Here is a 280,744-nt window from a genome sequence, read left to right on the forward strand (position 1 = left end):
GGCGATGCTGCTGACGCGCTGTTCGCAGTGTACTTGCAGATGGCTTAGCAAAAAAATGTGGGCACACCCCCCCGTGAACAGTACACCCGCATCTACATGTACACACACACACACGTGCACAGAGACAGACACCCCCGCACATGCACACCTGCACAGGGAGGGGAAGTCCAGGTGACAGAATGTTAACATCTGGTGAACCGAGGGGGAGAATATGTTTTGTACTGTGTGTTTAGTTTTCTATAGATCCGAACTTTTTAAAAATAAAATGGAACCTGTTTGATTGGAGCACAGAAGGCAGTAGTCACTTAGAAGGAAAGTATTCTGGATTTTCATAATTTGTATCAGAGACCTAGAGCTTAGCACAAATGTCCCTACGGCCGAGGTTGAGAGCTCCTGCTACCCTGTCTGACCTTGTAACCCCAGTTCCAAGTACTGTGTTTTTTTGAAAAGATTTGATTTTTTATTTGAGAGAGTAAGCATGAGAGAGTGGGAATTGCAGGAGAAGCAGGCTCCCCGCTGAGCAGAGAGCCCGATGTGGGGATTGATGTGGGGCTCGATCCCAGGACCCTGAGATCATGACCTGAGCTCCAGGCAGATGCTTAACCGACTGAGCTACCCAGGAGCCCCAAGTATTATGTATTTTAAGTTAGAACTTAGAGAGATGACTCCCTTAATTCCAGGGCTGTCCCTCTAATCCAGGCTGGTAGGGCTCCTGGAGGATGTGTTGATGGGGACATGGAGAGGAGAGGGTGGCGAGAGATCACGGGGATCCTGCTGGCCCCTTGGCTCTGTCGGTGTGGCCAGCTGTGAGGACGCAGACTCAGACTTTCTTCTCTGGGCCACAGTATTTTCTGCCTAAATGATACAAATCGTTCCTTTCATTCCTTTCGCTTTTTTCCTACATAGACAGTCAGAGGGAAAATCTGTTTTCTTGGAAAGTATTTTCCCGTTCTTCGGGGTATGTGTACATACTAACGCCAGGAAATTGTGTTGACTAAATTTGCCCTTTTAAGCAGGTGTCTCTACAGTTTCTAAGGGAGTGAATACAGAGCTTCGCCAAGACTTTGTCCTGGCTCAGCCCCCTCCCCCACCCCTAAATCAACTTCTGCTGATGGTGGAAAATGCCCAGTTCTTGAAGGGCCCGCTGTCGGTGTGGATGTCTTGTGTCACAAGTCCTCCTTCCAAACAGCAGTATAGAGGGTGTAGGGAGTGTATTGTGAAGGGAGGAAATTGGCCCCCATGAAAAATGGGGCCCCCACTTACCTTGTGAAAGGCAACATCTGCCTATGACAGCCTCATCCTCCTGGGGAGCCCCCAGCCTGGAGGTCATGTCTCCCCACCAGAACCACCAGGCTGGTTTGGGGGGAGAACTAGGAGACATCAGTACAGAGCCACAGCTTGCAAGCTCGGTCTCCCAGGATGGGGCACATGGATGGGGTGACGGGCTCTTACCGACAGGGTACCCTGACAATATTTACACCCTCATTTGCCAACTCGCCCTGGGAGCAGAGGACAGATGGCTTGCCCAACTTTGGTGGGTGGAAGTGACCCCACACATGGCTTTGTGCTTTCCCTGCCCCCTCGGCTGCTTAGCACCCAGACCCATTACCCGAGAGGGAGGGGCACATGTCAGCTGGAAAGGCTGTGTTCCTTTTTTGGCACAGACAGGGCTCTAAGGTCCTGGCGCGGTGGTTGGATCACGCCCTCAGAGCCCCCTTCTGCACTGACACCATTGTCCTTGGATTTGGTTGGGGGTTTCCATAGGGCCTGTGAAAAGGACCATAGGAGAAGACAAATCACCCATTTGTTTGAAAGAGAAAGGGCTACAAATCAATCCCGGGTGATCCAGGGGGAGAGGGAGCAAAGGTCAGGTAGCAATGGGGGAAAGATGGGGGAGGCCGGGCACAGGACAGGACAGGAAGCGCTCCAAACCGAATCCCACTCTCACACCTAAAAATATAAAGCTGTCAATTTTCATTAAGGATGAAGCAAATGAAATCTAGAGGGTGCCAAATAATTAATGACTTTTAATAACCCTAATAAATTTGGATTTCATCAAAACCGTGTTGCCTACCACTGACGATCACTACAAGAACGGGGAGCTCTGAGGGGGGGCCGACACCTGCGTAAAGCAGATGCCGCCGACATCTTTCCCAGGTACATCAATTATAATTAAAGAGTAATGAGAATGCCAGAATGGACTTCTTTAGCACTTTGATATAGAGGCCCTTGCATTTAAAATTAAATCCATTAATTGTAACTACTGTACTTTGGTGATCCCGCAGCTAGTGCACAAACCAACTCACGGCCTTGGCAACTACACGGTCTTTGTTAATTAAGGGCCTTGATTTATTTCACATCGGGAGGGTGCGAGAGGGTGCCCAAAATCGCACTGATAAAGGGTCACTAGATCATTTTGTTCCAGACAGTTTAGAAACCGATCATGAAATATGTCTCTAGAACCTGGACCAGAAACGATTGGAGGAAGACGCACGGGCAGGTGTTCGGCGGCTCCCGAGCTCACGCGGAAAGAAGCATGGCTTCCTCTTGCCTGCACGGCGACAATTTATTTTAAAATAAAAGATTTTTAATGGTGCTTGGCGTTTTTTTCTGAGTCTTCCGGGTGGCAGCCATTTCGATGCGTCCGTTTTGACTCTGGCCCAGGAGAGGCTGCGGGGAGAGCCTGAGGAATCGGCTTCCAACCCGCCGAGGTGGGTTCGTCGGGGGGTGGAGGGTGCGGGCAGGGAGACAGACGGCCCCCGGGGGGGCTAGGTCTGCACCCAGGGGCCCCTCCCCGGGCGGGGAGCCAGGGGTCACACCTGCGCTCGGGGACATGCCGGCATTTGCCGCAGAGGCCGCAGGCCGGGTGGGGCAGGGCAGGGCAGGGCTGCGGCGGGCCAGGGCCAGGGTGGGGCGGGGCAGCGGGGAAGATGCGGGAAGAGCCTAGCAGAGCCCTCGGCTCCCAGCTGGGGTGCTGTGAGGGTGCTGTCAGGAAAGTTCTGGAAAAGGGAGAGGCTCGTTGGAAGCCGAAATGCATGGAGCGGAGTTTGGACACGTGTGGGACAGCCGTGGGCAGAGGCAGCGTACGGGGACCCCTGACCCTGCCGAGCAGCTGGGGGCTCCTGCTGTAGAGACGGAGGGGGAGGGGGGACGCCGCCATCCTGCAGCGGGTGGATGACAAGACTCTGAGGGCCATGTCGCCCCTTTGGGCCCCCGCTGCCCCTTCTTGGCTGCCCCCTCGTTCCCAGCACCCCCAGTGTAGTCCTGCCAGGGCTGTCCCGTCAGGCTGGCCAGGCGCCCGCCACCTGTAGCCTGGACGCGATGTGTTTCCATGAAGGAGAGAGGAAGCCTCTTCAGGACGGGGCATCCCTCCGTCAGAGCACACAGCAGGTGCTCAGAACATGCTCTCCTCACCGAGCGCAGCTGACATCCCTCCGGTTTGGCCCTGAAAATCCTGAATTCTCTCCCTGGATCCCCTCAAAAACCTTTCTCCTTTTTCCATACGAAGGTCTCCCACGTATTTTAAATAAAAAATACCCTTCTAGTGGACAGAGGAGTGCCCCCAGAGAGGGCCACGGCGGAGTCCCGGAACCTGTGAGCATCCCACCCTACCGGGCCAGGCAGACCCGCGCGGGTGTGGTCGTGTTGAGGATGTTGACGCGGGGAGAGTCCCTGAAACGTCTGGGTGGCTGCTGGTAAGGGTCCTTCTAAGAGGGAAGCAGGAGGTCAGGGTCAGAGGAGGAGACATGAGGACAAGCAGAAGTGGCCTGCTGGGCAGGAGGCCGTGGGCCGGGGAACGTGGCAGCCTCCAGAGGCCAGGGAGGCAGGAGCGGCAAGGTTCCCCCCAACCCTCCGGGAGGAGCCGGCCCTGCTGATGGCTTCCTTTAGCCCAGGGGGGAGCGTGGCCTCAGAACCGTAGCCAGACCCTTCTTTGTGGTTTCAAGCGGCCAGATTTGTGGTCGTTTGTGACAGCCGCTGGCGTTTCCATCTCCTGCAACTGGAAACTCAAGTTTGCTCCGTAAGAGCAAAGCTTAACAGATTCCGGAAGCCTTGGCCAGCATCCCCGGGAGGGGTGACCTCGCTGCTCAGCTGGGCCCACGCACCTGCAGTCACCACTCCTGTTTGAGGGGTGAGGACTTGGAAGTCGACCCCCCAACCCGTCGCCTCTTGCCGGGGTCTCTTCCCCTACCTGGTCACACCCCAGAGCTCCCGGGAAGCCCCTAACCGGCGCTGGTGTATTCAGTTGTTACCCTAAAACTCTGAAATGACAAAAGGCTGGTCCGAGGTTGCCTAATAGGTAATAACCTGATCACTTACTCAAAATAATTGATACATTTTGGCAACACGGATGGGACATGCTTTGCTTTTGGATTTTGACATTCTGTACTTTCAGACCACGTCACGCGCTGTTCCTACGAGCTTTTAAATCAAAAAGAGTTAAAAATTTTCTCAATCTTGGGGCGCCTGGGTGGCTCAGTGGATTAAGCCTCTGCCTTCAGCTCAGGTCATGATCTCAGGGTCCTGGGATCGAGCCCTGCTTCGGGCTCTCTGCTTCCTCCTCTCTGTCTCTCTGCCCGCCTCTCTGCCTACTTGTGATCTCTGTCTGTCAAATAAATAAGTAAAATCTTTAAAAAAAAATTATCTCAATCTTGAGCCTTTTTTCAAGCTTATTGCTCGAAGACTCTTAATTCCTCGGGGAGGTAGGTCCTGGGATTTCACCAACTCGGGCGGAGAGCCGTGTCAGGTAGAACGGTTGGATGGCTGGTGCCCAGGGCGACCGTCAGCACGTGCCGAGCGACTGGCCGCAAGGCCCCGCTCGCTGCGGACAGAACAGCGCCTGCTCCAGACCGGGCTGCGCTGTGCTCGGCCAAGAGAACCCGACGAAATCTCAAATACGTGCCCCTTCATCACAAAATACTGTTCAAATTGTTGTAAGGCGGGTCTGAGCAAGTCCTGGCAGCACGTGAATGGGAACAGAGATGAAAGTTGCTTTCGCAGTGAGAAGAAATGTCCCAGGGAGCCGGGACGTGTTGACATGTGTCAGGGATGGCAATTTCTAGAGCAAAAAAACTAGGTTTTTATTTGTGAGGTTGTTATTTTGGTTTATGAATCGCTGGTCTGGAAACAGAGAATCCCGACAGGGGCCTTCTGTCCAGCCCCGAGAAAAGAACTAGTAACTGGAGATTAGGTTTGTCTCGATTTCATTTCATCTCACAGGCTGAGTGTATTTTATAGGTTTTTGTGAAAGGTGTGATTTATGCGTTGGGGCTCTTGGAAAAGCTCATGGCTTTTTTTTTTTTTTTTTTTAAGATTATTTTTTTATTTATTTATTTGACAGATCACCAGTAGGCAGAGAGGCAGGCAGAGAGAGGGGGAAGCAGGCTCCCCACTGAGCAGAGAGCCCGACGTGGGGCTCGATCCCACCACCCTGGGATCATGACCTGAGCCGAAGGCAGAGGCTTAACCCACTGAGCCACCCAGGTGCCCCCCCCCCGCCTTTTTTTTTTTTTTAAAGATTTTTTTATTTAAAGCTCATGGCTTTTAAAAATAATTTCTGAAAATGAATTTCTTTTTAGGGTCACTGACTTTACCCTGTGGCTCAAGAAGCCTCGGGCCTTTCCAACAACAGAGCATTAGAAGTTCCAGAACCCTCTTCCTTCAAACCTCATTTCTTTTAAAATCTTAGAAGGAAATACTAACCCCGTAAATGCCCCTTCTGTTCTGCAGCGTCTCTGTGTTCCTGTCCCCCAGCACTTCTCCCAGCATCTCGTCCACAGTAGGCGAGCCATCCGCGTTGGCTGGCTGAATCTCAGGGAGCCTACGAATGTTTCACGAGGTGGAAAGTGCCGGTCTGTGTGTCCCAGGCCTGTCGCAGGGGTTTTGATCTATGTCTCCGTTGTGGAAAAGAGCCGGTACTCAAGTCAATTACAGATTCACCACCTCTTGTAATTACCATGTGTGTCTGGGGAGGTAGAAGCTTTAATTTTTTTTTATGGTTTTTATTTCTTTATTTGAGAGACGCAGAGAGAGAGGGAGGGAGAGGGATAAGCAGGCTCCCCCTGAGCAGGAAGCCCGATGCGGGGCTCGATCCCAGGACCCTGAGATCATGACCTGAGCCCAAGGCAGACGCTTCACCCGCTGAGCCTCCAGGCGCCCCCGTAGGAGTTTTAAGCTAAGAGCCACCCACTTTGAAGCTTTCAGGCATAGGATGTCGGCTGAAGGCATCGTGCTGCATAGCAGGCCTGGGCTGCGCGCCCATCCCGCAGAGCTGCACACCTCCCCATCCCGCCCGCAGCCCGGCCCCCCGCAGACCCGCTCCAGCCCCGCGTGGAGCTGTCCCTCCGTTAAGCTCCGCCCACAAGTGAGGTCCTGTGGTACCTGTCCCAGACGGCAGGGTTCCCCCTTTTGAAGGCTAAATGACCTCCTGTTGGGTGTATGGGGGGGGCCCATCCCTCCTCCCCATTCCTCCTCGGAAGGACACTTGTTTTGTCCCCCATCTCGGCTGCTCAGACTAATGTTGAGTGAACATGGGGAGCAGGTCACTCTTCGAAATTCTGATTTCAGATCCTCTGGACACGATCTATACCCCAATGTGGAATGACTGCATCATGGGGTGGTTCTAGATTTAATTCTCCGAGGAAGCGGCGCTGGTTTCCACGGCGGCTGTGCCCACTTCCATGCTCACCACCCGCGCTCCGGGGCCCCCTTCCCCACCCGCTCGCTGCATTCCCCATCTCTCGTCATTTTGGGGACTGCCATCGTACCAGGGGTGAGACAACGTCCTTCGTGGCTTCGGTGTGCTTCTCCCTGTGGACGAGTGACCCTGAGCGCCGCCTGAGTGCCCGCCGCTGGTGCATCACCCTCCCATCAGTGTCCGTTCAGGTCCCTTGTCCGCTCTGTGCCGGGGTCGTCTGTGTCTTGCTCCCGAGTGGTGTGTCCTCCGGATGTATTTGGGATACTGACCCTTATCAGATATTCGATTTGCAAATATTTTCTCCTGCCCCGTAGGCAGCCTTTTCATGCTGTTGCTGACTCCCGTCGCTGTGCGGATTCGCCTCTGCTCGACGCCGGCCCGCTTGGCTGTTTTTGCTGCGTGTTTGTGGCTGGGCCCCTCCCCTGCACCACGCACTCGCTGATCAGGATTTCCAAGGACCTCTTGAAAGCGGCTGGCCTGAGGCTTCCTTGTGTCCCCCTTCTCTCTGTGACATGCTCCTTCCCTCCCTGACAGTAGTCTAAAAGGTTTAAGGACAGGGACACCTGGGTGGCTCAGTCAGTTGGGCATTGGCCTTCGGCTCAAGTCATGATCCCGGGGTCCTGGGATCGAGCCCCACATTGGGCTCTCAGATCAGCGGGGAGCCCGCTTCTCCCTCTCCCTCAGCTCCTCCCCCTGCTTGTGCTCTTTCTTCCTCTCTGTCAAATAAGTAAATAAAATCTTTTAAAAAAATAAAAAGGTTAAGGACGGACAAGCTCTTCAGCTCAGAATGCCGTCAGCCTTGCCCTTGGCCAACCCTGGGCTAGAGCAGATGACAGCGAGGGGAGAAAGATGGAGGAGAAGGAGTCATGGGGGGTGTCCCCCCAGCGGTATCCCCAGGGAGAGTCAGTGGTGGGAACCTGGCAGTGCGCCCCTCACTGATCCTGAGGGAGAATTCTGAGCCAGGCCTAGGAAAGGAGGGGTAGGAAGGGGCGTCTTTGCTGACCGTCGGGAAGCAAACAAACTCTGAAATGGGATGTAGGAGAAGGGGACCTCGCCTCACTTCTCTGGGAGCCCCTCTGGTGTATTACTCTCAAAACTCCCTCCAAATTCCTTGACTACTTACTTACTTTCTTAAGTAGGTTCCATGCCCAGCGTGGAGCCCAACGTGAGTCTTGAACTCACAGCCCTCGGATCAAGACCCGAGCCGAAACCAAGAGTCGGGTGCTCAACTGACTGAGCCACCCAGGAGCCCCAGGATTTCCTTCCTTTTTAAGGCTGAATGATATTCCAAAATTCCTTGCCTTTTTCAACCCATAATTTTAAAACTCGCTCGGAGGAGCCTGGCTGGCTCAGTCGGTACCGTGTGCAACTCTTGGGCTGACTGATCAGTGGGTGCCGTGTGCAACTCTTGGGCTCTGGGTTGTGAGTTTGAGCTTCACGTGGGGTGTAGAGATTACTGAAAAATAGAAGCTTTAAAAACAAAAAAACCTTCCTCTAACCTGGTAGGAGAAAGGTAAGGGTCTTCACCGGTTGTAAACCAAAACTTGTCCCTATGTTACTTCACATCCTCCTGTTGGGGTCAGAGGGGGTCCCCCGGGGCCCTCTTTTTGGAGGCAGAATGCAGTTGACCCTCTTAGTCACGACCCTCCAGGGCTGCCCCTGCCATCTTCCAGAACATTCTCCTCAGGCTGGGCTCTGGCCCCGCTACACTCCTTTGGGTCGCAACAGGCCACACATGACCTGAGCTAGTCCCTGGGTCCCAGGCCTCTTCTTCCAAACCCCCTCCTGGCTAATTCCTGCCAACAGTCAGGTGTCACTCACGCCCCTCCTCAAAAAGGCTTTCCTGACCTTTTGTAAGCCGTTGCCACCACCACCCCCCGCCGCCCCCGTTAGCATCGCAGTATCTGCTCTTTCTTTCCTCGGAGCCTTGGTCAGGCTGTCCCCAGCCTGGTTTGCTCCCGAGAGCCAGCACCTGGTTGGAGTTTTTCCTGTCATTCTAGGCCCTGCATGGAGACAAGGGCTGGGCGCAGGGGAAGCTCGGAGACGCTTAACCAAACGGAAACATGAGGAGACTCAAGAAGTTGATGTGCCCATTTGCTACCCCAGAAATATTGAATGTCAAAAGACCCACACGGTGTAAAGTTTCAGAATATTAGGGATGAAGATCCTGAACATTCTCGGAGTTGGAGGAGGAACAAAATTGTACAAAGGATTGGAAGTCGGAGCCTCATCGAATCCTCAGAATCATCGAGGTAAATGAGGAGACAATGAGTCTAGTGCTCTACACCCAACCAAATCGTTATTTACGTGTGAGGACAGAAAGACATTCAGAGACATTGAAGATCCCACAAAGTCGACCTCTCTTGTATTCTGCCCTTCCAAGCTACTGGCACACGTATCCACCCAAAGGATGAACCCGGCCGCGGGAGATCGCATTTCCAGAGAAACAGCTGTGTCGTCCCAGAGACGGGGTGACTGACAGGTGTGAGCCACAGTGTCTAGTAGGTGTGACTAACAGGTGTGAGTGACAGGGTGGCTGACAGGTGTGACTAATAGGTGTGGTTGACAGGTGTGAGTGACGGGGGTGGCTGACAGGTGTGACCAACAGGTGTGAATGACATGGGTGGCTGACAGGTGTGATTGTACACAAAGAGCACTGGAAACACTGGGAGACATTTTATAGGGCTATTAGAGGTGAAAAACTGGAAATGTGAAAGAAAAAGAAGTACATTACAAATTAGTTATGGGGGTGCCTGGGTAGCTCGTCGGTTAAGCATCTGACTCCTGGTTTCGGCTCAGGTCACGATCTCAGGGTCAAGGGATCGAGCCCTGCCTGGGGCTCTGAGCTCTGTGCAGAGTCTGCTTAAGATTCTCTCTCCTTCTCCCTCTGCCCTTCACCCTACTCACACACACTCTCTCTCTCTAATAAAATAAATAAATAACATCTTTCAAAAAATCACACAGTTATTATTTTTTAAAGTCAGCTCTACATCCAACATGGGGCTTGAACCCATGACTCTGAGATCAAGAGTCAAATGTTCTACCAACTAAGCCAGCCAGGTGCCGCAGAAATTAGACAGATATTAACTTCTGGGAAAAGATCACATGAGAAAGGAAATGCCAACAGAGTATAGATTTATTGCGCTGTCCAGTATGATAGCCATGAGACACATGTGACTATTTAAATTTTAATTAATTAAATACCGTTCAGTTCCGTGGCTACATTGGCCACGAAAGCTCATAGCCACATACATCTAGTGCCTTCTGAATTAGATGGTTCAGACAAGGAACATTTCCATCATCTCAGGAAGTTCTTTCGGACAGCGCCGGCCTAGAACATGGGTCAGCAGAGGAAAGTATTTACACAGTCATAGTGACGAAAGCGCTAAGTGCAGATGCACCGTAAAATGAGACCTATTGGGAGCGGGGTCCCTGGGGGGCTCAGTCGGGTAAGTGTCTGCCTTTGGCTCAGGTCATGATCCCAGGGTCCTGGGTTGGAGCCCCGTGTCAGCTCCCCAGCTCCGTGGAGAGTCTGTTTCTCCCTCCCCGTTAGCTCCGCCCCTCACTCACGTGCACGCCATGCTCTCTCTCAAATAAATAAGTAAAATATTTTTTTAAATTGTGATAAATCTGTCCTGGGGAGATGGAGGAGGGCAAGGGGCTACAGTCCTTGTCTCAAACCACGTCTTCTAAAGAACCCAACTGTTGAAGACTGGCAGATCGAGGGTTGGCTGTTAATGCGTATTACATACAAGTAAGGAGGGAAATAACCAGAATAAACAGCTAAGAGAATTGGAAGTTGCCACCCCTGAGAATTGACAGTAGGGTAAGCAGAGACCGTATTAAAACTTTTTATGCATACAAAAAGCTGTGCATTTTAACGCATGTAACGTGATGAGTCTGGAGACGAGCATACACCCACGAAACCATCACCACAATCTATGCCATAAAACTATCCATCATTTCAAAAGCTTTCTCTCACCCCTTATAATAATAATTATCATCGTTTTATTGGACTCTGTTAGTGAATTTTTGAGTGTGGAGTAGAGAATTTTTTGCTGTAGGCATTACACTGTGTGCTAGCTCTGTAAGAACTCCACATCGTGGGACTGGAACTTTGCATCAGTTACTTCCCAAGCCCCCTTCCTCCAGACCTTGGCAACCACCATTCCACTCTCTCCTTCTATGAGATGTTTCATCTCTTTGGTTGGTTTTGTTTGGTGTAAACAGACTTTACTGAAGTCAGTGCTTCTGTAAAGAGACCGAAGACATTGTCGACGTAAGCACGAGGTGTAACATTTCACAGCTTCCCAAAGAAATGTCAACAACGACAACAAACACGCCCGCTGCAGTCGATAATCACATTTTAGAAGCATCTTCAGCCATGTCTAAAGGACCGGTTGTAACATGGTTCTGTCCTTCCACGGGTGTGGCTAGTTTGGATTCCTCATAGAAGGGGCGTCGGGTGGCGTTTATCCTTCTGTGCCTGCCTTACTTCTCTGAGGATCACGTCCTTCCGGTTCGTCCATGTCGTCACAAATGGCAGGAGTTCCTTCTTTTTTTTTTAAAGGTTAAATAGAGGGGAGCCTGGGGGGCTCAGTCGGTAAAGCGCCTGACCTCGGTTCAGGTCGCGAGCTCAGGGTCCTGGAATCAAGTCCCACTTCAGGCTCCCTGCTCGGCGGGGGGCCCGCGTCTCCCTCATCCTCCTCCCCACTTGTGCGCTCTCTCTCTGTCTCTCTCAAGTAAATAAATACGATCTTAAAAGAAAGCAAGCAAGCTAGCTAGCCGTCACAGATCGCGGGAGTCGTGCCGGACGGGCGCGGGACCTGGGCAGTCTGAGTGTCTAGAAGAACAGTGATTACAATGGGTTAAGCACATCAACTCTGTTTTCACTGACACTTTGAAAAACCTTTGCCGTTACCCAGGTGGTCAAACTCGAGGTGAAGGGCACCGCCCTCCATGAGACTGCTTTGGGTTCAGACACCAGTTGGAAGTTTGGGGTCCCTGGGGCTACCCTCACTTCTGACCAGCTGGCTACAAAATCTGGACCACCCTCAGGTTCGATAATTTAGACTAAATTAGAAAGTCTAGAAAGACTCACGGAACTCCGGAAAGAGCTGTACTTATGATCATAGTTTTATGATTAAAGGATACAAATCAGAACCAGCTAAAGGACAAGACACAGGGCGAGGTCGGGGCACGTCCCAAAGGCTGTTTCCTTGTTCTTAGAGATGCGTGACCCTCCTCCCAGCACCCAAGTATGACTATACTCAGAGACTATCGCCAATTCTTTAATCTCCAGCTCCCCCACCCCTGAGGAAGTGGTGGGTCCTCCCTGAGGCCTGCCCCTCCCCCAAACCACATTAGTATAAACTATCAGGTGTGGTCCGCATGAACTTGCCCCTCACGTGGAACCTCGAGGGTTCAGAGCACACCTCCAAGGGACAGGGACCAAGGCTCGCTGAATTCTTTATAACACAGATGGTCCTTTGGAGAATGCTCAGGAGACAATGCATTATTATCAAAGACGGTAGGTAAAGGTAAAGAGCCAATCAAGCATTTATCCCTCTTTTTCCTTTTTTATTGTATCAGATTATGAAATATCGATGGGAGGAAATTTTTCTTTTTCTTTATTATTTATTTTTTTTAAAGATTTTATTTTTATTTATTTGACAGAGAGAGATCACAAGTAGGCAGAGAAGCAGGCAAAGAGAGGGGGAAGCAGGCTTCCTGCTGAGCAGAGAGCCCGATGCGGGGCTCGATCCCAGGACCCTGGGATCATGACCTGAGCCAAAGGCAGACGCTTAACCCATTGAGCCACCCGGAAATTTTTCTTAATAGGAGTTTGTCACTAGTGAAGAAAGAGGGAATGGATTGGAATCCAGGAGCTGGCGTCTCTCTGTCTGGCACATCTCGTGGAGCCCGGGATCGGGCATGGACGGTTGGTGATGGCTAATGAGACAACAGGGCAACCAGTGTGACTGGCCTCCTGCCCCACAGGACCCCCTGCCCCCGGAAGCAGTCCTCCAACCATGGCACCAGAAGCTACCCAGGCCCCCAGATCTCACTGGCTTCCTCCCCACCACAGGGGTGCATCTTGTCTAACAGGCACCAAGGACTTGGTGTCTTCGGGGACGAGTTGTTGAAAAAGAAAGAAATAGAGGGGGAATCTAGAAATTAAAATAAATTTTGGAGACATAGCAACGAATTGCGACCTATGAACATCATTTGAATCCTGACTCGAGAAAAGTAAAAAATGATGAGACACTCAGGGAATCCAAACACTACCCAGATATCTGCTGCATTAAATAATTATTTTTCATTTCTTTGGGTTTAGAAAAAGAGCAGTCCTTGTCTTTTAACCATACATCCTGAAATATATACGGAAGAAACGATGCGGTTTGGGGGATTATCCTCGAAATGATCGGGGCTGGGAAGAGGACCCGTGTCCACCGAGGAAGCCCGGCCAGTTATGAGCTGGAAACTGTTGAAACTGACTGATCGTTCGTGAGGGTTTAGGATCTTTGGCTCTCTACTTTCACGTATGTTTAGAATTTTCTCTGGTAAAAAGCTTTAAAAATTTCCATGGTGTTCCCCTGGCGGATGAAGAAATCCATTGCTACTCATTTCCAGATTAGCCGCTAAGGCCGGGGCTGCAGGGGACCCAAGTACCGGACAGGGGTCCCGCCTGAAGGAAAGGGGTTCCCGGGCCACAGCGGGAGGTCCTGTAAAGAGGACAAGGACTCCAGAGGGAGGGCGACAGGCGACGCTTGGCCCAGTTCTGGATGTGCTCCACGAAATGTTCTCCCAGTCCTGAAACGTAAGGGAAAAGGCTCTCTTTGAAACATGATTGAGATAATTTTAGGATAATAAACAAGGTGTCGTGATATTAATGTAAAGAATGAGAATTGGAAATTACATCCACTTGGGTAATTTTCTTGACTTCTCTGAGTTCAAATTTTTTAATCTGTAAAATGAGAGGGTTGGACAGGGTCCATGGCTATCAATCTTTGTGCAAGTTAATATTGATCTATTTAATATCTGTGTGTCAATCTTTGCACCTCAAAAATACATTAAATATTTTAAAGTAATCACATTTCCTCAGGAAAAATATAATCATAAAGCTACTTACCAAATTTAATCAGGAAGGCGAGCCACAGGTGGGTCACGAAGGCTCGCTTTCCAGCGCGACATGGCGCGCGTGGACGTACCTTCACGGTCTGCACTCATTTATTCTTATACCCTGTTTTTGTGTAGGAATGACTGTAAAACCTAGATTCCGGGATACGATCGGGTTGTTATTGGAGATTTTTAAATTTAACTTTGTATGACACACCAATTCTATAGTTTTTTCAATGACAAAGTCCCAGGGCGTTTGCTCTTAAATAGATGGTGAATCCAGGCACCATTTCCAATTTCAGGAGGGAAACGGCCAAGCTTGTGAAGCCAGTTTCTCCCTCCCCTGAGCTGGCTGTCTTGTGATGGTTCTCTGAGAAGCTGTCACGGGGGCAAAGCAACGAAATCAGCCTTTGTCCTCGAGCGCTAGACTTCAGGTTCCCTCCCTGTGGCCGTGATGTTGGCACCACACAGAGGAGATGTCGCCTTGGAAGTTCCGTTTTATTCCGCTCCTGGGTATGTGCCCAACGGAACTGAAAGTAGAGACTCAAACACACTGGGTACCAGTGGTCATCCCCGCATTATTCACGGTGGTCAGAAGGTAGAACAGTCGCAACAGCTACAACTGGACACGGTCCAGTGTCCGCCAGTGGAAGAGGGATACACCCCGGCGGACATGTCCGTGCACTGGGAAATGACCAACCTCGGAAAGAAGGACATTCTGACAGTGCGGCGGCATGGGTGAAGCTTGACGGCGTGGGCAGAGTGAGGTAGAACGGTTACAAAGGACAAGCACGGCACCGTCCCACTCCCGTGAGGTCCCAAGAGCCGTAAGACAGCGAGTGGGGGCGCAGCTGGGGTGGGAGTTAGTGCTTCCCGGGGACGTAGTTTTTGTTTAGGAGGGTGGGAGGTTCCGGCAATGCATAGCGGTGATGGTTGTGCAACAGTGTGGATGTACTTAATGAAGCAGAACTGTGCCTTGAAAATGGTTAAAGTGGGGGACTGGTGGGCTCCATCAAAAGGGCGGGCAGCTCTGGATCTCTGGGTGGTAAGTTCAAGCCCACATTGGGTGTAGAGGTTCCTTAAACAGATAAATAATTTTTTTAAAACATTTCTTTCTTTATTCATTGACAGACAGAGATCACAAGTAGGCAGAGAGGCAGGCAGAGACAGAGAGGGAAGTAGGCTCCCTGCTGAGAAGAGAGCCTGACACGGGGCTCGATCCCAGGACCCCAGGATCATGACCTGAGCTGAAGGCAGAGGGTTAACCCAGCTGAGCCACCCAGGCGCCCCAGACAAATATTTTAAATAAAAAAATCAATCGATCGATCAATCAATCAAATGGTAAGTTTTATGTTGTGGGTAGTTTTACCACTATTAAAAGATTCATGAGTACACAAACAGGTGCTTGTGCTTGACGGGAGAGGGTGAGGCAAAGTCCTGAAGGAGGGACTGGAAAGATTTCTGTGGCCTTTTTCAGAAAGCGGTCTGCCACGTTTGCATCAGCCTGTTCGAAACACAAAGATACAAAGGTTCCCTCAAATTTTGCAGATGTTGTGCTGTGACATTCAATAGTTTGTTACTAAGGATTTTCTTGCTTTTATATTAGATTTGGGTGGCAGGGAACATGTCTGATAGAGTCCCTCCTTTTGAAGGAGACTCTGGTCGGTCTGTTGCCTGCCCTTTGGGGTGTGTTTGCTCCGTTGGGTAAGGCCCTGAGATTGAGAATCTTCAGGGTGTGCAGCACTGGGTGGGGCTCTGGGCACCTGAAAGAGGGGACCACTGAGGAGAGGGAGCGAGAACCCACCGTCCTGGGGCTCGGTGGCGGGCAGCACCCCGCGCGGCGGGACAGGCTTAAAACCAGGCTGGAGGAGCCGACGGAGGAGGACGACAGATGCGCGCGGGGTGACCTGCTGGCGGCCCCCCAGGGTCCGAGGGAGCAGGAGGGAGGACACGGCAGATGGACCCCACGGCGGGTCCGTTTCTGGGCAAGGTCCCCAGAACCAGGAGATGCCAGGGTTGAAGGCTTCCCGGACATTTTTCTCCCCCAAGGTTCTGTGGTTCTCTGGCCTCCGTGAGGCCAGGAGCAGAGAAGCCAGGGGAGGGCTTGTTCACACCACCCTGAGCTCCCTTCCCCACTGCGTGGGACACCGAAGAGGACACAGGTTATACAGTCATTAAGGCTCAGTCTTTAATTCTAGACCTAGACAGGGTTTTTTTTTAAGATTTTATTAATTTATTTGACAGAGAGAGAGAGATCACAAGTAGGTAGAGAGGGGGAAGCAGGCTCCCTGCCAAGCAGAGAGCCTGATGCGAGGCTCGAGCCCAGGACCTTGAGATCATGACCTGAGCCGAAGGCAGAGGCTTAACCCACTCAGCTGCCCAGGTGACCCCAGACCTAGACAGGGTTTTAAGGGGAAAAACTGTCAAAACATGGCCATAGCTCGGTTCATGAGCAAGCAGGACACCAAGGGGATGGAAGTCAGGCGACCGGCCCAAGCCCCGCGGCCACAGGTGATTCTGGAAGGCCCTGTCCACTATGGGCTGCTCTCTGATGCCTCTTGTCAAAACAGCCCTTTCCCATCAAATCTTGTTAAAGACTTGCCACAGCTCAATGTGACATCTGCTCCTCAACGGGATCCTGAACCAGGAAGAGAAGGCCGGCTTACTCTAGAATGTTCCAGCAGGGAACTCAGGTGCGCGCCCGGAGCACAAGCAGCAAAGGTGAGCGGTCGGGGCGTCTGGGGCACACGGTTCGGCTGCCTGGGACTGGGACTCTCCCGATTGTTTCAGATTTTTCACATGATTTTGAAAAGTTAAAATGAACCCAACCCATTCGGACGTTGTCTTTGCAGATGCGGAGATCTCGGGGGGCTTTGTGGGTTGGACAGCCTCGCTCCTTCATCGACCTGCAGGGACTGGCTGGGAGGGATGGAGCGGAACAGTCATTTAGAGGCAGTTACGGAAATGACTGTCATACCAGAAAAGGCACGGGTCCTTGTGCATCCAGCCTGGCTGCGGGCCGAAGCCGGGCACAGCGCAGGCCTCCCGCTGGGTCCCTGGTGGGGAGGGTCCCGTGGGCACCACAGCCCCTTCCCAGTCCCTGGCTTGTCAAACCCAGTGGCAGACACACACAGTACTCCAGCCCACCAACACCTCCATCTGGAAACATCTGGAACTGACTAGAACTCGGTTCTGGAATTTTCTCGGCAGAACCTGTGCATCAGGGTCTGAGTACGGAAACGGCAGTGCCGGGATCTAGCCTGACTTCTTCTCCTGGTGGCAGACCCACAGTCCTGGCCAATGAACCCCGCACAGATCCAGATTTGTATCAGAGCTGTGTTGCTGCCTAACGAATCACCCCAACAGCCAATAGCTTAAAACAATAAACACCTCGTGTCTCAGTTTCCGTGGGTCAGAAATTTGGGAATAGCTTTGCCTGGGGGGTCTGCCTCGGGGTCTCTTGGGAGCTTGCAGACGAGATGGTCCTGGGTCTATGGCCTCATCCGAAGGCTCAGCTGGGGCTGGAGGGGCTGCTTCCGAGGCGCCAGCCTCTCCTGGGTGTTGGCTGGAGGCCTCCCTTGCCTGCATTCACCATACCTTTTCTCTTCTGTGTCCTGGTGCTTTGACGTCTGGGGCCTCCCTGACCCTAGGGGCCCTGCCCACCCAGGGTTCGCCCCTCCTTAGAGACAGTCAACACTGTCTACCTGGGAGAGCATCTTACAAATGCAAAGAAGCCCTGTGGAGTCCATAACCCTGTCATCTGCTCTAGTGGGCCCTCACACACTGGGCCACTGCCCGTGGGCCCTAACCACCCCAGAGCAAGGTCTGGACAGCTGGGGGCAGCTCCTCTGCCCCAGAGCCCACCTAAGTCACTCAAACCAACCAATCCTAAGCCTACTTACCCTACCTCACCCACTTCACCTTGCAGAAACCAAAGAAAAAGCTCCTGTCCATCTCACCACCACCTGCCCCCACACCTTTTGACTGGCCTTAACGCTTCCCATGGAGCCTCCACGGTGCGGCCAGCCCCTTCTCTTGGGATCTAGCATACTGCCTTTCACCGGACAGTTTTCTCCCCATCTGTTGGCCTCACCATGCCCGACTGATAAAGCCTATAGACCAGACGCCAAGCTTGGTTCTCCCCATCCCTTGCAAACGCTCCCTGCGTGCTGCTACGGACACTGTGGAGGTCATAGCTGGAGGGTCACCCGCTCAGGTCTTGTTTGAATGACAACTGACTGCTGTGTGGCTGGCCTGGAGAGCTCTAGGCAAGGCCTGGATTTTTCTGGATTTTCCTTTAGGCTCACTGCTGCTTAGAGCCTTGGCTCTTAAATGAACACCTTGTATCAGAAGAGATTTACTACTCTAACTATATCTGTATCTCAATTTAATGAAAATGTTAAGGATACTTTGATGGTCTTGCGCCAGTGTAATTTTAAATAAAATGTCTTCATTCTTTGGCAGCGTACGCTGCCCTGATGTTTAACTATTGGAAAGTACTTAAGTGAAGTGCTCTTTACAATATTGTCTTTACAACATCGGCTTGTTTTACAGCATTTTCCCCCCAGAGTAAACAAAAAATGTTTATGGAAATATTTGAGGCAAACTTCGTCTATGTCACTAGACGTTAAACTCTGGCTGACTGTAGATTATAAAGCAATGTATTTTGGGGCAAAAACACGGGGCTTTGGAGTGACACAGTAACTCTGGACTTGAACCCCAGCCGCGTGCAAACCAGGTCTCAGACTTGTCATTAGAGAATCCAAGCCACGGTTTCTGCATTTGTGAGACGTGGGTAATGGTATTTACCTCGTAAGGTTGTGGTGAGAAGCAGATACGTAAAAGAATCCATACGGCATATACTGTAATTCCTGTCAGAAAATGAATGCCCGAAACATAGTAGCTTTCATTTCCCGCTGCGGCGCTGATATGCTGTAGCGTTCAGTAGACTGTAGGCGACTTTGGACAGGAGTGTAAGTGTTTCTCGTTTGGAAGGTGACTGCTTTGGCCGGGCTAGGGAGGAGGGGCTCTGCTGGCTGTCCCAGTGGCTCACCGCGGCCAAGGCCAAGTGGAGCCCTTGCCGTCTGGCCTCCTGCTTGTTGACACTCTTAATGGTCTAACCTTTTTAAGTGATTAAAGTGACGATGATGATAATGCATAAAAAGGGGATCAGTAAGACGTTCACAGTGTTTTACCGACGCTTGGTTTTTTTGCTTTCGCTCACTGTTAAACTCGAAGCACTCTTGGCCAAGTGCCCTCGGAATGTCGATGTTCAGTACTAACAATGGTCCGCAGAGATGAAGTTTGTTCAGCATGTCCCCGTCAGCAAGGCCCCCGTCTCAGGAGCCGTCTGCGCCAAGGCCTGCGCCTCACCCAGGGTTGGCGGGGGAGCCCTTTGCCCACTTGGCAGGTGAAGTTGAGGAAGTTATCTGACTCATCCAAAGTCACACGGCCAGGGGGGCGTGGCTAGGACCCCAAGTGGGCGTGGCTAGGCCCCTATGTGGGCGTGGCTCGGACCCAAGGCTGCTTCTGAACGATGCTTTGCCTCAAGAAAACATGTTACCCTAGGACCCAGCAATTGCACTACTTGACATTTACCCCAAAGATACACATGCAGTGATCTGAGGGGGCACCTGCACCCCGATATTTATAGCATTAATGTTCACAACAGCCAAACTATGGAAAGAGCCCAGATGTCCATCAGCAGATGAATGGATAAAGAAGATGTGGTCCATATATACAATAGAATACTATGCAGCCATCCAAAAAAAGAAATCTTGCCATCTGCAGCAACAAGGTTGGAAGGAGAGGGTAGTGTGCTGAGTGAAACAAGTCAATCAGAGAAAGACAATTATTAGATGATTTCACTCATATGTGGAATTTAAGAAACAAAACAAAGGATAAGAAGGGAAGAGAAGAAAGAATGAAACAAGGAAAAAATCAAAGAGGAATACAAACCACAAGAGACTCTTAATCATAGGAAAACAGGGTTGCTGGAGGGGAGTGGGCTGGGGGTATGGGTCCACTGGGGGATGGGCATTAAGGAGGGCATGTGATGGAATGAGCACTGGGTGTTATGTGCAACTGATGAGTCACTGACCTCTGCCTCTGAAACTAATAATACACTATATGTTAATTAAGTGAATTTAAATTAAAAAATAAAATTAAAATACGCCCTCCTTAGCAAAAAAAAAAAAAGCTAAACGATTTTCCTTTGAAAATGGAAAGCATGCATAAATATTGCACACATCGTTTAACCTGTCAGTGATAACAGGAAGAAGGTTTTGTTGAAGAATAACGCAGCCATCTATACAAGGCGCCTTGAAAGGATGAGGTCTTAGGCCATTCTGTACTGGACGCAGTTCCGTTTTTAGCAAAAATAAATAAATAATTCATAGCCCATAATCTTAAAGAGCTTTCTAATAAAAAGAAAAAAAGGCAAATGCTGATCAGTGTGAAGCCTAGTTATGAGATCGGGAGCTTTCCTTCACACCCCTCTGGACACAGTTATGGGACTTCTCGTCCCACATCCTGGCCTCCTGTACACTGACGTCCTGGTCCCTGCATTGAAGGTCGGAGTCACGTCCGATGACCAGGACCATGAGCCAGGCCGCTGGGGGAGCAACGTGATGCCCAAAGCACGTGGCCCTGGCCCGCAGGCCTTGGAGCCCAGTGCTGACCCCAGGAGCCAGCAGCATGGCACCCCCGAGGGTGGGCGCGGCTGAAGGCGTGCGAAGGAGCAGCTCCCACAGCTCTGTGGCCCCCTCGGGTGAGGCAGCAGAGCTAAAGGATGTTCATCTGGGGCCACACAAAGTTTTGACCTTATTGGGTGACTGCAGCTGGTGGTGGGTCGGCCCACATGCAGGTGCCCTGTGGGCTCCGACTGTCCCGGTCGCGCAGCAGGTGAGAGCATCAGGGACGGTGTGGACTGTGGGTCTTAGCCAAGGCGCAACCTGGAGGGTTGGGGTAGGGGGCGGGGGCCAGCTGCCAGAGCCGGGCCTCCACCCCAGCACAGGCACGGAACATGCCTGTAGGGGAGAGACTGTGCTTGCAGGCGTGCAGGGAAGGGACCTGGGGATCCCACGGCCACCCGCGTGGCACCTGCAGCTCCGAATTAGCTGGGTCCAATGGGGTAAGAGTAAGCTTCCCTAATCAATGGGCCACAGGCCTAAGCACTTCTGCTGCAAAGCGCAGGGCAGGGGGGCCACTGGGGTGTAAACTCACCACGGTTCCCAAGCCGCCGTGACAGAGCTCACCCTCCGTGGGCATCGGTGCCACAGACACGGCTCTCGGGGAAGGGAGAAGGCGTTTCAGAAATGTGGCTAGGAGAGAAAGGTGACGCAAGTCAGGCCTCCTGCCAGGGCCTGCCCCACCGAGATTCGTAATGTGTGCAAGACACCAGACGGTGGTGTCTCGAGGACCGGTTTCTGAAGCGGGAGAGCCGGCTCGGGTGAGACTCCAGATTCCCCTGCACGGGGCAGACACAGCGCACAGTCAATCCCTCAGCAGGAACCAAGAACACTTGGCATGATTTCCAGGCCCAGAGGAGCCCCATGTCCGTGAACCTAGACTCTCATCTACCTGGGAATGCCCTTGACCCCACTGTGGTCTCGGCATGCTCCCTGGACTTCCGTTCACCTCAACAGGCTTTCTGCTTCCACCTTCGATCTCTTCCCTGAGCCACGGGCCATTTAGAACGTGTTGTTCAAGCTCCGCCTTTGTGATCTCCCTAAATTTTCCATCAAGGATTGGTCAAGGACTTCTAATTTCATTCCGCGGCAGGCAGAGAACATATTTGGAATGATTTCCATCGAGGATTGTTGATGGGGAGCACGAGCCCACTCTGGAGAGTGTCCCACGTGTTCTGCTGTGGGTGGCGGGCGCTCCCGGTCAGTTGTGGCGCTTGGACTTCCATCTTGCAAAGTAATTTAATTTTGTTCTTTACGTCCCCGGGAATATAATGGAAGAGCGGTGTGTATCCAAGTTTAAGGCATCTTATTGCTGCCATTTCACTAATGCTATGGACTGTCCCCACCCCCCAAATTCATTTGTTGATATCCCCATCCCCAGTGTGACCCGGTCAAGAGGAGGTGCCTTCCGGATGTGATTACATCACGAGAGTGGAGCCTTCATGACTAGGATTAGTGCCCTAATCCCGGGGCCCCTGAGCCTTCTGCTGTGTGAGGACAGAGAGGGCGCCATCGGTGAACCAGGGAGCCATTATCACCGGACGTCACATTTGCTGGCCTTGATCTTGGACTTCCAGCCCCAGAACCATGAGGAACCCTTCTGTCACTTGTCAGCTACATAGTCTGGGGTGTTCTATTACAGCAGCCCAAACTCAGATCATGAAGTGTTTCTAAAAGAAATTTACCCTTAAAATTATAGTACACACAGAAAGTATGTGTAATATATCTACATTTAAAAGAATAAGCCAGGGGTTCTTGGGTGGCTCAGTTGGAGAAGCGTCTGCCTTTGGCTCAGGTTGTGGTCCCAGGGTCCTGGGATCGAGCCCCACATTGGGCTCCCCGCTCAGCAGGGAATCTGCTTGTCCCTCTCTCTCTCCCACTCCCCCTGCTTGTGCTCTGTCAAATAAATAAAATCTTCGGAAAAAAAAAAAAGAATTCTATTTTGAGATATAGATTCACAGGAAGTTGTGAAACGGTGCAGAGATGTCCAATATGCCCTTTATGTAATTCCCTTCATGTCGTATCTTACGTGACTCTGGTACAACATTCAAACCAAGATGCGGACATGACGGGGGGCGTGTTCGTGGTTCTGTCTCATTTTATCACACGTAACCACCACTGACCAAGCCCCAGAACCGTTCCACCACCACAAAGACCTCCCTCCTGTGGCTCCCGTTTGGTCCCACCCACCCCACCTTCTCCTCCTTAGTCCCTCACAAGAGTCTCTGTCTCTAGGCTTTTGTCATTTTGCCATAGAAATGGCATTATCCAGTCTGTATGCGACCTGTTGGGAGTGACTTTTGCAGTTGAGGGTACCCGGGGCACTGCCGAATCCCATCCGTGGGGAGGATACACCACAGTGGGGTTGACCACTGACCTTCAAAGGACATTTTGGTTGTTTCCAGATTTGGCCGACAGAAAAAAACTGACATGAACAGTCGCGTGTTAATGTTATGTGCACATACATTTTTATTTCCCTGGGGTAATGTCCAGGAATGCAAGTCCTGGGCCATCTGGTAAGTGTTCGGTCTCATTTTTTTTTTAGAACAAGGAATGACCAAACTCGTTTCCAGAATGGCTGTAACATTCCACATAGGGAAGGCTGAGTTTCTCCACCTCCCGGCCAGCATTTGGTGCTGTCACTATGTTGCATTTTAGCGGTTCTAATGGCTTTTATGTGATTTTAACCTACCTTTCCCCACCGCCTTTTAGAAATCATCGATTTCACGTGCAAGTATTCGCGGGCCCGTTGTCCACGACAGCAGGCCCCTAGGCGAGCTGCGGTCTGGAGGAGGAAGCAGGACACGACCCGGAAGGAATCACATCCCACCGCGTTCGGCCCTAGGACCAGCAGCGCCCGTGCTGGGGCATCTTCCATCCCCGGCTTCTCCTTGAAATCTCTTGCCGGCTTTCGTAGGGCGACAATGACAACGTTGTGTCTTCAAACGTAAACCCCCCCGCTTTTAGGAGGTACACACGGACAGATCAGGAGGGGACGTCTAGGGTTCGCTTCACGATCACGGGAGCGGGGTTAAGGGACGGGGCACGAATGACACGCGTGGGCGTGAGCGGTCACCTCCGAAGCTGGTCACGGGCAGCCGGAGCCCGTTATACCGCTTTACACCCGGCCCCGCGAGACCCGAACCTTTCCCCCTGGAAGCGCTTTCGGAGCATCTTCGGAAACCCTCCGGGGGCCTGCGATTGCGGTTTCCCCCCCGCGCACGGGCAGAGCGCTAAGTCCTCGGCGCCGCGGGCCCGGAAACCCGGCACGGCGGCGGCCCGGGCGGACCGCGAGGCCAGAGAAGCGGGCGGCCACGCGGGGACGTGCGGGGAGCAGAGCCTCCCGCCGCCGCCCCGGCCCGCCGCGACGCGGGACACACCCAGCGGACGAAGGCCGCGCGGCCCGACCGCAGCAGGGCGGGTGCGGGAGCCCAGGGCCCGGCGCCCCCGAAGCTGCGGGCCCCCGAGGCGCGCCGAGGACGAGGGCGGGAGGCCGCGGAGCGCAGTCCCGGCCCCGGGTCTCCGGCGCACGAGCAGCGGCGCGCGGCCGGCCGGGGGCGCCAGGCCGGGCCGGGGCGCTCCGCGGTGCCGGGCGCTCAGGGCAGAGTCCGCGCGCTCCGGCGAGCGCGGCCTGCGGGGTCTGGGCTCCGGCCGCGAGTGCGGGACACAGTCCGAGTGCGGGGGCGGCGCGCTCTGGATCCCACGACGTGCGCACGGGTCGCGCGGGGGGGCCCGGGACCCGACACGCCCGGCCTCTCCCCGCCCCGACCGCGGCCGGCCCGCGCCCCGGGACTGCGCACGCGCGCGCCTAGCTCCGGCGCGCAGGTGCCGGCGCTCCCGCCCCGCCCCGCCGCAGAGCCGGGTCACCGCCGGGCCTTCCCACGCTCCGGCGCGTCGGCGACGGGCGCGCGCACGCTGGAGGGCTCGGGGAGCGCCGCGGCGTCGATGGCGGGCGCGCGCAGGCTGGCGGCCGGCGGGATGCAGGGCCGGGGCGTCGGCGTCGGCGTCGGGCGCGCGCGCGCAGGCGGGACCGCGCACGCCAGCCCCGGCCGGCGGCCATCTTTCCTCCCGGCGGCTGCTCCCGGTGCAAGTGCGGGGTCCGCGGCCCTGCCGGCGCCCTCGGCCTCGGCCGGAGCAGTGGGGAGGCGTGGATGAGGGGGGAGGTGAGGAGGAGCCGCCCCCGCTGTGTGCCGCCTCCCCCCCCCAACTCAGGGCGGGCTGGGGCTCGGGGTCGCCCCCCGGCGCGGCCCGTCCTGCCCGCGGAGACCCCTCCCCCGGGCCGACCCCTCCCCGCGGAGACCCCTCCCCCGGGAGCCCGCCCCGCCCGCCCCGCGGCTGTCAGGGTCGGGGCTCCTCCCAGATGGGATAAGCGGTAAAGATGTTCAGCTTCGAAGGGGATTTCAAGACCAGGCCCAAGGTGTCCCTCGGAGGCGCCAGCAGGAAGGTGAGCGCGGCCTGTGCGCGGGTCTGCGGCTCCGGGGGGCGGCCGGGCGGGGGCTGCCCTGCGGGCGGGGCTGCGGGCGGAGGGGCCTGCGGGCCGGGCCGCTGCCCTTCCTGCGGCCGCACCCCGGGCCGGGTCTGCGCGGCGGGCGGTGTCCGCGGCCCCGCTGCGGGGCAGGACGCGCGTGGGAACCCGGCGCCGCCAGGCCACGCTCCCGGCTCCCCGGACACCGCGGGTTCCCCGGGCCGCCTTCCTCCCGGGATCGCTGCTCCGTCCCTCGCGCCGCCGCGCGCCCGGGGGCCGCTGTCCCGGCCGCGGTGCCCCGTGCGCTCGCCCCGACGCCGGCCTGGCTCGCGGCTGCTTCTGTCCGCCTGGGAGTCGAGGCCAAAAGACGCGCCCTGCGCGCCCCGCGAGTTCGGAAGCGTGCGGTGGGCCTGCTCCGTCGGCGTTTACGGGTCTCTCCGGCGCGGGGCGCTCCTCTTCGCTCGCTGGCCGGCGCGGCTCGTGAGGTGCACGACCGGGTGGGCGCGGGGTCCTCGGCGGACGCTCGGTCCCCGGAGCGGCGTCCTGTTGGCTTCGTGCTGGGGGCTGCGGTGCGCTCCTCGGTCCCGGCGGCGACCCCGGCACGGAGCGGCACGGAGCGGGCAGACCCCCTGGTCGTCGTCGGGCCTTGGGGTGCGCGCGAGCGGTTGGCTGCAGGCGGCCGGCCGGAGAGTGCGCCCGAGGTCGGCCGGGCCGCCGCGAACCCCGCAGGTGCCCCCGGCCGTCCCCGCGGGTGCAGCGGACAGGTGAGGTGAGGGGGGCCCACGAGTGCTGCCCATGCGCACAGCGGGCTGCTGGCCGGTCTCCGCCGCAGAGTCCGTGCCGCTCCTCGCGGCTGCCCCTCGCGGCTTCCGCCCGGAACCGGAGCGCCCCGCCTGCGCGGCCCGCGTGCTGTGGCCTCGACGGGCAGCACCGCTCCGCGCGGAGAAGAAGCTCTTACCTGTTGATCCGAACTGCGGGGAGGTGGCACGTCTTGCCGTTCAGCCGTGCGCAACAATGTTTCTTTTCTTTTCTTTGGTTGAAGTTTAGCCTGAACAGGTGTATGTGTCTTAGGTCATGTCCCTAGAAGAGCTTGAGGAGGTGACCTTGGTGCACATGACATTGGGGCGGAGGGGGCAGGGAAAAAGGGGTCTTCTTGCTTGGAGTCTAGCTGCGGCCCAGTCCCACCAAGAACTCGCGACCATGGCTGGCATCACAGAACCGTCCCTTCTTGAGCTAAGGGGGCTAGAATTTTGTAAACCCGCCCTCCCCCCCATCAGTTGGTCTATGGCTGCAGGCCACCCCTGGGGTGACAGTGGGACTGTGACACTGCTGGCCCTTGACTGAGGGCAGTTATCCTGGGAAGGCAACACTCAGGAGCCAACAGTACTTAACACACAGTGGCTGGGAATGGGTGCTCTGGCCTGGAATCGGGGTGAGGAATCAAATGCGGGTTCAGATGGGAGGATTTTTACCAACGACTGCACCGTCGTGACCACCGCCGCCAATCAAGTAACACTCCCAGCATTCCATAGGCTCCCTCCTGCTCCCTTCTATTCAGTCTTCCTTCTCCCCGAGATGATTGCTGTGTGATCTCTGTTACTGTACCTTAGCTCTGCATGTTGAGCTTCATGTGATGGAGTCACGTACAGTTTGTTCCTGCGTTGGGGGTCCGAGAGGTGGAGTCCATTCGTTTTATCGCATTGTGTGATCTGTTTTTATGGTGTCTTCTTGAGGGCGCACACCCGCTCATGTGCTGGGTCATACACACACTTCGCTCTAGTGCGCACACCTGCAGTGTCTGAGGGTGTGGGTGGCCTCACTTCCTTTCAACATTTCTTATTGTTGGTCCTTAATTTTGGCAATTCTGGTGGGGGTGTAGTTTCATTGTAGTTATAGTTTTAGTTTTGTTTCCTGGCAGAATTGTTGAACACCGACAAATGAATATTTGCTTAATTCTCTTAAGCTACGATGTAATTCTTTCCCCTCATTTAAAAGGTAAAAGGTTATAATGGTTTTCTTTCATGTATTAAATTATTTGTAACATTCCCTTCTTTCTTGAGCTTGGTGGAACACTGAATAGTGCCACTTTTTGAATACATCTTTTCTTTTTCTAAATTAAATGACTTTTTCATGTTTATTGGTAAAGGCTCTGTGTAGCATCTGAAACATAATAAGGAAAATTCCATGCCCTCATTATGGTCTTGTTGGAGAGTTAAGATTTAAACAATTAGAAGTCAAATAACAGTAGAGAGTAGTTACCATGTTCTGGATTTCTGTTGGGGCTGGTCCAGAAAAGGGTAGAGTTGGTTGGGGCTTAGTCTTGAAGGATGCAGAGTTAGGGTTGGTGGGAAACAAGAAGGGCATTCTAGGTGGTGGAAGGGTGTACATGGAGTCAAGTACATACTGGGTTCCACTGATTCTAAGTCACACAGTTTCCTTCTTTTAGTATTTCTGTTACCAGGGTACATCTTGGCGGCATGGCATAGTTCATGGACAGTATTTTTATTTCCTTTCTTGTAGTGCAGAGAAGAATATCTTAGGTGCCATTCGATTACAAGTATAGAAATCCACTGAAAGTTGCTTAGTAGGGGGAAAGCGTATGGGAAGAATTTAATGGTGTCTCAAAGAATGTGCGGACAGCAACACACCCAGATACCAAGGCATCAGCACCAAGGTGGTTACTCTTGGTTTTTCTCCTTGGGCTACACTGTCTCCATTCTTGGCTTTCTCCCTTGTCCTTGCACATGACCTTGGCAGTGTATGATTTCCTAGTTGAGGTGTCCAACCGAGACTGTCGGACCGCAATTCCCTTTCTCAGGAGAGGAAATCCGATTGGTCTGGGTCAGCTTCCCACCCGATGAGCTGAGTCTGGGATGGGGGTTGGAACCTTTGGTACAAATAGAGCAGTCTAGTTGTGTGAGTGGTAGGAAGTGGATTCTCCAAGAGGGGCAAGTGGTTGCTGAATGGAATGTCTAGGTTTCTGTGGACATAGGCAGAGATGTGTAGCAGGCTGTTGATTGTACGTGTGTGAAATGAGGGACATCTGAGCTAGGTGTGCGGATGTGGTAGCTGCTGTCAGATATGTGACTCAGGATAGAAGTCCGAGGGGAAGGCCTGGAGTTTGGGATGGGGTGTGGCTTGTGGGGCATTATAACATCTAATAAGTGAGGAGAATACTTAGGAAAGAATCATACGTGGTGTGGGGCTGGGGTGGGGAGGGGGAGGAGACCACAGTGCCAGGTGCTGCAGGGGTGCAGTGAGGAAACACTAACAAGTATGAAGCCTGCATGACTTTATGGGGATAATAGTCCAGGGTCATAGGACTTGTAAGTCAGATTGCAGTACATCAGGGAGTGAATGGGAAGTCAAAAAGTGGCTAGATTTTTTTTTGAAAAGGACTTGAAGAAGGTTACATTCAGGGGCTAAGGAAGGTTTTGTTTTTGGGGGGAGGGATGGGAGAAAGTTGAGCAAGTTATAGACTGGGGAAGGAGCAGGTAGGGGAGGGAGGAGTTGTGGAGCTCTCAGAGTGTTGGGGAAGGCCAATGGGAAGAATTAGGTGTGAGCAGAAGAGAGAAATTTTTTGAGATTTACAGGGAAGAAATGCATGTGGTTATGTAAAAGTTAATCTTTTTTAGGATTTTATTTATTTATTTGGCAGAGAGAGAGAGCGCAAGCGCATGGACACAAGCAGGGGGAGCAGCAGTCAGAGGGAGAAGCAGACACCCTGCTGAGCAAGAAGCCCGATGGGGACCTCCACCCCAGGACCCTGGGATCATGACCTGAGCTGAAGGCAGAGGTTTAACCCACGGAGCCACCCAGGCGCCCCTTAAATTAATTTTTTTAAAGTGGTCTCCATGCCCAGTGTGGAACCCAACGGAGGTCTTGAACTCACAACCCTGAGATCAAGACCTGAGCTCAGATCCAGTTGGATGCTTAACCTACTGAGCCATGAGGCACCTTTCCTTGTTTGTTTTTTTTTAAGTTGGCACTTGGTATATGTTGTCACGCTACTCTATGTATATTGCAGTGGAAAATAAAACTCTTGTGGCTCTGTCATTAAGTAAACATTTTTCTGAGATCAAATTTATGTTAATTTATTGTCAGGACTGGTATTATTACATCACCGTTTCATTTAGCAGTACCACTTCCGTTCTCTTGAACATAACTGTTGGTAGGCTTCATATATGGGGCCAAAAAATTGTAGTTCCCCATAGCAGGTGAGGTCAGGAATTCTTGATCTGGCTCTTAGGGAGATCAGGCCGAAGAGAAGGGCTGAGACTTGTGTGTCGTTCCCCTTGTACTTGTAATCAGGGCCTGGCGTGAGGTAAGCGAGGCGGCCCGGGCACAGAAGTTTTAGGAGGCTCTCACTCAGCTTGGACAACCGCAGGGCTCTGGGCGGCCTCACTCTCAAGGCTGGCCCTGCGGCAGCACCACAGGCAGCTCCTTACGTCTTGTCCCCCAGGTACCTAGCTTGCTTCACCAGTCCCTGCCCGGCTGGGCACACTTCGGCTGCTTTTAAAGCCTAGGGACCTCCTTGCCCACTGAGTCTCTTAGCTAAGGGGGCACATAGGAGGTGTCACAAGAGCACACAGGAGCCGCAGAAGAATTTCTTGCAGAAGCAGGAGGGAGTTCTCTCCGGGGACTTTCCTTTTATTCTTGTAATTTAGCGAATGCAGATGGAGTTTGAAAGTTGGACATCTTATTCTTTGGCAGTGACCTTTATTTTATGCCACCGTAAGAGTAGCTGGTTCTACCCGTTCCTGCTCTCCAGCTTCGGCCTCTTCACGTTTTCCTTTACTTACACTGTCAACAGGAAGGCGGGAGCGGGAACTTACTCTGTTGGCTTGTCTCCATATAGCCCCTTGTGTTCCGTGGTAAGCAGGTTAAAGACAGGCCTTTTCAGGTAGATCGGCACAACCTACTTGGCGGGGGTGGGGGGTACCGTTTAGCTTCAGAAATCTCAACAAGGTACATCGCCTCTAATCCAGTAGTTCTACTTTTAGAAATCCATCCTAAGGAACTAATTTGACAGGTGCATAGGAAAGATGTTTGGGAAAAAATGATGATTATGGTGATATTCACCATATTAAAAACTTAAAACAACGTAAATGTCTAACAATAGGAAATTTGTTAAGCAAATGGTCATGTAACAACGTAATGGAACACTATACAACCATTAATGTGGCCGCAATGTTTGCTTATTAATATGTGTGCTTTAATGTTGTATTTATTAAAATGATTCATTGTTTATGGAAATAGTAGATTACAAAACAGTGCTGCAGTGAGCATTTAAATGACAGTAATCTAAACAGTCGTGGGGCGCCTGGGTGGCTCAGTGGGTTAAGGCCTCTGCTTTCAGCTCAGGTCGTGATCCCAGGGTCCTGGGATCCAGCCCCGTGTCGGGCTCTTTGCTCAGTGGGGAGCCTGCTTCCTCCTCTCTCTCTCTGCCTGCTTCTCTGCCTACTTGTGATCTCCCTCTGTCAAATAAATAAAGAAAATCTTTAAAAAAAATTTAAAAAAATAAATAGTCGTGACATTGGGGTGTCTGGCTGGCTCACTCAGGAGAGCATGTGACTTTGTGTTTGTTTGTTTAATGATTTCTGTTCTTCTGAGAGAGCATGAGTGGGGTAGAGGCAGACTCCCCACTGAGCAAGGAGCCCGATGTGGGGCTCGATCCCAGGACCCCAGGATCATGACCTGAGCCGAAGGCAGACGCTTCACCAACTGAGCCCCCCAGGCACCCAGTTATGCGACTTTGATCTCACGGTTGTAAGTTCGAGCACCACGTTGGGTGTAGAGGTTACTAAAAATCTTTAAAAACAAAACAAGACAGTCATGAGATCTACTTTACCACTTTCTGAGTCTCTGGGAAACGAAGGACATGTTCTCTATTCCAGTGTGACAGTGGCTTGAAGCAGTACCTTCTCGTCGTCTCAGCTTTGTGGGGCGGGTGTCTGAGAGCAGCCGGGCGGTGCTGGCGGCTCAGGATCTCAGAGAGGGTCAGGAGCCTAAAGCTTGGACTGAGCCGCAGGACCCACAGCGGGCTCCCTGGTCCCCGTACCTGGAAGTTAGTGCTGGGGCGTGGGGGGGAGTCAGCTTCCCGCCGCCTGCGCGCTCCTGAGGGCTGCTAGTGTCCTCATGACGCAGAGGAAGCGGCGTGCCTGTGCGAGGCAGTCCTGAAGGTCCCGTGCACACTCGTCCTGTTCTCTTTGTCCGTCCAGTCCACACAAGGTGAGAGGGTCAAGCTGCATGTCTTAAAGGGAAGCAACATCAAAGAATTTGTGGGAATATTCTTTTTTAAAAAATGTATTTTATTTATTGTGAGAGAGAGAGAGTGCGTGCCTGTGCACAGCAGGGGGAGGCGCAGAGGGGAAGGGAGAATCCCAAGCAGACTCCCCATTGAGTGCAGAGGCTGACACAGGACTGGATCGCACGACCCTGTGTTCATGACCTCAGCTGAAATCAAGAGTCGGAGCCTCAACCGACTGAGCCCCCCAGGTGCTCCTGAATTTGTGAAAATATTCTAAAGCTACCACAGAAGGGGTATCAGTTTTAGCTAAGTTGTAAATGCTAATCCTACATGACTTATGTATGTTGTTTTTCAGTCTTAACCTATTAAGATTTCAATATTACTGCTTTCCTTTTCTCCTACTACATTGAGTCAGTAGTTATTAACTGTGTGACTATTACGGAAATAATGAAACAGTTGCAAAGCAAAAAGTGTCAACCGAATAATTTTTCAGTAGACATTTTGATGAAACCTAGTTGACTTGGAGACAACTTTGTAGCTCTGTGCCTTGGAAACTTACACAGATGTCCTTTATTTGCAGCAATTTGACTTTACTTAGGTCGTTTACCTCTTCAGTCCGACCACCCTTGGGGAGAAGACGGGATCTATAGTAGGGCCGGGGGGAATAGATAATTTGGCGATGAGTGTCTTTGGGTTGTCAACGTGACAGCTGTAGGGCAGGAGGCAGATGTGTGGACGTGGAGGAGAGGTGAGTGAAGTAGGAGACTATCATGGTACGTTTTTGGCTAGGGGAAGCATTCGGACAGTCCACTACCGGGGTGAGAGGAGGAGGCTTGTTTTCCTTTTCTTCTGGTCCTGTGTCCTGTTTCCAGAATCCCAGGCAAGTGGTATGCGTAAGGTTAGTGCCATAGGCTTCTGGGTGCCGGGCTGGCTTTCTCGCTGCTGTTTATATGTGAGTATCGTTGCCGTCAGTGAGATGGGCCTGCGTGGAGAGAGGAGTCCGGCCTCGGAGGGGGTGGTAATCCCTGCACACTGTTCAGCGGGGCTGGGTCAGGGTAGGAGAAGAGAAGGCTGGGGAGAGGCCGTTGGGGGCCAGATCATAAAGGGTTCTGGGGCTCACACTCAGCACATCCAGGCACCTTGGTGAGCCAGTGAAGGACTCTGCGCAGTGAAGTGAGGTTTTGGGAGATGGGAGTGTGGGGCAGCACAGGTGCTGGAAACCAGGCGAGAGGCAGCCAAAGTTTGCAGCAGAGTAGCGAGGGCCCAGAGCAAAGCGGTGGGCTCTGGGTGGAGGGGAGTTCAAGGGCCGTTGAGGAGGCAGAATTGAGGAGTTCTGCCGCGAGAGGGTCACCTTGGGTGTTTGGGATTACCAGAGTGGACGGTGACTCCAGGAACCAAGACGATGTTCTGTTCCGGGGGCCTGTGCAACGTGAGGTGTTTGGGGACGTTCAGCACATGCTGGTCGGGACCTCTGGGTAGAGCCCAGGGTCCATCCGTTGGTGACTGAAGCCGTGAGACGCACCGGGATCCTCGGGCAGGTGTCCCTCTGAGACAGAGGGACAGAACTCTGAGGGATGCGGCATTTACAGAAAGAGCAGAAAAGGGGCGTGCAGTCAGAAAGCCCGCACGGATGTCCCTGTGTGCCTGTCAGACAGCACTCATCCCCGAGGGAATGAGCGGAGGCGGTGTGCGAGAGTTGGGCTCATGGGAGGACCCCGTGCCTTTGTATGGGGCTTGATTCTGAGGCTTTTTTTTTTTTTTTTTTTTTTTTGCTCTAGCCATTCCTCTCTATCTTGTATCTGACTCTGTATTATCCCAAAGCTGAGTCAAGTCATTCAGTCTGTTTTCTAAAATTAAAATTCTGGGGGCACCTCGGTATCTCAGTGGGTTAAAGCCTCTGCCTTTGGCTCAGGTCATGATCCCAGGGTCCTGGGATCCAGTCCCGCGTTGGGCTCTCTGCTCAGCAGGGAGCCTGTTTCCTCCTCTCTCTCTGCCTGCCTCTCTGCCTGGTTGTGATCTCTGTCTGTCAAATGAATAAATAAAATCTTTAAAAAAAAAAAAAAAAGCGAGGGCACCTGGGTAGCTCAGTGGGTTAAGCCTCTGCCTTCGGCTCAGGTAGATTGAGCCCTGCGTGGGGCTCTCTGCTCAGCGGGGAGCCTGCTTCTCTTCCTCTCTGTCAGTCTCTCTGCCTACTTGTGATCTCTGTCTGTCAAATAAATAAATAAAAATCTTTTAAAAAAATAAAATTAAAATTTTGTTCAGTTTTTAAAAATTAACTATACATGCTCATTGCATGAACTTTGTATAAAGTGTATGTTTATGCTTTGTTTTTGGATTTTAGGATTTCTTTATTGTGAGTAACATCTTTAGAGCCAACAATTGATCATTATTTTTTAGGACAAATTGAAGAAGTTGCATTGCTTGGTCACAGTATGCACTTTGTAAAGGTTTTAGATGCGCTTTGTTTTCTAGGAGAAATTGTACTGATGTCTCTTCCGGGGTGGGGCCGTAAGTGCTGCCTGCACATTCTCGCCTTGCTGTCAGACCCTGAGGACGTGTTTGTCTCCAGGGAGTCCCTTTTCTCCCTTTCCCGATCACAGTGACATCTGTGGCCGTCCTCCGTCTTTGTCCTCCCGCGGGGCATTTGGCTTGTGCCCTCTCATTTCTCCGTGGCTCCTGGAGGCATGTGCACTTCCTGCCACATCTTTCTGAGGGAGAGATCAGAGCCCAGCGAGTCCAGAACTTAAGTGAAAACTACAGGGCTCCGGAGCCCTGGTCTGTCCTCCGCGTTGCTCGGCGGTGTCGTGCGGCCTTCGCGTCTTGCGTCCGCCTCCCGCTTTGCTCACGCCCGCCTTCGGCTGCAGGGGAAGTTGTAGAATGCGGCCTGCAGTCACTGAGAAGGGGGCCCTGAGACAATCCTACTTCTTTTTGAACTAATTTTCCTTACGATGAAGCTTTAATGCTCTAATGTTCTGAAGGAACTTGAGTAAACTCTAGTGCTTGGCAAGCAGCACGATTCATATCACATCCTTACTATAAAACGTGAAATTGTAGAAAGTGCAGTGGAAACCGGAAGAAATGTTTGTCTCCATTACCAACGGCGATGGAGTTGCTCATCTTCTCTGGGCTTCTCTGTTTCACATCTTGTAATATGAAAGTCGTAATTCTTGATAATGAGAAAGTCAGACTGAATTACTACTCATCTTCCTCGCTTTAATAATGTTTCCATTTCCAGTCTCCAGGCTGGGGCCTTTGAAACAATATTAACTTTTTTTAATTGAAAAAAATTGTGAAAAGTGAAATCCATCTAAAGAGCTTATAATGACACCTTCCTCTCACCGAGATTCCGGATTTCTCCATGAGGACCAGTTTCTTCAGTGTCTGTTCAAAACTAGTCTAAACATAAACAAACATGCCCCCTCACTTCTTCAGTAAAAGTGAGCGACACTGTTCTTCTCCTAGGCATTGTGTCTTAGCGATGACTCTTTCGGTCTTGGTAGTTCTGTTTCCACAGGTGCACAACATTGCCCTACGTGGTTTGTGTCGTGGAACCTCTTTCCTGTTTATGTGTGTGTCTGTCTGCGTGTCTGCATGTGTATGTGTAGGTTATTTCCAGGGTTTTGCTATTAAAATGGTGCCATATTTACCATCCAGCTCTTATGTAAGAAAAGAAGGTCTTTCAGAATTTTAAAGTGAGTTCTTTTCTAATTATAATGTTTATTGTAGAACATTTAAAATATACTGAAATGAAGAAAAACTACCTCTTTGGAACCCCACCCTCCATTTAAAAATAAAACACTGCTAATACGTGGGTAAATTTTTTTCTAGTCTTTTTCTATGTATGTTTAGAATTAGGAGTCATATTGCACGTTCGGTTTCGTGGATATGATAGTCATCGGTTACTGCGGTTGATGCACCTTTAAATATTTGTTGCATGAAGTGCTCTTATATTTTCATGGAGGTTCTTAGGAAAAACCCACATCATAGATGGTGTATTATTCACAAATAATACTTTTGGTAACATTTAACATTTTAATTAACTCAAAAGGAAGTGTCTTACTTGATTATTCTTTGAATTGTGTCAAACTGCTCTTGTTTTGTCAGTGCATGAGTGGGAAAATACTGACTCAACACAGGTGTGAGACCGATTATTCTGTTTACACTGTTAAATGGAGTAAATTGCTAAAGGAAGATAACCCAAATAGCAAAACGAAGGAAACTTTGTTGTTTTTAGAAGTCAAGATATTAATAAGCATGCTAATGTTCTTTTTATAAATGGTTAGCCCATTTGAGCATTTGGAGTGTGGCAGTCATATCATATAAATGGACTCTGACTTCAGTGACTAATATTTTTTATTCTGATAGTTAATGAAATCTAATTTAAACTATATATGACTTACACTTTTAAAAACTTCATTTTGTTCCTACAAAATGTATCTGCATTTAAGAAAAGCATTTTTTCCCATTAAAAAACATCTTTGTTGATGGTATTTTTGAAGTTTGGCCATATTTCATTTTCAGAGAAGATAAGATAATGGGCCTCGAGCTCAAAGGCCAGATAGAGAAGCTCGGTGTCATTGGCTCCTGTTACGTACCAACGAGAAGACGCACGTCCCAGCTGTGGAGGTGAGATGAGCCCTGAAAGCACGTGCACATCTGCGGAGAGCAGGCTGAGTTATTCTCAAAGCATCTGATGAGTGTGTTTATGAAACTGGCACATAACTGCCCTCAGAATTCCTAACATATCTAGGCCTGTGGAGTTTAGAACGTGAAGTGTTTTCAGTTGTACGTGTAACAAACTGGAACCAAAAACTTGTGAAGAATCAAAATCCGAATGTTCTTTGGTGTAGTTCATTGTTCTTCCTCTCGGCACCCCATTTTGAACTTACTCTCGGTCACGTTTAGCTCCTTTAAAACCTTCTCCCATAGCTTCGTTTGCTTGTTATTCCAGAAGAGGGAAGCGTTCCGTGGCAGGGGCAGTAATTGGGGCAATCGAAAGTAACGATGCAAAATTATCGCGTCTCCCCCTCTTTCACCCCAGCTGTCCCTCTCTGTCCCTGATCCCGACAGCCACGCTGTGTCCCAGGTTCTTCCCTGTCCTCTCGGCTAGTCTGTGCCCACGGAGTCGTCAGGCGTCTGTCCTTCTGTTGCACGAGCACCCGGGGGAGCCTATTAGACAGACCGCGGTGCTTACCCCCGAGAACGTCTGGAGACGGTTGCGGTTCGGCGCGGGTGGAGGGACCGCATTCTCTGAAAACGCTGGTGGTCGTCGGCATGATGAACATTTTGTAACTTAGCAGTCGTGTATTTTAATGGCGTTTTGCAGTACAAATCCTTGCATATGTGCCTTTAATATGTAAAGGTTAAATTTCTAGAAGTGCTAGGTCAAAGGCTATGCACATTTTGAATGGTAATAGATTCTAGGTTGCTAAGGCAGCTTTCTCAGCGAACGGGAGTAGCTGCTGTCCTCTGTAACCCGCAGCATGCTGAGTTTGTTTGCCAAACGGGTTAAAAAGCCTATTTCATTGTGTTTCTATTGCATGCTTTCCTCAAATGAGTAAAAATGAAGTTCTTATGTTTAAAAGATTGTTATTTTCCTCTGCACTGGGTATAGCTTCTGCTAATTTTTCTATTTGATTGTAGATCTCTTTAAATTATTTTGGAGAGCTTTTGCAAACAATTGGCGTTGCAGTGTTACAACTATTTATTCCCATTTTGTCATTTTATTAGCCTGTGTTATATTGTTCTGTGTAGAAAATTCTAACTTTGATGTACTCAAATTTATTTTTATTTTTATTTTAAGATTTTATTTATTTATTTGGGGCACCTGGGTGGCTCAGTGGGTTAAAGCCTCTGCCTTCGGTTCAGGTCATGATCCCAGGGTCTTGGGATCGAGCCCCGAATCGGGCTCTCTGCTCAGCAGGGAGCCTGCTTCCCTTCCTCTCTCTGCCTGCCTCTCTGTCTATTTGTAATCTCCGTCTGTCAAATAAATAAATACAATCTTTAAAAAAAAAAAAGATTTTATTTATTTATTTGACAGACAGATCACAAGTAGGCAGAGAGGCAGGCGGCGGGGGGCGGGGGGGGGGGAAATGCAGGCTCCCTGCTGAGCAGAGAGCCCGACGTGGGGCTCTATCCCAGGACCCTGAGACCATGACCTGAGCCAGAGGCAGAGGCTTTAACCCACTGAGCCACCCAGGTGCCCCTCAAATTTATTTTTAAGTAACTGATGGCAAATAGTAACAAGACTTAATGTGTGATATTTCTTTCTTAGGGAAAGTCATAGTCCACGTGGGAATGTTTAATTCTCCTATTGTCTTCACATATTTTTACGGTGCTTTGTACACGCATGCACGCACACATGAATCTTATGTCAGTTGGGGATCTCTTGATGTGAAGACTAGAGATATGTTTTTGTTTATTTAGGTCACACAGTTTTTCCTCTCATATTTATTGAAGAGTACACTTCCTGTTTACATTTGAAATGCCTCCTTTATCACGCGCTGAATCTGTTTCCATGTGAGTCTTCCCAGAGACTGTCTGACGTTGACTCATCTGTTCATGTTTTTCAGCCCGTTAGTATGGGCCACTGTTCGTCCCAAAGTGTGTGATGATTTAGGTGGCATGTGAAGGAGCATTTTAGAAACTTAGCAGTGTTTGTTTCAATGTCCAATAGAAACAGATAACTGGGGAGTCAAACCTGTGATTTCTCTGAAATGCTAGCTCATGACGAGGTTGGAGTTCGGAAGCTTCGTGGTAAATCTGGCTTGCCAGTGACACGGCAACGTTTGGTGGCTGCAGTCTGGGAATGCATGCGTCTGCGATGGGGGCTGTGTATGCAGTCGGTGTTGCTAGCGTGCATTTCTGTATACTGACTCTCCTCGGGCACTGTTGTAGGTTTGTTTCTTTTTCTAGCAGCATAATGAAATTTCACTTTTGGAAGTTGATAATTATGGACGACTAGTGGGAGCTACACGTAGGTATGGGTATAGCAAATTAGGGTCATGCCTCTGCCTTAGTTTTTCCCACCTGACTGCTGTGTCTGATGTGCATGCGTTAAGTTTTACAACAACAGAAAACAGGTCATTTTTAAAGCCTGAAGGTAAAGATTGTCTTAGAAATTAAGGCACTAAGGATAATTATGATTATGAAAATCATAATCTTATAATAAGACATATTATAAATGTCATATTATAAATGTCTTCATTTATAATAACGGCCACATTAATAACCCACTGGAACTAGCTTTTTAGTCTTATAAACTTACAGCCTGCATCAGAAACACAAACAAATATGATAAAGATTTTTGAGGGACCCCCGGGTCGCTCATTCAGTTAAGTGTCTGCCTTTGGCTCAGGTCTTGGGATCGAGCCCCATGTTGGGCTCCCTGTTCAGTGGGAGCCTGCTTCCTCTCCCACTCCCCCTGCTTGTGCTCACGCAGGCTCTCTGTCAAATAAATAAATAAAATCTTAAAAAAAGAAAGATTTTTGAACCATGGTTTTTCAGGAACTGGCTGAGAGAGACCCTATGACCCATTATGAGCCAGACCTCAGCATGGAACCACCGTGCTCAGGCTTCATTGTGAAACCATAGGACACCACTCCCAACCTGTTCAACTTTTGGGATCAAACAGGAACAATTTCTAAATAGCCCAGAAGTCAGTGCAGAATGTGATGGGGAGTTAAAATGAAAAGTTGAGAACACTTCATCTGGGATACTGTGCTTAATTGCAAAGGCTAGAGCTGCTAATTGGCAAAATACACAAAAAGTTATGAGTCAGAGTGGTGATCAGTAACAAAACAAAGAACATAGTTGACGAGATTCCTTCGTCCAGTGAGTTAGCTGAGCCTCGTGAGCGAGTCGGGCGGGTCGCTGGCCTGCCAGGGAGGACCAGGCGGGTGCGGCCCGCCGCTCGGCCGGACACTCACTGACATTCTGAAACCAGCACGGCCTCCGCCGTTTGCCGGCCGCGAGCTGCATAAACACGTCCACGAAGACTTTCTTGTCTAACTCCCAGACGAGAGGAAGCCCTTTAAATTCTGTTGATGACTTCGTGACACACTAACGCAGACTTAAGGTGTGATGTTGTGAGAAGAGCAGAGTTGGTACGGGACGCCACGGTGGTTGAGTAGGAGGTTTGATCCAGCGTGTTCCAGCCCTGGAAACTGGACTCTTTCCTATCCAGACGGCAGGTCTCGTTCGGCGCCGGTGCTGAAGAGCGGTCCCCAGTCCCCAGTAGGATGGCGGTCCATCGGCCTGTGCCGGGTGACTTACTTCTCTGCTTTGGGACGATCTGAGCAGTGACTCTAAGCACCCGCTTCTTCCCGAACTGAGAGCAGAAAGGTCTCACGTCACTGTCGTCACGTCAAGAGGAGTGTCAGGTCTTTGTGGCGTAAACCTTTTTTTTAACGGAAGCCATGGGAAGTACACTTTGACTGTGGCGGAAAGAATTGGGAAGAACTCGAAAAAGTCTTCTGTGGGGCGCCTGGGTGGCTCAGTCTTCGGCTTAGGTGGTGGTCCCGGGGTCCTGGGATCGAGTCCTGCATCAGGCTCTCTGCTCATTAGGGAGCCTGCTTCCCTCTCTCTCTCTGCCTGCCTCTCTGCCTACTTGTGATCTTTGTCTGTCAAATAAATAAATAAAATCTTAAAAAAAAAGAAAAAGAAAAAGAAAAAGAAAAAGTCTTCTGAATGCCATATGTACAAAGTTCAGAGTGATGGCCTCCAGGAGCCTGGTGAGTGGATAGATGCAAGCCAGACCCCCCTTTTAAAGAATCATCAGGAGAATAATACTAAATAAAAGCACACGTTCAGAAGATTGGGCCCTGGAGGCTTTCTCGAAACTAAAGTTTGTTGAACCAAAGTCACACTTGGTGTTCTGGTTAGGAATTCATTTCTAGAATCCAGTTCTGTCAGATAGCCTTTGCCTGGTAAATAATAAACATGTTAGTATTCTCTGTGCTTTCCAATGTCAACATTAAAAAATAAAATTGTAGACTTACCCTCCTCTTAAACTTTACCTAGCACCGGTCTCCTCTACTGTGATGATAAACCGTTCTTTTGCTTTGAGGGGCTTAGTTTCCGATAGGGCTTTTCATAAATAAATTTGTTAGGTTTTTCTGGTAATTCAGTGTTTATTTTTTAATTTAATTTAAAATGTAACAATGCAGTTTTGTTTTCATTGTGTTTCTTTTCAGGAGTACCTTGTACTTATGAGACTAACACTGTAGGGGTGTGTAATGTCCTTGTGCCTGATTGCTGGTCCCCCGCCTGGTGTGTGCAGGGCCCCCCACTGCACTCACTGTCTTTCCCTGAGTAGTTGGTAAAGCTCTTGAGGTGGCACGTGGAGGTCAGGTGAATCCTGTTTTCGAGCTCTGCCCACTGGTCGTAGCGCGTGTCTGCACCGTTGACCGCTGTGAGGTGTTCAGTGATTGCTCCCCTCTTTCCGTCTGCATTTACTAACTGAATTCTGTGAGAAGAGATTTTTCTCCTCTCTCGTGTATACATTTGGTCATTTATGTTAAGTATGGAGACACAGATACACATTTTACCATATCCATTAAAGTCCACTACTGTCATCGTGGCATAACCTCACTCCGGTCATAGGAGAATATCGGAAAAACCCAAATCAAGGAGCAGGGTCCAGGGTATAGAGGACGAAGGTGGAGGAACTGTTACAGATTGGTGCAGAGTAGGAAGAAATAGTAATTAAATGCAATGTAGGATCCTGGATGGGATTCTAGAACAGGCAAAGATCATTAGTATAAAAATTGGCACATTTCTAGTAAAGTCTATAGTTTCGTTTGTAACATCACGCCCTTGTTGATTTCTTGCTCTTGCTCGTTGTGTTCTGCTTGTGGAGGGGGCAGTGGGGTCAGAGAGAGAGGGGATGAGGAAACTCACTGTATCCTTTCTCCAACTTTGTCTAAAATTAATTCAAAGTAAAAAGTTTTAAAACTCAGTTTAAAGAGTGATATTAAGCGAAGAACAGCCCAGGTGGTATGGCTGTGGTGAACCTTGTGAAGGGGGCAGGGGTGTGCCTCTGAGACGTCAGTGTTGGTCGGGAAGGGGAGGGAGGACTCCACGCCTGCGAGTCACCCTTGCTGGCTCCTCCCTCTGTCCGGGTGCATCAGGATAGCGGTCCTCCCTCGTTCCCACCTTGACCTTCGGTCCTCTGTGCCCTGTTACTGCAGGATACGTAGAGGGTGGGGTTGCTTTCCCCGCTTCGCGGTCACACCCCCGCTGGTGTCTGCTCGGCTTACGTTCCGGATTATTCTGCTGGCTCAGGCAGAATTTTGCTCCGAGGATCTTTCTCAGACTTCTTTCCAGGGGTGGGTTTAGCGTGTCAAGACGAGCAGCCTGGCGGTTGGGGGAGCTGGCCTGCCCATCTCAGCAGTCACTCTTCCCGGGAGGAGTTGGGAATTGGGCTCAGCAACATCCATAAGGGTCACGACGAGATTTGAAGCAGCTCTTAGAACACTTTTGAATTATTTGTCGACTTCCTGAGGCAGTTTGGAACATTGGAATTATGGGCTGGATTTAGGATTTGTCTGGCCCGTGTTCTGATTTTGGCGGCACTAACGGTTCGGGGGAGGACGGAGGTCTTCCTAATGTCCGCCTCAGTAGAGAAGTGGTTTTACCTTCGTCTCTTATCGTGACTTTTTTTTTTTTCAACTTTAAAATCTTTCAAGCTTCGGGTTTCCTGGTTGTACCTTTTTCCTTTCTAAATTTAATCCTTCGATCATCCCCTGAGGCACAGTGCTAAGTGTCAGGATTATAAAGACAGACAGAGGCCGTAATCCTGAAGCAATTTATAATTTGTCGAAGGAGAAAAGACACAGTTCGGGTTAGTCTTACTCTTCCCTCCCTGCAGGTGCACTGAGGTGAAACGCGTCGTCCTCTTGGAGCAGACACTCGGTTCTGTCGGGAACGGTTCAGGCCTCGATCAGCCTCCGTTAGCGCCGAAGCGCAGGCCCTGCCGTGTGGACGCTTGTGGGGTTTGAACTTGGCTTGTGGGGGGAGGGGGGGCGCGGGGCGTCTTCCCGCGGGGCTGCCGGCTCGCCCCGCCCGGCCGCCGCCTCCCTGCGCGGGGCCCCCTCGCCCGCCCGCGGCGTCCGTGCCGTCGCTCGCCGGTTCACGCGCGGACAGAGCTCGTGTCGCTTGCGTGTTCTCGGCGCGGAGGCAGCGTCGGGGGAAGGTGCGGGACAGGCCGTGGGCAGAGGCGGCCGCGTGCTGGCCTTCCCGCGCGCAGGCTGTGTGCGGACTTGCCCCTCAGAGCGCCGGGCGCCTCCCGTGGGCCGCCGAGCCGGGAGCAGGGCGCCGCGGTGGGTCCGGCATAAACGCGGCCGCGGGGCAGAACCGAGCGCTGACGAGAGCCGGTCCTCGCAGCCGGTGCGCGGCGCCTTCAGGAGCCCGTCCGGCGTCTGTGTCCCGGAGGCGGCCCCGGGAGCCGCGCGCGGGGAGGGGCTGAGGCCGCGGGAGGCGCTGAGGCCGCGGGAGGCGCTGAGGCCGCGGGAGGCGCTGAGGCTGCGGGCGCGGCCGACCCGCTGTTGCTCTCGTTACCCGTCCCCCCGCGCCGACTCGGGACTGAGGTGGTTACCGGCTTCCCCCCGCCCCTGCGGCCGGACGCGGGCTCGAGGCTCCCCCCCCCCACCCCCCCCCCCCCGCTGCGGCGCCCGCTCCCCCCGCGGCCCCTCCCCCACCTTGTCCTCCCGCCCAGCGCGTCCCTCCGAGGCGCCTTCCACGCGCCTTTGCTTCCGGGCCTTCTCCGGCCGCCGAGCCAGGGTCCGTCTTCTCTCCCCACATGGCCTCTGCGCGGGGCGGGGACGGCGCCCGTCTCCTCGCCGGCGGCCGGACGGGGTCCGCGGCGGGGTGGGTCCCCGGTCCGCGCGCTGCGGGTTCTCCCGCCGGCGGCCAACTCCCCGGAGCAGACGCCTCACGCGCCTCCCGCGTCTCTGCTGCCGGCCCGGGCGCTCAGTCGCTCGGCGTCTGGCCTCGGCTCGGGTCACGATCCCAGGGTCCCGGGGCCGGGCTCTGCCCGCGTGGGCTCCCTCGCGCCCCCCGTCAAATACACCCGTAAAATCCCGCAGAATAAAGCCCCCGGCGCCCGGCGCTGCGGGACCCACGAGGCCCCCGCTGACGGGATCCCGCCCTTCGCGGCTCTCGGAGTGTCTGTGAGCGGGTCGCTGCGGCGCGCGGGCCCTGCTTCTGCCCCGGGCTTCGGGTCGCCTCCAGCGCGCGTGGCCGGCCCTCCTGGGCTCTGTCGCGCTCGTCCTCCTGGGCGGGGCCGGCTTTCCGCCGCAGCCTTTTCGCGGCGCACTTGGCCTTCCCGGTTCTCGGCACCACCCGCTCCTCATGCCTTCTCGTCAGATTTGGAAGGTCGGAATGTTTTTCTGCGGCCTCCCTGTCCCCGCCGCTCTGGTAATCTTCCAAATAACTCGCGTATCGTGGAGGCAAGGAATTTTTTTAATTTCTCAAAATGTGAAATGATGTTCTTTCTCAAAGTAGATAGCGTACTGCTTCGTGGGGTAAGCTCCAGGCCCTCTGAGTTCAGACCCTGGGTCTGCTACCATTTCTTTCTTTCTTTCTTTCTTTTTTAAATTTTATTTATTTTTTACAGAGAGAGATCACAGGGAGGCACAGAGGCAGGCAGAGAGAGAGGAAGGGAAGCAGGCTCCCCGCTGAGCTGAGAGCCTGACATGGGGCTCGATCCCAGGACCCTGAGACCGTGACCTGAGCTGAAGGCAGAGGCTCAACCCACTGAGCCACCCAGGCGCCCCTGTTTATTCATTTTTATAATGATTTATATATAATGGCTTAGAGTTTTAATTTTATTTTGGATTACAGTTGTAAAAATAAAATGCCCAGGGGAACCTGGGGGACTCGGTTGTTAGGCATCTGCCTTCAGCTCAGGTCATGATTCCGGGGTCCTGGGGTCGAGCCCCTGCATCAGGCTCCCCACTCAGCAAGAAGCTTGCTTCTCCCTCTCCCACGTCCCCTGCTTGTGTTCCTCTCTCACTGTTTCTTTCTCTGTCAAATAAATAAAATAAAATTTTTTAAAAATAAAATTTTAAAAAAATAAAATAAAATGCCCTTCTGGGGGAAGGAGGATTATCTTTAAGTATTTTTATTTTATTTTATTTGAAATGTTTAAGTTTCCTATTTATTACTTCGGTTCCTTCTATGTACCAAGTAATTTTGTTCAAAATTTAGTTTTATGATGAAAACAGAATTTTTTTTAAATAACTAGGTTTAGTTTTTATTTATTTTATTTTTTAAAAGATTTTATTTATTTATATGACAGAGAACACAAGCAGGCAGAGTAGTGGGCAGAAGGAGAGGGAGAAGCAGGCTCCCCGCCGAGCAAGGAGCCTGTATACAGGACTCGATCCCAGGACCCTGGGATCATGACCTGAGTCGAAGGCAGTCGCTTAACACACTGAGCCACCCAGGCTCCTTTACTAAAAAGAGAATTTTTAAAAATTCAGTAACAATACTGAATTTTTTCATCAGATATTTTATTGAGATAATCATAGGCTCATGTGCAGCTGTTAGAAGTAATACAGAAAGATCCTGTGTTCACAGTGCCTGATTTTCCCCCCGCCGGGGGGGGGGGGGTTCTGTTTTATAAAACTGTACTATGATAATCACAACCAGGGTATTGGCATGGATATAATACACTGATATTATTCCGATATTCCCGGTTTTACTTGAACTCTCTTGTGTGTGTAAAAAAATCAGATTTTGTTCTTAGAAGACTACTGAAATACTCACTTTAATTAGGTCTGTGATCTAGTGGGGCGGGGGGGCGGCATTAGATTGTTTGTATGATCTTTAGGATCCTTTTTCGGTGAAGACATTCTATAACTTTTGTTTGAGAATATATTAGAATTTGAAATTAAAGCCTTCTTTATCTTTTCTCTTTTTGTGTGTAGGAAGAAAAGGCTTCTCTTTTACATCGTACTCAGGAAGAAAGAAGAAAGAGAGAGGTAAAAACAGTTTTATAATAGTCTCTTTAAATAAGCATTTTTCCATAGCATTTAAATAAGTCTGTTGTAATGTGTATAGATAGATATATGTTATATGTGACATAACATGCATATTTTTGTGTATATTAAACTTTGGAAGCATTTCTGGATTGTCTGGATTTATGATAAGTAATTTATTCTGGAACCAGTGTGGAAAAGACAGACTAAGTGGGCAGTTTCCAGAATAGAGGGGAAAGCAGGCTTTTATAAAATTCTCTTGCTTGCTTACGATAATGGTTTCCAGAAGATCTAGAAAGACTTGGTATATCTTGTTCATGTTTTGCCAAGTAATAGAAGAAAACTCACTATGAAGGCAAATATCTTAATTAGTTGTGTAGAAAATAAACATATGGAGCTAGTGACATTTGTTGTTTTTTGTTTGTTTAATACATTCTTTATTTTACATTTCATCTCTCTGGTGACAGTTTCTTAACATTGCTTGTTTTGTTAACTAATCGTCAATTATGGTATATTTTCCAGATTTCTGTTTTGTTTTCTGATCATTCATTTGTTCCTTTAGCAATATTAATTGAGAGCTTGATGCATTCCAGGTGCTGCTCTGCTTGCTGGCTGGATGGATAGTGAATAAGAGGGATAATGTTCTTGCTGGGTTCTGGAACACGGATGCAAGTGCTGTGAGGGCAGTGGGGCAGGGTGCTGGTGACCGGGAAGGGTGTTCAGGGAAGGAGACTCTGAGCTGGTTAGAGTTGAGCTGATAACTGAAGGATGAAAAAGAAGCTGGAGGAAGAGCATTCTTGGTGAGGGGAACAGCAAATACAAAGAGTTTTAGGTGGGCTCTCTCAGCCTCAGCACTGCCGACTTTTTGGACTAGATTACTCTTTGCTGTGGGGGCTTACCTTGTATGCTGAAGGGTGTGCAGCGCTCTTGCTGTCCTCTGCAGTTGAAATGACCAAAATTACCTCCACGTGTCCCCTGGGTGGTGTAACTGCTGTCAGTTGAAAGTGACCGCGCGACAAGGAGTGTCGGCTGATGTCTTCCAACTTTTCTGGGAAGCGCTCAGCTGTCATCCCTTGAGTGGTGTTCCTGTTCCATTCTTCCTCTCCTCTTCTTCTTGGACTCAAATTACGTACATATTTGACCTTTGCCTCGTGTCATATATCTCTCCAGTGCTCTTCCATATATTTATCCTTTTGATTATTTCTCCTTCAGTGTGGATATTTTCTTCTGACCTAACTTCTAATTTACAGATTATCTCTTTACCAGTGTCTAATTGTTACTATATCCTTTGAATTCTAAACTTCAGATTTTATTTCAGTTCTAGAATTGTCTTTGATTGTTTTATTTCCCAGTTCTCTTGTCTTTTAATTCCATGAACATGATTATAGATTATTAAAGATAACGTTTAAACTCCAGTTTTGGATCACCTCTGGGTTTGTTTCTGTTGTTTGTCCTTTTGATTTTTAGTTCTTGTCTTTTGCCTGGTTATTTTGGTTGAATACTGTGAGTTTATACGGTAAAACAAAAAGCGAGAGAGCTCTCTTTTTGGAGAGCGTTACATTTTCTTTTGGCAGGCAACAGGAAGAAGGACAAATCACCTTTAACTAATACAGGGTTTAGCTGGTTCGCAGCCCTTCTTCAGTCCTTGTCAGGGTCAGTCTGTTTCCAGTACATTTACAATGGAGCCTTTAGGTCCCTGTTCCAACCAGAAGGCTGGGATGCTACCAAGATTCCCTCCTCAGTGAACAACTGAATGAATAAAAATAAATGTTTTGAAAACTCATGGGACCATATAGGTTTTTAATGAAGTGCTCTTAGAATCATTGTAATGAAAAGGTTCCCAAACTAGGTTTAGGCTCAGGGGTTCCTTTGCTGTGAGCACTTGAACCTCAGAAAGTACACTTGCATGACCTGATTGGTGTTCTGCCATCCTAGGATTGTGTGTGTGCACGTGTGCATTTCAAGCCTGGCAGGTGACATTCCTGGAAGACAGGAAATGGTGTCGTGGGGTAGGATGGGTGCGGGCCTTAGTGTCGCACTTGGCTTTGAGTTCTGACTCTCATACGTCTTCCAGCATCACTTTATCTTTGTGGCGATTTCAGCTTCTGCATTGTAAAACCGGGAGGAGTAGTTGTCGAGGATGATTGTGCGGTGTCTCTCTTAGGGCCCGCGCACAGTAGGCTTTAAACAGTGGGAGCTGCTTTGGTTATAACGATGTGAAGAATCAATATTTCTGCTAGGTCACTGAAAATTTTAAGAGAGTCTTAACCAAAACTGGAGTTTTCTGCTTTGAGATAAGAAAAGTGACTTTTAAAATTGATGTTTGGGGGCACCTGGGTGGCTCAGTGGGTTAAAGCCTCTGCCTTCGGCTCAGGTCATGATCTCAGGGTCCTGGGATCGAGTCCCGCATCGGGCTTTCTGCTCAGCAGGGAGCCTGCTTCCTCCTCTCTCTCTCTCTGCCTGCCTCTCTGCCTACTTGTGATCTCTTGTCTGTCAAATAAATAAATAAAGTCTTTTAAAAAATTAAAAAATAAAAATAAAATTGATGTTTGGGTTGTCTGTATTCTTCTTCTATTTCAAACTGTAGCTGTTGTTATAAGGCTTACTGTGCTGGTGGGATTGTGAAATGGTATAGCCACTTGGAAAACGGTCTGGCTGTTCCTCCAATGTTATTCCAGTCCTGCGCATATGCCCAAGAGAAATGAAAACCTGTATCCGCACAAAACTTTTATGTGAATGCCCACAACAGCATTGTTCATAATAGCCCAGAGTGGAAACAGCCCAAATGTCTGTCAGGTGGTAAACGGATAAACGAAATGCGAGCCATCCTTATGGTGAAATATTAATTGGCCATGAAAAGTCGTGCAGTATTGATAAGTGATACAACATGTATGAACCTTGAAAATACTGTGCCAGGTGAAAAAAGTCAGACACAAAAGGCCACATATTACAGGATTCCATTATGTCCAGAGTAGGCATTCCCGTACAGACAGAAATTTGGTTGGTGGTTGCCGGGGATCGGGGAGCCAGGGCAGGGGTTGAGGACTGAGTGCTAATCGGTACAGGGGTTTGGAGTGTGTGCTGAAAGTATTCTAGAATCAGATTGTGGTGACACTTGAATTTTGAATATTTTAAAAATCGGTGAATGGTACGCTTGAAAGAGTGAATTTTGTGGTCTGTAAATTCTATAGCTGTTTGGGTTTTTTTTTTAAGTCTTTGCTAGCTAAATACCGTTTCACTAAGACCCAATTATTCCTTCCCCCCTCCGCTATGCAGGAGGAAAGGCGGAGACTGAAGAACGCAGTAATCATACAGTCATTTATCCGAGGCTGCAGAGACCGGAGGCAGCAAGTAAGTTTGCTTTAAGCTGAGGAAGAATTAGGCGCGCCAGAGCTCGTTTTAGATGCGGCCTGGAGCCGTGGAAGTGGACTCCGCTTTGTGGGCATTTTAGTGCACGTGTGTAATGAAAGTCAACGTGGATAATAGTGTTTTCCCCAATAATTTTAGTAGTTTATATTTACGTAAAGACTTATAGATTGGGGAGTTCTGAGGTGATTTTTGAGTAACAGCATAGAAATGGGCGCGGCTAAAGATGGGAGTTGAAGGGCTCTCATTCCAGTCCCGGTGTTCTGGGTTTCTTGTCACCTTTTTGTAAGAACTGCGCAGCAGTGCACCCAGACCGGGACCCCCCCCCCCGCCCCCTCTCCCACCCCTCTCTGCCCTGCAGCCCCCGGGGCACACTTGGGCCACTAACCCTAACCCTAACCGCTGTGGCTGCGCACCTGGCCCACGAGCCCATGCTTTGCCTTGCCCCCAGCACGCCCTCCGGAGAAGCGCCTTCGATCGCTGCGCCAGCGCCTCACAGCCGGGCGGCACTTTCTCCGTCGCCAGCGGGCCCAACCTTACCCTCCTGGTGAGGCAGCTGCTGTTTTTCTACAAGCAGAGCGAAGACTCAAAACGTTTGGTGAGTGCCGGCTCCGCGTCACGCAGCCTTGTTCATGGGGTTCCCAGCATTTTGTCTCTAATGGGGTCGGATGGCCTCCAGTGTGTGTTTGTGAAGCTAGATCACTAGAGATATCCTTGGGCACCTTATGATTAATTATTGTATTTCTCGCGTATTTTTACTGCGAGTTGCTGGTTTTTGTAAATGAGCTGTTTTATTTCAGATTTAGTTGAGTTTTAAGTGTACTTTGTTTTAGTAATACTTTTAGTGACTTAGCTTTATACTGATGTGCTGTGTTAATGCGGAAAATCTAGGTCGTGTGGTCTACACTACAAAGTGAATCCTGATCGAGAAGATTCATGTTTTATCACGTCTCGATTCAGTGTCTGTTCACCACTTACTGAGGTTTGGAGTGTTACTGTGCTGTAACGATGAGCTTCGTGCGGACCGAGGTGACTGTGTGTGTTGTGTTTCAGATATGGATGTATCAGAACTTAATCAAACACAGCTCTCTGTTTGTCCGGCAGTTGGACGGGTCTGAGAGACTCACGTGTCTGTTTCAGATAAAGAGGCTGATGAGCCTCGGCTGCAGGTAAACCCCGTCAAGGCACGCGGTGAGGGGGAGTCGCCTGTGGGGCTTTAGGACGACCTCTGCCATCCGGTGTGTGAACACTTCTGTTCTGTTCCGTTTTATAGGTTACTGCAAAGCTGTAGCGATGACAGTTTGAATGTCGCACTTCCGATGAGGATGCTTGAGGTGTTTTCGTCTGAGAATACGTACTTGCCTGTTTTGCAAGACGCTAGCTATGTGGCGTCCGTCATTGAACAGATCTTGCACTACATGATTCAGAATGGTAGGTGGTGGCTGGGCCGGGGCAGGGTCGGCGGGGTGCCCCGTAGATCTCGCGCACCTGTTCCAAGTACCAGGAGTGACGGTGTCAGGGCCCCACTGCCGAGGGGAGCGCCGATACTCGTCCTCCACCCTAAACCTCTGGACGCGCGGTCTGCTCTTTAACTCCTCCTGTGACTGAAAGTGAAGCAAATGGATGCTCGTGTCCAGAAACCTGTGGGGCCTCGCTGACATGCGCCTGCGGCAGCCGATCCCCCTGCAGTGGGTCCAGCAGCCGCGTCCCCAGCTGGCAGGGGCAGTCGTGCCATAGGACCGAGGGACAGGTCAGTGGCTTCGCCGGTCTCAGGAGGAAATCCCGGTCTTCACCTCAGTCTGGCAGAGGAGACGAAGACGCCGGGTCTGAGATCTCTTTCTGACTGGGTCGTCATGCTGTGACACGTTGACGCTCTCCCGGTCATGGCTGCGTTGTGTTAGGGCATAATAACCAAGATCTGAAATTCCTCCGAGGACACGTTGGTGTCTGAAACAGAGAGGGCTTTCTGACACCTTTGTGATGAACTAAGCAGTGTGAGACAAAAACTTAAAAATCTGACTCCCAGTAGTCTCATAGCTAGGAAGACAAACACTTCAGGGCTTGGACTTGAGAAGGACTAGCATTAAAAAATAGGTACGTTATCGGTCAGAAGACGTGCTGTAGGTGGTTCTGGAAGGCAAGAGTTACTGGTAAAACCGTAAATCAAGGTCCTTTTGTTCCCCAGAGCTGATGGACAAACCTAGGCTAAACCTAGCTAATTCAGTCCTCAGTACTGAAACTGTAAAAATCAGAGTCACATACATCTCAACCTTAGCGTTTGGCTTCGGTTCAAAAAAAAAAAGATCAAGTGGTGCCTGGGTGGCTCAGTTGTTAAGCCTCTGCCTTCGGCTCAGGTCATGATGCCAGGGTCCTGGGTTCGACAGCCCCGCATCGGGCTCCCTGCTCAGCGGGGCGGCTGCCTCTCTGCCCTTCTGGCTGGTGTGTGCGTGTGCTCTCTTTCTCTCTCTCTCTCTCTAGAATAAATAAAATCTTAAAAGAAAAAGAAAGAAACCTCCTTAGTTTGTTGAAAAATTAGGGAGTCAACTGAAAGTAAATTGAAATTTGTGGGCTTTGATCTTTTAAAAAAAGTAATGTTGATTAAAATCATCCCTTGTATTGGCTGATGCCTGATTGTATGTATTGATTAAGGCTGAGCAATCCGTGAGAGTTTTTACTTTTCTTGTTTTCTAAAAGTTTAAAGAATATAACTAAGAAATGCATTATTTTGCAATGTGTCTAGAAGTAGAAAGTGTGTCACAATCTTGCAGTGAAACTGCCGCTTCTGGCACCTTCCGTGGGGACATGTGATGCCATTGGGTGATTGCACGGCTCCACGCAGTGCTCAGGGCCCCTCGTGGCAAGTGTGGCCACCGTCCGTCGCGTGCTCTGTTACTGTCGACGGTGCTCCCCGTGCTGTGCTTTCCGTCCCCGTGACTTAATGACTTCACTGGGAGTTGGTTCCTCTGAATTCCACTCACCGGTTTCTCCCGGCACTAGGAGTCTGTAACACTCGGGACTGTTTCCTAATCACAGTGTGTGTGATTATGCGTATGCACGTGCCTTAACAAGTGCGGCTGGACTTCAGACTCTAGTCATTCTGTCCAGTGATCTGTTTAGTACATAGATTGGTGTTGACATGTTAACGGTATAGTATTTTTTAAATTTTCTTGACATGGTATTTTTAAAAATTCTTGATGTACTCCCTATGCTGTCCTTTTTTTGTTTGTTTTGTTTTTTTTGTTTTAATCTCCATGACTTACTTATTTTATGGCTGGAAGTTTGTGCCTCTTGATCCTGTTCCGTCTGTCTCACCCACTTCTGTCTTCTTGGCTCATAGCTAAAGAGCTCTCAAGCTTCCCTGTTGGGTTTCACTGGTGATGAGAAGGCATGAGGTCGGGTTGGAGTTACAGAGTAGGTGTGAGGACAGAGCACTGAGGAGTCAGTGTTTAGTGGTCATGACTCAAGGGGAGATCGTGGTGTCTGCCTGCTCAGCTGGGGGCCCCCAGTTGTGGGGCAGTGATCAAGTGGATTGGGGTAGAAGCCGGCCTTGTGGTGATGGAAGGGTTCACCTGAAGGAGAACAAAGGGGATGGAAATGTATTGCATCCACTGCAGGGAGCAGAGGCTGGGCTGTCTGCCTCGAGGCCGTTTGTGGGGGCTGTGTGTAAAGGAGGAAGGTGAGGAGGTCTGGGACATAGGGAATTTTCTCCCTTTTTGGTAATTGTGCCTCGTTGTAAGCAGCCCATTGGTCAATTAGGGCCTATAGATATTTCGAGGTGGGTCACCTGATGGGCCTGATCATGTTCAGCCAGGGCTTTGTGCCCTGATCAACTTCCCCTTGCTCGAGCCTGTTGCCTAAAAGTGGCCTCTGCATAAATTTGTGTAGGACTTTTTTCACAAAGTGAAGCAAGTGAATTGTGTATTTAATGTGCGCTACCAAATGTGTCTGGACGGTAGTGAGATATTTACAAACGACACTTGAAGATTCCTCTTACCCCTTTGTAAAAAGGGGGCGGATGTATTTAAAAGACTGTAGGATTTGGGTCACCGGTGAGGCCAGAGTTGATGCTTACTGCACGCCTTGCAAGCCCATCAGACGCTTAGTGAGGTCAAAAAGGGTGTTGCTTCAGCTTGAATTCCCTGGTGCCCATACTGTGGTCTCCAAAGCCATCGTTTCCTCTAAAAGGAACTGAAGAACTCACCAGAGCGGGGCTGGTGAGTGGCAGGGCCTGGCTACAGGTCCGCAGATGAGGACAGGCGCGCCTGGCGGTGCTGCTCTCCGTGAGTGGGAGAGCTCAGGGCCTGCCAAGCCCGCCCTGTTGCCCAAAGACAGGATGGCGTGAGAGTCCGTGAGGATTACCGCTATGGCGGATGCTTCCGTGTGCCCACATCCAGGAGCTCAACGTGCTCGTGAAAACCACAGAACCAGTTAAATTCTTCCACCACAATACCTGGGCCTTACTGGGATCCTGATTCAAGCAAACCAGTTAAATGAAATTTATAGCAAGCAGAAGTTGGAGACTTAAACACTGCCTAGATGCAAGGAATTATTATTAATTTATTTTAGCTGTCATAATGGCATTTTTAAGAAAAATAAAGTCCTTTGATGACACACTGAAATAATTTTATTTTAGATTTGCTTCCTAGTGAATGGAGGAGTGGGTGATGGGCAGATGGAGCTTATATACCTTTTCAGGCTACTTACATATTTAACTTTTTCTTAATAAAAATGTTGAAGGGAGGGGCACCTGGGTGGCTCAGTGGGTTAAAGCCTCTGCCTTCGGCTCAGGTCATGATCCCAGGGTCCTGGGATCGAGCCCCGCATCAGGCTCTCTGCTCAGCGGGGAGCCTGCTTCCCTTCCTCTCTCTGCCTGCCTCCCTTCCTCTCTCTGCCTGCCTCTCTGCCTGCTTGTGATCTCTGTCAAATAAGTAAATAAAATCTTAAAAAAAAAAAAAAGGTTGAAGGGAATCCCGGCTGGCCCAGTGGGTGGAGCGTACAGCTCGATCTCGGCGTCATGAGTCCCAGTCCCACGCTGAGTGTAGAGATTACTTTAAAAAATTAATAAACTTTTAAAAAAGGGGCCATTGTCTGTTTAACTAGTAACATTTAATGAAAAAGGAAAGTTAAAGAAGAATTAAATTTGGACCCATGCAGATTTATAAAAAGCATTTTAAAATTGACCCATTTTTTTTCTCATTACGATTAAGGTACCAAATTTTAAGTATGTGTTTTTCCTTTCTTTTAGGGTATTATAGATCTCTCTATTTGTTAATTAACAACAAGCTTCCATCAAGTATTGAATATTCTGATTTATCTCGAGTTCCTATAGCAAACACTTTGCTAGAGAATGTTCTGAAACCACTGCACTTTACCTACAACTCCTGTCCAGAAGGCGCGAGGTAAGAGTGGGGTGATTTACTGATTTTGTAAGTTCACAGGTTCTGTATCTAACAGTAACTTTTACATGGATGCTATTTTACATGTAGACTTCAAAGTCAGATTTTTACTTTATTAGTGTGACTCAGTTTAAAGAAAAAGTTCACTATTTCTGTTTGGCCTGTACCCTAATATAAATTTACAATTCTGATGATCTGGTTATCTTCCTGTCGTCTAGTAGCTGTTGAAAGATACAAAAACACGGCAGAGTTTTCTCAATAGGAAAGGCTCAAAATCAGTTAATGTCAGGGCAGTTTAGTTGATATCGAATGCTCAGCTTCCATTAACTTTGAAAGGAATATTTTTTACATGTTAATTTTAACCTGATTTTCTAAACAACGTGTTTTGATAAAAGCTTCCACTTTTCTGTTCAGGCAGCGAGTCTTCAGCGCCTTCACTGAGGAGCTTTTGGCAGCACCTTTCACAGATCAGATTTTCCATTTCATCATTCCAGCCTTAGCGGACACGCACACTGCTTTCCCGTACGAGCCCTTCCTGAATGCACTGTTGTTACTGGAGAGCAGGTGCTCTAAGACAAGCAGTGGGGCACCGTGGCTCTTCTTCTTTGTCTTAACGGTTGGCGAGCATTATCTGGGTATGAGATACAAGATGTGTTTTACCTGAACACACGTGTGTGGTACTAGCAGATGGGAGTCCAGAGACGGGACTCCAGGGGCCGGTGTGCCTTGTCAGGGTGGCCTCTGCAGAGGGAGCGTATTTGCTGAAGGTCTGTGTCCTAGCCAGTGTCCCTGGGGAAAGTTTCTAGGCACGTAGTTCCAATTTAGGGGTGCCTGGCTGCCTCCTATCAGTGGAGCATGTGATTCTTGATCTCAGGTTGTGAGTTTGAGCCCCACCTTGGCTAGACAATACTTCAAAGAAGAAAAAAAGGGGGCCTAATTCAGATACGTGTTACAAGGCCACGCAGATTAAAAATTTTTTAAAGTTGAGTGGGAGAACTGTGAGTGCAGGGTCGTTATCCCCATTTATACCAAACTTCCAATGTGTGCATATTCTAGATTTACAGCATCTTTCTCTGATGTGTTGATACATCTATCTGTGCATGAATTACTATAATTTTGATAAGAAGTTGTGGTCAGAAAAGTGATACCCAAGTTTTCCAGTTTTGTTTGATCACTTCTAATCAGATATTACGACTGACTGTCTTACCAAGGGACCCTCTCTGAGGAAGGACTGCTGGTGTATTTAAGGGTGCTCCAGACCTTTCTGTCTCAGCTCCCAGTTTCCCCTGCCAGCGCGAGCTGTCCGGACTCGGCCAGTGACTCGGAAGATGAGGTTGAAGAGGCAGACAAGCAGCCAAGCGCTCCGGTAAGCTCCTGAGGGCCTGGGGCCAGCGAACGGGTCACACTGCTCCCCTCTCCTCCTGACCTGGGAGTCACTTTTAACTTTGTGTCCGTCCTTAGTTTCAACTATGCAAGTAGCACATTAAAGCGTTCTTGTCGTGAAGCATTCAGACTGTAGATGCGGTTGCTCCGTGGCCGCTCTGCCCTTCCCACACGTGCCCCTCCTGGCGACTGGGGGTTGGGACTGTCTTCCACACCTTCTCCCGCCCAAGTGTATGTGGGTTACGTGGTTATGTGAGTTTCCATACACAGCAGGCCACGCTGTATATTAATTTAACTGTTACTTAGGAAATTTTCCTCGAAGTGAAATTGTTGGGTTAAAAGGCTAATAACAAGTTCCTAGTTCTCAGGAAGGGCACTTACTGTGTAACAAGCATTGTTCTTTTTTAAAGAATTTTTTAATAGCAGCTTTATGGCGATACACTTTACCATAAAATTCGCCCTTTTAAAATGGTGTCCAGCTGAGTGATCTCTCAGCGTACTTGCCTCCCTGCAGCCTCCGCTGTGCGGGTAGAGCGTTGTCCACACAGAAACCCTCACCAGTCCGTAGCCGCACACACCCTTCCCTTCTCCCAGCCTCAGAGGGAGAAAAAGCTAAGTTCTTCCTTACTCTGTCTTGTGGACACCAAGTAATGCCTCCTGTTACTTTTCAGCAGTTTTGTAGATGACAGGTGTTATGATGTATTTGAAAACGACTTTTGAGTTTATTGTCATGTATAATCTCTGTACCCGTTACCCCATTTCTCAGCCCGCATGGTTTGCTATTTTCAAGGGATAAAAAGCTTTGCATTATACACACATAATTTCCGTGATATTATCTGCTACGTTTTCTCTTAATAACACAATTGAAATATCTTGAGGTTTGGATATCGTGGGTTTAAAAAATTTTTTGTTAGGAAATTTCCCGTTGATTAATACTAAGTCCAGTCCCAGAAAGACTACACTCTAGAGGGCTCAGGTTGTCCAGGGGAAGTAAATCTTCAGTATCTTGCAAAGTGAAAGGATGTGTTAGTGCTATGCCCTCCAATACAAATAGCTTTATTAGCAGAGATGGGAAAGTAACGATAAGAAAAAACAGATGAGTCCTTGCCCCTTGCACCTAGAGGGAGGGCAACAAAAGGGCAAAACTGAGTGTTTTTTGGTGGAAGCTGGAAGTCTTGCATCTTTCAGAATAAAGAACTGCACCCAAAATGTGACCTTTTTTTGTATCGTTTAAAAAAAAAAAAAAGTGGGATTCTGTAGATGGAATGTAGATCAAAGATTTTTGTTTTTAGAAGACACTTTTTTAATACTGAATAACTTTCGGGAGAAGCTCTGACATTAAAATGGTTATGCACAGTACGGTTGGTATCCACGTGGAGGTGAGGCTCTGGACGGCACCCGCTGGGGAGATGTTAGGGAGTCCCTCCTCTCCCTGTGGCACAGGCAGGAGCAGAGTAGGAGACGCGGGGAACAGAGGGAACACTCAGGCTCGCTTGCTTGTGGTTACACTTCTCTAAAATACAGGAAGGACACCGTATCTCTGTTTATCTTATTTTTTCTTTCCCTTCCCCTGTGTTCACCTGTTTTGTTTCTTAATTCCACATATGAGTGAAGTCACATGACTTAAGAGACTCTTAACTCTAGGAAACGAAACTGAGGGTTGCCGGAGGGTTGGGGACGGGGCCTGGGGTGACTGGGGGAGGAGCATGGAGGAGGGCACGGGATAGAATGAGCACTGGCTGTTCTGGGTGACTGAGGAGTCACAGACCTGTACCCCTGAAGCAAATAACACCCTGTATGTTAACGACATTCAATTTAAATTAAAAAATTTTTTAAAGCCCATAAGACTATAGATGAATATGGCATGAAACTTCTATTTCGAAGTTTCTAAATGTAAGGCTTTGATGTGTGAGCCATCTCATGGGCTGGGCATCCCACAAAGCCGTTAACATTTTTTTTTTTGACAAACTGCAAAAAAAAAAAAAAGAAAAAAGAAGTGCAACTTAATTTTGTTACTTAAATTTTACTCCACTTTATTTTTCTCCCTTAACATACAAGGGTTTCAAGGTCTGTGTTACTACAGGTGTGTGACTTGATACCTTTGCTTCTCTTTTTCATTTTTTCTCTTCATTATTCCCCTGCATTGTTTGTTACATCTCCTTTCCTGTCCACATTTGGGTTCAGAACCAGTGACCCAGCTATAGGCCAGGTACTCAACAGATTTGACTCGAAATCTTCTTTATTTTTTGGTCAGATCTTTTTGTCCATTGCTTATATATTGCCTTTTCTTTCCTGTGATAATTATGTAGAATCTAATTTGATTGAATGAGATTTTTCCAGGGTCAGATTTCACTGTTTTTAAACACTTAGGTTTCTGTGTAATTTAAGTATGACACTACAAAAGTAGTACCCGTGCATGTTACTTACAGATTCAAGTTTGGCGGGTAGAATTTATTACTTTCATCTAAAGCAGTGTTTTATTTGGTAGATGATTGTCGATGACATAACTCCTATCCATGCAAGTTTCCAGACAGGGTTGTCCGTAGCACCCAGTGTTGTGCGTGTATCTTCATACTCATGTACACTTGAGTATGCGCGCACATATATGAGAAAAGCGAGTGTCTTTGGTGAATTCCCCGTGTAGATAAATATACAGCAGCTTAGGTCAGGTTTTACTCAGTGAATCAGATCCGTAGGGAGAGTAAGATATAAAATGTACCTTATTTGATTTTTTAAAAAATATTTAATCTTCTGTTTTTGCTTAAACTGTAGTCTCCCAGATAGCTTACAGTGGGAATTCTGCTAGATGGTAATATACTCCCATAATTGTGTGCTTATTAGTACAGTGGTATCTAAAATACGAAATTAATTTTTCCTGAGATGTCAGTACTGAAGTATTGTCCTATCAGGAGGCAAAAACTGAGTATGTACAGTTCCTGTGTCGTTACGCTGGGTAAAACTGGTGCCTAATACAGACAACGACTGTGGGTGGAACTCTAGAAAGTTTCGTAGTACTTTAATGGATGTGCCCGTTGTGATGTGGGCCGCTTTTAGATCAGGCCTGTTTTGTGTTCTCGGGGGAGTGGAGTCAGATCCTATGCGCAGCGTAGCGGGTCCTTGCTGCCCAACCGTGGTGAACTCAGAGCAGCTTGCCCGCTGTGTTTAGGAGGACGGCCGGCTGTCGGTGCCCTACATCACCGAGGAGTGTCTCAAGAAGCTGGACACGAAGCAGCAGACCAGCACCCTGTTGGCCCTGGTGTGGAGGGACTCCGCCAGCGAGGAGGCCTTCACTCTGATGGCGTCCATCGGCCACACGCTTATGGTGCAGCACCGGATGGCGGTGCCCAGAGTCAGGCAAGTGGCGTGGGGCCGTGTGAGCAGCGGCGTGCACCCCTGCGGCGGCCTGGGCTGCTGCTTCCCCACGGGGCGCGGTGGAGGAGGTTCCCGCGCTGCAGCCATGCGTGGAGAACGGCCGCTGGTCTTTCCTTTCTAAACCAGCCAGTCCTGTTGGGCTCCGCTTCCCTGGCCTGTCGTGTAGTAAATGAAATGAGCTCACTTTCCTAGTGGGCCGGAGAGCGGGCTGCGCTTGAGGCCTGGCCCCCTCTCTGAGCGCCCGACCCAGCCTGCCTTCTGGAGCCCGCGTGTCCCCGGCTTGCGGCGCTCTCACGGCGCACCGGTGTCAGGCCGCCCTGGGCAGCTGTGCGGCGCGCCTGTGAAGGGACAGGCCCGGGTCAGGACGTGGCCCTGTGTGCTGACGTAAGTAAGTGGGACCGCAGCGTTGAACGGTTTTTCTCTCATTGCAGTGCTAGCTCCGTGGTGTCCAGAGAATGCGGCACATATCTCACAGCGCGTGCAGCAGGGGTCGTGGGGTTCGAGGGGGAGCGCAGGGACGGACGGTCCGCAGACGACCTGCTGAAAGCCTCCGTCTCCCCACACTGGGGTCCACGCTGTGTCCAACCTTTGAGGTCACCCGAAGAGTTCTCTTCTGTTTCTATAAAGTGCCTTCCTGTGGCGTGGAAGGAGCTGGTGTCTTGGTTAGGAAAGCAACCTGCCTGGACGGGCACACGCCGGGGGCACACCACTGGCCGAACCCGCCTTGGACACCGCGCGCAGCCCGCCGGCCCGCGCTGTCCCAGCGCCCTGGTGTTGGCTGCCAGTGGCGGAAGCGGGGCGGCGGGGGACGCGCTCCCTCCGCGGGGAACTGGCTCTCTGTAGGCCGATCGCGGCAGGGCAGGATGTCAGATCTCGGGAGCAGAGCAGCTTGGCCAGGCCCCGGGCTTGGATGGCAGCGTGAAGTCCGCCGCTGCGGGCAGTAACCACTGCAGTTCAATGCGTCGCTGCCTGATCTGGGGTTCACCCGTGAGCTATTTCCGAGGGTGTTTAGTGGGTAAAGGAGCTTTGTATGGAGCCTTGGTTTTACGACTACTGCACCTGTTCCCTCTAAGACACTACTCCAGGAGTTTCATTTATGGTTTAAATACGTCAGCTCTTAAGTACCTGAATGTTTCCCATAGCTCGTGACAGCAAGCAGACTTACTTAACTGTGCTCGATTTTCAGTGCTTTCAAGTTTTTTGGTGTTTTTTTTTAAGGTATTTAAAAGATGATTAATAAATTCAGGGCCGATGATGCCCTGTCAGTGCCTCTGAGCCCACGCGAGTCCCTCTTCCGTGGTTGGGATTTGCAGTGTTAATTTCTTCTTTCTCTTCTTCTTCTGCTTCTGCTGCTGCTTCTGCGGCGTCTTCAGGTTTATGCGTTTGCTTTAGTGGTAGGAGGGGCAGAGGGAGAGACTCTTACACGGGCTTTACACCGAGCGCAGGGCCCGACTCGACTGGGGCCTCAGTTGCAGGACCCCGGGACCATGACCTGAGCGGAAATCTAGAGTCACACGCCCGACGGACGGACTGAGCCCCCCAGGCGCCCTGCAGTTTTAATTCCCGTCTGACATTCATTGTCAGGAAGTATAAAGGAGCAGGAAGACCCTTTGTACGCTGATGTGGGAAGATTTCCAAGGTACATGTTTAATGGAAAAAAGGAACCAAAGTACAAAGTGGATAATAACCTACTTTTGTGTCAGAACGGTGAGAAAAGTGGGAATGTATGTTTGTATTTGCATAAAATATATTGGACACATACACAGGAAAGTCATAGAGCTGATTATTTACGTGTCTGCTGGGGAAGTCGAGAGTGGAGGAGAATGTGAGCTTCTCACTGTACTTTTTTTAAACGATTTTTATTTATTAGAGAGAGAGTTGCACACGCACACACATGAGTGAGGGTAGGGGCAGAGGGAGAAGGTGACTCCCCGCGGAGCAGGGAGCCTGATGTGGGGCTCAATCCTAGGACCCCAGGATCATGACCTGAGCTGAAGGCAGACGCTCAACTGACTGAGCCACCCAGGCGCCCTTTAATGTGTGTTCTTTGATAGGTTTTGAGTTTCAGATTATGGGAATAACTTAAATTTCAAAAAAGTAATAAATGAATTGCCAGCTCCTTTTATGGGAGAAAATTCATAAATCTTGCCATTGTACTTGGGACTCTGAATAAATATTCAGATATAAAATTTATTTTTTCCTTAAGAAAATAAATTCACCATCTTTACAGTGAATGCTGTGGTTGTGTTGTGAGAGGGAAAACCAGAAGGCGGCATCCCAGCGTCCAGACGACTAAGCCCAGAGAGATGGGCGCTCACGTGGACACGTGAGGGCGGCCCGCGCGGTGCTGAGCGTGGACCCCGGCTGACCTGGACTCTGAGTTGGCAGGCGGGGGTTAGTGTGTCATCGGACGGCTTTGTGCTGCTGCGAAGTGTTCCACGTAGAGCTGAGGACTGTGCCCTTCTGTGTGCCCTCCCTTTGGCCACGCCTCACCCTGCCCTGCCTGGGGGGTGGGGGGCGCGGCACCCCACAGGGCCCCCCGCAAGCCCGGCCCTCCGTGGCCTTCTGCACAGCTGCCCTTCCTCTTCTCGAACTCCCTCCCCCGTTACCTTTGTAGACGCTGTTCTCACGACTTTCCCTTTGCTGTTGGGCTTCTCTTCTGCTTCTTCAAGGCTCTTCTTTGTCTGAGTTTCAACGTTTCCTCAACTTCTTTGACTTCCTTTCCCTTTAGTTTCTTCGTTTTTTTCCTACTCGGTCGGTTTTCTGGGTGATAGACATGGCTCCGGCCACTTTCTGGAGCTCCAGACTCCTGTTAGCAGTTTAACGGGCTGTACCGAGACCCCTGCCCGCTCCGTGAGTTCAGCACATTCCCCCAAAACCTGGGGTTACACCGGGGGAGCCCCTAGCAAAACGCGGCTACTTCACTTGAAATTAATTACAGTGAAACTGTAAACCCAGTTCCTTGGCCACGTAGCTCGGCGCCTTTCAAGGGCGTGGTGGCCACGTGTGGCTGGCCACGGCCACCCCGTTAGCTGGCACAGTACAGACCACTCCCAGCGCCACGGAAAGTCTGCTGGACGGACTGGCTGTGGAGCGCGGGCTTGGAGTCGCTCCTTCCGCGGTGATGGCGCAGACACAGTCGGTCGCCGGGACGCGTGCGTGTGCATTCTCGCGCTCTGCCCGGCTGAGGGGTCAGAGACGTGACCCGGCTACTGTCCTCCTCACATCCCTGCGCGTGCGTCCCCTTAGCTTTCAGAAGACTCGGGTTCCGCAGTCACTGCCAGGCTCTGTCCCCCTCACTGATCAAGTGTTCAGTCACCTCTGCCCTAGCCACGCTCGCGCTTGGCTCTCTGCCTCCCGTGTTCCAGGCCGGGCCCCTTTGCCTCTGCTAGACTCTGTCCAAAATGCTTCTTTCCTCCTCGAATTCTCTTTCTTGGCTCAGTTGTCTGTGAGATTCACACTGAGGTTCTCCTGTCAGAGGCCTTCCTGAGTTACACACTGAGATGCCGCCTGTAATTCCAGCTTTCGTGACGTTTTCATTTTATGGCGGGCGCTTCCCGTGAGCGCCGTGTCGGGAGTGGGGCTCACAGCCCGGCAGCCGCACGGACTTGTTCCTGGTCCTCAGCTCCTCTGTTGCATGCACTTCTAGAACCTTTGAAATGGAATTTTAGAAAGTAGTGTCGGGGGCACCACAGAGGTTGCTGTTACCGTCTTCCTGTGGCTTTCTTGAGAACACACCCACCCCCGCTGCCTCACAGATCAGCTTCATTGCAGCACGTGCTGCATTTCTCCACCAAAAACCAATAGAATGAGCCAGCTTAATTGTTTTATGTTATGAAGCATGATTTAGACAATTGTTTGTCGGGAAGCGCATGGCTGTTGAGCCACGTCGGGAGCGCGGCCGAGTGCGTGTGCCGATGGACTTTCCTCAGCCCTGGTCCACAGTTCATGTCCGTGACCGCCTGAGGGAGCATGAGTATGCCCGCGACTTCAGTGGGGGAAAACACAGATCTGTGTCTTGTTTTATATTGCAGATTATACTGCTCCTGGTTTTGTTTTTTATCGTTTTTATAGTTTCTTTTGAAATTTTTATAGTTTCTTTTGAAAGTATTGAAGCTGGATACCTACAGAGAGAAATTTACTTTTTGCCTATGATTTCATGCTTGCTTTTTTCATCAGTGATATTTTCAGTCCAATCAATACATTTAATTTGCTTTTGATTCATGTTAGAATTTTCTGTAATACAGACTAAATAAGATCTGTGAGCTTTTAAACATTTCAATATGTCATGATTTTATTATTAAATCTATTTTGAAGTCATATATAGATTCTAAACTAATTGATAATCATTATTGTTAGACACATCAAATTAGTAAATGGTCTTAATTCGGTCAGACTTAGCAATAAGTGAGTTTTGAAACTTCTGAGAATTTTCTAAACGTTTATGAGTGACAGCCGATTCACAGGAGGCACAAGTAAATTTGGAAAAAGCACACGTGTAGCCTGTACTGGTCGTCTTATGTGTACTCTTTAACAGTAGTATTCAGGACTAGCGAGGAAAGCATCCACATAATGAATGCTGCTTTCCCCATTCTAGTGACACTGTAGTATGAGGGAAAGTTCAGTTTTGAAGTCTGTTCATTTTTATGTTTATTTTTTTAAAGATTTTATTTATTTGAGAGAGAGAGAGAGAGAGCACGCGCGAGCATGAGAGGGGAGAGGTCAGAGGGAGAAGCAGACTCCCTGCTGAGCAAAGAGCCTGATGCCGGACTTGATCCCAGGACCCTGGGATCATGACCGGAGCTGAAGGCAGTCGCTTAACCAACTGAGCCACCCTGGCGTCCTAATAAGTCTGTTCATTTTTAAATCAAAGCAGTTGTCAAGACAAAGGGCACTGTCTCTGGAACCTGGTTGTGGCTTTGACACCAGAATGTTGACTGAACAGAGCTGTTTCTGGAGCTTCTCTGGGTTCTCAGTTGGTCTGTGAAGAGACATTCTTTGGCAAGTTGCCACAAACTGAACTATGTCTTAAAATTTTTTAATAATAAAGGAAATTTATATCACAACCCAAGCTGAAAATTGGGAGCTCAGCCGACTGTGCCACCCAGGAACCCCTAAACATCTGCCCTTTATCCACAGAGATTTTTAGTCTTTTTAATCGAATTGGTACTATACAGGAGGGTTTTTAAAAACCTTTAGAATATACCTTTAGATCTGAATTCTGTTTGAGATGCTAGTTAAGCCTTAAAAAACACATCTTTGAGACACATGGGTGGCTCAGTGGGTTAAGCCTCTGCCTTCTGCTCAGGTCATGATCCCAGGGTCCTAGGATCAAGCCCCGCATGGGGCTCTCTGCTCAGCGGGGAGCCTGCTTCCCCCTCTCCCACTCCCCCTGCTTGTGTTCCCCCTCTCTCTGTGTCTCTCTGTCAAATAAATGAATCTTTAAAAACACACACACACACGTTCTTATGTGTTTGTTTCAAGAATGGTTACTTAAAATTCCTATTTAAAAATTTTTAAATGTAGAGAAATAATACTATTAGTACCATAAAATATTGCAGCACGTTAGTGTAATATGTACCCAGAGGATTAGCACACTCAGCCTGCGCTTTCCCGCAGCCCATCTCTTCCTCATGGGGTGGAGCTCACGGCCACGGCTCAGGGCTGCCGAGCTCCGGAACAGCGCATGCAGCCTGCCGCCTGCTCATGCTCATGGTGTGGGAACGTTTCCCACGTACCCCAGTGGGCAGCCTGGGGCCGGAAGTATGCTCTTTGTGGGCTTAATACAGACATTTTCTGAATCATACACGCTGTTTGGTTTATAGCTTGCTTGAATTTGGAAGAAATATGTTGAATGAATATCTGCTAATTCTCACCTATTTTTCCCCATTCCCTTTCCAGGCTTCTCTACAGTTTAGCCTTTAATGCCAGGTTTCTGAGACACCTGTGGTTTCTCATCTCTTCCATGACAACACGGATGATCACAGGGTACGTGTCACGTGGACTTACAAACTGAGCTTATGTACATGGAAAGTGGCAACCTAAGTGAAAATATTCTAAGATGGTGTTTTAAAGTACTGCTTATTGTATGTAAGAAAAATTCTAGATGGTCTCAGTTTCATAAAAAGAAGAAATTAATGCCCAATTTTACACGTTTATCCATATACATTAAAAGTATGGCTTTATCTGACAGTAAATTTGTTTTTAAGCTGTACTCTTTAAAACCATGTGACTTTCAAATGTTTCAATAGTGAAAACACAGAGTTGAAGCAAATTTAACCCATTACAGACATTAAAACATATTAAGTGTTATAGAATTTGGTTTTTGTAACTTTTTATTTATGTAATTTGACTTTTTTAAAAAAAATTTATTTATTTGACAGACAGAGATCACAAGTAGGCAGAGAGGCAGGCAGAGAGAGAGGGGGAAGCAGGCTCCCTGCTGAGCAGAGAGCCCGATGCAGGGCTCGATCCCAGGACCCTGGGATCATGACCTGAGCCGAAGGCAGAGGCTTAACCCACTGAGCCCCCCAGGAGCCCCTGTAATTTGACTTTTTTATATGAATCATTATGTAACTTGAAGTCTGGAATCTTTAATATACATATTTTAATTGAGTGTGTACTAAGCAGATAATTCAATATTCAGACATCCTTTGTGGTGAGCTGACCTAGCCTAGTGCCTCGTTGACTCTGTCCTCTGTCAGGAGTCCAAGGGAACTCCTCTCTGCTGTAATAGGAGAAGACGCGCGCGCGACGCTCAGGTAGCCAGAGCCCGAGCTTGCAGAGTGCCGCGGGCCGCACCAGTGATTGCAGGAGCCTGCTGCCTGTCCAAGGAAGGAAGACACCTGTCAGTTTTAGGGCAAGAGTCAGGAAGGGAGCGCCCTTCAGTCTTTCTCTGTCTCCCCCTCTCCTCCTCCCTCTCCCCACTCCGTTCCTCCCCGTCTTTCCTGACAGGCAGTGGAAGGAATTTCTGGGGTATGAGGGTGGGGCGTCCCAACTGAGCACACGCTGACTCGGTCTGCGGCATGTGGTGTCAGATGGGGACGTCAGAAAGGACGCCTGCCCTGGATGCTTTGTCTCAGGTTCACTCCTGTGCAGTGGGAGCCGGGATTCAGGTCATTGACCCACACAAACTCGTAATAAAAGGGAATGTTGGTTTATGAATAGCATCGCTTTGAGAGACGTGCCTGGTTCTCTTCATTTAATGTCCTTGCCTCCAAAGCGAGTAATGACACCACAGCAGCTGCGGGCACTTGTGAAGGGGAAACGAAGAGGGAGAGGCAGCAGGGATTAGAAAGAGGCCTGCAGCGCCTTCATGTCCAGAAACATTCCTTTACACCCTTTCATTCTCAAATTAAAATGTAAAGGTTTTGTGTTTTGTTAGTTTTTCCGGTGGTTTCCAGCCACTTATGACCATGCCAGTCTTGGCCTATGACAGGTTTGTTTAGTAGAAAAGATCAGGGATTATTGGGACAGGACATTATCGTTGGCCTCGGAGTGTTTCCACTTAGCAGTGGAGCCCCGCCACAGCTCTGCCTGATGAATGCCTTTTTGCTGATGGCGTTTGTCTCTTGGCGAGGAAATGGAGTCACAGTGTGTGCAAGGAAAAGGAGGTATTATTAGTTACAGTAAACTATCAGAATTACTGGGGCGCCTGGGTGGCTCAGTGGGTTAAGCCGCTGCTTTCGGCTCAGGTCATGATCCCAGGGTCCTGGGATCGAGCCCCGCATCGGGCTCTCTGCTCAGCGGGGAGCCTGCTTCCTCCTCTCTCTCTGCCTGCCTCTCTGCCTACTTGTGATCTCTGTCTGTCAAATAAATAAATAAAATCTTAAAAAAAAAAAAAAACTATCAGAATTACTTTATAAGTTTGTAAAGTTACACAAAATTTTTAAAACTCATCATGTCTTAAAAACCAACTTGAGAATTTGGGTTTCAGCTTACTTGTTTAATTAAAGTCCCTCAGGAAACTTACGATGGGATATATATTAGGATTGTATTACTACCCTGTGAGTTTCTTGAGTTTACTCTTGGAATATGATTTAAAAATTGAAAAGCCTGATTTTTCTGAAATCGGCATTGAATTAATTTGGAAATCATTTCCTAACAAGAGTTCCACTGGGATGTGTAAGTTCTGGCGAGCATAGCGGTTGTCACAGGAGCGGGAGAAAATGGGCGTTTCCTTGCTGACCCTGCGACGTGCTGGCGGCCTGGGCTGGAAGCCCGGTGTCCTGACCTCCCAGGCTCTGGGGTGACTGAAGCGCAGCTGAGGGGAGCGGTAGCGCGTGGACTCGTGGCTCGTCTTTGCCGTTGGACCTTCTGCCACCAAAGCCCCACCCGAGCCGGCTCGGGGCCTGCTTGTCTTGGGCTCTGTGCAGACTGTTCTGACTGTGAATTGCCCATTTCTTGTCCCACCGACACGAGCAGTAAGTAGTGGTTACGGTGGTCTCAGTAGACTTAGACTTCCTTCTCGGCAAGAGAGCATGCGGCAGCGACCTGTGTAGAAGAGACTCCCGTGGGAAGGGACGCGGTGGCCGCAGATGTGGCGCAGGAGCCTTTGGGCGGGGGGCGCTGTGTCTGGAGGCGGGGGGTTACCTGTGGTCTCAGGGCTGCTCCCATGCCGGCCAACTCCCCAGGCTCTCAATCCATGGCTTTTCCATTACGGTAAATTATGGACTTTTTATTTGCTCATAAGTCTTTGAGATTGACCTGTGTTCAGAGGAGTATTTGAGTCCGTGTTTATGGCAGAAAGTGTGGCCCGCAGGGAATCAAGAAACATGCGCTTCCTTCGTGTCCATGCTGGAGGAGACCACAGGCGCGCATCCGGCCCTCCTTGCCAATCACGTGTTCCGTCACTGAAATGAAAATGATTCCTTCCTTTTGTTTACCTCATGGGATAAGCTCATGTTGAATAATCGCCCTCGTTGTAGGGACCCCAGTGTGAGAGCGCTGCACACGCCGACACGTATGGGCCCAACTGCTGGGCGTGCTCGAGTGCCAGGGGTGACCGCTGGGGGCTGGCGTGTCACTCTTCTGTAACTTGACTTGCACCGTGTCCCCCTGAATAGCATTCGCTTGTCACAGTCCTCTGTTGTCTGTGTGGTTCTGTGAGGGAACCGAGAGGTACCAACCATTTCTACTAGTATCAGTGAAATATGACATTAAACTGGTTTTCCTCTGTCCGTCAGCACAGTTTATCGTGTGAGGGCCCAGCTCTCGGCCTGGTGGGGAGTAACTCAGGAGGTGGAGGAGGGCTCCTGCCTGCTCCGGTCTGGTCGGTTCAAAGGGAACCCCCACGCCTCTTTTATCCTAACATAAAGATCCCTTTTCTGTCAGCCTGGCTTGGGCCGTGAGGTAGGACGGTTGTACCGTGTCCCTTTTTATGTGTCTTCCCTGCATTTTTATTTTGGACAGACTGCTTCCGTCCATTGCTTCCCGTCAGCCGGTGCCCAGGGCCGGGCTGCACGTTCAGGGGCAGGACGCACAGGAAGTCGGTCAGACGACGGTTCTTCTCTGTGACAGCAGAGTTCAGTCTGCACATCGGGGCCCCTGTCCTCACGGACCTGTTGGTGGCAGTGCTCTCTCTCCCCTGAAGTGGGCCCCGTGGAGCCCTAAAGCTCCGGGTGGCTCAGGCCAGCGCACCGAAGCCCCACAAGAGTGAAAGGTCATTTGCCTTCGCGCCTGCCTCGCTGTCTTACGTAACTCTCGGCAGTGGCGGGCAGCCACTTGGTAATTTGTGGATCCTCACTCCTGGTCGTATCGCATCTAATACAGATCCGTGGTTCTGTAGAAATGGATATTCGCGGTATGAAGATCAAACAGCGATCTTGCCCACATTTGCTAGCTCAGGACTGATAGGACACGCTGTAGGGAACCATGGGGCTTTATAGATTGGAAGGAGCTTGCTGGTGAACCTCTGTCACTGAGCGTTCAACAAGACAAGGAACCACATTTCCCCAAGGGGGAGGGGGAACAGGTTCTAGGTGGAGAAGTAAATTTAATAGCTCAGAGCTCTCGACGCGTGAGAGAGACGACAGGGCTCTCTTTAGATCGCCTTACTTTCGAGCTGCCCTAGGATGTGCCAGGACTCCTGGGAAAAGCAGGAGTGGTAACGAGCTGGTAGATAAGCGTGGCTCACAGGAACAAAGCCCAGTGCGCCGGAGGGGGTCTCTGTTCCTGAAGCATTTATCAGGGGTCAACACTCAGCAGTTTTTAACGGTCCTAAACATTAGGCGCTGGGTAGGTGTTTCATGAGAGCAGCACGATACTTTGTTGACTATGTGAAGTAGGGAGGAGGAGGGGTGGTTTGAACACAAGAAGTAGTGGCATTACTTACTGTAACCCTCTGTCTGGGGACCACTGGCACTCTCAGTAGTGGCTTTTGTCCGCTGATCACAGTAGCGGGGGCAGGAGTCGAGAGTGGTGGCTTGGGGTTCTACTCTCTAGTTTGAGCGGTTTACGAACCAACGTTGTTAGGACTTTACCTTCCCTTTGAGTAGTTCAGTCGCTAACAGGAATGATATTTTCCCTGCTGATTTTTGCCTGGTGTCATGTCTTAATTCATTCCCAAATTAGAACTAACCTTGAAATCCTTTTTTTGTTGTTTTTGCTGCCGTCTCAAGGTCTATGGTGCCGCTGCTGCAGGTGATCTCCAGGGGCTCCCCCATGTCTTTGGAAGACTCCAGTCGGATCATCCCTCTCTTCTACCTGTTTAGCTCTCTGTTTAGTCACTCACTGATTTCCATACATGACAATGAATTCTTTGGAGATCCCATAGAAGGTGAGAGTTTAGAGGAATTCTTTTTTTGCTGGCTTCATGGCCTGTCCGTTTTCGTAGATGATAGAAAGTTTTAAGTCTCTTAAGTCTTTCACTGTATTAAGAAATGAGAGGGGGATAAAAAGCCAAGTATGATAGAACATTGGATTATGTTTTCCAGTTGCAGGTCAAAGACAATCATCAATGATGCCTTTTACTCTGGAAGAGCTGATAATGCTGTCTCGTTGCCTTCGAGATGCCTGCCTAGGGATCATCAAGTTGGCTTATCCAGAAACAAAGCCAGAAGTTCGAGAAGAATATATTACCGCATTTCAGAGTATTGGAGTTACAACCAGTTCTGAAATGCAGCAGTGCATACAGTTGGAGCAGAAACGATGGGTCCAGTTGTTTAAGGTAAGCCGCACGTGGGGTTTGTGTTTGTGCATGTGTTTCCTGAGGTCAAGTAATGTACAAATGTGTTCTGACTTGACTCATTTCATAAGAAGTACAGGTTTGTTTTTGGCGTAATTTTTAATTTGCAAAACTTTTTTAAATGAAAAGTCATTTTCATTTTACTTTTGCCTTCTTTGAAACCCTTGTCTTTACATTATTACGCGTCTTTTTTAAGTTGCTCTAAGTATGAGTAATGATGAATTATAAATAAAATTTTTTTAAAGACTTTATTTTTTTTAGTTTATTTGACAGAGACACAGCGAGAGAGGGAACACAAGCAGGGGGAGTGGGAGAGGGAGAAGCAGGCCTCCCACGGAGTAGGGAGCCCAACATGGAGTTCGATCCCAGGACCCTGGGATCGTGACCTGAGCCGAAGTCAGACGCTTAATGACTGAGCCACCCAGGCGCCCCATAAATAAAATTTTAAAATATTTTCATTTTTCACTAAACGACCTCTAACAGATTATATTTCTTTAATCTTTTCAGAAATTGATTAACAAAGGTGGGGGATAAGGTCATTAATGTAATGCAAGTTGCATGTAAATTATTTAAAAATATCTTCATTTTTAACCATGCAGAAAGAGGAGTTATGAGTGACTGTGGCTGGAACGCTGGCGGGAAGTCACCACCGCTGAGAATGTAACGGTGGGGTAGAAAAAAAGAAAAGAAAAAGGGTGCTTGACTTGCCATGAAATTTCTGCAGCAAACACATCTAGTCAGCTAAAATCGCTCATTAAAGGAGTGAGAGCAGAAGAAGTGCATTTTCCAAATTGAATGCTGGATTTACAGTCCGTTTAATACCCGCGACCCCTAGCACACTAATGTGCAGTTCGAGTCATCAGCTGTCCCTTCAGGTCTTTTATCACTGCTTTTGTCAAGCTATCTATTTAATTGAAAGAAGTTAATTGAATGAAAATGATCAACTAAGCTTGTATTAATATTGCTAATGGAACTTTCTTCTTGGCCGTGTTTGGAGAAAGATGTCAAGCTAGACTTTAGGAAAGGCCCATTAATGCTTGCACTTAACCTGATGGGCTAATTAAGGACTGCTTATTCATCCGACGAGTGCACGATAGTCTCTGTCCAGCCCGTTCTGCCTGATTTTACAACACATTTCACTTATGAGCGTGAGCATTAGTAGCAGTGAGAGTAACTGATAATGTTTTGATTGCACTGAACACAGTCCTAATGCATCATTGAATTTATAATTTGAGCGGATTGATGTAATATATGTTTGCACAATTTATTTTAATCACCTATCCCTATGTTCCCAAGAAAACTTTAAAGGGCACGTGTTGAACCCTTAATATATCCGTTCTTAAAGGTTTACAACTTAGCGACTTTTCTAAGTTAAAAATAAGCTATCTAACCTATTTCAAACTTATAATTCTTAGGTACACTCGGCTGGATATGTGTATTATGGTAGCATATGTGTTTTTCTTCAAGTATTTAATTAAACTCTGGGATCTTTGTTAATAAGGCTTTCCATTATGTAGGATATCAGGTTTTGTGCTCAGTGTCAGATAATCTCATTGTTTTATAGCACCTATTGGGAATTTCATAATTTTCATATGACAGGCTTCTCTTTAGGACCGAGAAATCTCAGCATTTAATAATGCTACAGAAGAGGGTGCCTGGGGGGCTCCGTGGGTTAAGCCTCTGCCTTCGGTTCAGGTCATGATCTCAGGGTCCTGGGATCGAGCCCCGCATCAGGCTGTCTGCTCAGCAGGGAGCCTGCTTCCCCCTCTCTCTCTGCCTGCCTCTCTGCCTGCTTGTGATCTCTGTCTTAAATAAAATAAAAATAATACTATAGAAGATACTTTCCCTGGGCCCTGCTTTATTTTGCTTAAGCATTAAACGAAAATTTTATAGTGAATTTTTTCTTATGCCTCAAAATGACTCATTACCACTTGATTAAAGGTTTTAGGAATTAAGGAGAAGTTCTACTTTTTTTGGTAAGGGATTGTTTTAGGTTTGAAATTGAGTTGTTATGGGATGCCTGGGTGGCTCAGTTGGTTAAGTGGCTGCCTTCGGCTCAGGTCATGATCCCAGCGTCCTGGGATCGAGTCCCACATTGGGCTCCTTGCTCAGCAGGGAGCCTGCTTCTCCCTCTGCCTCTGCCTGCCGCTCTGTCTGCCTGTGCTCACTCTCTCTGACAAATAAATAAATAAATAAATAAAATCTTAAAAAAAAAAAAAAAAGAAATTGAGTTGTTACAAAGATCTTCTGAGTTCAGGACAGAATTGTTTGAAGACAATTTTTTGAACAGAATTTCTGTTCTTTGAGAGGTAAAAAACAAAGTTACACGACCTGCTGGTAAGCTGAACCCTAAAAATAATGAAAAATCAAGGCATACTCTTTGCGTGGCAGAGAAGGGCTCAGCTGCTTCTGGTTTTTCTCTTAAGAAAAAATTATCTTTAATGGGAGATAAAAAGAATCCCCTCAGTGGCTCCTGTGTCCCAGACACTGTTGTAAGAGCATTAGGTATACGGAGTCAGTGAACACAGTCACTCCACGGCTGGGGCAGTTAGAGCCTTCCCTTGAACTCCGCTGCGCTGCACCCCGTTCCGAAAAGTACTAGAATAGAATGTTAGACTTTTTTGTGTGCTTTAGTGCCACATTTGAGTTGAAAATTTCAAGGTAGAATCAACCAGAGAAGGTAACAGCATTTTGCCAGTGATTTCCTGCCTTCCGCTGATTTTGACAGAATTGCAAATAATGAGACCTGACTCCTTCAACCACCGACCGTTTTCATTTTTCAGTCTTATGATGGTCCTTTCAGACTAATTTCTGTGAGAGGCTCTGTTGGCTGGTCGCAGAACATAGAATTTTAAGTGGATAGAGTCATCTTTCTTTGTCGCTATGAGAATTGAGGTCAGCTGCTGAGCCCTGCAGTGACACTGCTAAAACAGTTTACGCGTTTATCAAATTTATAAACTCCTCTTGACGTGCAGTTTATAGCCGCGGTTCCTTTAGCCCTGTGAGGAGGTAGGAAGTCCTGTTTGCCATGCCTTTGTGTGCAGCTCTGCGCCAGCCGGTCACCTGTGAGGAGGAAGGTGTGTCGGGCAGCAGGAACAAGGTGCCTCACGCCTTTCTCATCCACGCACATCTGTACGGAGGGAGAGGAGTCTGTGTTGTGAGCGGTGTCCGCTTTCTCAGTGGCTGATTTCTTGTTTCAGTCCCAGAAAGAATTTTTTTTTAAGTGAGAATTAAAACGACAGCCACGCCGTAACGTAATGCTCGCCTGCCACCGTTAGTTTTCCCTGGTTGGTGAAACCATGCACCCGTGTTCTCATAGCGCCCTTTCCACCTTTGGGGGGTTTGGTTTTGTTTCTGACTACCAAATAGAATGGGTACTTTAAGAAATAATTTTGTAGTGTTTTAAACATCCTGGAGAATCCTGTTGTCTTTACAAATACGGCAGTGTTCAGGAGTAGTAACAGAGGGCTTGACAGAACTTGGTTCGCCTTCGACCTGGGACGCGTCATTCCCTCTGTGGAAGGGACGCTGCTCTCAGCAGTTCCTCAAACACGCAGGCTTTACCCCGAGAACGCGGACCCCGCCCCCCCGGGGAACCGTGAGTGGTGGTCGGCCTGGCCCTTGCTCTCTCAGCATTTCTACGTGGTGAAAAAGCCAAACGTTCAGCTAATCACATTGAGATAAACGAGATCAGTACCATGAGAGCACGTAGGACGGAGAAACGATGCTGCGGTTACTCTAAACTTTTACTCTAGGAGAACGGCCATTCTGGTCTGCAAGACAGTGCTCCTGGAACTGGTCTTCACTGGTGTTTCTCGTACTTTGTTTCTACATAGTCTCCGTTATGAACTCAGATTTGTAGAAAATTCTTATAGGATATACGTTTACCGCATTGTACTTTCACCACACTCAAGTACCCGCAGATCGTGTGCTGTCTATATCCTGTACTTTGTATTGAACTTCTTGAAGAATTACCCAAAGGGCTCCTGGGTGGCTTGGGTCATGATCTCAGGGTCCTGGGATCGAGCCCCACATCGGGCTCTCTGATCAGCGGGGAGCCTGCTTCCCCCTCTCTGCCTGCCTCTCTGTCTGCTTGTAATCGCGCTCTCTCTGTCCAATAGGTAAATAAATCGTTAAAAAAAAAAAAAAGAATTGCCCAAGATGTTTGATTTTACTTATCAGATTTTACATAGAAGATTTCAGATAATCTCTTTTATATTAAATGTAATTTAGTCTTGCAGTTGCCTTTCGCAATTTGGACTATATGTACTTTGGTTACAGTAATTTAACTGAATGTCAAGAATCTCCATTCAGAAATGTCAGACTTTACCCTCCGTGGCCTTCAGCCAACTAATGTACATACAGTGCTCATTATGTGTGTGATGTAGCATGTAGTTACCAGGATTCCATGTGACCGTCGTAGCTGGTGCGCTCCGAAACATGCAGGGGTCCTGTGAGACAGCGCCTGTTAATTTGCTCTCTTGCCCTGGGACAGCTGTTGAGGGTGGCTTTTAGGAGCATCTCTATGTTTCTAAGCAGTCACCTACTTGATCTTTTTAACATTGGGTTCAGGGAACCTGTTCACGTGTATCACCTATTCTTAATTCAAGTGTAGACAATAGAGTGTGTATAGTAATTGTGTGTGTTTCTGAATGTTTACTGAAATAATTTTTTGAGTTACTAGGCATGTGTATAATCCTTAAGGTTTCAATCTGGCATGGGAGAACATGATGTGGGGGACAAGAGTTAGACGCCAAACAAATGTAATGTGTCCTACTTACACCTGTTGGGGTCTGCTGAAACTGTATTGAGCCGGCACACCGAGTTAGCCCAGCGTTTGCTTATTGATGGTTTTATCTTGCCTCACGTCTGAACCCACTGGTTCTCGAGTCCGACTGCTCATGTAGCGGGGGCTCTGGGGAGTTACGAACAGTTAAAACGGTTGACTGGCTTCCCCCCAGATGAACTGAACTGGCTGTTGGGGCCTCCGCTTGGGCCTTCACCAGCGGGAGAGCTCAGTGTGCGGCGCTGAAGAACCACAGGCCTCAGGGTGTCAAGGGTCACTTTGGGCCGATGTGTATAACCTTGGGCTTACCCATGACTTAGGTCCTGTTTAAATCTAAAATTCTTCAGTTTTGGGACAGTCTTCTGTCATAGGCATATCTGTGCCAAAAAATTGAATAAAATTGACTGGAGACAGATGCCTCAGATCTCAACACTGGCTGTCTTTTGTCCCAGTTCAAAATCGTGACCCCAGTCTTCCTGACCTTCTACGATCTTCAGTCCGTTTCCATAATTTTAGTGCTTACCTCCATACACTCTCCCCCTCGGTACTAAGTGTTTGGGTGGCAGTTGAGTGTGTGATCCTGAAAGTGGGTGTGGAGAAAGGAGACATGGTCAGAGGTGTTTTGGCATCACAAATAGACTCAAATTTTCATGGTTTCTTAAAATTTGTATTTTTCTTATTACTTAGAAGATAATTGGTTTATTTTTTTAGTTTTTAAAGATTATATTTATTTGACAGAGAGAGAGAGAGCACGCGCGAGAGTGTACAAGCAGGGGGAGCAGCAGGCAGAGAGAGAGAGGGAGAAGCAGCCTCCCTCTGAGCAGGGAGCCCAGCGCGGGGCTTGATCCCAGGACCCTGGGATCATGACCCGAGTGGGCCGAAGGCAGTCACTTAATGACTGAGCCACCCAGGTGCCCAGAAGAAAACTAGTCTAATTAAGTGAAGGAGGAAAGTGTTTCTAGTTGAATTTAAGACATGGGATTTGACGTTTCTAAGAAAGTTTTTTGGGAATTGGTCCAGGGTTAGTATTGCCAGATTTATCAAGTAACAATGTGTCATCCACTTAAATTTTAATTTCATATAAATAACAAAGGCTTTTTTTGATAAAAATATGTCCTGTGCGGTATTTTGGATCTATTTACATTTTTTGAAAAAGGGGTATTTGGAGTATGTTTCTACTAAAAAATTATTTTCTATTTATTGAAAGTTAAAATTTAGTGAGGTATCCTTTATTTTCTCGGTGATCCTGTCTGGGACTCATTTTCAAGGTTGGTTTGCTGTCAAGTGTGACTTGAGACTTGCTTTGTCACAGTGACTCTGTGCGGATGGTGTCCTCGACACACTTCCTAAGCCCCATCAGTTTGTGTCTCACACTTTTCCTCCCCGTCTCTCTCTCTTTTTTAAAGAGGGTCACTGATACTAGGACATTAGTAAGTAATACGTGATACTTCCTTTTTTATGCTTAGAATGTGAGAGTAAGAAAGGGGGTGCCCTATATTGAAACTTTTTAGGGTTTAAATTCACAGTAATTTAAAAGAAGAAAGTAAGCTGCAGCATTCATTCCTTCTTTGGTAGTTTAATATTTGTGACCTGTGGAGAGTAAATGACCTTGGAACCAGAGGCTGAGAGAAGACTACTGGGAGGCAGACGGCAGGTTTTCTTCTGGAGTTAGGCAGCCCTGGCTCTGCCCCGTGGCAAGCCTTGGAGCAAGTCTCTTACCTTCAGCAAAGCCGAGTGTCCTCTGCTATGTGGTGGGGAAGGTCGTCCACGAGGGTGTCAGCATCCAGGGGACAATGTGCGCAAGCTGTAAGTGAACAGGGGCCGTCAAGTCAATACACGTGTATATTGGTCAGAAAACATGTCTTTTGCTAACAGTTGTGTATTATGTATAAATTTCAGCCCGGTATCTGTTCAGTCTGAACATCTTTAAAATGCTGATATAGGTGGTTACGGAAATGGAAAGATGGCTGAGATGTTCTCCACACGAGACGGCGGTGCTTCCGTCTCTGCTGTCGCAAGAGCACGTGTTTGCACGGTGGGCGCCGTGGGCTCCGTGGGCTCCGACCTGGCCCCGTCCCAGACAGGACCGCACGTGCAGCGGAACTCACTGACGCCCGCTCTGTTCTTTAGGGGAGCGAAACCGAGAGACTTTGGAGATTGAAGTGCATTAGGTCAGTGAGCACACTCTGTCATGACCGTGGAGTTGACCAGACAGAGCCCCGTGCTCGGCGGTTACTCTGCCACAGTTGCAGTTGGAGGCAGTCGTCGTGAGCCCGGAAGCCCCCGGCGAGCACAGCAGTCCGGAGTCCTGGGTGACCCCTGCGGTTCGCTAACCTGAGCTCGTTTCTGCCGATTCAGAAGGGATATTACTGTAGTATCGGGACAGGCTTCCAGGTGCCACAGGGCAGATGTCACCGCTAGCTTGGTGAGAAACAGCCCTCAGTCCAGAAGCGGCACCCAGACCTTGAGACGTTTGTACTGACGTCGTTCCGTCTGCATTGAGCGTTACCATTTCCTCTGTCCCCGGGCCTCTCGTCCAAGTGCGGGGTCCACATTCTAGTGGTCTGAGGTGTCGGCCAAGGGCCCTTTCTCACCCATTGTGTTGGACACGGAATTTTTGGTGTCCCTGAATACCAGGGTTCGCGTGTCGTAAAAGAAGCATCTGTATTTCTATCGTATAGGGATGCCAAATCATGGAATTTTAACGGGAAATCTCTATTAACAATTGAAATTATGCAATCTTGTTTGTCTTGGGGGTATATTTGGAAATTTATCGTGTTATCCTTGTTTTAGTCCTTACCCAAGTTATATTTTATCCTAATTCTGCACCCAGGTTATATTTCACTTGGCTAGAGGCGGTGTGCGTAGAGGCCTGGCTGACTTTTTCAGAAAATATCCTCATGGTCTTACTTCAGCTACATAGTAGTTGTGTGATCAAATCCTATTTGTAAAGGTTTAAGGCTTTGGATTTACAGTTTTACATTGGTTTATCTTGGTTTATTACAACGTACATTTGTATTGAATATGAAATATCAGGTCTTTTTATTGTTTAAGTTGTTTTTTAAAGGTTTTATTTATTTTGAGAGCCCGAGCAGGTGCCTGCATGGGGGGAGGGGCAAGGGGAGAGAGCGAATTTCCAGCAGACCCCACCCTGAGCGCAGAGCCCACCGTGGGCTCGATCCCAGGACCCTGAGACTGTGACCTGAGCTGGAATGCAGAGTTGGAGACCCCATCATCGGGTCTTTTTTAAAGAGGCAGTGCCATCAGTTCTTCGCCATTTCTAAACTGACGATTTGTTTTTGATGCCAAGTCAATGCTCGAATGCCTCCTGGCTCTCCAGGAAGGTAGCTGGGACTGTCTACCTCGGGGGCCTCCTGCATTCCCGGGGAGGGACCGGTGCTCACTGCAGGGGCAGTAATGAGCACCTGAGCCGTGTGGGTGCAGGGACGCTCCATGACAGGGTAGACCGGGTCTGTGTGCAAGTACGGCCCAGCCCCAGAGACTAACATGAGGGAGGTCCTGGAATTGTTTTTCGTGTTTTGACAGATGTCAGAGATCCTTCCAGGACACTTCTTCCCCTCAGTGCTCTCGATAGTGTCTTTTCAGGAAAATACAAAATGCTCTTGCTGTAGGGCAGACTTCCACGAAATCACTGTATACTTCGCGATTTCTTGCCTTATAGCTCAAACGAGCTAATACATGTCCAAATTTGTGTTTGAAAACTCCATTGCGCCCTCCTTTGTAGTCTGCCTTTTACGTATTCCTGATAATCTTCCTCCCTTCGTTGGCACATCACTCCCTACTTTGTACCCAAAATTCATTCCTGCAGTCACAGGATGGGGTGTGTCTCTGTGGCCTGACTGTCCTGCGGGGTCGGCCTGAGCTTGTTCATGTGACTTTGCCGTCTGCTTCCTCTGCAGGTGATCACCAATCTAGTGAAAATGCTCAAGTCCAGAGACACGAGGAGAAATTTCTGCCCTCCAAATCACTGGCTGTCAGAACAAGAAGATATTAAAGCAGATAAGGTTTACTGAAAGATCCTTCTAATATGTTTCTGAAAAAGCTTTTGTCTTTCTGGGGACAAGGATAAATTCTTTTAAATTGTTTCATTTATTACTTACTATGTGACTAGTAATAGTAAGCTTTTTTATTATTAATTCTTAGGTCATAGAATATATAGCAGTGTCATTGACTTAAAGATGTGTCCTGAGTTCATTGTTAAACCTAATTTTCTCCTTTAACCACAAATTATATTGGAGCCTAGTGGTTCTTTGTTGGGATTGCAAGCGGTTTGCTTTTATTGGTGTTATAATTGTCAGTGTGTATTTAATAGCCCTTAAAGGAGAAGGGGCATGTCCTTGACTTTCTAAAGGAACAGAAACAAATTTGAATATTACTTAGATCTAGACCTAAAGTAGATTCAGTAGTATAAATATTTTTAGAAATTTAACAAAGGTCACGAACTATTTGAATTTTCATTCTTACTTGTCAGAAAAAGGCATGATTGTATTCATTTCAGGGTCTTGGGGATGAGGGCAGAGAGTAGAGGGTCTAGAAGAAACAAGACCGTGAAAACATTTAAGGAAAGAAAGCAGCGGTGTTTTACACCAGTTTCATACTGGGTGTGCACAAGTCTTGAGCGACGTGGCTTCTAGCTGTGCCTGGTGGTCAGGCCGAGAAACCTTGCCCAATCCTGTGGCGGTGGATGTCCCGTAGCGAGACCCTGGGGTGGGGAGGCTCTGAGCAGCACTCAGCACCCAAAGGAGGCAGCCGGGGCCTTCTGTCACTGGGCAGTGTGGGAGTCACGGGAGGCTCCAGCCCTCCACCCTGGGTGCGGCCAACTGAACCACAAACAGGCTTGAATTCCCCAGTTCCTGAATCCGCAGAAACGAAGAACTTGATTGGCCATGTTATGGGATGCAGAGGAACCAGGTCGCTGCTTGAGACTGGTTTGGCAAAAAGAAGTGATCATGGCCTGAGCCTGCCTGGCCATTATGGCCTTCGTGTACCTCAGGCCAAGCGAGTGGTGGTGATGGGGGAGCCTTCTTGGTGTAGAAGTAGTTAATAGTGTGTGAACCAGGGACCCATGGTCTGCAGGCTGTGGTGAGTACACAGCGGGGCAGTGCCCCTTGGGTGCAGCCCCCCAGGGACCTGCCCAGACTGGGCTGGAGGCCCATGGATGGGGGTCCTGGGCCCGAATGTCCATCACTGTGCTGCTGCTTGACCCCAGAAGGGCTCAGCTGTGGGAAACATTCCCAAGGAACCAGACTGTGTCTCCTGGTGTAATTGATTCCTGTCCTGGCACAGGTTCTCGATCTCATCGCTGACCTACAGCAGCCAGACACAGGCCTCTTGAGCGAACACGCTGCCCGTGCAGTGTTCTGGCCGAAAGTCAGACCTGGATGGGATGAAACCTCTAGATGGAATTGCACATTTGTAGGGAAATGCAGGGCCTAGAAGCCCATGTTAACAATGAGGGGTCGCAGCTGGCGAAACCCCTGTGGTGGGGAACATTGTTGGACAGCTGACTGGGGCCACAGCCAGGGCTGACGGAGCAGACAGAGCCCCAGAGCTTACCAGAATGTCTACGAACCTGGCCTTACTGGGGTACCGATGCAAACAAACTGAGTTTTTAGCATTATGAGACACTGAATATTTGGTAATAAGAAATCGTTAATTCTTTAAGTGTAATGTGTTTTCACTTGTAAGGTGATCATCGTGACAGGTTACTAGATGCGGATATTGCATGAACACTAGGCATCAATGAGAGCGAGGAGAGACTTCCTTGGGGTGTATTAGGGAAAACACTTACGGTGTGAGAGTGTAAATGGGCAGCCGACCAAGGAGGGAGTGATGGAAAGGACCTGAGGTCGAAGCTCAGGTCCTGGCTGGCGTGACATGCGCGCACAACATCCATGTGGTTCCCGTGTGGCTGGTGAGGGCTCATGCCGGGGCACGGAGATGTACTGAGCCAGGTTGCTGGCCCCACAGGTCACCCAGCTCTACGTCCCGGCTTCCCGACACGTGTGGAGGTTCCGGCGGATGGGGAGAATCGGCCCCCTGCAGTCGAGCCTGGATGGTGAGTTCTCTGTGGCCTGGTAGGTTTCTCCTTCAGCCCAGGGTCATGGGCTCTTGTTTACATACTGGGAAATCCTCTCTTTTTGGTGTACTGTTCTGAGATTTCTTTTAAACTGTTTTTAGTGGTGGGGAGGGGCAGAGGGGGAGAGAGAGAATCTTAAGCGGGCTCCACGCGGAGCACAGAGCCCGACATGGGGCTCCCTCCCACAATCCTGTGTCATGACCTGAACCGAAATCAAGAGTCGGAGACACCCCTGGTGTTCTATGATTTTGGATAAATGTCTCCGTGATCAACCACCTAGAAAGGACTGATTGCTCCCGAAATTATCTCATGTGCCTTTGGAGGTGACCCCTTTGCCCAACCAGAGCGTCTGGCACACCGCTGGTTTGCTGTTGTTCTGATAGCTTTGCCTTTTCCAGCAAAGCTTTAAATGGAACCGTGTGGTGTGTAGCCTTGTGAGTCTGGAAAGGAAAAGTCCAGGCGTCCCTCTGAGACAGGCCAGCTTGACTCCAGACCACTGCAATGAAGTGGACGAGTCAGATGAAGTTTTTGGTTTTCTAGAGCATGTAAAAGTCAAGTAAGCTGGGCGCCTCGGTGGCTCAGTCCGTTAAGCCTCTGACTCTTGATCTCAGCTTGGGTCTTGATCTCAGGTCGTGGGTTCAGGCCCCGCATGGGGCTCTGTGCTGGGTGTGGAGCCTACTTTTAAAAAAAAATGTTAAGTGCATAATAGCATCGCGTCTAAAAAAACACCATACATACCTTCATTCAGATTACTTTCAGCCAGAAGATGGTTGGCTGTCATCTGAGTAGTCAGTGACCGGTAATCACTGATCACAGATCCCATAACAAATAGAAGTATCAAAAAGTGTGAAATACTGCGAGAGTTACCTTAGTGGGACACAGAGACACAAAGTGAGCAAGTGCTGTCGGCGCGCGCCGGACGCGGGGTCACCGCGGGCCTTCCGTCCGTACAACTCCGTGTCGGCAGAGTGCGGCGAAGTGAGGTCATGTGTGTGCAGAGCTTGACAGAGGTGTCCCCGTGTGTTGCAGTGGGTTTGGAGTCCCTGCCTCTGTCTGTGTCGGAGGAGCGACAGCTGGCCATCCTGACTGAGCTGCCCTTCGTGGTTCCGTTCGAGGAGCGGGTCAAGGTGCGCACCGCTGTTCCTCCGTCGTTTCAGTGCGAACCATCACCAACGAGGAAAGCTCGGCGTGGCTTAGTGGCTCGCTGGTCATGTCGTTGCTGTTTTTCTCACGAGTTTGCAGTCGCTGATGGTGACGTATAAGAGCGTGGTCCGACCAAATGCCTCTGTATAGACTTGACAGATTTCTTTCCCTTAGCTGTAACTAGTTTAAAGGCCTGTCACACCATTGTCTTCTTATAATGGGGGGGAGAAGGTCCTTTTGTCTAGTAAATTTTGCATTGTTTTTGAAAATGCACATTTTTTTTCAAGATACGCTGTGTACTGTCTGCTGGGTCGTTTTTCACCAGCAGAGCCTCACGGAAGAGAGGGGAGCAAGAGTCTGGCGATTTCTGACCAGTGTGCAAAGCATTGCTCACATGCACCTGTTTTGAGATTTAAAATGTTTTGTTTGTTGTATTCATCAGCTTCGCAAATTTCTAAAAACTGCTTGGCTGTGCTCTTAAGTACCGGCTTCAGGAGGGTGATTTTAGTCCTGCCGGCTCCGTTTGTAGGATGGGCAAGAGGAGTTTCTTTGACGGTCTCTGGTGCGGCTCCACCAAGACGCCCGCACCACCCAGCGGCAGCCCGGCGCTGCGCGGCTCCTGCGCTCCCTCTGCTGGCGGTTAGGGACGCGGTCGGACCCATGGGAGTCCACAGCTTCACGGAGCTGGTCTCTCCTCTCCCCCCTGGGTTTTTCTGAAGGGTTTGCTGAAGAGAATAGTGAACATATACTACAGCAGGGGAGTCTTAAATTTTGTTATAAAAGGGAGGAAAAGAGCAATGTTACAAATACATAAATATTGCACACTGACTGAGAAGGCATAAAGTCCATATTTGATATCTTGGCTTTTAAAATTTGCTTCAGAATTTATGGAGATAGAAAAGTTTTGATTTATTTAATAGATTTTCCTCTTGTTGTTTATGTTTATAACAAAAAGTCTGTTGCTTACATAACCTGACAGCTTCCCCTGTTTCTCAGATCTTTCAAAGGTTGATTTATGCAGATAAGCAAGAAGTTCAAGGAGATGGTCCATTTCTGGATGGAATTAATGTCACAATAAGAAGAAATTATATTTATGAAGATGCTTATGACAAACTTTCCCCAGAAAATGGTATATATAATTCTGTCTATGTATAATCTGTTTGTGGCAGGGGGAGGCGAGGGATCATTTTAGAAAAAGGTAATCATTAGGGGCGCCTGGTGGCTCAGTCATTAAGTGTCTGCCTTGGGCTCAGGTCGTGGTCTCAGGGTCCTGGGATCGAGCCCACATCGGGCTCTCTGCTCAGCGGGGAGCCTGCTGCTCCCCTGGCTTGTTCTCTCTCTCTCTTGCTCTCTCTCTCTCTCTCTCTGTCAAATAAATGAGTCAAATCTTTTTTAGAAAAAAGAAAAGAGAAAGGTAATCATTAAAACATTAGTGTCCATCATCTTGTTCTGTAATGACTTTTTCACAGTGAAATGTGCTATGTCAGATTCTGTAGGTGTTTATTATCAAATAACACTGACAATTATCACAACAGGCGCCTTTCAAATACTGATTTTTTTTTTTTTTTTAAAGCAAGAAACTTCACCCATGAATGTCTTTGTCTAAAATTCAGTTGTCAGCTTACCTCTAAAACTGTTGATGGGCAGCCATCGACATTCCGTGCTCCGTAGGGTAGCCTACTTCTGTGTTGTAATCTCTGAGCCACACTTCACGGAGCAGAGGAAACCGCACCGCAGGGCAGACCCCTCTGCGGTGGGCATGTGCGTCGGCGGCAGGAGGCCGTCACGCGGAGACGGTGATGCGGGTCGCGTTTAGAGCTCAGTGACACGTTTGACCTCACATGGATATTGGACACCCAGTGTGAAACTTGTAGCGTTATTGTTTATATATGCATGCTTTTAGCTTCAGAATATGGTGTCTGTGATACCAGGTGAAGCCGGGGCTCCATGAGTGCAGGGAAGGGACAGTGGAAGTATGGCGGGGTCTGGGATGCAGCTGTAGGAGACGATGGGACGGTGTGAGGCGTGAAGGAACCGTTGCCTGTTCTAGGGGAGCAAAACCTCATGTCCTTTTTTTCTTCAAGAGCGAATTGTGTTATGCTGCGGGATCAACAGAGCTAGCAGCTGTCACCGGCCCCTTCTGTTCTGGGGTTAGCGTGCGAGGATTTGATGCTCATGTGCTGTGGGTTTGTCGTGTTACCTGTGCTGCAGCCCCGAAGCTGGACCCCGCCAGCCCAGTCCTGACCCCGGGCTGCGCGGCCCCCACTGCACCAGCGCGCTCTTGCCCAGCACAGTACGTTTCTGAGTTTTCTGCGTGAACAAGGGGGAAATCTGGCGCTCTGACTTCAAGGCCAGCATGCTTTTTTTTTTTTTTTTAAAGATTTTATTTATTTATTTGACAGAGATCACAAGTAGGCAGAGAGGCAGGCAGAGAGAGAGGGGGAAGCAGGCTCCCTGCCGAGCAGAGAGCCCGATGCGGGGCTCGATCCCAGAACCCTGGGATCATGACCTGAGCCGAAGGCAGAGGCTTGAACCCACTGAGCCACCCAGGCGCCCCCCCAGCATACTTTTGAAAACAGATGGGGCCTCCGTCTGTGAGGATCCAGTCCCCGCAAATCAGCTGTTGTCGCTGTTGCGTTGTGTCTCCCGTTGGCCAGGCTCTGCACGCTGCGGGACCGCCTCCTTGTCCCTTGTTCCTCTCAGCTAGCTGCTGCTCAGTAGAATGCTGGCTTTGCAATGGAACCTGGGGGAGACTTAGTCGACAGACAAGACGGTAAACGTGCCATCGGCTTGGGAGTGTTGAGAGTGGAACTGAGGCGTGGTTGATGCCGGAGGGGTTCACAAAGCCGTGGGACTTCCGAGAGGGGAGGCAGCCCTGCAGGCGAGGGGCAGTGCCGGCTGCGCTGTTCCTAAATGCCGATCCCGCGGACGCTCGCTGCAGGCGGGCCCCTCCACGCGCTAGAGCTGGGGTGAGCTCCCCGGCCAAGAGGAGCAGATGTGTGTTTCAGCAATTCTAAATTAACTTTAACCCCGTTTCACGTAGACGATGTTTAAAGACATTACTGTCCAATTATATATATTAAGCCCCAAATTTCCCAATGAATCCTGAAAGTGATTCAGAATTTGGTCACCCCCTAACTGCCTAGGTGCGCGCTGATAGCTGCACTGAGTTTAAGGTGTTTGGAGAAATCTCCTAATCGTACATTACGATGCTTTATATCTCAGCCCGTGTTCTCTAAGTCAGGCCTTAGGAATGTGACTTATTTAAATTATGTGTTAAAAGTGGTATTTTGCTAGGGAGACTAGTAAAGTTAGGTATCGTCTCAGAATTACTTCTGGGAAATTGGGGTGAGATGCCCTTCTGCCTGATCATTTGCACAGAAACAGTCACTACGACGGCCCTGCCTACCATCTTGCCCTCACAGCATGTCCAGCCTTTGGGCTCTGACCATCTCGTGTGCGTGTCTTCTTGGCACAGTTTTCTTCCACTCTCTCTCTTAAGATTTTATTTGTGTAGTCTCCACACCCAGTGTGGGGCTTGAACTCACTCCCCCAAGACTGAGCCAGCCGACTGCCCCTCAGGCCTGTTTTCTGCAGTGTGGGTGTCGGCCCCAAGCACAGTGGAGCCAGCTGCGGGAGCTCAGAGACACGGGAGCTCAGAGCCATGTCTCTTCTTAGTGGGAAGCCCAGCAGGTGCTGGTGTGCAGGTCCCAGCCCCAGGCTGCCGCGAGCTCCCTTCGCCCCCAGTGCCCAGCCATGGAGAATGGTCACGGCAGCCCTCGGGACTGCGGTAGCTCTTGATATCATCGCCCATGAGCTTGGACGAGACTCTGCCAGAGCTGGCCCTGAGCCGTTCTGTAGTCGCTTCCCGACAGCCTCGCCTGTCTGCGCTTTTGAGTGGGAGCTGGTTTCACTTTGTCACATTGTTTTCCTGAAGAAGAAACTATGATAGGGTCAAATCAAATAACATTTTACTTAGGGTTTTTTTTCCTCCCACTGAAACCTTCATGTGTAAGTAGATATTACATTGTGTTTGGAAACAAGTAGTGGCAAGATATCTCAGGCGAGGTTTGCTTCTGAAACTATTCCTGTGCTGTTACGTGTGACTGTTCTCAGAAATGAGCTCCAGGGAGCACAGAATCTCAGTTCCAGCCAAATCACAGGGGGCTTCTGTGATTGGCCGCTGCGTCTGCAAAGATGACACACTCCCGCCCCCCCTTACTGGTGCCACAGGTGGGCTGAGTGTGGGAGAGCCTGGGCCGTAGCTGAGTGTCCCACGTACAACATTTGTACACTTACAGTTTTTACAAAATCCGCTGCTGCCTGCCGGCAGTTTGAGAAATACTACAGGTGACAACAAAGGCTTCAGTCCCTCCGTGAAACTGGTATTAAGAAGGACGTGGACAGGTGAGAAATCCCCGACTGCATTTTTGTGCTGCACCTCCACTCATCCACTTAGGGTTCTTTCGGCATCTTACCTGGGCCATGAGATTGAACGTATGTTGTCATCCTCCTGATCAGAATACGTGCGGACAACGTGCTCGGGAAGTCTGGCCGGTAAAAAGCACGTTCTTCATGTAGCCATAGTTAAATTTTAAACATAGAAGAGAATATGGTATAGCATAAAAGCCTGTGCTTTGTAGGCAGTAAACCTGTCTTTAAATTATAGCCCTTTACAGCGTGAGCTGTGTCTTTACATACATAACTCGACCTTCCTTGTGCTTGGTTTTCTCACTGCAGAATGAGGACAATTCTTTTTTTTTTTTTTCCTCAAGTTATTGTTTAAATTCTCATTTGTTAGTGAACAGTGCAGTGCTGGTGTCTGCAGTAGGCTTCAGGGATTCATCACTTCTGTGCAACACTCAGTGCTCATCCCAACAGAAGCCCTCCTTAATGCCCGCACCCTTTTAGCCCACCTGGAATGGGGATAATTCTTAACCCAGAAGGTTGTTGAAGGACTTGAAGTAATGTGTGTAAAATTCTAGCGTCCGTTCTAGCTCGGGGTGAATAGCGGGTGGTTGTTATTCCTTACAAAAGGACAAAAGCAAGCCGTCAGCAGATGGCTTCGGTCGGCCTGCCTTCTGTACTCCCGAGGGAGGTGTGGGCATTAGCACCCAACTCACCTGGCAGGGCTTCTGCCGGCTCCTTGGAGCACGAAGTCTGTGCTACCAGACATGGTGGTGGAAATCTCCGTCGTGGCCCTGTCTGAGCCATGTTCTAGAATAGTCACAGCTGGGTTCCGGGACTCCAGGAGTACTAACTCTCGCCCACCGCCGTGTTCGGGCAGACCTGGGCCCAGCCGCTCTGCACCCCTGCCCCTCGGGCCCTCGGCCCCCGCCTCTGCCCCTCCCCACCTACAGAGATGCAGAGCACCTCTGGGGAGGGGGGTTAGGCAGGGATGAGGACGCACAGGTTACTTTCTGAAACCTGCAGCTTGACTAAGCCTGTCCAGTGCAGACCACCTGGTTTGGATCTGGCAGAACGCCTTCCCTTCCGTTGGCTTGTGTTTGGGGTCTGTGTCCTGAGGCTCTTGTGGCACATTGTAGGCGAGTCCAGCAGTCCTGTCCTCTGGAGGACCCGGCCGGACGTTCTCTTAGACACCAGTCATGATTAAGCAACTTCACAAATTTGTTTTGTTTTTATCTTTGTGGCGCACTGTAACCGAACAGACTTCCACCCTTCTCAGCCCAATGACACTGTTATGTGAAAATGTAGACTCTGGGCTCTGACTTCTGTTTCGTTCGCCTCTTTCAGAGACTCTGTACTGTTATCCTTTATTCGTTTGTCTTTTGCCTTTCTTGGTAATAATTTCTGTTCCCCTCGTATTTTTCTTTTTCTTTTATTAACATAGAATGTATTATTTGTTTCAGGGGTACAGGTCTATGGTTCATCAGCCTTTCACAACAGCCAGCACTCCCCACAACACACACCCTCCCCGGTGTCCATCACCCAGCCCCCCACCCTCCCACCCCCTCCACTCCAGCAACCCTCAGTTTGTTTCCTGAGACTAAGAGTCTCCTATGGTTTGTCTCCCTCTCTGGTTTCATCTTGTTTCATTTTTCCCTCCCTTCCTCTATGATCCTCTGTCTTTTTTCTCAAATTCCTCTTATCAGAGAGATCATATAATTGTCTCTGATTGACTTACTTCGCTTAGCATGATACCCTCTAGTTCCATCCACGTCATCGCAAATGGCAAGGTTTCAGGGGGAGGTTGATGGCTGCATAGTACTCCATTGTGTATATATACCACGTCATCTTTATCTGTTCTTCTGTCGATGGGCATCTGGGCTCTTTCCGCAGTTTGGCTATAGTGGACGTTGCTGCTATGAACGCTGGGGTGCACGTGCCCCTTCGGATCCCTGCATCTGTCTCTGTCCCTCGTACTCTTATGTGCTTAATCCCCTCTGCCCTCTCTTCATACTGTAGACTATTTTAGAACGTGTCATAGCCTTTAGACTGTGAGGGATAACTTAATTCCGTCCTGGGCACTCTGTTTCTCCTCATCTCCATGTGTAATACATGAACGTCTTCTCTCTTTCTCCCATTGTCAGCTTTGGGGGAAATACAGGTCCAGCTAGCCTATCATCTGTGTGTGTGTGTGTGTGTGTGTGTGTGTGTGTGTGTTTTAAGATTTTATTTATTTATTTGACAGACAGAGATCACAAGTAAGCAGAGAGAGAGGGGGGCTCTCTCTCTAAGTAAGCAGGCTCCTGGCCGAGCAGAGAGCCCGATGCGGGGCTCGATCCCAGGACCCTGAGATCATGACCTGAGCCGAAGGCAGAGGCTCCACCCACTGAGCCCCCCAGGCGCCCCTCCTCTGTTTTTAATCTTTGGTTTTGTTTTGTTTTGTTTTTGGAGTCCTGCACTAATATATCTTTAATATTCTTGCTCCTTTTCCCAAAACTCCCCATAATACCAGCTTATTTTATTGGCTTCTTTTAAAATCCTTCTCCCCTCACCCCCGTTGTCCGCTCGTTTTTACAGAGCCTGATTTGAAAAAGCGGATCCGCGTGCACTTACTCAACGCCCACGGCCTGGACGAAGCGGGCATTGACGGCGGCGGTATTTTCAGAGAGTTTCTGAATGAACTGCTCAAGTCAGGCTTTAACCCCAACCAGGGCTTCTTCAAGACCACTAACGAAGGGCTCCTGTACCCCAGCCCAGCCGCTCGGATGCTTGTGGGAGATTCCTTTGCTAGACACTACTACTTCCTGGGCCGGATGCTTGGAAAGGTAAGGAGCTTTGTGTGCAAATGGACCTCGGACCACTGGATGCAGAAACTTCCTTTCTGTGTGGTTGCTGTCTGCTTTGTTGAAGGTGTTTGCTCAGGATTGCTGACGTTATTCTGGTGAACCCTGAGCAGTGTTCTTTTACATAATAACTCACGTTTCTTCATTACACGCCGCATGCACAGGAGTCACACGCATAAATTGCTTGTATGGCATAGAAAACCTGGGAAACGTATAACATAAAATCCTGTCTGTCGAAGTCTCTGGATAGCTGTCTCTTGCCATCAGTATGCCCCCTGGAAGTACTCTGAGTCTCCCCATCACTCTTGTGGATAGCGTTCAAGTGGTTCTCTTAAGGCTCTGTGAGCTTGCGGAGTGCTGTGCGCAAGGTAGAAGCGCACCGATGCCGCGCGTGGGCCGAGTGTTGTGTATGCTGTTTGCAGACTCCGGGAAATTGGCCATTAAGGATGACATGACAGAAGTGCCCTGATAACCAGAATGCTACACCCCTGCCGACCCACACACACGGTTCACCCTCTCCTGTAAATGAGGGGAAACGATTTGTGAACAGTATAGCCTCGTGGAAGCGAGCTGTTTCCAGGTGAGACAGTGATAAACCAGGGCCGCCCCAGCCTAGTGCAGGCCTTTGGGGGGACATACCACCACCACAGACCGGGCAGCTTAGGGGACACAGACGTCTGCTTCTCACAGTTCTGGAGGCTGGAAGGCCACGATCAGGATGCCCTGCGTCCCGTTTGCTGGGGGCCCTTGTCCTGGATCATCTCCAGGACAGCCTTCTCTTGGGGGTCGCTTTGATGAGGACCCCAGTCACGTTCCCAAGGGCTCCACCCTCCTGACCTAATCATCTCCCAGAGGTCCCACCTCCTGATGCCGCCCTGGGGTTAGGACGGTAGCGTGTGAACGTTGTGGGACACAAACACCGTCTCAGTAGCATTGCCCGCGGGTGTGCCTGGTGGGAACGGCAGGCCCTGGTGCTCCATTTAAATCAGGACTGGCTGACTGCTTCCCTGTCCAAAAAGGGAATTTAGTTTTTTCATTTTCTTTTTCATTGATTACTGACATTTTTAAATGGGGTGGGGTTTATAGGCAAGTTTGTATTTCTGGGTTACTTTGTTTCATTTTGTTGCAGTCTTTGTACTTAGAACAAATGCCAGGTCAACAGTTACCAACCCCAGTGGCTCGCTGCTGGCAAATATCCTGGTAAAATCAGTAATTGAGACTTAGGTCTGAACTGCTCTAAATGAGGTGGGAGATCATCTAGGCTATTTCCCTGGGAAATGGAAAGTCGATTCTCGATTTTTCTTTGAACGAATGATTCATGGCACTCACCGTAACTTTGGTGATAGAGAAAATGTGGTGTTTGGGGCAGCGTGCAAGGACCCCCAGGGTTCAGACGCTTGCTGACGAGTAGCCACTCTGGTGGCAGTGACACAGGTTTACCCCAAACCCACTGTCTGACCCAGAAGCCCACTATAATATCCTGAGAGCCCAGGCGAAGGCTGGGGAGAGCGCAGTGCTCGGGGCCCAGGGGCCCGCTGCTGGGCCACCTCACTGGAAGGGCGCAGCCCCTTTCTGTCCTCCCCACCAGCCATGCTGGCTCCTTGCGGGGCTTCGGCCAGCCGCCAGCTCGAGTTTGGGAGACGTCTTCCTTGTTTGTTTACATTACGGGGCTCTGTCTCCCAGCATAGGACAAAGATGGAACCTGTCTAGTCTGTAAAGGGTCCCAACATATGATAAGATCATCATTAAATAAAATGTACGTTATCCAAGAATCGTTGGTGTGTTGTTATAGATAGGTAAATGTTTTCCATGGTATTTGGGGGAAGTTCGTTAGGGTCTTTGGATAGTCTGGGAATGCATTTTGGTTCCCCTCTTGAAGAGTGGGATAGTGCCGGGTACTCAGTATTTACTGTCCGCAACGTCCGCATTTTGAGGGACAGATTGGATTATAACACTAGGATCGGCATCAGTGCAGCTTCTGCACGCAGGTGAAAGCTATGACTAGAGGTGACGCGCTGGGACGGAGGGCAGCCAGCTACAGCTTCTGGCCAACTCCACCCACCTCCTCTTTGTAGTTAAAAAAAGATGATTAGAATACCAGCGGGCATCATTTACAGTGTGCGCTCGCTCTCGCTGCTACGGCAGCTGAACAAAGCCCAAAGAAAGCATGTGCTCTTGGGCCATTTCCAGGACAGTTTGCTGACCCTGCTATAGGGCCATGCCAACAGACAAATGACAAAGAGCCATGGTGAAAAGTTTGGTCTCCGTCCGGGGGGTCATGGAAAGTCATTGTTTTGAGCAAATGGCTGAGACTTACTACATTTGTAAGGGGACAGCATGGGGCAGACGGGTTTTAGAGGGTGAGACTCAGAGTTAAGGGTCTGGGACTGTGCCTAGGTCCTCAGTAGTGCTGGCTTTGCTCACAGCAGCGTGACGCTTCGAGGTTAGAGAGGGCTGAAAAGTGACCACGGGATCGGTCCGCAGGGCTTTATGTCCCTGCTGCTTTTTCTTAGAACCGCTTTATTGAGATGCGATTCACATCCCTGCAGTTGGCCTGCTGGAAGCGCGGGGTTCAGGGGCGCCTGGCCAGCTCGGTCCGTGGAGCATGCAGCCCTTGATCTTGGGGCTGTGAGTTCGAGCCCACAGTGGGCGTAGTGATCACTTGAGTGGTTGGATGAATGAATGAATGATTTTCAGGTGTGTGATTCAGGAGTCTCCGTGTGTTCAGAGTTGTGCAGCCATCACCGCCGTCAGATTCGGAGCCTTCCTCTCTTGTGTCTGCTAACAGTCGTCCTTCCCCCTCCCCAGACCGTAGGCAAACGAAAACTACCCTTAGTCTCCGCTGTCCCCTGTTCTGGACGTTACGTGAAATCACACTGCACGTACGTGGCCCGTAGGGACTGGCTTCCTTCGCCTGGCGTCGTGTTTCCGATGATCGTCAGAGGCATAGCCCGTGTGAACGCTTCGCTCCTGGTAGTGCCAAGTCGCGGTCCCTCCTGTGACAGCCACGTCCGTTGTCCGCTCATCAGCTCGTGGGCAGGGGTTGTCCTTGGCAACGTTCGTGGTGGCATGGTTTGATGAAATGAGCTTGCTGTGCGGTGAAGAAGAGGGAAGGTAGAAAAATAGTAAAGGGGGTCGGTGGCCTTTTCAGAAGGCTTCACTTTGGAGGGAAGGAGAGAGCACCCCTGCGGTGAGATCACGTTCCGGGAATGAACGGGCGGGTTGGCTTTCAAAGCTGGGGCGGCTCGGTGCGGGTGAGCTGTCGAGGGGGAGGAGCGGCCGAGCCGGCCTAGCGGCCAGCCGGACACTGCGGGGGGCCGTGCTCCAGGAGAACTGTTCGCGGGGCGCGGTGGGGACCCGCCGGCTCAGCGCTGGCTCGGGGAAACCCATTTTCCGCGCAGTTCTCCTCGGTTTGGACGGGAGCGGCCGCCTGGGGCTTGAGCAGCTCTGGAGCCCGGAGGGCGGGGTTGGCTTCAGCGCCCCGAGCAGGGAAGGCGGGCTGGGGGGGTGGCGTGCGTGTGGACCGCGTGAGGAGGGAAGGTCGGAAGGTGAACTCTTGCTGGCCCGGGAGCCCGGCTGAGGACTCGGCCCTCGGCGCTTTAGCACCCAGCGGGACGGCGGAGCGTGGCCGTGTGGGGAGGAAGGTCAGAGAAGATGGGGTGTTGGAAGGGAAGAGAGTGTATCAAGGACAAGAGGTGAACAGTGACCGCCTGCTAGGAGGCCGGAGGGCGGGACCCTGAGGGACACCGTGGCGCCCCCTGCAGTGATGTCAGCCAAGGGGTAAATGGAGGACGCGCTGTGCGCCGACGCAGTACGTAGGGATTGCGGTTAAGGAGTCTCTTGTCCTTCAGTAAATAAGAAATCAACGTTGCTACATTGTTTTCTATGAGAATTCATCCGAACCGTCCTCATTTTCAGCTGTAGAGTAAATTCCTCGCAGCTGTGTAGCTCCTTCCCGTTCTCTGACCCTGTGAAACGGACCTGCCGCTGTGCACCCTGGAGTTGGCCCATTTGAGAAGTGACTTAAAAATCAGTGCCTGCAAAGCAGATTATGCTCTTATGACTTTTTTAAAAAAATAAACGAATATACTGATCGATAGACCACAACTTTTTAAAAATAATTCACATTCCATAAAATTCAGCCCTTTTTTTAAATGTTATGTTTGTCAGCAGACGGTACATCATTAGTTTTCGATGTAGAACTTGAGCCTTTTAGAGTTTGCCGTTCCGCGGTTTTTGACAGGTTCAGGGAGGTGTGCTGCCGTCGCCGCTGTGTACTTGGAGAACAGTGGCCTTATTGTGAACAGGCGTGCTCTCGTGCTCAAGCAGCCCCGCTCCAGGCTGCCCCCACCAGCCCCGGGCTCCCATTCACGTGCTGTCTCTGCATCTGTCCGCTCTGGACGCTTCATCAAAGTGGACTCCTGCAACACACGGCCTCTGGTTTCTTTCACTTCACAGAATGTTTCCAAGGTTCGCGATGCCGTAGCCTGTGTCAGGACTTCTTCCTTAGAGCTGACTGGTGCTCTGCTGTGTGGGTGGAAGACGTGTGGTTTACGCGTCCATGCGGCAGGGGACATTCAGGTGTTCCCGCCTTTCAGCTGTTAGGAATAATGCTGCTGTGAGCATTTGTGTACCAGTCCTCCCTGACTTAGGATGGGGTGACATCCCGATAAAAACCCATAGTAAATTGAGGATATCAGATGTTGAGAATGCATTTCCCACACCTCCCCTAGCCAACGTCACCGCGGAGCGCGGCCCACCTGAAGTGCGCCCGGAGCGCTCCCGCGAGCCCACAGGTGCGCGGTCAGGAAACACGAAGCCTGTTTGACAGTACGGTGTCGAGTCGCTCCTGGACTGCACGGAACGCTGTCCTGAAAGTGACAGGCGGCAGGGCGGCGGGAGCACACCCAGTTGTCACCCTGCCGGCTGTTGACCCTCGTGACCACACAGCTGCTGGGAGCTGCAGCCACCGGCCGGCATCACGGGGGAGGGTTAGACCGCATAAGGCTAGCCCAGCAAGAGGTCCACGTCCTGAACTCAGCACCACTGTAAGGTCGAAAAGTCCCAAGAGAAACCATCACGAGCTGGGACCATCTGTAGAGTGTTTGTGTGCACAGACATGTGCGTTTCTCTCAGCCAAGAGAAACCTGTGTCAGACCTCTGGGCGCCAGCAGTGTGTGCGGGCTCTGGTTCCTCCACACCGGGGCAACACTTAACATTGTCTGTTTAATCTCTTTATTTTACTTACTTGATTTATTTTTGTGTTTTTATCAGAACCATCCTCGTGGGTGTGAAATCGTATCTCATTGTGCTTTTGAGCTCCCGGAGGACTCACGGTGTTGGGCATCTTTCTGTGGAGAAAGGTCCCCTCGAGTCCGTCGTCCGTGTCTTCAGCTGTTTGTCTCCTGTTAAGTCCTTTATATGTCCTCGTTTCAAGTCCCTTCTCATCCTCATAATGATTTGCAGGCATTTTCTCCCATTCTGTGGGGTGTCTCTCGCTTTCTTGACAGCGGCCTTTGAGCTCCAGAGTGTTTAATTTTAAGGACATCTTAATGCATTTATTTTTCTTCTGTTGCCTGAGCTTCTGCAGGCTTGTCTAAGAAACCCCGGTCACACGATTTAACCCAGGGTCCTAAAATTACACCTGTGTGTGTCGTTCGGAGTCTGGTACTTTTATTTCTTATATTTAGGTCTTTAATCCATTTTGACTTAATTTTTTTATGGTATGATTTAGGATTTTATTTTTCAGTTTTCAGGGGCCAGATAAGCTCCTCTCTTTCCAGTTACATATCATTTTGCATTAATTTTTGTAGGTGCTGTGAGGTAGGGGTCCCACTTGGTCCTGCGTGCGTGGCTGTCCAGTCGTCCCAGCACCATTGGTTGGGGAAGACCAACCCAGTTCCCTTGTCAGGAGTCAGTTGACAATGAATGTAAGGGTTTATTCTGAACTTTCGGTTCTGTTTCAGTGATCTGTCCAGCCATGTGCCGGCGTGGCACTGTGGTGATTACTGTACCTGTGTCACCAGTGCTGTGTGTGTGTTCATTAATGACAGATGATAATGGAGCTCGGGGGGGGGGGCGGTGGGGAAGGGACCCAGGAGGTCCTCAGTAGAAAAATCATACCCTTTCTTTTTATCTCTGAGGTCAGCAGTTAGCAGCCCAGGCACTGTTAATTTGTTCTGATTCTAAGTGTTGCTTCTTTAATAATATAGGTTCTCAGTGTTGTCAAGTTTAGAAATGGGCTCTAACTTAACCTCACCATTATGTACATATGTTTCTTTAGTCTCTCCTTATCAGAGACAAATTTCAGACATTGGCCCGCTGTTAAATTCTTTAACATAACTGTCAAACAGACCATTTTCTACTTTAATTCATTTGAAGATATAACCTGCCTCTCCCACCTGAAGCTGTGTGCTGGCTTTGGTGTCCATTCTCCATGAGATACCATCTCTCCCTGGCAGTGGTCCCCGGGACCCAGCTTCAGCTCCCCCCCAGATGATAATGTTTTATAACCCATTTCATGAAAATCTTTGAAATGATGTACTAGTTCTTTCTATTAGGGTGAGCCTGAGAACCTCCTAAATTAATGGTAATGAAATTAAATTTTAAAATAATAATGGTGAGCCTTTATTTTGCTAGACTAAACTGAGATACTCCCTAAATCTTTTAAGTATTTATTATTTATTTATTTATTTAATCTCTTACCCTCCCCCCAACATGGGGCTTGAACTCACGACCCCGAGATGAATAGTGGCATGCTGCACTGACTGAGCTGGCCGGGTGCCCCTGAAGTACCCCCTGAATTTAGTGGTTCTCACAGTGTGGTTATGGACAACAGGGGAAGTGATTTTATTTGCATGAGTTAAATCTTATTAAAATTCGCTATTATTTTTTTTTCCTGAATGTACAAATTGTCCGGTCTTGATTAACACAGAGACAAGAAAATTAGATGGTCCTGGTTTTCTGCCCATTAGTTCTGTAAGTCCAGTGAGGATAAACTCATTTTTCCCTCTTTATGGACACACTGTTCCCAGGTGCAGACGCTGTGAGGAAGCGGTGTCCTCGCCGGGCCCTGGAGGTCCAGAGCCGACAGGAGAGCACTCCCCTCCTCCACAGTGTGTACCAGGTTCCGGGAAGAATTAGGGATCTACACCTTCCTCCCAGAAGTGAAGTTAGTGTAAATCATGTCTCAGTAAAGCTCTTGAAAATAGTGAAGGTTAGGGGCACCTGGGTGGCTCAGTGGGTTAAGCCTCTGCCTTCGGCACGGGTTGTGATCTCAGGGTCCTGGGATCGAGCCCCGCATCGGGCTCTCTGCTCAGCAAGGAGCCTGCTTCCTCCTCTCTCTCTGCCTACTTGTGATCTCTCTGTGTCAGTCAAATAAATAAATAAAATCTTTTAAAAAATAAATAAATAATAAGTAAAATAAAATAGTGAGGGTTAGACAGAACCAGTAACAAAATTCTAGTTCTATGAGGATGGTAGATAATTTAGTTTCATGTATTTAAGATTTTACTTAGATAGTTTTCTGGAAATTCCTAAGGGAGTACTAGTTCCTAAAACATCTGATTATTATCTGATTACAAATGGTTAAACTTTGTACCAGCATGTTAAAAATTGTCCCTATCTAAGTGAGCGTAACAGTCTAGCCCTAATAGTGTGGTGTCTGCACGTTAAATCCTAGGGTAAGAAAATTGTGTATTGATTGATTATGATATTTATTGGGTCATAATGTATTTAAATTTTCTTTAATGCATATGTTAGTGATTGTTTACTGTGATAAAGTGCAAAGAGGTCTGGAAGAGCAATCCTACATGGAAAGAATTACCTCATGTCACTGGTCACTTCTCAATTAGAAGTTCCATTAGCAGATGATTCCTGCTTCTGGTGTGGGTCGTGATTGCGTTTTATCGCCCGTAAATCAGGCTTCAGACAGGGAATAAATAAACAGCTCAAGGATGTGGTAATGTCATCTTGAACTTTTTTTTACAGATAGAAGCACCTAGGTCCATTTAAGCCAATTAAGTTCAGGAATTTATTGAAGGAGCTCTTTTATCATATTTGAATTCTATTTGAAAATGGCTTTTCCCCCCCCTTGCTTCAGAATATTGATTTAATTGGAGCAGGATGCCTATAAATCAGATTATTTGATAATATCTTGGTCATGTATTTCCAATTTTTAATTAGCAGACCCTGAAACTTCCGTGTGGTTTATAATTTCGTGTTTCAGTAGCATACAGTGCTCACTTAAAGTAGCAGAGAATGTAACGGTTAACAGTTTATCCTGGCATTTTTGAGACCTGGGAAAATTTATTCCTGAATATCATTGGCGTCCTTTTGTAAAATGCTCATTGAATTTGCTGAGCCTTTGAAAGTGTAGATTGAAGTGAGTACTGGTGATTTACGTTCCGTTGGTCTTAAATGGCAAAGCTTCTCTTTTATAATATCTTGTTTTGAACTCTCGGACTCATTAAGGTCAGTGTAGTTGAGCTGCTTCCTCTGATTATCATCGCACTAAGTGCTCTTGTCTCTAAAGTTAATCTATCTTTTCCCCTAGATTTTTTAAACATAATATTCAGCAAATAGTAGATCATTCTGTGCTTAGCCCAAGCCTTCCAATCAATGTTAAGACTTTTTTTACTTTGATGTCAGCAAATTCCACACGCGAGCTTCTCTGGGTGCCCCAGGTGCCCACAGCGGACGGTTCATTGTGCTCTCCTTGACCTTCAACTCTTTTTGGAAGCAGAAAAATCAAAGACCATCATAACTTAAAAGTGGTCCCTTTGTTGGACTTCTGCCCCTTCAACAACGAAGGGCTCCCCTCTCTGCAGACTCTTCCTCCTGTCCGTCAGGGCCGTGGTGTTGTCTACGTTCATTTTATTTCTTCAAAATTGAATGGGAAATAAAAACAAACAAGTTAGATTTTATGGTAAAAATCACACATGTTCCAGAATTCAGTTGATTCCACAACCTAAAAGTATTGCTATAGCTTTGCCCCCGAGATACTTAGCAAAATTCTTTCTGCTCCTGAGTAAAGCATAGAGCGCGCTCACTGTTGAGCTGTCCCTTCTCATAAATTGGCGCTGATTAAGCACAGGTCAGTATCATTACACTGAGGCCGCTTTCCTTTCTCTAAGCCATGCTGAGTCGTCACCGTGAAAATTAGAAACACAGGGGCGCCTGGGTGGCTCAGTGGTTAAGCCCCTGCCTTCGGCTCAGGTCATGATCTCAGGGTCCTGGGATCGAACCCCGCATCGGGCTCTCTGCTCAGCGAGGAGCCTGCTTCCCATCCTCTCTCTCTGCCTGCCTCTCTGCCTCCTTGTGATCTGTCTGTCAAATAAATAAAATCTTTAAAAAAAAAGAAAAGAAAATTAGAAACACAGGCTTACTGGTCCTGCTCTAGAGTCTGTTGCTCATCTCTGGTCTTCATTTGTGCAGGAAGAACAGTAAATATCCAAAAATAACGTAAAGCCCATGTCCGTCCCTCTGAACATTTAGTATATGTGCTTCCGAAGCAAGCACATTTCTTTTGAACATTTAAGTACTGATTTGGGGAGGGGGTGCCGGGGGTGCAGCCAGTTCAGCGTCCGACTCCTGACTTCAGCTCAGGCCGTGGTCTCAGGGTGCTGAGACCGAGCCTGCCGCAGGCCCCGTGCTCATCAGGGAGCCTGCTTGTCCCTCTCCCTCTGCCCCGCTTAGGTGTGCGCCTGCACGTGCACGTACGCTTTTTCTTTCTCTAAAATAAATAAGGTCTTTTTTTTTTAATATTTTATTTATTATTTGACAGACAGAGATCACAAGTAGGCAGAGAGGCAGGCAGAGAGAGAGGAGGAAGCAGGCTCCCCGCTGAGCAGAGAGCCCGATGCGGGGCTCGATCCCAGGACCCTGGGATCATGACCTGACCCGAAGGCAGAGGCTTAACCCACGGAGCCACCCAGGCACCCTAAATAAGATCTTTTTAAAAATACTAATTTAGAATTAGTAAATTTAATTTTATGAAAAGCAGACCAAGCAAAGACGGACAGTGTTGCTCTTATTCCTGCGGTGGCGATCGGCTTCGCCTGGGAGGCGGCGAGCCGGCTTTGAGCTGAAGCTCTTGAGTGAGACCAGGCCGACGGGGTTCCTGGTTCCAGCAATGGAGCAGTGATGGGGTGCGAATTTGGTTCAGCGGGTCACCTTGCCTCTGCCGTGACGAGGAGCTCCGACAACAGCAGGAAGTCACATGGGGAGACCAGTGCGAGGTGCCCCCGGCCCCCAGGTTGACTGGTCATGAGCATCTTCGTCCTGGGACGTGGTGGTGGAGAGAAGACCCGGGGGGGTTGCCAAAAATCCAGATGTGGGGGTGTGGGGGGGAGGGGCAGTGGGGCTACATGCAACCAGAGGATAGAGGGATCGTCGGCCGCGTGGAAGAACTTGGGAAGGGGTGAGGAGGTGCCTGTTTCTCCTGAGGCCCCAAGAGGCCAGCAGAGTGTGCTGTCGAGGATGGGGGCCTTGAGGTGGGGGGCGCGGTCCCAGCTGAGCCAGCGATCACGTGGGGCTTAGGGTGGTGAAACGGGTGGTGCAGCCCAGGGTGGAGGAGTAACCCAAGGCGACAGCGCAGAGCTGAGTCCCTGGCGGAGCAGAGAGTTCAGAGGCTGCAGGAGCCACCGGGTGAGAGTGGTGAGGCCTTATCACTCCGCGCTTCCAGGGTAAGACGACAGGTGGTGTCAGACACGGGCCCGAGAGGGGAGCCCTCGCTGTGCTCAGAACGCTTGCGTGGAGCCTCAGCGCATGGGGCCGTGTCTCCCCGAAGTGCCTTGTCACAGGGGAGCCCCATGCTTTGGAGCCGCTCCCAGCAGAGAGACGTGTGTGTCGCTGGACAGGGGAGAGGCTCCGGCCCCGCTGCACGACGTGGGCCCACACGGCCCAGACGCCCCCAGACGTGTGGCCTCAGATGGACGGGGTGCGGGGGGGTCTGACCTCGGGGCGCCCGAGCCCCAGCAGTTCTGGGCGGCCTGGGAGGACGGCGCGGACGAGCAGAATGGGCTGGCGGGGCGCGCCGTAGCAGTCCGTCTCTGCGGGGCCCACGCCGGTGAAGCTGCTTTCTGTCGCTGGGCGCTTCCTCGGGGGGTGGCTGGTGAGCTGCTCTGTTGGGCCCGAGTGCCCGATGGCGCTGTCCCGCAGCAGACTCCGTGTGGCCGCGGCGGGGAGGCCGGCGCTGGACAGGCGGCTCGGAGCAGCGTGTCTGTGGAGAGAATCTCGCCGCGGCTTCAGCGGGGCCCGCACAGGGCTTAGTTGCACCAAGCGCAGAGCGGGCCGTGTATTGGCGCTAGGGCTGTGCGGGCGGCCGTGCTGGGGAGGCGCCCTAGCGGGGCTCGAGCCGTTTGTGTGGAAGTGGGGCCGGAGCGTGGGGCGCGCGTGTGGGAGCGGGGAGCCCACGGACGGTCCTTCTGAGCGCGTCTGCTCCCTTGAGGCCCTTAGTCCGGTGAAGGTGACATGAGGAGGCGGCAGGGGTCTCGAGGTGTGGTTTCCAGAGAGCAGTCTTGCATGGGGCTTGTCGGCCAAGCCTTTTTGTGGACTCTGCCCCTGGCCTGCTGGGCCCAGCAGCCCACGTTTGATCCCCGTGGAGTCTGAGGACTGCCGGGGAGGGGGGGGAGGCCCCCTTGAGGCGGCGGCATCATTGCGGGGGGCACTGACGCAGGTGTGGTAGGTTGAACCCGGGGTGGGCGGTGTTTGCCGGGTGAGCTGGGTACAGGGGAGTCGAGGGCACAAGATGTGATCATGGCCGTGAACCTTTAAATCTGGGCTGTGGAGAGGAGGCTTGTCATGAGGATCCGAGGGCAGGGAAGTAAGAAGGTGGCAAGACGAGGTGTGGTGGTGTGGTTAGCGGTGGGGGCTAACCTGGCTAGGAAGGAGTCCGAGTGTGGGGTGTTTGAAACCAGATCGGGGAGGGACACTCAGGACAGGCCTGAAGACTGGGTGCCTGGGTGGGACAGAAGACAGCAGGGGGCAGAGAGAAAGGCACAGGTGAGTGGATGGGAGGCGGCTACCAGGTCAAGGTCAGGGTCAGAGTGTGCAGGAGATGGCCCTGAGTCCGGATCAAGGGCAGGGAGCTGGCAGCCATGGGAGGAAGGCAAGAGGTCCGGCAGCAGGAGAGTCAAAGCCAGGGACAGGGGGTGGCAGGCGTGTGAGTCCACTTTTCTCCCTCGGCCCTCCTCTGAGCACCTGCTCTCTCTTTCAAGTAAATAAACAGATTTTTATTTATTTATTAAGATTTTATGTATTTATTTGACAGAGAGAGAGTATAGGTGGGGGGAGCAGCAGCAGAGGGAGAGGGAGAAGCAGGGTTCCTGCTGCTTCGATGTAGGGCTCGATCCCAGGACGCCGGGATCATGACCTGAGCCGAAGGCAGATGCCTAACCTACTAAGCCACCCAGGCGCCCCAACAAATCTTTAAAAAAAAAAAAAAGAAGCCTAGCACAGCTCACCCTGCAAACAGTGCTAAACATTGCAGTATTGTTGGGAATAATCCTTTTTCTTAGAAACGAAAGCAGAAACACAAAAAGAAAAAAATAGGTTGGACTTCATCAGAAACTTTTTGCTCCAGAGAACGCCATCCAGAAACTGAAAGGAGAAAGTATTCACATTCCTATCTGATAAGAGACTTGGACCAGGATAGAGAAGGGACTCCATGATACAGAGAATCTAATTTTAGAATGGGCAAAGGACCTGAATGGATATTTCTCCAAAGAAGGTAAACGAGTGAGCAGTAAACACATGAAAACGTGCTCGCCATCATTAGTCATCAGGAAAACGCACACCTAAACCGCAGTGCAAGACCGCCTCACGCCCACGAGGACGGGAAGAGGCACCCGGTGCTGGCCAGGACGTGGGGAAGCAGCGAGCACACGTCACTGCGGCCCCTCGGGACACGGGCGGGTCTGTCCAGGTCACACAGACCTGCCTTCTAGGCCAACCAGCCTGTGTTCAGGCAGAAAGTGCTCACTGTGGCTTTCTCTGTAACAGCCCACAAGGAGAAATGGGTCAAATGTCGTCATCTGACGAAGGAAAACAGACTCGGTGCATCCACACCACTGGCGACGATTTGGCCGTGGGACGGAGGGAGTCCTGACAGCCGCGGGGACACCAGAGCAGAACGGACTCCGTGACGAGAGCGAATCACAGAGACCGCCGTTAGGGGATCTGTCCATCTGAAATGTCCAGAGAGGGAGATCTGTGGAGTGAGGACGTCGATAATGATCGTCGCAGGCTGGGAGGGTGCGAAAAAGGAGGCCCGCGACGGAGTGAAGGGTTTCTTTTGCGGGCGATGAAAATGTCCAGAAGTTAATCGTGCTGATGGTTGTGTAAGAGTGAGAGCCATTGGCTTGTTCACTTTAAATGAGTGGATTGTCCGGTGTGTGAATCCTGTCTCAGTAGAGCTGTTACCAAAAAAACAGTACGATGCCGTGATTTTGCTCGAGCCAGAACGTGTCAGGGAGTTAGCGGAAGGGGAACTCGCTGCGGGCTGCGGCTCTGGGGTGGTTTCAGCCGGAGCAGCGGTCGCCGCGCTTTGTGTCACCGGCCTGTAGGAGACGTTCTCAGCACCCGGCCACAGCAGAGTTACTTACCCTGGAGGGACGTCTGTATCCTCGAATTTCAAGGGAGGGAGGGTGGCAGATTTCAGTCTATATTTTACTATCCTGTGCAGTAAAAAAATCTTCAAACCTTTTCGCCAGTGAAGGTGGTTCTGCCACGTGGGGTCCTTCCGCGGAGCCTCCGTGGTTTCAACTCCTGGTAAATCTTTCAGAGGCAGGGACGACTGTCCCGCATCTCCCAGGTGGTCACCTCTCGTGGTGGGTCACTTTGGCGAACGTTTTGCTTCCTGGTCTTCCAGAAACGCCTCTGTGGGCAGAGCGGGGGGAGCCGGGAGAGCGTGGTGACCCGCGCGGCAGGGAAGCCTCGGCGCTCGGCTCAGCCAGCTCGCCCCACGGCGCCGCTTCATCTCTGGGTGTCCAACGAGGAAGATAGGGTCTGAGAAGTGGACCTTCATGCCCTGCCCACCAGGATGCCCTGCGGGTTCCTGCAAGAGGACGATTTCGTAAACTAAAGCTGCCAAAGCATCAAGTGCACACCAGCAGTCGGCCTGAGCAGGAGAAGCCCTGTCCCCGGGGAAGGCTTTTCTTCCGGCCTGAGTGGCTGGTGTGGCCCGAGGAGCCCCCGCGCAGCGCCCTGTGCTGCTGGTGTGACGGGAGGCGCGGGAAGGCCGGTCTCAGAGAAGGGCTCTCAGGACATGGGCAGGGCCCAGGCGCTCTGCTCGAGGCCACTTGGGAGCCTCTGCAGGGAAGAGGAGGGCTGTGCCAGCACCCTGCCTTGAACCTCAGGGTTTCAGTGATACCTTTTCTGTGAACACCAGAGCCACTGGACCCTGCTCCGACATTTGCTGAATCGTGAATGGACAGAGTCACTGTTTCAGGGTTTTTTGTTCTGGGTTGGTTTTTGTTTTGTTTTGTTTCTTGTTCTTTTTTTTTTTTTTTTTAAGATTTTATTTATTTATTTGACAGAGACCACAAGTAGGCAGAGAGGCAGGCAGAGGGGGAGGGGAAAGCAGGCTCCCTGTGGAGCAGAGAGCCCAGTGTGGGGCTCGATCCCAAGATCTTGGGATCATGACCTGAGCTGAAGGTAGAGGCTTTAACCCACGGAACCACCCAGGCACCCCATGTTTTGTTTCTGTTTTTTAAGATTTCATTTATTTATCTATCTGTCTATTAGGGAGAGAGAGGGCAAGACAAGCCCGGAGAGGGGCTCCAGGGTGGCTCAGTAGGTGAAGCCTCTGCCTTTGGCTCAAGTCATGATCTCAAGGTCCTGGGATCGAGCTCCGCGTTGGGCTCTCTGCTCGGTGGGGAGCCTGCTTCCGCCTGTCTCTGTCTGCTGCTCTGCCTACTTGTGATCGCTCTCTCTGTGTCAAATAAATAAATAAAATCTTTAAAAAAAAAAAAAAAAGACTAGCCCGGGAAGCAGCAGGTGGAGGGAGAAGCAGCTTCGCCACTCAGCAGGGAGCCCAACACGGGGCTCCATCGCAGGACCCCGGGATCGTGACCTGAGCCGGAGGCAGATGAATGCTTCGGTGACCCACCCAGGTGTCCCAGAGTCCCTATTTCTAGAAGTGCTGTAGGGTGCCCAAGAGTGTAAGGGACTGTGGAGCTGGAGGGGCTGCCTCGCCATCTTGGGTGGTGACAGCGTGCAGGAGAGGCACGGGGATAACACGGGACCTGGCCCCACAGCACAGATCTGAACATTGGGCAGCACCGTCACTGTGCTGACGAGAGCCGTGAGCAATGTGGGAAGACCTCTGGGATAGGATTGCGAAGACCCAGGGGTTTGAAATGAACCGTGACACATACATAGTTCTGCATAACCTGAAGTGTTTCAGAAGAGAAGAAACGGGTTTCTGCAAGCAAATTCACGGTTGTGGAGTCCAAAGGTGGAAAGTGGTCCCTGGCCCGTAGTTGTCACTTAATAGATGTCTCTCGAATGACTGGGGTGCCGCATGTTGTACGTAGACTGGGGCATTAAGGATGAGGGGTGTTTTCTGCCCTGTGGGAGCTTCTGGTCCTACAAACCACGGCAGTCCCACGCAGAGACCGTGTTTCCTGCTCGGTTGTTCATGTGGAAGAACAAGTGTTACGTAGTGCATCACTACCAGCCCACATCCTTCTGTACATTTCTTTTTTGATTTTTTTAAACTCCAAGGTTAGCATGATCCGAAATAATTAAAATTATCATCTTTTTGCTCGGTTAGGGTGGCTTTAACACAAGACAACTCTGAATATAGTTTTTAGATTAAGTTATAAATGTTCGCTTTAGAGCTACCTGAAGATTGATAGAGATGCATTTGAAAAGCATTATTTTTTTTATTGATTCTTAATGTAGTAAATTACTGAAGTTCTTTGGCAGCAAACAGAAGTGGCCTCCCGCACGGCTCCCACTCACTCTCCCAGCAGTGCCACGGCTTGCATTAACCGCATTGCGACTGCACTCACTTATATTAAAAGGCTTCTACTGTAATTAATCCTTTTTATTTCAAATCATTTTGGCACAATTTCTAGCTATAAACACTCATAAAAGACAGACAGTTGAAAAATACGTTACAGGTTTTTTCCATATACCTATTGCGATCCTTTCCGTGACAAGTCGTGATTGATGACCTTCTGGCACAGCTGTGGCTCAGCCGGCTGAGAACCAAGGCCAGGGTGAAAAATGCTAAGTGGATTATTTTGCATAAAAAATAGGCAGTTTTGAAATTGTATAATTAACCTGTGTTTAGAAAATACCTTGATTTATGCTTACATTTGTATCTAAGTTGCATACATTATGGAAATTTAATTTATAATCCATTTAGCTGATGCAATCATAGTTCTTAGTGCTATCATTTATTAGTGCTTGTATATTAAATGCTCTAAAGGTCTAAACCTGCCTTATGTAAAAAATTGCACCTAGGCATTTACATTTTATGAGTCACAGTGGGATTTCTGTTTAAAATTCAGGTAGCTCGGATCTATTTAACGAATTTCCCTGGTTTATTGTTACCGATGCGGAAGTGGCAAACAATGACCTTACGTATCGAACGTCCCTTGATTTACACTCCCAGTTTACTTTAAAGTTCGCTGTCCAGATGAGGCTTTTCTTCAACACCTGGAATCAATCATGACGGCTGGGACAGAACCTTCTCCTTGGCTTTGAGGCCATCGCTCATTTGGAAGTAACGGGGTTCCTAAGTGCTGCCGGGTATAGCGTTAGCCGTTCTTAACTCTGAGCAAACTGCGGTTTCTCAAAACAACTCCTTGGCGTTACCCGTGGACAAGTTAAGTGCTAGCCGCTGCTGTGTTGCTCATTCTCTCACTCACAAGTCCTGTTCCGCCGCGTTTTCAGAACTAATTGGGTGCTCATTAGTCTTCAGATCAGAAATAGAAGCCCAGGGACATAACAGCTCGGTTTCCCTGGCAGACAGAGAACATCTGAGTCCGATGGGCCAGGGTGAGGGGGGGGGGGGCACCATTAAGTACGTAGTTAACAGAGAGCGAACCTGGCGTCCTTGGTGCTTTCACCTCGGGGAGAAGGGCTCATCTGCACTGGGTGCCAGCAGCGTTCCGAGGCGAGAACCCAGTGCAGGACCGTGTTTAAGGGTTCTTTTCTGGTTCCTTCCAGTCCCAGGAGTGGGAGTGACTTGAAAGTGTGGGTCTCACTCAAGGTGAACCTGAGCATTCCCGGGGGCGTAGGAGGGACCGGGAAGCCCCCGCTCGAGGGTCTGTTTCTTAGCGTGTTAAGGCTCGGGGGCGTACAGACTGGTGCCCCCACCGCCTGTTGCCTGTGTGGAAAGGGCGCACAGGGACGTGACCCAGCTGAGTCCCCGTCGCCAGGGCAGGGCTCCTGGGCCCAACTCAAAGGGTGGCACGGGGGCTGGTGGCTGGAGGGCTGGAGCCCCTGCCCCCGGGAGCTGCCAGTCTCCTGTGAGTTCACTGGCACAGCTGCGTCAGCAGAGCCTCGGGGCTCACCTCTCGCGTGTGCGGACAGGGTCGGGTGAACTGCCGAATGACCGCTCCGGGGATGACAGTTTGGTTTTGTGGCAGCGTTCCGGGGGCGGCGTTCCCGGCACAGCCTGGTGACCCTTGGATCTTTCAGCGGCGACTTAGAGAAGATCTCTACATACGTCTACGGCACAGCTCCCTGAGTACTTCCTGTAGCGGGGCTCCCCGCCGTCCCCCAGATGAGAATGTGTGCCTCAGGCTCTGCCTTCAGCACCCCAGCTACCGCGTGGGGGTGGCGAGTCTGCTCTCCCTGTTATTCTCATGTCTGTGTAGACCACGCTTATTCCAGCAGGAAGGGCCTTGGGCATGGAAATCCGGATTTCCCCTTGACTTCTGTAGAAGATGGACTCTTGCCTTCCTCTTAGGAGACCTTCCAGATAGGCCGGACGGAGAGGAGACACCCGTGTGTGCTGAGTGCGGCGCCTGGCCTGGAGCTGGCCTCAGCACGTAGTAGCTTGGGTACATTAGAACGTATTTGACGAGACTCGTCGGGGCTCCCAAGTCCATCCTATGTAGAAGAATGATAAGAATGTTTCTGAAAACTTTACAACCCACTTCTGATCCCTCGTTGCATTTTATAGCTTTAGGCCATAGGAGTATTTAGCAGGATGAGCCTGCCGTCATGTTGGAAAACCTGCATCCCTTGACCCCCACCCCGTGGACAGAGAATCTGGAGATGAATGTAGTAATGGTCACTGAATTTATCTAGCACCACCGGTCATCTGGGAAATGCAGATTAAAACCATAGTGAGATACCCCCTTGCACAAACCAGGATAACTGAACGTTATTTTTTTTTTATTAAAGATTTTATTTATTTATTTGACAGAGATCACAAGTAGGCAGAGAGGCAGGCAGAGAGAGAGGAGGAAGCAGGCTCCCTGCTGAGCAGAGAGCCCGATGCGGGGCTCGATCCCAGGACCCTGAGATCATGACCTGAGCTGAAGGCAGAGGCTTAACCCACTGAGCCACCCAGGCACCCCATAACTGAACTTTAAAAAGACTGACAACACTGCTCATCAATAAGGGTCTGGACCAGCTGGAAGCTTCCTGCGTCGCTGGTCATGGCGGAACATGGTTGTGCTTGGAAAACAGCGTGTCCTTTCCCGATGCAGCTGAACACATCTCATGCCTGGCACTCCCCCTACATCAGCAGGTCCTCAGTCTTTCCTGAGAGAAGCAGAGCACAGACCCACAGAAAGCCTCACACTGATGGTCCAGCAGCTTTCTTTACCCTAGCGCCAGATGGGACGCAACCCCCATGTCCATCAGCAGGCCCAGGGCTGGAGATGCTGCGTGGCCTCATGTGAAAGAATGAACAGCCTTATGTAGTGAGGAGGCAGACAAGGGCTGTCTGATGCCCTTGGAGGGGGTTCTGGGGGTGGGGGTGGCCACAGAAGGGGGTTGACATGAGGGACAGGAGGGAGCTCTCGTGGGGAGTTGGGGAAGGGGATGTGCTCTGTATCTTCACCCAAGTGGCCACTGCATGGGCACAACCAGGTAATTCGTCAGGCTGTACTCTTAGAGGTTGTACATTTTATTTTACTCTATGGAAATCATGCTTTAACATACACAAGTGAAAAGACAGTTATGCACGTGGCCCTTCAACAGAACAGTGGGCAGTAACTCCGAGCGGAGAGGTCCTCCATCAGGGCGTCTGGGTTTGACGCCAGCTCCGGCACGCGCTCACCCACCATGGCCGCACAAGTGCCTGTGAGCCCCAGGGCCTGGTCCCTTTGTCTACGGGCAGGGCTGGGCAGACTGCCGCTGTGGGCCGCGTCCGGCCTGCCCCGGTTGTGTGGTCAGGGTGCTGAGAATGATTTTCCTCCTGGGGGCTGAAAAAGTGGGAAGAATAGTATTTCTTGACATTGAGAAATACATGCGGTCCAGCCTGGCACAGCTGCCCTCACTCATGCACACACTATGTTCCTTCTTTGCTACAAAGGCTGAGTGGAGGAGCGGCCTCCGAGCTGGTCCAGCCCGTGGTCGTGGGTTGAATTGTGACCCCCCAAGAGATGGGGTTCTGTCCTAATCCCCCGTACCTGTGAACCTGATGTTATTTGCCAGGGAACCTTTCCTGTGAGTCACACCGGGTTAAGAGTGGCTCCCCAAAGCCAGTGACTGGTCTCTGTGACAGAAGGGGGTGGAGATGCAGACACGCACCCGGGGAAGACACCTCTCGAAGAGGCCGAGTTTGGAGTGACTCAGCCAAAAGCCGGGGGCCACGGGGTAGAGTCAGGAACATCAGAGAGGACAAGGAGGCCTGCCAAGGGGATGTGCCTGCTGCCACCCGGAGTTAGACTTCCGGCCCGCGGAGCTCCGAGGCGCTGAGCTGTCGTTCTGAGCCCCCCGCAAGGGGCTTCGCTGAGCAGCCCTCAGAGACCCCGATTCCTGCGAAGCGTCTGCAGGAACACGTGCCCCTCCATGGCCGCACGGGCGATGGGGCTCTGGAGCGTCCACGGGCGTGCACGCTCTGCGAGGCACCCCGAAGTGTGCTCAGCGTCCGCGTTAGAACATGTGGTGCCCTGCACACACGCACCGGGCGGCCAGCCTGGCATCGCGCACACAGGGTGCCCGCCGGTGTCCGCATCCGCCATCACGGGCATTGCGAGGAGCGTGTCCGCGGTCCGTCCGGGTTCCGCGGAATCTCAGGGTGGGCGGTCAGAGGGGGAGCTCCTCTGGCGCTAACCACTGCTCTGTGTTCTCGTTGGAAGGCGCTCTATGAAAACATGCTGGTCGAACTGCCCTTCGCCGGCTTCTTCCTGTCCAAGTTGCTTGGCACCAGCGCGGATGTGGACATCCATCATCTGGCCTCGCTCGACCCCGAAGTGTACAAGAATCTGCTTTTCCTCAAGAGCTATGAAGGCGATGTGGAGGAGCTGGGGCTGAACTTCACCGTGGTGAACAACGACCTGGGGGAGGCGCAGGTGAGGGCTGGTCCTGACGCCGCTGCCGTTCCCGTGGGGCGGCAGGGTCCTTCCGTGTGGAAGGGCTCCAGTGCCTTCCAGTGCCCGGAGGGTTCAACGTGGGGAGTGGGGGGCTGGAGACGCACGGGCCACAGCCCCAGTCCTCCGTGACACCTGTCCTCTGGGATTCTCTTCCCGGGGCTGCTGCTCGTCTAGCTCTTGGCCCCGGGGACTGGGGGTAGCCCCTTCTTGACAGGAGCCCCAAGGGTCCCCGTGCACCTCTCTGTTCCTTGACCATTCTCGGTGGACCTCAGGTGCTCTGACACCAATCGCTGGCCGGCATGATCAATCCGATGGTCTTGCTGTCTTTATCTTTTTTTTTTTTTTTTTAAGATTTTATCTACCTATTTGACAGAGAGAGACACAGCAAGAGAAGGAACACAAGCAGGGGGAGTGGGAGAGGGAGAAGCAGGCTTCCCGCTGAGCAGGGAGCCCGATGCGGGGCTCGATCCCAGGACCCTGGAATCATGACCTGAGCCGAAGGCAGACGCCCAACGACTGAGCCACCCACGTGCCCCCTTTTTAAAAAATATTTTATTTATTCATTTGAGAGGAAGAGACAGCATGAGCACAGGGAGCAGCAGAGGGAGAGGGAGAAGCACACTCCCGGCTGAGCAGGGAGCCCGACATGGGGCTCGATCCCAGAGCCCTGAGACTGTGACCTGAGCTGAAGGCAGAGGCTTAACCATTAGAGCCACCCAGGCGCCCCGTGTCTTTATCCTTCTTAAAAAAAAAAACAAAAAAACAAAAAAAAAAACCTACATGTTAGAGATTGAAACTGATTTTTTTAGATGACAGCACTGTTAGGGCATGATTTGCATACCACAAAATCATGCTTTCGAGGACGGCACAGGTCGGCGCGTTCCGGGTGTGCTGCTCTCCTCAGCTCTCCAGTCAGGATGGTTTCCTCTCCGCAGAGAAGCCGGGTGCACGTTAGCAGGCCCCTCCCACCCCGCGTCGGTGAGCACAACTTGCGTGCTCTGTGCACGCTCGGCCACCCCAGGTGCGGTGCAGAACTGGAACCCTGTGGCCGTGGCCCTTGGTGGCAGCTTCGTTCCCTTGCCGTAGGAGCCCATGCTCATCCGTCTGTCCAGCTGAACGGCGCTCTGTCGTGTGGGGACAGCAGCCTCTCAGTTGACAGACATTTGGGTTATTTCCACTCTTATCTGTTAGGAAGAGAATCCTAGGAACGTTCTTATACCACACACTCAGCTCGGAAGGACCGCCGATACCCGGGGTTTCCTTGCAGTGTGATGAGATCGGGGCCCTGGGGGGAGGTAGAGATGGGCTAGACTGGCCACCAGGTGGGACTTGCTAAAACGGGCGGTCGCGGGGGGGGAGGCATTTGGCATACTTTTTGTGTACATCAGCATACGTTCAGACGGTCCCATAATTTGCAAAACCTTTTTTAACGTGTACGACACACCAGATTGTTGGAGGACCTTTGAAGTGGTACTTGTTAATGTCTCGTTTTACCAGATTTTAAAGTGGCCAATGTGCTTCTCTAATTTTTGGTTTTTAGACAAATAGGTCTGTTTTGTAGGGAGAAACAGCTTTTCTGCCATTCTTATGTAGATGAGTAATCTTCTCTGAATCTAGTAGTTCTGTTTTAACTACAGAACGCTTGTTACCATTAATCTTCGTAGATATCTGTTACTGGTTTTTAATTCAGGCTTTCAAAGGTCATCAGCTTTGCAACCTTAAAAGTAACTTCATATTAAAACTGTACTCAAGGGGCGCCTGGGTGGCTCAGTGGATTAAAGCCTCTGCCTTCGGCTCAGGTCATGATCCCAGGGTCCTGGAGAGATCCCTGCTCAGCAGGGAGCCTGCTTCCCCCCTTCTCTGCCTGACTCTCTGCCTACTTGTGATCTTTGTCTGTCAAATAAATAAAATCTTCTAAAAAAAAAAAAAAAAGGAAAAAGAAGCAGCGGGTAAGCTTAGGGGCATACAAGAAAAGGTGGACGGACGCCAGCGAGTCGGGTTCTCCTGCTGTCGTGGAGAACAGTTAGAGGCCTTGGGCTTTAGAAAGGGACGTACTCAGAAGGGGAACCAGTGTTTGATTCCACAGCTGGTTTGCAGGATTTCAGTTCCTCAGGGTACAGGGGTCTAAACGCCTGCATTTCAGAGCCGGCAGGAAGTGAGTAACAAGAAAACACCCGAGGGCCGCCCGCCCGCCTGGACTGGCCGGTGGAATGTGTAACTCTTGATCTGGGGGTTGTGGGCTCGAGCCCCATGTTGGATGGAGAGATTACTTAAAAAAATAAAATCCGGGGTGCCTGGGTGGCTCAGTGGGTTAAAGCCTCTGCCTTCAGCTCAGGTCATGGTCCCAGGGTCCTGGGATCGAGCCCCCAGCATCGGGCTCTCTGCTCAGCGGGGAGCCTGCTTCCCCCCCGCTCTGTGCCTGCCTCTCTGCCTACTTGTGATCTTTGTCTGTCAAATAAATAAATAAAATCTTATAAATAAATAAATAAAATAAAATAAAATAAAATCTTTTAAAAAGAAAAGAGAAAACCCCTGAGCCTCCCTTCCCAGGAATCTGAGATTTGATCCTGGGATTGCCGAACCGTCGCTTGGCCCCACAGCAGGGATGTCTTCGGGAACTGAGATGAGAAGCACACTCAGGTTTCCACGTCCTCGTTCTAAACTCTGGATATTCTGCCTGCCTTCGTGGTACTTGAGTTTTAGTCTATTTCTTGGCCTTTAAACAGCTACTATTTAGTGGGGCACTAGGGAAGCTCAGTGAAGCGTCCGACTGATCCGGCTCAGGTCATGATCTCAGGGTCGTGAGATCGAGCCCCTCGGCGGGGGCTCTGTGCCCGGCAGGGGGTCTACTTGGGACTCTCTCCCTCTTCTCCGTCTTCCCCCACCCCACCATGCATGAGCTCACACTGTCTCTCAAATAAGTAAAATCTTCAAAAACAACAACAAAAAACCACCTATTTAAGAAATAGGTGTGGATTAAATCCTAACTGGAAATAAGGGAAATGACACCACCTTGGCCTCCTGCTTCCCTGTCTTGTTCGGACACCTCTGGGCATTCTGGAGGACCGACCTTGGCGCCGGGAGAGGAGATGAGAACGGCAGGACAGAGCCCCATCCTGGTTACGGCTCACTTAGTTGCGTTTGTTCCCGCCCCTTCTGAGAGAACTGAAGTTTCTCTCTGCACAATCAGACTTGTGTGTCGCAGCGTGAGGACACTGTGAACACGCCGGGAGCGAGGCCGCTGGCCCCTGCCTCACGCCGCCTGCTGGCGTGATTCACAAATGAAGTAAAAGCGCCGGGCGGTTCTATAGTGACCTGCCCACGGCCTCTGCTGGCGGGAGTGTTTCCCATTTTCCTTCAGAGATAAACGGTGACAGTGAGACGTCGCCCACGTAAGCGTCCATTAGAGCAGCTCGGGTAACACTGGAACGGGTTAGAAGCAGAAGTGCGAAGTGATGATGTTTCAGTCGTTCGTAGAAGCTCCCGCTGAATAAAGAATTGTGGATGGCCACGCAGAGGGATAATTGCACTGAAGGGTCCAGCAGGGAAACTGAGAAAGTCCCTGGAAAGCAGCTGATCTGTGGGGGACACCTTCCGGGTTTCTGCAGCGACAGATACAGAAACAGTCCTCTGTACAGGTTTAAGTTCATGAAATACCGTGACTTAGTTCTGACATGCAAATACTCCTTTATGTTGGTAGGTCACGTTAATTTTCCTTTCGGAAATGCTAGGGTTTCTCCCCAACTTGTTTTCTTTGGTGAAATCAGTACGGCTGTTAGCCTGCCTAAAAACGAACGTGAAATTTTAGACCACGAGTTTGTACATGTATCTCTGCTAAGGAAAGGGCTCAGGGTTTAAAGTGGTCCCTGAATGTCGCCACGCACAGAGCATGAACTTGAGGCACAAGACCTCCTTCAGGCCCTGGTTCTGCTGCCGTGCTGCGTGACCCTGGGCTGGTCACAGCAGTGCTTCCGCCCTTCCAGAGGGCGTGGACGGGGCCCCAAGGATGAAGTGGGCACGCTTGGGTGGGGAGCCCGTGTGCCCCCCAGCGTTGGAGAGCTGCCCTGGTTCATACTGAGAGATGTAAATACACCCTCACCCTGGAACCCCAGGACCGATCCAACATGGTGTGAGACTCAGTCGCTGTTCCAGTGTCGCCGAGATGGGAGCGAAGATGACCACACGCTGTCCCCATGTGGTCCCTGGAAACAGCCTTGCCATCTGATAAGGCAGGGGGTCTGGGGCTTCGGGGGTCCTTTACCTGACAGTTTCCCAGGTCCATTGTCTGAATCACTCACTACCTGCTCATTTGGTACCCGTTGTTGGTGCACTTGGAGTAAGGGCTGGTAGTTGTGCAGGAAAGCAGCACCGCGGGCTCGTGGGGCCCAGGTAGTACACGGACGGTGAGCACAGGATGCATCACGGCCTCCCCCTGGAGTGGGGAAGTGAGAGGAAGTGTGGATTCAGAGCCTTTCTTGGGCCTCTGGTTCTAGCCAGGAGCACAAGCACTAGCGAGCAGGGGGAGCACCGGGGGAAGAAGCCCATGTGTCGAAGCCTCGTTGTGTCCGTAGTGCAAGGTAGCCGGGCGGCCATGGGCGTAGATGATTTCAGGAAAGCTCCTCCGTGACGGGACAATGGCCTCCATGGGAAGTGGTGCAGAAACTGGCCAAGATGCCGTTGCCCAGGGCAGGCCGTTGCCTAGAGCCGGAGGTGCTGTCCTCGTTCAGGCTGAACCGCGAGGAGGACGTGCTTGCGGCTTCCGTGACCCGCAGTCTGGGCAGCGCTCTGTGTTCACCCCAAGCTTTGCCACCCACCTGTCGTCTGGAATATCTTCTTCACTTGCTGTCTCTATTGTTAGCACAGGCGGCCTCATCCAGGTGCGTCTGAGAAGCATCAGCAAATGTGAAAATAGTGCATTCTTGTGAATTAGGCTGACGCATCTATGATGGCTTATCGTGTGTTGTCCGTCACCTTTGGTTCACGTGAGCTTACAAACCACAGACCTAGGGTAGACCAAGCGGAAATACCACCGTTTTATTAATGACGAAAGTCATTCCCAGGGCGGGGGGGGTGGGTTGCAGGTGTCCCCCTCACAGTGGCGGGGACAGCCAGCGTCCAGCCCTAGCTCCTGCCGCGGGCTTCCTGCTGACTCCCCAGCGCTGCCAGCCCTGCTACCCAGCCCTGTGCCCCTGACACACTGCGTGAGCATGGTCCGGTGATGACGAAGGCTGTCCCCGGGAGTGGGCCATCTGAATGACGGCCCATCATCTCTAATGGACTGCTGTCCTCTGAGTCCTGTCTGCAGTACCTGAGGGGCCCCTGGCCCCTCAGTCAGTGGAGCCTGCGATACTTCACCGTGGGTTGTCGGTTCGAGTCCCACATTGGTGTAGAGATCAGTTAAACATAAAATCTTTAAAAATAATAAAAATAATGAGGGGCCCCAGGATGGCTCAGTCGTTAAGTGTCTGCCTTTGGCTCAGGTCATGATCTCGGGGTCCTGGGATCGAGCCCCGTATCAGGCTCCTTGCTTGGTGGGGAGTCTGCTTCTTCCTCCACCTGCCTGTATCTCTCTCTCTCTCTGTAAATAAATAAATAAGAATCTTTTTTAAAAAAGAATGAAAGAATGAAGTACTTCATAGTGATAGCAATATGACAGAGATACAAAGAGAAGAATGTTCTGTTTGTACAAATATGAGTTATCATTCTATTACAACCTTCATTCTTTAGGCTGTATTTTCTCCAGAATGAATTCCTTTTGACATGAGTTCATTTCACGGTTCATACCTTTGCCCTTTGTGATTCATAATTTATTTTAACTTTTTTTTTTTTTAAGATTTTACTTACTTATTTGACAGAGACACAGCGAGAGAGGGAGCACAAGCAGGGGGAGCAGGAGAGGGAGAAGCAGGCCTCCCACGGAGCAGAGAGCCTGATTCGGGGCTCGATCCCAGGACCCTGAGATCGTGACCTGAGCTGAAGGCAGATGCTCGATGACGGAGTCAGTCAGGCGCCCTATTTTAACTTTCAATTATTTGTTTCAGAGAAGGAGAACGTGCACCTGTATGTTGGGGGGGGGTGGGCAAAGGGAGAGAGAGTCTCAAGCAGACCCCCCGCTGAGCACAGAGCCTGACATGCGGCCCGATCTCACGACCCTGAGATGGTGACCTGAGCCAACAGGAGTCGGACACCCAACTGACTGAGCCACCCAGGCTCCCCAGATCGCTAATTTCTTACAACGGAGTTGCCATGATCAACTTGTTGTGCTGGTGGCTGACTCTCCTAGAGGCAGAATAAGACGCCCGGCTGTGGAGGGTCCCGTCAGCGGGGCGTCCTTGCGCCAACCCAGGCTGGCTTGTCACCAGCCGCACAGCCTTTTACTCAGCTGCCTGTGTACAAAGCCATGCGATCGGGTTTCTCTGAAGTAAGTGTTTCTTGCTTTCGTTTTGCTCTAGTCCTAATTAGAAGACTAATTAGACCCTTATTTTACTCTTTCCAGGTGGTCGAACTGAAATTTGGTGGCAAAGACATCCCTGTGACGAGTGCCAACAGGATTGCGTACATCCACCTCGTGGCCGACTACAGGCTGAACAGGCAGATCCGCCAGCACTGCCTCGCCTTCCGACAGGGCCTGGCCAACGTGGTGAACCTGGAGTGGCTGCGGATGTTCGACCAGCAGGAGATCCAGGTAGGCCGCCATGCCCCCCGGGAACCCCGCTGCCACGAGATGCGGAGGAGCCGCCTGGCAGGCTGCCTCGCGTTTTACGAATCGAACTTGTTTTTCAGGTATTGATTTCTGGTGCACAAGTCCCCATAAGTCTGGACGACCTCAAATCGTTTACAAACTATTCAGGTAAGTTGCCACTGCTGCTTGCTTATTCCTGAAAATGTTACAGATGGTTATTTCCAAATGGACTTTTCGTTTGCTTTCTGTTGGGTGATTCCGTCACACGGTCTGGAGCCCAGCACGAGGGCCCCGTGAAATCCCCAGCCGGCCCGTTCTGCCTCTGCCTGCGCCCCCACAAGTAGCTGCTCTTTGGTTCTGTGTATCTTTACACAGAACTACAGAAGCTCTTCTTACTGTCCTCATTTTTACACATGATTCTGGATCTTGTGGTTTTCTCTTCCCACCACGTTTTCTTAAGTCTCCACTAAGGCATTGGATCGCCTCTAGTTGTCCGCTTTTGAAACAGTGCTTGCGGGGCGCCTGAGTGGCTCAGTGGGTTAAGCCTCTGCCTCCGGCTCGGGTCATGATCTCGGGGTCCTGGGATCGAGCCCCGCATCGGGCTCTCTGCTCGGCGGGGAGCCTGCTTCCCCCTCTCTGCCTGTCTCTCTGCATACTTGTGATCTCTGTCTGTCAAATAAATTAAAAAAAAAAAATTAAAAAAAAAAAAACTGTGCTTGCCAACCGCCTGCCCAAAAACCAGAACAAAACAAAAAACACTAACAATTAAAAAGAATAAACAAAAAAATTGGACCTCCTTTTTATTAAGTTAAACTTAAAAGTTTCTGCTCTTCAAGAAAATGAAACACCAGAAAGAAGATAAACAAATGGCCAATTAACACATAGAAAGATGCTTAACGACATTAGTCATGAGAGAGAGAGAGATTGTTCAGAGCTGGACCTGGCGTATCTTTTGGGCATTTGTAAGTTTTTTAAATTAACCTCATATACACTTAGGAACGTGAAGAGAGAAAAAAAAAATCCTTAAAACAATCACTGTAATTTTAGTGGATTTTCACTCTATCCTAGTTTGTGGTGATACATAATTTATAGTATACATTGTTTGTTTAGCATCAAAAATAAAAATAAGCTCTTTCCAGCAGACAGTCTCTCCTCTGCTGTCCTGTCCGCCCTTGAGGTGTGTTCAATAAACTTCTGTCTCCTTAAAAATAAATAAATAAATAAATAAAAATATGTGTACATATATACACACACACACAATATGTATCTCTAAGCTGTTACTCTTCTTACAACTAATTTTTGAGATTAAATAGGTATATATGATTTTTTTAACCTTCCCCTATAATAAAGGTTTTTTTTTTTTTAGGATTTTATTTATTTATTTGACAAAGAGAGATCACAAGTAGGCAGAGGCAGGCGGAGAGAGAGGAGGAAGCAGGCTCCCCACTGAGCAGAGAGCCCGATGCGGGGCTCGATCCCTGGACCCTGAGATCATGACCTGAGCCGAAGGCAGAGGCTTAACCCACTGAGCCACCCAGGCGCCCCTATAATAAACAGTTTTATGTTTATTTCTATGTGTACTCTTTTTTTTTTAGTGAGAGAAGCCCAGAAGTTAAATTGCTTATTAACGAATGTGAAGACTTCGGGGGTGAGATTAGGATGGCTAGGACTCGCAGGGAGAGTGCGGCGAGCAGGGTTAGCACTGAGGAGGTGGCGCACGTCCCGGAGCTTGGTTGAGGGTAACTCCACCCCCTTCATTCTTTTGTCTCATCTGTAGGAAACTCTAGATCTTAAATACATATGAAAATCTGTAGTTGAGCCGTTGATTCTTTTTTTAAAATTTAACTGCAATTTAAGTTCCAAGATTCATTGTTTATGCCCACAGCCAGTGCTCCATGCAATACGTGCCCTCCTTGGTACCCACCACCAGGCCCTCCCAACCCCCCACCCCCGTGAGCCATTGATTCTTAATTTTATTGTGCACACAGACATTTTAAAGTTTTTTATTTTTTTATTATTTTCTCCCAAAGATTTTATTTATTTATTCACTTATTTTATTTATTTATCTGCAAGAGAGCGTGAGAGCACAAGTGCGGAAGGAGCAGACATGGGGCCAAGCAGACTCTATGCTGAGCACAGAGCCCAACGTGAGGCTTGATGCAGGGCTCGATCCTAGGACTCCATGATCATGACCCACGCTGAAACCAAGAGTCAGGCACCGAACTGACTGAGCTGCCAGGCACCCTTGAAGCATTTTATCTTTTTTAAGATTTTTTTTATTTACTTAACAGAGATCACAAGTAGGCAGAGAGGCAGGCAGAGAGAGAGGAAGGGAAGCAGACTCGCCGATGAGCAGAGAGCCCGATGCGGGGCTCGATCCCAGGACCCTGACATCATGACCTGAGCCGAAGGCAGAGGCTTTAACCCACTGAGCCACCCAGGTGTCCCACCCCTGAAGCATTTTATGTACCAGCACTCCTGGCTGGCTTCGTTGGAAGAACATGTGACTCCTGATCTCAGGGGTATGGGTTCAAGCCCCACCTTGGGAATAGAGATTACTTTTTAAAAAACGACATATAATATTAAAAATGTTTTATATTTCTTAGAAAATGTAGACATATCCTTAAATAAACGTGACAATACAATGAGTGCGTATGAAACCACGTCTCCGTGGCTGGGGTCTGGTAGGACCAAGCAGGAGTGGTGCGTGGTCGAGGGTGTGAGGCCCTTCGCTGCTGTGCAGTGTCCTCTCCCTTTCCTTATTATCTGGTACACGCTGCATAATTCACTTTTCAAGACCAGGAGAACTACAGAGTCATTCCAGTGTTGGGGCACCCGGCTGTCTCCCTCAGTGGAGCATGCAACTCTTGATCTCTCAGGGTCACGAGTTGAGCCCCACATTGGGCGTGGCTGGGTGGCTCAGTGGGTTAAGCATCTGCCTTTGGCTCAGGTCTTGGTCCCAGGGTCCTGGGTTCGAGCCCCACATTGGGCTCTCTGCTCAGCAGGGAGCCTGCGTCCCCCCACTTTGCCTGCCTCTTTGCCTACTTGTGATCTGTCAAATAAATAAATAAAACTTTTTTAAAAAATTAAAAATCAGAAAAAAATTTAAAGTCACTTCATTTTCATAAAATAATAATAGTCATTTATAATTAACAAAATTACAAATGACTTTTCTTCATTGTTCTTCTCTGTTTTCTAAATATTATGAAATGAGTATTTCTCCCAGAACAGTATTTAAGCCTTAAAAACATACCCTGTGTAGGAGTTCCAGCTACAGCTGAGTGAGGAGAGGATTTCTCTCCTCAAAGGTCACTATCAGCCTGATACCAAAAGCAGACAAAAATAACACAAGAAACTAATAAATTAATATCCCTCAGGAACAAAGATCAAAAGTCCTCAGAATATTGGCAGCCTGAATCCAGCAGCTAAGTAGCACCTACCCCATGTATGCCCGGTTAATCTAACATCTGAAAACGTGTTCGCGTAACATGCAGTACTAACGGTGCAGAGAACGGGACCCACCCAGTCGCCTCAGTCGAGGCGGAAGAGAAAGGAAAAGCGAGTGCAGCTCTGGCGCATCTACGCGTTTCCTACCCACTGCGGGCGAAAACCCTCAGGACACTAGAACAGGAGGGAACTTTCTCGCCCTGAGAGCGGACATGCACAGCATGTCAGAGCTGCCGGCGCCCTGGGGAAGGTTAAATGCTGCCTGCCTACGTCAGAGGCACGTGACCGTGGTTTCTATCTAGTGCAGTAAGGCAGGAGGCAGGAAAGGAAAGAAAAGGTTGGAAAAGAAAAGTGAAAGCAGTGAAAACCGTGGGCGCCCAGGTGGCTCAATTGGCCAGGTGTCTCTGGCTCCTGGTTCCGGCCCAGGTCATGATCTCAGGGTCGTAAGTGCAAGCCCCACGGTGGGCTCCACGCCGGGTGTAGAGCCTGCTTAAGATTCTCTCTCCCCCTCCTCTCCCTCTGCCCCTCCACCCCCAAGAAGGAAGTAAAACCGGTTTTCTTCATAGATAGCTTGACAGAAAAACAAAATGAAAACTAAAAAACCATTTCAGCACAAATCAGTACCACAAACCAATGTTGATCTCACACACAATCCGAGAACAGAATTAATTAAGCAGTTTCATTCAGGGTAACGGCAAAAAGAATACAGTGCAGACACAGCAAAGGGAGTGTACGCGCGCGACTTGTTCGCTGCGGTGCCCAGGCCACCGCGGAGAGGAAGAGGGGACAGCCCGGCGTCACGGGTCAGACACTCCGTATTGCCCGATGTTCATCGACAGGTTCCGTGCAGCCCTACCAAAATCCCAGCAGGCCTGTCGGTGGAAACACACGGGCTGATTTTTAAGTTCATTTCGAAACGGAAAGGACCCAAAATAGCCGAGACAGTTTTGCAGAAGAACAAGTTATGGGAGTTACACTAGATTTAAAACTTACTTTGGCCGCAGTGGTCAGGACATTGTGGAATTGGCACCAGGACTGGCACACTGATTGATGCGATGTAATCAGGGGTTCAGAAGCAAATCCTCATGTTTACGGTCCGTTGACCATTCACTTGACAGTACGGCAGTCCCAGGACAACATTCACATGGAAAACCGTGAGCTTCAGCTACCTCACGCCACGTGCAGAAATGAGCTCAACGGTATGGGATCCCCATAGGTAACAGCCAAAACTATAAAACCTCTAAAAGAACATAAAGGAGAAAATCTGCATGGCCTCTGGATTGGATGGAGTTTTTGGTTGTACACCAAAAGCATGAGCTAGAAAAAAGAAATTGAAAGAAAGTTGGACTTCCTCAAAATTAAAGCTTTTGTGCTTCAAAAGATACTGTTAAGAAAATGAAAAGGAAAGCCACAGATTGGAAGAAACCATGTTCAGGTGATATATATAATATATATAAAGAACGTTTACAACTTAGTAGGACAAGCAGTTGAATTTAAAACATGGCCAAAAAAAAGTTTCACCTAAGAACATACGTACAGGGGCACCTGGGTGGCTCAGTGGGTTGAAGCCTCTGCCTTCGGCTCAGGTCGTGGTCCCTGGGTTCTGGGATCGAGCCCCGCATCGGGCTCTCTGCTCGGCGGGGAGCCTGCTTCCTCCTCTCTCTCTGCCTGCCTCTCTGCCTACTTGTGATCTCTGTCTGTCAAATAAATAGATAAAATCTTTAAAAAAAAAAAAAAAAAAAAAAGAACATACGTACAAATGGCCAGTAAGTAAATTAGCGTAGGAACAGCTGTTCGACACAAAGTCAGATGGTGATGAGGGAATACTGTGTACCCACTGGAAAGACTGTAGTCAGAAAGGTAGACAAGTACCAGGTGTTAGTAGGTATGCGGAGAAATTGGAACCCTCTTGACTGCACGTGAAATGGTGGAGGCTCTTTGCGCAAGTTGACCAGGAATTAAAAAGTGGCTGTACTCCTACCTCACACTGTATACAAAAGTGAACTCCAAATGGGTCAGCAACCTTAATGTAGGACCTAAAAGCATAAAGCTCTTAGGAGAAAAGGGGTAAGCCTTTATGATCTTGGATTTGACTTTGGATTCCTAGATATGATGCAAAAGCATCAGCAAAAAAAGAAAAAAGAAACAGGACTTCATCAAAATTACAAACTTTGTACATCAAAAGACATTATCAAGAAAGTAAAAGGACGGGGAGCCTGGGTGGCTCAGTGGGTTAAAGCCTCTGCCTTCGGCTCAGGTTATGATCCCAGGGTCCTGGGATCGAGCCCCGCATCTTGCTCTCTGCTCAGCGGGGAGCCTGCTTCCCTTCCTCTCTCTCTGCCTGCCTCTCTGCCTACTTGTGATCTCTTGTCTGTCAAATAAATAAATAAAATCTTTAAAAAAAAAAAAAAAGAAAGTTAAAGGACCAACCTATAAAAGGGGAGAATATTTGGAAATCATATATATGTGTTCAGAATATATAAAGAACTCTTACAACTCAACAAGAAGACAAGCCAAGTCATAAATGGGAGAAGGACGTGAATAGACATTTCTCCAAAGAAGATACCCAAATGTGACCAGTCGTTAGGGAGATGCAGATGAGAACAGTGAAACAGGTCACCCGTCCATGAAGACGACTCACACAGGCACCCTGTAGAGAGTAGCAAGTGTGGTCAAGGATGTGGAGAAATTGAAACCCTTGCTGGTTGCTGGCCTGTAAAGTAGCCACTATGGAAAATGGTCCGGTGGCTCCCCAGGAAGCTAAACACAGACTTACCATCGGGCCCAGCAATTCTGCCCTCGCGCGTGTACCCGAGGGCGTTGGAAGCAGGGACTGAACACGTCCTTGTGCATGGGTGTTCACACAGCAGCATTCACAGGGGCCCAGAGGGGGACCTCCCGAACGGCGTCCTGTGGATGAATGGAGGAGCAGGTGTGGTCTGTGCACGGCAGTGGGTGTCAGTGAGTCCTCGACAGGAACGACGTTCTGATACGTCTCGAAACGTCATGCCAAGTGAAATAAGCCAGGCACAAAACAGGGCGTATGTGGTATGACTCAACTTACATGAAATACCTCCCAGTCTTCGACTCTCACTCTCTCTCAAATAAAATCTTTTAAAAAGGAAAGTTTAAATGGTGAAATGTATGATTTGAAGAAATAACCCCATGCAGACTTCTCAGTCCTGTTTTCCCGCAAGCTCCCTGTTTTCCCAGCTTTCCCGCGAGGTCACTCTGGCGGGGTCTGGAGCTGGTGCCGGTGAAGGTGCCCCATCGCGGGCCTGTTCCCCCACGTGCACCAGCCTCCCTGAGAGCGCACGTGCGGAGCCGGCAGGCCTCGGTGGTCTGCGGGGAACGTGGGATTCGTTTGAGAAAGTGGGGGTGTTCCCAGGGGGGTCGCGGCCATGGTCGCCAACGTCTGAGTCTGCTGGCACTGACATAAATATACAAATATGCGTGCATTTATCTGTACATAAACGTGTGCACGTATCTCCCCTTTCTGTCATTAATTTTTACTGCTGTAAGTTTGAACTCGAATGTTTATGTAAAGGCAGAGAATACCCAAGGTCACTCTGTCCCCACTCTCAAGTCATCAGTTTACAGAAAGGGAATCAGTCCAGCCTTGCCTTTGCCAAGAAGCTGTCTTGGGCTGTTTGCACCACCCCGTCTGCGCTGGAAGCTCAGACCTTTAATGATCTTCGCTATTCCAGTAAATAGGCTTTAAAATATTATCATATTCATTTTGATGCCAATTAATGCACTTAAGATATTTTATCGATGTTATTTCTGTAGCATATTAACAATGGGGGAACAATATATAGCAATTATTTCAGTTTTAGGAAGCACTTAACCAGATGAAGAGTAGTAAGCGGCCGCCGCGCCGGAGAGCAGGTGTCGTGCGCGCGGGGCTCGCCGCTGGCGGGGGGAGGCGGTGAAGTGCGTCGAGACACTTAGATCACGCAGGCAGAGTAACCGGGTGTGTTAGAAACAAGTTTTCGGATCCGTGGCTCTCGTGTAAGTCCCTCCCTGGTTGTTTAGGGTCTGCCCCTCAGAGACTGGTTGTTAACGCTCGGACCCCTGTGCGGCGTCACGTGTGCCCGGGCTCACCATCGCTCCGGCCTTCGGTTTGGGTCCTCAGAGCTTCGCTGTCCCTCCCGTGCTCGTGCGTCGTCTCCCCAGAGCAGGAGGAGCAGAGCGGCCAGGCCACCCGGCGGGCCCGGTCACGCGGCGAGGCGGGGGCGGGGGGGGGTTCAAGCCCCGCGTGGGGCTCGGAGCCTGCTTAGAAGCAAGCTGTCTGGGGAGCGGGGTGTCGCCTCCGGCCCCGGCGGGTGGGGTGACGCCGCGCCACTCCCGCAGGTGGCCGCTCTGCGTTTCTGGGGGAGCCCCACGCCGCGGCGTCCGTGTTCGCGCTGACGCGTCTGTTCTCGTCCCCGTAGGAGGCTACTCCGCCGACCACCCGGTCATCAGAGTCTTCTGGAGGGTCGTGGAAGGCTTCACGGATGAGGAGAAGCGCAAGCTGCTCAAGTTCGTCACGAGCTGCTCCCGCCCGCCTCTCCTGGGCTTCAAGGTACGCGGTGACCTGACGCGCGCCGCCTCGCGGTGTGTGGCCCGCGGCGAGCGGTCCGGGCGGCGCCAGGTTTTTCTGTCCCTGGTGGCGCTGACCGAGTGTCCGCCGGATCCTGACGTGCGGGTCACCACGCGTATTCCTGGCGCGGGTCCCGGGTTAGCTGAGGGCGGCTGTGGTCCCGACGGCCTGGGACCGGGCTGGGGGCCCGGGGCTGGGCTCGCAGGACGTAAACGACCGTCTCCTCAGTGTTCCTCCTCGCTGAGGAGAGCACAAGCTAAAACAGGGAGGTAGGGTGTTTGGGGAGAGGAAGGGGGGGCGGAAGAGCTGGAGACCTCTGCACCCCCACCGCGCAGAGAAGATCCACAGGTAACTCTTGACGCTTCCAGAACTTAACTGCGAACAGCTCTTGACGGGGGCAGCCGGTGAGCCCGGGCCCCGCACGCGGTGTCCCCAGAGGAAGGCAGCCAGACGACAGGGAACGGGCCTCGTAGCGGGAAGGCGCCTTTCTAGTACAGATGTGCGCTTATCGAAACATCTGCATGCACGTGGACTCGTGGAGTTCAGACCGTCGTCGTTCAAGGAGTCAGGGGTGTGTTTTTCCCTGGTTGTTCCCTGTTACTTATTTTGTGTTCCTTATCAGTTCCGATCGTTGATGATTACCTCATTAGTTCAGCTTAATATCTTTAGCACTTAAACTTAGGGGACAGTTAGTGGTTCCCTTATTCGTTGTCAATTAAGATAAAGCAACATTAATAGTTTAAAATACACAGTGGTGTGTATATATATGATAGGGAAGAGTATCAGTTTAGATAAGCATGGAATACTGCTGTGCTGGTTTAACTTACAGAGAGGCATGTACTTTCCGGGAACCTTTGATCAATGAGTTATATGATAGGAGTTATTCTTTAAATTTTTACTTTGAGGGGCGCCTGGGTGGCTCAGTGGGTTAAGCCTCTGCCCTTCGGCTCAGGTCATGATCTCAGGGTCCTGGGATCGAGCCCCACGTCAGGCTCTCTGCTCAGCAGGGAGCATGCTTCCCCCTCTCTCTCTGCCTGCCTCTCTGCCTGCTGTGGTCTCTGTCTGTCAAATAAATAAATAAAATCTTAAAAAAAAAAAAAACCACTAAGAATCCTGCAATAGACACGGGACGTTAATGAGAGAGCTGAACCATTACAACAAGGGACGTAGAATAAACTCATCTGTTAATGGGAGAACTTCCAGACCGGGTTAAAAAAACCCTGCTGCATACAAGCAGCACACCTCAGCGGGGACTCAGAAAGTGAGCGATGTTTCAGGCTCGCTGTGGTGGGCCCTGGGTGGGCCAGCTGCACGGTGTCGAGCACTGGCCCACGTGACCACACAGGAAAACGGGCCTCTGTGAATCTGAGGAAAACCAGGCAATAGCCTGGAAGAAACACAGCTTTGCTGTTTGGTTCCTCATGGGCGTGTCATGAAGTCTGGGGATGTTGCCCTGTTGGGGCCTGGAGAGCGGGAAGAACAAGGGGGCGGTGCGCCAACCGATGGGGCCGAGGAAAGGGCCTTCTGGGGGCCAAATTTTATCATCTGGTCATGTAAACAGTCATATGATACATGCTAAGATTGTAGTAACGGTCAGGTAGTTTTATCAGCAACCTTTTATTATGAGAGACCAGGCTTCTAGAATCTTCCAGTTTCAAAATGCCACCAAACCTAGATGTAAGGAAAGTAAGGACCTAGTTCCGTGAAAGGAGATTTGGAGGGCCTACCCCCATCAAAACTGAGAGGAGGACCCAGAGGTTTCTGCCGGCTCCTGACTAGTTTCGTCGAGGGCCGGTAAGAACTAGGGGTGTTGCTGGAAGCGGAAGGTTCCAGAGATCTGGGAACTGGAGGGGAATGTGTTAAAAGGCCTGAGAGAGTGTTGCAAGTTTAAAGGAAAGGAGAAGTGAGGGGCTTTACATTAGGTTTTAAAATCCCACATGGAGAGGTAGCTGGGGGGCTGAGTCATTAAGTGTCTGCCTTTGACTCAGGTCATGGTCCCAGGGTCCCGGGATCGAGTCCCGCGTCGGGCTCCCCGCTCTGCAGGAAGCCCGCTTCTCCCCCTCCCTCTGCCTGCCACGCCCCATGCTTGCGCGCTCTCTCGCTCGCTCTCTGACAAAGAAATAAATAAAACTTTAAAAAAAGAAAAATCCCACGTGGAGTCATAGTGAGAGCGCTCTGGCCCCTCTTAGTAACCCCACGCGGTCACGACCGAGCTGTCATGGGGCCGTGAAAAATACTTGGCGGAGCTGTGGGACAGTCTTCCTAGTTTAGATTTTTTTCCAAGGATCTAAAATATATTAAATGTAAAATTTAACTTGGAGTTTTCAGATATCTTTGCATTTGTCCTAAGTTGGACTCCAGAGTGGAAGAAATCACCTTAATATTTGTGCTTTCCAGTTGGCTAGGCCGGCCTGGCAGGAGTGTCCTTCAGTCCAAGCGCCGGAAGGAACAAAGGCAAACCTGCATAACTTAAAGTTACAAAACTCAGTGCTGTGTTATTGGAGAAGAATAGCGTCTGCTAAAGCTAATTAAAGTTTAATATGTTCAGTGAATGTGATTGTTACAGACAAAAAAAATCATTAAAGCGCTGTAGAAAATTGTTAAGTTGCCATCGAGCCGTGTAACAAATTGATGATTTTTCTCACTCTGAATTAATGCAAATTCCCGTTGTGCTCTATTTAATTATGCACAACGCGGTGCCCTTGACTCAGATTTCAATGAAGAACTTCATTTTTTTTACTTTTAAGACTCCAAGTAGGAAATTCAATTAGCATTATGAAAGAAACGCTAAAATGGGGCATTTAATTCAAAATGTGTCTCGGGCTCCCGCCATTTAGCCGGTCACTCACCTTCCCTGTGCCCTGGACTCTGCCTTCAGAGGTCCTTTTGTATTTCAAAACTGTGATGTTTTCATCTTAGATTTTTCAGGCATTTGAGAAAATTAACTGCGCTCCATGTAGTCGGAATGTGAAATAATAAATGTAATTAACATGCTTTCTGTTTCTCTTTTGGTTCCTGTTCTGACACTTTTATGAGACACTTAAAATGGCATATAAACGATAATTTTTTAAAAGACAGTGGTTTTAACACATATTATATGCCACATATACTGTTTAAGTGAAGCTTTCAGTTTAGCAGTGAGAAACGTACCCGGGCTGATGCGCAATGTGTAAGTCTGCAGTCAGCGTCGCGTGGGCCACGCCGTTCCCAGCCGTGCCCGCGTCGTGAGGTCCGTGCTAAATTCAGCGTGCGAACGAGGCAAAACCCGCCCGGAAGCCGGCTGGGCTGGGCCGGCTGGGCGACGGGGTGCCGGTGCCTCCCAGGGCCCCCATCTGAGCAGGGACATCGCTCCAATTTTGTTCTCTCATTTCCATGATGGTGGTTCGTAGGGAATTATTTTCTATGCTCTTTGATCATAATTCTTGACTATAATTTAAGCAAAATGTGGCTCAGTTCGATAGGCTTTTTTTCACTCAACATTACATCAGGATCATTTTTCTTCATATTAAAACATCTTTGAAAAATTTTTTTAAGATATTATTTATTTGACAGAGAGAGATCACAAGTAGGCAGAGAGGCAGGCAGAGAGAGGAGGAAGCAGATACTTGAAGTATTTTTAATAAATTTCGTAATGTCCCATCCTGCAAATTTAGCACAATTGACTTCCTGTTTCTTATTAGTTGATCACGACTCTTCCTTCCTTCCGAGGCTAGGAACCTCCTCGTGCGTGAGTCATGATCTGTGTCTTGGGTTGTCTGCTTAGGCCGCCGTCCCGGAAGGGAGGTCAGGGCTGCGCCCGCGCCCGGCTGCCCTCGCGGGGAGTCAGGAGGGAGGGGGATTGCGCGAGAAGGTGCCCGCCGCTGTCGGAGTGAGCTTTTGCTCCGGTGTTGGAAGCACAGGTGTCTTGTCACAGCTCTGAGCAGGAAGCCTCTGACGGGTGTACGGGGCACTGACCCCGAGGAGAAACCGTTTAATCCAGGTGCCAGCCAGGCGCCTGCGGGGGGCCGTTTTGCTGTCCTGGGCCCCGTGTCCTGGTGCAGTGAGGGCTGCAGGCTCTGGCTGCGTGTCTGAAATCCCTTGGCACCGGAGCTAAAACGACGCTTGCCCGAGCGTTGGCAGAGTCAGGCTCTCGGGACGCAGGCCGTCGCCACGCCACGTCGTTGGGTCCTGTTGCCGGCGAACGCGCAGGCCGCACCGAGGCCCGGTGCAGCTTGTGTGCGAGCGGGAGAGCGAGCGGTTACCGTGGCCGCCGCGGAGCTCCGCGCACGGCCTGCCTGGTCAAGTTACCCGCGGGCACACGCACCTGCACGGGGATGAGGGGACCTAGCCCGTCCCCTCACCCCTTTTAATTTGTAAAATTAAGAAGTAAGTAACGCGACCGTCCGTGGGCCACCGGGGCCGCGTCACGTCCGGTAGGACGCCGCACAGCCGCGGAAAAGCGGGAGGGAAGAGCGTGGAGGCCGAGGAGCGCGTGGACAGTGACCGAGGTCCACGACAGTGTCCGGCGTGCGCTGACGTCCTCCGACTTAGAGTGGGGCGGGAGGAGCTGTTCTCTCGTCGGTGCTCGGATCTCCGCGGGCCGGTGCGGAAGACCCCAGCGCGGCGCTCGGTGGACGGCGGCCAGGCTGGGGAGAGTTTGTCCGCCAGCGCCCCCGGGACAAGCGAGCCACCTGTCTGCCGCCCCCTTCTCTTGTCCTTGGTCCCTGAGTTCACAGAGGGGCTGGGTCGCTCCTTTGTCCGTCCTGTGAACCTGGTCGCTAGAGGGTCCACAGCCTCCAGACCTGATTTTCTCTCCTGGCAGTAACGTCGCGTGGGTAACATTGTCCGCGTTCCACCGTCGCGGCGGCCGGGGGCCGGGCGGGGGCCGGCGCGGGAGTGGGGTGGGCCCGCGGGCTGCAGACGCCCCTCGCCGCCGCCCCCAGATCCCTTCCGTCCTGCGCCAGTAAAGCAGCCGTTTGCCGACTGCAGCGTCTCCTCATGTCCCGGCTGGCACCGCCTGTGAAGAAAAGTTTATTTCTTCTCACCAGTTCGTGGGTCACGCCGAGGGCTCCGTGCAGAGATGATCGAATAAGCCGTGATCCTTGTTCACTTGCCGGTTCCCAGGACCCGGGGCTGAGCCAGCGCCCGGGGCCGCCGTCCACTCGGCTCCTGTGCGGTCACCGCGAACCCGCAGCTTCAGCACGCCGCGTGCCTCGGTCGCTGCGGGCGTCCCCTTCCCTGGGAGCGAGCGCCTGCGGGTGGGGGCTGCGTCCGGGGCCCGAACCGGGGACTGTGGGGTGGCTTTAGAAGGGCTGGCACGTGGCCACACTCGTCAGGCGGGTCTCCTGGCTCCGTGGGAGCCCCGGTTCCTTCCCGTGAGAGGTGCGTCCGCAGAAGCCGAAACCCGCACATCGGGCTGTTCGTTGTCTCACGTGGTCGTCGTTTCCGGGCTCGGACGCCGCAGACGGCGCTCGCAGACGGTGGAGGGGGTGGTTTCCCCCGAGAGAAAGTCACGTCACAAGTTCAGACTGACATTTCCAATTCAAATTTAGACTTCCAAGGTTTTTATTTTTTATTTTACATTGGGATTTTGTTTTACCGGTGATAGTTGTGCTTTTCATTTGCCCCTTTGCTTCATCTCCTGGTGAGTTCTCGGGTCCCACAGTCCGGGGCGTTCTGCGCAGAAGGGCACCAGTTCTACGGAACACCGCGGGGATGGGCGGGGGGCGCCTGGTGGGCTCCCTGCTCACACTCGAGCCTTCTCTCTCCAATAAATCAATAAAATCTTTTTTTTATAACTTTATTTTTTTTAAAGATTTTATTGATTTATTTGACAGAGACAGAGAGAGACCACAAGTAGGCAGAGGCGGGGGTGGGGGTAGCAGGCTCCCCACTGAGCAGAGAGCCCGACGTCGGGCTCGATCCCAGGACCCTGAGATCATGACCAGAACCGAAGGCAGAGGCTTCAACTCACTGAGCCACCCAGGTGCCCCAATAAAATCTTTTTTTTAAAGATGTTTTTATTTATTTGATGAACAGAGAGGGAGAGGGAGAGGGAGAAGCAGACTCTCCACTGAGCAGGGAGCCCTACATGGGCTTGACCCCAGGACCCTGGGATCATGACCTGAGCTGAAGGCAGATGCTGAACAACTGAGCCCCCCAGGCACCCCCACTTTCTGGTTTTCTGATAGTAGCTGTCCCAACGGACGTGAGGTTGTAAACAATATGGACTTTTGTCCTGGAGGTGGACTTTTCAGCCTCTGGTTTATCTTCTCAGTTCTTCATAACGGAGTTTTTTATTTTTTTTTTTAATAGATGTTATTTATTTATTTGACAGAGACACAGCGAGAGAGGAACACAAGCAGGGGAGTGGGAGAGGGAGAAGCAGACTCCTCACCCAGCAAGGAGCCCAATGCAGGGCTTGATCTCATGACCCTGGGATCATTACCTGTGCTGAAGGCAGACGCTTAACTGACTGAGCCTCCCAGGCGCCCATAAATAAAATCTATAAAAAAAAAAAAAAGAAAAAGAAAACCACTCAGAACAGTGCCTCGCTGTGTGATTAAGCCACCATTGTGTAGGTTCCTTTGTTTCATTTTGCTTTCAGTATTTTAAGATCACTGTTTTCCTCCCCATTTGAATGAATTTGTTTTTTTGGTTTGGTTTTTGTTTTTTTTTTTCTGTTGGGACATCCATGTGGCTCTCAGTTTGGAGAAGACGTGCTCTGTCGCTGTCCCTGCGCCCTGCCCCTTCCCCCGGGGGCTTCTGTCTGTTCTGACACAGGCCAGCAGCCACCTGTGCTCAAGTCTTCTCCCTCCTGCCTTCTTGAATTTCAAACAAATTTTTAAAAGACTAAAACAGCCGTGGAGGCCCTGCTCAGGGGAGAGGTTCTGTTTCCCTTGAGCAGACGTCCTTCTCGCCCTTTCTCGTGCACAAAGCGTGGTGCCCAGTGTCTGCCATCCCGCAGAGCTCAGTCTGGAGCGCCGTCAAAAACCAGATGTCTTGGGGCACTTGGGTGGCTCAGGGGGTTAAGCCTCTGCCTTCGGCTCAGGTCATGATCTCAGGGTCCTGGGATCGAGCCCCGCATCGGGCTCTCTGCTCAGCAGGAAGTCTGCTTCCCTTCCTCTCTCTCTGCCTGCCTCTCTGCCTACTTGTGATCTCTCTCCCTCTGTCTCTCTGTCAAATAAAAATAAATAAATAAATAAAATATTAAAAAAAAAAAAAAACCCAAACCAGATGTCTTTTGGGAAAATGTGACCATAGCATTTTCTTGTTTGGAGCAGGCGGGTTTTGTGTGCTTTTAAAAAGTCCATCCAGGGGCGCCTGGGTGGCTCAGTGGGTTAAAGCCTCTGCCTTCAGCTCAGGTCATGATCCCAGGGTCCTGGGATCGAGCCCCACATCAGGCTCTCTGCTCGGCGGGGAGCCTGCTTCCTCCTCTCTCTCTCTGCCTGCCTCTCTGCCTACGTATGATCTCTGTCTGTCAAATAAATAAATAAAATCTTTAAAAAAAAAAAAAAAAGTCCATCCAGGGGCCGCCCATTAAGGCCGCGTCCTGCACGCCTGCTGTCTTTTCAGGAGCTGTACCCCGCGTTCTGCATTCACAACGGAGGCTCTGACCTGGAGCGGCTGCCCACGGCCAGCACCTGCATGAACCTGCTCAAGCTGCCCGAGTTCTACGACGAGTCGCTCCTGCGCAGTAAGCTGCTCTACGCCATCGAGTGCGCTGCTGGCTTCGAGCTGAGCTGAGCGGACGCGGGCACGACCCCCCGAGGAGTGACCAGGGCCTCCACCGCGGGCAGCACCCCCGGCCGCGAGGGCGCTGGGGCCGGACTCCTGCAGCTCTCCTGCCCACCCCTGTCCCTCCCTCTCCCTCCTCGTTTTCCAGATGGTCCGTGAAGTCATGGTTACTCACTTGGACACTGCTTTTCCGACAACGTAGACTCACAGATGTTACGTGCCATGTGGCTACTGTAGTGACTGTGCCGAGAGGAGCACGGTTTTAAGACTAGTGGCAACTCAGTGAAATTAACCAAAGAAGCAGCTTTGGCTTTGCTAGTGGACTTGAGCCCTTCCTGAGCTGGGGGGCTGGGGGGGGCGGCGGCAGCACGGGTGCTCGTCTGCAGAGACGCCCGGTCTGAGAGCTGGAGGCGCATCCTCTCGGGGCTCCTGCTTCTCGTGTGGCGGAATTGTTTACAGTCCTGATTGTTCAAACTAAAGGCATTTTCTCTCCTGCTGCCTTTTCCCAAAGTGGTTAGGTTTGGAAAATACACAGCAATGATAATATTTTATTTGTGCTTTTTAAGCCATTCCCCTGAACGGGACTAGCATGCTTGTTTCGGTTCACCGCTGACCGCATCGTGGCGGTCTGGCTACTCCTGTGTGGGGTGTGTGCGGGCGGACGTCGTCCCGTGTCCAGCTCCACGGCGCGGCTGCGGGCTCCCGGGGCGGGGGGGGCTCGCCTGTCCCGCAGCACGTGTGGCCTGTGATCAGCGGCGGCTTGGGGAGAGCAGACACTGGCATCGATCTGAGTCACTTGAACCAAAGTGGCGGGCTGTGGCTTTGCACTGGGCACGGCCTGCTGTGGCGGGACCTCGAGGCCGCCCGCCCTCCGCACCCCGGGGCCGCGCCCGCCCCTCTCCTCGGTCCGTGGGCAGCGCGCCAGGCTTCTGCACTCTCTGCTTCTCGACGGTGCTGCTCTGGAGGCAGACTGGACAGCCCCAGTCGCGTGTCCGGGGGGAGGGGTGGTGGTGACTCTCTCTTCAAAAGGCACTTTATCAGGACCTACCTTGTTGCTGGGCGATTTCGGTCTCTGAGAGCGGGGAGCGCATCTGAGCACCCGCTGGGAGAGCCAGACTGACCCTCGCTGACGCCGGGGGCCTGAGGGCTCTTGCTCTGACCTCCCTCTGCCTCACCTAGCGTTTCCTGTCACTGGGGCTGTGGGCTGTCCTATGGAATTGACCAGAATTAGCAATATGCTTTTAAATGCGGGGGAAATGAATGACACTTTTAAGACAATGACCATATCAAAACAAAATGTATAATTTCATAATTTGAATAATAAATTAAGTGTTTAAATGCTATTTGTAGTCTTGATATACAGAAATAAAATAATTAGGGTTTGTCCTTGGTTTTATCTTTATTTTGGGTTGGTTTATGTTGGATGTTCTGTACCTTCTCTGCATATTGGTTTGTGCATTTTGTTATCAGTATTTTGGAAGCGGACTATCTGGGACTGAAGGGAGCGGCAGTTACACTTACTTGGGTTTTCTCAGCTCTCCTGAGCCTATTTATTTATTTGTATGTTTCAGTGGTTAAATATTTGCATTAAATGTTTTTTCCCCCAAGATCGTGTTGGAGTCACCCGAAATCATTGTGGTTCGCTGCCGGAACGATTGTCTCTCCCGGGTGCGTATGTGACGTCAGGTGACGAGGCGGAGGGACAGCCCGTGGCTATGCCGAGACCCCGCCAGGCCAGACAGGAAGCCCGCCGCCCCTGCACAGAGACGCTGCCCCCGGCAGACCTGGGAGTGCCCTCCCGGCGCGTGCTGGGCTGCCTTTCCCGGGGCTGCTGCCGCCGGCCAGAGCCCCCGCCCGGGAGGGACGTCGCCTTCCCACGGCTCTCCGTGCGGGTAGCAAGACACTGTTAAGAGAAACCACACGTGCAGGAAGACTCATCTCCTTCTGCGCTTTGTTTGCCTCGCTGTGTTGTGTCCTACTCTGTGTTGGCTGCTGGCGGTCTCGTGCGCAAACCGGAATGCAGAGGTAAAGGGGGGGTTAGTCCTGGTGCCTCTCACACCCGCCTGCAGGTAGATCCTGGCTGGCGTCCTCCGTGCCGGTGACAGTCCCACCGGCGACTCGCGTGAGCACCTCTGCACAGCCCGGCCGAGCCCCACGGAACCCGCGGCAGCCACACGCGTGGGCACAGGCACGTGGTCGGCAGCGATGGGGAACCGAGCCAGGGCCTCGCGGACCCGCGGCTGCTCGTGGGAGTTGGAGCGCAGGAGGGGCTCTGGGAGCTTCCCCAGCGGGAGTGGGGAGGCTTGATAGATTCCGAGCTGAAGCTGCCTCACACGTTAAGGAGAGAGAAACAGCCAAAGGCACTCGGTGATGCAAATAAAACAGAAAGAACCCGAAGAAGCCGGCCAAAGCTGCCCCGTCGCTGATCTCCCGCAGCCGAGACAGAAACTCAGAAACGGAAAGCGGTCCGCTCTTTGAAATTCGTCTGTGCTGGCCCAGGAGGCATTCCCCGTGAGTCACTACTCCCGCCCGAACCGACAGCCGCGCGGTACTGCAGGACGCGGCTTCCCCGTCGCCTCCGTCCCCAGGCGGAGGTGTGTGCCCGCGAGCTCTCTCTTCGTGGTCCAGAGGCGTCTCCCGGCGCCGGGCCGGCCGCCGCAGTCGGCAGCCTCAACGGGTCCTGCTGCAGGCTTTGGAGAGCTGAGAGGACCGCGTGGGCTGCAGGTGGGAGACTCCTGTGGGCTCCAGGGCTGTGGGCCACGCAGAGCTCCCTGCTTCCAGAAGATTCTGGGGGCAGTTCTTAGAGCCTGAGTACTTGGTGCCTCCGCTGGTGTGTGAAATGGGGATGGTTAGGTACTTGGGCTTCCCAGCCGCGTTTCGCGGGGACGTGCAGTAGAATCTCACTTTAGCCCGGTCTCACGGGGTTGGATGCCACGTCTACCAGCTGCAGACGCGGACGACGGCGTCCGACCCAGGCCTTAGGAAGCAGCACGCTGCCCTGTCAGGCGCCGTCGCGGTGTCCTCCGCAGATGCGGGCAGAGGACGGTCACCCGTCTGTCTTCCCTCCCCTCCGCTCCTGCTGCGGGCGGACGGCTCCCCGTTTGCTCTCTGAGCGCCTCTCGGAAAGGAGCACCCCTCGCTTGTGTTTGGGACGACTCCCAACCGCTGCGCGAGTCAGGGTGTGGCTCCTCCGCGGTCAGCACCTAGTGAGCCGAAGGTCCGTTCGCCTTCCCCGGGAGCCCCCACCGCTGGCTTCCCGCGGGGCTCTGGGGTCAGCGCAGGGGAGCAGATGCACCTGCAGAGGCTCAGGGCCACGTGTGTTCTCCCTCCCTCCAGAGTCAAAGCAGAGGGTGGCGACCTCGAGCTTGCCATGGAGGTGAGACCATGTGTGCGGTCGAGTGGGGACATGGGGTCTGAGCACCTCTTGGGGCTCCGGCGGGCCGACCGCTAGAGCTGCAGGCAGGAGCACACATTCTGATTCTGGGTGAGCCTGCGGCCTGCTGAGCTTTCCAGAAGTTTTCCAGAAACTTCTGCTTGGACACGGTGCTCTCTGGAGCGGCTGGGGTGAGGCGGGAAGTGGCTGCCGGACAGACTAGGCCCGAGAGCGGAGAGCCAGCCGGAGGGTCCCGCTGCCGGGTTGCCCCTTTTGTCTCACGTCTGATTAGCTTCCTGCGGCTGCCGTCACAGGACCCCGGACGGGTGGCGGGAACAGCAGCCGCTGTCCTCTGTGCGGGGGGCCCGGAGGCGTCCCAACCCGGCCCCCGCTGGGGAGGATCCTGTGCTCTGCCTCTTCCCCTCCTGGCGGCTGCTGGCACGCCCGTGCCGTGGCCGTGTCTCCTGCCCACGTCAAACCTCTGCCTGCACTTGTCAGGTGCCCAACGAGGAACCCGGAGTGACCCCATCTCAAGATGCGTGATCCCACCTGCAAAGCGCTCTTTCCCACGTAAGGCTGCCTTCCCAGGCTCCAGGGGTGAGGACGCCCAGCACCTCTGTACTTTTCCTCCAGGGAGCAGAGCGGCGCGCTAGACGAGCCCTGTAACTGGGAAGTCGGGAACTGCGGAGCGCCGAGCAGGTCCGTCCTTTACCGTCAGGGAAATGCAGGCTCACCCCAGATCAGGGTCCCCGGCTTGAACAGGATGGTCTGGGGCGGGGTGGGGGTGCTTACTAGTCTGCATTTTCTCAAGTGTCCCAGACAGCCCTTCCTGGGTAGCTGTCAGGAAACAATGACATCACTCCAGAGTCTTGAGTTGATAAGCGCTTCAGGGCAGGGCTGCAGAGTGTCCCCACACCCCGGAGCTGTGTGGGATCCGTTTCCTACGTTCTGGGCAGTACTGGGCCCTCTGCTGCGGGGCAGGGCTGGTTCCCTCCAGCGCAAGTGCCCCACGCAGGGTTCCTGGGAGACGAGTCGGGCAGGGTCCCCTGTGGCTCTCACTCCCCCCACACACACTTGAGCAGATACATCTGGGTGTCCCAGTCCAGACGCAGACAACAGTTCACACACTGCGTCTGTGTCCACAGGACTCCCCTGTGCCTCCACTCGCCCCTTGACCCAGACTCCGTGAGCCCAAGACACCTGCCGAACCCCGCCTGGGCCCCAGGTCACCAGCCGCCTGTGCCTCCTGCCAGCGCTGCTCCTGCCACGGCCGGACCGACCACTCCTCGCCACGTTCTGCCACCTCCCGTCCTGAGCCCTAGTCTGGGGTTTGCCTGGCTCTGCAGGTGCCTCTCCAAGGTCCCCCTGCTCCTGTCCCCGGTCACCTCCAGTCTGTTTTTAACTCAGAAGCCGAAGGAAGCCATGGATCCTAAGCCAGTCCTCCTCCATCAGAGTCAGAGGCAAAGCCCTTAGTGACAGGACCTGGATGCCTCCCTCTTGCGCACTGGGCTCCACTGGCTGCTTTGGCTTCTGCCTTTGGCCTCAGGGCCTTTGCACTCGCTCCCTGTACATGAAAGCTCTTACCACGGACACTCAGGTGCCCCTCACTTTTTTCAGGCACTTCTTTGCTCAGTGTCGTCTTTCCTTACCACTTACTAAAAACTGCCGCCGCTCCCTGTGCCCATCGTGGCCCGTCCTCACTTACTTATAGCGTCCTCGGCGGCACTAGTTCTGTCTGATGTGTGATGGCCTCCACGCCGTCCTCCTGAGTCTCCTCCCCACTAGCGTGTAAGTGTCACGGGGGTAGGAGTTTGTGTAAACGGCACTGTTCCGACACCCGGAATAATGCCCAGTGCACAGCCGGCTGCTCTGTAATCCTCGTGGAATGAAGTCGCTTTGTGAATCAAGAAAAGCTTTGCCAACCGAAGCAGGTTTCAAGTGAACGCGCCTCCGTGAACGTGCAGATGTGAACTCTCGGGCCCCAATGGGAGACCCTTTGCCAACTGCAGTGAGAGGTCGGTTCTCTTTATAGGCCGCCCTGCCCTTCCGGCCCCAGGACAGACCCTTCTGGGGTGCTGTGCCTTTCGTGGAGCCTCTGTCGCCAAGTGCCCAGCGGGGGGTTTTCTTGCCCTCCCTGGCGCTGACCCCGTTGCCGTAGCCGCCAGGCCTTGGGGGTGGGGGTGGGGGTGGTCCGCAGGCCGCACGCGCGCCCTCTGGTGGTGGCGGGTGCGGCTGTGGGATTAATGCTGTGCGCCCCTGGACCCCTCGGAGTCTGTCCCGGTTTCCCTCTGTGACAGCACCCGCCCGGCCACCGTCAGGACCTAGTGACCTGTCAAGAGGCTCGAACCTCGTTGCAGAACCAGTGGGGCTGTCCTGCTGTGTCTTCCTCACGCGCTGGCCCTAGAACGATAGGACAGAAAGCAAGGCTTTTACGGAACACCTTAGATCAAGTTTAAAGTCCCTTCGCCTCCGCTGCTCAGAGCATCACCCAGTTAGCAGATGAGCCCGCAGTCGCGGGCCCGGGTTTACGCCAAGACGGGGGCACAGTTCAGGAGCCTGGTGTGTGGGTGTGGAGAGATGGAGAAAACCTAAATGCCCACCCACTGATGGGTGAGAAAATCAGCTGTTTTTGACATGACCCAAAAGCACAGGCGACAGAAGCTCATTGGTGCATCTTTGTTTCCTTTCGAGTAGACTTTTAGGGCAGTTTTAGGTTCTCAGCCAAATTGTGCCCAGCGCACAGGTAGCGTCTGGAACGGTGTTAACGGAAGCCGGTCCAGCCGCGACTGACTGCACGTGGGCTCTCGCCCCGACTCCCCCGCCTCCGTGTCTCTGCCCTCGCCCGGGCGGCCGTGGGTCCGTGGAGGCCCTCCTCCTGCCAAGCTGCCCGTCCGCCTCGCCTCCGCCTGTCCTGCAGGAGACTGAGCGGCTCCTGCGCACGGCCATGTCCCACCACGCTCAGGACAGGCACGTGCGGCAGGGCCCGGGGGAGGCGACTGCGCAGCGAGGACAGAGTCATCCCAGCAGGCAGAGGGGCCCGCAGCCAGCACCAGGGCTGGGGAACCCGCTCCACTCAGGCGCGCTGAACTGACCGCCGCCAGGGACACACTCTCGCCACGCTGACCCTCCCCGTCCCCGCCCGGGAAGGGCCACTGGCCCGCAGGCCGTGCCCGCTGTGTCTCTAACGGAGCCGAGAGCCTCCGCAGCCGGGTCCGCCCCTCGCCTGTGCCCCCTCGCCTGTGCCCCCGCGCATGGCCTTCGCGCGTGGCTCATTAACTTCTTATCCTCGTCCCGCGTTTGTCCTGTCGCTCTGTCTTGTGCTCCGCTGTGTGTGACGGGTGAGAAGCCAAGTGAACTCTCAGGAAATGTCATTGAGTTTTGCTTTTTTTTTAAGATTTTATTTATTGGGGCGCCTGGGTGGCTCCGTGGGTTAAAGCCTCTGCCCTCGGCTCAGGTCATGGTCCCAGGGTCCTGGGATCGAGCCCCGCATCGGGCTCTCTGCTCAGCGGGGAGCCTGCTTCCCTCCTCTCTCTCTGCTTCCCTCTCTGCCTACTTGTGATCTCTGTCAAATAAATAAATAAATAATCTTAAAAAAAAAGATTTTATTTATTTATTTGACAGAGAGATCACAAGCAGGCAGAGAGGCAGGCGGAGAGAGGGGGGAGGCAGGCTCCCTGCTGAGCAGAGAGTCCGATGTGGGGCTCGATCCCAGGACCCTGGGACCATGACCTGAGCCGAGGGCAGAGGCTTTAACCCACTGAGCCACCCAGGCGCCCTGTTGTTGAGCTTAGAGTTGTGAACCTGCTGGGATCTTGCTGTCCGACTGAATAAAGCTGGTTGTGGAGTCACGACTCCCCACGTGCTTGCGGCAGGCCCCAAGACGAGCTGAACCACGCCCGAGGAGGACGCAGAGCCGCCCCGCGCCCCACCTGGTGAGCACCCTGCGACGGGACGTCGGCAGTCAGAGGCTCACCCGACACCCGGTCCACCATGCCCTCAGCCCTGGGCTTCTGGGGCCAGAGCTGTGAGAAGTTAATGTGTGCGGCGTCCCCGTGAGCCCGCGGCATCTTCCGGGGCACACAGCACACCGGCGCCCACAGGCACATCCAGTGTCCGCCACCGTCCCTGCCTACAGGAAGCGTCTTGCTGGCACCCTGACCTCTGACCTCTGGCCGCCGACCGACCGCCCCTGCCCTTGCTCTGGTACCTGGGACACCCTGGCTCTGGCAGGCCATGGGGCCTCTGTCCTCCAGCTGTGTCCCCGGCCACGTGGCTGGGCCCCCCTGGAGGGCCGGCCCTAGCCCGCCTCTGTTCTGTGCCGGCGGCCACCGCGTCTATCCACACACAGGTATCTCACACGCGGGTCTTTGGTTTGGGCCTCCCGTGCCCTTCCTTCCCTCGTGCATACTTGGTGCCCCACTTGGCTATTTCAGGGCTCTTCTAAGTCCATCGTCCCCAACCCAAATGCAAACGACCCACCACACTCTCCACGCCCTCCCTGGGCACCCCCCGCCCATGCCCAGGCCCCTGCCCCACAGTGAGCACAGCCGGAACCCCACGCGCATGTCTAAGAAGGAAGGAAAGCAGATGGGGTACGATGGGAACGAGAAAAAAAAATTGGAATAAACAGGATGAGAAATTCGTCTCGTACGTTTCTATGGATCAAAGACCTAAGCATCCTGTTACATAACAAGAGGCAGACCATAACAAGAGGCGGCCCCAGGCCCGTTGGGGTCACTAACCTGTTGCTTCCCGGAACGCACTGGCTGTCTAACGGGTGAGCATCTCGGGTTCCTCGTTCAAGCGGGGCCTCCTGGGCTCCTCCCTTCCTCCCCTTGCTGTCATGGCCACACCCTCTCCCACCTGGCCGGGGTCCCCGAGACTGCCCCCAGGCTCCGGGAGTCGCAGGATGGACTCTCACGGCTCCCGGAGCCAGGCTCGCTACACCGGGAGGGCGCAGGTTAGACCAACGGAGGGGAGGGCCCATGGGTGGGACCTGGGCAGAGAAGCACCAACCTCCGGGTGCCCCCGGGCTGGACCCCTGTGGTGGGGAAGCTCACTGGAGCCCGGGTGTCCAGGGTTTTTACAGGCTCGGTCGCGAGGGCACATGGCATCCCCCTCGCTGAGCTCACGTGCTCATTCCGCAGCCCCCTGGGGACTGGCCCAGGGCAGCCCCAAGCCCCAGGCACAAGAGACCGGCTCCTCTGTACCCAACCATATTAGCACACGTCATCCGGCCCGACCGAAGTCGAGGCACAGGACATTCCGATAGCTGCTGGATTCCTCTAGTCCCCAAGACCTTTGGAACACGTGGGCTGGGACCAGACGGGCCTCCCATGGGCACCCGTGGGCACCCGTACCGTCCATGCGGACCGCAAGCCCTTCAGCTGCGTGGGCGGGACCCGGAGCCTCAGCCAGGGCCGTTCGGGCCTGGGCCGTGGTCCCTACAGCGTCTGCCCGTGTCCGTGCTGGTGTGGGCACTACCGCCCTGACCACGTCCAGGAGGCCCGCGTGACCTCCTGCAGCACCCAACGCCCGTGGAGGAGATGCTCCGCGGCCTGGGCATGTGGCCACTGTGCTCCCCGCCATCCGGGAGGGCCCTTCCCACCGCCAGAACCAGCAGGGCCGCAGCAACTATTTGCCTCCAGCTGCACGCACAGTGACGGCGGCTCGGGGGGCTCCGTGTGCGCAGGGGGTGTGCGAGAGCAGGGGCTGTGCCGGCCGGAGGGCACCTGAGTTTCAACGGGCGGGGGTGGGAGGCACGCACTCCGGGGGGCGGGAGCCACTAGCAGGTGGTGTGGAGGCATAGACCAGGCCCCCCGGGGAAGAACAGGGGGTCAGCTGGGCAGGAACAGCGACTCCACAGGAGGTCGGGGAGATGGCTTCTGGGTCCCTTGGAGCCGATCCTGAACGTCGGGGCCAGGAGCTTGCTCGCCACGCGAGAGGCAGTCCCGAGCCACGCAGGCGTGTGAGGCTGACTGCACGCTGCTCTCCAGACGTGAGCTCGTCCCCATCTACGAGGGACCCGCCGTTTGTAGGTAACTCTCTGCGGCAGAGCAGGGACTTCGGCTCACCCCCATCCAACCATTGGGGTACATGTGGGGGGATGATCCCTGTGGGGACATGGGCATTGTCCGAAGCCCCATGTCGGGAGCCAGGAGACAATGACACGCTCAATGTCCTTGGTCTGGTGCTGCTCAGGGAGGACCTGGGCCAGGGTCAGGCGAGACTGTGGCCGCAGAGTCGGGTCACGTCCACGGTTTACCCCTGAGCCCACAGCACAGGGTCATGCCCGTGGCCAACGAGGCCGACACCCACAGCCACCTGCGAGAGGGCAGGGGGCCGGGCCCTGCCAGGGACGGAGGCACGCAGGGGCCTGGTAGAGTGGGGCCGGGTGAAGGGCCCACCCCAGGTGCTGGGACCCGGCCTGCCAGCACCCACTGAGGACCAGAGGGGAGACGGCAGGTGACTTCACACTCAGAAGGGGCAGAAGCCATCCCTGAGCCCAAGGAGGCATCTGTGTGAAGCCTGTGCTCCTGGGGCCCCGCAAGGGGACTCGGTTCTCGGCCCCGCAGGGACATCTGGCCGTTCCTGGAGGGTGGCGGCTCTGTGCCGGAGCCGGGCTGGGAGGGCCCCATGCCTGGGGCTCAGGTCCAGAGGGACGTGGGGTGTCGGGGGAAGGAGACTGCGAAGGTGAGTCCGTGGTCCTGAAGGCGGGTCTAGCTGGCCCCGGACATGCAGCAGCATTGTTCACGCAGGAGCTGGTGGGGAAGGGGCCTCAGGCCGCCCTCCTATTCGGGGCCTTGTGACCCTCCCTGCCAGAGACCCCGGCCTGGGCGGTTGTGCGTTGTTCCGGATGTGGCCGGCAGGGGGCGCTGGGGCCACACGCAAACACGCACACAGCGGGCTGTGGACACACGCATTCACATACACGTGTGCATATGCACACGGCGCACACACGTGCACCCAGAACTGCACCTGGTCCTGGCCAGAACCAGCACGGGCTCAAAGGGAGGGGAGGACCCTCCCCCGGGAGGTAGCGCAGGACACCCGGTCAGAACTTCCGGGGCCAGGCTTTCCCGGGGACAGCGACACCCTGGACCCAGCAGTGCCGACCGACCCCTGCAGAGCAGACAGATTTTGCTTCCTTTGAAGTCAGTTTTCAGAGAGATGGGGCTGGGTGTCCTCCCTCGTCCCCCCGCATCCTGACTGTGGCCTCACGCCCTCCACACGCCCTCCTGTCCTCGGGCCCAGGTGTCCCAGGTGTCCCTGCAGAGGCTGGGGCCGTCCCATGCTGGTGTGAGCGCGTGTGAGCGCGGGGCACGTGGGACAGGAGGTCCTTGGCCCTCCCTCGCGCCCCAGGCCCCTGGGCTGGGCGATTCCTCTTCTGGTCCAGCCAGAAACTCAGACTTGTGACCCCCGGCTGAGTGCAGCCTACGTGACAGGGGGTGGGGCTGGGCGACAGGCTCACGGCAGGACCCCACTCCAGGTGGGGGTGCCAAGTAAGCGACGCGGCGACGGCCCAGGTACCCTCCCCCGTCCCATCCCATCGCCCTTGTCCCCTGTGCTCCTTCCCAGGCCTCCCTGGGGTCCTGGGCTTGGGGCGGGGGCGGCCAAGGTGAGGCCCTCCATCAGCCACCCTTTTGGCCCCACCTGGAGGCAGCCCTGCCCTCTCAGAGGAGGGGGACAGGCCTCATGAACAGGGACCCCCATTCAGAAGAGAAATCCCCCAGTCCATCGTCGGGCCTTTGGTGACAGGGCCCCGTGAAACAGACCCCGTAGAAGGAAGGCTGTTTCCCTGGTGGGCTCAGGAGATCAGTCCCCACGGGGACCCCCAGCCCTTCCCCAGCAGAGCGGGGAGCACCACGGGTTGGGAGAGTGGCGGCCGAACGGGCCTCACGTGACAGGGGCCCCTCCCGCTGGGGGCCCCCAGAGCCAGGAGGGGTCACAGACCGTCCCCCTCTGTCAGCCCCGAGGAGGACCATCTGCGCCGGCTCTGCAGGAGACAGAACGTGAGAAACCGTCACGTGCGGGGTCTCGACGGAGGCTCTCATGTCTCCGGTTTTCTCTCCTTTTCGTGGTCATTCATGGTGACTGTCGTCACGGCGGTCAGAGCCGCCGCCTCCCTCTCCGCGGGGCCCCCGCACCTGCCTTCTCCGGGAAGGACGCTGTGACGGCGTCGGGCCTGCCGGGCGCTCCGGGGTGACATCCCCATCCCAACATCCTAACCCCGTCGCCTCTGCAGCCCAGCGCTGTAGGAAGTGACCCGGCTCTGATGCTGTGGGGGCTGCTGTTCGGCTCACCACACCCCAGAGTAATCCCTACAGTGTCTCGATGGTGGTTTTGATTTTTTACTATTTTTTCAGGCTCTCACACGCTCTGGGCCTCAGTTTCCCTGATTATAAAATGACCGTGTGCACCCACTCGCGGGGCCAGGGCCCCTCCCGAGGCGGCAGGACGAGGGGCTGGCGGTCCAGGCTCGGGTCCACCCTGGCAGGGCCCCCACCTGCCGGCCCCCCCCCCCGAGCCCCCTCACTGTTTGGTTCGGCTGCTGTTTTTGTGAAACCAGGGCTGTGATGCGTCAGTATAAAGGGACAAAGGCCGCACGTGCCCCAATCCCAGCGCCGTCCGGGTGTGGCCGTCGCGAGCGCCCGAGGCCGTGAGACCCCCAGTTAGAAGGTCTTCGGGGCCGGCGCGCGGGGGGCCACGTGTGCCAGGCTCTTCGGCTGAAACGCGGTGGTCGCTTCTCTGGGCTCCCGCCCGACCGGCGTCCTGATGCGACTTGGCAGCCTCGCTTCAAGCCATCTGTTCTCCAGGTGAGGCGTCTGGCCCCGGGGACAGTGAACGCCTCAGCTTGTGATGTCCACTCGGACTGTTGGGGACGCAGCAGAAGCCGGGTCCCGTGTCCGGAAGGGCGGGGCGGCCGCGGGAACCCCTGAGCACTGTGTCCCCCAAGGGTGGGAACCTCAGCTCTGGGATCTTTCAGGGCCAAAGACCACGGCCGCGAGGACGCAGAGCCGCATGCCCTCGGTGTCCCCGTGACCCGCGCGTGCGCCCCGGAGGGCGGCCTCCGATGCTCTACCGCGCCTTCCACGCCCCGGCCCGGCCCTGAGCTGCCTCCAGGAGCCGCCAGGCGCGGTGCCCGCGGATGTGGGCAGCCAGCAGAGAAAGGAGGGTCTGGTCCCCGTCCAGGGCCAGGAAGCTTTCCCGAGCGAAGGGCAGGCTGACATCCGAAACCTGAGGGCGCCCGCTGTGCCCCGGGGCTGGCGTGGGGCGAGGAAGGGGCTGCCCCAACGCGGGGCGGACTTGGCCCTGAGGGCACTGGGGCCTCCAGAGGATTCCGAGGGCGGGCGGGGCTGGGGACTGGGTGTGCCCTTCCAGCCCTGTGTCTGCTCAGCAACGGCCGGGTGGGGGGGGCGGCCCGGAGACCCGTGGACAGCGACAGGCACTGCCTGGGGGCGCGGCTCAGCCCAGTGGGGGCCGCGAGGGTGCGGGGCTCTGGGCCGGGTGTAGGACCCGTGGGGGCGGGGCTCTGGGCCCCCTGCGGGGTGGCGGGTCCGCGGCTCTCGGCCACACTGGGAAACAGGCGGCACCCGCCGGCTGCGGAGGAGCGAGGCCCAGGTCACCCTGGAACTGGGTAGTGACCACACTCGGCAGAGCCGCCAAGGTCAGCACAGGGGACGGATCCGCCCCGGCCCACGGGCAGCCGGCCCAGTCGCCCCATGACGCCGGCCAGGACGGCCACCAGGTGGTGCCTCCCCGCGTGGGTCAGGAAACTGGGAACCAAAACAGCCATCTGTGGCTTGCTGCGCCTGGGCTGGGGGCTGGGGGCTGGAGGCAGGTGTCCCAGGCTCACCCCTGGCCAAGGACAGTGTGGCCCAGCTGGTTCTGGGGAGGTCTACGCTGCTCTCCTTCAGGCGCAGCCCCGACAGGCCCTCCAGAGCCCACAGGTCCCGCAGAGCCTCCCCTGCGCCAGGCGCGGGGCCCACGGTGCGGTGACCTGCTGCACACGGCCACCTCTCCCCCTGCCCGGAGGGTCACACGGGGCCCAACCATGGCCCTTGGCACTGCCGGGGGCCCTTCTGGGTGCCACACCTGGGGAGGGCAAGTGCTCCTGGTGTCCAAGGGATGAAAACCAGGGGTGCTACGGGCTGGCCACGAGGCCGGGACCCCCACCACAGAAGGGCCAGCCCCCAGTGCCCTGGGCAGGAGGCCACATGAATGGACGGAGGGGGTCTCACAGCAGCCCGGATCTCCTCCTCCCTGCCGGACCCCGGCCCTGCCGGAGCTTGTTAGCCCGCGGCCGGCAGGCTTCATGTGTCGGCACCCGGCAGCGCGGGGACCGTGGGGTTGTGACGCGCAGTGTGTCCTCTGGGGAACGGAAGATAAACCGTCGGGCACAGTGAGCCATCTGCTGTCTGTGCCCACTGTTGTGGGACGCGGAGGGGGGGCCGGCGGCAGGGAGGGCCCCTCGCAGTGTAGGTCGAGTGGGGAATCGCGGCCCCACTTTCCGGAAGTCTGTTGGGGAGTCAGGGCCTGGGGACCAGCCTCAGTGGGAGCTCGCGTCTCCCCCCACCCTGAGAAGCGGGACGCCCAGTTAGGTGGGACCTTCAGGCCGACGGTAAACTATGGCCATTATCCCAGGCACGCCCAGGCTGTCCGCCCGAGTGTCGTGCACAGGCAGCCAAAGCAGGGGGACGCAGCGGAGACAGGGCCTTTGTCCATAGCAGATAAACAGGGCGGGCAGGGCCAGCAGGCAGGACAGCCGACCCCTCCTGGCCCCGCAGGATCACGTGGTGGCCTCCAGCTCGTCCCGGGGTCGTGCGGGAGGCCGGGAGACTGGCCCCATGAGCAGCACCCAGTCCCGTCCGCCCAGCCAGGCAGCGGGCGGCAGATGTCATGTGGGTCTTGCGAAGACAGCCCGAGCCTGGGGGTCAGAGGTGGATGGCTGGCACAGGGTCAGCTCTGTCTGCCCCAGGTGGCCCCGGGGCCGCTCGTCTGGCGGGGCCCCGGGGGGTAAGCCTGGAGCCTTCTCAGGCTCGAGATAAGAAGGAAGAAGGTGAGCAGAGCCGTGGAAGGAGGGGGGCGCTTGGAGGGGGGACAGGCCCCGAGTCACCAGCAAACAATACTGGGGGGCGCCCGCTGGACAGGGTGGTGTCTCTTCCCCTGTGTCCACAGCCCCTGAGGAGGGAGGGGTCATCGTGAGGCCGGGCCCCAGCACAAACTCCACCGTCCGTGGGGTCCTCTCAAGCCCAGCACAGCCCCCAGTGCCTCCCCACCTGGGCAGGGCCACCCTTCAACAGGTGTAAGCGGGGGAGGGGGGCTTGTGCCCCCAGAGCCAGGTTAGTGTGCGTACCCTCCCGCCCCCGCCGTGCGCACCATCCGCAGGGCCTTCCAGCCCCCCCCCCAGGCCAAGGCGGAGGCACGCCCCCCTGCCGTGTGGACAGCAGACCGCGTGCGGCGGAGCCGTCGGCGCGCGTGCACCAGCACTCTGTCCTTCCTGTCCCTTCTGAGGGACGTGCCAGTACTCCCACCGATCCGTGTCCCCCTGGGTGACCTTGCCGGGGCATCGGCCATGCAGACAGCTCTGCAGGACCGGTGCACACAGGAGAAGGGACCGGTGCACGCAGGAGAAGGGACCGGTGCGCGCAGGACAAGGGACCGGTGCGCGCAGGACAAGGGACCGGTGCGCGCAGGACAAGGGACCGGTGCGCGCAGGACAAGGGACCGTGTGCACAGGACAAGGGACCGGTGTGCACAGGACAAGGGACCGTGTGCACAGGACAAGGGACCGTGTGCACAGGAGAAGGGACCGTGTGCACAGGAGAAGGGACCGTGTGCACAGGACAAGGGACCGGTGCGCGCAGGACAAGGGACCGGTGCGCGCAGGACAAGGGACCGGTGCGCGCAGGACAAGGGACCGTGTGCACAGGAGAAGGGACGCTACCGCTGGCTGTTCCTGCCACAGTGCCCTGGGGGCAGAGCTGGCCCCGAGGTGGGGGGTGGGGGCTGAGGGTGAGGGGCGAGGAGCAGGGGGGCCCAGACTCGGCTCTGCAGCCCCACAGATGTCGGGTTTGCTCCTGACCAGTGCCAGGGCTGCCCCTGGGGGCGGCGGAGGCAGTGGGAGGGGTCCAGGGCTCCATGAGGAAGGCCCGCGACATTGCGGAGACGGGCACAAGTGCGGGGACCCCAAGTGGACATTTCGAACTTGTTAGGTTTAGGGTGCTTCCGGGACTTCAGACCATGGGGGCGGCCTGGGGTTCGGGGAGGCGGTTCATTGTCTCGTTGACATCTCTTGGGCCCGTGGCTACCCGTCCCTCCTCCCTCTGGCTTCAGGGCCGGTCCGTGCCATCCACCCTGTGTCCCTGGTGAGACTGGCGCTCGCGCTGACCTTCACCGTCCTCGGGTCTGGGCCTCAGGAATGCACCTGCGTCCTCCCAGCCAGGACAAGACGGAAGAGCCCAGCATGTACACGGCGTCCCACCCGTGCAGCCGCGGCCCGTGGAGACAGGAGGTGGGGCAGGACAGAGCAGAAGCCCAGCAGAGGACAGAGGGAGGCGGGAAGGGGCAGGTGCGGGGAGGTTCTCGACTCAGGAAGCCCGGGCTGGGGCCTGCCCGACGTGGGCCCTCGGCTGAGGGCACCCTGGTTCTCTCTCTTGGGGCCCTGGGGTGCCGCCAAGGTGCCGGGAGCCGTGGACACCTGGCCGGCCTCCTCTAGCCCTCGCCTCGGGACCGCTGTCCCCCCGAAATCCCAGGAAGAGTTACTTGGAAATAAAAATCTGTTTATTACAAGACGGAGCACAGGTGGGGGGTGGGGTGGGGTGCTGGACGACCTGCCCCAAAGCAGAGGCGGTTCCCGGGAAGCCCGGCAAGACCTGGCCTGCCCTCAGCTGCTCCTGGAAGCCTGGCTCCGGCTCCGAGGCCGCCAGTGACCCTTCTCCTCTGGGGCGCCTGGGGGCTCAGTGTTGAGCCTCTGCCTTCGGCTCGGGTCACGATCCCGGGGTCCTGGGATCGAGCCCCGCATCGGGCTCTCTGCTCAGCGGGGAGCCTGCTTCCCCCTCTGCCCCTCCCCCGCTTGTGCTCCCTCCCTCGCTGTGTCTCTCTCTGTCAAATAAATGAATAAAATCTCAAAAAAAGGAAAGGAACGAGACCTCCCCTCCCCGGCCGTCTTTCAGTTCAGCACGCGGTGTCTGATGTCTTTCAAGCCACTTTTTGTTTCTTTTGAGATTTTTCTTTTTTTTTTAAGATTTTATTTATTCATCAGAGACAGAGACACAGAGAGAGAGAGAGAGGGAGAGGGAGGCAGAGGCGGAAGCAGGCCCTCCCTTGAGCAGGGAGCCGGATGCGGGGCTCGATCCCAGGACCCTGAGATCATGACCTGAGCCGAAGGCAGAGGCTTCACCCACTGAGCCACCAGGCGCCCTAAGATTTTATTTCTAAGTCATCTCTAATCCCGCATGGGGCTCGAAGACCGAGAGCCGTGCGCCGTGCTGACGGGGCCAGCCTGCGCCCCTCCAGCCGCTTGTCTTCCGTGGGCCCCCATCTCCCCAGGCACCTCCTTAGTGGAGGAATGGGCTCCTGGGACCCGCAGACCCCCAGGCGAGCGGGCAGAGGCTGCTGGAGGCGGCAGGCAGGGGTCTCCCAGGGCGGGCCTTGCATCGGGGGGCACAGCCCAAGGGCACAGAGGGGACCCCGGTGGCTGCAAGGGGGGGCTTGCCGTCGCTGTGTGTCAGGGAGAGCCCGCCAGGCCTGAGCCCCGTCCCGTACCCCCACAACCGCTCTCCACCCACCCGGGGGTGCTGGGGGAGCCGTGCTGAGCCGCTTCCCCCCCAGCCCCAGAGCCCGAGCCCAGGTGCCCACGCTTCCCTGCAGGCCTGGGCCCCGGTGCGGGAAGGCAGGAGGCGAGTGGAGCGGGGGGTCCCCGGGCTTGGCTCCGTGAGGCCGGCCCCCTGTGTGGGTCGCGCACAGTCACCGACTGCGAGCTGGGCGGGCGCAGTGGCCACAAACACCGCGCGTCCACGCGGACCTCGGGCAGCGGGGTGAGAGTCCCCCTCGGCCGGCCACCTCCGAGGGACCGCGCGCGGGGATGAGGTCGGGGCCTTCACAGATAGGCCGGGCGCAGGCCACAGGGCCGACCCGGGGACGTTCTAGAAGGTAACCCTCAGGGGGGCTCTTCTGTCCCGGCCTTTGCGTTCTCGGCGGGCAAGCCTGTCCTCCCGCAGAGCACGGGCCCCTTCACACCTCCTTCACACCGTTCACACCATCCTCAGATCCCCTGAGCGGAACCGCAGTAAACGGGTGTGGGCCCTTCTCTTGCCAGACCACTTCCCCGGGCCTCCCCCGGCGGCCCTCCCACGGGTGGCCCCGCCCCACGGCGTCGCGGGCCGGCACAGAAGAGCCCCCCTGAGGGTTACCTTCTAGAACGTCTGTGCCTGGGCTGCCATCAGAGGCCCCTGTCCAGGGTGCAGCCCTCATTCTGGGGGGTTACACTAGTGGGGAGGGACTGGCCCTCCGGGGCTGGGCTGAAGCCTGAGGGATGGGGGTTTGGGGCGGGGCGGTGGGAGAGGCAGCTTGGGGCCAGGAGACTCAAGCTCGTCAGCTCTGATCCCGGGCAGTTCACACAGGTCCCCTGTGCCTCAGTTTCCTGTCTGTAAATCTGTAAAAGGGCAGTGAAAGGATCCGGCGGCTGTGTGAGAACTCACTGAGGGGACCCTGAGCACCGGCACACAGCTGCTGCTCCCAAGCCGTGGCCCCATTACGGGGACGGACCTGAGGTCCCCTGGCTCCCCGACCCTGCAGGGCTGGTGCTAGGTGGCCTGTGTGGTGGTCCTGAAGCCATGTCCCCCCTGGGCCCTGGTAGACTGCCGCCTCCTCGGCTGGCCACCTGCCCACCCCATTGTACCTGCTGCCACCACCGTCCCCCACGTGTCCCCCCCACGTGTCCTCCTGCAGGTGGGTGGGTGGACAGGGCCACGTGCACCCACGCCGCACGCCAGCGCCTCAACCACGCCAGGCATGGCTGGGGTCCAGAGCAGCGAAGCCGGCGGAGGGGGCAGGAGCCCCAGGCAGGGAGGACGCCGGTGGGCCCGCGAGCCCCCGACACGGCCTGTCTTCAGGATCCGGGAAGGAGAAGCCAGAATTCCAGCCGCTGCTCAGCTTCCTGAAATCCCACGAGTCTGCCCTTTTCCATCCCACCGTATTTTCACGTCTTTAACTAACACTGATGGCCCGTGAGGATGGGAGCGAATCGTTTTTCTGTGATTCGGTCACATGGAAACACGTGAGGCTGTTCTGTATTGAAAAGACATCACACTAAACGCAAGGTTCGCGTGGTTTCGGTCGGCTAGGGGCGGCCTGCGGTGGAGTTCCTTTATCTTTCTTAAGATCCCGCCGCCGTGTCTCAGACTCGTGATTCATGATCTTGGAAATCCACAAAGTTCCGTTTCATGACGGTGCTGCGTTTGGCAGGACATCCGGGGGGCTGCACCCTGGGGCAGGGGCTCCGGCCCGGCTGGCAGCACTCGGACCACGGGCTGCTCCGTCCACGCCCCGCACAGACCCCCTTGCGGGGCCCGGGAGAGCGTTGTCGGGGAAGGGGGGACGGGAGGGGCCTCCAGGGTCTGAGCGGTGCCGCCGGGGGGGCGGCCGGTGCAGGCGTCCCGCGCAGGCATCACTCACGGGGGCAGCCGACGGCCCCATCACACATTTCCATCATGACAGCCGCTGCCGGGGCGGCTGCCCCATGTCGCTGTCTGCCCCACGCCACCTGCCCCAGTTTCCAAAAACGTCCACACCACCCTGTACCGTCCCGCTCCCCCTTTCCACTTGACAACAGGGACTTCCCAGCCAGCCGTGACCTTGTGTGGCTAAGTTCTAATTCTTGCAAAAGCATCGTAGTCCTTTTTCCTGTTCTACCAGTTTCTCCAGTGATTTTTCTTGGGATTCAGAGAAACATCTGTATTTCCCGAAAACCGCTGGGAGGGACCTGCAGGCTTCACGCCCGGCCGGCCGGGCCCAGACGCTCGGCACTGCAGGCCTCGAGAATGGCCACATCTGTGTAAGGTGCCGCCCAGACGGACACCAGACAAGCGGCCGCCCGGGTCCCTCCTTCCCGGGACCTTGAATGTCCTGTCCTTGGGACGGATGGAACGACCTTTCTGGGCTTTTTGTTGCCACCTTAGCTCTTAGTCTGGGGACAAGGCTTTGGCTTCAGTTTTGAATCGCTAGAGGGAGCGCTGCCCTGTCCCCGAGCTCTGAGAGCCGCGGGGTGGTGTAGACGTCACACACACATCATGAGGTGTCTGCAAGCACTTTAATCCACCCGGTCATCCGGTCCAGGCGGCTGGGGGGCCGCTGGCCATGCCAGGAGCGGCAGCGGTGCACCTGGGGTCCAGGAGGTACGGGCCGTCCCCAGCGCGAGCAGCCACAGAAGTGCCACTTGGAGGGGGACTCGGGTCTGAAGAAGCTACCAGTTCACCAGGGGACGCCCCCGCCCGCCCTAGGGCCTCAGCTGTCTGGAGGCTGGTTCCGGTCAGGACGGGTGGGGTGTCCCTGGCGGGGGGCCACGCTGGGTCTGGCCAAGGCAGCAGGCGTGGGCAGGGCTGGCCGGGACAGGAAAGCTGTTCTCCGGAGACCTGGCTTCCCACAGACAGTGGGTGTTGCTCTCACCGAGACGCACTCAGACGCTCTGCTCCGTGAACTGCTTTAGGAACCGCCGGCCTCTGCACAGGCCAGGCCCACCGCAGGCAGCCTGTCCTCTGCTCTCCTCCCACGGGGCCCGAGGCTTGTGCCTCTGGAGCCCTCGGGGCCCACATGGTCTTTCTGGGTTCCGTTGAGGGCCGGTGGTGTGGGTCCACCAGCCATGGCAAAGTGTGAAGCACAGATTTGCCTGCTCTGTGCCCTGGAGTCTTACCTTGTTCTAGAACTTTCTGCAGGCCAACCTCCATGCCCATGCTCCTGCTTGCACGGCCATCTCAGGAGAAGAATGCTGTCGTCTGTCCCTGCACATATCTGCACCCCAGGAACACAGAAGGACAAGGCTTCACCCACAGTGACAAGCCCAGGGTGGGCTCACCAGGTTCCTGACGCCAGCAGAAGACGGGCTCAGAGACGGGACCCCCCTTCCTCCTAGCAGCGGCGGGGCACGGGCGCCGGGAGGGTGCAGTGCAGCCTCAGCCCCACCGCCCCCAAGGACACCACCTGCTCGGTCGGCCACAGCCCTGCCGGAGGACTCCGAGGCTGAGGGCCCAGAGCCGTCACGGCTGGCCGTCGCCGCCGTGAGTGTGCCTCGGTCCCCAGGAAGAGACCGTCGGGAACAAAGGCAGCGTCTCTGCTCGCAGCACCTGCAGCGGCTCCCGGAGCCGGGCGGGATCGCTGCGGACAGGAGGCCCCCGGGGGACCGTGGATTCCTGTTGGGCAAACGGCTGAAGGGGACATTCCGGAGCAAGGCCTGGGGGCCGTTGGTGCTGGTCTGAGTCAGGACAGACCCCTCCCCCGGCTGGCACGGCCCCAAAGAGAAGCGGAGGATGCTGTCCCCGGTCACGGGACGGAAAGGGATGGACGTAGGTTGCGAGGCGCGTGGTGGACGGGCCCCTGGGAAGAGCAGTCCCCAGGCAGGAGACGCACCGGGCAGAGCAGAGGCCTGTCCCCGATCCCCCTCCTCCCCACCCCACCCAAGGCCTCATCACCTCCAGGTGTTTCTCGGGGAAGTCTGGGACCTACGTGCCAGGCCTCACCCAGACCTGCTCCCTGGGAAGTACCGGGCTCCTCCCTGCTCCCGGGCAAGCCTCCTCCCTGAATGGGTCCCTCTGTCCCAGTCAGAGAGCAAAGCCTGCTTATTCATGCTAACCTGTGAATGACTAACAGCCCGGCAGGGCAGAGGGAGGCCCACCCGGGATGAGGGTTTTCTTCAGGGGCACTGGGTTGAGACTTCTCAGGAGATGGTACTGGGTGGGGACGGCTTCCCCTCTGTCCTGGCCGGGAGGAGTGGAGTTGCAGAGGTGCTGCTAGGAGGGGGCTGGGAGCGCTTCCTGTGTGGGGGTGGGGAGGCCGGAGACTGGAGTGAGTGAGTCAGGGCAGGAGGGCAAACAGGTTTGCCTGGCCCGGCCACAGGTGGGCACGGGCGGGGTGGGCGTGGCGCACAACAGAGCTGCCCTTTGGAGCCCAGGGCCTCCCGGAAGGGCTTCTGTCCCCGGCTACCGCCTCCCTGCGGGCTACCGCCTCCCTGCGGGCTCCGTGCCTCACCCGGCGCCGTCTGCCATCTGCCGTGCTCGCCAAGGCTCCAGAGAACCCGAGTGGACGGGCACATGTGCTCTGGGAAGGGCCCCGCTGGGCTGGGCTTACCTGGTTCCCCTGGAGAGCCTGCAGCCTGGACGCTGGGTATGGGGGAGGGGTCCGGCATTGGGGGTCCACCGTGGTGGCTGGGGGGTGACCCTCTGCCTGGGTGGGGCTCAGGCAAAGGTGCAGGTGGCAGGTTAGAGCCTCTCCCTTGGATCACGTGGGGGAGGGGCCGTGCTCTGACCTCGAGGAGCCTGCAGTTTCGGGGGGACAAGGGTGCAGGGGGAGCTGTGTCTCTGCCTGTGAGTCCCCCCCCCCCCCGCCGCCAGCAGCAGAGCGATGGACAAAGTCACTGGTTGTCCTATGATTACTCTGAGCCGTGTGCCTACGAGCCCAAAATGGGGCATCTGGGAGGAGGGGCTCTGACCCTGAGCCGAGGCCACGGGGATGGGGGGCTGAAGGGGTGGCGTCGTCCTGGAGGTGCACGTCCTCCAGGCCGAGCAGAGAAAAGGACAAGGAGGACTGAGAGCAGGTGCGCAGGACAAGGACGGGACTCTGACGCTCGCTCCAGGACGGACGTCTGAGGCTGGAGGACTCGTCGCTGAGGGACACCAGCCAGTCCCGAGGGGACAAATGTTGTGTGATCTCTTCCCACGAGGTCCCTGGAGTGGTCAGACTCGCAGAGAGTAGGGGGGACAGGACTAGTGTTTATGGGGACAGAGTTTCCGTTTGGAACAGGGAAATGTTCTGTGGACAGTGGCATGATAGTGTGAGTGTCCTCGTCACCCCCGAAATGTGCACTTAAAAATGTCACAGAGGTAAATTTCACAAGTTTTACTATAATCAAAACAAACAGAAAAAGAAAAAACTTCCAGAGTAAAGCCACGAGTGTCAGTGGGAGGAAGGCCCGTGTCCCAGATCGGGGTTTTCGGAGAGCTCCCTGGAAGTTGGCGCCCGGCTCCTCCGTCCGCTCGCCGCCGCTCCTGGCCTCTTGTCCCGCACGCGTGCCCGGGCGTCTGCTCCCGGAGGACGGGCGGGCCTCGCCGTGCAGCAGGAGCCCCTCCCACGGGGGCAGGAGAGCCGGCCACCCCTGCCCGGAGGACTTCCAGGAGGCGGTGTGGCCCTCCCCGGCGGCAGCAGTGACTACACACTTGGCACGCCCCTCCGTGTGGCAGGAAAAATCATAGGCCCGTTTCCACTCTTGTGGCACACGGGAGACGTTTCCGAACAGACAGCGGCTGCCTTTGGGGTGCGGGACTCGCATCAAGTTTGGGGGTTGACGTGGGGCTGGCGTGACCGTCAGGACTCGCAGCATTGTTTGTACAAGGGTGTGAAAGGGAGTCGTAGCTCGGGTTAAAGTTAACGTGTCTGTGCTGTCACCGTGCGGACCCTGCTGGGACGAGCTGTAGCAGGGTTCACTCCGCGAGCTGAGTGCGACTGTAGCGTGCATGTGTGTTTGTACATGTAGGCATGTGTGCATGTGTGTTTGAATGTCGTGATTATGTGTATAAACGAGTGTGTATGCATATGTGCGGGTGCTGCCTGCATGTGCATGTGTGTCCATGTGTTTACGTGTGCGTGAGCCAGTGTGTGCATGGTGTTATGTGTGTGTGCTTGTGTGTGAGCATACATGTGTGCATATGTAAGTGTGCCATATGTGTGCATGCATGAGTGTGGGTGTGTGCCGCTGTGTGCATGTGTGAGTGTTGTACAGGTGCTGCTCATGTTCATTATGTGTGAATGTGTATTTATATGTGTGTACCAGTGTGTGCTTGTGTGTGAGTGTGCATGCTTATACATGCATGTAAGCATGTCGCTATTGGTACGTGTGGGTGTGTGCTGGTGTGTGCATGTGTGTGCACGTGTGCATGTAACCAGTCCCCAGACCCGCTGGCCTAGAGGACAGCAGCCCACAGGAGTCACACTGGGGGTGGGACAGAGGCTCAGGGGCCTGGAAGCCATCCCCCTGAGCATTGGGGCCCAGTGCCCTGACTTCCCGCTATCCCTGCAGAGGGGACGGACCACAGCCCCCAGGCACTGGGTCAGAACTGAGCCCGCAGCAGGGCTGGGCAGGCTGCCTGGGTCGAGGAGACAGAGCCCTGACCTTGGAACCTGGCAGCGGGCCTGCCTGCTCAGCCCCCCGTGCGGGGAGACGGCTGTGGCCGCCCACGGGCCGTTCCAGACCAAGTCCCAGGAACCCCTGGGCTTCTGTGGGACTCCGGCCAGGGTGCCGGTGCCAGGAAGGTGAGCCTGTCCTCCGGGGAGCCCCGTTCTTTCCAGCAGCGGGGCAGGATGGAAGGAGACCTGGCCCGGGGACTCAGCCTGTGGCCCCCCTGCCACTGTGCCGGCCTCAGGGGCGCCCAGGCCACTGTGGGTGCCCGCCCCCCGCAGCTGGAACCCGTGGTTCTGAGTCAGCACTGGGTTGAGCCTTGGTGGGCGCGCTCCCCCCGGGGCTGTGAGGGAGGGTGCGCCTCTGCAGCAGGGCGGGCGCTGGGGGGGTGCCTGCCCCGGCAGGGGTGGTCCTGAGGGTGTGAGTCCCGCTCCAGGAAACATCTAGGGGGCCTTCTGTTAGGGCTCGCATCTGTAGATCTCCAGGTGCAGACACGGAGAGGGCGCGGAGACGAGTCTCAGAGGGCAGCGGGAGGGTCCTTCCAGCCGGCAGCCTGGGTGAGACTTTCCCCCGATTGTAGCTGGGCCGCCTGCTCTCCGCACCGTCCGCTCACCGTGTGCCCCTTCGGCTGCAGTTGGCGGGGTGTCCGGGGGTGCAGCTGTGCCAAGCCCCCCCCAGACAGCACGCCAAGACAGACAGACGCCGAGCACACAGCTCCACAGGCGGTGCCTGCTGGCGGTGTGGCGGGTGCCCAGCACACGGGGGTGGTGTGTGCCGGGTGTGGCCCGGCGGCGGAGCTGATGGGAATTTGGACTGAACTCTGGGTGGGAGGAGCGTGGGAGGGAGTGGAGGGTGGAGGAGGCAGGACACGGGGAGGGCCGAGTGCGTGCAGGGCTGGAAGACGGACCTGTGGACAGCACGTGCGTCCCCGGGGCCTGGGGGTGGGGGGACGCCCTGGTGGCCGAGCAGGGACACCTGCCGTCCTTGGAACCCCCACCCCTACCCCCGCCAACAGGCAGCCGGAGCGTCCGGAGCTGAGGAGCAGATCCTGAGCTGGGGGCCCCCGCCTCTCCGAGCCAGCCGCCTCGGCACCATCGGGGTCACACCTGGGAGTGGGCGCCCGACGTCAGCCCCACGGAGCCTTCGGATGGCAGCGGAGCCCGCTCGCTCCGCGAAGAGGCAGGCAGAAGCCCGGGCTGTGAGCGGCTGACAGCCGGAGGACGCGTGAAGGTCGCTCGCGCGCCCTCGCTCTCCTGATCTTGCAAGGCTCCCTCCGCTCCCCGTGGTGGCCCCCGCACCCCGCACGGAGCCCGCAACAGCAGCAGCTGCCCGACAGCTAAGCGGGGCAGGAGTCGTCCTCTCCCTGCAGAGGGGGCCCCGGTGAAGCGGCCGGGGGACGGCTGGACTCCGGGTCGTGACCCGCTCTGCGCCCCCCACGCTGTCCCTCGGGCCCCTCGCCTGGCGCCTCCTTCCTGGCCCGGAGCGTCTGCGGTTCGCTCGTGTCCCACTGAGGTCGTGGCTGACTCCCGGGGAGCCACGGCTAACCTGGCTGAGGGCAGGGTGTCCCCGTCTTCCGTTGGCCAGCTCGGAGCTCCGCACGGATACCAGGCGCTGTGGAAACCGGGACGTGATGCCCTGTTCTAGCCCGAGTCCCCGCGGCCTGCGACCGGCGAGTCCCCGCCCGGGGAAGGGGCGCCTCTCCCTGCCGGGGCGTCCCATTAGGCAAGAGGCTCACCGATGGCGTCATCTGTGGGTCGCCCTGATCTCTTGCTGTGACCCTCGGCGGGGAAAGGGGGGCTACCGGTCAGGAGTCCCCCGTTGCGAGGGGCGTGTGTTGTGGGTCGCAGTCGTGCTCGCTGGCCCTGTCCCCAAACGCCCATCTCGGGCAGCCGGGCCGGGCCGTAATTACCTGCGAGTCGGGGTGCGGCGAGCGGGCCCCCCGTGCTCTGACCGCGAGGGGCGGCGGCGAACCAGGGCTGACACGTGCGGAGACCGCAGGGGACCCCGGAGGCCTCGGGTCCTGTCGGGCCCAACCTGAGGGACCGAGTTAGCCCGCGGGCAGGCAGCGCAGGCAGTAGCAGCAACGTGACTGTCCCTTAGGTCCCACTGAACGTGGGAGAGCCACAGCGGATGAAGACAGCAGTGGGGGACAGTTGCGAGCGGCTGGGGAACAGGCTGGGGGCCTGGTGGCACGTGGGGAGCTAAGGAGGCCGGAGGGTGACCGTGAGGAACTCTGACCAGGAAGGAGTTCAGACCCCGGTTCCTTTCGTGACCACCGAGCTGTGACAAGGGCCGGGTAGAGCCCGGGGGTCGTGTGAGTTCAGTAGGTTCCGCGGGGAACTTGAGAGGCTGTTACCTGTGGTTGCCGATAGGGCGCGTCTCAGCTCGCCGGGGCCACCCAGACGAAGCCCCCTGCGGGGCAGTGACAGGGGACGGATGTCCTCACCGTCCGGAGCCCCAGGGCCCCAGCTCAAGGCGTCCCTGCGGAGGCTGGTGGGGAGACCTGGTCCAAGCCTGTCGCTGGCCTGCGGACGCCGTCTCTAGCCTGGGGCCTCCCAGCGCCTCCCTCAGCCAGTGTCTCCCTGTCCAGATGCCCCACTTACAAGGAGGCCAGGCGTGTGGGGTTAGACCCAGCCTGACCAGATGACCCTGGTGACTCCCCATCACCTGACCCCCTCTGTGGTCCCCGCCCAGACCCCCAAGGCCAAGACCACAACAGGGGACACAGTTCGGTCCCTACCACAGGGTCTCGGTGGAAAAGTGGGAGCTTTTGTCCTAGAAGAAAAGTGGGGTGACCTTCAAGTCCCGGAAAGGGGAAGTGGAAGGACGGGGGCTTCCCAGCCCGACCTGGCCTCCTCTGGGGAAGAGGCGGGTGCATCTGGGGCGGGGCTCCCTCAGCGGCCCCTCCACGCCTGGAGAAGAGAGCCGCCGGCTTCTGGAAACCAAACGGACTCCGCAGCAACCGTCCACAAACCCTCGCACTCGTGTTTGTCGGGGCGGTGCCCGCCCGGCAGCGGCGGTCGCCGGACGCACGCGGGGCTGCTCTGACCGCAGGGCGGCGCCCAGACCCGCCAGCGGCCCCGCGACTGCTGGAGTCTGACACTTTGTTGGGCTCCGGATTTCCTTGAGGCCTCACGCACCTTGTCCTAGTGCCTTCTAGAGCGGATTCACGGTCCTTGAGCCATTCTGCACAAGGATGAAAGTTTTTCTGTCTTGGTGTGGCTTTTCCTTTATTTTAAAAAGGGAGTTGGGGAAGCGGGGAGGGAGAGAAAGAGAATCTTTTTTTTTTAAAGATTTTATTTATGGGGCGCCTGGGGGGCTCCGTGGGTGAAGCCTCTGCCTTCGGCTCAGGTCATGATCTCGGCATCCTGGGATCGAGCCCCGCGTCGGGCGCTCTGCTCAGCGGGGAGCCTGCTTCCTCCTCTCTCTCTCTGCCTTCCGCTCTGCCTGCTTGTGATCTGTCAAATAAATAAATAAAATCTTTTAAAAAAAAGATTTTATTTATCTGAGAGAGAGAGAGATCGCAAAATAGAACACAAGGTGGGGGGCAGGGAGAGGGAGAAGCAGGCTCTTCGATGGAGCAGGGACCAGACACGGACTCGATCCCAGGACCCTGGGATCCTGACCTGAGCCGGAGCCAGAGGCTTAACCGATGGAGCCCCCCAGGCGCTCCAGGGAGATAGAATCTTTTTTTTTTTTTTATTTGACAGACAGAGATCACAAGTAGGCAGAGAGGCAGGGGGCGGGGGGGGGAAGCAGGCTCCCCGATGAGCAGAGAGCCCGATGCGGGGCTCGAGCCCAGGACCCTGAAACCATGACCTGAGCCGAAGGCAGAGGCTTGACCCACGGAGCCACCCAGGCGCCCCTTGGGAGATAGAATCTTAAGCCAACTCCCCCCTGAGCTCTGAGCCTGACGTGGGGCTTGATCCCATGACCCTGAGATCATGACCTGATCCAAAACCAAGAGCTAAACGCCCAACTGGCTGAGACACCCAGGGGCCCCAATGATACATTTTTTAAAAAGAGCCTCAGAAGTGCACAGAATTCTGACATTTTCTTGGTAATGTTTTATAAAAATGCAAACCCCTTTGATTATGAAGCTTCTAGAAAATATTTGTTGGCCATATGGAATTTGGAGTGGCAAGCAAAGAATTTGGGAGGAAGAGGGTTTGGTTAGTGGGGAAATGATGCCAGTAAGGAGTGGTGTCCCCATTCTCCTCTTGGTCCCTGAGAATTTGCTGGAAGAGTCCCTGGTAACTACCCGGGTGGGGTGGGGTGAGGGCCTGGCAGGGAGCGAGAGGCAAGGCTGCCTTCACGCACACAGTAGTGGGAACCGCTGGCTGAGCACGGCTCTTCTTTGATTTGCTCATGAGTTCCGGACGCCAGACAGAAGGAGGAGGGATTCAGCCGCCCCGGGCCCCACCTCCCTGCGCCCGGGCCCTGCAGGGCAGCAAGAGCCCTCAGTTCCCTGGCGCGGCCCCTTCCCGCCCTCGAGGCTTCTGCCTTCTTCCAAATCCACTGCGGAGGGGACTGAAGACTGGGGGCCGCTGCCTGCCGGGCTGGCGGCCCCTGGGTGGCCCTGACGTCAGAGGGCGGCTAGGTGGAGCCTTCCGAAGACCAGGGCAAGAACTCAACCCCCAGCATCCCATGCCTCCGGGCCCAGACTGACGGGGCGTGCAAACTGCAGCAAGACAAATGCCACTCCAGAGAGCTCCGCACGTGAGTCTCCAGGGTTCCCCAGAACCCAGAAGTGGCTGGACCTCCCAGTTTGACCATCAGGTCCAGGTTCTAAAGAGGCTGAGAATACGGACGCTGGGAGGGAAGCCCCTTAGAGCCGTGGCTGGTCTGGGTCTCATTACCAGCTCCCTCTAAAGATGTCACCAATCACTGCCCTGAGCCACTCTGCATCAGGAACCACGTGGTTCGTTAACTAAGTTGCTGGGTGCAAGTTCTGTTAGGGAAGGGATCGTGATTGTAGAGGCTAGCTCCCTCCTCCGTCCTTTCGGGATATGGTTTCAGGCTGGTATTCGTGACTCTCAAAATCTGACCCTGGCCCATGAGTTCCAGTTGATCTTGCAGGGGAGGAAGAAAACTTTTCCCTCTACCCTCTTGGGTTCAGTCCTGGGGGTGGGGGCTGCAAATTAAACTGACAAAAGAGATTCACAGGAAGAAAGAAAACTGTTTTATTTCCGTGTGCGACACACACACGCCCAGGGGAGAGCGGGGAGTAACGGCACGATGGTGAGAACGTGAGGCTTGTATACCACGGCACTAGGTGAAGCGGAGAGGGACAAGGGCACTCAGGGAGAACAGCTGCCTCTTCGGAGAGAGAAATGGTTTTCAGGAGGATCAACACGAGACAGAGGTTGTGATCATGTTTGTCTGGTGGGTATGAGTCAACTTTTCCATCTCCCTTCAGGGCCATAAAGCTCTGCTGGAAAGGGATTTGGGATAGGTTTCATTCTCTACTCAGGGAGAAGATCTGCCCGGACGAGGAATTAATTGTGACCTTATTTCTGAGAGGTCACCGCTTGGAGTCCGATAAGGAAGGCTCCAAGAAGGCCCTTTTCTCTACGCCTGTTGAATCTCAAATGTCTTCGGCTTCATCCATGTTTCTACCAAAGCGTCTCATTTCGGTGCGGCAGATCTGATCCCTTCAACCTCCATCTCGGTGACAAACAAACTCTGGGCCTGCCCTGCCTCCTGACTCACTTCCTGAGAGGCTGTCTTGGACCCCAGTCACCCACCCTCCCCCTCCAGAACGCTTAGAGCTCTGGTTCTCAAAGTGAGGTTCCCTGGACCAGCCTCCTCTGGGAAACTCGCCAGAAGTGTACTCTCAGGCTCCACCCGGACCCACTCGCTCGGAAATGCTGGGGTTTGGGGAGCTGGAAAGTCCTGTTTTTAGGACTCTCCAAGTGATTGTAATCCCCACTGCAGTTTGAGAACCACCGACAAAGTGGGACGAGTGTCTGGCACTTGGCAGTGAAGAAAATACTCTCCATTTTCAGAAAGAGTCGCCGTAATCCCAAGGAGACAAACGCTTCGCCTGCCAGACTGCGGGAGCGGGCAGGCGTGGGAGGGAGCAGGCCGGCCCGAGCACTGTCTGGTGGGAGTGCGAAGCGCGACGCCGCGTGTTAAGAGGCAAAATGTGTCTGTTTTCCCTCCAACAGTTCTGTTTTAGAAGTGCGCCCTTAGGAGAGAGTAAAACATAATTTTAAGAGGATATGATCATAAATAGATACAAAGTGAATATGTAGCAAGATTTTCCTTCTCTCGCTGATTGAGCTGCTACGTCTGGTTCAGAAGCATCCGGCGCGGCGCACGCGGGAAGAAGGAATTCTGGAATGACTTTGCGCGTGGGGGTTTAGCCGCAGGACGACGGGCAGCAGAGTCCCACTGGGCATGACTGATCTGCATTTCTGTGGACCGTCCACTGCCTCATCCGCCTTCCACAATTCCAGAGTCCCCGAGGGGCTCCAAGACAGCACGAGGCCTGACTGCTGCTGCGGCTGCTTTGCGGGGCCTACGATCCCCTTGCGCGCGGCTCAGGACCTGCCACGGTTCCCGCTGGGAGCCATGACGTCACTGACCTCGAAAGACGGGTGCGGGGCACCAGGGGGCCCCGACGTCAAGCGTCTGCCTTCAGCACAGGTCACGAGCCCAGGGTCCTGGGATTGAGCCCCACATCGGGCTCCCTGCTCAGTGGGGCGCCTGCTTCTCCCTCTCTCTCTCCTGCTCCCCTGCTCCTGCTCTCTCTCTCTGTCAAATAAATATATAAATCTTTTTTTTTCTTAGATTTTATTTATGTAGGGATGCCTGGGTGGCTCAGTGGCTTAAACCTCTGCCTTTGGCTCAGGTCATGATCTCGGGGTCGTGGGATCGAGTCCTGCAACGGGCTCTCTGCTCGGCGCGGAGCCTGCTTCCCCCTCTCTCTCTGCCTGCCTCTCTGCCTACTGGTGATCTCTGTCTGTCAAATAAATAAAGAAAATCTTTTTAAAGAAAGATTTTGTTTATGTATTTAACCTGACCGCGAGTGAGCGGGAGCAGTCAGACAGCAGGTAGCGGGGACAGGCCCGGGGCAGAAGGAGCTGCAGCCCGGGGCCTCGGAGGGTGACCGATTATATACCGGGGAGTTGGTGAGGTAAGGACACGTGGAGGTTTTCAAGATCTTTCCTCTGCTGGAGACGACCTCCGAGATGCTGGCGGCCAGGTTGCCGTCAGGCTGAGGTGGTTTGTGCCTCTAGCACGGCCTCAGCCTTAAGAGAGTTTAGCGTTTCCTTCCGGAAGTCAGGTTCCTGATAAGATCTCGGTTTTTCAGGCGCTTGGGTGGTTGTGGCAGAGCCTCTGCCCTCGGCTCAGGTCGTGATCCCGGGGTCCTGGGATCGAGCCCGCATCGGGCTCTCTGCTCAGTGGGGAGCCTGCTTCTCCCTCTCCCATTCCCCCTGCTTGTGTTCCTTCTCTCACACTCTCTCTGCCAATTAAATAAATAAAATCTTAAAAAAAAAAAAAGAAGAATGCTGTTCTTCTTGTAAGTCACTCAGACGTTTACGAACGGAGGGCGACTCCTGTCGTGATCTCTGTGAGTTTACCCTTTGCTTTTCCCTCCCTTAGGTTTCGGGCAGCCAGGGGGGTCTGAGGAATGTCACACGGATCCCACCTGGGCTGGGAGGGGGGTGCGGGGCTTCGGCTCCTGCTTTGTCCTCAGCCTGCCTGCTGCCCCGTCATCAACGTCACAATAGCACCGCGTCCCTGGGCTCGGGTCCGCCTCAGGCCAAGGCGGCCAGGCTGGGCTCCAGCCCTCATTGCTACTCCTGACTGTGAGACCCCCCCTCCGCGGGAACTGTCAGGAACCGGAGAAAACCACAGGTTATTACTTACGCGGCCTGCAAAGGACACAGCCCACCCGGGCCCACACAGCCGTCTCGCGGGTAGAGGGGGACACAGCGCGGGCTGGGGGTTCTGCTCACTCGGACTGGTTGTGAGAATATTGGGGTTCAGGAGTGAATGGTCAAGAAAGAATTCTTGAACTGTCTTCTGTGCGAACAGGGTGGTGTGAAGGGTAGGAGAGGGGGCGTCCCAGGTGTTGTGGAGGCAAGGTTTCGAGGACCTCAGGAAAGGGTCACTTACTGTCCAGTAAAACCACAGTCGGGAGCCCCTTCAGATGTGGGCCGGCGGCCACGTGCTTGAGGATGGTTGCTAACGTGTATCTTGGGGGCTAGAGAGAAAGTTTCCAAAGAGATTTTACGTGTTGAAGTAGACTTACACGGCCCTAGGGCTTGGGCTGAGCTCGTCTCCTGCCCTTGGGAAAGTGTCTAAATCCAGGCTCCTGGGTGTCTCTGCAGGTCACTCCACGGGTCCCGCGGACTTGCCCCTGGGCCGCCTGCAGGAAGGAAATCCAAGTTTTCCCTTTTGCTTTTGACGTACTTTTGGAATGTTGATGAGGTCCGGAGCCCGAGGCCAAGAAAGAGTTCACGGGACATCTTTGGTGCAAAAAGGTCGTTTTATGAAAGTCTGGGGAGGGACGGGGGCGGGGGCAGAAAGAGCCACGCTGGGGCTGTGAGGAGGGGCCGGTAATATACTCGGGGTTTGAGGGCGGTGAGGACTCAGGGAGGCGTCCCGAAAGGACTTTCATCTGCTGAAGAAGCCCCTCAGGGCGCTGCGGGCGCGGCCATTATCCGGCGGGGGGGGGGGTCACTCCGAGCCGCCGAGCGCTCTGGGTCGGCAGCTGGGCGCTCCCTGGGGGATCCTTACGCCCGCCAGCCCCAAGTGTTCGTCAATGGGCTGCAGGTCATATGGACATTTGATTCGATCTGCATTTCCTTCTGCCTTTGTCCCGGGACAGCCGGGGGGGGGCGTGAGGAATGTCGCACAGATCCCACCTGCAGGGCGTGAGGGTGGGGGTGGGGAGGGGTGGGGGCTGTCGGCCGCGCTTCGTGCTCACCTGCCTTCGGCTCCCTCGTCCCCCTTGTTTCCCACCTTGTGGGTGAGGTTAAAACAAAACCCTGGGAATTTAAAGCAAGGGAACACAAAAAGACCCCAGGGGCCCGAAGGGTTAGTTACCTAAACCGTCCCAGATCTCCAGAACAACGGAGCCCCAGTGGGGGGCGGGCGACAACCTGGCTATTTCTCTAGTTGTGGGGCCAGAAAAAATCCAGATGCCTCAGGAACCAGAGCTTGACTCAGGCACCCGCCGCACAAAAAGAAGAGCCAGGCGGACCGGCGGGCTCCCGCGGTAGAGCGCGACCCTCGGACCCAGGGCGGTGAGGTCACCTTGGGCAAGGGGCCGACTTAAAAAGAAAGGAAGAAAAGCAAAGCCCCCAGGTGGGGCTTCCCCGCAACAGCCACCTCGGCTCCTTGGCCATCTCTGGCCATCTCCTCCACCCCTCAGCATCCTTGCAAGCTCGGGTCGTGGTCCCGGGGTCCTGGAATCCAGCCCAGCATCAGGCTCCCTGCTGGGCAGGAAGCCTGCTTCTCCCTCTCCCACTCCCCCTGCTTGTGTCCCCTCTGTCGCTGTCTCTCTCTCTGTGTCAAATGAATAAATAAAATCCTTAAAAAAAAAGAAAAGAAAAGAAAAAAAGAGTGACACCTGGGGAGCTCAGTGGGTTAAGCCTCTGCATTCGGCTCAGGTCATGATCTCAGGGTCCTGGGAGCGAGCCCTGCATCGGGCTCTCTGCTCAGTGGGGAGCCTGCTTCCTCCTCTCTCTGCCCGCCTCTCTGCCTGATCTCTCTGTCAAATAAATAAATAAATAAAATTAAAAAAAAAAAAAAGATAAAGAACGTACAAGCCTTCTGACTCCGCTCCACAACACTGGTCACCAGTCACACGCATCGGACGGTCCCGTGACTCCAGCTACGGGTCCTCTGTGTCCTACGACTTAACCCCATTCTGACATTACCTACTCGGAAATAGTGTCAGGGCACCAAAAGTTAAAGGCTCAGTGTGGACTCAATGTCTAGCGCTTTCCGGGATGGGACGTGGAGGCAAAGCTGCAGTCCAGACCCCAAGCCCAGCGCCCGTCCTTAGGGGCTCCCCACGGCCGCCTCTTCACAGGAGCTCAGGGGCGGCTGACCTGGCTCTGCTCTGCAGAGGTAAAGTCCCCTTTCTCCTCTGGTCACTTGGGAAATCCCATGGGTTTCGGGAGCTCTGGGAGGAGGAGGAAGACCAGGTACACATTCAGGATCAATCAGCCTGGGAAGACTGAGGGCGCCAGGATAAGAAACCACCTGCAGGGACCGGTCATCTTATCTGCCATCTATACTCCTAAGGGCCCCGCTTATCTTTCCCAGAACCCCTTGTTTTCCTGGGGGTGGGCCTCACTTCCCCTATGAAGACAGCAGATTACGCCCAGAGTCTAACCATCTCCTGGGGTCACATTTTTCCGTAAACTCCCCTGTAGGTACTTATATGGATAAAAGGCTACTATTTCTCTTGCTAATTTTGTATTCAGTTTCACAGGCCCCCAACAGGAACTAAGAGGGTAGCGGAAAAGCTTTTCTTCCCCAGCATGTATGTTTGTTTTATAAGCATTGAGAAAAAGCAGGAGGAGTCCCCATCACCACGTTCATGGTGGTGTCGTTTGGTGTAACTGGTGTCAAGACGATGACTGGTGATCAGTCCTCTTCCCTCCTCCTCTGTGTATATTAGTGTATTATTTGCATTCTAACGATTCACTCTTGTAAGTGAAGGGACACTTGAGATCCTGGAGATGGGACTGTTGCCGGAGGGTTCCGGAGGCGTCTGAGTGGGGGAAGGGTGTGGTGGGGCACGCTTACGGACGGCTGGGACAGATGTCTGTGTCACGGTAGTTCAGGATGAACCAGGGGTCCCTTTGTTTGTCTCATGACTTGCTCTAGAACGTGTACTATTTGAAGTTTGGCTTCTTAAATAAACAGACTTAGGGGCATCTCGGTGGCTCAGTGGGTTAAGCATCTGCCTTCTGCTCAGGTCATGATCCCAGGGTCCGGCTCCTTGCTCAGTGGGGAGTCTGCTTCTCCCTCTCCCTCTGCCTGCCGCTCTGCTCACTTGTGCTCTCTCTATCTCTCTGTCAGATAAATAAGTAAAATCTTTTAAAAAAAATACTTAAATATTAGTCATTATATGAGGTTGAACCCAAAGAAATTACCAATATTTGATGGGTTTTGATGTGTAAAATGGCAAATATATTTGACCAATTCTTACCAACATTTGACAGTTTTCACCTAATAAAATCATAATTTCGTCCAGTTTATTTTATTTTTTTAAAAGATTTTATTTATTTGTTAGAGAGAGACAGGGAGAGAGGGAACACAAGTAGGGGGCATGGTAGAGGGGAAGCAGGCCTCCCGCTGAGCAGGGAGCCCGATGCAGGGCTCGATCCCGGGAACTTGGGATCATGACCTGAGCAGAAGGCAGATGCTTAATGACTGAGCCCCCAGGCGTCCCAGTTTTGTCCAGTTTAAACTAGTCCCTCCTGCATGAGCATCTCTCTCTATATCGGATGGTGGGGCTGTGCTCTGTGGCCGTTCATGTCCCGGAGGAGGTCCGGCCAGGGTCCGGGTCTCTGCAGGCGGTCAGGGCGGGGAGTCCCCGTGGACGAACAACAAACAGATTTCAGAGCAAAAACCAAGTTTGTTTTGTTTTGTTTTTTTTGTCTTTTTAAAAAGATTTTATTTATTATTTGACAGAGAAAGACCCAGCCGGAGAGGGAACACGGCAGGGGAGTGGGAGAGGGGGAAGCAGGCTTCTGCTGAGCAGGGAGCCTGATGCGGGGCTCGATCCCAGGACTCTGGGGTCATGACCTGCGCCGAGGGCAGAGGCTTAACGACTGAGCCCCCCAGGTGCCCCGAAAACCAAGTTTTTGGATGAGTTGCTTCTGCCTCTGCCATTGATACCCACAGGAAACTCTCCGAACCCGCGAGGGCCAGCGCACCGCCTGTGGGGCTTCGGAAGAGGCTTCGGGCCCACGGTAGATCCAGTCCTCCCTGGAAAGACTCTGCAAGCGTCCGGGCGAGTTCCCAGGGCTGCCGCAGCAGAACCCACACCCCGGGTGGCCGCGGCATCAGGAACATGACCTCCCGGACTTCTGGGGCCAGAAGTGCGGGTTCAGGCGACGGCAGGACTGTCCTCCCTCGGAGACTCCGAGCGGAATCCTCCTTGCCCTCTCCCGACTCAGGTGTCAGGTGGCGATCCTGGGCCTTCCAGGACTGGAGGCTGCATCCTCCTGCCTCTGCCAATTGTCACCCGGCCATCTTCCTAGTCTCTCTTCTTCCAAGGACCCCTGCCATTGGCCTGAGCTCACTGACTCCGGCACGACGTCATCATAACCCGCTGCGTCTGCAGTGAGCTTGTTCTCAAGGTGCTGAACCACTGAGGTTTCCGCGGTCCCCCTGGGACCGTGCAGGGAGCTCTCAGCTGCTGTGTTCCTGCTGCCCTCCCCTTCCCTGCGTCTGTACCAAGAAGCTGCTTTCCTGCTCCATGAGGCTTGGGTCACCAGGCTGCACGGTCAACCTCGGCCAGCCATGGCTGGCTCTCCCTGTGACCATGAACGTCACCAATGGTCCTGGGAACCACAGACAGCCCTGTTCTCCCTTTCTCCAACTGCCCCCTTCCCGTCCCCCGTCTCCCCTGCCCCACCGCGTCCCCCATGACCCCATCCACTGCTGTCCCCTGGCCCCAGGGCACCTCCATGCCACCTAACCACAAGACAGTCTCCTTACCATGCACAGACTTGGCTGAGCTGAATTGGACGGAGCAATTCCAAATTGGACATAATGCGTCTCCGGGGGCGTCTGCTGATGCGTATACGGCCCTTTGGACCTGACCTTCCCTAAAGTGCTCCCCGTATTTTAACAATTTTTTTTTTAAGATTTTATTTGTTTATTTGCGAGGGAGAATGAGAGAGAGAGAGAGAGCACGAGAGGGAGCAGCAAACTCCCTGCCAAGCAGGGAGCCTGATGCGGGACTCGATCCCGGGACTCCAGGGTCATGACCAGAGCCGAAGGCAGTCACTTAACCAACTGAGCCACCCAGGCGCCCCAAAGGTGTTTTATTTGTCTATTTCTAAGTGATCTCTAGGCCCAACGTGGGGCTCGAACTCACAGCCGCGAGATCAAGAGTCTCAAGCTCCACGGACTGAGCCGGCCAGGCTCCCTCTACTTTCAACCGTCCTCTTCCACGGGGTTCGACTCCGCAGACGGTGAAGGACTAAGCTGCAGGGCGCCGGAGCCCAGTTGCGGTCGCTGAGGAGAGCTGGCGTGGAAGACGACGCGCCGTCAGAGACAGTCGGGCTTCGACCGCGAGACCTGCAGGGTCTCCACTCACTGGGCCCCATGCAAAGAGCCTGACGGAAGGCGGGTTCGTGACCTTGGGGCCCTTGCAGAGTTGGGGGTGAGGACAGACTGTGGTGCTGTGGTCCTGCCCTCTCTGGGCCACGTGCCTGTCCTGGGCACCACCGGCAAGGGGTCCTTTGCAGTCGTCTTGGCACGCGCTCCCCACTCTGGGCTCCCTCCAGCCTGGGAGCTGCTGCCGCCCCAGGGCCTCTCTGCCTTCCGGCCCTTGTCTGCCTTCGTGCTGCCTTTTAAAGACATAACTAACCCTCGCCCTCTTGGCCTGAGCGTGGCGTCCTGGCCGCTGGGCTGCAGGCTTCATTATCCCTGGAACCTAGAACTGGAGGGTTTCATTCTATGACCCAAAGGGACAGCGGTCGCTGGGGGACACGGTCAGTCCCAAACCGATCCACTCTGGAGACAATTATGTCCCCATCCCCAGGGGCTGAGGTCTCCATCCCAGTGCCCTGGGCTTCCTAGTGGCCCGAGAGACCCCTGGTCAGGACACAGGAGCGGCCCACCTGTGGGTGGGGTGCACGGGGGGAGGGCGGTCTGGGTTCCGTCCGCTGTCGCTGTGCGGAGAGGCCAACCCCACCTTCCCACAAAGGCCGCCGCTGACTGTCTTCAGGGCCTCGACTGCAGCCCTCCCGCTGAATTATTTACATGTTATCCGACTGGCTCTGGCTCCTCTAACTTCGCTGTCCTCACCCTGGCTCTGGCTCCTCTAACTTCGCTGTCCTCACCCTGGAGCCCTGCTAACATCACGGACATCTGCCTAGTGGGCCAGGAGCGCTGCGGGGAGATGAGGACGGGGCAGCTGTCGGCGGAGGCGGCCAGAGATGGCGGCGGAGAAGCAAGGCAAGGGACATGGGGTGTGTCCGGCAGTCGCCGTGGGTGGCTGGGCCCAGTGAGAGCCCCCGCGTGGCACCGCGTCCGTCCCCCGCCCAGTCGGGCTACTTTGCACGGTCGCCCCTGACCCGGGCGGAGCGGCCGCTGCTCAGCCCCTCGGCAAAGCGACAATGAGAATATTACGATTTCACGTCTTACGAGGGAGCAGCTCAATTGCCATGACTTCCTGGCTTTGAAACCATCCTTCCTCGGAAGGAAAATACCAGATGGAGAAAAACGAGAGTCTTCCCTGCGAGCGCGGCCGTCCTGAATCACGGTTCCTGACTGTTCAACGGTGTCAGCTTTCCCGACGTCGCCGCGTCTGGTGAACCATCCGTGACCGTCGCAGATGAAGCCTGTTTGGGATGGCCCCGGCGATGAGGGAGCAGGAGGCTGGCTGAGCACAAAGCAAAAGCTGGCACCTTGCACCCCCTCTCCACCCGCTCCCCTCAGGCACCCCTGACCGCCATAAACGAGAAACAAATAGTTAACTTGCAGAGATTACAATCCCGCAAGACAGGAATCTCCCAACCATCTTGATGTTAATGGCTTGCCAAAAGACAACACTGATCAAGCCTCTGGTATCCCCGGCCCCTTGTAGGCCGTCTTTAGCATACGAAAGCTCCTTTGAAACCTCCCTTTCCCTCACCTTCCCTCAACTGCAGGGTACAGAGCCTGCCATCCCTCACAACCCGGGGCCGCAGCTCTTCCTGCCCACGGGTCCTGTCCCCGTGCGTTAATAAACCACCATTTTGCACCAAAGACGTCTCAAGAATTCTTTCTTGGTCATCGGCTCCGGACCTCAGCCCACTGAACCTCACCTAGGTTCTAGAACTTCATCACCGGGAGTCCGACGACGTTGTAGGTGATGGGGCAGACGGACGTGTGCCTTCCCTAGCCCCTTGCCATTTCCAGAAACAGGGCCCATGCCGGTGGCTCACGCTGGTGACCTTCGGCGGGTGACCGCGGAATGTTCGAAGCTTGCAGGCCGGGAAGCCGACATCGCGTGACACGTGCCCACATTGGGGTTCTCTCCGGCAGGTTCTCGGGGCCCAGTGGTTGAAGCCCAGCCAGAGAAGCCCCATCTCTACACATCTTTAAACAATAGAGAGTGACTCGTCTACCTGCTCCTTCCCCGGCCCTACTGGGTCTGTGAATCTGAAACAATCCTTGCAGAGGGAGAGGAGCCCCGCAGAGGGGAGCGAGCGGCGGGGCCACTTGCTGGGACACACTTTCCTGCCTCCAAGAGCAGGAGAGCGAAGGATGGAGACACCATCCGGCCTCGGAGGACGTTGCTGGGTCCTGCACGCCCCCCGGGGCTCCGCTGAGGGCCAGCGCGGATGGGGACCCTGCTGGCAGGCCCTGGCCCTGCCCATCACTGTGTTGCACAAGCCCATCCCCTTGGGGGCCCTCTTGGCTCCATGCTGGCTGTCAGTGTCTGTCAGACTGGAAGGCGCTCTCCGCCCCTCTGGTACTCTCGTACCGAACACGCTCTCTGCAGGACGGTGTTCATCCACGTCTCTACCCGCTGAGTCTACAGAGGTGCATGCACTGTGTGTCAGGCTGTGGCGGCCCCGGGGCTCCCAGGGGCCTGAGTGGACGTGGGGTGTCTCCAGCCAGAGGAGCAGCAGGCCCTGAGCAAGGTTTGGGCGGGCGACGTGGAAGAGGGTAAAATTCCGTCTGTCCCATGAGGAAAGGCTCCGTCCGATGAGGAGCAGCCCAGGAGGCTTTATCTACGAGGGGACGGAGGGGCCGCTCCGGGCGCAGGCACAGGGCCCACCGCCGTAGCTCTAGCCTGAGGGACGGCCCGGAGTGAACACCCTCCACCACGCCCCCCACACTCCGCTGCAGGGCCCAGGGGTTCCTCGTCCTCCTCCTTTCTTCTCTCCTTGAAACTTTGGAAACGTCTCCCTCAGAATTATGAAAGCAATACGTGTCGACTGCAGAAGATCTAGGAAACACCAAACACGGCAGACAAGAGGGTAAAAGCCAGGGGCGTCCAGCCCACAGAAGCAGGGGTGGTTAGTACGAGTTGCAAATCCTTGACCCCTCCCTAAGCCCCTCTGTTTGAATATGCAGATTGTAGATGCAAAACTCGGTGGGCTGCCTTTTTTCATCAACAATCCTGCTAATGTGGACTTAAAATGCCGTGCTGTCACCGCTGTCACCGCTGTCACCACTGTCACCTTTCCGTTCCTTTCCTTTTCTCTGAAGGTCATCTCCACGCCCAGTGCGGGGCTTGAACCCATGACCCTGAGATCGAGAGTTGCGGGCTCTGTGGACGGAGGCGGCCAGGAGCCCCAAATGGTGTGCTGTCATTTCAACAGGCCCCTCACGGATGATGGGTCGCGTGCAAGGACACACTTGTACCTTTGCAATCCGGAGTGTCTGCTGGTCGCCACCTTCCCGCCAAGGGGTCAGACTGGGCCCTCGACAGCGGAAGTACCCGATGGCGCCCAGTAGGCCCACCGCACGTCTACAAGCTGGTCTTGCTAAACAATATCACCTAAATCTCCTGGCGAGGAAGTACTCAGGCGGATCCCTGAGTGCGGGACATCCTACAAGCTCAAAACAATGCACACGCCAAGATGGCCCGCTTGGGGATGGCCCATGCTGCTCCCCTCGTCTACGTGCCAGCTGCTGATGGGGAACAGGTGTCTGTTTTCTCACGGTGATGGTGGCAAGGGGGACTTCTCTTCCTCTTAGGGGCCACGCGCCGAAGAATTCAGGGTCGAGCGTTGCAGTAGCAACAACCTGCTATCAGATGGTCCCACCAACAATAAATGGGAAATGAGGGGGAGCAGTGGGAAAACGGAGGGGCAGAAAGGACTTCTGTGGGTTCCTTTGACTCATTTTTCAATTTTCCTGCAAGTTTGAACAGTGAAGCGAGGAGTCAGGGTGGTGGGGAGCTTCCGTGTTGAAGGTTCGGTCTGCGAGGGCCCGGTCGCTGCCTCGGTTTGGTTGTTCGAACCTGGGCTGAACCGGAAGCCCCGGCCGCCTGGTCTGAGGATCTGTCCACCGGGTCAGTGCCTGCACGGGCCGCGAGTGCGGGAAACCTGTCCCGGGGCTCCAGGCTTCCCGCCAACCCTGGAGAGCCCTTTAGCAGCTTGCTGTGGACTTTGGATAGTCGGGGACGGAAGGGGACTGTAACGGTTCACTGAGAACTGGAGGATGGTCTTTCTGGAGGGGGGCTCGCGGGGGAGGTCAAGCGTTGAGGCTTCCGAGAGGAGCAAAGGCTCCGGGTCACATTCGTTCCAGAATCAGATGCTCTGTTACCCCGCTGTCCTTCTCAGGGTCAAAGCCCCCCGCCCCCCAGTGTTCCTTGTAAGGGCCGCTGCAGCCCTTGGGGAGCGGAAGGAGGGCCAAAGCGGCCCTCCCGTGGGCGGAGAGTGATCGGACGACGGAGTGCTCCCCTCCGGGGACGACTCCTCCGGTTCCTGATGCTGAGAATCCAGGAACTGCCTCGGATCCGCAGTGTCCCCCAAGCTGAGCGTCCTTGCTTGGATCTGGATCTGCCCGGTCGATGGCCCCATGGGGCCGGCAATCCGGTGGACTCTGCCCGGGCGGGGTGGCCTGAGCGCAGAGCTGGCTCTTCAGTGTCCGAGGGAGGGAGAGGAAGGAGCTGACCAGGGGCTTTGCGGGTGGTCAGCTCCTCTACCGGAATCCGAAGCGTGCGTGCATTTGTTGGTTACGGTTTCCTTCAGGAGGTGTCTCCAAAGCAGGAAAGCAGAGACCACGGCATGGAGCGGGATCAGGATTGCGTTCTACTCGGTAGTGGGTGCTGAGCGGGGTGCTCCGTGCCACTAACCCCCAGAATGAGTTTTCCCACCAACCCCAGAGACGGCTTTCTGAAAGCGCAGACCTGAGCAGCCTCCTCTCGCGTTCGCAGAGCCGAGCGCCCGTCCCCTGCTGGAGAAGATGCCCTCTCCGCCCACCCCTGTCCTGCCTCGTTCCGGGGCTCACGGGTCCCACCCGGCGCGGCGTGCGCGGGAAAGAGGAAATGTGGGTTACAGAAGGAAATGCAGGAGGAGCAGGAGTCTGCCGGCTTCGCCTGGGCCGTGGGACCCCCCTGCACGGCCACAGTGCGGGTTCTCCTCAGTGCAGTCCTCATCGCTTGAATCGGCCCTCAAGTATCCTGACAAATGTCGGTTCAGTCCTTGAATGCTTCCATCGGCGGGGGTCTCAGTACTCCTTAGGTAGTCTTCCTCATATTTTGGGATTGGCTTGCCTCCTCTCCAAGTCCTGCCTGCCTCAGCACCGCCGCTGACCTGCTGGGGCCAGGTGGGGTCTAGCCGGCGGTTCATGGTGCCCGCTGCAGACTGGACACGGAAATCTAGGAGGGACAAAGCCTTGGGACTGGCCATGGGCAAGCCGGAAAGATCACACATCAGATTTTTTTTCTCAAAAATTTTTTTCAAGATTTTATTTATTTATTTGAGAGAGAGAGACACAGCGAGAGAGGGAACACAAGCAGGGGGAACGGGAGAAGGGGAAGCAGGCGTCCTGCTGAGCAGGGAGCCCGATGCGGGGCTCGATCCCAGGACCCTGGGATCATGACCTGAGCCGAAGGCAGATGCTGAACCACGGAGTTCCCCAGGCGCCCCTCTCCAATTTTTTTTTTTTGTCGTAAAATACACATAACATAAAATGTACCGTTTTTAACCATTTCTAGGTCCACAGCTCAGCAGCATTCAGGTCATTCCCTTGTGTGCGACCATCCTATCCCCAAGTCTAGGACTCTCTCCATCTGGTGAAATGGAAACTCCGTCCCCACGAAGCACTGACTCGATCCCCGCCCCCAGTCCCCGAGTGCCTGCCTTCTACTCTTTCTCTCCCTCTGGATCTGACGGCTCCAGGGACCTCACAGACGGGGAAACCAGAGCGCTTGCCCTTCTGCGAGCCCCCGGTTCCGGGAGCAGGAGGTCGGCAAGGCCCCATCCGTGCTGTAGCCTGCTGCGGGATTCTCTTCGTTTTTGAGCCTGAGTCCTAGTCTGTCGCACGCAGGGACCGCGTTCACTTGTCTGCGTGTCTGCCCGTGGACGCCTGGGTTGCCTCCGGCCTTGGCTCCTGTGAATATTGCTGCGTGAGCGTGGGCGTGCCGGGAGCTCCTCGGGCGCCTGCTTTCCCTTCTCTGGGTCTACACCCACCAGTGGGACTGCTGGGTCATCTGGTAATTCTATTTTTAATTTTTTGAGGAGTGGGAACACTTTTCCATAGCGGCTACTCTCATTCCTCATTCCCCTTCCCACCCACAGGGCACTGCAGTCCAATTTCCCCACAGTTTTGCCAACACTCCCTTTCTGGCCTTGCTTTTTCTTTTCTGTTTTTAAGATTTTATTTATTTGACAGAGAGAAAGAGAGAGCATGAGCAGGCTCCCCGCGGAGCAGAGAGCCCGACGCGGGGCTCGATCCCAGGACCCTGAGACCATGACCCGAGCCGAAGGCAGATGCCTAGCGACTGAGCCACCCAGGGGCGCCTGTGACAGTTTTCTGAACAATTTTTTTTTAATTTTAATGAAGTCCAAAATACCAGTTCTATCTTTTATGACAAATACTTTTAGTGTCCTGCACAATCTCTACCGATGGAAGTCTCACAGATTTTCACTTGTATCTTCTCCTAGAATGTTTATGGTTTTAAATTCTCCTTTGGGTCTCCGAGGCACTCGGGGCTCAGGAGCCCCAGGATGCGTCCGTGGCCGTATTCGAGGCTGCCTGCTGAGCGTGTCCCCGTGGTCACACACCGGGCGCAGGTCAGCCGCGTGGCAAGGTGAGCCAAGAAGTCATTTTATGGATATTTCCGCCACTTAAGTTCCTTGAACGCACGGTTTGAGGATGGGACTGCCACGGCACTCGTCAGCCACACAGAGATCGAAGAAAAGCAGTCGGAATTCCCAAGAACCTGCAGGGAAGGTCAGCCCTGTGCTCTTCCTTTGTTTCTCCGGGGTCGGGTGCCTCCTTTCTTTCTCTATCTGTTTTATGGAAATGCCGAATATAGGGGACGGGTTCATGACGCCATCGCTATCCCAAATTTTGTATTACTCTGTGTCTCGGGATGAACAGGGGTCTGAGCGGAGCAGAAGCCCCAGGGGGGCCCCGTGCGGTCAGGAGCTCCGACCCTCCCAGGCGCAGGGGCGCCGCGGTCGGCCGGTCAGCCGCCGAGTCTGACAGCGGAGCAGCTCGCTGCGTTTGCCGGAGCCCGTCCTCTGCGCGCTTCACCTTTGGCTTTTCTGTTCATTTGCTGGGAACAGTGTGACAGCCTCAGTGACGTGTCGTGAGCAAGTCAGAAGCTTCACAGCGCCCGTCAGCCGCGGCCTGGCCGACCCCTTTCCCAGGTCAGACGGACGCTGCTCACTTTCTTACCTGAATCAGGAAGTGCCCACGAGCATTGCAGGGGGGTCCCGGGGGCTTAGACGGCACCCCTTTCCCTGGGCCTGTTAATTCTACATGTGGATACGTCCTCAGGGCATGGGGTTCAAGCAGTAAGCATTGGGGCCCCGTTCCCAGCTTCCCCCACATCTGCCTCCCAGGCCCGAGGCTCCCACCATTTTCTGCCCCTGTGTACCCTCCCGTGCCCTGCAACTCTTTTGAAAGATACTAAAGCTATGGGATAGTGAACAGTTCATATTTTTCACTTGGGTGCATCGATTATTAACACTTTGCCCCATTTCCTCTCTTCACGTATTCATACACGTGCCTCCTGTCCGAACTTTCAGTGAGCGGGCACGTGTGTGTGTCTGCAGGGCGCGCATGGTCTGTGTCCTTTAAAGTGGACACTTTACAAACGTCCCAGCACTTCCCCTCCACCACGTGGCACCAAAGTCAAGGACGCTCCTCTTCATTTCTCCAGAACTGTAACCGGCACATCACCAGTAATGTCTAAGGAATGGCGGAGAAATGCACAGTAAAGGTACTGGGTTCTCCTTTTTAATCCTTTCAAAAAAAAGACACACGGAGAACGGCAACAGGGTCTAAATATGAACCCCCTGTGGGCCCCACCCCGGCCGCCCCGCAGCCTTTCTGAGCTCGCTGGGGTCACGCTGCACATTCTGTTCTGAGCTCGGCACTGTGTGCTGGAGCTCTTGTGGTCACATACAGATCTGTCGCGTTAATGTTTTATTTTTAAAATGGTTTTGGAAAAGTTTCAGTAGCTGATACATTCACTAGTTTAACCGTCTAGAGAACCGCTCAGGAACAAGTCTCATTTTCATCCTCAGCCCTGTCCTCCCGGTGACCCCCTCGACCCAGCGTTCGGGGTTTGACCTCAGAGCCCCCTAAGCCACTGCAGTTGTGTTTCTTTTCGCACAGAAGGCAGCAGGGCACACGCGCCTGCCACACTTGGGCGTTCGGCAGTTGGCAATAGGTCTTGGTGTTACAATAACGTGATTCCTAGGAACATATGTGTGGGAGGGTCTCAGGGACCCCAGAGTGTGCAGCCGACTCTGTTTCAGGTGTCTGAGCAAGGATTAAGCTGCTATTTCTTTCTTTTTTTTTTTAAGATTTTATTTTATTTGAGAGAGAGACAGAGGGAGGAAGAGAGAGAGAGGACAAGCATGGGGAACAGCAGGCAGAGAGAAGCAGGCTCCCCACTGAGCGGGGAGCCCGAAACGGGGCTCCATCCCAGGACCCCGAGATCACAACCTGAGCCGAAGGCAGACGCTTCACCGCCTGAGTCCCCCAGGTGCCTTTAAGCAGCTGCTTCCGACACAAACTGTGGACAATGTGTTTTGAAGGCAGGAAATCTAAAACGTTAACCACTTGTATATGTTGGCTTCTTTGTGGGTGATGAAGTCTTGGGTGGCCTTTGAGTTTTTTTTTGTTTTTTTTTTAAAGATTGTATTTATTTGACGGAGAGAGAGAGACAGCGAGAGAGAGAGCACAACCAGGGGGACTGAGAGAGGGAGAAGCAGGCTTCCCGCAGAGCAGGGAGACCCATGCGGGGCTCGATCCCAGGACCCCGGGCCGAAGGCAGACACTTCACCACCGAGCCTCGCCGGGGCCTGGCCTCTGAGATTTTTTTTTTTTTAAGATTTTATTTATTTATTTGACAGACAAGATCACAAGCAGGCAGAGAGGCAGGCAGAGAGAGGGAGGGAAGCAGGCTCCCCGCTGAGCGGAGAGCCCAATTCGGGGCTCCATCCCAGGACCCTGGGATCATGACCTGAGCCAAAGGCAGAGGCTTTAACCCACTGAGCCATCCAGGCGCCCCTGGCCTCTGAGATTTTTGACTGACTTGTGTCTCCTTGAGGCTTCCGAGGGGGTGTTTTTGTTAAATATGTATGTGAAATAGCCCATTCTCATAGAATACCTCATGTTTTCATGATTCCTTTTATCTGGGGATCTCCAAGAACTATCCCAACATCCCTGGAAACGTATGGTAGCGGTCCCTAGGTGTGCCTTACAGACAGGGACACCAGGGCTCATGGCATGGTTAAAGTCATGGCATCACCGACGCTGACGTTTCACTGGGCATGCAGGGGATGCTGGGCACAAGGTTGAATTCAGGTGTCACACCAGTGTGGCCAGTACTTAAAAGCAGCTGGTTTTCTGGCCTCTGGGTTAGTCCTCTGCTCTTTCCCTGTTCCCCTAAAAAACCCAGCTGTCCCAGAGATGGCAGCGTGGGAGCTTCAAGATTGAATGAGTTGCTCGCAAGCTATTTGTGTTTCCTTTCAGAAGATCAGGGAACTCTCCGGTGCTCAACTCTCACACCCCTGCACCGTGTCTTGCGACCCCCCCAACCCCCCCAACCTCGTGTTCCCTCCGATCACCCGGGTCTGCCTCCCATTGCCACGCCGGCTCCTTCACTGAGTCCCACCTATCTCTGCCTTTTCTTCTTCCCGTGTTTTGAAGGAACGGATGTAAATCCCTCCTTCTCAAGGTGAGTTCCCTTCCTTCATGCTTTGTCCCGAACCTCCTGACCTCCTCCAAGAAGGAGCTCCTTTCCCGATTGCTTTTCTCTCCTGTTCTGTCGTCCCAGCGGCTTTGATTGGAAGGTGCTGGAGGGCCTTTGGGGCCATGGCCAGACATAAACAACAAAACACAACCGAGAAACCCCAAGGCGTCCTTTGACCTTCATTCTCCAGCTACTGGCTTTCTTCCTCAGTCCGTTCCAGGACAAATGCTGCTGCCCCCGCCTAGATCCCCACAAAGCAGCCCTCTGCCAACCTGGGCGAGGACCAGATTCTGCGGGTACCCCGGTCCTTGGCTGCCTGCTGTCATCGGGGAAGCTCGTGAGCTTCTGCACTGAGACCCTTTTCAGAGAAGCCTCTCGCCCGGAGCCGGGTCTCAGGGGTGCGTGAGCACCTGGTTCCGGGGGTCCCAAGCACACCGGGTTAGCCACACGCCGTTGACAAAGTCCCAAGGTACCGAGACTGGTGGCCGGAAAGAAGAAAGGAAGTTACTTCAGTGAGGCCAGCGCTGGAGGACAGCGGGCTCGGATCTCAAGGATGCCACGAAATGCTGGACCAACTTCTGGGTTTGTTTTTTATTTTATTATTTTTTAAAGATTTTATTTATTTGATAGACAAAGATCACAAGTAGGCAGAGAGGCAGACACCGAGGGGTGGGGGGGAAGCAGGCTCTCTGCTGAGCAGACAGCCCGGTGCGGGGCTCTATTCCAGGACCCTGGGATCATGACCTGAGCCGAAGGCAGAGGCTTTAACCCACTGAGCCACCCAGGTGCCCCTGACTTCTGGGTTTATATAAGGAAAATGTGGGGCGAAGGAGGGTGGGTCCGTGAAGGCCGGCACTGAAGGTCAAATGGGTCACTGTCTTGGAGTCAGTCACATAGGGGAGGGTGATCCTTATCCTTCAGGCAGAGTTTCCGCTCCCACTGCGGGATGCTTTGTCTTGGGGTCTTCTGCCTGTGCCAAAGGACCAGCTGAAAAGAAGAATCCACTGTAAAGTTGGAGGTCAAAATGGAGGCAGCCGAGTCCACTTTGACCTACACACACACATACACACACACGAATATAATTTTATAAAGATGGTTTCACATTATGTGCACCCTCTTAATGTATCTTGGATGTGTTTGCTGTCAAGAAATAGAGCAGCCCTGGGGTGCCTGGGTGGCTGAGTCGGTTAAACATCTGCCTTCGGCTCAGGTCTTAATCCCAGGGTCCTGGGAGGGAGCCCCACATCGGGCTCCCTGATCAGCGGGGAGCCTGCTTCTCACTCTCCCTCTGCCTCTGTTCCTGTACTCTTTCGATCACTCTTTCTTTCAAACAAATAAATAATCTTAAAAAAGAAAAAAGAATATCATTATTATCTTTATGGCTGGCCTATTATTTCCTGGTAAGGAGGAGCTGGTGGTCTGCAAATCTTGTATGTACCTTTTTTCTCCTTGTTTCCTGTTTATTGCCTTTGGGAAATTTCTACAAATGTTCTTGAATCAAACATAAATTTCACAGTGTGATAAAAATTGCCACACTGTCATTCCGGACCTTCAGCGGGCGCTCCTGGACTTTGGGATGCACTTGGCGGGGTGTGTGTGCAGGGCGTGCTCATTTCTGCCCACTCCTTCCTGTCATGGGCACGTGTTTCTGGGAAGTTTGTACCTTTCCTTAGTTTCTCAAAGAGGCCGTGACACAGAGGAGCCATCATTTACTGTTACTCTCTACCAGGCTGAGATGAGTGCGTGGGACCAACCCTTCCCACAAGCCTATTATCTCCATTTTACAGATGCGGCAACCAAGTCACAGAAGCTCCCACTTTGCCACCCATCCTGGAAACCCCAGGTGTGTCTATGCCTGGCCTCCCTTTCCCACCAGATAAGGAGTGAAGTCCTTGCTGTCCACACAAGTAATTATTTCCCGTCCTCGGGCTGGAAGTCTCTGTACCTGGGCAGCTGACAGGCACACAGTCCCCGAAGGCCACCTTCCTGCTCGGCTGGCTCTCTGCCTCCTCATTCCGCTCTAAATGGGCTTCACTCACCCCAGTTTAAACCCTTGCTGTTCCGTTTTGAGTTGATTGTACTCTGGAGTTTCCAGGAGCATCACCATCTGAGCTAAAATTAATTTTGGGATAAATCCTCAATCTAATTTTTTTTAAAGATTTTATTTATTTATTTGACAGGCAGAGATCACAAGTCCGCAGAGAGGCAGGCAGAGAGAGAGGAGGAAGCAGGCTCCCCACTGAGCAGAGAGCCCGATGTAGGGCTCGATCCCAGGACCCTGAGACCATGACCTGAGCCGAGGGCAGAGGCTTTAACCCACTGAGCCCCCCAGGTGCCCCCTCAATCTTATTTTGAAAGATCCTTCCTGTTGTTTAATTAAGAGTTTTTTTTTTTAAAGAGTCACTGAAATATTGCCATGTCATTTAATGTCACTTAATGTTTATCCCCATCCACCTAGCATACCGTGTGAATCCCAGTGGGTGGGGGTGGTGTGTGGGGGATGGGGAGAGCCTTGTTTTGTCCTACTTGGTTTTTCTTTTCTTTTTCTTTTTTTTCTACTTGGTTTTCTGATAATACAGTCCGCTGCACTGACAGGTGTTTTAATTTTTTTTTTTTTTTTTTTTGGAGGGAAGTTGAACAAGTTATTTGTGGGTAGCCTGCCACTTACTATTTAAAATTCATGTTTCTGTCCTGTCTGCATTTCAAGATTAGCTCACACTTGCTGTAGGGACTTATTTCAATGTGAAATGTCACATGATAGGACTGTCAACACTGGAAGGGACCTGAAATTCCATCAGCCGGCTGGTATATACCGTTACAAATGACAGTGGCAAACTGTGGATGTACCTGAATGAAATTCCAGTCTCTACTGAGATTATCTTGGGTTTTATCATGAGGTATGCATACCAAAAGCAAATACTGTCTTATTCCTTCCTTTTGACCATTTATATGATCTACTAAAAGAAAGAATAGGGAACTGACTCAGATAAAGACATGCTTTTTGTTTTCTTTTGCTAACAGGTCACTTACTAAAAACTATGGTGTAAGTGATACAATGAACGTTTAAGAAACACAAGAAAAAGGGGCGCCTGGGTGGCTCAGTGGGTTAAAGCCACTGCCTTCGGCTCAGGTCATGATCCCAGGGTCCTGGGATGGAGCCCCACATCAGACTCTCTGCTCAGCAGACAGCCTGCTTCCTCCTCTCTCTGCCTGCCTCTCTGCCTACTTGCGATCCCTATCTGTCAAATAAATAAATAAAATCTTTATTAAAAAAAAAAGAATATAGAGCATTAAAAGGAAAGCTACGCCAAAAAAAAAAAAAAAACAAAACCACAAGAAAAGAATATACACAATATAAAACTATCTTTTGTTTTTAAGTAGTGCCAGGGAGCATGAATTCCTTTTCCAGTTCCTTCTACCTGGATTAAGGTTCAAATTAACATGAGGTAGATCAGCAGGAAAAAAAATCAAATTTAATAGCTTACACATAGGGCATCCACAGAGGCACGGAAATTCCGGAGACAGACAAAATGAGATATGTATATGTGATCCTGAATTAAGAGAAAGGTAAGGGTCTGGGGCTTTGAAGGGAAGAAATGTAATTCACAGGGCAGTAAGAAAAAGAGCAAATGTTTGCTAATTAGATGTTTGTCCTGCCATAGGATGGGTCACTCACATAAAATTTATCTCTGGTGGTAACCAGTGCTCTTGGGAAGACTCCCAATTTAGATTCTTCCATGTAATTAAGGGAGGGGCAGAAAACTCTGTTGAGCCCACAGGGTCTCCTTTGCCATCAGCTCAAAATAATCTTCATGCCAGAGTGGCCCACCTTGGGGCAGTCTGTCCCCCAGAGCAGGACAAACTAGAGGCAGGGCTACCTAAGCCTTCCCAGGGCCTAGAGTGAAGCTTATTAATCAGATGTTATAAATAAAAAGTGTTGAAAGTACCTTCTACTAAAGGCTCTCAAGGGCTTAGATCACTTGGGGGGTGGGGGGAAGTTGTCCCTTCTCTGCTCCTAGGTTCTTTGCTCCTCTACTAATTAAACTGACCTAAGACCAAGTAAGAGGAGGGGAGCAAACAGAAGCCTGACAACGTGTGCACCTCGTGCCTACCTAGGGGCCATCCCGGAAAACCGAGGAGCCCCCTGAAATGGCCTAAGACCCCGCTTTCAACAAGGTCCTGGAGCGGAAGCCAGAGGATGCTGGGGTGGGGAGTCAGCTCCAGGAGGGGAGCAGGGGTGGGGGTGGGCGGTCGGTTCCAGGAGGGGAGGCGAAGAGGACAGCAGGCAGGGGTGGGGGTGGGGGTGGGGGGGTCAGTTCCGGGAGGGGTGCGGGAGAGGCACAGCTGGCAGGGGTCTGCGCTCCCCGGAGACGCGGTCAGCCTCTCTCCCTGCCCCCCGGGGGGACACGCTCGCACCCGACGACCCCTCAGCACGGACGCGCCCGCGTACAACGGGACCGCGGCGGCTCAGACCGACACTGGGCCTGCAGGTCCTTAAACGTGACCGCCCACGCTAGTCCACGTCAGAGAGGCCTGTCCCGGGCGGCCGCGGCGGACCGGACACCAGGGGAGGCCGACGCGCGCGGGCCCGGCCTCCTCCGCCCGCCGCCGCCGCCGCCGCGCAGATCCGTGGACGCCGAGCGACACTCGCGGGAGCTCCTCCCGTCCACCCCCACCCCCACCCCCATTCCCACCCCCAGTCCGGCCTCCGCGAACTTTCGGGAAGGCGGGCGGGGCGGGCGCATGCGCGGCGTCAGGGCCGGGCGGAAGTGCTCGTCGCCGCGCCGCCGCCGCGTGACGCACTTCCTGTTTGTTGTCGGAGAAAGGAGAGAAAGAAAAGCGCGAGGAGGCGCCGCCGCCACCGCCGTCAGCGCCGCCGTGCCGGAGCCCAGGGGACCCGGGCCGCCGCCCCGCCGCGCCTCCTGCTCGCCGCCGGCTCCCTGTCCTCGGTGAGGGTCGCCCGCGGGCGGGGGTCGGGCGTGGGGCCGGTGTGGGGCCGGGGAGGGGGTTGGGCCGGGGGTCGGGACCTGCGGCCTGCTGTGGGGTCGGGGTTTCGGGGCTGGGCGTCTGGCTGGGGGGCCTGTCGGGGGCCGGGGCCGCGGGGTGGGGCCGGGGTGGCCGTCGGGCGAGGGGCGCGGGCGTTGCGGCCGCGGGCGGGCGTCGGGGGTCGGGGGCGGACGGCGGGCCCGGGGGTTGGCGGGTCGGGGGCGGGTCGGGGGCCGGGCGCATGGAGGCCGGGGGCGGGCCGGGGTCCCGGGTCCCGGGAATCGGGGGCGGCCTTCGCCCTTGGCCGGCCCCGCGCCGGCGGTTGGGCCGGGGTCCGTGCGGGGCCGGTGCGGGGCGCGGACGGACGGGCGAGCGGCGCGGGCCCGGGCTGGGCGGCGGCGGCGGGGGCCGTGCGGCACGAGGGGCTGTTTGTGCCCTCGAGTCCCGCGTGGACGGGTCCGGAGTCCGGAGCCGGTGGGTTCGCGGCGAGAGGAGCGGCCGCGCGGGAGGCGGCGGCGGGGAAGCGGCCCAGGAGACGCGAAGCCGCGTGCCCGGAACTTCGGGGCTTCTCGGAAGTTCGCTGTGGGGCGGAGAGCGCCGCTGTGCGCTGGGCTCGCACCAGCTGCCGCCCAAGTAAGGGAAGGGTCGGCGCGGGCCGAGTCCGCCGCAGGCCGCGTCCGCCGCAGGCCGCGCGTGGTCCCCGAAGGTCTCGGAGCGCGTCGTGGCTGTCGCCTGCTCGCGCGAGCCCGGGGGCATGGCCGCGCGGCAAGGTCACCCCGCGAGGGGCCGGCGCTGCGTTCCTCCGCGCCCTGCCCCAGCCCCGGCCGGCGTCCTGGAAGACGGGGCTCGACTTGGGCAGGACTCGGGTCCGACGACGAGCAGGGACCGACGAGAGGCGGGAGAAACCGTGGCATCGAGCTTCTTGCCGGTCGGTTTTCGGGCTCATCGCGGCTCCGAAGTGTCCGGGGGCTGTGCGGTTCCTTCCCGGCTCCGCCCCGGCCTTACGGCCTCTCTGCGAGACGCAGTCGGGACTTCCCGCCGCCCCGGGTACTGGTGCGGTGGGTAACGCAGCGGGAGGGCTTTTCGGCGCGTTCTCCAGGGAGCCGCGGAACGTTCTAGGTCCTGCCTGCGGTGCGAGTTCGGGAGCGGATTGGCTTGGGGGCGGGTTGGGAAGTTGAGTTTGGAGATCGGCCTGAACGGACTCGACCTGTTGCTGTGGGAGCTGGTCAGATGGGGAGTTGAGCCTTTAAGGAGGTGGAGATGAGTTCGGCGTCCTTTTAGAAAAAGTCGGTGCTTTACATTTTGTTTTCTTGGTTTGACATTGGTGGTTTGAGAGGTGTTGCCGGCTGCAGGACGGACGCGGAGGGCCGGGTGGGGAGTTCTGCTGAGTACCGTGCTGCAGACCGGGTCGGGGGCAGGGAGGGACGCTGCTCGCGGCTCCGTGGCGGGCAACAGCTTTTCTGTTTGAGCGAACCCACTGCTTTCGTAGGTGTGAGAAGTAAGAGTGGAACCAGTTTCCCTTGTATTAACGCTGTTTTGGACAGTTGTAAACACACACAGTTGTTGCAGATACAGTACAGTGGGCACCATCAGTAGTTTTTGACCAGCAAACTCAAAAACCAGCTTCCGGGAGGTCCGCATATTTTTTAGTTTTAAAGAGGGCACTTTAAAACTCAGTGAGTTACTTTGTTAAAGATTTTACTTACTTACTTGAGAGAGCGAGCGTGCGCGCCTGAGAGAAAGAACACACAGGTGGAGGGAGAAGCAGAGGCTGACTCCCTGCTCAGACCTGGATCTCCATCCCAGGACCCCACGTTCATGACCTGAGCACAAGGCAGATGCTTAACCTACTGAGCCCCCCGGTGCCCTCACCCTCAGTGAGTTATTTTAAGTTCAGCTTTTCAGGGTTGCTGTGTAATGCTGACTGTGTCACCTTGGTGATGTCCCTGATACCTTCTACTGGTGGGCCCGCCCATTGAAGGTCAGCTGCTGTGTTCACGCCTAAGGCTGATTACGTGCCTTTTCTGAGGTCTGTTGGTAAGGATCAAGCGAATGGAATCCACCTCTGTTTGTAAGTTGATATTTTAACAGAATATATAAAAACCTTTTTTTGTTGAAATCCTGGAAATGAGTCTGATTTAGGGTAGGGGGTGGTTTATGTTAGAAATCTGGGTTGCTTTTATTTTGCCCAGGACACCACCTAGTGGTGAAATGGGCGTAATTGTAGGTTTATTGGGGGAATTAGGATGGGGACAGTGGCAAGAATGAACAAATGCTGTCCTTTCTCTTTGATAAATAGGATTTGGGAGAACTTGAAATTCGGGAGGTGGGGAACCTGCTTCCCTCTCTCTCTGCCTGCCTCTCTGCCTACTTGTGATATGTGTCTGTCAAATAAATAAAGTTAAAAAAAAAATATGGGGTGCCTGGGTGGCTCAGTGGGTTAAAGCCACTGCCTTTGGCTCAGGTCATGATCCCAGCGTCCTGGGATCGAGCCCCGCATCAGGCTCTCTGCTGAGCAGGGAGCCTGCTTCCTCCCTTCTCTCTCTGCCTGCCTCTCTGCCTACTTGTGATCTGTCAGTCAAGTAAATAAATAAAATCTTTAAAAAAATAAAAAATAAAAAATAAAATAAAAAATACTTATTATTCTTTGTACTGTTTATTTAAATAGTTCACTTTTTTTTTTAAAATTTTTTTTTAATTTATTTATTTGTTAGAGAGAGCGAGCGAGCACAGGCAGACAGAGTGGTAGGCAGAGGCAGAGGGAGAAGCAGGCTCCCCGCGGAGCAAGGAGCCCGATGTGGGACTCGATCCCAGGACGCCGGGATCATGACCTGAGCCGAAGGCAGCCGCTTAACCAACTGAGCCACCCAGGCGTCCCAATAGTTCACTTTTAAGGTGGGGAAAATTAATTTTTGAAAAAAAAATTATAAAGGTAGGGGGCTCCTGGCTGGCTCTATTTGTGGAGCGTGCGACTCTTGGTTTTGGTTGTAAGTTGAAGCTCTGTGTTGGATGTAGAGATGACTTAAAATCTTGAAAAAAATTATAAAGGCAATTAAGTTCCTCAGGGTTGCATTATATGTCAAAGTGGGGAGGAGTGTATTTTATTTACACCTCTAATACCTTATTTCAAAAGCTGTTCCTGATTTGGGCATAGCTTGGTTTTCTCTGAAAACTTTGATCCTTTCTTAACATTTGTGGGGAGTTTCGACCATTCTAAGTAAGAAACAGTAGCTGCCACGAGCGGCTCTGAGGCAGTAGAACTGCGTGGGATGTGAGTTGGGGTTTCTTTTTTTGCGTGTATTTGTTCATAAAAAATTCCAGTTATTTTAGGGTTCTTAAGTTCAGTTGCAAGGATCAGTTATATCTGGAAGGGTGATTTCTTCAGGTGGTATGTGGTTTGTACCCTTTAAAATTCTCTCATTTTCACCAACACAGGATTCCAGGACCTTCCTGTGTGTACCTCTGGGATAGGCCTGGAATCATCACTTCTGTGCTCCCTGTGTGCCTAAGGCGTCGACCCAGACCGACAGTGCTGAGAAAACCTTGTTCGGATTGGATCCTTCCTGGTTTGTCTTTGTCCTGATGACCCTTCTGTGATTAATAATGGAATCTAGACTTTGAGAAAGTTGGGGGCAGAAATACCCACTTTGAATTCACAAACCGGGACTGGGTACTTGCCGCATTTTCTATTTTATTTTAATGAAAGGAGATTAGTCGTGCCTGTTAAGTGTCTAATAGTCGATAATTACTGGTTTTGGCAATCATTGGTCTCAGATCTTGAGTTCAGTGGAAGTAGCTTCCTTGTTTGTTTCAGGAATCCTTGAGACATATTGGGTAACAAATATGTAAGTAGATGGTTTGTGGGAAGGAGTGATGGTTCCCTTCTGTGTGTCTGTCCCCAGCAACCCCCATTATGAGAATTCTCAGGTAATGAAATGATACATAGGTAACTTCTCCAGATTTATTTTAGTTTCTTCTTTCTCTTTTTTCCTCCTTCCCTCCCTTTTTAAAGATTTAAAGTAAACACTAGCAGGGGAAGCAGCAGAGGGCAAGGGAGAGGCAGGCTTCTGGCTGAGCAGGGATCCCAATGCAGGGCTCGATCCCAGGACCCTGAAGGCAGATGCTTAACTGACTGAGCCACCCAGATGCCCCCAGATGTACTGATTTCTTGTTAAATGTCCTGGGTGCTTTCATTTCCATTAAGCAAATGGCATCCCACTAAATTAGCTTGATGCCACAGAAGAATTGAACATTTAAAAAAATGGTTTCTTGGGGTGCCTGGGTGGCTCAGTTGGTAGAGCATGTGAATTATTGTTATTTTTTTGGACTGTGTGACTCTTGATCTTGGGTTGGTGTAAGTTCAAACTCCATGTTGGGTGTAGAGATTAGTTAAAAATAAAATCTTAAAAATAAACTTTTCTTTACAATTATCCCTTTTCTGAGTTAATAGAAGTAAGGAGTATATTGATTTGCTGGGTTTTTAAGCTAAAGATTGGGAATGTGTTCAATGGATATATGACCTTTCGCTGGAATTCTGTTAAGGTAACGTGTAATGAGTGGCAGTCTGGGTGGAGAAGAAGAAAAGGCATTGTGCAAGAAGGAGGGTTTTCCCCTCCCATTCCCGACATTCATTCTTCACAGATCGGAAAGAACAAAGGAGGTTTTTGTGTGTGTTTTTTTTTTTTTTTTCCTTTTGCAAGCAGAGCGAGGTTTGTTAGATGTTAGGTAGAGAGGTATTTGAGAAAGGTCTTGTGGAAAGAGGGTCATTTCTGTCCAGTAACGTCTTACTGGGTGGATGGCCAGCCTTTGGGCTGTAGCGTAACACTGCAGAGCGTGGAGGTGTCTAAGTCCTATACCGCACTCGAGGACCTCGACTCTGGGATGGTCTGTAGACGTCTAAGGATGATGTACTTGCATCTGTCCCGCTGAGCCCATGTATATTCCTAGGCTTCCCTCGCCTTCAGAAACAGTAAGAGCAAGGCTGCGTAGCTGAAGGGGCCACCTCAGCTGTGCAGGGCACTTGGCTTTTTAGAGCTGACTCGTCCTGCAGCACCTCACGTAGCTCATCAAGTAACACTGATGTATTTATAGTCAAAGCTGATAGTAGAGAAGTTCCAAGGGTGAGAGCACATAGAAGCCAGGCTGTGCCTCCTGAATCCCGTAAGGTCCTCTAGGTGAAGGGACTCTAGGAGAGGGTCTGGTCCCGTGTGTTCTCTGAGACCAGCCTTCTCACTGTCTCCTCATCTTTGTCTTAACTGGTAGAGATCATTTCTGTCAATAGCCTCTTTCTGGGCAGGGTTGGGGGGAGGTGGTATTTGGTGGAGGGGTAGTAAATTTGTACTAGTTTAGTGGTGCGGATATTTTGTTACATTTAACTGACATCTTTATTTTGGGGCAGGAGCGTTTGTTCTCTTTGTGGCTGGGGCTTTTCTTTTTCTGCAGACTGCTGCTGGCAGTTGAGGAGGAGTATTTGATTCAAGGGTCTGTATTAGAGATTATCCATGTATTTAGAGAAAAATGAGGTGGTTAGGTTGGTCAGAGGAAGTTTTAAGGTGAATAAGGTGAGTTTTTGAAGGTAACCAAGAGGTTTGGGAGCCCCTAGAGTGCCTTTCTGGTACTTTTTCAGTGTTAATGCAGGAATAGAAATTAGTAAAGATAGTTTGGTAAGTCTATGCACTTTTTTCTCTTGATTGCAAAGGAAGTCTTAGATACTTAGAAGAAAGGACCAGAGTTACTTTACCCAGAATTCTACCAACAAAAATTCTTTATTAATAAAATTTACAAGTGTAAATCATAATGGCTTAATTCACCTGTAGAGTAATTGGAGGAGATGGTAGCTGACTTTGCTTTGGGAATCCGAGCTTTGTGCTTTGGTATCCAGGTCATGGTACTTGGGTTAAAGTAGCAAGCAGCAGTAGGGAAATGATGCTTGAATTACCAGCCTTCACTCTGAGGGAGTATCTTCGGTATTGTGTTTATACCCCAGCTTGTTTTTCATAATTGTAACATCTACTTGGAGAAATCGAGAACCTTTTTCAAACATTTTTTTTTTATTTTTAAAGATTTTATGTATTTATTTGACAGAGATCACAAGTAGGCAGAGAGAGGGCGGGAAGCAGGCTCCCCTCCGAGCAGAGAGCCCGATGCGGGGCTCGATCCCAGGACCCTGAGATCGTGACCTGAGCCGAAGGCAGAGGCTTTAACCCCCTGAGCCCCCCAGGCGCCCCGAGAAATTAAGAATCTTAATGGACAGGGTTACACCCCTAGGAGTTAGACGGAAGGGACCCTTAATCCAAAGGCTGTCGGGGAAGGGGGCGGCATTCACATTGGGTGGGCAGCAGGCGTGTTGTAAGGACTGATCCCTTCATTCCAGCAGCCACCTCCTTGGACGAGCCAAAGCTTCAGGCCACAGGATTCATCTCTGCGTTGACAGGACTGTTGAAACGCAACCTGAATGAAGTAGGAGTTCGTCTTCGTGGCGAGAAGCTAGCCTGTGGTGTTTTGGGCACAGTGTAGTGGGCGCAGGCCATTCCTCGAAGATGAGATGAGGGTACAGGACACCGGTCTGTACTGGGTATACAGGAGCGTTTTCATATTTTGCTAGTTGGGTTAGAATTCATTCTGATAAGTAGACTGGCAGCCTTGGGTTTGTATTCTAGAAGAGTGTGTGTTGGTCACCTGACGTGCTCATTCACAACGCAGGTTCACAGGCTGATCCCGAATTAGGTGAGGCGGCAACCTCTGGCTCGGGCCTAGGAGTCCTCAGTTAGAGAAGCTTTACTCCTTCCCTGCGTGCACTGGGTGACTCTGCGGCCGACTGTCTTTGGGTTTCTCTTTGCATGGGCTCCGCGCTCTGGAGGCCCTGCACTTCCCCGGACCCCCGCGGTCTGAGTTGCGCTCGGTCTTTGTGGGTAGGAGCACTCTGGATCCACCGGCCGCTTGTGCGCAGCCCTAGCAGTGGGCGGTGCCCAGCTGACGGATAGTTAGAAGATAGATAGAAGATAGATAGATAGAAGCTCGGGTTCTAGTGCCCTTGGTATGATTTGGTTATAAAAAAAAATGTCATGAAGGCCAGCACTTAGGTGGGAGACGGACGAGGGATGTAGACGCAGTAGCTTGTGGAAGTGCATCAGGCCGCTCTTGCCCGTGGAAGGAGGCTTCTCTTGGTGGGTGCAGAATAGGGCAGCCTTCCCGTAACCAGCTGGGACGTTCAGACAGGCCAGTGCTGCTTCCGAGGGCTGGGAGAACGCAGGCTGCTGAGCCCGGTTAGGATGTACATTGGTGCAGCCTCGGTGGGAGGCAGATAGGCAGCATCTTACACGTTTTTCGGTCCCAGAAAGTCCTGCACGTACCTAGTGAGATCATACGCGACACTGTGGTGGCGGAGGGCGGCCCGTCGAGGAGGGCCTGGGTCTGATTTGGACTCCCGGGGCACCACCACTGTGGTGTGCCCCGCTGCACCCTGGACAGGCACCAGCTCGGGACCTCAGGTTTCAGTCCTGCCCTTCTGGTGTCTGTGCTAGTGCAGGCTCCCGTGTGGGCTGTGTCTGGGTGGTCCCTTGTCACAGTGCCTGCCGCCCCAGGGGACCGTCTTCCGGGAACCAGGGAAACTGCCCTGCCAGCATCTGAGCTGCTGAGCGCTCGCCAGCATGGGCTGAGTGTGCCAGCCTGTCGGCTGCCTCCCATGCACCGCGGATTCTGCTCTGTGGCCTCCGTTTCGCATGGGTTTGTTCTCGTGTTCCGTGTGTTTTCTGATTTTGGTGATTGAATCCTGAGTTCTTCAGTTTTACTTTTTTGAGATAAAATTGGCATATAACGCTGTATGTTTGCGGTGTGCATGTTGGTTTTATACATTTGTCTGTTGCAGTGCGACAGCTATGCAGCTGACCCTTTATCAGGTCACATTGTCGTTTTCGTGCATTTTTATGTTTTCCACGTATTTTTTTTTTAAAAAGATTTTATTTATTTGACAGAGATCACAAGTAGGCAGAGAGGCAGGCAGAGAGAGAGAGAGGGGGAAGCAGGCTCCCTGCTGAGCAGAGAGCCTGATGTGGGCCTCGATCCCAGGACCCTGCGATCATGACCTGAGCTGAAGGCAGAGGCTTAATAACCCACTGAGCCACCCAGGTGCCCCATTCCCGTGTATTTTTTACTTGCCAAATTAAACTTTGGCTGCTACTATGAAAAGTTTAATTAGATGTTAATGTAAATGACTTTCACTGCGTGGGTTTAGCCTTATAGGCAGCAGGTGCACTCAGGTCATCTGCAGTGTTGTGTGGTCGATTGGGGAAAAAGAGTTTTAGTATGTTTCTGATGTTGGCACGAGAATTGACCTTTCGGCAAGTAGGTAGTGAGGCCTCCAGAGAGTCTGAAAAAGGTCCTTGTCAGTTGCATTAGCATCTAACAAATTGTTAATCTTCCTGATTTTTTTTCCCTGCCTTTCTTCGTGATTTTTTGCTGCTTTTGTCTTCCACACGTTTTCTGCTTTTTGTAGTTTTTTTTTTTTTTAAAGGATTTTATTTTTATTTGTCAGAGAGAGAGCACAAGCAGGCAGAGCGGCAGCAGAGGGAGAAGCAGGCTCCCCATCGAGGAAGGAGCCCGATGTGGGACTCGATCCCAGGACACCAGGACCACGACCCGAGCCGAAGGCAGCTGTTTAACTGACTGAGCCACACAGGCGTCCCTGCTTTTTGTTGCTTTAATTGAACTTTTTATGTGATTCCATTTTCTTTCCTTTTTACCGGTTGCCCTTCAGTCTCCACAGTGTGCACTTAAACCCAAGTGAGCAGTCAGGTGACACATGCTGCATGGGAGAGCAGGTGCCTGAGGACAGCCCCTCCTCATTCTTCCTCCTGCCCAGTGGAGTCCTGTTCATTTCCCCTACGCCTAAACTCAGGTCTGCACAGAAGTACGTTGTTGCTGGTAATTTGAACCGTTCTCTTTTGGATGAATTGAGAATAAGGGAGGGTTTATTTTCTATCCACTTAACCTTTCTCTGATGCTCCTTACGTTGATCTTAGTTTTTGTCCTACCCTTCTTCTTGTCTTTGAAGGACTTTTAGTATTTCTTGCAAGGCAGATCTACTGGCAACAAATTCCTTCGATATTTATTGGTCAGAGAAAGTCTTTAATTGACTTTTGAAGGATAATTTTGAAGGCTGCAGGTTTGGACGTTGGTTGGTACCCTCCCCTTCCCTGTAAAAATATTTTATTCCTTCCTTTCTTGCAGGGGTGCAATTCTTACTGTTTCCTTAAAGATAAGGTGTTTTTTCCCCCTGGCTGCTTCGAAGATTTTTTTTTTTAAAGATTTTTTTTATTTATTTGACAGATCACAAGCAAGCAGAGAGGCAGGCAGAGAAGTGGGGGAGGGGGAAGCAGGCTTCCCGCTGAGCAGAGAGCCTGATGCGGGGCTCAGTCCTGGGACCCTGAGACCATGACCCGAGCAGAAGGCAGAGGCTTAACCCACCGAGCCACCCAGGCGCCCCGAAGATTTTTTTGTCTTTGATTTTCTGAAGTTGGAGTGTGGTGATGCTGAGGCGTAGGTTTTTTGGTGTTTATCCCACATGGTGTTCTCCTCTTGTTGTGCGGTTTCGTGCCTGACATGAATTTGGGGGAGATTCTCAGTCATTTATTGCTTCGGAGGTGACCGATGCTTCTGAGCGCTCTTTCCACTCCTTCCTCCTGCCCCCGTCCCTGCCTCTTGTCCTGCAGCTTGTTGGCATTGCCACCCACAGTCTGCTTTTCCCCTTGTTGTCCTGTTGGGAGTTTCCATGGTTCTTTGGGATTCCTCAGCCATGCCCAGTTTATGAATAAGCTCATCAAAGGCATTTCTCATTTCTGCTGGGGCTTTTGATCCCAGGCATTTCTTTTTGACTCCTAGAATTTTCACCTCCGCTTGCATTACTCATCTGTTCTAGCATGGTGTCTACGTTTTGCAGTTAAGCTCTTGGCGTATTCTACTTTTACCAAGTTCTTGGTTTGATGATTCCAGCATTTCTGCCGTTTCTGCCTTGTCCCGATGCTTGCTGAAGCTTGTCAGACTCTGCCTTGCCTTCTAGTGTGCCTTGTAATGGTTTTTTTCCCAAGGTGCACATGATGGGCCAACCAAAAGCAGCTGCTGCCCACAGGCCTTCAGTGATGTGGAGGCCAGGTTGCGGGAGGGGAAGGTTTCCACCTTGTGGTCCACTTCACCGGTGTGTTCCAGTTCTCCTCCCACAGGTGGGATGGTTAGGGCTGGAGGGGACTGGAGTTGGTTTTTCCCTGCCCCCAGGAAGATTGGGCTCTGGTAAAACAGTTTCCCCTGAGGGCAGACCTTGAGGAGAATCGAATGCTCTGGTATTTTTCTTATTTATGTAAAGATTTATTTGTTTATTTGAGAGAGAGCGAGAGTGTCTGCGCGGGCGTGCACACACGGGACTGCACACACATGGGACGCCTGGGTGGCTCAGTGGGTTACGTGTCAGGCTTCAGCTCAGATCATGATCCCAGGATCCTGGAATCTAGTCCCTTGTTAGGTTTCACATTCTGCGGGGAGTCTGCTTCTCCCTCTGCCTGCCGCTCCCCCTGCTTGCGCGTACTCTCTGTCAGGTAAGTAAAAGCTTGAAAGAGAGCACAGAGGGCGAGAGATGGTACTCACTTGTGTTTAAGGACGATGACCTATGTGACATGCTTTCTGAAAGTCCTGATGTTGTGGGTTACTGAGTTTATGGGAGGAGGTGTAGTTCTTTTGGTTAATGGGGATTTGGTTAGTGGGTTTATCAGAGAGACGGAGTTAATTTTTTTCCCTTGGTCAAGCATACTTTGTTAGAAATTTCACGGATTAATAAACTAGTTGCCCTAAGAAGCATTTGTTTATGTCTTTTTTTTTGAAGTGTTTATTCATTTAAGTAGTCTTTCTGCCCAACAAGGGGCTCGAACTCAACCCGGAGGTCAAGCGTCACATGCTCTTTTGACTGAGCCAGGCAGATGCCCCAAAAGCATTTGTTCTTAATTGAAAGAAGAGAAAGTGTTGGTTTTCTGTTGCTTCCTTAAAATACAGTAGTAGGTCCTGTTAGTGGGAAGTGAGAGAAGTTGTAGAATATCCACTAGAAAAGATTATGTAGTGAGAGAGCTCTCTTCCCACTCCTCACCTCAGTTTCCTTTAACCTTGAACTGATTGCTGTTGGGTGTTTTAGACTCTCCCCATGCCTTGCAAGTTCTGTTCTCTGTGCTTTCCAGAGTGGAGGTCAGTAGCCCTTTGTGGCTGTGGGGCCAGGGGACTGAGCTTTTCCATTCTCCCTTACTGTAATGACTTCAGGGTTAATGGCCGCCTGTTGGGACCTGTTCACGCAGTGAGGCAGTGTGGGGTCACACGTGTGCCAGGTGCGGTTTCCACCTGCCCGAGGCCTGTGGGCACCTGTGCTTTTAGTTTACGTGGTTTATGTGGTCGGCTCTCTGACATAAGGCCTGCTTCCTTTTTGGCACCTGGATGCAGGGAGAGAAGCCCCGGTCTCCTGGCAGTGTCTGTGCAGAGTGGGAGGTGCCCTGGGGACACCTGAGAAGAGAAGGCACGTGGGGGGGTGTCTCAGCTCCCCTGAGTGCTCCGATTTTTTTGGTATTGGCTGCCCCCTGTAACGGCAGTTGCCCCTGGGAGACTGGATGGGGAATGTAGGACTCTGGTTTGTGTGTTGCTCCCGGGAAGTCCTAGGTGATCACAGCCCCTCTCAGATTCCCTTGCAGGTGTCGCTGAGGAGTGAGGATAGGTAGCTGATCCTAGGAGGTAAGTAAAGGCCATTTTAAATGTTTTGTCGCCACACATGGTGTGTTTTTCTTGAGAATAAATGGATGTATTTGATGCTTTAGGAAAATTGGATTAAAGATTCTAATTAGCTTATCTGTGGCTAAGGAAAGAGTCTATATAAAATGGGCATATTATCTGCACATCTGGTTGAGCAACAGTTAAAGTGGTTCTGGAATTGGGTAGTATTTTTTTTTTTTTAAATTTTATTTATTTATGTGACAGACTAATAGAACACAAGTAGGCAGAGAGGCAGGGAGAGGGTGAGGGAGAAACAGGCTTTCCGCCGAGCAGGGAGCCTGATGCGGGGGCTTGATCCCAGAACCCCGAGACCACGACCTGAGCGGAGGGCAGATGCTTAATGACAGCCACCGAGGCGCCCTGGTTTCTACTGAAAACAGGAATTAAAATAAGGTTTTTCATCCGCATGATACCCTGTTTGTGCTAGTGACGTAACGTTCAGTTCAGTCATGATTCTGGTTTTGTTATTAGCCTGTTCAAGAGAAGGTGTGTCCCTGTCTCGGACCGGGCGTTTCGAGTTCCTATGAAGTCACAGCCACAGCCACCGCCGGGAGGGCTCCGAGGAGCGCGGTGGGTTCGCATGCCGAGTGTCCCTGGGAGCGTCCTGCGAGGGCGCCGCCCAGCAGCGCTGCGGAGGGACCTTCCCCGCGCCTCCAACACCGCCTTTCTGGTTTCTGACAAATGCCGAGAGCGGGCGTCTGGGGCGCGGTGGGTGAAGCGTCTGCCTTCGGCCGAGGAGGTGGTCCCAGAGTCCTGGGGTGGAGCCCCGCCTCGGGCTCCCTGCTCGCTGGGACCCTGCTTCGCCCTCGCCCTCGCCCTCGGCCCTGCTCTGTGTCTGTCAGATAAATGGATAAAATCTTTAAAAACCAGAGTCAGCCTGTCTTGTGCTTAGAAGGGGTTTTTCTCAAGTCCAGTCCTGGTAGATCATTGCTCAAAACCCGTTTGCTCGTGGTGGAGAAGTTCTGGAATTATCCTTGGGTTGTGTGTTCTGGAGCCTCCCAGACAAGTTCTGTACCAAGTCTGCCTTCCTAGTTGGTTCTCTCTCTCCCCCGCTTTCTCTTGAAGATTTTATTTATTTGGCAGCGAGCGGGCACAAGCAGGGGGAGCCGCGGAGGGAGAAGCAGGCTCCCCGCCGAGCAGGGCGCTGCCCGCGCGCCGGACCCGGGACGCCGGGACGCCGGGACGCCGGGACGCCGGGACCGGGAGCCGAGCCGAAGCGGCCGCGGGGCTGACGGAGCCCGCTCGTTGCTTCTCGCGGCCGCGTGCGCGGCCGGTGCGGTCTGTGCGCGCCTCCCTCCCGCCGGCCGGACGTGCGGGTGCGGGTGCGGGTGCTCCGGGGCTGCCCGCTTCCCGTCCTGCGGCACGTGCCGGTGCTTCCGCGCCTGCCTCGGCCGCGCCCCCCACGCTCCTGGGCACCCGTTGGCGGCCCGCGACTGTCTGCGGAGCCCGGAGCCCGCTCCCGAGGCCGGCGTGCGGCGGGCGTGGAGGCGCGTCTGCGCGGGAATTCGCTCGGGGTCGCGTCGCGCCGTTGGCGGCCGCAGCCGCTGACGGGACAGTGGGGGCCGCGGAGGTCTGGCTGCGGGGCCGGCGGGCGGGCTGCGGGGCGCGTGCGTCGGGGGCGGCGGCGGAGGGGGCAGCGCCCCGGGAGCGGGGGCGGGAGCGGCGCGGAGCTCGGCGTCCGGTGATGACTGAAGGCGGGAGCGCGTCCCAGAGACGGTCCGGAGAGCGATGGTCCGGGCGGCGTCCCGGGCTCTGAGGAGGCGCGGCTGCGGGGCTGCTCCAGGCCGGGACCCCGCGGTGGCGTCGGGACGGGCCGCCCGGGAACGGGCGCCGCGGCGGCCGCGTGAAGAGCCGATGGGGATGAAGCCCCGGGACGCAGCGTCCAGAGACACGGGCGGGGCCGAGCAAAGACCCGTCGGCGTCCGCCGCGCCCCCGACGGCCGCGCCCTGGAGCCGGTCGCGCGGCGGAAGGGCGGGCGGACCCTTGGCGAGGCGGAGCCCAGACGGGGTTGCTGGGAAGGTCTTTTCCTTCCCGGGCGCCGCCGCCGCCGCTGCTGCGGCCCGTCTGGCCCGGCTGTGCGCGGAGCAGCGCCAGGGGCTTCCCAGAGCGACCGCCTGCTGCCGGCCTGTCTCCGCGCGTCAGCAGCTCTGCGGGGAAGGGCGGCGGCGGGGCGCGTCGTCGGGCCGGTGCTGCGCTGCGCGTCGGACGCTCGCGGCCACCCGGCGGCGGCGGCGGCGGCGGCGGCCCCCCGGCCGCGGCGCTCCGGCCTCCTCCGACGCACTGTCCCCTCGCGGCTTTGTTTCTTTTTTGAACTTCAGGCGGATTGGATTTCCGGCGGGGTCCTCCGTCCCCAGCACAGTGCGGGCCTCTGCGGCCCCCCTCGCTCTGCTTCCCGCGGTCGGTCGTCCGTGTGGCCGCCGCGGGTCCCGCAGACCGGGGCTCAGCCGTGCTGCGGCGCTGCGGGCTGCGAACGGGCCCCATCGGCCCCGTCTGGCCCCACGCGCCGGTCCGGAGCCCGGGTGGCGCTCAGTTGCTGTTTGTTCTGGGTCCCCCCCAGACGTTCTGGTTCTGCTCTGGTGCTTTTTGGGCCAGGCCTGTAACGTTCACCAGCGCTCAGGGGCATGTCCTGGGCCCATCTCGGACATTCCCTGCCCAGCGTTGGCCTTAGTCTCACACCGTGTGATCCCCAGCGGAGCTGACCGTGTCCTTTGTTGCCTGTGGGCCCGCTGTGCGCTCCGGGTTGTGTCTGCTGGGACAGCCCCTGCCCATGTGTAGCTGCCCCTGGCTGTGAGGGAAGAGGGTGTGATGAGGCGGCTCCCGCGGAGAGAGGGGTGAGGGTCGCCGCAGACACGGCCGACACAGCTGTGGGCTACCGTGTGTGTTGGGGGTGGGTAGCAGTGTGGGCGAGGGTGGAAGTTCCCAGGGAGAAGCCTGGAAGCAGAAGCAGGATTTGCCAGAGAAAGACGATGAGCGCGGCAGGGAGCGGCCCGTGAAATTTGGTCCTGTTCTCTTCGGGAGGGCTGTCGCGCGGCCAGGCAGCTGTGGCAAGCGGTCATCTGTCTGGTCACGTCTGAAGTGCCCGAGAGAGACCTGGGACTGGAGCTTGAATTTGGGAGTCACTGCGAAACAGGTGGTGCGGTCTGCATGAGGGGAGTACGTGAGCACACACGAGTGTGGCGTGAGAGGAGCGTTCCGAACCCTGGCTTCCCGACCCTGTGTTCTCAGGTCTCGTTGGGAGAGCAGACCCGGGGGCAGGAACGGGACGGGAAAGGCCCCGTGTGCCGAGGGCTTTGGGGAGTCAAACTGCACGGTTTTCCTCTTGACCTTTGTGAGCTTCAGGTGGTGGTACTGGTGCTGGGGGGAGCTGGACGGGGCTGGGTGCGGGAGCCGAGAGAGGCCGAGGCTTGTGGGAGAGGAAAGCCGCCGCCTAGTGCTGACCTGTGCTGACGGGGTGGGGGGTAATCTTCAGAGGACTGGGCTCTCTCAGTTCACCTGCATTTTTCTTCAAGTGGCCGCCTTCTAGAAGGACTGACCAGTAGCCATCATTCAAGTGTCGTTTGCTCCCCAGGCTCTGTTCATTGATGGTGCTTGTCCTCGCCCCACACCCTCGCGGCTGTTGTAGATGGTTCGGTAACTAGGCACATACCATCTGGCTGCTCAAAGCCACGTTTGCACCCACTTCTGCTCGACTGCCTTGAGGGTCTTGCCACACTACCATCCTCATTTGCACAAAGATAGGCACAGCCTTGCAAATAAAGAGAAAGCGCTTGGACTGGAGTACCAGCTTGAGAAGTGGTACCCAGGACGTCTAAGTGGCCTGTGACACACAGGACACTCTCTGAGCACATTGCTCTGGGGATGGGTCGGCTGCTCCGAAGTGAGAGCCTAGTCCTGAGAGTTCCCCTTTGTTCCGCGCTGGTGATCATGGACCGATGTGTCCAGTCACTGCTGGGCGCCCCCGAGACGCCCCGCAGATGCGTGCAGCAGCGGCTGGCGCTCACGAGGGGCCATTATCTGGCGTAGTTAATTATCAGTCAGCCCTTTGAAGTAGCGTACCAGGATGCCGACTTCTCTGCTGTTTCTGGCTGCCCTTGCTGTGTTGTGGGGAGTGGTGAGGTTTTTGTTGTCCTGTTGATAAAGCTTGCTAGGCTTCTTTTTCATGAGAATTGGTGACCTCTTCTGTGGCTAGTAATTTTGAGACTGAACTTGGCTGCTGTCACTGGCTGACCAGCGAGGAAGCCTTTGAAGATTGGGTGCTCACTTCCGTATTGTTAACTGATTGCATTTCAAGCAAATACTTCAGTATTTTATGTTGAACATACTCAAACAGAATTGCACAAACTGTATCGTGAACAACCATTTCCTCGTGAGTACGTCGTCCTTTCCATACTGTGGGAGCTCGTGGCAGGCTGCCCCAGGATGGCCCACTTTTGCATAAAGATAGTATCACATTAGAAACAACCAACACCCAGCACATGGGGGAAGGGCCCTCTGCGTCCCCCTCAGCTGCCTCCGTTTCCGCCAGGAAGGAGAGCCGGGAAGGTGAACCTGCTCCAGGAAGAGCTCTGTCCGCACGGCAGCCTCGTGTTTCCAGACCTCTCCTCCGTCCTCCGTGCTGATGATCTTCCTCCACTTCCTGTCCCCAGACCCTCCCCTCTCCTGAGCTCCTCGAAGCTTCCTGCTGCCTTTCTGTCATCAGGATTTCCTGTTCATGCCTATTACAGTGTGTTTTCTTCTGTTGATGTGGACGTGGCTCTGAGTCCCGCTGGAAGGACCACCGGGCAGGGGGACGTCTTCCTCCTCACCAGCGTTCCCTTTCTTACCTGTATGTCACAGCTAATTGGATTTTGGTGTTAAGTCGCGGGAATTCCAAGAAAAAAGTCACCATATAGTTTTCTCTTCCTAATTTGTAATTTAAAAAAATTCTGGGGGGCGCCTGGGGGTTCAGTTGGTTAAACGACTGCCTTTGGCTCAGGTCGTGACCCTGGAGTCCCATCCTGGAGTCCCGGGACTGAGTTCTGCATCAGGCCCTCTGCCCAGCGGGGAGTCTGCTTTCCCCTCTCAGGCGTGCTCTCTCAAATAAATGTAAAAAATTTTGGGAATCTCTTTGAGAAGAATACGTATTTTCATGTTTTTTTGTTCATTTATTTAAGATTTTATTTATTTGTTTATTTAACAGAGAAATAGCACAAGTAGGCAGAGCAGCTGGGAGAGGGAGAAGCAGGCTCTGCTGAGCTGGGAGCCCGATGCAGGGCTCCATCCTAGGACCCTGGGATCACGACCTGAGCTGAAGGCAGACGTCCAGTCGACTGAGGTGCCCAGAAGCCCCTGTTTCGATGTTCTTAAATGGCAGGTCCTTTTTTATTTTTTAAAAGCTTTTATTTATTTATTTGACAGACAACACAGCGTGAGAGGGGACACAAGCAGGCGGAGTGGGAGAGGGAGAAGCAGGCTTCCGGGGGAGCAGGGAGCCTGATGCAGGGCTCGATCCCAGGGTCCCAGGATCACGACCTGAGCCAAGGCAGATGCTTAACGACTGAGTCGCCCAGGTGCCCCTTAAATGGCAAGTCTTACTCAAGTCTGTTCTGAGTTCTTAACTTTCCAGCGTCTAGAGCTTATATTTTGTTTGAGGTTATACTTTCCTTTCTAAATTTCTCCATCAGGTGATCAAATGGATGCATTTCACCCAAATATAACCTGATTTCCTTCAGGAGATCTTCGATCCAAGGGCTTTCTGAAAACGTTTGTTTCCAGTCATTCGGTTCTGGTGTTGTGGTACTGTTTTCTGTTTTTATTCCGTTGTTTTTGTACGCATTCCAGAGCTTAGACGTTTGTAAGTTTTGCTTGGCCACACCGGCGTGTGTGGTAAGAACACGAGTCTCTCTCTTTTCCTTTTCCCTTTCCTTCCCTCCCCCTTCTCCTTTTTAAGGATTTTATTTTGAAGTCCCAGTGTGGGACTCAAACTCACAACCCTGACGGCAGGAGTCACATGCTCTCCTGACTGAGCTAGCCAGGTGCCCCAGGAATTTGGATTTTCTGATTGTTAGCTGCAGGGCCCTATTTTACGTCAGTGACAAGAGGTTCATTTAAATGACATGACTGTGGATGTATCTTTTATGTTTTTAATGTAAAAAAAATATTTATTTGACATTCTGTGAGAGAGGGAACACAGGCAGGGGGACGGGAAATCGAGAAGTGGGCTCCCCGCTGAGCAGGGAGCCTGATGGCGGACTCAGTGTGGGACTCAATGTGGGACTTGATCCCAGGACCCCGGGATCGTGTCCTGAGCCAAAGGCAGATGCTTTCACTGACTGAGCCCCCCAGCGCCCCTTTATTTGTAAATCTTAATAATTTATGTTTTGCGTGACCTGAAGTGTGTCTTGAGAAGCATTTTCCTGCGTGAGGGTCTGCAGCATCCACGGCTGCGGCTGTCTCCCCTCCCGCGCCGGGACTCGGTACCCGGTTCCCACTGGTTCCTGCCCCGCGGCTTCTGGCATCCTGAAGGCGGTGTTTGGCTTGTGATGCTGTTCTCAGTTGGAGGCTTTGAGGCCATGTTGCTGCTCTTTTCTTCTCCGTAGGAAGGCCTGGTTCCTGATGGTGATTCTGTTCGGTGGGTCTTGCTTGAGAGTCTCGTTGCTGTGGAAACTTCCCTGGTGTTTGCCTCGAGCCTCTTTCATGTCCTTGGAGTTTGAGTTTTTCTATCGCGTGGAAACATTGGCGCTTTCAAAAGAATTGAGTGGAATGAATGGTGCACAGCGTGTTCCTTAAACTCGTACAGTGTTAGGTTTGGTTGTATGTCAAACTGGAAAAACAAAATTGACTTTTAGGATGTCTTTAGTCTTCATTTAGTTACAGTTCTTGTGTGTACTGAGGTGTTTGAATTAAATGCGCTCTTGTCCGTGGAACACTGAGGAGTGCGCCTGTCGCGTCTTCGTTTGTGTTGAGACGGGCTTGACTGGAGACGGTTCTGTATTGCACTGTCCTCACCGGCTGCCTCGGCTTTCCCTTTGCCACATCATCGTTCCTGTGGAGAGAACATACTGCAGGTCGGGTTTTCTAGCGGCTCTGAAGCCTTAACCGCCCTGCTGGCGTCACGGCACGGCTGTGCCTCTGGGGCAGCGCATCCCCAGTTCTCCCAGCACCCGGTCCCGTTGCTGTGAGCTCGGGTCTTACACGTTGCACGTACGACCCACCTTCTCTGGTGTGTATCCCTCTCTGTGTGCTTTCCGTGCCCTGCAGGTAGCCGGTCGGCGTCCCCTCCGTGCCGGCGGGACAGCCCTCGACTCCGCGTGCCCCATACATAACCACAGGACCCCGGGGAACCAAATACTAGTTGGCTTTTAGAAGGAAGGAAACCGTGGTGTTGGTGACAGCGTGGATGGACCTGGAGGAGTGACGCCAGGAAATAAGCCAGACACAAATCCCGCGTGACTCCGTGTGTGGGATCCAAGGGAGTTGAACTCTATAGACACGGCGCGTGGACAGCTGGTCGCGGGGCTGGGGGAGGGAAGCAGGAGCGGCGTCTGTCGGAGGTGCAGATGTCCAGCTCCGAGTGAGGTCTGGGGACCTTTGTTTGGTCCAGCACGCTGACCGCCGGTTACGCATGTGCCCGATATGTGGAATTTGCTGAGAGAGAGCGTGTTCTCGCCTTCGAAAGAAATGGGACGTGTCTCCGGTGATGGAGCTTCCCCTTCGCGGTGGTCGCTTTACGGTGTGGACGTGATCACAGCCTCCTGTTGTACACCTCAGCGGCTTTGTCGTGCTCTGGTTCAGCTGGGGACAGGAGGAGCTGATTGGGCCGTGGTTCTGTCCGTTCTGGAGCTGAGCCGCCTGGCTCTGGGCCCCCATCTCCTCGCCGGTCCCGGCCTCTCCTCGGATTGGTGTTGGGCCTCCCTACCCCCTGCGGCGCCTGCACGGTCCTGGACTGCTTCCTGGGTCTTACTTGCGCAGCACCAACTCTCCAGCTCCGTTTCACCTGTCTTAAATGGCCAGGCTGTTGACTGAACCATGTCCGGAACGGGTGGTTCCCACCGCCAGCGTGCTTTCTGTTGGCTGTTGTGATTATTTTACGAGTGCTGACTTAATTAACTGATTTTCTATGAGGATGATTAGACGAGATACTTCAACACATTTATTTGAAAGGGAGAGAGAGTTGAGAGAGAGCATGAGAGGGAAGAGGGTCAGAGGGAGAAGCAGACTCCCCGTGGAGCTGGGAGCCCGATGCGGGACTCGATCTTGGGACTCCGGGATCATGACCTGAGCAGGCCGTTGCTTAACCAACTGAGCCACCCAGGAGCCCTTAATTAACTAATTTTTTGAAAAGAGTTTGAGAGTGAGAGCACAAGCAGGGGAGCACCAGCGGGGGGAGGGGCAGAGGGAGAAGCAGACCCCCCACTGAGTGGGGAGCCCCAGGGGACCCGATGCCAGCCTTTGGATCATGACCTGAGTAGGAGGCAGACGCTTCATGGACTGAGCCACCCAGGCCCCTGAATGCCTTTTTAAAATGTAAAGTACGTTCCCTTTCAAGGTTTTTGTTTCGGATTCTTGGCGGTGTTCTCACTCCTGAGGCTCTCCTTCGTGGAGCTTGTCCGCTCCTGTAGAGCGGGGCTGTGTTCCCCGCAGGAACCGTGTGACCTGGCTTGGAGGGCCACTCGGGGCTCAGGGGCACCTGCATTTGCCTCCTGGCCCTGGCTGGCTTTGGCCGCTCTGGAGCGGGGAGCACCGCAGGGCGACGGAGAGGAGACTCCAGGTGCAGCGGGGGGGCCTCGTCCTTCTCCTCTCAGCCGGCTGGGGAGGGTTTCTCTCCTCCCCTTCCTGTAATTACAGCCCTTTGGGAGCCACAGTGGTGGGGGGAGGCGTGTGGGTCTTCAGTGCGGCCAAAAGCAGCTCCAGTCCTGAGGACGCGGGGCCCCTCGCACGGCACAGCAGGGCCACCTCCGGGTCCCCTCCCTGCCGGCTCCCGGCACCTGAGTTTCTCTCTGGCAGCGCAGCTTCTTCAGACGCGTGGGTCGCCCTCGATGTTTCTAGGTATCAGGGTGGTGGGGGTCTGTCGTAGATCATCGCCTGGTGGTTTTGGATTATTTCTTGTGTTGAGCTTGTGGACTAGTAGCAAGTGGGTTTCTTTCTTTCTTTTTTTTTTTTTTTAAGATTTTACTTATTTATTTGAGAGTAAGAGAATGAGAGCGAGCATGAGAGGGGAGGGTCAGAAGGAGGAGCAGGGAGCCCGATGCAGGACTCATTCCTGGGACTCTAGGACCATGACCTGAGCAGAAGGCAGATAGATGCTCACCTGACTGCGCCCCCCAGGTGCCTTGCAAGTAGATTTCATGTGCTTCTTCTAACCTTTTATATTACTACTTTTTAGATTATTTGAGAAAGCGTGGGTTAGGGGAGAGGGGCACAGGGAGGAGGGCCAAGCCGATTCCCGGCTGAGCAGGAAGCTGTTGCGGGGCTCAGTCCTATGACCCTGAGATTCTGACGTGAGCTGAGACTGAAGCCTGCTGCCCAACTGACCGAGCCATCGAGGCACCCCCTTCTAACCTTTTAAATAGGGGGTTTCTCTATAAATGCTTGGCTGGTACGTGTAAATGCTGAGTCATGACGTCATACTGGATTTTGTCCCCTGTGGGTTGGTCCCCAAATGTTGGCAATAGCTGTGTGTGCATCTTGTTTGGAGCAGTGGGAAATTGCTAATCGTGGCATTATTACTTATTTTTTTTTTAAAGAACTTTTTTTTTTTTTAAAGATTTTTATTTATTTGACAGATCACAAGTGGGCAGAGGGGGAAGCAGGCTCCCCGCTGAGCAGAGAGCCCGATATGGGGCTCGATCCCAGGACCCCAGGATCATGACCTGAGCCAAAGGCAGAGGCTTTAACCCACCAAGCCACCCAGGTGCCTCTGATCGTGGCATTATTAACCTTAGACCTCACTCAGCCTTGGCGTGGTGGCCTCGGGAAGACTGCCTCTCGGTTGAGTTGAGTTTCTGGGGACTCAGCGGAAAGCCCAGCTTCAGGTGTGGGCAGATCAGGCTGCCTCGGGCCTTGCTCTCCTGCCGTAGTCCGCGCGCACCGTCGCGGCTGGGCCTGCTCTTGGGGAGTTTCAGTCAGTGGTTGGGTGAGGGGAATGCGTTAGGTTTCCCTCGCAGAGGGAAATGTATGTATCCCTGGTGTGTGGGACCCAAGGCCCTCCCTGTTAGAGGTGGCCAAAGCGAACGGAGTCTCAGTCCTGCCCGTGAAGTGACATGGACACGAGTGAGGCAGGTCCCCGGCGCGAGTTTCCTGCGGAAGGCGTGGGCTCTCGGGGCGCTCTGCGGTTAGTGTCGACAGCAGGGCCGTGATTGCTTCGTGGCTGGACGGGAGTTCAAGCCAGAGGGTGAAGGTACTCTCATGGCTGCATAGTCAGACCTTTCCTGCTTCCTCAGGGACTTGGGAGGGGGCGGGGTGCGTCACCTCCTCGCCGCTCTTTGTGTGGGTCCCGTGTCACAGGGACACTGTGTTCATCCTGGTGGCTGTGCAGTCTTGCCCAATGCCTGGCCCAGGAGCGCACTGAGGGGAGGAGGTGACCAGAGCTCCTGAGCATTACCCGTGTCGGAAAATCCGATTGGTGCGCCGGCCTGTCAGTGGGGGTCGGGCGTCGGCCCCAGCCCCCAGCCCCCAGCCCCCCCGCTGGCCTCACTGAGCTCAGGCCGCTCTTCAGAGCTCGTGCTCCTGTGTGCAGTGGAGTCTTAGGGCACAAGTCTTGGAATCTGTTCCCAGACAAGGGCGCAGCCTGACCGGCTGGGGATGAGTGCTCTGGAGAGGTGACACCCCCCCCCCCCCCGCCCCAGCTGTGTTCCTTTCCCACAGAGAACCAGACCTTGGCCGTCCTGTCACTGACCATGGATTTCTCATTGCAGGACTCACTCCAGCAGCCTCTTAAAACATGGTGGATTACTATGAGGTTCTAGGCGTGCAGAGACATGCCTCAGCCGAGGATATTAAAAAGGCGTAAGTAACTGTATTTATTTAATAATAAATCTTTGCTGTTGTGCTGGTCCTTGGATATTGTCACCTTGTATCTATTGAAATGGGCCATGTAACAGAACACCTTTTTTTTTTTTTGAAGATCTTACCTATTTATTCATGAGAGAGGGGGAGCAGGGATTCTGACACGGGATGGGGCTCGATCCCAGAACCCTGGGATCATGACCTGAGCCAAAGGCAGACATTTAACGAGTGAGCCACTCAGGTGCCCTGTTTCGTTTTATTAAGATTTTGTTTATTTGACAACAAGCATAAGTCCAAGCAGGAAGAGGGAGAAGCAGACTCCCTGCTGAACAGGGAGCCTGACGTGGGACTCGATTCCAGGACCATCCCGGCCAAGGGCAGATGCTTAACAGAATAAGCCACCCAGCCGCCCTAGCTTTTTATTTTTAATGAGCAGAGCTGTATGGTGGTGCATGTTCTCGGTCCATTTTGTGGACTCTAGGCCTTGTGCACGCGCAGCGATCAGAAAAACCTGAGTGGGAGGAGTAGCTGTATGTGGTGCCCTCCCTGCCCATTTTTTCTGAGAAACCTACGGTCTGACCTGTGCCTGAGTCACAGCTGTGTGCTTCCCCCTCTCCAAGTGATGTGGCCTGCCTGCCTGGCATGGTGCTCAGTCCTGGTGTGAGTCCGGCTGCGGTCTCCCGGCCCACGGGGAGGGGGGTTGCTTTACGATCCGTGTAGCGTGCCTTGAGCCTGGAAGAAATGAGCGGTCTTTCACAAAACCTGGACAAACAGCACGCACCTGCATTCTCCTGTGGTACCTTGTTTTCACAGCAGCATGCTAGTGCAAACGGACACTCTTTCTCCTTGGTCTTGTCCATGGCCTCTCCGTTTTTACTGTGAAGATTTGTGATGCTTTAGGGCTTGTGGTTTGCTTATTGCTTATTGAGGTCCATAGTGGTAGAAAAATAAAGTCTTTTGGTGTTGTAGAGAGTCCAGCGTTAACCAGATATTAAGAAGGTCAACCAGAGGTTGATGAAAATGCTGCAGTTAAATCGAGCCACGGCAGCTTTCTGTCAGATGTTAGGAGGACTGCCTGGTTCCTCGGTCTTATCTTGCTTTCGAGGGGCGCTCCCCTTCCCTGTTCGTCCAGTCCCCACCCCAGAGGTGGTGTTGATGTTGAGCTTAGTAGAAGAGAGCAGTGTGTGTGTGTGTGTGTTTAAGAAGCCTGTCACCGGGACTGTTCTGGAGTCTCCAGTGAGGCCTGGATGCGGAGCGGGGCTCTCTGTGGATGGTGCCCATGCACTGATGAGCGGGGTGGCAGGCAGGCCGGCTCCGTGCTCCTGGCCTCTCTCTCCTGTGCTCCCACAGCCACGCGGTCTGCGCACCCCATGCGCATTGGCCCTCGCGTGTGTCCACGGGCCTGTGTCTCGAGTGTTTGCTTTATGCCTGCGAGGTGGATGGGAGAGTGGATGGGGGATCCGGTTTCTTTCGCAGTGCGCGAGGGAGGTTGCGCTATGGAAATCGGTATGCATCTCATGAGTTTGAGCGCCGCATCCATTTCCCAGCCCCGTGAAGTTCCACGGCTGTTGAGTTTCTGCACGTGGATGTGACCACTGTCCTTTGACTCTCTTCAAGGTACCGGAAACTGGCACTGAAGTGGCATCCAGATAAAAACCCGGAGAATAAAGAAGAGGCAGAGAGAAAATTCAAACAAGTAGCTGAGGCATATGAGGTGTTATCAGATGGTGAGTTAACCTGCCCAGAGCTTGGACTCTCCCCAGGGCCGGTGGATGTGGCTGGCTGAGGTTTCAGGCCCTGAGAAAATTCATTCCTTCCTTTCCTTGTGAAGCTTTGAGTCCTGTTCCTGGCAGATACTTGATACCGTTACCCGTGAGTGCTCTGAGCACCCTGGCTTCTCGCAGTTTCTTTTGGGATGGCTATTTTAAACAGGACTGGCAGCCTGGTCTGAGGACTGACGGGACAGATCAGGGCATGGGAATCCATCTGGGTCACTGTGTGGTGGCGGCGGCCACGATCTGACGGTGGTGCAGTGCTCTGAACTGAACTCACTTGGCTAGCGTGTTGATGGTTTTCACTGTGTGAAAGGACTTCCTTCGTTTCTGGGAATGTCTGGCTAAGCTTTAGACTTCCAGATTTTGAGGTGTCTGTTCCCCGCCCCAGGTCCAGAGCGTAGGTGTTGGAAAGCACAGGCTTTTGAGAGTCCCCTCTGGTAGCCTGGTCTCCTGAGTCAGGCAGAAGGTGAGCTTGATGCAGTCCGCAGGTTGGTGGTGGAGGAGTGTGGGAGGGTCCTGGGCTTGGGAGAGCAGCGTGGAGCTTCGGTAGAAGACTGGAAATCTGCTGACACCGCCTCGCCAGGAAGCAGCACGGAATGACCTGGTGGGAGTCAACTCCCAGGTACCTGGGATGGAGGAGGACTCACTGGCTGTAGGACCTCGGTCCCCGCCCCAAGTGTGTCCTTGTGCAATCAGGGTCACTAGAGAAAGGCATTTTTTTTTTTTTTTTTTGCATTTTTTTTTTTTTTAATATGCTCAAGAGAAAGATAGTGACAAAAATAGAGAATACACATGGGGAGGAGAGGGAGAATCAGACGCCCCGCTGAGCAGGGAACCGGACGTGGAGCTTGATCCCAGAACCTTGGGATCGAGACTGAGCCAACGGCAGACGCTGAAGTGACTGTACCACCCAGGCGTCCCGTGAAAGGCATTTTTGATTTTGGAGAGAACTCCATGTAACCACGCTCCTCCTCATTACTAACAACACGTTGAGCATCCCTGTTTGTTTTTTTTTTTTTTTAAAGATTTTATTTATTTGATAGGGAGAGACAGTGGGAGAGGGAACACAGGCAGGGGGAGTGGGAAAGTCAGAAGCAGGCTTCCCACCGACCAGGGAGCCTGACGTGGGGCTTGATCCCAGGACCCTGGGATCATGACCGGAGCCGAAGGCAGACTCTTAACGACTGAGCACCCCCCCGGCGCCCGAGCATCCCTGTTTGTCTGTTATTAATGCATCTCTCTTACTTTAGAGAAGTCCCAGATGTTTTATTTCAGTAGTAACTGTTAGTAGAATACACACAAACATTGATAATTGTAATCTTTTAAAAATGTAGCATTAAGGTCTTAAACTGAGAAGCTTTAGTTTTGTTTTGTTTTTTTTCCAAAATGTTATTTGAGAGAGCGCTCAAGAGCAGGGGTGGGGTGAGGGAGAAGCAGGCTCCTCGCCGAGCAGGGTGCCTGTGGTAGGACTGGAGCCCTGGGCCCCGAGACTACAGCCTGAGCTGCAGGCAGATGTTTCTAACCGCTGAGCCCCCCGTGCGCCCTTGCCAGCGGTTTTCTGGACTGGACTGACAGGCGGCACCACGGACCTCAGTGTCATCATCTTGCTCTTCTGTCCTTGTTTGTGCTGAACCAGCACTTGCGGAACTTTAGAGAAATGGAGGACTGACGCCAACTTTTTAAAATTTTAGTCAAGTGATTAAAAAAAAACAAAAAATCTAATTCAAACTTGGTCTTTGTCAGGAAGAGAACCTTTACATTCTAATAAAGATGACACCGTTGCTCTTCTCTCCCTTTCCTGGGGGCGAGCACTCCTCGTGTTGTCTTATGCAGCCTGTGGCCCGGAAGTTACCTTCCCCGGGGGGTCGTTGCGGTTCTTACTAGAGCTCTGGCTACCAGAAGCTGGCTTTCGGTGGTTTGCTTGTGCGCACGTTTTCCCTGTAACCCCTGTTATTTTACCTCACAATTTGGTAGAACCTGATGTTTTGGGGTAAACACATAGCATTAAAAGAAGGCGCCTGTCCGTCCAGGGCTGCAGTGCCGCTGTTCGTTCTAGAAGGTAAATAGAGAGGACAGCAGACCCTCACCAAGGCTTGCTTGGGCTGTTGCGCTTCCAAGGGGATTAAGCCTGTGGGGTTAGAGTTGGCTCCTTGTCTGGCTTTTAGTACATCGATGTCTTGCCCCATCGAGGCCCCATCCTGTTTCCACGCCCCAGATCTTATCCCCCCAATTGGACCTGGTAGTAAGAAGGCACACGTCTAGAATTAGAGTAGTTTATTTATCTGACAGACAGAGATCACAAGTAGGCAGAGAGGCAGGCAGAGAGAGGAGGAAGCAGGCTCCCCGCTGAGAAGAGAGCCGGATGCGGGGCTCGATCCCAGGACCCTGAGACCATGACCCGAGCTGAAGGCAGAGGCTTAACCCACTGAGCCACCCAGGTGCCCCGAATTAGAGTAGTTTTATAACGTGGATTGTGATTTTAATGTATGTGTAAGCTGCATGCTCTGTGCACAGGAGGCTGAAAGAAATACTTTAGTATGTATAATCACATTTTATATTTTTTTATAACTTTTTTTTAGATTTTACTTATTTATTTGTCAGAGAGAGAGAGCGAGAGAGCGAGCGCACTCACACGTACAAGCAGGCGGAGTGGCAGGCAGAGCCAGAAAGAGAGAAGCAGGCTCCTTGTAGGACTCGATCCCAGGACCCCGGGATCATGACCTGAGCCGAAGGCAGCGGCTTAATGACTGATCCCCCCCAGGCATCCCTATAATCACATTTTAAACTCTCTACTACTAAAAAAATTTTCCTGTTTTTAAGGAGATGTACTTGGATTTTCTCTCTCCCCCTTTTTGAAGTAAGAGAGGCCTGACTCTTCAACCAAAACCTTGAAAGCTGCATTGGTTCTTGGTTTACAATCTGGAAGTACTTGGGTGAATTGAGAGGAGAAGAACTCGGTCTTTACTGACTCTCCTTTTTTAATTATAGCCAAAAAACGGGACATCTACGACAGATACGGCAAAGAAGGGTTAAATGGAGGTGGAGGTACGTAAATGTTGATTTTTCTCTTGGTTTTGTAGTGAGCAAAGCACTTTGTACATGCGGAGTCTGTTAGGGCCCTGCTCTGCCACACTGAGTTTGTGCTCCCGGATCAGTACGTGATCCTGGGTCAGAATACCCACAGGGCTTAGAGAACAGATGGTACGCACACCCCTGACGGCCTGTGGCGGTGGCCTCACACGGGTGCGTGTGTTTGATGAGATGTCCCCGTGACGGCAGGCGTTGAACGTGAATGCCGCAGCCTGAGCACAGACCGGGGTGACGAGCACGAGCGAATGTTTCCGCGCTTGTATATGACGCTTCATGACAGAAGAGAAACTGCCTCCTGGGTGTGGATGGCAGTTACAGAAATGGTGAGAGAGGCTAGTGGCCAAGCTGTGACCTTTCAGAGCACGAAGCCCACGCTCGCGTGTCCCCACCAGCCACAGGCCACAAGGCACCCATGGTGTATGAGCCCGATTTATAGGATGTTCTGTGGATAAAGAAGTAGCCACAAAACCAGGAATTCACAAACTAAAAGCTCTGTTGCATCTTGCAGGAGGGATTCATTTCGACAATCAGTTTGAGTTTGGCTTCACATTCCGTAACCCAGATGAAGTCTTCAGGGAATTTTTTGGTGGAAGGGACCCGTTTTCATTTGACTTCTTCGGTAAGTTCATTGTCCCGTGGGCGTGTCGGTGATTCCTTTTCTGTTCCGTCACCGTGGCGCTCTGTGGTTCGGCTTTGTCTGCGCAGCGTAGGGCTCTAAAACCCGATTGTTTTCCTCTCTGGCAGAGGTTTCTGAATGAATGCCTTGTATGTGAAAATAATAAAGGTGTGAACGTATTCGTTTTCTGACATGTCTGGCTCTAATTAACCTCCCTTTTTTCTCTCAGTTAGACAGTGGAAAGGGTGCAGGCACTAGGGGCTTGGACGTGCCGCTGGCTGCTGAGCATGGAGTTCTACGCGCATTTGCCCCGAGTTGGTCTGGGTGGACACTGGGCCCTGTAAGCAGACTTGTTCGGAGGATACTGGCTCTATAAACCCGGTCTGTTGCTCTAACTGTGGCGCATTGTGGCTGTTGCGGTCACAGTTGGTGAAAAGGACGGACGTCTTTGGAGCAAGGCGGCGCCGATCTTGGGGCTGAGAGTCGCCTTCGCCAGAGGGGACCGTGGCGTTCGGCCGCCGCGTCTTCCAGCCCAGGTTCTCCTGCCATCCTCAGCTCTTAGTACTGATGCCCGATGCCAGGTTTTCACGTGTGTCTCTGACGCGCGTTTGTGGGGGGACACGGGTGTGCGCCGCTGCCAGAGCGGCCCTGGGGTGCCAGGAAGCTCGGAGGCCGGAGCTCGCCAGGTCCGGCCACAGCCGTTTCTGTGTTGGCTCACTGGGGGGCACCCAGCCTGTGCTTCCATCCTCCGTGGCCTGGAGCCTGGCTGGGGAGCCTGAGCACCACCTGCGCCCCTCCGTGAGGGAAGCCAGAAGAGAGGTTCTGCTACACGTAACGGGGGAGAAACCAGTGGACCCTTGCCCATCCTGGGCGTGAAGAAGAGTAATTCGCCACCATGTCCGGTAGGTATTGGGGCCTGTGAGATGCTGTGGCCCTTGAGTTTACTTCAGATGGGGGTTCAGAGAGATTTTCCTTTTCACTGTGGTGTGGCCTGACTTGGGGAGAGTTGCTGATGGAGGAGGGGGGTCCTTGTGGAACAGCTGTGGAGTGGACAGGCGTGGGTTGGCTTTTTCACCCGCAGGCGTCACAGTGAGGCTCAGTTAGGGGTGAAGAGGAGCTTGGTCTTTCGAAGCTTTATCCTGCTGCCACGGAGCGTGGACTGGGAAGGCCCCGTTAACGTGGGAGATGCATCTGTTTGTTCTTCGTTAATTGGCTTTCGTGTACCTAACAGATCTTAACGCGAGAAAACACGGAGAGTTCGTGGTCTTTTCTTGTGTTAAAATTACTTCTGTGTCTCATTACAACCTTATGCGAACTGCACATGTGTCGTTTTGGGGGAGCAGTGCAGTGTTGGGGAATCTCCTGGTGGCCAGGCGAGGGTCCTCTGCCCCCAAGGGTTTGGGTTCCTAGCGCACATGGGGTGGGGGAGCAGTGAGCAGGCTCATCCCCGAGCCTGAGGCCGAGCTGGCTTTATCCCTTCATGGTTTGTTTTGGGAAAGAGTCCTTAGTGGTTGAATTGTAGCCGGATTTTGTTTTCCTTGGGAAAATAGTCGGACAGGCCAAGCTTCCTCAGTGGGAATGGTGTTCATTGAGCAGTTAACTCTAGAGAGGAGAAGGTGTAGAGACTGAAATTGGGTGTAAATGAGGACGTGAATAGTGTTTTATCCACTACAAGCTACTTGAATCTTTGGACTTGACATGTTCTAAGTTGTGAGGGGGGTGTGTGTACAGAAGTCTTGATGTACATGTGTAGCTCATGGACATTGTGGACATGAGGCACACTTGGGCGGAAATTTCTTCTTTTGGACTCGGAGTCCTATTCAGTCGATAACTAGTCTTGCTGTCATTGTAGACTCCGGGCCCTTGGTTTTAGAGACTGAGCTGCTCAGATTTTAAGACTAGGCATTTCCCCTATGTTCCCCATGACAAGTGTGACAGTGACACTTCTTCAATCCATTCTTGTAGGTGTTCTAGGTGACTTCCATTTTCAGGCTCTAAGGATTTACACACAGGAAAAGAAGCTGCTGCACGGCTACTACACGTACGAAGTAACGGTTCAGCCTGCTGGGGGTACGTGTAGTCGGGTCTTCACGCAGGGCTGGGGCTGGCTGCCCCTGCAGCGGTTTTGTGGTGGGTAACCAGCGTCTGTGCCGTTTTTTTGTTTTTGTTTTTGTTTTTTTTTTTTTGCGTCTGTGCCGTTTTTACTCAGCCCTGCTTTGATGTCCGTTTGTAGTGGTACATAACTTTAGGCCTAATTTTTCACCCTTTTTTTTCTCTCTCTCACGGTTCTGCTCTCTCAGAAAAGTAGGTCAAAACGTGAGACATTCTGAACTGTACTTTGTGAGTATCAGAATATAAAATTCCATGTTTGACTCCAAATGAAAAGGGACAAAACTTCGAAGAACTAATGAGCGAGCCGGTGGGAAGAGCTGAGATGTGAGGGGCGCTGGGCAGACTGTACACAGTTCCATGCCCCAGAACGCACCAGTGAGAACTGTTAGGTGGTGGTGGAGCCCTTGGGCCCGGGGCCTGGCTGATGCTGATACCCCGATGATCACAGCTGTCCCCGAGAGGCAGTTAACCTGGATTCCCAAACCCACGCAGAGCCCTGGCCTGGAGATTGAGGGTGTGGGTCCTACCTTTGTGGGCAGCTGTTCTAGTTTCAGTCCTTTCCCAGATACCGGGCACACCAGAATGAGCTCTCATCCAAGTGTGCATTGGAAGGGATTGCGTTCATTTGAGTCAGGGTCATCTGTTTGCTTTTACCGGACCCAGTGACTCCGAGTTTGGAGGTGCTCAGATAACACTAGCGTCTTACAGTCATTAGAGCCCCAGCAGGACTTTCGTTTGTAAGAATTGTCTCGGTATAGTGAGTATTTTCATTTACTTCTATTCTCACATTAGTAACAGCCAAACTTTAACACCTAAAGCCGTTTCCTGAGGGCCCATTCGGTTCAGCCCATTTTCCCTTCATACACGGTCTCAGTCCTGGAAGCGGTGTCTGCGCACCCGCCGTAGCCGCAGGGAAGGGACACGGCCTGTCGTGCGGGGCCAGCGGGCTTTTGGAAGGAAGTGGCGTTCCCCCGAGGAGGGTCATAGCAGACTGTTCTGAGCCAGACGTCAGTTTGACGTAGTGAGCCCATCATTTTGCTCTCCCAGGCTTCGAGGAGGTGGCGAGTGAGGACTTGGAGCCCGGGTTGGAGGACTCGGCCGAAGACGCCCCGAGCGAGGAGGACAGCGAGGTTTTGGATGTGATCTCTAGCGAGGAGCTTGATGTCCTTAGCGAAGATGAGCCGAGTGAAGGCTGTAGCCGGGGCCAGGGCGAGCTGCTCAGTGAGGAGCTGGAGTTTGTGTCCAGCGAGGAGGAGGCGAGCGCGGGGGACGTGGAGGAGCTCAGCGAGGAGTGCGTGGAGCTGCTGAGCGAGGACAGCGGGCTGGAGCCGGAGGGGCTGCCCGAGCCGGAGGGGCTGCCCGCGGGCCCGTGAGCGGGGGCCGCCCGCGTTCGCAGGGGGCTGGCCCGTGGGCAGCGCATGTGGAATAAAACGTTTGTGCCTTACGAACCCGTGCCTGAGACCATCCTTGCTCAGTCAGCGGAGTGGTCCTGGAGGGAGCGGGCGAGTGGAGAAGGGGTGGGGCCCCGGGAGGAGAGGCAGTGGCTCCCGCAGGCCGGCTGGCACCTTGAGCGAGAAGCCTGCGCTTCTAGGCCGCTGGGTGGCCTAGGGCAGCCCCAGTCCCACAGGCTTGGGGGCTGACAAGAGGAAATGATGCCTCTTGGTCTTTGGAGGCCAGGAGTGTGGAACCAGGTCCTGGGAGGGAGCAGCTCTTCCAGCCCCCTCAGATGGTCCGTGCATGTCTGCACACCCGGCCCCCTCTGCGAGTGTGTCCCTGTCCAGATTTCCCCCTCCTAGGGACACAGCACTCCTGGATTCAGACCCGACCCTACCGAGCTCGGCTTAACCTCATCATCAGCAAAGACCCTGTTCCCTTCCGAAAAAGGCCATACTCAGGGGCTTGGGGCTTTGGGATCCCACACCATTTTGGAGGGCCACGGTCCATCCTGCAAAGTCGCTTTCCCCAGAGAGTTGTCTGTAACTCTAGAAGCAGCCCCTTTTGGAAGGGGAGAGAAGGGGAAGCCTTTGAAGCGAGATGTGCTAGGAGGTTGAGAAGGCGGAGGTGAGACAGGCGCGGGTGCCTCCCCACTCCTCAGGGATGAAATGCCACACTCGCGTGTCCCTGCACGTGTGCTGGGAAAGAAGGCAGGGAGTGAGACTTGACAGTCCACACGGATACGTAACGTGTCCGGCTGGCTTCCAGCGTCGTGCAGCTCGTGGAGCGGCCGCAGAGCCCGTGGTCCCGAGTGAGTGACGGCTGCTGCCTCTGCTGCTGCCCCTCTGGCCTCCCCGCTTGCTCCTCTTGGGAGGGACTGGCTGTTCGGGTCACGTTTTCCGGAAGAACGTGGCCGCACGTCACTGTGCTTCCTTGGGAGCGCTTGCCCTTGGGTGTAGAGCTGGCATTTGGAAGTAGCTCGTTTTCCTTTGAAGTCAGTGCTGGCGGATGCGGGCGCCTCGGCCCTTCGCCCTCCGGCACGTGCTTGGGAGTGATTCCGAGACGTGCCTGTGGCGCCTCCAGTCCCGCCGCACGCCCGCCGGGAGAGGAGGGGCCGGCTGCCGGACAGGGTGGTTCTGAGAACTCTCCTCGCCCGGAGAACAGCGGATCCGATCCAGGGCGGATGTGCGACTCGGTGGGCAGGGTCTGGCTGCGAGGCCCTCCGTGTGGTCTCACTTCCAGGGCGGCAGCGCCTGGACCGCTGTCGGTTCTACGCCGTTCGTGCAGTTTGTGGCCTCGCTTGGGTCAGTTTCCAGAGTGTCCTGTAGGTTTGGCTCCCTGTGTCTTCCACGTGGAATTTTGGTCTGTTTAGATGAGGGAAACACTTCCTGGGAACTTGGAGGACAGGTTCTGTGGCCACAGCTGTGGGAGAGTGTAGGGAAGTCGAACGGGGGCCAGCGACCCTCTTTCTTCGAAATGCCCGTGCTGCGTTTGAGGTTTTGTTCTGTTCTGTTCCCCCGCCCTGCCCCCCCCCCCCCCCGTTTTTCTGTGTGGCCCCGGAGGGAGTTCGTCCTGTGAGGCCTGTGGGGAGGAGCCGCTGGCCCCCCGCACGTTGTCAGAGTCTCCTGACACAGAGTCTCCTGTGCTCCTGACGCGCGTGGGCGTCAGGGTGGTGGGCTAGAGCCCGTGTCAGTCATGGGGGACTGAGTTTGGTTCCTGTGCCTGAGTTTGGTGTGCGTTAAAGGTGATAATCGATCTGTTTCTCCAAACTTGTTCTGTGTTTATCCGTCAGATACTGAATCTTGGTAAACCTTAAGAATGCGTATGGCTTTAAACATCTTCACGAAACTTTTTTCCGTAAGGCTGTTGGCACGTGTGCGTGCACGTATGCATTTGTAACGTGCGCTTTGTGCTCAACTATTCCACAACGTTCGGTTAAATGTACTTTTTGTCCTGAGTGCGACCTTGTTACGTGGCTGTTGGTGAGGATCTTGCTGATAGGAGTGACCCCCTTCAGGGATCGGGTTTCCTGTTTCGGGGAGACTAGCAGGGTCTCTGAGGTGGAGAAGGTGTGCTTGGTACACAGCCGGGGCTCGGGCGCCTCGAGCCCCCATGTGACCTTGTTGGCTCACGGTCCAGACCTGGGCCTGTTTCAGGTCGCCCTGGCATCTCCCCGCTTAAAGATCCTTGTGACATCAGCGAGGGAGAGTGCGGGTCTTGTTTTCTGAAGTCCGCGTGACGTTTCTCCAGAGGGAGCAACACGGTCTGTGTTGACGCGTTTCGGTGTCCGACCGTGGATCCGTCTCTGCGGAGGTTTCACGGGAAGGCGTCGGCGCGCTCGCGTGTGGAGGCGGCGGGGTTCGGATTGGAGAGCGGCGCTCCGGGGTGGGGTCCGGGCCGTCCGGCTGGCAGGGCCGGTGTCCAGCCGCAAACCCGTCAGGCCGGACAGTTCTTTGCCTGGGGGGAGGGCGGCCTTTTGTTCTCGTCAGCCCTTCCGTGGATTGCGCGAGCCCCGTCCCGTCCCGGGGCGCCCAGCGTGTGCCGTTGCGTCCGCCGGCGGCCGCGGTCGTGTCGCGCGGCGCCGCTCCCGGGAGACCAGCAGGCGAGCGTCCGAGCGCCCTGGCGCCCCTTCGAGTTTCCCCGCGAAACTCGCCCCACGGCCCCCCCCCCCCCGTCAGCTCCGGACCCGCGCTCCGCTCCTCCAGTGACGACTTCGTCTCCCCGATTCCCTGACACGACGATAGCTGTCCTGCGGGCGCCCGGAAACGCGCTCGGCTTCCCCTCGTGGGGGTGGGGTGGGGGGAGGTCCCGGAGCTCGGGGAAGCTGCGTGGGTCCGCGGGGGGGGGGGCGGGGTGCCTGCGCGGGGGGGGGGGCGGGGCGGGGGGCGCGCGGCTCCCGGCCGAGCGGGGAGGGCCCTCGCCGAGGGCCTCGTGCTTGAAGCGGTCGCGTGTGGTCGCGGCCGGCGATGGTGAGTTCGGGGCGTCACGGACGCAGGTCTGGCGCGGGCCCCGCTTGGGTCGGTTCTCTCTGGCCGGGGCACCGGGGGCGGATGTTACCGCCTCCTGAATGCTCGGTTTTCTCGCCGGAAGGTACCGAGAGAACGTGCGGGACGCCCCGGCCGCGGGGACGCTTGTCAGCTGCGGGCTGCGCGCGGCTCGGCTTCTCAGGAGCTCGGGTTCCGCCGTGGGGGGCCGGGGCCCCTCGCCCCGCGTCGCTCGGGGTCGGGTCCTCCCGCGCCTGCCCCCCTTTCCTTAGCCCGAGAGCCTCTCCGGCGGCCGCGGTTTGTGGGCCCGCGGGGCGGGGAGGAGCACCGCGCTTGGTGGCGAGGTCGGCTGTGTCCGCTGTCTCGTTGCGGCTTTATTTCTAAAACGAAGAAATATTTGTCCTTCTTAAAGATGATGCATACTCAAGACGTGGGAAATACAAATGAGGTAAATGGGGGGACAACCAGCCTTTGTCTTGCTACCAAATAAAAATCCACCGTTAACATTTTTCACCTGCTGCGGTCGGAATGCGTTACCTAAGTGTTCTCTTCTGCCTTTGTCTAAAGCCTGAACTTAACGGCCCTTTAAACACGCACGTTTCAAAAGCTGCTTACCGCTTCCACTTTTGGAAAGTCTGTTTATTTTCAGTGTTCAGTACATAATTAATGGTTTGAATTCTGCTGGTGCGGTGAAGTATTTTCATCTTTGAGATGAGTGATTTCCCTGAAATAGAACTGCTGGGTTGAAGAGTTTTTAAAAACTGATTGTAGTTTGGGGCTGAAGTTTTTTTTTTTTTTTTTTTTAAAGAATGAGCTTTTTTCTTTTTCTAAACATTTTATTTATTTATTTGACAGAGAGAGATCACAAATAGGCAGAGAGGCAGGCCCTCCCTTGAGCAGAGAGCCCAACGCCAGGCCGATCCCAGGACAGTGGGATCATGACCTGAGCCGAAGGCAGAGGCTTTAACCCACTGAGCCACCCAGGCGCCCTGGGGGCTGAAGATTTTGAAAGATCACGGGACATACTCCTTTACTGCTTTTTGAAAGGGCACAGACTAGTAACAGCCATTGATAAGCTGCTCATAACGGTTTGTCTAGTCTCACAGTTGCAGCTTTTAACAACATAAGCATGAAATTAAAAAAGAACATTTCTTCATATCACCATGACTGTTGTAACGGAAACATTTCATTTTCAGGTTTAAAGTTTTATAACTTTAATATTTGAAATTATGTAAAGTTTGATGAGTAAAACAACTACCTGAATTGTCAAAAAGCATTTAGGCTGTACGGTTAAAAAAAAAAAAAAAGATAAAAGATTTTTTAAGAAAAATACCAGAAAATAAACTGAAAATCCACCGACCTTACTCCTACTTCTTTTTCTTTTTTTTTTTTTTAAGATTTTACTTATTTATTTTATTTATTTGACAGAGATCACAAGTAGGCAGAGAGGCAGGCAGAGAGAGAGAGAGGGAAGCAGGCTCCCCGCTGAGCAGAGGGCCCGATGCGGGGCTCGATCCCAGGACCCTGGGACCATGACCTGAGCCGAAGGCAGGGGCTTAACCCACTGAGCCACCCAGGTGCCCCCATTTTTGTTATTTCTTAATTATGTTGGGGAAGGTAACCCAGGTCCCATGGAAAACAGTTACCTGAGTGCGAAACCCCCTTAGTCTTTGCAGTGGTGTCAGCAGGGACAGTGCCGACTCGGACTCACAGGCCACACTGAAATAGCTCCTGAGAGCCCCTGGGCAGCTGGGTCAGTTAAGTGACTACCATGGGCTTATGTCGTGATGCTGGGTCCTTGCTCAGTGGCGAGTGTGCTGCCCCTCGCACCACTCACGCACGCAGGTGCACTCACTCTTAAATAAGTAAAATCTTAAAAGGAAGAAAAAAAAAACTCCCCTAAGAAACTCTTAACTCTGGGCCACAAACAAGTTCTGGGGGGGTGGGGTGGGATGGGGGATGTGCTGACTGGGAGATGGGCATTAAGGAGGGCACGTGATGGATTGAGTGCTGGGTGTTGTGTGCGGGTGATGAATTCTCTCTCTGAAACTTAACAGTACACACGTGTATGTGCTAACTTGAATTTAAGTAAAATCTTGATGTGAGAAAAAGAAGAAAAACCCAGCTCCTTGTGTGAGTTTGGAGTGCTTGTGAGTGATCCCGATTTTTATATCGGTTACATAGAGTGATTATATCAACAGTCTGGTTATTTTTTCCTTAATACCTTCTAGCTGTCGTTGAATTAAACAAGTAAAGCTACTGGTTATTAGATGAACTTTGGTTGTTCTGTAGATCAGCTTTGGTACAGCCTCTTGATGAGTCTCTTCCTGATGGAGTAACGTGCTGCGAGGCGGTAACCCATTTCCCTCTGTTGCAGCTCTGCCGTGGAAAAATAAGCTGAACTAAAATAAAACTACATCTGTTTGTTTCTAGAAGACCCATTCGAAGATTTTTTTGGCAGTCGAAGAGGCCCCCGTGGAAGCAGGAACCGGAGCACAGGGTCGTTTTTCTCCACCTTCAGTGGATTTCCGTCTTTCGGAGGAGGGTTTCCGGCTTTTGATTCAGGTATTAAAGCCTTCGATTTGATGTCCGGGGCAGACGTGCGCACGCCGTTGTTTCGGAAGGAGCGTCTGTCCTTCTGGTGCGCGTAGCCGTGGACGTTTGCGGTCGTTTCCTGTGTACCGAGTCTGTACTTAGTAACCTGCGCTTTCCTCTCTCAGCTTCCCAAGAGTGTTTTACTTGAAAATCCACTTCTAATCTTACTACTAAAGGTCAACATTTCATGAAATTCCTGGTTAAAAGAAGTCACTTGATTTGGGGCAAATGTGAAAAATCCCACCTGTAGACAATCTCCCTGAAACCTTTTTTGTCTGACCTCCTTGGTCGCTGTAAGAACAGTAGGTAGTCTGCTGGGAGGGTCCAGGCTGAGGAGACGAGAAGGGGGCTCTGAGCCTGTGCAAGCGTCCTTGGCCACACAGAGTGCGGCCCGAGGGGGTGACTATGTGGCCTTGCCCTATAGCGGCCGGCAGCTCGGTGGGGCGCCTGTGACTCTTGAGTTTGAGCCCCATGCTGCGTGTAGAGATTCTCTAAAATAATAAAATCTTTTTAAAAAAAGGGCAGCTCATCAACCAGAGTACTATGCATGTGGCCTGATGTAGTTATGTATTTTATCTGAAAAATTAGGATATTTTCTTTGAAGATCATATATCTCCTCTTAACAGAGGAGCTCTTGCATTTCCGGATGCTCTGACTTCTGCTTGAATCGATGCGTGATAGGAGTTGGCCGTACTTGTTAGGAGCGCTGCCCTGCAGCCTGCCGCTCAGCCGCCTTCCCGTCCCGCACGCTGCCAGCGCCGCGCACGCGAACGGGGGTTCGATGGCGCGTGGATGCACAGGGCTGCCGCACAGCCTTGCCTGGGGGACCACGCAGTGCGCTGCCGGTGAATTTGCTGAGACTCGAGGGAGAGTCCGAGAAAACCAGTCGAATACATCAACCAAGTGGTGCTTCACTGAAGAAATGTGTGTTTCTGCCACGCATGGATGCAGACCTTCTAGCAGCCCTGCAGAGAGTTCTGTTCAGGGGGCTGGGGGTTTGCCCTGGCGTGAATGTCTTCAAGACGGACAAGTAGTAATAAGCTCTGGAAACACGCCAGTCTGTTGCAGAGATTGGTTTGCTCTTGTGTGACTTGAGGAGATCGGGGGTTTATGGCCTCTGGTGTGATCGCCGTGATTGAGAACGTTGTGCACGAGTGAATTATGTAGGTCCATACTTTTCCAGTAAGGGTTTGCAGCTAAAATTGTTTGCGCTCTTTAATAACCCAGAGGTTCACCCCTTCGCGCTCACACCGTGAGGAGGAGGTAAGCAGCTTGGCTGTGGCATTCTGTGCTGGCGAAGCCGCTCTGCTCCTGTGGCTTCCCCGGGCCCCTGGCCTCCTGCTCCGGCGTGGTGCGTGGAGGTGGCCGGCCAGCGGTCGCCAGGGTGAGCCGCCAGAGCGCGCAGCAGAGTGCTGGCGGGGAGAGGGGAGAGGAGACCGCGTGCGAGAAGGGGCGGGGAGGCCGTCGGGCTCCCCGGCCTCCAGAGGAGCACGTGCGCGCCCCCCTCGTCCTCGTGGCTCTGGGGCCGCTCTGTGCGGGCGCTGCTCTTCGTGGTTTGATCCGTTCTTCCCTGGTTTTCCTGTTACTTATACTTGCCTCACATGAGTGCTGGACAAACTGGTTCCTAATCTTCCTGTTTTCCTGCAGGATTTACTTCCTTCGCATCACCAGGTCTCGGGGGCCTCACTTCATTCTCTTCTGCGGCATTCGGTGGTAGTGGGATGGGCAGCTTCAAGTCTATATCGACTTCTACTAAAATGGTCAACGGCAGAAAAATCACTACAAAGAGGTACGGTGCTTATGCGTGCTTCTAAAGGAGTAGGTGTGCTCTCCAGGGGCACCATGTGTCCTCGGCGGGTGCTTGGAGTGTGCAGTGCCGGTTAAATTGGACACCGCGGTGGGGGGGGAGTCCTCCAGTGTCTGAGTCAGAGCTTTCTCTCTGAACTGCTTAGTGTTTCTCTAGTGGAGGTGGTCTTTGCGTGGAGCCACGTTCAGAGCGTGTGACAGAGTAGTGACCGTGGAGCTGGAGTGCGCGGGCACCCGGGCCGTGCTGGGGTCGCGGCTCAGTCTGTCAGAAGGAATGCATTTTAGGGAAGAACTGTCGTCAGTAGGTTGCTCTCCCCCGGGTTCTTAGCCCCCAGCAGGGGTGGTTTCCTGCGTGCCGGTGGGAATGACGCCGGGTTAAAATACAACGCTCAGTGTATGTACTTAAAAAAAGGTCTGCGATGCATTTTATCTTTCAGAATTGTGGAGAACGGTGAAGAGAGAGTAGAAGTTGAAGAGAACGGCCAGTTAAAGTCCTTGACGATAAATGGTAAGGAGCAGCTGCTGCGCTTGGATAACAAGTAACCAGGCTCGCGCGTGGCCGGAGCGCGATCCGTAACGGGCGCCGCCGAGGACCGGCACGAGCGCTTTTTTGGGAAGATTTCAAACGAACTCCACTTTCAGTATAATGTACCTAGTCTAAAGTATTTATACACAGCTCGCCGGAGCCCTGTTTGTCCTAGACCTTTGAGTTTCTTGTTGGGACCACATAATAGGACCATTGTTTGGGGGTTTCTGTTTTTGGTGTTTTTTTTTGTTTGTTTTTTGTTTTTTTTTTGTTTCGTTTTTGGTTCTGTTTCGTTTTGTTTTTGTTTTGTTTTCTTGTCTTTAAAATTGTTGTAAATCTCTGTATGCACTTTGCTTTTTTATTAAACGTAATCCAAGGCGGCCGTGACTCTTTCGTACACTAACACCAGCACGGACCTGCTTTCCATTGTGTTTGAGACGTGAGCCGCTAGAGTCAGCCTGCTGTGAAGTTAACATTGCCAGGATGAATCTTCCACAAAAATAATTTCAGTTCTTCTCAGTATTTAGTAGTGAAAGATATTAATGCATTAATGGTGATACATTTCTCGTTTAATAATAAATTGAGGATGTTTTTCTAGTTGTGCATGAATGCTGGCAACTTAGTAAGATTTGACAATTGTTTAAATATGTAATGTTAAGCTTAGGTTTAAAGTAAAGCTGGTAAACTGGGTCTTTGTCATTTGCTTTAAAAAAAAAAAATAAATGCAAATGTGTTTGGTGCATTCTTTCCTGAGTGGGGCCTGTAGCCTTCTTGTGTCCGTGTATGATTTTGTGCCTGGGCCTCCGGTGTCCCTTCACTCCTGTGCAGTTCTGTTCCTGGCGGCGGACGCCGATACGAGTGACCTGCGCTCATCTTCCTCAGTGTTTTCGGAGGGGGGTGGCGATTTTCCTCTGTGTCTCCTGTAAGGACGAGCAATTCATTGAAGCTTCTCCTGTGCTAACATTTTTATGGGGAAGGAAGAAACAGCTCTGCAGCTTTTTCATTCTTTCCAAGTAGGTTTTAGTTTTCTAGTGTACGTTTCATGCTGACCCATTTGAAGATGTGACGTGCCTGGCAAGGTCATGGGGTGACAGAGATGTGAACGTGAACAAAACTAAAGGTCTTCTTTGTTCTTGGACGTGTCAAATCTGCCCCAGTCAGCAGTGACGACTGGAATTCCAGCCACAGGGATGTTACACGGGACGTGCGTGCATTTGAACGACCCCCACTCAGCTTCGTTTTGGGTAAGCGTAGGATCCTGCCAGAAAGACAGGAGGACCACAGGGGTAGTTCCTTCATGACACACAAGTTTCTGTCTGTGCAGGTCCGGTTGGAAGGCATGTGGAAATTGCCCAAGTACCCTAGAGTCTTTACAGAATCAAATCTGTTTCTGTTGAAAACAGTATTGTAGAAAATCCCATAGAAAATGTTAAAAAAGCAGTGCAAAATGTGGTGTAAATTCATTATTTTTTTAAAAAGATTTTTGTTTGACAGAGACAAGAGTACAAGCAGAGGGGGAGCAGCAGGCAGAGGGAGAGGGGGAAGCAGGGTCCCCACTGAACAGGAAGCCCGGCGCAGGACTCGATCCCAGGACCCTGGGATCATGACCTGAGCTGACGGCAGCTGCTTAATTGTCTGAGGCACCCAGGCGCCCCTTAGCGTTAGTTCTTAAAGACAGCTGAACTGAGGGAAGCCGTGGAAGGTGCTGAAACGTCTGGAGAAGAGAGGCACGGAGATGTGTCACACCGAGAGGACGCTTGTAAGTTCACAGACCGAAATTGGGACACCAGAAAGCCCATTTTGGTTTAGGCTGTTAGGGTAGATGGTTTCTGTTAGGAGAAACTGCAGTCGGTACGTGGGATTGACAGTTGTCGTTGGAGGTGGGTGGGGTGATGGTCTCGTAGGGACATCGGGCTCCTGACCAGAAGTCCTTGCTAATCTGTTAGAGCTTCCCGGGAGGTGTTGCACTAGAGCCGTGGCCTCCTGTCTGCGGACCTTCGGGGGTGGCCGAGACTGTTGGGTGCGCCTCCCGCGGTCAGCTCTTCCCGCACGATGCATGGCACAGGCAGGAGGTCTGACTTCCCGGGGCCTTCCTGCTGAGCTGGCCTGGGCACATCCCCGTCCAGTGTTCTTCATCGGCAGTGGAGACCGTGACCTTTGTTCTGCACTGGTGGTGCGGAGAGCAGTGTTCATTTTATGAATCTGGGAGTGGGGTGGGGAGTTTCCCTGTCACTGAGGATGTGAAGTCGTCTCTTCGAGCCTGGGAAGATGCCTTGTGGCCCTGCGCGCGCAGGAGCGGTGCTCACGCGAGGATGTGCCAGAAGACGTGCCAGCCGAGCTTGTAGTGCGGGCTCCGTTCGTTTGTCGGTCCCCACACTCTTCTGTGTTTCTGTAGCCTCGGGGGCCTTTGGGAACAGGCCGTGGGGCACCTGCCCTGACGTGCCTGTGCCCTGAGTGCACTGTGTGTCACACGCTGTGTCCTGTCTGCTTTGTGCTGCGTGGCTCTGTTTGGGGGTGGAAGTCCTTACAGTCACTGAAGACAGGACGGCGCAGTCTTGATGGGCGTCGGGCTGCTCTTTTCCCGGTACCCCGTGGCGGTCCCTCAGTTGGTCCGATCGAGCTCTGATGGATTTTGCTTCCTCTCCCTGTCCTTCGCCGTTCAGAGGATCCAGAGGCGAGTTTGGAAAGTCAGTAACTATGAAGAAGACGATGACGATGTTAGTGGCCGCATGAATGGTCATTTGTCTTTTTTCCCCCTTTTTGATATTCTTTGAGGGGTAAATTGTAGAAATCTGTGCAGTTAGCTTTAGGGTTATTGAAGTTACTCTTGGAATCTGTGTACCTAGTCTGCTGATGTCTATTCCCCCCCTCCCTTTTTTAAAAATTCTATCCATTTATTTGAGAGCACATAGGGAGGGTGAGGGACAGAGGGAGAAGTAGACTCTCCGTGGAGCAGGGAGCCCAACATAGGGAGCCTATGTTGGGCTGGACTGAGCCACCCAGGCGCCCCGGAAGTCTGTTCCTTACAGAATGGCAAAGCTCCCGAGGAGGTAAGACAGCATCTTTCCAGTTATTTGTCATTTCTGTTGAGCATCTCCTAAAGATTTAAAGTTTCTCCTTGATTACTTGGCTCCTAGCTATCATACCCTCTTCAGGGACTGCTGGTCTCCTTTTTCTTTGAAGCAATACACAATTATTGAAAGTTTGTATTTTCAGAGAACCCGGCAGCCGTTTGTAATCTGCCGTGTTGCTTCTTGGTGGTGGCGAAAGGCAGCCGTCAGCACGTTCGGTGTGGCCTGGAAGTACTGGCTGCCCTCTCTGGCGGTTTTCAGGCAAGAATTGCTTAGTAAATTGAACACTTGAACACTTAGTAAACACTTAGTAAATTGAACACTTCCGCTTCGATTTGATTAGATTATTTATTTATTTATTTTAAAAGATTTTATTTATATATTTGACAGATCACAAGTAGGCAGAGAGGCAGGCACAGAGAGGGGAGGAAGCAGGCTCCCCGCCGAGCAGAGAGCCCGACGCCAGGCCGATCCCAGGACTCTGGGATCATGACTCGAGCCCAAGGCAGAGGCTTTAACCCACTGAGCCCTCCAGGCGCCCTTCTGCTTTGATTTTGGATAGATTTCCCAGTCTGGTCATACGGGGACCTTTCTGTTGTTGCTTGGTCAGCTGTGAGGATGCCGCGGTTCCTTGAGCTGTAGTGGGTTGCGTTCATTAGATGTAGACCTTGGTTCTAAGTATGATTAACAGTTGGGACGGTGGTAGGCCAGATGCTTTTCCTTTTGGCTAAATTAGTTCCTGCATCTTCACATCGAGAGGGTCAAGGGAGGGAAAGTTAGAACAGTTCTTCATCGTATCAGAAGCGTTAGTCACAGGGATCCCCCTGATGTGCGGAGACCAGGACTAGCTGGGACTTCAGAGTCCCACTCGCTGGGGGAGGGGTGGACGTGGGCACCGAGAGGCCCATGAACTCGTTGTTTGCCCTCGGGTGGCACATACTTCTTTCTTGTCTTTGTGGTCAGACAATCTCAAGACTCCCTGGGTGGATGAGTCATTTACGGGGGAGCCCCCAGGGGACGATGGGTCTTTCCCCTCGTGTCTGAGCATTCAGGAAACGGAGGACTCTCTTCCGAGTGCAAGCGTCCAGGACTAGAGGCCCTTCGGGCGGCACTGCTGCCGGCGCTGGTGCTGAGGCGGAAGCCCGGCATGGCGTGGGCTGTCCCTCTCTGGCCGTCCTTGTTCGTCTGGGACAGCACGGTTCCGTGCTCCTCCATGCCAAGTAATCACGAGGTGTGGTGTGGCAGGGCTTGAGGCTATGTCTTGGTTGACAACGTTTCTCTGCTGCGTGGACCCCTGAGTAGTAAAGGGTCAGTTTCAGAGTCTAGGAAACGGCAGTGCATTCCGTACAGGATTGAGGCGTGTGAGGGAGGAGTGTCTCGCCATCGTGCCCCTTTCCCCACCCTACTCTCCTCTCTTGCTGACCGCTGGGGACACCATCCTGATGCTGAAAGTGTTCCACATATGGATAGGAAGACACCGGACATAGGCCTTTGTGTGTGAGTGGCAGGGAGCCTCGCCGAAGGACCTCGGAGCTGAGATGCCGCCGAGGTTGGGGTGGCTCCTTTGTTCTGGTGCTTGGGGAAGACCATGTTACGGGGGGGTTACCCTGTGCCCCGCGTGGGCCCCCGCCCCAGAGCTGGTGCGGCGAGGGTGGTGGATCGTAGCACGTTGGGTGGACAGCAGCCTTTCCCAGAGGCAGCCTGACGTGCTGGTGGGAAGGGTGGCCCACGCAGGAGCATGGCTCCCGGCGCGGTCGCTCTGTCCTCACGCAGGCACGCGGTGACACTGTGGTTGTGTGTAGTCTGATGCCTGTGGGAGGCTTGTTTCTCAGGCATTTCCCCCTTTTTGTTTCTTACATAATAGAGTTAATGATTGTTCCTGAGTATTAGTATGCCAGCCTTCCTGGTTGTAGATAATTCTTACTTATTTTTTTTTCTTAAATATTTTATTTATTTATTTGACAGACCACAAGTAGGCAGAGAGGGAAGCAGAGAGAGAGGAGGAAGCAGGCTCCCAGCTGAGCGGAGAGCCCGATGCGGGGCTCGATCCCAGCGCCCTGGGATCATGACCTGAGCCGAAGGCAGAGGCTTTAACCCACTGAGCCACCCTGGTTGTAGATAATTCTTAACATACGTACTAAGTCATGTGGTTGTTTTTTTTTCATGAACAGTTTTTTTTGTTTGTTTTTAAATTCTTTATTTAAATTCCATTAGTTAACATATGTTACTGGTTTCAGGGGCAGAGTTTAGTGACTCATCAGTCCTATTTAATACCCACTTCTCATCACCTCCCGGGCCCTCCTTCACCACCTAGTTACCCATCCTGCCACCCCCTCTCCGCCCAAAACCCTCAGTGTGTTCCCAAGACTTAAGATTCTCTTACTGTCTGTCTCCTGTTTTTGTCTTATTTTGCCTTCCCTTTCCCTGTGTTCATCAAACTGTGGAACAGTTCACGAATTTTCATGTGGTCCCCGGTGGGGGCCGTGCTAAGCTCTGTCTGTGCGCTGCCAACGCCCTGACCACTTCTCTCCGTGACTTCCCAGCCTGTCGTTGGGAGGTGCGTTTCCCCTAGAGGGAGTTAAGGACCAGTGTTCTCCGGCACTGATGCTGTGTTCCGTTGTGTCGTGAACACCCGATATCCTGTGCATGACACAGTCACACACACATGAGCAGAGGTCCTCGCGAAGTCGGGCCGACAGAACGGGTGTTCCGTTGCCTCCTTCAGCTGCCACCTCGGCGAGCTCGCCCCTTTGGCCCCGAGCTGGCGTGGGGCATGTGCCGAGGGCCTCATGAAGCCAGGCTGCTGACCACTCTGCCCGTCCCCGATGTTAGGAATGTTGCTGCTGATCAACCTGTAGCCTGAACCGGTGACCTCCTGTCTGAGACTGGGGCGTTGCCTGGTAGGATGCCAGGACGCGGACGTGAAATCCGGAGCTGGAAGAGCATGAATGCTGGGCTCCATGTGTCCTGCCCACCATCTCCCCTCGTCTTTCCCTGAGCCATGGCCTGTGGACCGTTTGTGGACTTGTGTGTGGTCATCTTCCTATCTTGTCCAGAAAGGCGGCTCGGTTTTGACCTTCAGTTTAATAGCTTACATCTTCCACAGACGAGTTTTCTCTCATTTTCTTACACTTTCACATGTACGTGTAGGTCTTTTTGCCTCTTTAAGTTCCGTGGAGTGTTTGTGCTGACAGCGTCTTTCTCCCAGCGGCCTTTCCGTTTCCTCTTGTGCGTTTCCAGTGGACAGACAGCTGTCTGGGACTCCTCTGGTCTTTTGGCCTGATTTTATGCCCGGATCACCTTGTGTGGGTTGTAGTCGCTGGAAAGGGCACCTTGTTCTCAACCCTATCTTGGGTGCTCCTAAGGGCTTGGATGTGAAAGGCACAGTCAGCTCAGGTACCCACCCTTGTTTGATTTCCTTTATTAATTTTCCTTTATTATCTCACCCAAGTGAGAAAGTAAGTTTTTATATTGTCTTCTTATCCAGTGGCTTCACTGTATTCTTGGTTTACTCTGTTTCTATTTTTTTTTTTTTTTTAAGGTGCGGCGGGGAGGACAGAAGAGGGAGAGAATTTTTTTTTTTTTTTTTAAGATTTTTATTAGCGAGAGAGAGCAGGAGCATGGAGGAGGGGCAGGGGAGACCAGACTCCCTGCTGAGCAGGGAGCCCAGTGTGGGGCTTGATCCCAGGACCCAGAGATCACGTCCAGAGCCGAAGGCAGACACTTAACCTTGCCTGAGCCACCTAGGTGCCCCTTGGCTTACTTTTTTAAAAATAGTATCAATCTTTTATTTTTTTCAAAGATTTTATTTGTCAGAGAGTGAGAACACATGCTCAAGCTGGGGCAAACAGAGAGGGAGACGCAGACTCAGTCCCTCCTGGGCAGGGAGCCCGATGTGGAGCTCGATCCCAGGACCCCGGGATCATGACCTGAGCCGAAGGCTGACGCTTAACGGACTGACACACCCAGGTGCGCTCCAAGGACAGATATTTAAAGAAAGACTTCCTTGGCCCTTATCTCACTGGAGCGCTCCGTTGACCAGCCGATGCCTTCCCACTGGCCGCACCGGGGTTGGACGTGGGGTTGAAGTGCTCTGCTTCCTGAGCAGCTGGTCTGGGGCCGACTCAGGCAGGGCAGAAGCACCTTCACGTGCTGTGCGCTCTGACAAAGGCTCTAATATCCATTGTGGTTCTCCGTGTCACCGCGTTTTAACATGAAGATGTCCCCTGGTTTTGTTTTAAATTTCCTTTTAAAGAGAGGGTCAGGGCAGTGTTGCTGACGGGTCGTGTTCACCGCTGGCGTTGAGTGGACGCAGGGCTGGGCCTCGTTGGGCTCCCTGGTGGGGCCGTGGTGCACGGGAGGCACCTCTTGGCGCTGTGTGCCCTTTCCTCGGGCGGGGGTACAGTCCCTGGGTCACCCCCGGTGTGGCGTGCTGAGTAAAACAGCTGTAGCAGTTCCTGGGCACATATCTTCATCTAAAATAGATTTTTGAAAGATTTAACAGATGTCAGGATTTCAGAGAGGGTAGAGTGAGAAGAGACTGGGAATATCAGATTTTATGAGTATGTGAACCTGCGGAAATAGAATGTTTATTCTGCTTTATGATGCGCCTTTTCAAGGTTTGTTTCAGTCACTGCTAATAATCTTTCCCGTCTCCGTGAGGTCCTGCTTCAGAGCGGTGGTTACCGAGGACTGTGGGGCCAGCAAGCAGGCCCGGCAGCACGCTCGGGGCCCAGGGGCTCCCTTCACACTTTAGGGGACGCCACCCCCCACCCCCCTGCCCACACTGGTCCTGTCCTCCCGTGGCCCTCTGCAGCAGGAATAGGGCTGTACGGCCCCGAGACCTCCACCAGGGTCGCTGCAGGGGCCGCGGGCTTGGGGACAGTGTGCTGGTGGCCTTCCGCCTTTCTGCACCATTTTGTTCCTGACACGGTCCTCCGTCTTCTGCTACCATTGGGTTGGACGCAGGGGTCGGCGGCGTCCTGCGGTAAGGGCTTCAAACGTGACCCCTCGTCCCAGGATGGGCCCAGCTCCGGGGAGGCCGGCCCAGCGATTCTGGATGGATCCAGGTAGACAAGCCGCAGAGGAGAGTGTGAAGCCCTAGCTAGCGATCCTGTGCGCTCTCCCGTTTCCGGCTCAGGATTGTCCTCCAGCCAGCCGGCTGCCACAGGGTACGGTGACAGCATAATCCCAGCGGCGGGCTCGGTGTGCCTGGCCATGCTGGCTTCGCTGCTGCCGTGACATGTTCTGCCGGGGCTGTGGGGTAAGCGGGATCCAGCCTCGTCCCACCCCCCACCCCCACCCCCAGCCGCTCTGCACGGTTTGTCCCAGAAGCTGTGCGTGTGGGGTCTCCCTGGGAGCATCCGTGGCCGCCCCCGCGTTTTTCAGAAGGCTGCCCGCTGTGCTGCCTCGAACGCCACACGGCCGACGCCACACACGAGCTTTGAGGTCTTAACAGAGGCCTGTCGAGGACCCACGCCTGCCCGCTAGCCACGGGAGAGGCGCTGTGGGCCAGGCCCAGCTGAGGGGGAGGTGGTCGTGTGGGGCGGCCACACTGAGGAGGTGTGGTGCGGTGCCTTCTGGTCTTGGCTTCAGCCAAAGTACTTGGGGGGAGCCGGCAGCGCCGGGCTTCGGGGTGCGGCTTCCTTGCAGACTGCTCCGTCGTGGCCCCTCCTGTGGTTCACGTGCACTCTGTGTCTCACGTCCCCGCGGCCCAGGCGGGAAACTCCGTGCTCTTCCTGGCCTTCACCCCAGATCTGGGTTCCACGTTCTGCTCCCAGCACTACAGCCCCTCCCTGCCAGGGCCTGGGCCCTCCTGTGACTTGGTTTCCCTTCAGGTGATTGGCCATGGTGTGCTTTCACGGTGTCTGATTCCTCGGAGAACTAGTCCTTGTCCCCCTTAGCGAGCGGGCACGCCGACCTGCCTGCCCGGTCCCGCTTGTGTGTCCCAGTGTCACGTGTCCACCGTTTGCGGGCTGGGACTGAGTCCTTGTTAAGACCCGCGCTGGGACCCCCTCAGTTTAGGAAACATCTGAGGCTCTGTGATGCGTCTGTTTCCCTGTTCTGTCCCAGGCCTCTCCGTGGCCAGTCTGTCCTCCGTCCCAGGCCTGTCCCGGTCTGTGCCGCTGCCTGTGCTGTTCACACGTCCCTTTTTGCCCTCCCCTGCCGTTGGTCCTCGGTGCCGTGCACTGGCAGAGCCTGAGGTGGGTGGCACCGACCTCGTGGTGGTGCCATGTCCTGTTAGCGTGTGTCCCACGCTGGTCTCCTGCACCCGGCACAGGCCAGGCCCTGAGGTTTGACTGAATCTTCCGATGGGCCGGGGGTGCGTTTTTGGATGTTTGTGTCCGCTCACTCTCTGGGTGGTAATACTCAAGGTTTCAGTGATTGTGGCCCCTGCCTCGCCCGTGCCCCTACTGTGGAAAGGCAGTCATGACCGAGGCCTCTTGGTTTGTACTTATTTGGGAAAAGTGATTCTGTTATTTCTGGAGGATTGTTTTCATTTGCCTATCATCAAGCCAGAGTGCACGGCTGTGTCTGGGCTCCATTTGGGGAGAGAAGCGAGGCGCGTGGCGGGTCGCCGGCGCCTGGCCAGCCGCGGAACATTCCTTTCATAGCTTCCCGTTGACTTCAGTGTGCTTTGCCCCGGGAGCCTGGCAGACCGCGTCTGTTTTTAAATCTTGTAACTTGGTGCTGGGGGCAGGACCAGTTCTGGCGTCTTTAGTTTTCCAAATGAAAACGGTGCTCGGACTCGTCCGCAGCAGGAAGCGCAGGAGAAGAGGCGGCGGAAATCCCAGCGGGATAGTAAATTCCGTGTGGGTCGTGGAGCTCGACGCGGCTTACTTTTTTCCAGGTATTTGGTGTCCGCGTCATCCGGTACAAACCAGTCCACTGAACTTGCCGCGTGGTGCGTGCCACGGGAGGGTAGGGTCTGGTACTTCACGAAGGCCAGAACGTCTGGAGAAACGCGTTGAAGCAAAGAAGTAAAACGTGGCTTTCCGCAAGGGTGGCGTTGGGTCTGGGGGGTGACGTAGGGAGGATGTCGTCTGGCTGGTTTTAGTTCAGAAAGTCGTCAGTGCCACCGGGGCCCCGTGCGTTCGCGAGTTGCCCGCCGCCGTCCCCGAGCGCCCAGCAGGGAATCAGGCGTGTGGCCCGCGGCCCCGGGCTGGCAGGCGGAGCGCTCCCGACCCTGCCCTGCTGTGTCCCTGGGCTTCGGTCGGAACCGAGGCCGGAACAGGCGCTCTGAAGGGGGGTCGGGGGGCGGGCATGCTCTGGCCCAGGCGCGGCGGCCGGTGCTGCTGTCCGTGCTTCGGACGGTGAACGGGACCGCTTTGAAGCTGAGCGTGGCACGAACCCTCAGAAGCTCCCTATTTCGTTGCCACGAGGTGGGAGCAGTGGGAGCCTGACCTGCCCCTTCATAACCCAGTCCATTCCGATACGGGGCACGGGGTGTCCCCCTTCCAGACGCCCCACCCTCTCCTTCCCCCGTCCCCATGCCTCTGGGTCTGCCGTGGTGGGGGGCACTCAGCCTGGGGGGCTTCCCGCCCCTCTGCAAGGACCAGAGCCCCTGCCCGTGCCGCAGGCTCTACGCGGGGGCTCCGAACGGTCCGGTCCGGTGTAACGCCGTCATTCTTCAGACCAGCACTTGTATCCCCTTCCTCAGTCTCGAGGCGTGCGTGCCACCGACCGGGAGAGGATGGTGGCTTTCTGTTTCACAGACCTGTCAAGCCTGTGAGCTCAGTGTGCACGTAGGGGGCCCAGTGAGTGCGTGAATGAGTCCGTGGGGACTGAGCCCTTGCAGAAAGTTTCCAGTGAGGATTTTGGGGTAAAACCGTGATTTAATCTTTGCTTCTCATTTCCTTCCTTTATCTCCTTTCTCTAAATCATTTTTTCTGGTATTTGAGACACTGTCCAGTTTTGTGGAATTTTGTGGGGTCATTGACATGATGGTCCTTGCTCCAGACCCAAAGACCTCAGGAGCTCTTGGTGGAGTGATGGGCCTGGGGGAGCACAAAGGTCACTGTGTCCCCCGTAAGGGTCGACTGTGGGGTCAGGAAGACAGTGACATGTGGGACAATAGGTGCTAAGCTGCATGTCTGAGCACTGTCTGTGACAGGGTCGCTGTGGACCCGACAGCCTAGCTCTCGGCCCTGGCCGCCCACCCCTGATCACGCGCTGACGGCCAACGCAGGGCCCGTGCAGTGGGGCCCGAGGGAAGGCGTCTCGTGGAGCGCAAGGCCTGAGCTGCAGCGGCACTGGGATGTGCTGGGGAGCACGGGAGACAGACCCCGAGCCTCTGGCCGGAGCCGGTGGGTGGGCTTGGGCACTTGGGACAGGAGCCTCATGCCTGGGTCCCCCCGTGAGCCCCCCGTGAGCCCCCAGCTTCCCGTACCCTCCTGCAGTCGGTGACGTGCTTGCCTCCTGCGCTCTGAGCATGTCCGGATCCGAGAGGCATGGGAGACGTGGCTCCTTCCGCTGAGCTCGTGGAGGGCACGGAAGCCTTCAGTGTGCGTGTGTTTTCTGTCTCTCCATATTCAGAGCGTTCTCAGACCGTCGTCGAGCTTGACATCTTAGAGACTTTGGGATTCTAACCACACAGCAAACCCAGAACGTGACGCAGCCCTGGAAGCCGGTGCATGTGCCTGTCCGGGCCCGGGGAGCGCGGTGGGTTTAGCGCAGAGAGACCTGGGCGCGGCAGGACGGCCCAGGCCTGGCGCTTCTTGCCCGGCCGGTGGCTCGTGGGGCCCTGTGGCGGCCTTCCACCGTATGACGGAAGCAAGGCCAGCGGCTGCGCCCTGACCAGCCGCCGCCTCCTCCCCCCCCGTGCGGGTGGTCGGGGCAGCTGTGGCTGCAGGTGCTTGTGCAGGTGACAGGGAGAAGGCCACCTCTTCTCTGACGGGCGCTGGAGTGGCTGGCAGGGAGAGCCTCGGATCCGAGTGCCCCTGGGTGCGGTAAGTAAGCGGGGATGGGCGCGGCTCCCCCCATGTGCCCTGGTCCCGGTGCCCCTGCCATGTCCGGGCCGGCTGCCCACGAAGCCAGGCACATGTGGGGAGGTCCGGACCATGTTCTGAACTCGTGCTGACGTGTTCTTCAGGGTCCCACGGTTGATCACAAGGTGTGACACTGTGGGGCTGGGAGGGGCGGCCTGTTTTCCTTGTGGGGTCCCAGCCTCCTTCCCAGGTGGAGAGCAGGCTGAGCAGGGGCCTTGTAACATTCAGGGCGCAGAGCTGGTCATGGTGTCTGGGCCACCCCATTGGCCGGTGCTCTGGATCCCCGGCCACAGGCCCCTCCCTGTGTGTGGCTAGCAGCGGGGCGCCCGCAGCCACTGAGGTCCTGGCTCCCCACCCTCTTCCACCCCCACTGCAAATGCAGGCTTTGAAGTCACGTCCCCGCCCATCAGGGACTCCTGTCCCCCACTCCCTGGGGCCTTTGCCGGGTATCTGGGAGCCATACTTCTGTTGTACTTGCCCCAAACAACACGATGCCACATAGCAGACCACAGACCCCTGAAGCGGTGGGCTCCCCCTGAGTGCTCCCCCAGCCTCGATCTTGCCTCTGTTCTAGGGCCCCCACTGACTGCCTTCCTGCTGCAGACACGGGGTGGTCCTTGGCTGAGGCGCCCACCCCGGAGTGACATGACTGCCAGGTCCGGGAGTCCCTGTCCTCTTAGTCCCCTAACTCAGTCATCAGCTCAGGTTTGAGTCTGAGAAACCTTCAGTGGGTCAGAGGTCCTCCCCGGAGACGTCTGCCCTGGCCCCGCGAGGGCCGCCGAGCATTCCCTCCCTCCGTGAAGGTCCGCCTGCGTAAAGGACCCCAGAGCTGACACATCGTCTAGGTCGGCAGGTGGGGCGTGTGTGCGGATGCGGGAGAGAGCTGGACGGGGCTTGTAGCTGGGCCTCGCTGCGGGGCCGGGGCTCCGAGGGCCAGAACGTGCGGAGCGCCCGTGTTGGGCCCAGAGCTGGGGGGGAATTTTCAGACTCGCTCTGGAAAACCCGTCGTGCCAGCTGCGCGTTGCGGGCTGCCCCAAGACTTCCTGTTTTCTAGTAATTTCTCTTCCTGGTGTGGGTTTGCCACCTCCATTGTGGCCATGACTCCAGTGGCCGGTGCTCCCGTGTGAGGGCAAAGGTCACACGAGGGCCTGGGGGCCGGAGCTGGAGGCTCTGAAGCTGATCCGGGAGAAGGGCTTTCGCGGGCTCCGGAGGAACGGAGGCGGGCACGCGCTCAGCCCAGCGCCGAGCCCGGGCCCTGCTGTGAATGAGCGGTGAGCCCGCACCCGTCACGGGAAACGTGCAGACGGCCCGACACACTGCGTCTTGGGAAGTGGAGCCAGTGCTGCTCCGACGGGCGGCGCATGTAGAGGCCTGTGCACCTGGAGGTCATGCCAGGAAGACGGTGGCCTTCCCATGGGGCTCTGGTCCTACACGGGCTGTCTGGCCATCCGGTGATGCTTGCTCCCCGGATGGTAGGTGCCCCCACCTCCCTGTCCGGGGCAGAGCAACTAGAGGCTCTGGGAGCGGCGCCCCCCCCAGCCGGTTCCCTGGGGTGGGGGCGATGACGTCGTCATCTGCAGACTCAGAGGGCACCTTCCTCTACGCTGCGCGCCTGGCCGTCAAGAGCCTTCAGAGAATGAAATCCAGATCTTTCCGTGGTGATTAGAGCCTGTTTTCTGATGTCACTTCTTGTGTCTACCTAACGTGCGAGACGGCTTTCTGTTTCTACAACAAGTAGACACATATCTTTCCAAGCAGTGAGGACGGTCCCACCTTGGATGTGTCTCTGGGGTGACAGACGATCTGTGTGGTCGCGGCCTCGGCTCTGTGCGGGCAGGGAAACAGCCGTGAGGTCCCACCTCCCGGCCCGCGGACCTCTCCTCCCCTTAGGGGGACAGGTTCTAGAATCCAGGCTGCCCGGCAACGGGATGGGAGGCTGCATCTGGAGACTTTTCCTAGCAGGGTGCTAACCACTGGGTCGATTTTGGCAAATCTGTCGTGGGTAGTCTGGCCCCCGATGGCTTTCAGTAGGCCGTGCGCGCTCCTGACAACGTGTGACGTTGCTGGTGTGCCCTGGGCCTGTCCATTCCCCGCCCCCGCTCAGAGGCTACGGTCAGGCCCGGAGAGCATAGGTGGTGGACTCAGCCCTTCCTTCTGCAGACGCGTGGGGGCCCAGGACAGGTGCAGAGAGGAGCTGTGAGCTGACGCCCGCCCCGTCCTGTGCTTGCAGGTGTGGCCGATGAGAGCGCGCTCCTGGAGGAGTGCCGACGCAGAGGCCAGAGCGCGCTGCCCTCCCAGCCCGCCAGCGCCAGCGGCCCGTCGCCGAGGTCTCACAGGCCGGCCTCCCTGCCCAAACCCGAGTCTCAGCACATGCGTGAAGAGGAGGACGAGCCAGGCAGACAGCGGGCCACCGGCAGCCCCTGGGACCCCTCCGTGCTCTCTGCAGGTGTGCAAAGGGAAACCAAGGCGGAGCTTCCCCGCGGGGACGCTGCCCTTCCCTCCCGAGACCAGAGAGGACCGAAATCGCTCCTGTGCTGTTGTGTCCTGACCTGAGTGTGGTGGGGCCGGGCGGGGGGGGGCACACCAGTGGCTGCTCAGAGCACAGGCTCCTTGCTCTCGGCCCCCGTCCTGTGAGATCCCCCAATTAAAATGGGGTGCCCGTCTTCCATGATGCTATGGAGTGTGTTGTCTTGGGCAGAGGATGACAGGTGCTGCTTTTACCTTAAATGTTCCTTTTTGTCACTTTGCGCTTAGTGCTTGAGCTCGAGCTGCTCACGGCACCCGCGGGCGCCTGCGGCCTTGGCGCCGGGATGTCTTGCATTTGCTTCCTCCCCCCATCCCTCCCCCTGCGCTCGGTTCCAGGGACAGCAGAGCCCCCAGCTGGCCCTCCCCACCCCTGCCTACCTGGGGGGAGCTGGAGCGTCTCGGACCCGCGCTGCACGCGCTGGGCGATCACGACCTGGTCCCCCGAGCCCGGCTCCGCCTTCCTCCGGCTTCTCAGCCTGTCATTTCTCGTAGAGCCCTGGTGGGTCTTTGGAGTGAGCTCCCCGTAGAAGGCCCCGGGCTATTTCTGGGAGGACGGCTGTGCTGTGGCTTTGACCTGTGTCCTCAAGTCCCGGGTCAGGGGGTTTGAATTCTTCATCAGTGTGACCCATTTGTGCCCATCTTGGTTGTCACCACGGGGAGCAGCACCGTGACCGTCGTGTGCTGTGTAGTAGAGGAAGACATACGTCCTCGGTCCCCTGTGTTAGGGTGATGTTACGGTATGTGCGAGGCTTACTGTGGGCCTCAGCAGAACGCACTGTCGCAGCTGTCCCCTTCCTGCCCCGAACTTTCTGTCGGACAGGCGGCCCCTTGCCCCTCCTGGTCCTCCTCGGGGTTTTGTGGAGGACGGAAGGAAGGTGCCACCCGCTTGACCATGGGTGTCCTGGGGCTTCAAACCGCAGCAGAGGGTACACGGGGCTGGGCACACGTGGCTCCCAGCTCTGCCCGGAGCGGTGCTAACACAAACAGGTGGCCCATTGGGAGACATTAGCCTTTTCCTGTGTAATTGAATGACAAATGGAGGGAGTCGGAAGTGCTGTATGAATTCAGAAAGAGCTCATTCTGCCTTGAATGGGTGTGTGGACATTTTCCCAGGATCGATCGTCAGCTCCCGGGACCGGGTAGTCTTTGGGCAGGGGGCAGGCTTGTCGATTCTGTTGGCTTGAACGAATCGCTGTGAGGACAGTGATTTAGGGAGTCCTGTCTGTCTGGTTGGAAGGACGCCATAAGCCTAGCCCCGTTCCCAGGAGTGAGGTGTGCAGACATGGGCTCCCTAGTGGTCTTCCTCGCCACACAGCCAGGCTTCCGCGGCAGGATGTGGGGTGTGCCATCACCAGCAGAGCTGGCCCAAGGGGCACCTCCTGAGTTCAGAGCGAGGCCCGCGCTTCCCAGCGAGACTGCTTGTTCTCTCTAGAACCGAGACTCCATCTGCCGAGTGAAGGAATGAGCCTCCTGGAGAGTCCTGGGATCATAGGGGTTTTGACTCTTCTCCCTAAAATCTCATGGTTTTGTCAGTTTATACCATCAGGCCCCCTCTAAGCACTGATTTGACCCTGGCACAAGTCTTAGACCAGAGAGGCCAGGGACGGACTCCCATGGTGTCCAGTCCTTTCTCTCCGGCTGTGGAGAGACCTGGGGCCTTGCCTTGTGTTCCCGGAGTATAACCCCTCCCTGGTGGGGTCAGGGCAGCCAGAGCACCTTTCAGGGGTGGGGTGGTTTCTGATGCTGTTGAATCACCATGAGTAATGGGGTCTTGAAAAGATTGTCGGGTTAAGTCACTAGAAATTACAGCCTCGAGCCCCTTACGGATTTACCTTCTAAGCTGTCCCAAAAGAAGGTCCGCAGACTAAGTGAGGAGAGAATGTGGCACAAAATTGCAGTAGGGCACAAAGCTGGTGACGGCCGTCTGGAGTAGTCCAGCCGTCCCCTCCGCGGTCTCCTTGCTGTCGGCAGAAGGCTTTGCTTCCCCGCGCAAATCTGCAGTTCGGGGTCCGACGTTGCAGATGCGGGTATCAGTCAGCAGTAGAGGGGGGCTGGGGCAGAGGCCCCGGAGCTCCACACGAGCCCTGGGCTCAGGACACCTGGACGCCAGCCCCAGGCGGTGCAGCCTGTGTGCTCTGGTGTGGCCCAGCGTGTCCCGTGGCGGCTTTGTGCCACGTTCCCAAGCCTTGGGTCATTTCTTCTTCAGGGTGAGTGCACAGTCAGGAACTTGTTCCCGGGGCACCTCTGTGCAGGAATGGCCCCCGGACAGAGGGGCCCCTGGGAGCCCGCCGATGGCCGTGCAGCGTGGGGGGACCTGGCAGCTCTGGGAGGGGATTCTGCTGCACTGAAGGTGCACTCTTGCCTGCCTGTGCCCGGGACACTGAATTTGTTGCTTCTGGGAGGGGTTCCCACGGGGCGGCAGGCCGATGGCTGCAGTGCAGGGAGCAGCGATGTCTGTGCACGGCAGGCAGGGGTGGTGACCACGGTGCAGCGGGGCGGTGGCTGGTGGCGCGGTCTCACCCGGCTGTTGTGGCCGTTCCTGTGCCGTTGCTCTGCACCCCCAGCCTCCTGTCCAGCCCGCCAGCTTCCTTCCAGGGACAGAGGCTTGTCCGGGTTGCACGCTGCGTGTCGCCTGGACATGGTCCGAGTCCCATGTTGAGGAAGGATTCGTGCTTTTCATGTGTGGACCCCGCGTAGACTGCATGCGCCAGGGACACGGAATTGTTCAGAAGGAAAATTAAAGTTACTCAACATGAAGAAAATTCACGAACAAAAGCCTAGAATTGACTCCTGAACTTTGTTTTATTTTCCTGCGTGGGGGTTCGAAGGAAGCACTGGGCCGCTGGGGTGCACGGGCCTTGCAGAGCTCGTGCCCGGGACTCGGCTGCCCGGCCTCCCGGCCTCCCTTCCTGAAGGCTGCGTCGGCTGGGTTTTGAGGCCTGAGGTCAGCGTCTGCAGTGACACTGGTGCATCAAACACGTGGCGGTCTCTGACATGGTTCCCCGTGTGGGACCCTGGGCGCCAGGTGGCACCGGTGTGGGGCATCCGAGTGGCCATTCTGTGGACGGACCAGCTGCGCCGGGTGGCGGGAGGGCCCCCTTCTCTCGTACGCCTTGTTCCCAAACACAGATGTTGGAAGGAACTATCCCAGTGATTCTGCTTTACCGTGGAGCTCAGCGGTGCGTGCCTCACCTGTCCGACCTTCGCGTCGACCTCTAAGTCCCAGGGCCGTGGAGTCCAGGCTCCGCGCTCCCATTGTCCTGCTGTTTCAGATCCTTAACACCTGAAGGGTGTCTCTGTCCCCATGACCGCGCCGCTGCTTCGTCCTGGGGACGGGGCTGGTGCAAGCTGCTTCGTGGCTGCCTTGCAGCGTGTCGAGCAGACGGTCTGCCGTTGGCTTGGACGCCGCTTGAGGTTTGTGCCCCAGGTGTGGCTTGGGGTGGGGACCGGGGAGTGGGACCGTAGCCAGTCCCTGTGGAGCCTCTGCCTCGGGCCCTCTCCGCGCCCCAGGCCCTTGGCTCCCAACGCCCTTGCACCTGCTGCAGACAGAGGCGGCTCCGGGCGCACTGGACTGCTTGTTCTCGGTTAGCTCTGTGAAGTTGCGTCTAGTGACTGGGGAGCCCCGGGCCCCTTGAGGCTCTGCTGGCCACTGTCTTTGAAGGAACGACCTGGCGGGATGGTCGCGGTTGGTGCCTGAGCAGGGTCCTGTGCCCGTGAGGCCTTGGGCCCGTCTGTAGCCTTGGGCTGGCCAGTGTCCCTCATGGGTCCCAGACGCACGGGACGGGCACCTCCCGGGTGGGACAGGTCCGTGGGGTCACAGGCCCAGAAGCTTGTCATCTGTGCTGAAATTCCTTTAGTTGGTTCCATGTTATTCTTCTGATATCGTCCTAAAATTAAAAATGCCTGCTGAGCGGCATGTTAATAGGGACTTGGAGCGAGGTGTCGCTGTGTGCTGTGATAGCCGGTGCTCTCGGGTGGCTGGGGCTGGAGCATGGCAGCACCGAGCCCAGCCCTGCCCGGTGTGTGCCCCGGGGCTTCAGGGTCCCTTCTGGGTCAGGTGTTAGGACTTCATGACTGGCGTGGGGGTCGGGGGCCCCAGCTGCCGGCCCTACGGCCCCACCATGTTCCTCCGGGGCCGCCTCCCTCAGCCTGGGTTGTGGAAGCGACAGCTCGGTAGGGCACGCCCAGGCGGCGCGGGGAGCGTGGATGGGGACGGACTCCCTCACCTTCCTCTGACAGGCGTCCTGAGCTTCCGGCCTGCGGGGACAGCATAGCGGGCGTTTCTTTTTCTTCTTGGGTTATTGTACATGTGGTCGAGTCTGCTGGGGTCTGAGAGGAGGCCGTCCTCCCCTCTGCAAAGTGATGCCCACAGTGAGTCCGCCCACAGTGGGTCCCTGTCCCCCAGTTGGTCGAGCCTTCAGTCACTCGTGAGGCCTCTGAACCTCACTCCCTGTGTGTTCCTTTGGGGCCACTGGCCGTTGCCTGCACCACTCCTGGCCAGCCTGCGAGCCCCCCAGGGGAACGATCCCGTTCGGAGTTTTCTCCACAGGAGACCCACCTGGGACTGGTCGGGCCACCCTGGTGTCACCCTGTTGTACCTCCTTGGTGTAACCACGTCCACTAACAGACCCACAGACCTGTCCCCAGACTGGCTCTGCTTCCCTGTGTGATGCCTCGCAGGTGGCTCTCCCTCCCCTCGTCCCTGATGGTGGCTGTTTGGTCCGCTCCCCGGACTCACCCCTCCCGTGCCCTGCCGCGTGGCTTAGCCCTTCGTCTCTTCCCCCCTGTTGGAAACCCCGAGGCAGCTTTCCTGCACGCTCGGCCCCGGTGACATAGTGACTGGCAGGCCTCAACAGCCCCCAGGTGCGACATGCAGATGCCCGGGCTGTGGGGGGAGGTGGTGAAGGACCGGGGAGCACAGGCCCTCCTGCGTCATTCACATGAGGACTGAGTGACTGAGGCACGTGTGATCTCCCTCAGTGCTGTCACGGGGCAGGAAGACTGCCCTCGCGGGCATCCCCCTGGCCTCAGGAGGCAGGTGTCGGGGGCTCTTTGTGCGTTGGCCGTCGGCCCCCGTCTGACTGACACAGGCCCTGCGTGCCAGGGGTTCTGGTTCTGCAGAAGGACGGGTGGTGCCCCTGCGGCGTCTGCGGACAGGCCGCGCCTGAGCCCCAGACAGGAGAGGGTGCCCCACCATGTGGCTGTGTCCTTGAAGATCCCGAGAGCGCCTTCGGGTGGTCTTCAGGCAGGTTCAGGGGCCCGAAGGCGTTGAGGCCCAGGCCCACGGTGACCGGCTGTTGAAATCCAGCCTTGTTCCCCGAAACCAGCATCAGCCCGTGGGCCGGCTCGTCTGTGCCGTTGTGCCACCACGTCGTTCAGACCCATCCACACAAGGTCTCGAGTCCCTTCTGCAGACCCGGAGCCGGGGCTCTGCAGGGGGTGAGGCCGTGAGAGCTCGCCTGTCGCTCCTTCGCCCTCTGCGCACTGGAGCCCACGGCCCGAGGGGAATGGAAGGTTCTCGTCCTCAGAGGAAGCGAGGGAACGGATGGCCCAGAGCCAGGGAAAGGAGTCCAGCCCACAGCCGGGCTGCCCCTGTGGATGGGACTCTGGCCTGGCCGGGGCTACAGGGAGCCCGTCGCCTGGGGCGGTGTCCGCCCCTCTTGGTTGGGGCGCAGGGTCTCGCGCGGGTGTGGGGTGGGGTTGTCGGAGGGTAGGAGAGGGGAGCGTGGGCTGCACGCCCGCCCCCTGTGTGGCTGGGATGCTCTTGGAATCCTGTCAGAGGCCTCGCTGTGGGGTGGAACCAGGCAGCCGGGGCTCCTGCTGGGGTCCAGGTGTGGCCTGGACAGAAGCAAGAGACTGACTTTACCGTGTGGGTTTTTTTTTCCCTAAATGCGGGGGAGTATTTGGAAACACGTCGGCCTCTTAGTGGGGAGGCAGCCGTTGTTGTGCACAGTGTTTCACGAGCCGTGTTTCCTTAGGATCCAAAGAAGGTGGCAAGAGGAAGAAGCAGAAGCAGAGAGACGAATCCAAGAAGAAGAAGTCGACCAAAGGCCACCACTAGACGGACTCGCGGCCACGCTCGCTGCCCGAGCCGGCGCCCCGGCCGGCTCCGTGTGGTCGCGTGCACGCGCTAGCGCCGCCTGCTTTGCCTCTGTCCCAAGACCACACCTCAGCACGGGACGCGGAGGAGCCGGCAGTGACGGTCGTGGGTGGCGGTGGCACAGGTGTGGAGCCTACCCGACGGCCCTCGCTTCTCCCAGCACTAAATCCGATCGCGTCTTCCCGGAGTGGCTCGGGACCCAGCTCCTTCTTTGTAGCCTTTCAGCCACCAGCTGCTGGGCTCCTTCGAGCTCTTGAGGTGTGACAGGTGCAGGCAGAGAACGGCGTGTGTGTTCATGGAATGACTTCCTTCCTTCCTGGCCGCAGATTTCTGGGAGCTAGCGCGCAGGGAAGGGCGGGGTGGCCAAGCGGTCTGGTGCATCGGGTGACCGCCACCACGGTGCTTGTCCTTCAGACGGGGGCGATGGTGGGGTGCTCGACCTTCTAGCAGCTCAGCAGCTGGCCTGGCCTGGCCCGTGGGGGCCCTGGGGTGACTCACTTTAGATACAAAGTCATTCCTTACGTTTATCGTAGTTTTAGTCTCTAGCCTGAACTTAACTTCAGAGACGGTTTAATTTTTGGTAAAGCTCATCTTTTTTTTTTCTTGGACCCTTAATTCTTAGCATACACACAGGATCCTACAGAATTTTGTTGGGTGAATGTCATCTCTGGCTCTTAATTTGGGTGATGCTAGGGAAGAACGGAGGAGGTGTTCACACACACACACACACACACACACACATACGCGCAGGTACGAACAGGGAGGCTGAACAACGTGTGTCCACCTGTAAACATTGATTCCTTTGCAAACATTTTTCCTGGCAAGATTCTGTGCGGTTTCCTGAGCTTCTGTCTTTGCATGATCAGCTGCTGCTTAACCCTCTGCTCCTGACCAGACCCTGCACAGCCCTCACCTTCCTACACGCGCCCTGCCGGGGCCGCCCCCTCCTCGGCACGAGGGCGTGCTCACGTCGTGCTTGCGTGGGAGCGAGGGGAGCCGGGGACTCGTGTCTGTGGCCGCGTCAGGGTTGCGAGGGCCACCAGTGGGTGCAGCCTTTGAATTTAAGACGACTGTTACAGGCAGGTTGGCTTGGTTTGGCTTTGGTGGGAGGTGGTGTGGACTGGTGTTCACTGCTTATGGGGGAAACGTGCCCGTGGAGGTGTCCTGTGTTTTCAGTGCTACCTACAGAAATAAAACGTAAACGCACCATGCTGCTGCTCCCGTGACGTCCTTCCTGATGCCTGCACGTCGCCCCATTACCAGCCGTTAACAGTGAAGACTGTTCCGGTGTCTCGATCCTGCAGTCAGGAGCGATCCAGTGCTGGTTGGGCGGGTGGCTGGATTTGGGACGACTGTAGGGTGAGGGCTTGTGTGAGGACTGCACTCCCGCTGAGCTGACCTCGGGTGAGACCGAGGCTGGCTGGCAGGGAGGGGACAGCAGAGGACTTGGGGGACATGTGCTGTTGCGCCCATCCGGGCCACGGGCGCAGCGTGACGAGGGCTACCCTGTGAACCACACGATTCTGGGATAAAGAGGCCCACAAAGGACCTAGAGCCTCTCGCAAGGGGACATGTGGCCTGTGGGTGTTTGTACGATGCTCGCACATGGGGATCTGCTCCTGGCACCTGGGGAGTGTGTGAGGCAAGGTTCATAGCCTTGGCCCGTCGCCGTGCTTTGAGGCCAGTCACGTCAGGACATGACATCTGTGGGACGATGTCTTCCGGCCACACCTGGAGCTGACTTCCGTCCAGCTCGGGGCCCCCGGGCCTCACACGGCCCTGCAGGCGGGCAGCCCTCAGGCCTGGTGCTGGGTACAGACGGCTCACCGAGGTCCCGTGGCTTGTGCGGAAGAGTGTGTGAGCTCACGCCCCTGCTCCAGGTGGGCAACTGTGCAGAGGCCTGGGGTCCGGGGGCCAGTTCTCAGCGGGCAGCTCTCGTAGGGCTCTGATGCCTGGTTGGCCTCTTGGAGGGGTTTCCCGGGCACTCGGCAGACATCGAGCGTGGCGGAGGGCAGGACACGCCGGCCTCCACCCGCAGTGTCCTCACACTGAGGGGCCCGTTTGGAGACAGAGCTTGTGGGACTTGGTTGGGGGGGTGGTGGTGCCATGAGGAACTGCCGCTCACACTCCCAGGGCCATGTGCCACACCTGCCTGTCCCGGCTGCAGAGCTCACTCTGAACAGACACTTCCACACGTGGTTCTGAGACCCTTGCGCATTCACGGGAGATTTTACGGACAGCGCCCAGGGGTCCTGCGTGGCTGCACCCGGTCCCCGGAGCAGTAGGGCGGTGGTGGAACCAGGAGCATGACCCGGTACCGTCTGGGAAGGGGGGGCATGATGTTAATCACATGCCCAGGGCTCCTGAGGTGGCCTCTTGCCGCCCAGCACGACAGAGGCTCGGGTGCAGAACCTTCTGTCTGCTTGCTGTTCCGAGGGTCTCCAGGCCCCCCGCACCCACTCGGCACCTGCTGCCTGTGCCCGGTTCCCATCTTGCTGGGTGAGAGTGAGGTTGGGCTCAGACGGTCATGCAAGGAGCTGCCGATGCTGGGCGCCCCCGTGGGCACCACAGTGGGCCGTCTGGGCCCTGCGGCAACGCCAGGCTCCCAGCCCCTTCCCAGGCCTCCATGGTTTGGATCTGTTTCCTGCGTGTCCCTCGGGCTCCTACAGACCCTGCCCCCTGGGTCCCCCCAAGTGCCCTCTTCACTCTTGCCTGCACCTGGGGCACCAGCTGGGCCCCACCTTCCCTGCTCGTCCTTCCACGTGTGTGCTCGACGAGATTCTCAGCTGAATGTTAGGGGGTGGCAGCCAGGAGCCTCCTCCCAGCGCTGTGCCTGCCGAAGATGCCCTCGGGGGACGGCGTGCGAACTGACCTCGACGTGGCTGGACGCTAAGGCGGCTGCCCTCCTCTCCTTGTCACGGGTCCGGGCTTCACCGAAGCCCAGCTTGGCACCCTTCGCAGAGGGCCGTCTGCTTGACCGTGCCCCTGACCACGGCTTCTCCGAGAAAGCCTCGCACCGTCGCTGTCCATCCACAGACGGCTCCAGCCTCGTGTCGCAAGTCAGGGCGTCCTGTCCCAGCTGCGTTCTGTCCCAGACCCACCGGGGACCATTCTTCCGGGGGCCCTGAGGCAGCAGTGGGTCCCCTCCCAGACGCCTCCTGGACAGTGGCTGTGTCAGGACGGACAGGCTGTTTTTCTGGACCCGGCCCCACCGCCTGGCCCTCGCATCACCTGCTGCGCCCTCACCCGGCCGTGGACAGGCTAATCGCGGCCTGTCAGCCACTGGCCCATCGGCCTTAATTCTTTGCTTTTGTCTCTGGGATTCTTAGAGGTTTTGCTTGATCAGCAGCATTCGTTCTTGGCGAACAAATGAAATTCAGTTTTTATGGCATGAAAACTATTGTTTCTTTGACCGACTAGCCGTTACACGGTGACACGGGGTGGCCCCGGGTGACACGGGGTGGCCCCGGATGACATGGAACAATGCATCTTCCCCGTTCCTGAGAGTGAGTTTGGTGGACGGGGTAGCGGTCAGCCATCTGGGTCTGGAGGGATGGGGCTGGGCTTACAGAGAACCTGCGCTTTTTCCTGTCCAGCGGCCTGGTTTGGGGACATTTCTCCTCAGCCTGATGGAGCCCAGGCTGGGGGGGGGGGCGTGTCCCTCCAGTCCCCGCCTGCCCCTGGGGGTGTCACCTCCCCATGTCCCCATTCTTGCCGCTGATCCCAGAGCAGCAGGCCTGGGCTGCCTGGAGAGGGTGGAGCTTCTCCTCCTGGGAAGTTGTGTGGGCTGTGACACCGTGTTTCTTAGGGAGCCCCGAGGCTGCCCGGCCTTATCCTGTCCCTTTACAAAGGAGAGCCCAGACTCTAGGAGGTCATGTGCGTTTCTCAGTGTCCACAGGGCTGGGCCAAGTGGGATCTGGCTGTCCTGCTCTTACCGAGTAGACCCCAGACACTGTATGCTATCTCTCCAGCATGCTCTCTGTCTGCTTTCTGGGGTGGGATGCTGGAAAGACAATTTTCCCGGGTCCGCTCTGTGTCTGCCAAGTGAACTTTGAACACAAAAGCCTGAGGAATGCGTCTTTCCTTCCCAGGGCTCCTCCAATACCCACTTTGTGCGCTCGCTCCCTCCGAGGACAGCATGGTGGTCAAATGCTTTCTCTTTCCAGTCCCCTAATGAACTTACGGATTGTAAGATCTATCTCGTGTTCCATCCATTGGAGTCCCATCCCAGGACACTGAAACTCACAACTTTTTTTTTTTTTTTTTAAGATTTTATTCATTTATTTGACAGACACAGTGGGAGAGGAACACAAGCAGGGGGAGTGGGAGGAGAAGCAGGCTCCCCGCCGGGCAGCGTGCCTGATGCGGGGCTCGATCCCAGGATCCTACTACGATCATGACCTGAGCCGAAAGCAGACACTTAACAGTCTGAGCTCTCTAGGCGCCCCTGAATCTCATGCCTTATCTGTCCGGAGGGATGACAGTGCTGGTGATTGTGAGAAATGTGTGTATTTAATGGGCTATTCCAGGACTCAGAGTAATTCTGGGTGCTGGTCTGGGCCTGGTGTGCCGGTATGACAGAGGCTCGGCAGAAGGCTCTGGTCTGGGCATGCCCCATTGCCCAGGAGGGCACGGTGGGCCCACCAGTGACAACAGAATGTGCCAGGAGAGGGAGGTCAGTTTGGTTTCAGGGACCAGATACATTAAAATCCTTTGGGAGAAACTCAGGAGCTATACAGAGGGAGTGAAAAGGCAGCATAGCTCCCACATTCTCATTTCCCAGCGTAACTGCAGGCCCAAAGAAGTGCAGGCCTCATTTCTGGATGACCAACAAAGGCTGGAACCAGGACACCCTTCTCTCTTCCTGGGCCGGCTGCTGCCACCAGCTCTTTGCCCCACTGCCACTGATCTCGTGGAGGAGGGGCCACCAACAGTGGATCGGTCCACCCATCTGTCCACCTTTGCATCCATCCATCCACCCACCCGCCCACCTACCTATTCACCCATCCAGTCGTCCGTCCATCCATCCGTCTGTCCATCAATCTATGCATCCACCCACCCACGCATCCACCCATCCATCCACTTGTCCGTCCATCCAACTGTCCATCCATCCACCCACCCATCCATCCATCCACCTGTCTGTCCGTCCATCCATCCATCCATCCACCCACCCGCCCACCTACCTACTCACCCATCCAGTCGTCCGTCCATCCATCCGTCTGTCCATCCATCTGTCCCTCTACCCATCCATCTACCCACTTGTCCATCCATCCACCCATCCATCTACCCATCTGTCCATCCATCCATCCGTCCGTCCATCCACCCACCTATCCACCACCCATTTGTCAGTTCACCTGCCCATCCATCCATCCATGCACTCCTCTATCATCCACCCACCCATCCAACTGCCCATCCGTACACCCACCCACTGTCCGTCCATCTAATGCACACTATGTCCAACATGTGTCCAGCACCCCAGAGGCATAGCTATATGAGTTGCAGCCCAACCCTGCAGAGGGGACAAGAGGTGAGGTCCACAGGCAGGATAAATCACCCCCAGCCCTACCCTTGTTATGCCCCCTGCCGTGGGCTCAGACGTTACAGGAGGAATTCAGAGGGGCACATGCTGGTGGGTAGGAGCTTAACTGTTGGGCCTTGGAGGGCAAGAGGGCAGCCAGGCAGGTGTCCGGGCAAGGAGAATGGGCTAAGCCAAGGCATGGGATGCAGGCTGGAGGGACGGAAGTAAGCCCAGAGAAGGGGAGGATTTGGGGTGGAGCAGGAGGAGGTGAGGCTGGCAGGGGGATGGGCCAGAAGGACGCAGCCCGCAGCAACCGCGAGACCTTGGACTCGGTGCTGAATGCAGAGCACACGGCATCACCCGAGCCCAGCGTCGCCAGCCCTGCCTGGACACAGACGGTTCCAAGGAGAGTGCGGGGGCTGCGACTCCCCTGCCAGGCCCATGGGCCCCGCTGAATGAGCAGTGGGGGACTGGGCCAGGGATGGGCCTGGCGTGACGACTGCGTCCATGCTGAGCAGTGGTCACCTGTCACTCAGCACATGTTCTCTTACCTGATGGCTGGCTGTCTCCTGTCACCCTTGGCTCTGGGAGTCCTGAGTCCTTTCTTCCTGTCCCTCATCCCCCGAGACCGTGCCTGAGGAAACAGCCAATGAGGAGCCAGCCCGGGGCCATCAGCCTGTGGAGTGGGGACAGCCCCGTTGATCTACGGAAGGCAGTCCGCTCTCGCTGCTTTAGGCAAGCCCCGCACTGTCCACCTGGGGTCCCCACTGGGCAGGGGCTGGAGTCTTGACGGAGGCAGCCGAAAGGAGGGTCTGCTCTGCGGAGGAGGGCTCTGAGGGACGCGTGGACAGCTCCCTGGCCGGAGGACCTCGGGGAGCCCAGTGCCGCCTCCTCCGCCCCGCCCCCGTCTGCCGCAGCTGACTGCTCGCCCCGCCCCTCCCCGAGGCCCCCGCGTCATCTGCAGGAGTTGACGGGGGCCTCAGAAACGTACGTCGGCATCCTAACCCGGGACCCGGGACCGTCACCTGGTGCGGAGACCGGGTCTTCGCAGGCAGGATCCAGCCAAGGATCTCGAGAGCCTCAGGATTAAGGTCGTCCCGAAGCCACGGACGGGTGTCCTAAGAGGAAGGACAGGGAGACTTGAGACACAGACACGAGTGGGAGGAGGCCACGCGGAGGCTGAGGCCGAGAGCGGGTGACCAGATGCCCGGGGCACGAGGGGCCAGAAGCGTCAGGAAAGGGGGTCTCCACGGGGAGTGTGGGTCTCGGCCCTCTGGGCTCCGGACCTGCTTCGGGGATGGCAGGGGCGAGCTTCAGCGCTGGGAGTGCCCCGTGCATGGCGATCTGGGAGGGCTGCCCCGACGCCGCCCCGTCGACCCCGCCGGCCTGCGGAAGCTGCTCTCCGAAATTCGCCTTAGAATGTGGATTCCGTGGCTTCATACTTGAGCATCCCAACTTTCAGACCCCAAATCGGGTATTTTCTTTTTCTTTCTTTTTTTTTTTTTTTTTAAAAGATTTTATTTATTTATTTGACAGACAGAGACCACAAGTAGGCAGAGAGGCAGGCAGAGAGAGAGGCGGAAGCAGGTTCCCTGCTGAACAGAGAGCCCGATGTGGGGCTCCATCCCAGGACGCTGGGATCATGACCTGAGCCGAAGGCAGCGGCTTTAACCCACTGAGCCACCCAGGCGCCCCCCAAATCGGGTATTTTCTAAGACATTTCCGTATTTTGACGTAGGTTAGTGGGAGCTTTTCTTTACCGAACGTCCTCCCGTAGAGAAACGGCGGCATGGACGGCCCGTCAGTGTGTCTGTAGGACGGTTTATACGGTGCAGTATCTCCCGTGGCCACACGAGGGCGCCTCCACAACGGAAACCAGGACTGGGCAGCGGAGCCTCCACCTCAAGCCGCACGCGTGCACGTGCACGCTCGCACACACGCACACGCTCACGCGTGCACGCCCGCAGGGCCCACACGCACACACCTGCACACGCTCACGCGTGCACGCCCGCAGGGCCCACACGCACACACACCTGCACACGCTCACGCGTGCACGCCCACACGGGCCCACACGCACATGCTCGCACACCTGCACACCCTCACGCGTGCACGCCCGCAGGGCCCACACGCACACACGCTCACACACCTGCACACGCTCACGCATGCATGCCTGCACGGGCCCTCACGCGCACACGCTCACACACCTGCCTACACTCACACGTGCACGCCCACACGGGCCCACACGCACACACACTCGCACACCTGCCTACGCTCACACGTGCACGCCCACACGGGCCCACACGCGCACACGCTCACACACCTGCCTACACTCACACGTGCACGCCCACACGGGCCCACACGCACACACACTCGCACACATGCACACACAGACACACGTGCACACAAGTGCATGCATACACGCTCATACATGCACACAGACACGCTCACACACGCATGCACATACGGATGAACACGCAGCAGAGTACATTATTCTTAGACTTTAATGGTCAAATTAATCAAGACTAAGATGGGCTGGGGGGGAGGGGACGCCTTGGTAGAGTAAAGTAATTACCGTGCAGAGTGGGGAGTTTTTCTCGGCGCACATTCACCATCCAGTCTCATAACCTTCTCAATAACGCGTCAAAGGACTCGCAAGAACACGATCTGAGGAGATGAAATTAGGTTGTACCAAAAGTTTGGGATTTTTTTGTTCTACACCCACATGCCAAGAATATTTCCACATTTTTCACTCCTGTGACATCTGACAAGTGGTAATTCGTGGTTTCCTGGGCTAATAGAGAAAATCTATCGTCAATGTTTCTGGCGCCCACGAACTCCGCCCCTGCCCCCACTAGTGGCGGTAGGAAGAAATGTTGAATCTAGCAGGTGTGACCTGGGGCCCGCACTCGCCGGGAGCAGACGGACGAGTCCTCTCATCTTTGTGCTTGACGAGACCCGTCCTGGAATTGTGTGGCGGCCCTTGGTGTTAAGTGTAGCTGGTCCGTTAGGTGTCCACCATCAGTGGTACCCGGGTAGGCGCGCGGGTCTGTGTTCGAGTGACCTCACCGGGCATGCAGTGTGTTCCTGTCCTGAGCTTCGGAGCATCGGACAGGTGACTTCTCGCATCCCCCCGTCCTTCACTTCCTGCCAGATCGTTACTGCAACCAAGGCCAAAACCGCAGCTGATGGGGGAAAGAAAGAGGGAAGACGTGGGTCAAGAGCCAAGCCGCCCCAGTCCCAGTCCCAGTCAAGGGAGAGCCTCCCCCGCCCCCATTTCCTGCTTGAAACACTCGCGCACTCTGAGGCTGCTGCCGCATCTTCCACTCGAACAAAACCTCCCGCCTTAGCTACGATGGTGACTGACACCCGAGGAAACCCCCCGTTGTCACCGACCCGTCCAGAGGAGCACATTCTTCCCGTTAGGATTGGTTTCAGCTTCGTTAAGTGTTTGACCTAAAAACTGTTGGAAGAGCAGGTAGGAATGCGTGAGGCTTGGCGGGGCAGCGGCGTGGTGGGCGGCGAGCTGGGCGCGGGCGTGGGCGGACCGGCCGGTGTGCGCGTGCCCCGCGGTGCCGCCCGGCCCGACGCTCAGACGCAGAGGCCGCAGTATTGCCGTGCACCCCGTCGTCCAGAACCACGCACCGGAGAATCAGAGCACGGGCTAGAAGGAAACCCACTTTGCACCGTGTCTGCGGGCTCTTGCGTCTGCTTTTCTTTCCCGGTTAGCCGCGTTGACCAGAGCCGTGGGGACCAGGTGTCCCGGGGGGATGTCCGCGCCAGTGCCATCTGCCCGCTAAACGCACCCGGTGTGAGCCCGAGGGCCAGCTGGGGGGCCCGTCTCTAGTCAGGAGGGGAGCAGGAGGCCCCGTGCAGATCGGCAGGCTGATGGGAATCTCCTTCTGGAATCCAATCTGGTCAGCGCGACTGCGGCCTGAGGGCGGCTGGCGGTGGTCCCGGCTGGGGGCAGAGAGTCGGACTAGCTAGGGAGCGCCTCCCAGTCCGCCCCTAGAGGATGCCACGGAAGGTGGCCGTGGGCTTTCGCAGGCCAGCGTTTCCTGGGATAAGATCCTTGATGATTACCACCGAGGCGGCAGTTCTGAAATACATACGTTCGTTGCCACTTCTGGGGACGAGATGAACGCTGTGAAGGTGTTACATTCGGTGTCAACGGTGGTGGACTCCGGCCACTGCGAGGACCCGTGGGGCGGAGGCCTGGGGCAGGACCACGGACCGGCGGAGCCGCCCACTGAAGCCCAGGCCCTGGACGGTGAGCGCCGGGTCAGCGCCTGTCGCCTGCGCTTTGAGTTTTCGAAGCGGTTCACTGCGAGCTCAGCGCGGTCGCGCGGAAGGGACGGAAGCCGGGTCTGAAGCGGCAGGAATCCCGTGTGGAGTAAGGGGCTGCGTGGTGTGGCCTGGCCTGGGCAGCCGGCGCGGCGGCGCGGCCCCTGTGGCGGCCGTCTGTGGACGCTCAGGGGAGGACGGCTCCCCACATTCCAGAAACTGCCCCAAACTGGGACTCTCGCCTCCTGCTCTGCCTCGGAGGCGGCGGCGCAGAACCGGTTTTGTCTCGGCGCGCTGGTGTGTGCAGCGATGGGCTGCGACGAGCGTGCCCAGGACGGCCGAGCTGGGAGCACGTGCGGCCGCCCCCGTTTTCTCTGTTGTTTTCGTGGAAAACCCTTTCTTTTCAGTGTGGAAGGCGGTGCGGGCAGCCCGCGTCTCGAAGGTGACCTGCTAGTTGGGACGCCTCGGGCCGCCAGCACGGGCAGGTCTGGGCAGGTCTGCGCAGGCGCTGCCGGGCCGGCGGTCAGTCAGACGCGGTCGCGTGTGTCGTCTGTGGAAGCCTCCTGCCCATCTGCGGGTGACCGGGGCCTCGTTGCGGGCGCGCGGACGACAGCGACATCAAGAAACCGCCCTCCCGATGGGAGAGGAGCGTGTCTGCCGCTGGCGGTGTCCGCGCCCGTCCGCCGTGTCGTTGGTCCCGTGGACGCACGCGGGCCGCACGGCGTCTTCTCGCGCTCGGGTGTCGGCCGGAGCCCGGCAGGCCGTCGGCACAAGGCGGGGTGTTAGGACACGCGGGGCGGACCCTGGCTGTCGCGGCACGAAAGCCCCACAGCCCGCGGCCGCCGGGCATTGCTCCCTCGTGCAGAGGGTGACGTCGTGTCCGCCCCGGGCCTCCTGTCCCCGCGGGGGCGAGCGAAGGGGGCGTCGTGGGGGCGCGATGCGAGTCCCGGCACGCTTGTCCACACTGCGCTCCGAGTGTTACACACACATGCGCGCCTCGAGGCGGAGGGCACGCGCTTACCCGGGGCTGAGCCGAGCGCGGGTGTCGGGAGGGGCCGCTCCGTGTCCCTTGCGAGAGGGCCCGCAACGTCGCGGCTGCCGGAGGCTGCTTGGGGACCCGTCTGGCGAGCAGAGCGACGGGGACGCCGCGTGGGCGCCGGCGCCGGGCCTTGGCGACTGTTCGCCCACGGCCGGGCCGTGAGAGGCGCGAGCCCAGGGCCGCGGCGTGGAGCGCCCTGCTCTGAGGCAACACTTAGGGAAAGCCGCGCTGCGGGTCAGGGTTTCTAAGGACAGTGTCTGGGAAGAATGTTCCGGAGACGTCTGGGCTCTGAAAGGACCGTCCAGGCTCGCGCGCAGGAGCGCGTTCTGGTGATCGTGTCCCGCGGTTGTGGCCTGCAGCGCCCGGCAGCTCTGACCCATCCGGGGACACGGTCTGGCTGCGGTGCTGCCGGGAGGCTCCGCCACCGTTTCCCACCGGCTTGGTGGCTCAGCCTTGCTTGTGCCGCCTGCCCAAGCCCCGACGATCATCACAGACGGGCGTCAGGGATGAGGGCCGCGTCCGTGGCCTCGAACCATCTGTGGCCAACGGCTCCCGGCTTCGTGGAGGGAGAAATGTCTCCGCGGTCCCCTCTGCCCCCAGAGAGGCCTTGCCTCCCCCACTTGCTGTCAGGGCCCGTGGCCGGCGCCCGGGGAGCGCGAGGGCGCCAGAGTCAGCGTCTGCCGTCATTCCTGGGAGTGGGATCGTTGCGGGCCGTGTCACGTCCTCCAGAAAGATTGGGTTAAGTCCTAAACCCCCGAGTCTGTGAACACGAGCTGCGACAAAGCAGGGGTGAGGAAGCCGGGGGGGTCTCACTGGAGCCGGGCGGCCCCCAATCCTGCGGCTGATGCTCTTATAAAAAGGCCACACGACGGTGGAGGCAGAGGCCAGAATGACACGGCCTCAAGGTGGGGATTGGCGGCCCCAGCAGGAAGCAGGAGGCAGGAAGGGCCTCCCTTTCAGCCTCCGAGCGTCGTAGACTTCTGGCCTCCGGACGGAGGGGGACACTCCTGCCGCTGTTTCCACGGCCCAGTCCGTGGTGCTGGGCTGCGGTGGCCCATATGGGACTGGCGTGCGGCTGCAACACGGACTCCTGGCTGCTCTCCCTGGTGTCCTGACATGACAAGTCGGGTGGGGTGAGCCCGTGACAGGGATGGGGCTGGGCGCAGGGCTGAAGGGTCAAGGCTCGGAATGAAGGGCTCGGGGCGCAGGGCTCGGGGCGCGGGGCTCGGGGCGCGGGGCCGGCCTCCAGAGGTGCTGTCTCAGCTGGTGCGTTTCCGTGGGCAGCGGCGTCCCTCCCTTTCTTGGCTCTGCTCATTTAGCGGCGTCGGCGGTTTTGTCACAGCTCTTCCTTGGTTGCTCACACTCTTGTGAACGTTTTCCTGTCCTGCTCAGCCCACACCCTGGAGAAAGCGCTCGGTGGACGGCAGGGGCCAGCGGGAGGGGTTGTGCATTCAGACTCGAGGCACAGCCGGCAGGGCCGGGGCTGATTTGAGGGCGGATCTGGGGCCTGGCCAGGCAGGTGGCGGGCTGCCCGTGGGGCGTGCGCAGTCCTCACTGCCTCCGGGGGCCCGGTGTGCTCTCGGGGGTGCGTGGGGGGGCGTGGGCTGGAGCACCGGCCTTCGGAGCTACTCAGACTTAATTTTGGCCTCAAATTGATTGTCAGAACGACCAGGTACAAGGTGTCAAGAAATGCGAGAACACGCGCTTTTCGTAGGTCATTGGAACAGACTGACACAGCTTTTGAGTTGAGTTGAAAAGTTGAACTGGATGATTTTCTTCTTTGGTTTTAACTGATTTTTTTTAAAAGATTATCTATTTATTATTTATCTATTTATTTATAGAGAGAGGGTGCACCTGGGGTAAGGGGCAGAGGGGGAGGGAAAGAGAAGCAGACGCCCCCCTGAGCACAGAGCCTAACCCGGGGCTCAATCCCACACCCTTGAGATCACGACCTCGAGAGTTGGCCGCCAACCGACTGAGCCACGCAGGCGTCCCTTAACATGTTCTTATAGGAAAAGTCACGGAACAATGGACCTTAGACAGGTCACTAGGCAGTTACACAGTGGAAGCAGCGGGGGAGCTTTGGGGGGCCTTCGCAGGATGGAGCCTTGGTCCCAGGGTCCCAGAGAGGAGGCAGCGGGAACCAGGTAAACGGCGGAGGAGCCGGGGCAGGTCAGGGGCGCCCCCTCCCCCCAGCACCTGGGGGTCCTTTCTTGCTGAGACTGGCATGGACCTCAGCGCTGGTGTCCCTGGGGAGGGATCAGGTTGGGGGCCGCCGCTGGTCGGCTCCTTGGCTGGGGCCGGCCTGTCGTAAGGGCCCCGTTTTCCCATTTGGGAGTGACTTGAACTTCCGAGGTTGTGGTCAGTGGGAGGTTCACCCGCTGAACGGTTCGCTCATTCCTCCCCTTTGCTCTAGGCTCTCTCTCTGTCTCATGGGGACAGTGGGGACCCTGCACGTCCCTGGTGTCTGCTACTGTAGTCTTGGCAAAGGGGGCAACACTGGGCTGAGTCCCCGGGAGTGGCCGCTTCAGTGGCCGTGGCCTCCAGGAGCCATCATGTCGGGAGAACCAGGCGAGGGGTGCCACGGGCCCTGGGTGGCCGTGATCGGCAGGTGGCTGTGCGCCAGGGCCCAAGGCAGCGGGCCTCAGAGAGGGCCCTGGCTAGAGCCTTCTAAAAACCACTTATGGAAGTATAATACCCAGCCCAGAAAGTCCCCATTAGGGAAACGTGCAGCCAGCACCCAGGCCCCGAGCAGACGTGCAGTCCGGTGTGTGCGTGGAGGGTCCAGGAGGCAGTGCTCAGTGCAGCCTCGAACCCCTCCCCGAAGCCAGACGTCTGTCTGGGGGCGGCTGAGCCGGTGGGACATGGGTGCTGCTGCTTGTGGACGGTGCCCAGCGTCCCCCACAGCGGCTGCAGCCACCCGTCCTTCAGCTCTGGTTCCCCGGGATGCGCGGAGCCGCCCTGCCCCCAGCACGGTTTGGGTGCCAACCGGTCCTGGGGGACTGGGAGGGGAGCACACGAATGGGGGCAGCGAGTGCCTGTGGCCCTTCCATGGGCGTCCTTCCTGGCTCGAATCTCCACTTCGGTTTCCCTCCATGGTTCCTGGCATTGGTCCGTCTGGTGGCTCAGGGCGTACAGGCTTGTCTATCCGGGGTCCGGCTGCCCCGCGCACCCTCCCTCTCAGCCCCAATGGCCTCGCTCGTGGTAACACAGCCCCGCTGGGGCCGTCCCCCGTGCTGGGGCCGTGAGAGGAGATGGGAGGGTGACGGACACCCCAGACGCATGAACGCGGCCAGACCCCGCTACAGGCCAAGTGTGGACTCAAGCTGGCCGCACCCCTCACCTAGACGGGGGCAAGTTCATGCTTGGGACTTTGGCGGGCACCTTCTCTTCCTGGGGTGATTGGGGTGACTTGGGGTCACAGGCTCAGACCCAGAGGTCAGTCGGTCTGGGAGGATAAGTAGGTGTGTGCTGTGTGTGTGTGTGTGTGTGTGTTTAGCGAGAGCCTCGGTCCTGCCGTCTGTGGCCTCCCTGGCAGCGTGGGTGAGCTGGCTCGGGCCCAGAAGGACGTGGCTTTGATCCCTCAGTAAACGGGTGAGATCCCATGGGCACGTAGAGCGTGTCTGTCCCTGTCCCCGCGCCCCCAGGAGCTGGGGTCTCTAAGGGAGCCCCACTGGCTGGGCCAAGCGGGCGAGCCACAGTCAGAGGCTGTTGGAGGCGCCGGAGGTGAGGGCTGGGGGGCTTGGGGTTCGGAGAGCTGGCGTGAGGGTTCGATTCCCATGGGGAGAGCCTTTGGGGGAAGAGGTGCCCGAGGGGACGGGTCCTGAAACCATGGGGGGGGGGCCGGGCGTAGAGGGACGGGAGCAAGCTGAGAAGTTAGAGCTTCGTTGTCCAGACGACGGGAGGTCATGGATGGTTCTAGGGCCCGGCGCAGCTCATGCCACCCCTTAGAACGCCTTGGAAGCTTTCACGTCTTTCCTCGCCCCTGCATGAGGATGCTCCAAGGAGGCCGCAGGCAGGAGGGACATCACCGCGCTCTACAGGAAGCCAGCGTCCGAGTCCGGTGCCGCGGACTGCGGGCACGTCGCTCGTCCTACACAGAGAAATCCGGGGGTGTCGTGTTCCTCCTGGGGACGAGCGTGAACAGCAGGGAGTTAGCCCGCGTTCCCCCTTCTGGGGGGCACCCCGGGGCCATTCAGAATCTCAGGGGAAGGTGAGTGGGGGCTTAGTGAGGCCGTCAGAGCCGCAGGGGGGGGTCTGTGGGGAGAGCTGGGGCCCTGGAGAGCCGCTTGGGAAAGCGCAGGTGAAGCCGGCCTCACGCCCCGGAGAGGGGGTGCAGGACTGCGCTGCGTCCCCCAGCTCCTGTGCCGATGGTGTGGGAGGTGGGCCTCTAGGGAGGTCATTGAGGTGACTGGGGTCACAGCGTGGGCCTCCCTTCCACGCCGGGGTCCGCCTCCTCCTGACCGTGCACGGAGGGCAGGCCACCGTCTTGGAGGCAGGGCCGCGGCCTGGGGGGGCCCCCGCCCTACGGGTACCAGCTTCCAGCCCCCAGACCCAGGCGAGGGGCCTCCGTGGGGCCGTGGGTCACGTGAGCCCCAGGTGTGCGGCTTGAGGCCGGAGAGCCGTGTCTGAGCCGGTGGGGACGCGGCCCAGGCGCCGCGGTGGGTGCTGACAGGAGGGGCTCCTTCCGGCCGCGGCTCTACCTGAGCCCCCCTGCTGTGTAAGCGCCGGCGCGGGGGGATAGAGGGAGAGACTGGGGTATTTTCAGTCATTTAAAATTTTCTTTTTAAGAGCTGATGCTGTTCAGTAATTAACTTTCTCTGGGCTCTGCTGTTTCTTCCGTGGGACGTTAGAGGGAATGCAAGGGTGGAAACGGAGGTGGAACCCGTCCCACCGCAGCCCTGCACGGACCGGCCAGAAGCCTGGGGGCCCGTCACTGCGAGACTTGCTCCCCCGGCCGGCCCTAGGGGCACCCCGCGTGCAGGGCGGGGCCTCTGCCTTCACACAGAGATCCTGGCTCCTGGGGGTGGGGTGCCCTCACGGAGAAGCCGGGCACGACCCTCTGGGGAGAGGCTGTGCCTCCTGGGGACTCCTGGCTGCGTCTCCAGCCGCCGGTTCCTCCGGAGAAGTCCAGCAAGCGTCCACGGCCCCTGAGGCCCCGGGGACTGCAGAGCAGTGACCCCGCTGAGTCCTTGGTGGCCCCATGGGCCCAGCTGCTGCCCCACGCGGCAGGGGCTGACTGTGGGGGCGCACGTGTGCCCAGCCTGCCCCGTCCCCCGTCTGGTGAAGGGAGCACAGTCTGCGGGCGAGCAGGAGGCCGTGTTTACCCTCCCTGCTGGAGGCCTGGGCCGTCAGTGTTGGCTTTGGGACGCATCTGGGTGGTGTCTAAGCTCCATCACATGCCAAGGGGGCTTGGCTGGTGTCCCGTCCAACAGATTATGAAGCCCAGATCCTTCCTCTCACAGGGCCTCTCCCTGGAAGTTAAACTCTCCCTCCCTCGCCCTACAGTATCAAGGCATTTGGTGTAATGAATATATATATATATATAAAATTTTTTTCTGGAAAGGTCTGAACCTTCCAATCTAATCTGACCTCCTGCTATGGGGTTGGTCCAGTCCTTAAGTCCCACCGAATTTACTGAGGCCGGGGGATGCGGCGGAAACTCTGCCGCGTGACCTGCTGTGTCTCAGCCCGGCGCGGGGCTTGGGAGGGACGTGGTTCGGGTAAGCGCCAACCACGGAGGACCCAGTGAGGCGGGGCCGGCTGGGGAGTGAGCGGGGCTCCCGAGGAGCCTTGTGAGTCTCTCCCTGTGTTGTGTGTCCGGGCGAGGCGGGTGACTCTTCTCGCCTGTGGACAGGGATGGCGGAGTTGCGAGCCCTCGCTAGGGGCCGACCCTGCTCCCGGCACGCCCACCCGGGGCACCAGTCGGCTCCATTGCCCAGCCTCCTGATGGTGGTCCTGGGGTCCAAGGTTCCCCTCAGACCCCAGCTGGGACGTCTTCAGTGGCTCTTGCTGGCCACGGGGTAACAGTGAAACCCACGGCTCCCAGAGGAGGTGGCCTTGTATGGAGCCGCTCCCCCCATGGTCGCGGTCCCCTGCGGATCCGCTCCGCCCCACGCAGCCGTGCCCCCCACGCCGCCTGCCCTCGCGGCCGTGAGCCGTGGTCCTTGTGCTGAGACCGTTGTCCCACCGGGTGTGCGTGGCAGGAGCCCACGGCCTGCGGGCGCACAGGCCTGTGCTGGGTTCTGTGCTGTCGCTAAACGTGGAAGCAGTCATGAAGGTTGCCCTTCTGTGTGTCTAGCTTCTGTGTGTCACCCTGTGGCCTCCCCGCCGTGGGCCTCAGCCTCCCCCGGGCCCACCGCTCTCCTGAAGCTGCCGGCCCTGTTTGTCTGAGTCTGTGCAGGCGATGGCCTCTGCGTCCCTGACTGATGCCCAGGACGTTGGCTGCGCGGTAGCTCGCCCCTGTCCGTGGTGACGCTCACGGCACAGCCTCCCAGAGCGGCTCACGAGGCTCTGACCTGCCCCGCGGGCAGCTGTCCCTCCTGGAGCCCGAGCCCACCGGAACTTTGGGGGTCCAGGCAGCTCTGTGTTTGCTTCCAGGGAGGGGGATGGCGGCGGCCGCCGCCCCTGGCTTTGCTTGTTACCTGTCACCGTTGTTTGCTCGGGCGCCTCGAGCCGCCCCGGGAGGAATCGCGGCGCGTGAGAAGGGAGAGCGCCCAAAAGCTACTTAAACTCAACTTTGGCAATTTGTTCTTTAATCAAAACCTTCCCGATCTCTGGCTCAGAGTCTGATTACATCCCTGCGGTGGGCGCCCCTGATTCCGTGCCTCATCCTGATTTGTTTAACTTAATTTCTCCACTTTCCTTTCTGATTTCTGGGTCAGAGAGTGGAGACTCGTGTTGCTCCGGGGGGGCTGGGCCCTGTTGTCTGCTGCGCGCGCTTTCCTGGGGGTGGGGGGGCGGCGAGCAAAGGGACTGAAATCCCTCTTGATGGGGCTCCCGAGGCCATTCTTCTTGACCTCTCCTGAGCCTTGGCCCCCTGCCGAGCCAGGGGTTAAGGGTCATTTTCTCAGCTGTCCCTCCTACAGCTCTGCCCCCCTCCTCCGGACACACAGAGAGCCGGCATGTGGGCGGTGGGCCCTGCTGTCTGAAGCCATTTCCAGGGTCCTCGGGTCTGTCTTCGGGGGAAAGGCTTCCCGGGGCTCCCGCCGGGCCTCATGGCAGCCAGGCTCCCAGCGTCAGCTCCTCGGGGAGAGACGAGGAGGAAGGGCGCGGGCAAGAGTGAGAGTGGGACTCGGAAGGAGAGCCGGGGTCACTCGGGGACAGCACGTCGCACCCGGGGCCTCGGGGGGAAGCGACGTCAACGTCTGGATCAGCGGCCCCGTGGTCGCACGCGGGAACGGAGCCAGTTAGTGTAGACGGTGTCGGGGGGCCCCATGGCAGGCGGCCCTCCCGCGAGGGGGAGGGCGCTGTGGTCAGACCCCCTCCTCCCTCTGGCTCTGGGAGGACGTCAGACCAGCGCCTGTGCCCAGCCGTCCTCCAGCGGGCTTCTCTGTAGAACGCACACCCCCCGGACGGCAGAGCGAGGCCTGTGGGTTTGCACGGCCCGCGAGGCCCCTGCCCCTGGGAGCAGGCACTCTTCTGCCGCAGGCCTTGTGCGCCGTGTGCGAGGTTCCCAGTTCCTCTGGAAACTTCTGTCGGCCTCTGCCTTAGGTGCTCATTCTAGAACTTTCTGAAGGAAAGCAAGTGTCTTACACTTGTTAATGACACTTTCCTTCATGATGCAGATGCTCGTTTAAGAAACACTGGGGACACAGGGACGTTGAAAGACGCTGTGAGCACCGCTGGTGACCTCGCCAGCCAGAGAGCATTGCGGTGAACGCACCAGAGCGTTCTCTTCCCGTCCTCCGACCAGCCGGTGTACTGTGTGTGTACGAGCCCAGGACACACAAACGTGGAGCCCTGCACGGACCGGAGGCCGGCCTCCCCCTTGGAAGTGCACCCAGCAGACGTCTTCCGTCCTCCGTCTCCGTGGAGGTCCTGCTCCTCGGAGGTGTCCCCGTGGGCTGCGAGCTGCGGGATATGTGCCCCGCGTGTCCCCCCACAAGCCCAGAGGAAGGACTCTCTGTGCACGGCAAAGCCGGACGACAGAGGCTGGACCCTCGTGTGCGCGTGTGCGCGTGTGCAGGAGATCGCACACAGGCGTGCAGCGGAGACACGGCAGTCCTTGACGGGCTGCCCTGGCTGGGAGGATTCCGTGCTGGGTGGGGGTCCCAGAGCCGCTGACCCGCCCTGAGCCACAGTCACAGGAAACCCATGGACGTGGCCCCGTGGGGACCGGGCCCCGTTCGGGATCGAGGTCCCGCGCGCTGGGCAGTGGATGTGTCTACACCACACCTCCGGTGGGCTCCGGCTGCTCCCTCTCCCGGGTGGAAAGGGGCCAGGGCTGCTTCGGCAGAGAACGTTCCGGGGCCTGTGGTTCATCTTTCCCGGAGGGCCGCCGCCTCCTCCCGTCAGCCCGTCCACACTCTCGGTGGTGGACTCAGTGTGCCTGAACTCTCCTCCGCGGGGTGATGTGCACAGTCGCTGGGTAGGAATTGTGTCCCTGCCTGTGTTTCGGGGGGTTTTGGTCTTCTTTTAAGGGAACACATATCGTGGTAACAAGAAATGTGCAGTTACTTAAGAAGCAGATATCTTAGGGGGGTGCCTGGGGGGCTCAGTGGGTTAAAGCCTCTGCCTTTGGCTCAGGTCAGGATCCCGGGGTCCTGGGATCGAGCCCCGCGTCGGGCTCCCTGCTCAGCCGGAGCCTGCTTCTCCCCCCGCCTCTGACTGCTGCTCCCCTGCCTGTGTTCTCTCTCTCTCTCTCATTCACTCGCTCTCTCAAATAAATAAAATATTTTTAAAAGGCAGGTATCTTTGGGTTCCCGCTATAACTTTTTATCAAGACAAGTGGAAAAGAAATGCATGAACTATTGTGACTGTTGTGACCCTGGAGCCCAGGGGTGCGTTTGTGGCTGTGACGGAAGCCGGCGAGGCCCTGACCACACACCGCCCCCCCCCCACCCCGGCCACGTGCTGCTCCGGCCCCGCAGACCGGAGGGGTTATTTTACTACTATTTTACTAAGTCAGTTATTTTACTACTATTTTACTATTTTACTAAGTCAGATCTGCTGTGCGAAATTCTCCCTTTGTGGTGCACGGTGGGGCCCAACGGTCCCATCCTTGCCCCACGGACACCCGGAGCTCATCCCAGGCCTGTCGTCGGCCAGTCTGCGGGCTGTGCTGGTGTCTGCGCGTCTCTTCTCCAAGGCGTGGTGAGCTTCGTGGGGTCCGTTTGGACTCTGTGGAAATCCAAGAGTGGTTTTAGATCTAAATCATCACGCAGGTGACATTTTCATGTGACTCGAGGGAAAGGCACCCATTTCAAACGAGGAAAAAAACACCGCTTTTCCAGAGATGAGACGATTTTTCCAGTAGGATTAGAAGACCCAGCGGTCTGAGTCTGTGTGAGGGAATCATCTCTCATGAAATCTACTTTCCGGGAGGTTCCGAAGCGGAGCCCCACGGCCTCCGGGAGGGGTTTGGGGCGGGAGGCGGACCCGTAGGATATTCCGTTTTCCTTCTAGCTCTTGGCAGCTGGCCTAGGCTCTTGCTAATTTAAAGGCAGTACAGCTCAAAATAGGGCAATGGGTCCCAAAATATAGCTTGAAGTGTCCATAAGGCATGTGGTTATCTTGGCTCTCACTGCCCGTGAGTGACCGGGACACGGAGGGCTTCAGGTGGAGGCCGCCGCCCGCCGCTCATGGGCCCGGGGGCCCGGGGCAGCCCAGTGAGCTCCTCACGCCTCCAGGAGACGGAGGTGGCCGTCGCCGAGCCCGTCCCGGCACCCACAGCGCACGTCGGGGAAGCGTGAGTGTGAGCTGCCCTGTGCGTGGCGAGGAGATCTTCAGTGGGACGGCCACGTTAAGTGCCCCAGCCACAGCAGACGGGGGAGGTCATCCCAGGGCTTTTGAGGAAGAAAGGGTGCTGCCCGCGTGTTCTCCGGGTGTGATGTTGTGAGGCCCGACAGCCAGACGTGGCCGTGGGCAGGGCTGCGGCGCCCGGCGGCTGGGCCTATCGGTGGGCACGGGCTCTGTCCGTGGCCGCGTGGTGGCTGGAAGTCCCCCGGCTTCCACAGGCCGTGTGGCTTCCGGGTGCAAGTTAAGTTGCTGTGACGCCAAGAGGAGGCTGGAGATCGGACACTTGCCGTGAAGGCGTCTGTCTACGAGACCACAAACCCGGACGTTGAGAGCACGACTCCCACCCTCTCCGTCCGTGGGCCGCCCGTGGTTTCTGGGGGCTCACGGGGCTCCTGCCTGCGCGTCCTCTGCGGTGGCAGAGCTGGGGGGAAGGGGGGCACGCGTCTCTCGTGTTGCTTCGCACCCCCCTCGATAGAGCGTCCCAAGGGACGGTTCCCGGGGCGTGGGAGGGGGGCACGCGGATAGGGCGCATCTGGGAGGCTCTGGGCAGAGCCCTACAAGCGTCCTGCAGCGTGCAGAGGGAGGCGCTGGCTTCACCGGCAGCCCCTGGAGGCCAGGAGCCTTGGCTGCAGGGGCCTCCCAGCTGTGAAAAACCGACATGCTTCTGCCACCCGACCTGGGGGACCCGCTCCGGACTGCGGCTCCTGTCCCACAGACACGAACAACCCCCTCGGCCCGAGCCTGTGGCTCCTGCCTCGCGTCCCGGTGCCCAGCCAGGGAACCGTGCATAACGAGCCCCCGTGCAGATGTGTGGGAGCCCCCCCAGCCGGCGGAGCGGGAGGCAGATGTGTGGGTGCGCCCCCCCCCCACCGCCAGCGGAGCGGGAGGGGGCCGGCCCGGATTGGCTGCGCCCGCGTTGCCAGGACTCTGTTGCTAGGATCTGGGCTCTCTGCAGCCCCTGCGGGAACGCGTCATGAATTATGGATGGCTGATTCTCTCCAAGAGGCCTGATCTGTAATGCAGATGAGCTCCAAGTTCCCCTTCTCTTCTGGCTTCTTAAGAAAAAAAAAAATCAGAGTTTTAAATCAGAAGCCGGCATTTACGGAGCCGGTTGCCGGCTACCCGGCTGGGCCCGCTGATGTTAATTCTCATGCAAAGAGGGGCCAGAGGTCAGTGTCTGTTATTTGTTCTGGAAAAGCTTGTAGGATTTTCACTGAACTCGGTGACCCTTTGGGGGCATTCTTGTTTGTGTGGGATCAGAGACAGACCGGGGTAGGAGCACAGGGAAGGCATTTTCTGAATACTGGGCACATTTCCTCTGGCCTTGCGGTGCCAGGCTTGGGGGGAGGGGCTCCGTAGGACCCTCTCTCCGCCTCCCCGGCCCCCTCCCCACCCCACCTGCGCCCCCAGGGGCAAAGAACGGCCTGGCCTGCCTGAGAACACCGGGGCCTCTGGTCTGCACAGTCCTCCCCGCCGGTGCCCTCCAGGGGCTCCAGCCGGAGGGGGCTCCATGCTCCCTGTCTTGGGGTAACCCTGTCACCGGGCCCTCGGGGGCCGAGTCCCCTGCCGGCCTGACCCGCAGGTGGGGGCCGGGAGGGGGTCTGTGCTGCCTCCCCCTTGGCACGGAGGCAGCCAGAGCTCTCCCTCTCTGGCCCTCTCCACACGGGAGGGTGCGGGCAGGTGCGAGGGGCTGTCCCGCAGCCTCAGCGGAGGAACCGGGCTGGGAAGTGGGAGGACGCCATCGTCCCCCCCCCCCCCCATCTTCCTCAGAGCCCAGAGAAGCACGGCGACTCTGCCTTCCCGAAGGGACGAGGCAGAGTGGGGCAGCTCGGGATCCTGAAGGCCACTGAGCCGAGCACCAAGCCTGTGTTGTGGAGAAGCCCGAGCCCAGCAGAGGCCCGCGGCCACGGAGAGGACGGGAAGAAAGAACTTTCCTTCAAGAGGCAATGTGTTTATTCCAGAATGATGAAAAAGCAGTTTAGGTGAAAATTACATTTGTCGCCCCAATATTAATGTTTATTGAGCCGTGGCTGGTCGGCCCCAGGAATCTCGAAGACGCAGAGAGTCGATTAATGGGGTAATCACGCAGGGTCCGTCCAGGCTGCGCGCGGCTCTGGCGCCCCGTCCGTCCTGTCTCCCTCCTGCGGGAAAGCACGGCTGTGGTGTTTCCAGACTCTCGGGCGCTAATTTGTTTATGTATTTATTTATTTTAAAGATTTCATTCACTCGTTTGAGAGAGAGAACTTGCACACGAGCAGGGGGAGGGACAGAGGGAGCAGCAGGCTCCCCACTGCTCGGGGAGCCCGACACGGGGCTCGATTCGGGCGCTTGTTTTAGTGAAAATGAAAGTGCCCACCTGTTCTGTTCAGGGCCCTGCCCAGAGGCGATAATCGGTCACAGCGACTGTCTTGGAATTTAAAGGTAGCCGGAGAGAAAAGCCCAGAGGACTGGGCTTCCCTGTGTCTGTCCCTTGTGGGTGGCGTGAGACGGGAGTTAGCTGGGGGAAGCAGGTGAACCCCGGGGAAGGGGGGGATGGTGGGGGGCGACTCTGCTTCCTACCGGCACCTGTCTGCCTCCCCTGCCCTGCAGACCAGGCTCCCGGCAGGCCACCACTCTGGGGCAGGGGCAGACCTGGGAGTGGGGGCGCTGCTGGGCTGCAGGGGTGGTGCAGGGCTGTGGGGTGGGGGGTGGGGGGAGGTGCAGGGCTACAGGGGAGGGTGTGCAGGGCTGCGGAGGGGTCATGAAGGGCTACGGGGGGGCGGCGTGCAGGGCTGCAGGGGTGTGCAGGGCTGCAGGGGGATATGGGGCAGTCTGGGGTTCCCGGGTGACTGCTCTGGGCTCATGGGCTCAGGTGTTGGGTGTGCGGTGTCGTGTGGGTTTGGAGCATCTAACACAGACACGGCCCATGGGAAAATGATGTTGGAAGAAATCAGCTTCGTGCCTGTAGTTTCTTTTCGTGAAAACAAGGATATAAACAAAGGTCACGGACAAGTCACCCGGCCTCTGAGTGCGACTCTTCTGCCCCGGAGGGCTGACCCTCCGGCTCAGCTGAGAACCCCTGGCGCCGGCCTGTGCCCCTCTTCTTGCTGAAACAGGCCGGCGGTCCCTTGAGGAGCGTCGATTCTGTTACCCAACAGCCTGTCTGCTGACCGGGTCCTCGCGGTTTTCCATGCGTTACTGATCCCGCGTGAGCGTCTGGTTTGTCGGACCCGTGAAGGCGCAGAGTCGTGCCGGGAGGAGGAGGGCTGGCAGGCGCATCAGGCCGCACCCGGCCATTCGCGGGGAGAGAAGCGGAGGGAGCCACGCGGGACGCGGGGACAGGCGGCTGCGGCCAAAGCGGAGCTCAGCAGACCAAGATCGCACTGGGAGGGTTTCCAGGGAGACTGCTGGGCAGGCTGGAGGGCGGCCGCCTCGGGGGCCGGTTTGGGTTGAGTTTATGAAACTGAACCTCCAAACAAAGACACATGTTTTTCCAACCGTCCAGACGCTGTTCCGAGGGTGGTTTGAGCACCTGGAGACTGAGGTGTCTGGAGAGAGGGGCACGGAGGCAGCAGAGCTGTGGGGGGCGGGGAGGGAGCCAGAGCCCTGGCCAGGCCCGGGATGCTCTGCCTGGAGGTCCCTTCACGAGGGTGCCCGCATGCTCTCGGGAGGGACAGCACAGTTCATGGGGTCGGATTTGCAGCTTGGCTTTCTCACCATCCTGGGGTAGACCCCACTTGCTGTAACTGAACGAGGAAACCCGGCTGACCGGGGAGACCCAGCCCCGCCCTCGCAGACGCTGCTGGCTCGCCCTGCACAGGCGGTCTGCACAGGCGGCACTGAGGGGACCCGCATGTCCACCGCCGTGAGGGTGCGCCTCCCGCCTCGGCCCAGCGGCCAGCGGAGGGCCGGTACGGGCGGCGTCTGGCCTTCTGCCGAGACGGGGGCGTTTGGTGGGGGCCCAGGGCTTGGAGCAGCTTCGGGTTTTCCATAATGGGACCCCACTTTCCAGCGGGCACAGCCAGGGGAAAGCTGAGGACGGGCTGTCCTGGGGGGCAGGCCCTGGCGGTCAGCAGTGGAGAACTGTGGCCAGGAAGCACGGGATCTGGGACGTCCCAGCACCTGCCTGCACAGTCCCCCGTCTTCTCCTCACTCGCTCGCTCAGGCACGGATGAGCTCGGGGTCTTCGGAGTTGAGCCGAGCCTTGGGGACCCGCCTGCACTGAAGAGCGGTGCCCCGTGCCCCAGAGAGGCCGTCCGCAGCTGGGGGTCCGCAGCTGGGGGTCCGGGGGAGGAGGACGTGCCCACCCACACCCTTGGCACTTTGACTTCTCTCCGTGAGTCAAATCGAATTCTTTTTTTTAAGTATATAGGCCTATTGTGGTTTTTTGTTGTTGTTGTTTTAAAGATTTTATTTATTTAATTGACAGAGATTACAAGTAGGCAGAGAGGCAGGCAGAGAGAGAGAGGAGGAAGCAGGCTCCCCGCCTAGCAGAGAGCCTGATTTGGGACTTGATCCCAGGACCCTGAGATCATACCCGAGCCGAAGGCAGAGGCTTTAACCCACTGAGCCACCCAGGCGCCCTGAAATCGAATGTTAATTGAAATCAGATTAACATACTCTTGCCCATGGAAACAATCACTAGATTTGCAAAAATTCACAAGACTCAGATCAAAGTCTCAATCAGAACCCTGTCAGCTGTGGAAACCTGGTGTCCACCGACTGTATTAACAGGCCAGGGGCTGAAGGTCCCTAGATGGGCCCCCCAGAGATCTGTGTGCCCCGTGCGTCCCTGACCATCGGCAGCCAGGACAGGACCGAGACTGCGCAGGGGCTTGGAAACCACTGTGCAGTCCGGCACGGCTGTGACCTTCAAGGGCACCATCATTTAAAAATAATTCCTTTTATTGTATTTTGCAGAAGTATTGGAAACACAATAATGAGGAGTTAGAGATGCTCGGGTCTGATCCGCCCTTTTGTCTCCGAGGGAGTGTGTCGGGCAGAGGAGAACGACGCGGCTTTAGCCCCGGGGTCAGTTCGCATCGCAATCCTGGTGGTTTCTGCGTGGGCTTGAAAGATGTCCAGGCCACCGGAACCCTGTCTGCAGACCCCTCGTACCTCTCTTCTGCTGGGCAGCGTCTGCGGCGGGAGCCAGCACCCTTGCTCCCCCGGTCGTGTTCTGTGCGGGAGCAGAATTCCATTTGATCGGGGCCAGGGATGCGAGGTGTGCGTTGTCGGGAGGGGGTGTGTGCGGTGGACAGCTTTCTCCTCAGTCGTCATCCAGGGCCGACCCCCACCCCTGTGGTCCCGTCGGCATCTCTTAAGTGAGGAGGCAGTTCCTACCCGACGCTAACAGGACGCTGTCTCTAACCGGACTGGGACCAAAGCGACACTGAAAGAGAAGAAGGTATTCACGTGTCCACGGACCTCCCGCAGGAGCCCCCGCCAGGGTGGGAGTCAGGACCCCACGCCCCTGCACACTGGCCCTCTGCCCCCTCGGCCAAGCTCCAGGGAGGCCTACGGGGCTCAGGGGCCAGGAGAAAAGGGGGCTTTTTGCACTTCTCAGAAAGGAGCCGTCTGGACTGGCCAGTGTCTGGGGTGCTGGTCGGCGGGCCTCCCTCGGGGCGGCGGTCGGCGGGCGGGCGGGCGGCCGGGTGCAGTGGAGGCGCGTCTGGAGAAGCTTCTCCGCCGGGAGACGGGCTGGGAGGGGAGAACCGTGGAGGTGGCGGTGTTGTCCGCGGGAGCGGGGACCCTGAGCAGCACGCGGCTGGGGTGGGACGGCGAGAGGCACTAGGCATGCCGCGCCCACCGTCCTCACCGCCAGCCCACCGTCCTCACCGCCAGCTCCGAGCGCCCGTCCTTCCTGCCGCTTGGCGCCGTGGTTTCCTCCTGGCGTTTCTGTCCGCCGCCTGGGCTGCCCACGGCCCGTCCTTCCCGGGTCGTTTCCGTCTGCGTGTGTGACTGAAGGTGTGGACACGGCAGCTTTGGTGGCCTCCTCCCTGGGCGCGCGGCTGGGGATTCCGTCCGGGGGCACCGGGGCTGGCCGCCCCCACCCCCGACGCGGCTCTGGCCGTCCCGTGCACACAGGCTCTCTGGGCGGCGTGCGGTCCTGCTGCGGACGTGACGTGGGTCTTCGCTTTCAGAACCTCTGCGGCATGTTCCGGAAACTGCTCATTTCGTGAAAATCCCCCGGCTCCGGCCAGCTCCCCAGGCTGTTCTTGTCTGTGGCTCGTCCTTAGGCATGGGACAGGCCTGTGTGGGGCCTGGGGTCGGGGCTGCGGCACGCAGAGCCCCTGTGACAAGGTGGGGTTCGCACCGGTGGTGATGCTTCTGCTCCCCGGGGTGTCAGTCCGCCCCTTGCTCTCCTGGCCCTGCAGAGCACAGGCCCCGCTCCGGAAGGGCCGTCCTGACACCTACCGATGAAAGGGAAGGGCTGTCGGACCCCAGGCCCAGGCCCTGGAAGGAGACCCGGTCCCGTAAGGGTTCCAGCATCTTTCCGTGTGGGTTCGCAGGGAGCCGAGGGGAAGTGGGAGCTGTGAGTGTGGTCCCTCCTCTCTGGGAATTCCACGGAGAGGCTGTCGGACGTGGCCGTCAGGACGTGGAGCTTTCTGCTGTTCCTCTGCCTCGGTTTCCCAGGGCTCGTGTGCTGGTCGTTCTGCAACGACCTGACTGCCCCCCGCCCCACAGAGCTCACCCCCTGACGCCTGCAGGCGAGGGGGGCTCCCCAGGGCCTCCTGGCTTCTGGTGCCTGTGCCGTCTGCGCTGTCCCCCCGGTTGGCGTATACTCAGTATTTTCCTGATTTATCTTCTGAGCCTCTGTATGTTCAGTTTTTAAAGTTATTATATTTTAGACTTGTTCTTATAAACTGTAGTGTTTTAAAACTTCGAATTTGAGATTCCGTTTTACTGATAATTAAGTCCAATGACGTTTAAGGTGATCACGGACGACTGGGATTTCTCTCTACGATCTCATTCTGTGTGGCTCGTGGTGGCGTTTCCTCCTGGACGGCTGCGTGTGCTCCGGCCTGGACCCCAGCACCTGGGGTTCCCATCCTGTTTGCAGCTGCCGTGTGTTTCCAGTGGCTTCTGTAGGGCTCTGCCTGCCTCCCAACACCGTGAGGACCTTGGGGACCCGGGGGGCCATGAGGACCGTGGGGACTGTGAGGACCGTGGGCCACGCTCTCGTGGGCCGTGGGCACCCTCCCCCGTGGCGTTCGCGCCTGACGCTGTAGTTGTTTGTTTACGAGCTGCACACACTCATCCTCACACTCGCAGCTCCGACAGGGCCTGACCTTTGTCCCCAGAGGCTCAGAAGGTTGGCTGTCCCCTCCCAGGCTCCTTCCCTCCTGTGCTCTCCCCTTCAGGAATTTTATCTATTTGCGTGCTTTTCTTCCAAGTTTTGTTTGGAAAGACCGAGAACCCGCAGGAGCGTCTCCACCCCCACCTGGCTTGCTGGCGCAGGTTGGACACGTGTGAGGTTCCCAGCGCGTGTGCACGTGCGCTCACATGCGTGTTTCTTCCTGGTGAAGCCGTTCGAAGGGATCGTCCCGACAATCCTGAGAACGGACACGAGCCGCGAGCGTCCACACAACCACGATGAAAATACCACGTGCAGGAAATGTACGATTGTACCTTTATAGGCTCTACGCGATTTTCAAAGTTTGGTCATTATCTCAACAATCTCCTTTGTAGGAATTATTTTAAATAATTTAACATATTTTATGTTTTATTCTTTAAAGATATTTTAAATATCCTAAACTGTTGAAATGTTTAAAATCAAAGATCCGCTGAACGGCTGTACTGCCCACGTCTCCTCCGGTTCCTTCCTTCTGAACAGCCCCCAGACTGTTTTCCTGTCTGTAGGGGTGGAGACGTTTTAGGGCATCCAGGTAGGGGTTTGGCCTCACAGCCGGCCCCGCGTTTCCCGTGGCCACACCGAGCGCTCCCCCCACCCCGGCCCGGCCCGGCCCGCTCCCGGGACCAGAGGGAAGGACCCAGGCCGTGCCCAGCCTGCGCCCACCAACCCAGCGGCGCCTCCCGGAGCCCGCGCCCGCCGGAGCCGAGGGAGCCAGCCGCCCGGGCTGTCCCAGGAGCCCGCGTGAGCGCACGCCTCCCCCGGCACCCGGCCCCCGGGGACCGGCCTTCCCGGGACCGGCCTTAGTCCCTGCTCTGCGAGGGTGGTGGGGGCCGGCGTGCGGGCCACGGGCAACATGGCATCTCCCAGGGACTTTCTCTGTGTCGTCCGGATCGCTCGCCCCATCCATCCCTCCATCGTCCATCCAACCGTTGTTCCCCGAGCGCCGAGCGCTGGCACCTCTGGGCGAATTCAGACCAAGCCCTCCCTCCCGGGTCAGCGGCTGGGAGCGCGTGCGCGAGCCTGTGAGCTCTGGGCGCGATCACTGCCCTCAGCTCGACCGGGAGGGGCCTGTGGCTTCTCAGCTGCCGGGCCCAGGGCTGACCACACCTGGATGGCCGTGGAACCCTGGTGTCTGCTGAGGCCTCTCTCCCCGGCGTGTTCCCGTGGGTTCCTGCACGGCTGTCGCTCTGTGTGTGTCCATCGGCCCTTTATGCATCTACTGAGCGCCTGCTGTGTACGGGCCGCTGGCTGGTGGCGGGTTCTTGGGGTTCTAGCTTGTGACACGGGACGGGATTGGGAAGCAACCGGGCAGAGGGGAGGTGGGAAAGCTCCTCTGTGTGCAGACCGCTGCGTGGGTCCGGGGGGCTCTCTGTCACCGCCTCCAAGCTCAGGGCCGTGCTTTGTGTGGACTTGAGATGGCACCTCGGTTTCCCAACCGCGGCCGTCCCCGTGCACACCGACCGTGCCCTTCACGGGGTCACAGCCATTCTGCAGGTGATAGGACACCAGATAAAGGTGCTCTGGGGACCCATTTGGAGGCTCTGAGTCGTGTCCATTACTTTAATTTCTTAAGTTACTTAAAATTTTTTTATTAAATTAGGCAAAATTAACCTCTGCAGATGTTACCTCTTCTTGGTTTGGTGAACAAGCATTTCTCAGAGATACGGCGGAGGCTAGCCGGTCCCGTGCAGGCCGATATGACCGTGACTCCCTGGGTCTGGTGTGTGGGCACAGCTCTCTGCGCCGTGAGCTGCGGGGACTGGGGACGTGGTGCCAGGGTGGCCGGCCACCACTGAAAGCCGGGCTCTGCCCCTGTGCCCAGCTCTGACTGATGTCAGCCTCTGCCACCCTGGTGGCCAGTCAGGGGCGTCCCTAGGAGGAATGTACTAACTGGGCTGTGGACACGTGGCCTCGTCCAGACCGTGGCGCCCGTGCGGCCCGGCGGAGCCACACTGTGTGGTCATAGCCTGACAGCCCTCGTCTCTGTCTTTCTAAGGCTCCGTGTCTGTGTGTCTCTCCCTACCTGGACATACGGTGTGTGATTTTTTTTTTTAATAAGCTTTTTTCGTTTTTAAAGATTATTTATTTATTTATTTGACAGACAGAGATCACAAGTAGGCAGAGAGGCAGGCAGAGAGAGAGGAGGAAGCAGGCTCCTTGCTGAGCAGAGAGCCCGATGCGGGGCTCGATCCCAGGACCCTGAGATCATGACCTGAGCCGAAGGCAGGGGCTTAACCCACTGAGCCACCCAGGCGCCCCTTGGTGTGTGATTTTAATAAAGCTCATTCAGCTCATGGACATCAGCGTATACTTGCAAAGTGTCCTGACGACCTTGGCTCTAAGTGCTTGTGGTTTTTGAGAGAAGCCGGAAGATTCTGTCTGCTTCTCTCTTGCTCTTGGGGGGGGGGCACTGCCGCTCGGGGGATGGGGAACAATGAGGGGCTGCGGGGGACGAGACCCGGGGCTCCCCCGCATCCTCCAGCACATTTAGGGCTGCCGGCCGCCCCATGGCTCCCACTGGGCACCGCTGGCTGGCGTCCACGGACCCTGGCATGCTCAAGGGCAGCTGGGACGTGGGCCGGTGCTGGGCCCGGGTTGAACGTCAAAGTATCCACTGAAGACTCCGTCTCATGGCATTTACCCGCGCATGTCTGTCCCCTCCTCGCTCACAGCCGTTGTGAACACTGCGTTGTGTCTCGTGGGACGACCCTCCCGGCCGCTGCCCTGTCTAGCCGACCTGCCGTCTCCCTCTCCCTTCACCCCCCTCCTCCTCCTCCTGGATGCAGGGCTCCTTGTGCTGCGACGCATGAGGTGGCTTTGGGGCTGTTTTCCCAGGAGCTCAGGGTGCGGGGGGCTCCTGACACACGGAGGGAGGGTTGACGGCCTCACCAGGGGTGTCCCCGAGTCTCCCCGAGGTCTGACGCAGGGAGCTGTCAGCCTTAGGGAGCCATTTCTGTAGCGTGGCGCGGGGACCACTGGTGGCCACAGAAATGGCACGTGAGGGAAGAGAAAAGAGGAGCCCGCGGTGGAGGAGGGACCAGGCGGCCGGGAGGCTCTCGGGGGAGGCCGGGTCGTGGTGCGCACCTGGGCCTTCGAGCCGGAGAGCTCGGTGGGTTCCCGGGAAGACGCGCAGCCCATGGCCCAGCCATGCCCCAGGCTTGTCCAGAGCCGAGATGGTCCGCGAGCGTGAGCGTGGTGGGCGCCCGTGCGCCCGGCCCTCCCCTCCGTCCTGGCCCCGGGCGAGCGCACCCTCGCACGCGGGATCGGAGGAACGCGGGGAGAGCCGGGCTTCCCGTCCCGGGAGTTTGCGGGTCAGCTGGGGTGAGTCCCGGCTCGTATCCCGCACGTCTGGGCTCCCTGTGGACGGACCAGAGCCCTCCGTCCCGGGGAGGGTTAGAGGCAAATATAATCGATACCTTCTTACGTATTTACTCCACAGAGTTCTGTTTTCTTCCCTTTATTTCAGCAAAATAGCTAAATTCCATTTTATAACAAAAATTTTCACACGCCTTACTCTGTTGACAGTAATGACCGAAAGGATTAAAATATAAAACGTAATTAGAGCTCAGTGTACCAAATGTGAATTAAAAATGTACGTCAAAGTACATGTAAAAATTAAAATATGAGGATATTTATGTCTTTAAAAAGTTTTTCCTTCTAGATTATTAAAATTATCTGTTAAAATTAAAAGGCTCAATGCACACTAGATGAATAAATACAAAAATTTAAATGAAAATTATCGAAGTACATTTAATGTTTTATTCAGTTTTGAACACTGCATAATTAGCTGTCCTTAGGTAAAGTCGCGAAGATACTTCCAGCACCGCCGGCCGGCTACCAGCGACAGGGGCCGCCGTCTCCCCGCGGGCTGCACCGGCTCACGGCCACGCTTGACAGGGAGACGAGCTGGTGTCACCCTGGTCTTGGGGGCCGTGCGCGGCTGCCACGGACCCCGCACTGAGCCACCCGTACCTGCCGCTCCAGTCTTCTGGGAGAAGCGCTGCCCTCGCCGCTGCGTTCCCTGCACTGCTAGGGCCCATCCTGCCGGCGGGCCGAGCCGCAGCCCCGTGAGTTCGTGGGCCAGGCCGTGCGGCACTTCCCCTGGGGCCTGGGGGGGCCGGTCTGGCGAGCGTGGGTTTTGGGGTCGCTGTGCTGGGCCGCAGCTGACAGTGTGTGTGTGAGTGTGTAAGACGTCAGGCTGTCAGCATGGGGCTCGGGCGGGGCTCGGGTCGGGATGGGTCTGGGATGGGCACATGGAGCATCTGAGGCCAGCAGTCCCCTTCTCCAGAACGCAGCCCAGGGGACAGGTGTGTGCCCGGTGTGCGCGGCTGCTCCTGGCCCCCCAGAGCCAGACCCCCGACAGCTCGGGGACGTCGGGGTGAGAGGAGGCCGAGGTGCCCCGAGACCCCACATTTCCTCCTTCCCCGAGAGAAACGAAGTCATCCACACAGAACATTCTCGAGCGTGTCTGGAGCAGCGTGAGCGACAACAGCCCCAAACCGGCTGTGACCTCGTGCCCTCAAGGGCGAAGGGCGGGAGTCCTGTGGGCCAAATCCAGCCCCCGCCTCCCCCTCCCGGAGCGCAGCCACGCCAGTCCCTCCCCCACACTGCTGACGCCGCAGACAGGAGACCCCGTGAGCCCTGGGACCCCGTCCCCAGCAGCTGGCCCAGTCAGCAAAGAAAATCACATCAGCGAATAGCTTCCCGTTTACGTCTCCTCGAAGTCACAAGTCTGGGGGCAGGGACACAGCAATGACGTCATCCCCCACGTTCCACGCCTCCCTTTGGGACTCGATGGTGGGGTGACCCCCATTCAAGTGCCCATTGGGTCACCTGGCTCCTCGCGGGGAGGGCACATGGCAGCGGCGGCCCCAGCAGCTCCCGTGCCCAGATGACTGACGACCTCGGCCCGCCCCACACCTGCTGGCCAGAGGGCACCCCCTGCCCTGCCCCTGCAGCCCGAAAATCTCTCCAGGTGTTTCTTGACCTATACCACTCACTTTTGAATCAACATAACGCAGAGACCCGGTTTACGACGTGAACGCCGGGTAGGAGGCGGCGGGCGAGTCTGTCTCCTGTTTATGTCGTATTTGTAAGCGACAAGCTGACGTTGCTTGATCTTCCCGGATGAGACCTTCTCTCCTGGTCGGCTTCCACCGTGTCGCGTCTCTCTGTCCTCCTCTCCCCGAGGAGCTTATAGTGTAATTTTTTATGCTTACGGCATCACTGGGGCCACTTAATATACTGTGGTGGTTTCATTTCTTGCATTAAATTTTGTTTTTTCTTGGAATCACTGAGTACTCTCTCTTTTAAAAGAAACAAGTTTGTTCTTTTATTTATTTATTTGTTTTTAAGATTTCATTTACTTATTTGACAGACAGAGATCACAAGTAGGCAGAGAGAGAGGGGAAACAGTCTCCCTGCTGAGCAGAGAGCCCGATGCGGGGCTCGATCCGAGGACCCTGGGATCATGACCTGAGCCGAAGGCAGAGGCTTTAACCCACTGAGCCCCCCAGGCGCCCCCACTTTGTTCTTTTAATGCGTCTGGCTTTACCGCAGCTCCGCAGGAGAAACTCTCCCGATAGGTCCCGACGCCTCCGTTTCGCGGCTGACGCGTGCTGGGCCTTCTGAGTCCCCGCCGACCCGGAGCGGCGCCCCTTCCCGAGCCTCCCCCTGCTCCCCACACCCGCCCTTTCCGTTTGGTCCCTGACGCTGATGGAGCACATTCGAGGTTTCCCGAGAGAGGCTGTGGGAGATGAGTATTTTGAGAACTTGCTTGTCTAAAAATATCTGCGTTCTCTTGTCTTCCTTGACGGGTTTTTGCCCAAGAACGTAGTTTCAGTTGGACGAGACTTTCCCTTGGAGTCCCCGAGGCCTTCCCTGCGCGCTCCGAGCTTCCTGGATGGCATGGGGGGTCCCAGTCCGCCTGCGTCCCTGCCCTCGTCCCCGAGAGCTGCTGGAGTCTTTGCTTGTGGGCGGTTCGATTCGTGGTGCCCGCCGGGTGCCGCCAACACGGCCACGTTCTGCCCGGGCCGCCGGGTGCGGGGCAGCCTCCCGCCCGCGCGCTCTCCTCTGTCGCGGGGCGCCCACTTGCCGCTGCAAGACGCCCCAGGCCGGATCCACTTTTCTTGCAGTTTCGTCCTGCCGGAGCTCTTCGTCTCCCCTCTGGGGAAATTGCTCAGCTTTTCCTTCCATTCCATTAAAAATTCTGCTTTTATCGTCACGGGAATTCCTCCTTGTTCTTCGAATACTTTCTTGTTCTTTTCTGTTTTGAATCGCATCCTCTGTCCCGTGGCTGCGGTTTTGCTCTCGTCTCTCTGGACATCCTAATTATATTTTCTGTGAAGTTTTCCGTAAGTAAATAGATGAACAACTCCCCCCAGAGCTTGGGCATCTTTGGACGGACTTGGATTTCAGGGGTCAGGCTCCCCAAAGCTTGCTGGCCCTGGGTGGGGCTGGGGGGCGCCCGGCGGCGTCCCTCCCCCCGTGGGGTCTTCGTTTCTGTAGCTCTTCTCCCTGCGGCCGCCTGGGTTTGTCGAGGAGCCGATCTTGCCTGGTGTGTGAGCCGAAGGTCCAGGGGTTCGTAACGCGGCGTGCAGGCTTTTGAGGATGGCCCCCTTTTAGCAAAGCCGTCCCCTGCCCACGGCCGTTCCTGGCGTCCCCGAGCCCAGAGACCCTGGAACCCTCCCAAGGGCGAGCCTGTCTCCAGCTGGGCAGGAGGGTGGCGTCGTGGCCATGCGGCCTGAGGGTCCGTGGTGGACGCTGCCGGTCCCTGTCTCAGGCTCGTCGGGACCGTCTCAGCTGGGAGAGCCGCCTCGGGGCCACAGCCTCGCTCCTGGGGCCGCCTGTCCTCTTGTCCCAACTGGGTCAGCTCTCCAGGTGCTTCCGGGCCTCTCACCTCTCTGCTAGGCTGGCGGGGGCTCTGGGGACCGCACCGCAGCCGGCCCCTCGCCCTTCTAGAGTTACTGATCCCGCGGTCACCCCGTAATGTCCTGCCACCTCATCTCCACCTCAGAGTTGGCTCCGCGGGGACCCAGCCAGGGGTCCACCCTCGTATCACGGCCTGGGCTTCAGTCCCAAGGCCGCCAGTGACGACATCCCACACTGTACTCGCGGCACCCCGTTACACCCATTATACTCCATTACACCCCAGTATACCCCAGCACAGCCCACTACACCCCACGGCACCCCCTTACACGTCCATGCACCCTCTTGTACCCCCCGCACCCCGTTATACCCCGCCACACACGAGCACGCCCATCACCCCCACTGCACCCAGCGGCACTCTGCACGCGCCACCGTAACCACCTTCTCCGTCTGCGCGGCTCTCCTCTCCTCACGCTTGAACCCGTACGGGAGCCCTCGCGGCGCTCAGCGGGGTTTGGGGTGGAACTGAACACCTGTGCCCGATTCACCCCATTTCCCCAGGATTCACCCCAGGGCATCTTGAGTGCCGTGGGTTCAGAGGCTGTGGGTCCGGGCGCTGAGGGAAAGGGGACCTCGGTGGCTCGCGGACCAACGCTCAGGGGAGCTGGACTTCATCTTGGAGACCCTGCGCTAGACCAGACTTGTGTGTGAGGGCAACACGGGGGGCATCACGGTGAGGGTGGCACAGTAGGAATGCACAATGGGGGTGCAGGGGTCACGCGAGGGGCGTCACAGCGGGGGCGTCACGGGGAAGGTGTCACGAGGAGGGCGTCACAGTGAGCATGTCACAGGGAGAGTGTCATAGTGGGGGCATCACAAAGAAGGTGTCATGGGGAGGGCATCACGGGGAGAGCATCACAGGGAGGACGTCACAGGGAGGATGTCACTGGGAAAGCGTCACAGGGAGGATGTCACTGGGAAGGCGTCACTGTGCAGGCTGGCATTTCTGCATGTGGCATGTCCCCTAAGCAAGAAGTGACACTTTCCCGGGACTTGGCACCATGTCCAGGCTCCAGTGAGTAGGAGGGAGCCAGAGAGCGGCCACAGGTGAGGCCCGCGGTGACCCACCCCTGCGGACATGCCCTCGTGGACTGATCAGACCCAGTGCTTGAGACGCTGGGTGTGTGTCGGGGGACCCCCCTCTTTCTGTCACACGTATTCCTGGCACCAACAGCCCAGTTCCCCCGAATTTCATCGGGTTCCGTAGGGTTAAGTGCAACATCTTCTTTTCCGTCTGGGGGGCCAGATTCTGAAGGTGCTCCCCCCACCTTCTCCCCGCAGAGTTCTGGCTCCGGCGACACTGGTGACGTCGACTCCTGCACACGCTGTGGAAATG

The 280,744-nt window shown here is 54.8% G+C and overlaps 2 protein-coding genes across 3 annotated transcripts; both read left to right on the forward strand.

Annotated features, from left to right (window-relative positions):
* The first annotated feature begins 24,739 nt into the window (after nucleotides 1–24,739).
* On the forward strand, nucleotides 24,740–133,457 carry UBE3C (ubiquitin protein ligase E3C). Its single transcript, XM_080819068.1, has 23 exons — nucleotides 24,740–24,946; nucleotides 45,149–45,202; nucleotides 48,476–48,550; nucleotides 49,017–49,163; nucleotides 49,619–49,734; nucleotides 49,839–49,996; nucleotides 53,811–53,964; nucleotides 54,376–54,596; nucleotides 55,173–55,327; nucleotides 58,511–58,698; nucleotides 64,618–64,704; nucleotides 69,336–69,493; nucleotides 69,651–69,883; nucleotides 78,608–78,712; nucleotides 80,679–80,766; nucleotides 81,817–81,914; nucleotides 82,927–83,059; nucleotides 88,915–89,162; nucleotides 109,454–109,666; nucleotides 116,184–116,372; nucleotides 116,471–116,537; nucleotides 124,250–124,380; nucleotides 131,953–133,457. The coding sequence occupies exons 1-23, from the start codon at nucleotides 24,881–24,883 to the stop codon at nucleotides 132,121–132,123; spliced, it is 3,255 nt and encodes a 1,084-aa protein (XP_080675194.1). The 5' UTR covers nucleotides 24,740–24,880; the 3' UTR covers nucleotides 132,124–133,457.
* A 50,314-nt stretch (nucleotides 133,458–183,771) lies between these two features.
* On the forward strand, nucleotides 183,772–245,555 carry DNAJB6 (DnaJ heat shock protein family (Hsp40) member B6). 2 transcript variants are annotated; one of them, XM_080818826.1, is made up of 10 exons: nucleotides 183,772–183,905; nucleotides 206,635–206,725; nucleotides 208,343–208,452; nucleotides 211,489–211,545; nucleotides 212,099–212,209; nucleotides 221,170–221,301; nucleotides 222,979–223,120; nucleotides 223,575–223,645; nucleotides 237,952–238,167; nucleotides 244,226–245,555. In XM_080818826.1, exons 2-10 carry the CDS (start codon nucleotides 206,661–206,663, stop codon nucleotides 244,306–244,308), a joined length of 987 nt encoding a protein of 328 aa, XP_080674952.1. In that variant the 5' UTR covers nucleotides 183,772–183,905; nucleotides 206,635–206,660; the 3' UTR covers nucleotides 244,309–245,555. The 2 variants fall into 2 exon arrangements, with proteins under 2 accessions (XP_080674952.1, XP_080674951.1); XM_080818825.1 differs by lacking the exon at nucleotides 244,226–245,555 and having other exon boundaries at nucleotides 237,952–238,463.
* The last annotated feature ends 35,189 nt before the right edge of the window (nucleotides 245,556–280,744 follow it).

The sequence above is a fragment of the Martes martes genome (genome assembly GCF_963455335.1).
Source record: "Martes martes genome assembly, chromosome: 11".
NCBI classification, from domain to species: Eukaryota; Metazoa; Chordata; class Mammalia; order Carnivora; family Mustelidae; genus Martes; species Martes martes.

Bases quoted from the DNA above. Each gene is read 5' to 3' on its own strand.
- DNAJB6 (XM_080818825.1), top strand. From the start codon at position 206,661: ATGGTGGATTACTATGAGGTTCTAGGCGTGCAGAGACATGCCTCAGCC. The intron at 211,546-212,098 runs GTACGTAAATGT...TGCATCTTGCAG, and splicing joins AGGGTTAAATGGAGGTGGAG to GAGGGATTCATTTCGACAAT. The intron at 223,646-237,951 runs GTAAGGAGCAGC...CTGTGCTTGCAG, and splicing joins AAAGTCCTTGACGATAAATG to GTGTGGCCGATGAGAGCGCG.
- UBE3C (XM_080819068.1), top strand. From the start codon at position 24,881: ATGTTCAGCTTCGAAGGGGATTTCAAGACCAGGCCCAAGGTGTCCCTC. The intron at 58,699-64,617 runs GCAAGTGGCGTG...TTCCCTTTCCAG, and splicing joins ATGGCGGTGCCCAGAGTCAG to GCTTCTCTACAGTTTAGCCT. The intron at 89,163-109,453 runs GTAAGGAGCTTT...TCTCGTTGGAAG, and splicing joins TGGGCCGGATGCTTGGAAAG to GCGCTCTATGAAAACATGCT.